General features: G+C 32.3%; 3 protein-coding genes and 1 non-coding gene across 5 annotated transcripts; 1 reads left to right on the plus strand and 3 right to left on the minus strand.

The window, feature by feature from the left end:
• Positions 1 to 5,108: 5,108 nt before the first annotated feature.
• Positions 5,109 to 5,190, minus strand: Trnal-aag (transfer RNA leucine (anticodon AAG)). Its single transcript has one exon. It is a non-coding gene; the product is annotated as a tRNA-Leu (tRNA).
• A 17,450-nt stretch (positions 5,191 to 22,640) lies between these two features.
• LOC113511996 (glutaredoxin domain-containing cysteine-rich protein CG31559-like) lies at positions 22,641 to 141,370 on the minus strand. Its single transcript, XM_026895741.3, has 6 exons — positions 141,133 to 141,370; positions 109,984 to 110,091; positions 83,908 to 85,516; positions 49,591 to 49,824; positions 32,373 to 32,438; positions 22,641 to 26,982 (listed from the first exon to the last, which is right to left on the minus strand). Exons 3-6 carry the CDS (start codon positions 85,345 to 85,347, stop codon positions 26,806 to 26,808), a joined length of 1,917 nt encoding a protein of 638 aa, XP_026751542.2. The 5' UTR covers positions 85,348 to 85,516; positions 109,984 to 110,091; positions 141,133 to 141,370; the 3' UTR covers positions 22,641 to 26,805.
• A 10,123-nt stretch (positions 141,371 to 151,493) lies between these two features.
• On the minus strand, positions 151,494 to 172,286 carry LOC113511997 (guanylate cyclase soluble subunit beta-1). Its single transcript, XM_026895742.3, has 15 exons — positions 172,128 to 172,286; positions 169,148 to 169,173; positions 168,424 to 168,497; positions 167,353 to 167,453; positions 166,167 to 166,285; positions 165,690 to 165,845; positions 163,670 to 163,823; positions 163,125 to 163,279; positions 162,567 to 162,701; positions 161,177 to 161,259; positions 160,347 to 160,517; positions 159,317 to 159,554; positions 158,349 to 158,486; positions 157,130 to 157,287; positions 151,494 to 152,766 (listed from the first exon to the last, which is right to left on the minus strand). Exons 2-15 carry the CDS (start codon positions 169,148 to 169,150, stop codon positions 152,646 to 152,648), a joined length of 1,806 nt encoding a protein of 601 aa, XP_026751543.1. The 5' UTR covers positions 169,151 to 169,173; positions 172,128 to 172,286; the 3' UTR covers positions 151,494 to 152,645.
• Positions 153,882 to 156,362, plus strand: LOC113511998 (uncharacterized). Of its 2 annotated transcripts, none has more exons than XM_052893920.1 (3): positions 153,882 to 154,226; positions 154,906 to 155,139; positions 155,788 to 156,362. In XM_052893920.1, the coding sequence occupies exons 1-3, from the start codon at positions 154,097 to 154,099 to the stop codon at positions 156,345 to 156,347; spliced, it is 924 nt and encodes a 307-aa protein (XP_052749880.1). In that variant the 5' UTR covers positions 153,882 to 154,096; the 3' UTR covers positions 156,348 to 156,362. The 2 variants fall into 2 exon arrangements, with proteins under 2 accessions (XP_052749880.1, XP_026751544.1); XM_026895743.3 differs by having other exon boundaries at positions 153,883 to 154,226; positions 155,689 to 156,362.
• Positions 172,287 to 222,695: the final 50,409 nt, after the last annotated feature.

The raw sequence follows: 222,695 nt of genomic DNA on the forward strand, positions 1-222,695 counted from the left end.
AGTCCACAGATATGCCTCTGTACATCATCAATGTACTGCTATAATTGTGACGCACATTTGTAAATGACCATATTTTATATAAAGCTTTTGAATGACAAGCTGTGCTCACCTAATTAACCCAGTAACTAAGTAAGTAATGGCCATACTTCATGTTACTTAATGATCGAGCGAAGGGCAGCAGCGTCCTGCTTAAAATACCACCAGACCCTAACTGCGGTTGCCAACCCACCTGCCAAGCCTGCAAAATGCCCTTTATTAGGGAAACTTAAATTCAGTAGTGGACAGTTAACAGTTGACGCTGCTGCCCATCCCTCGACTATTAAGTTCCTTTAGTTGCCTCTTACGACACCCATGGAAGGGGAAGGTGTGGCCCATTCTATCCATGACTCATACGGCCACCTACGCCGTACATATAATCAATTTGAGTTTATTTTTTTAATTTGGAGTCCTTTAAAAATATACGTGAATTCATCTGCATAGAAAGTAATATGCAATTTTTTTTCTAGTATAGTCAATAAGGAGAAAATTGAATGAAGTAATGAGATTTTATTCTTCGAATCAGAATACTTTGTTGTAACGAACTGATCACAAATATTTGTTCTATAGAAAAAGGTCAAGCAAACATCAGTTTCAAGCTATAGCTGATTGTATTGGATTGTAAATATTGTTGTAAACAATAAATTGCAGTAAGTGAGTAGGTATTATATATATCAAGTGGAAAGTTCCAGATTTCAATTTGAGATCCGTAAGAAAATTGCGTACCTAATAATATTATGTTCATACACAATTTTACATTGACATGAGAGGTCTTAATAAGAGAAATAGAAACGAATAGAACAATTTTTATATTTCTTGATCATTGCATGTGGATACAATTTATTTATGGTTTATACTAACATGTGCGTATTTCCCATCTTCTCTTCCACCATAATCCAAATCCAATATACGAGCAATGGCGGAAAGGGATTGTTAGTAATAGGGTCTAATGAACCCATTGCTAGTAGTATACCCTATCAGGTCGACCTCCACGCGGTTCCCCCTGGAAACCATCGTGGTTAATTCTAGGGGAATTCGTCGCGATGGGCTAATTGACCTGTTTTCATTCTCATCTATCATCACTCACTGGTGCCTCGCCAGTGTATACCGATAGCACAGATGGGGTTACCATCCCATTATCACCCATTAAAAAATATATATAATATATATATATATATATATATATATATATATATATATATATATATATATATATATATATATATATATATGCTACATAAGTACTGAACATAAGTCTACTCCATAAGGGGTGTTTTGCCAGTAGTTGCAACCCTTGGCAGGGGGGTTGGCAACGCAATTAGGTTTTCAGAGATATCTTAAGAAGAACTCTGCTACCCATTTCTCGACCATATGTTCCATTAGTCGCCTTTTAAGACACCTACGGGAAAGGATGGAGTGACCTATTCCGTGCCGGGACACATACGTCAATATACGAATTGACACAATCATAAAACATCACATGTCGGCTACAAGTAAATAAAATATATATTTTATGCAATTTAGTCCATTTCTTAGAACAATATGTTTTTAATTAATTGTGGCTCCAATAATGTCAGTATTCCATGAATTTATTCAAACAAAAACCCAAGGGGCCAACAGAAATAAAATCTGCGAAGTGAACAAATTGCATCTATAAAAAATCACGTACTTTGCCGTTATTTAATAAATAAAGCATCCAAGTTCATTGAACTTATAACATATGTATATAACGTAAGTATGTGTACATAAGTTCAATAAACTACCGCGTTTATTTATCGATAAACATAGGTAACGTCAAAACATAAAAAATAGGATATCAGCAATTTGTTTGTTTCATTTTTTGTGAGAATTTTGGTAAGCAGGGAGTAGATACTTTATCTTTCGGGAGCAAATATTATCTTTGTGTTAAATTATATTTTGTAGTTTTTATACGAAATTTTAATTTATATTTTGCAGAGTCTTATTTTATCATCATAGTATATTTTATCATTAAATTTACTTAATTATTATATATTTGATTAATTAATAGTTCATGTCTGGAACGGCTAGGCTGTTTTTCATGTGTGATAGTTTTATGGTATAAATTTCATTTAATGTAAAGTATATATAATGTTTACTAATTATTATGTTTTCCACGTGTCAAAATTGAAATGTTATGTCTAAATGTTAATCATGTTGTGTACCCATGTTTTTGAACTGTAACCTAGTATAAAAACCATAATTACCTATATATAAACCTAACATGGTTATAATTTATTGTGTGCCTCATTAAAATAAATAAATATATAATGATATTGAATATATAAGGTTCATTGCACACGTCCATGTAGCCTAACTTCAAGTTGCAACTGATAATCAGTGCTTTGCTTTTAAACAAAACTATCCCTTTAACTGTAGCCTATTTGGATCACTGCGACACACATGGCTAAAACATATTTTTGTTTTATTTTTTCTTTTGTTTTATTTTTAATAATTATGTAAATAATTTGATTGTATGAATTCAGTTGTTACTCGTAATTTACGTATGTCATAAATGGTTTTAAATGATAAATGTTGATGATAAATGATAAAGTGTTTATCTATCTACCTATCTATATATGTTATTTGCATCACCCTAACGGGGTTCATGTCAATAAATTAATGTATTAACATAACCTCATGATGCATTAATAAACAATTAAACAATACAGGTAATGTAATTTGAAATTATAAGAAAAACAAAGAAAACTATTGAAAAAAGTCACAATGTCGATATAAAACGCTATCATTAGATTTTTGAAAACATTGTTTTCCTGGCCAGGAAACAAACTCTAAAAAAAAATTAAAAATTGTTATATCTAAAAAAAACACATTCCGTATTACATCAGTCAATGTTTTTACTTGAATAGTATGTGAATTGTATAAGTGGCTCAATTTTAATAAAATATGTAGCACGTAGTACTATTTTTTTTATATTAGTCGCAGGTACTGTTATTTATTTATTCAAGTCAACCAGAGACTATCTCTGTACAAATGAAATTCTATCAGTAAAACGGGACTCTACGGCAGCTTTTATATGTCCGGCGCCGGCATATTCGATTACCGGTTAGGAATATACTTTTTTTTTTATTAGAATGTAATACATATTTATTTTTTTAAACGTAATGATTTTTTTTTTAAATTTACGATTACACTTCTCGTAATATTATTGGGTATTTTTAACAATCTAGCCATCGGCACAGTACAAAAATTATTTTGCAAAAAACCGGCTACATTTGTTTTTGGAATTGTAATTTTATTTATTTTCATTTAGATAGAATAGCAGATCAGATAATTATAAGACATTGATCAAAGACAATATAATAAGTAAAAAAAGTACTATGTATTTTATAAGGTACATGGACTTAGTGTAAAAATAGATGGATTCATTACAACATAAGAATAATGCGAGTGGCATCCTTATTTCAGAACTCTATTTTTAGTACGCATCATATAAATTGGTTGGCAATTTCTAAAGGACATAACTTTATCTTGCAGTTCCATTCAATTTGGTCCATATTCTAGCGGGCGTAAGGGAAGCCCGGTACACGTGACAGTTGACAGGCAACGAACTTGACATTGACTTCCTGTAGTGTTGTTAAACAATCGTTGGAAATCGAATATTAATCGATTGTTAAATCTAACTCACTAATGTGCCCATAATCTATTAAGTAATTTGTAATGAGTTGTAATCGAATTAACAATTAACCCTTATATTAGTAACATTAATTATATAATGTTAAAGTGAATTTTATTTAAGTTCTAGACGCCATAATGAATTTGAAAATGAGTTTGCTTGTTACCTCTTAGCACCTTAACAGATCAACTAATTGTCATAAAATTTATAGTGGAGAAGGACATTAGGTTATTTTTGTGTCCCATTTAATGATTAAATTTTAATCAATATATTCCAGTTACGCGGACAAAACTTAATAGTCGTGGATAAAACCTAATTAGAAGTCGTTGTAATTTTTTTTTTAAACACTTTTATTTAAACGATATTATGAATAATACGATGTAATATATTATTAACAATTAATCGATAATATTGCTTTTTAATAATCGTTAATCGATTATAAATTTAATCATTCACTTATTAAATCTTCATTATTTATCTACCGAGCGATATTTATATTATTGCGGATAAACCAAACGATTATTTGTTAATTGAAAACTGGTCAACACTAACTTCCTGAACCTGACAATGACATCTATTGTCGTCATCATTCCACTAGAAATAGGAGTTCGAAGCCACGTTGTCTGTGTAATATCCAATATAGTTTGACCCTATTATGCGTATATTTATTACGGCACTGTGTATCAAATTATACTGGTTATTGATCACCCACTAACCACGTGCTCTGACCATTGTGCAGATAAAGTGACCTTATTCGATTTTAGAGCTTATCTCCTTGTGATAAGTGTTATGTAGAGCGCTGTTTTGTTTTGGTATACTATTTTAGTTGCCTAATGAAATGTAATGAAAGTATTTATAGATAATAATCAATTTACCTAACTTTACTGTAACAGACAATCGGGAATTTATTTTATAATTTTTTTCTTGTATATGTATATATAGTATTTTTCTTGTATATGTATATGTATATGTATATATAGTATTTTTATTATACTTCAATATGGAATTAATTAATTTTACTATAAATAAATTTTAAAATAATAAATTTTATAAAAATGTTAAATAATTAACTCATTAAAATTTAAATAAAGTACTTTTTACGCGACAATATAATTTTATGAAGCGTTTTATAATTTGGTCCTACTAACTGAATTTTGTGCTTAAAATTGATATAAAGTTAATAAATTTATATATATTATGAGTACCTACATATATTATATAATCTGCTATTTATGTCAAGATTTTTATCAAGAAAACAATTATAAGTAGATGTGCCTAAATAATACTACAAATATTTTTATGGAATACAAATATGCATTACTTAGTTATGACTTTAGATATAAAAAAAAATTGTTTATTTCCGCTTTATCATAGCAATGGAAAGGAAAAAATTACTTTGATTAAAAATATTAAAACATGGCAGCGGTGGGATTCGAACCCACGCCCCCGAAGAGACTGGTGCCTTAAACCAGCGCCTTAGACCGCTCGGCCACGCTACCGAATAAACAGAGTTTTGAAATTATCGTTCTCTTTTCGTGTCTATTGCGCGAATAATTATTTTTATCTAAATTGATTTTTGTTTTATTATTGTAATGTTTAAAGTTCAAGATAACGCGCATTTAAGTAGAAACGCAGGAATGTTCTGTTTACTTACATATATGACTATTATTAGATTTGTCCTTGACTACAGGCAGCGTGGCAGCGTGTACCAGTCGCTCAAAAGACGTCTTTCTGTAGTACTTTAAGGATAATTCTAAATAAAATAAATAAACAATTAGGTCTTAATAAATAAATAATGGCAGACATATTGACTTCTAATATTATTATAATATTTCTTAGTTGAAAATCATAGACGTTTAATGTCTAGACAGAGTTTTTCCTACAAATGCTTTGACGACAACGGCCTTAAGTTTTAAAACATGGTGTTTTTTCATATTAGACATTTTGAAAAAAAAAATGTATGCAATATCTAGAAATAAAAAAAAAAAACAGATAAGTAACTAGAACTAGAACAAAGCTGTAACTCGGATGATACGGCTCTTTACGAGTTACTTTTACTGCCGTCCTTTATAATAAAAAATCCATTTGATTCTATTGTTGAATATTCTATTGGTTTACTCTCATAAAAGTATAGTACATGATGCATAAGTAACTTAGATGTACAGTAGTAACACATCTAGAAATTACATTTGTATTTACATTGTAACTATCCCTGACTCAGGGTTGTCGAAAATAGACGTTGCAATTTACAGAGGCGTTAGGCGCCCTCTAGACGAGACTAGATTCCTAATTAAAAGAAAAAAAAAACAAAATCAATTCACTATTAGAGACTAGATACCTAATTAAAAGAAAAAAAAAACAATTCACTATTAGAGACTAGATTCCTAATTAAAAGAAAAAACAAAATTAATTCACTACTAGAGACTGGATACTTAATTAAAAGAAAAAAAAAACAAAATATATTCACTATTAGAGACTAGATACCTAATTAAAAGAAAAAAAAACAAAATCAATTCACTACTAGAGACTAGATCCCTAATTAAAAGAAAAAAAAACAAAATTAATTCACTACTAGAGACTAGATACCTTATTAAAAGAAAAAAAAAACAAAATTAATTCACTACTAGAGACTAGATACCTAATTAAAAGAAAAAAAAACAAAATTAATTCACTACTAGAGACTAGATACCTAATTAAAAGAAAAAAAAAAAAACAAAATTAATTCACTATTAGAGACTAGATTCCTAATTAAAAGAAAAAAACAAAATCGATTCACTACTAGAGACTAGATACCTAATTAAAAGAAAAAAAAAACAAAATTAATTCACTACTAGAGACTAGATTCCTAATTAAAAGAAAAAAACAAAATCAATTCACTACTAGAGACTAGATACCTAATTAAAAGAAAAAAAAAACAAAATCACTTCACTACAAGTTAATGAATGATAATTTATTTATTTGATCAACTGGATGAACTTTTCAGTTTCCAAATACGGTCACCTATGAAAGCATTAGTACAATAACATATATTTTATAACTATAATTAACAGAAATAACATAAATAAGATAAAAAAAAATAACAATAATAGAAATAACATTTATATTTTAAATATCTGAAGATAAACACTATGTGGTCATAACCCCGTCTGCGTTATCGCTATACGCTGGCGGGGCTGACGATAGGTGAGGGTAAAAAACAGGTCAGTTAACCTACTCTGGTAAATTCAACAAAGAATTAAAAATGGGACCTCAGTACTAAAGCATGTTATAAAATAAATAACTAATTAAATGACAAAAATCTATGGACTTGAACATTGTTTTTCCGTTTTTATACGACTTAAAATGGCAAACAAGCTGACGGTTCACCCGATGGAAGGTGGCAACCGTCGCTCATAGACATGAGCAGTACCATGGACATAACAGAGTATACTGTTTCGCCCATGATACCCATGCGTTGCCATTCCTGAGGACTCAGGTGTTATTCCTTCGTACCCAGTAAATTCACGCCATATCCCACCCTTCAAATCGACACACAGCCATGCAAACACAACTGCTTTACGATTTACGATTGAAACACGAATGGGATAGAGGTACTCAAGCATTCGACTTTTGTACAAAGTCTCCCTCTGGTAAATTATGGTATTAATGTGAAGTGTATTCTATTTGTAATTATTGTAATTTTTTTCTGTTCTATTCTATTCTTAATGACTATTAATTAATTTAAAACTATATTATTTTATGTAATAATTATTATAATTATACAATGACGTGACATAAGAGTCTGTAACAAATGTATATGAATAAACATGTTTTGATTGATTAAAAGATAGATAGATAAATAACTTATTTACAATCTTTCAGGAAAGAACAAAGTGCCTCCTTACATGTCTTGTTTTATTATACAACCTCTTATTGTATATATGCATTTTAAGTCATAGAGATAGCGACAAAACAAATAGCATTACAGGGGGACTGATTCCACAACCAAGTTTTTTTTTTATATAACTTAGAATGGCAAACAAGCTGACAGCCCACCTGATGGAAAGTGGTAACCGTCGCCTATCGGCTCTTGTTTGCCATTCTAAGTTGTATAAAATATAAAATATAAATATATATATATATATATATATATATATATATATATCTGTGTAATATTATATGTACATATACATCATCAAAAATATTAAGCTACTTCTAATGAAGATGAAGGAAAACAACAATAGTGATAAATCAGTTGACGAAGATTTGACTAGAAAATTGGCGTATCTCTGAACTTTGTCACACTGTATTTTCAACTTTCCGTTGTTGTTTTATGATTCCAAATAAAGAGTCCGGGGTTCGATGTAGTAATTTTATGAAAGACCAAGAACCAATGACATATATAGAGATAGATCACGCAGGAACGTCTATATGAAAATTAAGCCTGTCACAACTAAATTACTTGCCGCAATGTTGCAAAAGCTGATTATTGATATCAAATCTCTTTCGCATCCTAAAATGTAAATGTAAATGATGTTTTTGTAAGTTCCCTATAATCGTTTCAATATTCTAGTTACTTAAGTTTCAATCAACTGATTTTTTTTATTTACGTGATTGAGTAACAAACATCCAAACATACACACTTTTAAATTTATAATAGTAACTGTACTTCTTTAGTAAATTACTGAAATTGTTCAGAATTATTTATAGAAATATAATATAAAAGCATATATACGGTCGAATTGAAAACCTCTTTTTCTGAAGTCGGTTAACAATCTAACAAGTGAAATATATATGTAAGTTATTCCTTTTTAAAAGGCCGGCAGCGCACCTGCAATGCCGTAGGTGTTGTGGGTGACCATGGGCGGCGGTAGTCACTTACCATCAGGTGAGCCGCATGCTCGTTTGCCCCCTGTGTTGTAAAAAAAAAAAAAGTTGATAGAGCAGGATTGAATAACAAATAAGTATAAATACATACGTGTAAACTAATACTCAAATTTTTACATTTATAACATGAGTAGGATTTTAGGCCCAAAAATTAATATTGCATGCCATTGCGACATCTACTTATATCGATATCTATGTCAAGAAGCTAATATATCTTTGGGATCATGTTGTTTCACACAGAGAAAAACGTAATTTATTATTTAACATCTGCGTCCGCAAATGACACCAGTTACACTGTAATTTTGTGCAAAAGTATATTTTTAACCGACTTTAAAAGGAGGGTATCAGTTCGATTGTATTTTTTGTGTGTATAAATAGGTGTTTTTGTGATTTATTAATCACTATAGTTTAATATTGTCAACTATACTATACTATGTGATGCGAATAGCAAACAAGTTGACGGTTTATCAACTAGAAGATAGTCACTGTTGCTTATAGATATGAACAGTATCACGGAGATTACACTATAACACCCACAGTACCCCATAGTGAAAAGCTTTATGCAAAAGTTGATTTCTTGGGTAATTCTGTTCCACTCGTGTTTTTTTTTTTGTGTGACTGTATTTCGATTAAAACAGTAGGATTATTAATTTTAAAGGTATTTTACTGATAGTTGCCATGCTTGGCATGCGGTTTGGCAACCGCAGATAGGCTTTGGTGATGTTTTAAGAGGTACCATTAAATTCTCTTAGTCGCCTTTTATGAAACCTAAACCACCCTATCACCACCCCTTGGTGGTCCATTCTATGCCGGGACCACACGGCACAACATTAGGATCTTACAGTAAAATTACAAACAACGGAGGCATAATGTCTTATCTTTTAGGAATAGGAATGTATAAGGGTTTGTGGTGTAATATGGGCGTCACAGTATATTTTGAAAAATTAATGCTATTCATAGGCGTCATGGCATATTAAATCAAGTATCATAATCAGCTTGCTTGTCATTTTATGTTGTATGAAAAAAAAAACAGTGAATTAGCTCAATGACAAATACGTATTGTTTTAGGAAGAATTATTGACCCCTTGGGTGTCGTGGACGTGTTGTTAACCCTCAAAGTTAATTCAGTTCGCAAACATCAGTCAATCACGACCCTCGATTTTTATTGAACCATTCAGTTTAAAATGATTTAAATAAAAATATACCTTATAAAGCTTTAATGTGATGTCAACGTTTATATATACATTTAATATATACGCTTATATAAATTAATAGAGAAGTAGAATTAAAAAACCATATGTCTAAGGATAATACCTGTTGTAAATTTTCTTTCTTTTGCAAGATATGCATAACTTAATAATTTCATTAAAAATAATATAATAATCATAATAAACTTTGTATAAATCTATGCAACCAATTAATTTAATTTGAAAGTTTATACTGTAAAATATTTATGTCGTCTATGATACCTATCATGGTCATTATTTTAGATAGAGATATATATATATATATATATATATATATATATATATATATATATATATATATATATATATATATATATTCCCGCTTTGTGAACTCTTAACTCCTTTACCTCCTTAGCAATAAAAAAAAAATATATATATAGGCATAGTAGTTAATTAAAATCCAAGCAAATTAAAAATAAAAGTAATACTAAATTGAGAGGCAACATTCTGTTCATTCGACCATAAATATTATACTTTTAAATATATATGAATTTAATATTAAAAGGCTCAAATCCACGAAATGTTTCCTGAAAACTTTATTAAGTATAAACACGTGTTGAGGTTTCGACGTAGGATTTACGTATTCTAAAGAAGAGCAAAATAATATTTACATTAGAAGAATTAAAATAAATTTGTATGAAATAATAAAGTATTTACACATTATAATAAATTAGTATAGAGCACAGTAAAGGTCATCGCTACTTTACTGAAGAGTCAGCACTGGCCGTACATTGATAAAACTATAAAATAATTCTATATATTCACTTATCAGTAACAACATAATAAAATAAATGAATATTCATAGTGTTGTACTACTATTTTTAATATGTCTCTATCTAAAATAATGACGTTGATAGGTATCATAAACGATATATATATTCTTTATTGCACTAAAACATACAGTAGCAACAATAAGTTAATAATAATAGTAGCAAAGGCGAACTTATCTCTAAAAGAGATTTCTTCCAGTCAACCTAACGCAGTGGCATAGGAAGTAGTGGATGGGCAGTAGTAGTGCAAGACAGAAATTAAAATAAATATTATATTATATTTAAGTATATATTAATAGTATATTTAAATAATATTAGAAGAAATAGTTCACAATTCAAATATAAAAAATATATTTGGTCTGGGAAATGTTTAATTTAATTATTTGCAACACTGCAAATATGGCTCTTTTATTTTTAATAGAAAAAATAGGCGTCAAATGAAGTCAGTCAAATGTCAATTTAGCTTATTAAAATTTTATACTTTTTTGACACTCGATGCTGTATCTATATAACCTCAGATATTAATACATAATTTGTTATTATAACCTTTATTATTATTAATTATATGGTGATAATATTTGAAAAAATTAAGCCCTTTATAAGCAAGGCCATTTTTCATTCACTACTAAAGAAATAATTATTGATTTTCGTAATTTAAAATTTGAAGATGTAATTTCGAAACTGGTCACTTGTATAAAATATAAAAATGAAAATTATAAAGACAGTGGAAAAAAAATTACTTGTAATTTTTTTGACGAATATTACACAGCTGATTATCAAGTTCCATCAAGAATTATAAATAAATATTCATAAAGAAATATTCATCATATTTCACTACAACGACTACGCAGCGACGCAGCTGCTTAGCGGTACAATTTAAACAACTTCGTACAATGTCTCCTTTTAGTAGAAATGTTTAGGTATATTATTTATGACTACAGTATTAGGTTCTTAAAAATGGGCTTTTTTTTTGATGGGTGAAAATGAAATGGTAACCCCGCCTGCGATAACGGGATTCGCTGGCGGAGTACCAGTGAAGGGTGATAGATGAGAATGAAAACAGGTCAGTTAGCCCATCATGATGAATTCATCAGTAATTAACCATGATAGTTTCCAGGGGGAACCACGAGGCGGTCAACCTGGTTAGGTATATTGCTAGCAATGTGATTCTCAGTCTCTATTACTAACAATTCTTTTACCCCCTAAAAAAATGGGGTAAAGAGGCAACGAGTAAAGCCCCAGGTATTGCAGGCGTTCATAGACTACCGCATACCATCAGTTAGGCAGTATGCTTGTTGGTCACTTCAGTGCTATAAAAAATATATGAAGTAGATATCTCTTTTTTTTATGTAACTTAGAATGGCAAACAAACTGACGGCCCACCTGATGGAAAGTAGTAACCGTCACCTGTAGACATGAGCAGTACCACGGACGTAACAGAGTATACTATATCGCCCATGATATCCCCCATGCTTTGCCATTCCTGAGAACCCAGGTGTAACTTCTCTGTGCCTTAAAATTTTATTTCCATGTTCCATCCTTCAAATCGAAACACAGCCATGCAAACACAACTGCTTCACGGTAGAAACACAAATGGGATAGATGTACCTAAGCAAATGACTTTTGTACAAAGTCTCCCTCTGGTGTTTTGTCATTAAAACTTATATTTGTAAATAAAGAAAAATGTATATTTTATGCACTGCTATTTAGTCCTGGACTATACTCACTATTATGTATATTGTATAATTTTATATACTTACATATATGTATACGTATATATATATCTCTTTGTATTAGGGTTGTGACGTGTATGAATAACTTGATTGATAGCACCAATAAAAGGTTGATTAATAATTTTGAGGTAGGCATTGTTTTGACACCGGAGTTTTTGTTTGGAGTGATTTGTTGTGTGTATTTGAAATTTCGCTGAAACTTTCTGTACAAAATAGCATAGTCATAAATAAAACAATAATGCTTTGTCAGTACAATAGAAAATAATATAAATTTATAGATAATATATGTACGAGTATGTATTGAGTCCGGCTGACTCGAACACCTACTGGTATCACTCGAGTAGTCAATATACAAAACTCGAATAAAAGTTTCGACTATTCGTATCTTCATATTTCATATTTTTTGTTTTCGTTTTAGCATTTTATTAATATTTTCCATAATTACAAAAGGAACATTCATTATCATCTAAAAAGTAAACTTCAGAAATGAAAAAGTTTTCTAGTCTGGTAAAGTACTCGAATATCCACACAAATATCCGATCTTTATAAATGAGCATCTATATTCTTGAATACCGAAAAAGACCGACTCGAAACATCACTAAATGTAATGTAAAATGAAACTCTATAGTCACATTAACTCTATCGTTTCATATGTCGTTCGTTATGCTGATGTGACAACCCGATGCAATTTTATTGAACGTATTCTACGAACTGGGGGTTTTGTGGATAGAGATGCGCTCTAGGTACTATTTGTACGGTTTTTGCAGGACTACATTTTTTTTTATAATAGTATGGCAAATACAGGTATAATATTCCAGACATTTTTTTTTTCCTATGATATCATCATCATCATATCAGCTTTTAACTGTTCACTGCTGAACATAAGCCTCCACTTTTGGGGGGAAAGGGATTGTTAGTAATGGGGTCTAATAGCCCCATTACTGGCAATATACCCTCTCAGGTTGACCTCCACGCGGTTCCCCCTGGAAACCATCATGTTTAATTCTTGTCGAATTCATCATGGTGGGCCAACTAACCTGCATTTATTCTCACCTATCATCTTCTTCATCTAGTGCCTCGTCGGTGTATACCAATAGCGCGGGGTTACCAATCCATTTTAAAAGGGACGCTGCTGCCTATCTCTTGCCTCGTCTTTTACGGCACCCACGGGAAAGGAAGGGCTGGCCTATTCTATACCGGGACCACATGGGAGTTTTATGATATAGTCAACATTTTTAAGTTCGTGTGATGATTGTATCTATGGAAATAAGATGCATAGTTCACTGCTCCTTCTCATTCTCAGGATGTCATAAAGACCATTAAATGTAACCAATTTGAGGGAAACTACAAAAGCTGTCTGCATGAATAATGCCTTACTTCTATTTCTGCCTTTAAAAAATCGTTGCGTGGTTGTTGGTGGTGTGGTCCCGCCATACAATGGATCACCCCCTCCAATTCCGTGGATGTCCTAAGAGGCGACTAAGGGAACTTACTGGTTCAGGGTCGGACAGAAGTGTCCGTCTTTAAACATCACCAAAGCCTAACTGCAGTTGCCATGCATGGCAAGTATTGACAAAATTCCTCTTAAAGGGAAAGCTTACCGTTAAAGGTTGATATAATAATATGTTTCGGTTTAAGGGACGGGAAATGGCGGTGAAATTAGAGGGTACGAAAAAATAACAAGTTAAGCCATAGGAATAACATCGAATGAGAGGTTACACGCGCATAACAGTGTCCTATGTGTGTACTCATAGTACTGTTCATGTTTATTGCTATGGTTACTACTTTACGTTTACACTAGCTTGCTTACTATTTTAAGTTGCATAAAAAAATTCTAGTTGCCAACTAGAATTATCAGGAAAACTTCCACTCGTTAAGAACTATCTTTGATGAAATTAATTAAAATTGAGTTCTATCAGAGGGAGACTTTGTACAAAAGTCGATTGCTTGGGTACCTCTGTCCCATTCGTGTTTCAACCGTGAAGCAGTTGTGTCTGCATGGCTGTGTTTCGGTTTGAAGGGTGGGATATGGCGTGAATTTACAGGGTACAGAGGAATAACACCTGAGTCCTCAGGAATGGCAACGCATGGGGGGTATCATGGGCGAAACAGTATACTCTGTTATGTCCATGGTACTGCTCATGTCTATAGGCGACGGTTCTCACTTTCCATCAGGTGGACCGTCAGCTTGTTTGCCATTCTAAGTTGTATAAAAAAAACATATTAAGTATTAATGAAATAAAAACTGTGTAACAGCTTCATTCAAATAAAAATTAAATCTGCTTTTGTATCGTAATAAAAACAAAGTAATATATTATCATACTGCGTATTCACCACAGAGATATGTGTTGGAATATTTTTACCTTATATGTAAATGTACAAAGTATCACCATCATTTCAGCCATTACCTATCCAATGCTGAACATAGGCCTCCCACATAGATTGCTATAATATACGGTCATGAGCCACCACTGACCATTTGTGGTCATCGCTCCATCTAGAGGAGGGTCGTCCTACACTGCATTTGCCCGTACTAGGTCGGCACTCAAGAGCCTTTCCATTTCCATCGGTTCTGGGTTCGTCGAGCTATGTGACAAGCCCATTGTCACTTTAGCTTGTTTATCCTTCTATGTACTATGTATAGTGTGTAATATGTAAATTAATATATATGTACAGTTTAATCTAAACGGTTGCATTAATTCCCGTTTCTTATAAATCATAAAAAATAATTATTTTTTATATATTTTAGTGATACTTTGTCGTTTAAAAACGCTTCGATTAGCAAAACAAACAGGAAAAGTATTCGAAAACAAACAATTTTTTTTCAGCACACAAAATAAACAATATTGCCCTTTCATACCTATGAAGTGCAGGACCAAACGACATACATTTGTATTTTTTATATTACAATTTACCAAATTCAAAATTAACACATTTTCACGCTTGGAACCCTGTGTACAGCATTTTCATGCTTGAAACACCGTGTGTATGCTTGGATTAAAACTACACATTCTCATGGTTGAAATCCTGTGTACAGGATTTTCATGCTTGGAACCTTGTGTACATGCTTGTCAAAATTGATATATTCTCATATTTGGAACCCTGTGTACAATATTTTTATGCTTGTAACCCTGTGTACAGCATTTTCATGCTTAGAAACCCGTGTACATGCTTGGATTCAAAATTGACAGATTCTCATGCTTGGAACCCTGTGTACAGCATTTTCATGCTTGGAACCCCGTGTACATGCTTGTATTTAAAATTGACACATTCTCATGCTTGGAACCCTGTATATAGCAATTTCATGCTTGGAACCCTGTGCACATGCTTGGACTCAAAATTGACATATTCTCATGCTTGGAACCCTGTATACAGCAATTTCATGTTTGGAATCCCGTGTACATGATTGGATTCAAAATTGACACATTCTCATATTTGGAACCCTGTGTACAGCATTTTCATGCTTGGAACCGTGTAAATGCTTGGATTCAAAATTGACATATTCTCATGCTTGGAACCCTGTATACAGCAATTTCATGCTTGGCACCCCGTATACATTCTTGGATTCAACATTGGCCCATTCTCATGCTTGGAAACCTGTATGCAGCGTCCCATCGCAACACATCGAGGAAATACAATGTAACTTCACGAGGTACCTTGCATACTACTCATCACAGATAGCTTTACGAGAAACGACTCACATTTAAAAAAAAAAAAAAAAAAAAACTAAGAAACTGAAGGGCAGTCACTGATTAGGTCTTTTTGCACAAAATATTCCACAATAATATTAAATGCGATCATCTTCTTAATAAACTAAAACTCAATATCCTTATACATAATTACTTATAATATGCCTCGCCACCCTATCAACACAACATTCTGTCTTAGCTAATATAAAACCAATTTAGAATTACACCAACCTATTGCTAGAATATATTTCCATTAAAACGAATTTATTGCGAAAATAAAGGACTTTAAGATTTTTCATGATTCATGACATCAAGCATAAACTATTAAATTACATTAAAAGCCTTTACACAATCTAAATACCTTTGTTTTTATTATAGTATTTTTGTAATAAGTACAAATAATTTAAATAATTATAATACATATTTTAATATGTTATATAGCCAAGGCTGAGTACATCTTTAACTGGTCCTTGGGGCCTACATCCGACCATAGATTATTAAGTTTTTTTTCTTTTTTTTCACATTCACGACATTCGATTCATTCATATTATTTGATTTGGTGGTGTCTTTTGAATTTAATTATATTTTGTTAAAATATATGTAATGATGTCCTAAAATTGATTAAGGTATGATGGGACTGACGTGCCAAAAAGGACAAAAATCCCTAAATAAATAAAGATAAAAAAAATCTTTAACTGGTGTGCATATACATATTACTATGTTTATATTGTTTTCTTGTAACGAATTATATATAACACTATCGATGTACTAATAAATAAATAAATTGCTCCGTTTTGCTCCCCTTAATAGTCCTAGTTTTCTAAGGTTCCTTCTTTTATTACAGCATGAATATAATCAGGCTGTACTTAATATACATATATTTCCAATTTCCATTTCTGGTTTACTTTGTGGCGCGTAATACCTATTTAAGTATCAAACGACAGGAAACGAGCCTTATGCATAAGATTAAAGAAATAACGTACAGTAATAAAAATTAATGGTGTCTACCTTTCTCATGAACGCCCCCTTTACAAAGGCTTAGAAAATGGCTTAACTAAATACAAAATGACTACCACCATCACACAGCCCTTACCAAACAACAATGTATTACAGATTAAACATTTAAAAAGTAAAGCTCAACTTTATAGGAAGTAGTTTCAGCGAGTCATTTACTCAGCATTTCAAACCCGTAACGTGTAAGGGGTGAATTACACCAAAAGCTGAACACACCCTTGGCACACACACACACCCAACGCTCCCAGGCCCAGACGGGTCGGCGAGCGTGTTAGCAAAAGTGAGACAGCGATACGGTGTTGCTATGTTAGAAGAGTACAGAACGGTGGTATTGACCTTGCGCGAATGACGTCATCCGCGACCTAGCTGCAGCTTGGTCCTTGTAGCCACGCCGGATTGCGTCCGTGTGGGTGAACCAGACCCTGAAAACTGTAGTGTGTTTACATTTCCACAGCGGATGTGCGTGAGTGCGCGGCGTGTTGTGTTTGTGTGTACGTACACGTTGCGGACGCGTGCAACAGGCGATTGCGTCTGTGTTAGTGACATTGATTTCCCGTCTCCTGTAAAAGCAACAGGCTGCTATTGTTCGTGTTATACATATACGTAGTCTTATTATCGCTGCATAGGTGAGTTAAAAGTTGCTTTAATATTTAATTAAGCATGTGGATTAATATTTTGCTAGCCAAACCGAGAATAGGGCATTATATGAATTATACATGAATATATAATTAGTGTTAATTGTTTTATTATAATGTACTTGATTAATTATTAAATGTGTTGTTAGTAAATTAGTATTTAGGACTGACTCATGTAGTTTCTAATAATAAAGATACGTGAAAAATTTAGAGAAACATATGTAATTTAAATATTAATAATTATCTATCATAGGCCTCTCCCATAAGGTGGACAAAAGCCCACCTTATGGGAGAGGCCTATAGTTCAGCAGTGGACAGTCAATGGTTGTTTTGATGATGACGATGATGTTATATACGTACCTATATACAATTAATATTAAGTTGCTTATGTAAATATTCATTGCAGACTTTTTTCAATTAGTTTAGGTTTATACGAAATTATTTAAGTGTATTTTAATGAATTGGCCGTCTGGTCCCGGCATAGAATAAGCCACTCTTTCTTTTTCCATGTATGTTGTAAGGCGACTAAAGTAGGGCGAGGGATGGGCAGCAGCGTTCCTTATAAACATATCTAAAGCCTAACTGCGGTTGCAAATCCACCTGTCAAGCATGACAACTACTGGCAAGACCCCCCAAAGGGAAGGTTTATGTTCAGCAGTGGATAGTTAAAGGCTGATGTGATGATGATGATGATATTAATAAATATATATTATACTAGTGATCAGACTCGACTTCGCATGGGTAGACAGAGTATTTGAAAATAATATATACCCTACGTTTCCTGTTGATAATGTGGCTGTTTATAGGTGAAGTTTTTTTTTAAATCTATTAAGTAGTTTTTAAGTTTATCCATAATCAACAAACAGACAAACAAATCTTTTCTCTTTATGTCATTAGTAAAGATACGTTTAATTATTTACATACATATGTATGTATATACGTCACGTCTGTTTCCCATTGGGGTAGGCAGAAATATTGAACTAAATTACATAAAAAAATTTCGTCGTATATATATTTAAGTAGCCTTTATTAATAAAATATTATATTTCATCATTTTCTTTATAAGTCCCAATTTACTTACTTAATTAAAAGGAACGAAACAAGAAAATAAGGGATTTTATACATTTTTTCCTGCCAAAGACAATAAAGAGCTACCTCGAGCTCTTTTATCGAAGGGCCTAACTAATTACAAGGCTCGTGTTATAAACGTTATAAACAATTAATTAATTAAAGATTGAATTACTTGTATGGTGAGTTTAAGATACTATTAAAATTATAGATACTGACCTAATAAATATATCGTCATAGTTGTAGAATATTGACGGATCTGACAAATATTACATATAAAGATCCGTCAGTATTCTACGACTATGACGGTACAGTACTATTTTTACATACGACTGTGGCTACATATATATATATATATATATATATATATATATATATATATATATATATATATATATATATATATATATATATATATATATATATATATATATACATATACAACTTAGAATGGCAAACAAGCTGACGACCTGGACGTGGACATAACAGAGTATACTGTTTCGCCCATGATATCTCCCATGCGTTGCCATTCCTGAGGACTCAGGTGTTATTCCTCTGTACCCTGTAAATTCACGCCATATCCCACCCTTCAAATCGAAACACAGCCATGCAAACACAACTGCTTCACGGTTGAAACACGAATGGGACAGAGGTACCCAAGCAAACGACTTTTGTACAAAGTCTCCAGTTTGCCAGTAGTTGCCACGCTTGGCAGGCGGGTTGGCAACCGCAGTTAGGCTTTAAAAATGTTTTAAGATGGACGCTGCTGCCCATCCCTCACCCTCCCTTAGTCGATTCTAACGACACCGACGGGAAAGGAAGGATAGACCACTCCTTCCTTCGTTTTATGCCGGAACCATACGGCAAAGACTTTGCAGAGTTTCGGAATAAACACACGTAAACAAGATATATAGATATATGTAGACAGACAAAATTTCTAAAATTGTTGTTTTGACTTTTATTGTCAAAGTTTCATAATATTAGTAAATGACTGTTTGTTCGCTACTTCGTACACGTGAATTTCAGAAGCAGGAAAAGAAATGAAATGGGCCACATTTAGATATTATATCACAACACACACTAGATTTTAAAATAGACCTTCACGAATACAACTGTGAAAATTGCATCCAATTTGGTGCAGTAGTTTTTGAGTGATAACGGAACAAACAAACAGATTTCTAAAACAATTTTTTTTTTAAATTATTGCTTGGGAATTTATTGATCTTATTAAGACCCCTTATATTAATTTTTCTTAAATATCTCCCTTGTATAGACATTGTCTATTTGGCTACATTAAGTTACCAGTAAGATTAGGAAGAAGAAGAAGACTAGTAAGGAAAGAATGATAGGTACCAGAGGGAGACTTTGTACAAAAGTCGTTTGTTTGGGCACCACTGTCCCATTCTTGTTTCAACCGTGAAGCAATGTGTTTGCAGGGCTGTGTTTCGATTTGAAGAGTGGGATGTGGCAGTGATTTTACAGGGTATAGAGGAATAACACCTGAGTCCTTAGGAATGGCAATGCATGGGGGGTATCATGGGCGGAACAGTATACTCTGTTATGTCCATGATACTGTTCATGTCTACAGGCGACGGTTACTATTTTCCATCAGGTGTAGGCCGTCAGCTTGTTTGCTATTCTAAGTTGCATAAAATAAAGCTGTGAATGATTGTAGCATTGTAGCTTCTTTTTTCTTTTAGCAATACGAAGTTTGTAATAGTCAGTCAGTAAATTCTTATTTGAAAAAAAAAGCAACAGTTGTGTTTCTTGCCCGTTGTTCTCAGCTGAAATTGCAAAAACTGGGCGATAGACTTATAAATAAATGACCATTCGAAAATGTTTATAATTAAGTTTACTTTAATAAAAAATATTCTTATTTTTTTTTTATTTATTTAATGGAGCTACTTCTTAGATATAGAGTATGGATCAAAATCTTTGTTTTTTTTTCTTCTTCTAAAACTTTAGTATATGGGTGGTTTTCAAAGTTTATTAATTGAATGTCGAACTATCAAATTATCAGTGCCTTTTGTTAAAAAAAGATTGTTCAACTTAAATTTCTCTTAATTATTTGTAATTAATCTGTCAAAGTTTTATTTTTTAAAAGAATCGTTGCAAGTGTATGAAATTTAATATTAAAATATATTTTTAAATTAAAATTTTTACTTTATATTTGTTTTCTTTTGTTGTGTTAAACGCCTATTATGTAAAACTTTGTTCTAAGTTTTATCAAAGTCACAGCTATAATGGAACGTTTATTCATTCTTATGTAAGTAATATAATAAAATTGAAACAAGACGATGTCTGTACATCAGAGATATGTAAGTAAAAATAATATCAGGGATCTTAATAAAACCAATAGATGTCTAAACAATAACTTCTAAAAATTTTATCTGTCTGTTTGTTATTAACCATGTTCGCCGCACCATAACTGTTAAATTTCTAGCTTTGACTTCCACGAGACAGCCTTGTCCCTGATGTGGGGGTCATAGTTATATTGTACCATACGCTAACTTTGTTTCAGGAAATAAAGTTTATTATATTTATTATTATATTAAGTTTGTTCTAGCATCATGCAAAAATTATTGCACCAAATTGACTGCAATTTTCACAGTTGTATTTCAGAAGGTCTTGGCCTATAATAGGCCATCCCTTCATTCCTCGTGGGTTTCGTAAGAGGCGACTAAGGAAAGGCAAGGGGTGGGCAGCAGTGTCTGTCTTAAAACATCTCCAGACCCTAATTGCGGTTGTCAATCCACCTGCCAAGCGTAGCAACTACTGGCAAAACCACTCAAGGGAGACCAAACTGATATAACGATGATGATTCCAGAAGGTTTAATTTAAAAACTGGTGTATGTTTTATCATGATACTCTATCTAAATGTGGACTATTTAATTTGTTTTCCTGCTTCTGAAATCCACTTGTACGAAGTAGCGGATAAATAGCCATTTACTAATATTACTCGTATGAAACTTTCCACAATATCGTTAGCAATCGTTAGTAATCATATTTATGCCACTGAGCAGCTTCATGGCTATATTTTGATTTGAACGATGAAATATGCCGTGTGATCCCTGCATAGAATGAAATACTCCATCCTGTTCCCTGAGTGTCGTAAGAGGCGATTAAGGAAACATAACGGTCGAGGGATTGGCAGCAGCGTCTCATTAAAAACATCACCGAAGTCAAACTGCAGTTGCCAATTCGCGTAACCAAACTACTGGCGAAATCCTCCCAATGGTAATCCGTCATAAGGAATGGTCCCGTTCCTTATGACAGTCTCCGAAGGCCTATCTTCAACAGTGGACAGATAACGGCTAATATAATGATAATAATGACGAGATATGATTGTAAAATTATTTGGGTTAGAAATTAGAACATCTGTCTGTAAAATTACCAGAGTTTGAGTGATCTATAGATGTCTTAAGATATTTATGCCATATCCATGCTAATCATAAAAAAATGTCTTATATACATACATATCTGTCACGCCTGTCTCCCATTAGGGTAGGCAGAAACAATAGAACGCCAATTGCTTCGATTCAAACAAACCTCTTTCGCTTCTTCCACATTCATCAATCTTTTCATATACGCTCGCCGGTTACGGGTACTTTTAATTTAATGTCTTCTATTTTGTTTATAGAGTTACATGAAATGGAAAGTAGATAAAAGACAATGCAAGTTGTATTTTTTTGGTCTTCGAAATTTTTGTCTATGGCAATAGTAAAAACATAGGTATAATCTGTAAAAAAAAAAATGTATTTACAATATTTAATTTTGCAAAGTATCGTTCTTTTAGTTTTATGAAATATAAAAGACAATTTTTCTTTGTGTGTTCAATATGTCCCACAGCTATTCATTTCTATAAGCAATGGTTACCATTTTGAATGCGTTGGAGTGAAGAAAATAAAATATCTATACGAGTATATCATATTATTATTTATTTAAAACAAAAATATTTACAAAATTTCTTAATTTTATATCGATAGCTTAACATGCGAATGAAACCTGAAGAAGTTTAGAATAGCTATCGTTTTGCTATATATAGAGACAGTATATATTATCACAACTCGATAACAGCCAGCATGGCTTATTATGTAAGTACATTGTTTTAAAATATTTAAGTACATATTTTAATATTAATATAAAATATTAAATATAGTTTAAAAATTAAATTTGACAGTGGATTGATGAAACTTTGAAAATAAACAAAAATAAAACCACAACTTACAGTAAGCGATGGATATTTGCTAGTACAAACTAAAATTATCTTATTTATTTAAAAAAATAAAGTAAAATAAACTATTTGTATAAAAATATATTGCATCTAATTTATGGCATTATATTTTATTAACTAAAAATTCGTTTACAATTTGCACCGAAATTTCTTTTACAAAAATTTACAAAGTTACAACATGCAATATTATATCATGCATATTTTTATAAATATTAAGAGTTAACATCTGATTTCTAAATTAATCTTTCTTCTTAATCTCATAGAATCTCTTTTTCCGTACTAAATAATACATAACATATTTGAAAAGATTATTAATGTTAATTAGTAATAAAGATAATTACATACAGAAAAGAAAATTGTTCATATTAAACTTTTAAAATAAAATACATGATATTTGTAGAAATGCAATTTTCTTGTGGCGTTTTATTTAAAATGAACAAGAAATTAAAACGAAATTAAAGTAGATACTTAATTAAAAATCTGATATTAATATCTAAAAGTATTTATCAAATTGGAATGCAGAATTAATTAAAAAGTCATTCCGTTTGAAAAATTATATTCACAGATTTTTATCCTCGTATCAAAATAATTTGTAATTATAGCATTTCTACATTTATTACCAAGGTAATTAGATAGGACTCGTGTCACATATGAAATAAACATGAATCTTATAGAGTTTAAATAAATATTTCTCAACTGCGTAAATTATGAGTTAATAAAAAAAAAAAAACATTAATTAGAGTCACGTGTAAGGATGGTATGAAATGTTGAACCTTTGAATTTTAATTATACAAAATACATAACTGATCGATACAATAAATAGGTATTAGTATAGACAGTTTTTATAACAAAAATTTCTCATAACAAATTACGTGGTAGAAACAATCAATATAATCATTTGGCAATTATTCATCGTTTTGAAAGTTTTCCAACTTTATTACTCTTGACGAAAAATTGGATGGAATTTAAGAAGTTTCAGTTTTCATAGACGAATGACGAAACGTTTATTGAGATAATAGTCATAATAAGACAATCTTCAATATAAGGTTTTTAAGCAAGTATTATACTAGTGAAAATGAAGATTTTTCTCAAAGGAATACGAATATAAGTATAAAAAAGACAAGAAATTTCGCGACTACTAACATTTTATTCTTGTTTTTTAAAAAAAATTATATAGAAAGTCTTAACCTGATTAGAATTCTTTTTAGGTTACTTGCTTTAGAAACTTTAGATTTACTTTTAACATATTGTATATATTTTTTAAAGATACCAAATTAAGAACTATGACAGTCATGTTTGTATTTTCAACTAAGTAATTAATTTAATAATTCTTCGTAATATTACTTATGTAAATGTGTAAGTACACATAACAAAAATAGATGAGAAAACTATATTAATTACCAAGTGGGCATTCAACATATGCAACACTAATCAATAACCTATTACGCAGTTGAGAAAATAAAGATACGTAAATATAAGTAGTGTCATTCCAAAACATTAGTTGGCACACCAAGTAATTCACTCATAAAAATACACGAATAATAATAAATAATTAAACAAAATTACCGAGGACTACATTTTACGATGTAAAATGCCCATTTATTATTTAAATTAATTACATAATAATATTTTAAATATGCGCAACAAAAATGAATAAAATAATTCGTTTTTTTTTAATTTAAAACTTTATGTTTCGTAAATACTAATAATAATTTGTATGCTGTATTATTTACATTTTATAAATCAATTACTGTAGTCAATTATAAATTTAATAAAAAATTAAGATACTAGATGAAAATGTTTAAGTAAATAAAAATCTCATTTAAAATTTAAATTATTTTGACATTTTCACATTGATAAGTTTAGAGTATTCTGAATATTAAACATATTGTTATTTTTGAATTAATTAAAGTACATTTGCTGATACATTTTTATACAATTGTGTTTGACTTTAATATTGTATACAATTACAAATATATACAATTCTATTTATTTTTTGTTATATATATTGAAAAAAAAATGTGTATTTTCTATTTGTTAATATGCTAGTAGCATTTTTAATTATTATAAAGTAATCAAAGTGGTATTTAGTGAAAATTTAAGTAATAAAATTTTTGGCACTGTATTGAATTTACCTTAAATTTTTACTATTTGCTTTAAAAATATATGTTTAAGATTTTAGCTATATTCATAAATGACATGAAAATGCTTAAAAATATTTTGATCGCACTATTATGAAAACACTGCTTTGTTTAGAATCATTTGTGCTTAAAATTTAATTATTAAGTAAATAAAATATTAAAATTGTGATTCTGAGTAGAATGTGAAGAAGTAAATTATAAATACAATATCAGATTTAATATCTAGAATTTACAATTGAAACTGACTGTTTTGAAAAAGAAAACATGAAAAAATAAATGTTTGTTTTTACAATTAATTATTACATTCGCTTATTAGCTTTGCTCAATATAACCTATTGTATAAAAAGTATATCTATACAGGTAATAGTTATATATTAAATTTCAAAATCATTTCAAATAGAAATTACACCACGTATTTTTATTATAAAAAAAAATGTTGGTGCTGTATATTATTACACTGTTAAATTTAGATATAAGAGACATATTCACATATATAAAATGAAAATTGAGCTAAATAAACATAATATAATAAATTTACATTACACTGCTAGTATTTTCTCAATTCTGTACTGATAAAAAAAAAATAAAGATGCGTACACTAACACACTCTATAGAAAGGTTAAAATGTTTATCGGGCTCATGCATCAACGCAAAGCTGAGACTGCTGAATCTAGAATTTCGAAATTTACACATAGGTTTTATATATAGCGTAAGGAAACAATAAGAAAGGAATTACTATTATTAAATAAATAACATTTAAGAACTATTTGTCTTTAATTTGTTTTATCATAATCAGTTACATTTAAATGTTTAAATCATTTATATTAATTTACACATTTTTACTTTATTTAAACCTCGATCAATCTGTTTGATCACCAAAGAGACAAGATACGCATTAAAAAAAAAGTTAAATAAATTAACCACTCAATATATATTTTAGCTACTACAAAAGAAAATGTCTTTAACAGATGATTAAGATTTTAATCATCGTATTATGGGAGACAACTTTATTGAACAGGTGACGTTATACGTATGTATTACACGATCTAATTACCAAGGTGGAGCGAGATAGCTGGCAACTCCTTTACACCAGCAAAGATTATTTTATAATGCCTAATTAATTTCTTAAATTAATAAGACTTTAATATTTTTGCATAAGAATTTTTTTAATAATTTTAAAAATAAATAAATAATAAATTTTCGTGTTACCATAGTGTACGCAATCTTTATTTTTTTTATGTAACTTGAAAATTTGGAATGGTAAATTAGATGACGTGCCACTTAATGGAAAGTGGTAACCGTCGCCCATAAAAACGAATAGCACTATGGTCGTCACAGTATATACCGTGACGCTCACGGTACTTCTTATTCATTACCATTCCTGAGGCCTAAGCTCTTGTACCTCTACAGTAGGGGTGCTCAAACTTGAACTGTGCGCGGTCTACCTCAATATTGTTAAACTACGATCGATCGACTCTGAGAAGCTGCAAGTTTTTGTGATGCAGGATTGTCGTCTATGTGGAGAATAACGTGACATATATATTAGTTTTCCGCACAATAGGCATCTTTTTATTCAAGGTCAAGGTCGATTGAGCACCCCTGCTCTAAACTCTAAACTAAGTACTTAACTAGCATTAATAATTACTAAGATATTTACATTAATTGAACTGTATTGACTTTCTTGTTGACTCTTTGAAGAGAATCTTGAATATTCCCTTCAAGAGCACGCTTCGCATCTAACTAAGCCGACTTCATCGCAATTCATGCACTTGAGCGCGACGAATTCAGCTGTAAAATGGTTCCTGTGGAGACTCTTCTTGGAACCGTTGCAAACTCTGCAGGGGAGCAGTCTGAAGCCGCCGCACACTTGGCACGTGTTGCAGGCGTCTGGACTCTGGAAATTGTAATGGTATATTATTTTTTCTCGATGTTCACAACAGATTATTGATGTTCGCTGTGGATTTCTGTATATATTGGTTTGATGGTTGAACGGCCTAATTAGGAGATGGACTGAGAAGAAGAGAGATAGAAGAATATGATTCGGATCTGCGTGTTTTGGCTAGTGTCCTTCTAGATGATCTTCGTCTGTTTTTCAATATACAGGTGTCCTAGATTGAGGAACAGATGATTGGTGTAATTATAAATACATAAATAAATGTTTTTTTTTTATTCAAGTAAACTTAATTATTAGCATTTCTAAATAGTATTTTTTATGAATTTACGATCAACGGAATGTAATTTCATGTGAATGGATAAAATGTGCTTTTTCACAATGTTCATATGTGATAAACTGTCAATAATAAAAATTTTTATTTTTTTTAAAAAGAAAATTAACTACAAAGCTACAATCCATCACGGTATTCTTGAACAGACAAGTCGCTACTAGAAGCGCCCGTTCACGAGTATGATGGATGAGACTGCCATCGTTGTGTTCAATCACACCAATGTGAGCCACTTATATTTATTATTATATCTTTCTTTCATTGCTCTTTAGTTAAATCTGTCGATTATAAAATTAATCAACAAAATCGGTTCATCAATTAAAGTGGGTGTTTCTAAAGAATTAGTTAAAGTATTTTTTTTTCCACCGGAATAGTAGTTTGGGTCACGCGGGTAAAACCGCGAGTAATAGCTAGTCTCTACTAATATAATAAAGAGAAAAGATTTCTTTTTCTGTTCGTAATGGATAAACTTAAAAATATTTATTTGATTTTAAAAATTCTTTCACCTATAGAAAGCTACATTATCAGTGAGCAATATGAGTGACTTATGGTATTTTATTTATTAAAAAAAGTGTGCAAGTTTTTTGACCTCCATTTAAACCATGTGTTCTTTTCATTATGAGCGGAGCTCTTACTTTTTTGATTTTCACCTATCATCTCTCTTGCCACGCCAGCTTGATACGCATGACACCTACTTTCATCGTTCAATGTTCGTCGTCGTATCAAGTGTCCTAACATTTTTTCTTTTCTGACCTCAATAGTTTTTATAATTTGATTAAAAAAAACCATGCGTAGCCGGGGTGGGTCACCAGTTAATAAATTAGTATGGATGACCAACACCCAAATCGATTGCGCCATCACAACGCCCCCGGCTACGCAAACAAATCCGTTGTAACTGACGGGTGCGCCGACGCTAATATACTTGTATTTTGTTGCTATGTACAAACTTTGAGACGACACGACTCAATAAGCAGAGTGCTAAGTGAGGGATTCAGTTTGCAAACTTGACACGTTTGTTGTTTAACTAGACGTTCCCCGCGGCTTTCCACTCGTGTATCAATATATGAAGTATCAGTATGTTAAGTTAGAATACCGTATACCAAATTTCATTCAAATTTATTCGTCTGTTTAAGCGTAAGTGAGTAATAAAAAAATAAATATATTTTTTTTAACGTGCAATTGTGGTTGTACTTTTTTTTATACAACTTAGAATGGTAAACAAGCTGACGGCCCACCTGATAGAAAGACATGAGCAGTACCATGGAAATAACAGAGTATACTGTTTCACCCATGATACCCCCCATGCGTTGCCATTCCTGAGGACTCAGGTGTTATTCCTCTGTACCCAGTACATTCACGCCATATCTCACCCTTCAAACCGAAACACAGCCATGCAAACACAACTGTATATGTGTACTGTATACACATACAGTACATTTAAACGGGTACACATACACATGTGTACCCGTTTGTATTTTGTTAAGACAAGGATTGGCTGAAAATCAGCGCGCAGTTATACACGCAGCACTGGTACTCTCATAGCTGCTGCATCAGCTGAGCTAGTTTCTTTTGTCTAATATGAGACACTTCTTATATATGATATAACTGTATTTTTTTCTGGAAATAAATATATTCTATTCTCTTCTAAATATCTTTACAAACTTTTGCATATATAATAAAAAAGTAGGACTATAATATTCCTCGGAATTTTCCGGGTGATTAAAATTTATGTCAAGTATCCTGTGTGTTTGACTACTGTTGCCAACTAGCCTGTCAGGAGGGGTAGGAATTGTTAGTAATGGGGAGGTTAGTCCCCATCGTTATCAATATACCTTATCAGATCGACCTCCACGCGGTTCCCCCTGGAAACCATCGTGACTAATTTATCGTTAAATTCTTCACGATGGGCTAACTGACCTGCCTTTTTATACTCACCAATCATCTCTCACTGGTGCCCCGCTAGTGTATACCGATAGCGCAGGCGGGGTTACCATTCCATTATCATTCATAAAAAAACCAGCTTGTCAAGCATGGCAACTATTGGCAACACTGATGAGGCCATATGATGATGATGATTCTATGTGTACAAGATATATTTATGTATAAACCGAATTTCATTTAAATTGTAATAATAAACATTCAAATCTTAATAATATATTAAATAGTAACTAGACGACGTCTATTTATTATTATTATTTCAGTCATTAACTGTCCACTGCTGGACATAAGCCTTCCCCACAAATGGAGTTTTGCCAGTAGTGGCCACGCTTGGCAGGCGGGTTGGTAATCGCAGTTAGGATTTTACAGATTTTTCAAGAGGGACGCTGCTGCCTATCCCTCGACCTCTCTTAGTCGCCTCTTATAACACCCACGGGAAAGGAAGGGGTGGCCTATTCTATGCCGGGGCCCCTACGGCGACAACGTCTATATATGGGAGTTATTTAGAAAAATAATATATGAGGAGTCTTAATAAGAACAATAATAGCCAAAACAACATTTTGTCTTATGTTTGTTTTGATATCACGCAAAATGTACTGCACTAAATCTGATATGGTTTTCACAGTTATATCCCTGATGACTTAACTCAAAAACTGGTATATATTTTATAATTACGTTAAAGTGAATGCTGTGAATACCTATAATAGGCATGTGCATTAATATTGTATTGTATTTAATGTTGTTATACCTATATGTTATAATGCAATATGCTGTTGGTGTTCCTTAAATAAATAAATAAATATCATGACATGCCACCTGGAAGTAGCTTCTTTTATTAGTTTTATACTTTGAAATCCACATGTACGCAGTAGCAGGCAAATCTAGTATGCAAATAAACACGAAATTCTTTTGATGTTACGTTTTATGTAACAAATTTCTCTCGGTGAGATATGTCAATAAATAATTTTAAAGAAACTTTCACATTTATAATACCTAGCAGTATCCCGTGGCTTTGCTTATGTTAGTTGATATTATTAATACAGTTTTATTAATTTGTATCTTAGTATAATTTGTACTATTCGAGGTAAGGTTACTAGTGACTTGTAATTCAGGGTTTTTTAATGGATGATAATGGAATGGTAGCCATGCAGGGGAACCAGTGAAGGATGATAAGTGAGGATGAAGTAGGTCAGTTAGACCATCGTGACGAATTCAACAAGAATTGTTCACGATGTTTTCCAGGGGGAACCACGTGAAGGTCAAGCTAATAAGGCATGTTGCTTGTAATGGGGCTGTCAAACTCCATTGCTAACAATCCCTTCCCCCCTGTAATACAGGGTTAACACCTACAAATAATATTGTTAAAGTATACTGTATGTTACAAATAATATTGTTAAAAAAAAATATACTGTATTTTTTTGTTATAGGTAGTAAGTTCGATGTTAATATGATTGTGATGAAAATAATAATACGTTTAATGTGAACAAAAACTGTGCTTTTATACAATTGGTCTTATTTTTTTTTTCATGAGAAATCTTCAAAATTTTTAGTTATTATCATTCCAAAAATTCTTCAACTATTTCAGTATGATTATGTAATAAATATCCAATTTTTTTATGCAATTTAGATAGAACAAACAAGCTGACAGTCCACCTGATGGAAATCGGAAACCGTCGCCTATAGACATGAACAGTACCATGGACAAAACAGAGTATATTGTTAGGCCATTATACTCCCAAATGTTTAAACATTGAAATATAAATATTTATAATGAGAAGTTATCTTTGTCCTTCTGAGTATATTACACATATGTTATTTCCATAAAGACTGGTCGACCCTCTAAGGCGTCAAGAGGTTACAATTATAAAATAAACAAACTCACTTTTAAATTTATAGTAAGTAAATAAGTATTAAGTAAGTATTATAAGAATCTTTTGTACTTATATTTTCGTCGGTTATCATGGCTGTTACTTTAGGTATTAACTAACTGCAAATAAAAAGAGTTTCTTAATATGACTGTTTTTTTAGTAAATTTAAAATGGCGGAGGTTTTATTTCGCCTTTTGTAATGTTAAGGCAAACCTATAAAGTATGATAATTACATACATACATACAAGTATGTGTCACGTGTTTCCTGTTAGGGTAAATGAAAACAATCCACCCCTGAGACGATAATTCTAATGGCGAAATGTATTTTATGGAGTAAGTAGATTTTTCAACCGTCTTCAAAAAAGGAGGAAATTCTCAATTTGGTTGTAAAGTTTTATTTGTTACCTCATAACTGCGTATAAGTATAACATATTCATTTCATCTATTTTTTTTGCTGATTTGGTAAATTATATTTATCTAAAAGAATATTGTTGCAGATTCAATTTAATATGAAGCTGAAGAAGAATAAGCTCTTTTCATTATTGCGCGTACTGGCCACATATACTTTTTTACTATTAAAAATGTAATGCATTCTGTCGATTCTATTCAAATTTAGTAAAATGGATGTTGAAAACATAATATGTATTTTATTTATCTTGTCGTCCTTATATAATAGTTTAGCCGCATTTCGCAGTTTTCAACAAATATACTTTTATATTAGTCCTATTGAAATTTTAACAAAATTTATTTAGAAGTGCAGATTTTTTTTATACAACTTAGAATGGCAAAAAGCTGACGGTACCTCTGTCTCATTCGTATTTCTACCGTGAAGTAGTTGTGTTTGCATGGCTGTGTTTCGGTTTGAAGGGTGGGATATGGCGTGAATTTACAGGGTACAGAGGAATAACACCTGAGTCCTCAGGAATAGCAACGCATGTGGGGTATCATGGGTGAAACAGTATACTCTGTTATGCCCATGGTACTGCTCATGTACATAGGTTACCACTTACCATGAGGTGGGCCGTCAGCTTGTTTGCCATTCTAAGTTGTATAAAAAAAAATCTAGTAGGGGGTTGTCTTACACTGTATTTGCTTGTACGGGGTCACCACTCAAGAACTTTTCTTTCAATTATTGGTATATTCTCTTGAACAATCATCGACATCAAATACTGGCAATAAAATACAAAAAAAATAATATCTCTCAAAGAAAAAATTCATTTGTGAATTTTTATATAATCAAGTACAAAGTTATTTACCTGGTATGGTTTGAGCATTTTCCGCAATTCGCCGCTCTCGTTCAATTTTTCCACTGTGTCCGCGTCCTGAAAGAAAAATATTTATTTATTTAGTTTTTTTTTATTAAATAATCAAACGATTTCAATTTTCTATCGTTCGTATAATGAAATATAAAGTTTACGAGAAAAATTTACATTACGACTTCCGTACGTTTAAGTTTTCGTTTTATTACTCTACGGTTAAAGAAAAAAGGTTGTTACATTTATTTATGACTAGCGTCCTGGTTTCATCCGGGTACAGAGAAGATTTTACTCACTCACAATTTAGCTTTTTATCGTTGAATTTTTTGAGGTTATTGATTATAAACAAAACATCTTTTCCATTTGTAATATAAATTTAAACTAGACTTTATTCAATAAAAATTTGATTCATTTATATTATTATTGTAAAGAGAAAAGATTTAATATTTTTTACATGTTTAATTATTTGTTTGCAATGGATAAACTTAAAAACTACTTAACGGATTTTAAAAATTCTTTCATTTATAGAAAGCTAAATTATTAGTAAACAATTAAAACTATATATTATAAAAAAAACTGAGAATTCTACGTAAATTACAATAAAGTAACAAAAAGTATTAAAAATTTTCTTATTAAAGTTAATATAAAATATTAATATATACTTCAATCTATCTAGCTATGTGAATCCGGAGTGGATCGTCAGTATATCGTAATATTAAAATCTTGCGATATCGTGCCGTGTCGTATCACGATAAATTATAAAAGCACCGAAAGCCAAACAAGACCGTTTCTTATTTTGTAGTACTGAAAATTCAATATCGTATAACGACGTGATTCTAACAAATAGTACGAAGCAAGAAAACACGTGAAATGAAACAAGATAAGAATTTAATAGAAAACCATGTGAGAAAATACTGGAGGTGTTATTGTTATGGCGTTTTCACTATTTGTTCGATTCCGTCATATTTACATTACTAGGAAATGGACGTTCCATTGTAAGCATTACAATCGTATAAAGAATACTTCGGTTATCTAAACCAATATAATAAAAGGAAAGATTTTATTGTTTAAAGTTACGTTAGTACACAACATATTTTACTGGGAAGGAAAGGGATTGTTAGTAATGGAAACTGAGAATCCCATTGCTAACAATATACCCAACCAGATCGACCTCCTCGCGGTTCTCCATGGAAACTATCATGGTTAATTCCTGATGAATTCATCATGATGGGCTAACTGGCCTGTTTTCATTCTCATCTATCACCCTTCACTGGTGCTTCGCCAGCGTATCCCGTTAGCGCAGACGGAGTTACCGTTACCATACCATTTTTACCCATAAAAAAAAAAACATATTTTACTATAATAAAATATATAGACAACAGTATACTTGTAGATCCATATTCCGAAACGGCAAAATCATTGATTGCTTTATTTTTGTATCGATGGTTTCCTCCATTATAATATGTGAAATAATTAATTAAGGTATGATGGGGCTGATTCTTGGGGATATCCTTACAGGATAAAAGTCTTGAAATAAAGAAGATAAAAAGAAGGTTTAATGTATTGGCATTCAGACTTCAGTTATGATTTTGCATATCAATCATTGGATTTAGCTACAAGTATAGGTACTTAAAAATAATCCAATATCTTGTCTCTTTAGATTATGTATCTATATCAAGGCTTCTCTTTCAGTTTTGTATTTTTTTTTCATTCGGATATCATCATCCAGTGTTTTAAATACACATTTGGGACTTAACGCGATGTAAAAGTCTTTACAGGTAAATAGTACCTACATACTTGCTACTCTATTGCCGACGTTTCGACGTGGATTGCACCACGTAGTGACCACGACAGGACGACTGTAAAGGCTTTTACATCGTTAAGTCTCGGTTGTGTTTTTTTTTATGCAACTTAGAATGGCAAACAAGTTGACGGCCCACCTGATGGAAAGTGGTAACTATCGTCTATAGACATGAGAAGTACCATGAACATAACAGAGTATACTGTTTCGCACATGATACTCCTCATGCGTTGCCATTCCTGAGGACTCGGATGTTACTCCTTTGTACCCTGTAAATTTACTGCCATATCCTACCCTTCAAACCGAAATACAGCCATGCAAACATAACTGTATATGTGTCTTGCCTTGTCTGTATCTTGTCGTGCGTACTTCACGGTAATGGTAAAACACGAATGGGATAAAGGTGCCCAAGCAAATAACTTTTGTACAAAATCTCCCTCTGGTAAATTTGTATTGAAAATATGTGTAAACAACGCGAAAGTTTAAAATTAACTATCATACAGTGTGTTACAAATATCATAATTTGGGTTATTAACTTTTTTCGGCATTAGATTTGTAACACATAATTTAATTAATATGTTGACAGCAATTATAAGACAATTGCTTTATACACTTAATTAATTTCTATGATTGAACATTGAGTAGACACGTAAGGGGCTTCAGTGACAATTTCATTTGTTGTCGTCAATTGTTAATTAAACAAAGAGAATGTAATGATTAGAAATACCAGGGATCTCTCTTGTATTAGGGTATTATATTTATAATTGAAATTTTTGCCTAGTAACCGTATACCAATATTGTTTTTAAGTGACTATCGATAAAAGGAAGTATTTTTATAAAATATAAATTACGCAATAGAATTATTTCTGAATTCTTTTGTCTTTATTTTTCTTTTTGTTTTTATTTATATTACGTGGGTCTCTTTGCAAATTTTATAGATTTTGGCAATTTTTTTCACAATCGACAGTGTCTCAGTGACAACTCACAATTTTTTTGTGACGTTAAATTTTAAATTGTTTTTTGTTTTTAAAGTTCCCTGTCTCAGAAGGCAAAAATCGAAACCTTGTAGGATTAGTTTAGTGTCTATCTGTCCGTTCGTTTGTCACAGCAAGTAAGTTCCGAAACTACATACATAAAAACTACAACATAAATAAAAAAAATGTTTAAAAAGCGACTATTACACAGTAAATATACACACACATCGATGAACGACGAGACGATATATAAGTAACTTGTATATAGTAAATATTTAAATTAAGAATGCGTGTGTTAATAAATTTTATTTAAAATTTTTGCACGTAAATTTCGCTTCACATAAAAAAGAGTTTGCTCCAGTAAAATATGGCAGCTTCAATCGATCAAAACGGGACATTTGATTATGTAATAAATGTTTAAACACAACTCAGAATTGATGACGTCATCGTGTAATATAATGAAAAAACTTCAGGCAAATCGAGAACTTCCTTCCTTTCGAAAGTCACTTACAAATTGGTAATGAAGGATTTCACATTATCAAAACCTTGACATTAATTATGATGGAACTAATTTGGAATCCTTGACTGGAAACATTTCAAAAGGGACCGCTAATGAAGATGTGAAGTAACTCATACATATAAAAAACACACATACAATCTTTTAGAATCGCGTGTTTGTAAAACAAAACAAACAAGCCAACTATGTATTGAGACATTCTTTCTCATGCAGCGATCTGTCTAATACGAATTACGACTTTACGATTTACAACTTAAAATTCAAAATGCTAATGAGAACCGTTCCCACTAATTTGCATTTCGCGCCTATATTTGCTTAGCGTGTGGACAATTTTGCTAAATTAGCTTGACCTTTACTAGTTCAACAGTATTGCTTGATTAGTAATTCGTAACGGTTCTTTTTCAAAACGCCTATATGTGCCACTTGCGTAAGATATTTTTAAGCAACTGAGGATAGGAAGGTGGAATAAGGAAATTAAAATTAATATTTTCAAACAACTTCATAAAAAGGGAAGGTTCTCTCAATTCGGTTATGTTTTTTTTTTTAATGTTTGTTATCTCATACCTCAATCGAATTGGAAAATTATTTTTATATACAATTTGGTTCCATAGGAACATTATCAAAATCAATTCAGTAGTTTATTTTTTGAAAGAATGATGCTGGAGGCATTCGAAATGTGGACATGGAGGAGAATGGAAAGGATAAGCTGGACAGAAAAACTAACGAACGAGGAAGTCCTAAAAAGAGTGAACGAAAAGAGAATATTGGTTGAAATAATAAAGAATAGAAGAGGCAAAATGCTGGGCCACCTTATACGACATGACGATTTTTTTAAGAGCATAGTAGAAGGAAAGATAGAGGGCAAAAGAGGAAGAGAAAGACCGATAATTTACTACATGGGATAGATAAAGGAAACACTAGGCGTCATGTCGTATAGGGAGATAATGGATATGGCCTGGGATAGAGCTGGCTGGAGGAAGATGCATGAATTAGTTGCACCGACAAGAGGAAACTCTTAAATAAAAAGAAGAAGAGTTTATTTTTTAATTAAAATTACTAGTTTTGCAATAACTGAAGTCAGTTTTTCTTGTAGAAACAATTAATTTATATTTATGAAGTACGAAACGTTAACATTTATTTTGGATTGGATTTCTTATCTACATTGTAACTCAGTACGTGATAGACTATTGTTAATACTCCAAGCAAATTTAAATCTCGGCATCGTTCATTTGTTTCTAAATTTAAATGGTTCGAATGTAATACAAAAGAAACTTTGCCAAAGTCGTCGCTTTCGGGTATCACTTTAGTAACGCAAACTTCCTAAAATTTGCTACTTATTCTGTTGCTAATGCAAATTAATATTGCTCGTTATTTAATAAATATACCTTATAGCTGCTATTCAAATTATCTAGTCAAACAAGGTTATTTAATTAAATTTCATAAAGTTCATGAATAATCAAAGTTTCACTCTTCATTAGCGCTTTATGTAAGAAATAGCTGCGATGACGTGATACCTTTGGTGTTTTCGAAATTAATTTAATCTATTTTTTTTTTAATTCCAATTATTATTTAAAATGAGAGAGAAAGAAAGACCTAAAGAGACCTAAAGCTTACCAGAGGGAAACTTTGTATAGAAGTCATTTTTGTGGATACCTCTGTCCCATTCGTGTTTTTGCGGTGAAATAGTTGAGTCTCTCAATACAGACTGTCTACACAGCAATGTGTGTTTCAGTTTGAAGGGTGGGATATGGCAATAAAATTACAAGGTACAGAGGATATAACACCTTAGTTCTCAGGATTGGCAACGTAGAAAGATTATCATGGGCAACATGGTACAATATACTCTGATATGTCCATACTACTGTTAATGTATGGCGTGAATTTACTGGGTACAGAGGAATAACACCTGAGTCCTCAGGAATGACAACGCATGGGGGGTATCATGGGCGAAACAGTATACTCTGTTATGTCCATGGTACTGCTCATATTTATAGGCGACGGTTACCACTTTCCACCAGGTGGGACGTCAGCTTGTTTGCCAGTCTAAATTGTAAAAAAAAAAGAATTATCATGGAGTAATATAGGATATATAGAGTTATTTTCAAGGCTCTTCGTGGGATTTTAACTATACGTATTTTTTTGGTGTTAATAGTGCTTTATTTAGGCATCCTGTCCTCCCTAATGGATACAGGTGGCGAGATGCCTTTTCTGATGAATGCACTGTGTTAATTGGGCAAAACATTTGTATTTAATTTGATTCAAAATATATACTTTGGTATAGTGTCATATATATATGATTATTATAATATTTTTTATACCACTAAGGTGGCAAACAATCATATGCCTCAACTGATGGTATGCAGTTACCGTAGCCTATAAATACTCATAATACCGGGGGCAATTTATTTAATATATTTTACCTTTACTTAGATGCAAACTGTATATTGGAAAGTATCTATAGCAAATGCTTAAAAATGAGGTTGTAAGCAAGTGTATTTAGGCAATAGATGCTTACCGACGATACTTCAAGTATACCTACTTGTAACAACAACAACTTGTACAATAAGACCGCCTTACTGTACTTATACAATTGTATCGTTGTGTTTGTAAATTGCCTTGCTTATTTCTTATATTGTATAATGCAAATAAAGTATATTCATTCATTCATTCATTCATTCAAATACACCGTAAAACTAAGCAATTGTATTACATTTTATCTGTGTTATGTATAAACATGTTATAAATATGTAATGAATAAATAAAAACATATAACTTTAACCCTATTTATTTTAAAATAAAATGCGTTGTAAAGATTCATGGGTATAACGGAATACATTTCGAAGGTTTGTTTATAGAAAATTTATTGCTAACGCCTACACTCTCTTTGTGTTTTCGTATTATATGACTTGAATTGTCGGAATTATAATTAAGTTAACATAACGCAGTATAATTCCAGTTAATTAAATATTTCCTCAACCGCCTATGTAGATTGAAAATAGATCGTCGAATTAACTTAATCGTGCGTATTGTTTAAAAACATCAGTCAAGCGAGACCTCTGTCAAATTGTAATTTATCATGGCATGTTTTACTAAAATTTATCGGGCCATATGTGATTTCAGTAAAACATACCTTCTTTAGTTTATTCGTTTTTAAGTAATTATTTTTCTTAATGAGTATAAAAGTATTTCAACATGAGTATAACAGAATTTGATCAACTCGTAATGAAGTTGCATAGTTTAAACTCATAATTCTTAAGTTAAACGAATGTCTTGAACTTGTTCATAATATTTTATTGAAATGTATTTAAAAAAAAATCAATTTTGTTTTTGTTTTTATTTGTTTTATATCTGATTCACGAAATTTTTGATCTGATATCTTCTATAGTATGCGTAGATTCTTATTTTTACACATCGCTAAAGGAACCATGCCGATTAACTGATGGCCTTGTCATTATGGGAGGTTTACATTCTTTCGTTGCATTTCAAATCATGCTTCTATGGTAAAAATGTTCAATTTCACTATTAGAGATCCCTTCAAAGATTATTAATGATTGAAATTATACCCTGTATATTTAGGTTTTTTGATGAATAATAATGGAATGGTAACCTCGACTGCGCTATCACTGAACACTGGCGGGGTACTAGTGAGGATGAAGCAGGTCAGTTAGCCCATCGTGACAAATCCATTAATAAATCAATCACGATGGTTTCCAGGGGGAACCGCGAGAAGGTCGACCTGATAGGATGTTGCTAAAAACAGGGTTGCTAATCTCCATTATTAACAATCACTTTTCCTTCTGTATATATAGGTTTGCGATATAGTAATTCGTTTTATGATACGTTGTGTTGTGTATGACAAGTGGTTTATATTGACAAGTATCGATGCAAGGCTCAAGGCCAAGGGTGGCGCTGTGTTGACACACGTGGAGATGGGGTGACGACACGTGCTACCGCATATGTGTTATCCAATAAGGATTCAAGATTTAGGATTTTTTTATATTTTTTCTTTACATCTGTTCGAATACTTACTATGTAGTAATATTATATACGTGGAATTTAGTTTGTTTGTTACGAACATGAATGGAGAAGGATATACTTACTATACTAAGGGTACTTTTTATTTTGATCAGTGAACATAACCCGGTCATATGGTCTGGGTCATGGTCATGGTCCGGGGTTTAGACGGGGGGGGGGGGATTATTAATAAATCCATAATTCTTATTTTAAACGGAATTAAACGATAGGCAATGAGATATACGTAGATAACGAATATGCTATAAGAATAGATATAAAAGTTTAAGACTAGAGTTAAATGAATTATAATATAAAAACATACTTGAATTAATGTCCCGGTATTATGTTCTTTATTTTGTTTATAAATAAAGAACGCTTTAGTCTATTGAGAAAAGTAGCTTTAATCGTCATAAAAATAATAAATGGGACTAATAAAACACTAAATGTTTACATACATGCACAACGATAATTGTATGAACTTACTGCTGTTGTCATTACCCGTAATTATCTTGACTTCATCCGAAAGTCTTCTTCATGGGGGGTGAATGAAGCTATAATTTAAATTTAATTATAATTAAATTTAATTATAATAAACATTTAGTTATAATTAAATATAATTATATTTAAAATAAATTTCATTTTAATTATCGGATACAACAAACACAGTACGTTTACAAAATTGTCTTTGTGCATGTATGTAGACATCGTTTAAAAATGAATGTAAGTTTAGAAAGAAGAGCAAATGTTATCAATTACAAATATAGTTTATCTTTATTATTACGGGCTACAGTTATGAAAATAGATTTATTAATATAACTATGTTAACATAAAAAAAAAAAACAGCAAAATTAAAAACGTCCTCCTTTTGAAAGTTGTTTAAAAATAATGTACATAACACTTTAATTAAATCTATGACTGGTAAGAAACTGTTATGATTGGACACACTGTAAATGCACTCACTTTGAGTCACCTCGTCAAGTATTTACATTTACTCTTCATTTAAAAATATGCAAAATGATTTACATTAATTTTAATGATATTTTCTAAAATTACAGCTACGTAAAAGATATGATGAGCCGAAATAATGTATACTTTTTTTTTATATATACAACTTAGAATGGCAAACAAGTTGACGGCCCACCTGATGGAAAGTGGTAACCGTCGCCTATAGACATGAACAGTACCATGGACATAATAGAGTATACTGTTTCGCCCATGTTACCCCCCATGCGTTGCCACTCCTGAGGACTCAGGTGTTATTCCTCTGTACCCAGTAAATTCACGCCATATCCCACCCTTCAAACCGAAACACAGCCATGCAAACACAACTGCTTCATGGTTAAAACACGAATGGGAAAGAGGTACCCAAGCAATCGACTTTTTTATGTATACAAACGTATACATAAAAAAAAAATGTATATTTTCGTATATAAAGAGTGACAGTGATATATGAAACATCAGGTTATATTTTTATTCACATTTATGACTTATGATACGTTTTTATGGTTTTCTTGGATACCTAACTTACATATATGTTATATAGGTCACTGTACCTCATATATAGTAATTTCAAAGCCTTCATAACGAAGTTATGAAGGTATGATATAAGAGCCGACTAAGTGAGGACGAGCTATGTACAGCAGAGTCCTAAAAGCCTAACTGCGGTTGCCAATCTACCTGCCAAGCGTGGTAACTACTGGCAAAACCTCCAGGGGGTGGCTTATGTTCAGTATTAGTTCAACAGTTAAATATGATGTTGACGATAATAAAATGTAGACCACATTTTAGAATAAACTCTTAAGTTATGTGACCAACAACTGCATACCGCGCGCCATAATCTCACCTATTATTATTAGCGTAATACTAATTAGCGTAATATTAATTTATGCTTTGAACAATATAATATCTATCACAGAACAGAACATTATCAGAGGGAGACTTTGTACAAAAGTCGTTTGCTTGGGTACCTCTGTCCCATTCGTGTTTCCGTAAAGCAGTTGTGTTTGCATGGCTGTGTTTCGGTTTGATGGGTGGGATATGGCGTGAATTTACTGGGTACAGAGGAATAACACCTGAGTCCTCAGGAATGGCAACGCATGGGAGGTATCATGCGCGTAACAGTATACTCTGTTATGTCCATGGTACTGCCCATGTCTATAGGCGACGGTTACCACTGTTCATCAGGTAGGCTGTCAGCTTGTTTGCTATTCTAAGTTGTATAAAAAAAAGTGCTATGGAATTTAATAAAATGTGATCTAAAATAAAAAAAAAATTAATCAGACATCTTAATAACAACCTAATATTATATAGAAGCCTATTATTACCGATCAAAGTCAAACTGTATACGTTTTCATATTTCACGGTGATAGGTACAATTTCCTCTTGAGTTTTTCAATATGTGACTATACAGGTGAAATCGAAATCTTTAGGATCCTTTTTCAAATAATTGCGACGTGCCTAGACATGACTAGACGTGCCTTGTTAGTTTAGGGAGACTCAAAATTGTTTATGGCAATATCTATAATCTGTATTTCGATTATCGATATCGATATCGATTATCTGTATACTGCTTAATATATTGTATGTGTGTATGTGTGTGTATGTGTATTGTGTATGTAAATTTACTAACATTAGTTTTTAAGAATATTGTTACTAATAAATATTTAATGGACCAAAAAGTCTGAAATAATAATAATAATTATTATTTTTAAATTTTACCAAAATTCTCATCTCCCCTCTTAAGGAGAGGAGATGGCAACTAACCCTCGGCAGAAGCACAGTCGGCCGGGGTTCAGGGCCCCTAGGAGAGAAACCGGCGTACAATGCGGGCAGAATCTAAGAGCACCGCTTTCTGCATCTTTCCCGGAAGTGAGCCGCCTCGGAATCCCAACCGTCTGAGATGTTGTTCCAGACTGGTTGGGATAAGACCGTTCACCGACATAACGATTGATAATGATTTCGGTAGACGTCACCCCCCACATTTCGGTCACCTCGTGAGCCAGGTCGAGATATTTTCTCTTCTTCTCGGTTTCGGCTTTCACGAGGTTCTCGTCATGCGGTATGGTGACGTTCACCAAAAACACCCTCGAAAGTGCCCGGTCCATCACCACGATATCAGGTTTGTTCGCAAGAACAGTCCTGTCCGTGATGATGGATCGGTCCCAGTAGAGCCTGACGCTGTCGCTTTCGAAGACCGGCTGTGGCTCGTACTTATAGTACGGCAACCTCTCATTCGCGAGGCCGTACTTCAGAGTTAGCTCTTGATGGAGTATTTTGGCTACCTCGTTGTGCCTGTGCAAGTACTCTGTGTTGGCAAGAGCTGAACAACCCGAAAGCACATGTCTGAGTGACTCTCCGGGATGGCGACATGCTTGACAGATGTCCTCAGTGCCATCCTTCAGAATGTGCTTTCGGTAATTGTTCGTCTTAACCACCTGATCCTGTATTGCACAGACAAAACCCTCGGTCTCTCCGAAGAGATCACCGAACTGTAGCCAGTGCACGGAGGTCTTCGTGTTTACGTACGGCCCTTGAAGGGCTTTGAAGAACCTTCCGTGCAACTCCTTCTCTTTCCATACGACCTCCCGCTGAGAGGTACCCAAAACTTCGGGTTTTCGCTAGTCCTCTTTAGCCAGAGAAAGAGGGGTGAATCCTTTGTCACATTCTATGACCTCTCTATGCAAACCCTCGTCTCTTTTCTCCAGAAAATATGTCCTGAGGCTGTCAATCTCGCGGTTGTGCATGGTCTTTTTAACAAGCCTCGACCACCAGCTTTCCGCGGGATATACAGCCTCATGACTGACGATTTCGGGTGATGCATTCTATGGAGGGTCATAGTTGTGCGAACTTTCCGATCCAGGGCTTCGAGTTCGGTTTGAGACCATCTGAGCACGCCAAAAGTGTAAAGGAGTACGGGTATGACCCATTATTATTATTATAACAGTTTAATACGAATATTATTTTATGTTTAGCAATTTGCTAGATTTAAAAAAAAATGTTAAATAACATATTTAAAAAAAAAAGTGTTTGAAAATTTACACGTAATATCTATATTGCCACAGTTCGGCAAGTTAAAGTTATGAACGCCCTTAACAGCTGGACGTGCCGTGTTAGTGCGGGAGACTTAAATTTTTTATAAAATGATCAGTTTTGCTGGAAGAACATTTATGTAAATTTTTTCAATAAAATTATTATTAAGCTGTTATTAAATAGGGAACACTCTTAAGTGAGTTCCCATACTCATGGTATTACACTTTCATATCCTGTAATTATATTTAAAATCGAGACATTGGCATGCGAACATGCAGCAAGACGGCAGTAATACGAGCGGAACAAAGGTAATAATAATAATAATATTAATATTTATTCAATAAAGATACAGTTGCATAAGGTACAATTTACAATTTTTACAATTTATATTCAACCGGGAAATATCTGCATTACCATCAGTCCCCAAACTAAGCCAGACCTGTATCTTGGGGACTATGAGTGCGATTACCTATTTACTATACTTTATTTACAAAAAAAAAAAATAAGGAAAACTATGTGAAAAGGTGAGTACGTATGTGTGTGCGTGCATGCGTGCGTGCGTGCGTGCGTGCGTTCGTGCGTGTGTGCGTGCGTGCGTGCGAGCGTGCGTGCGTGTGTGTGTGTGTGTCCTCCTCTAGTTTAGTAATTCTATCCTTACTAACAATATAAATGTGAAAGTGAGTTTATTTTCTTTGTAACTTTATAGTGCCTTAACGGCTTATCCAATCACTACAAAATTTGGTATACACGTGTTATATAGGATGGAGAAGGTTATAGGCTTTTTATACTGGTCAGTAAACATATTTATTTATTTAAACCTTAATGTACAATGAAACTATGTAACACCGGACGGTCTTCTCTACCAATCAATCAAGCAACATACTCCAGGTCATACGGAGTAAGTCGCGTGTAAAAACTAGTTTTTAATATTCCAAACATAAATTTAAAAAATTAGAGTCAAACTTAATTTAATTTTATTTAGTGTCAAAATTAAATTAGATAAATCTAATATAATAAATGAGAAAATTTGTAAGGATGGACCGATCGATGTTTGTTGCTCTTTTACGCAAAAACTACTGAACGGATTAGAATGAAATTTGATACACATGTAGGTTATATCCCAACTTAGCATACTGGATACTTAGTTTAGCGATTGAGGCAGGTGACGCCGCGGTATATAGATAGTATAGTATAGTATTGTAAACGGTTATTTAACAAAGAATTAAGGTACCAGTAATCTTCAGAAAGTTATTCCGTCGCCGATGTAATGGTTCGGTTATTGTAATTTCTGCATTTATAAGAATATTTCTTTGTATAAAGTACAAAGGGTTATTATGCCTTCGAGGCATGTGTCTATATTTAGTTAACAAAATTGGAAACCATTTTAGTATTATTATGAATATCACAGTCTGTCTGTAGTTCATAGGGATCTACGTAACTTATCTATCTTATTTGACTGGAAGAAATCCCTCTAAGGGATAAGTTCATAACCCAATATCTATATTTTTTTTTGATGGGTGAAAATGTTATGGTAACTCCGCCTGCGCTAACGGGATACGCTGGCGGAGCACCAGTGAAGGGTGATAGATGAGAATGAAAACAGGTCAGTTAGCTCATCATGATGAACTCATCAGGAATTAACCATGATAGTCTCCAGGGAGAACCGCGAGGAGGTCGACCTGGTTGGGTATATTGCTAGCAATGGGATTCTCAGTCTCCATTACTAATAGTCCCTTCCCCCCCAATATCTATATTATAAGTGAATGTACAAAAGCACATAAATAGATAAATTAATTAATGAAGTTCGTGAATATTGAATGTTTATTATTTAATCACGCTTAAATGAGAAAATTGATTTTAATATTTTTTGTACATAAATTCTACAATTACTCTTTACATAATTTCCGTATCCTTTAAAACTAAAACTATCTACAAACCTATTTTATTTATTGCACAGTTCTGTCCCTTCTTTCAAATTAAGAATTTAGCACCAAAAACGGACAAAACATTTTAATAGCTAAAATGGGTTCATGAGAGATTATAAGTTTTTATAAATTTCACCTTAGTTTTTACATAAATCATTAAATATATTTATTTATTTATTTAAATTTTAATGCATAATTATATAAGTAAATGTACATATGCCGAATTTGACACCTAATAGCGTTCTCTACCAGTTAACCGTGAGACAAGCAAAAAATTAAGTAGATTAGAGTAGACATAAGAGAGTATACTGTTTCGCCCATGATACCCCCCATGCGTTGCCATTCCTGAGGACTCAGATGTTATTCCTTTGTACCCTGTAAATTCACGCCATATCCCACCCTTCAAACCGAAACACAGCCATGATAACATAACTGCTTCACGGTTGAAACACGAATGGGACAGAGGTACCCAAGCAATCGACATTTGTACAGCCTCCCTTTGGTGCAGTTACTACTAAAATGAAATATGAGGAGTATTACATACTTAATTTTTGTTAAACAGTCAATAGCAATTTTAATACAGATAGTTCGAAATGTTGACCGCAAGGACAGCATTTGCTTTGATTGTATACAAAAAAGAAATTTTTCATTATCTTGATATAAACTGATTCCGCTATTTGAGTAGAATGTAATTTTTACATTAAGATATAAAAACTTATTAACACAGATTTAATCTTGCACATAATAAAGAATCATCGAAATCGATGCAGATAGATATCACATAACATTATATAAATAACAACCTAACCCAACCGAGAATCTCCTCTTTTTAGAATCGGATAAAATTTCACTTTTACATCGTTGTAAATATTACGGGAAATAAAGACAGGCGATCGTCAAGTTTTGAACAGGTAAATATGATGAGGTTGTGAAGGCAATACGTATTGTATATCATGTTATGAGTTAAATGGCTTCATAAAATATTACCTACATATTCGTTGTATTTCAACAAAGTTCAGGTTCCACGTGTAATGTCATGTGTCAAAATACACCGAGTGTATTTGTATTTAGTATCCGTTTAGTTTAATTGGACAAGTAATTAGTACACTAGTTAAGAGTCGGCACAGCTTTTACATTGACGAAACTGGAAAATCTATCTATGCGACCTTTACTCAAAACATTGAAATAAATTAATGTATATAGTGCTGTAGAAACATGTGTGTATAATACACATCTGTCAAAATATTGACATCGATAGGTCATATAACAATTTTTAAGTGATAATTTTTCAAATAAAATTACATATGCAGATAATAAAGTTGCGTAGATATACTACAAACGTTTTGTTTTGTTTGAAGCTACGAATTTGAAAACAGAATCAGTTTCGATTTTCAATTCGATTGTAATTTTTTATGTTTGTTACCTCATAACTCTATCAGTTGTAAACCGATTTGGACATTTTATTTTTATCTAAAAGGATATACTTACAAATTGGTGACATAGAAATTTAGTTTAGTTTTTAAATCAGAAAAACTATTTTGGCATAATTAAAGTCGGTTTTTTTTCTGAAACACAATCTTAAATTATAGCACATAGGTATAAGTCTCAAAAAATTAATATATCCTCAGAATATTGAAATCTCAAAATACGATATTACGCTTTGCACGTAACAATTTACGCAGAAATGCATTTTTAATATTTATTTTGTATAACATAATTAGATTTATTGTTATTTTAATATTGTATTATTACAATTATTTGTATTTTTAGTGAGTGCATTGGTAAAATTGTAAAACTCACCAAAAATATGTATATAAATAAATAAATATATGCTACATAGAAATGTTCCAGTAAATTTCATTACATGCTACGTCTCTCGCAGTTATAGAATACTAGGGCTTCCGAAATATCTAGAGATAACAACGAAATAACTAGTGACGTTGAATATTAAATTTTTTTCTTTCATATTAAAAAAAAATATAGTGAAAAGTATAAGAAAATATAGCATAGTAACGTGAATGTACCTAAAGAAAATGTTAAATTTGTCTTTTATTTTCTTATTACTTACTGACAGTATGAATAATACATTACAATACCAGTCAAATTTAAGACTGTATTGAACCGATTTTGCTAAAATTTCTATGAAACTAATCTGGAAGCATATCTTTGCTAAATTAAAAAAAAAAAAGATAAAAAAAGTATTTTCCAAATCGGTTTACAATTTATAGAGATACGAGATAATAAGGTTGAAAAAAAAACCAACCGAATTGAGAATCTTCTTATTTTTTGAAGTCGGTTGAAAACATAATATTAGTTATGTTCTATTTTTAAATTTATAATGAAAGTTGCCATGTTTATCACCATGTTTTTGTAGCATTAATTTATGTTTTGATTGAAACTTTAAATTATACTCACCATTTACCTATAAAATTAAATAAGTTTATTTAATTTTTTTTTTATCTTCCCTGTTTCGTACTTGCTTCTGCTGCGGCAGTGAAATTACAGGGTACGCAGGCATAACATCTTAGTCCTTAGGAATAGCAATGTATGAATGGTATCATAGACGTTCGGGGAAACTATAAATACATAATAATAGGTATGTATAAGAGATCGCTTTTAGCCATAAGGTTTGTTAAAAGTAAAACATTGTTATAAAAAAAAAAACATTGTTTTCTCATTATGATTATTTATTGTAATTGTTTATATTCATCATAAGTTTACTATTATAATCTTATGGAGGAAACATTAAAGAGTTTTTTTTTTAAATGAATGATGAATGGAGTGATAACCCCGCCTGCGCTAACGGTATACGCTGGCGGGGCACCAGTGAGGGGTAATAGGTGAATAATGTAAAAAGGCAGGTCAGTCAGCCCATCGTGATGAATACACCTGGAACTCAGCACGATGGTTTCCAGGGGGAACCGCGTGGAGGTCGACCTGACAAGGTATATTGCTAGCAATGGGACTGGTAGCCCGCATTACTAACGATCCCTTCCCCCCAACAATAAAGAGTATCTATCTGTCTATCTACATACCTTGTACTGTGTAGCGTTGTTGATATTAATACAAGTCGTTCTTATTTTAGATTTTTTTTTTTATTTGGTGGTATAAAAAAAATTCAAGGAAATTATATTTTATTGAGACCCTATTAATAATTACTAGTAAGAGTTTTAAAGTATGGGTTACATTAATAACATACTGTATAACAACAATATTAATACTACCGCACATATTAACTTACGGCCTCATTTTAAGCTTTTTTTTATACAACTTAGAATGGCAAACAAGCTGACGGACCACCTGATTGAAAGCGGTAACCGTCGCCTATAGACATGAGTAGTACCATGGAAATAACAGAGTATACTGTTTCACCCATGATACCCCCCATGCGTTGCCATTCCTGAGGACTCAGGTGTTATTCCTCGGTACCCTGTAAATTCACGCTATATCGCCCTTCAAACCGAAACACAGCCATGCAAACACAACTGCTTCACGGTTGAAACACAAATAGGACAGAGGTACCCAAGCAAACGACTTTTGTACAAAGTCTCCCTCTGGTAGACTGGTAGTAAACTAAAAAAAAAATATTGTGGGTACTAGACAACTGACAGACATATTTTTTTTTTTTTTTTAGATAAATACATACATATTATACATAGAAAACAGTTGGATAAATAAAAATAATATATCATACTCATGAATGTTTTTTCATTTCTGCCCATTTAGTTTACTGCCGTAGTCCTTTAAATCCTGAAACACAGGTTTTTTCATACCTACCTCGGGAGTTAGGGACTTCAAATTATATTGTAACAAAGAGTGAAATAAAGATTATTTATTTTATTTATTTATTATATAGTGCGAGGATCGAACTCACGACCATCGTTAGCTGACAAAAATTAAACCGATGTTCCATTAATATCATATATTTATCCATAATATTTGATAAGAAACTACTCACCCCAATATGATGTCCATCAACGAAGAGCTGCGGAACCAATATCTGCTCGCTCCTCATCCTGTCTCTGATCTCGTCTTGGTATTCTGTGCTCATGAAGACATCTCTCTCTTCGTACTTCACCAGCAAGTTTCGTAATATCTTCTTGACGAGGACGCAGCGTTGGTACGTACTCCTCACGATGCCCATCGTTGTGGTATAGACGACGACCTTGCCAGCGTCTTTTTCTTTGTAGCTCTGTAGGAAAAGAAGACTTTTTTTAATTCAGAAATTCTGAACGTATTTGTTAATAAGTATTTATTACTTATTTTAGTAATAAATTTGTTTAAAGTTTGTAAAAAATATAACTTCCAATTTAAATAGTTCGTAATTTGTATCATAATTATAGCGCCATCTGTTATTACTATTATGTACTAGTAAATTGTACCAGAAGTGTTTACTTTTACATTTCTATGTACTTATTGTAGCAGATATGCTATTGTGTTTATTTTAAGCTTGATAGATGGCACTTTTTGGCTTAGTTTTTCTTTTACAGCTTTATTATTCTTCATTATATCAATTCGGTCGTTAAACAAATATTGTAAAATATAATAAATTCATTATTATATAAAAACAAGTAAACTTAAGGTATATTTATAATAAAACTGTAACGAAGTAAAACTATAATAATTTTATTTAAAATTATATTAATTTTACACGAAATTGACAAGAAAAGATTTTGTAAAATTTTTACTGTTTCTACAGTTTTTATGGATGATAATGGAATGACAACCCCATCTGCGCTCTTAACATTGGCAGGCTACTAGTGAAAAAAATGATAGGTGAAAATAAAGTTAGAATATTTGATAATTAGCTAAAATTCTTTCTAGAGGAAAGCGCATGGAGGTATCCTTAGTTATTTAATAACGAATTATTGTCAATAGTATGGAGTGACAATACAATGTGCATTTTTTGTCAACACAATGCCCTATTAAGGGAACAGAGCACAATATAACTTTACATAAGAAGTAAAACTTCAAATCAAATTCCTGTGAACCCATACCTAAAATAATCATTAAAAAAACTACATTAAGCCGTCCGGTCAAGTTGTTTACAGTAGTTTAACATTCTCCTTCTTGGAGGATAATTTTCCCTAAAGTGATATGTCGAAGGGTTTTTGTGATATATTTTATTTCGAATCGTAATTTTAATAATTCAACTATTTAAAAATAGATGGCGCTTTTTATATATTTTTTCAATTAAATATTGGTCACATTAAGTCCGTATATTATGGTATGCTTGATGACACTTCTGTGTTTAAAAAAAACATTAATAGAAACATTGAAATGGCATTTTGTAATGTTTGCATGCGCCCATTCGCAGGTTATATTGCTAAAGATGTATGTCGTACAGGTGTCAACCGATAATTCACAAGTTTTACGAACGTACTGTGGCCGCAATTATGTAACTTCCTTTCGGACAGTACTGTTAAGTGCTAAAGTGTTCGAAACGTTTTTAAGAGCATTTGTGTGTTATTATACTAGCTTTTATCTGCGACTTCGTTCGCGTGACTAGGAGATGTACACTGAGCGAAATAAAATATAGCTTATATCCTTCTCCATAAATTTAATAGTGATTGGTAAAGCTGTTAAGGCGCGGAGGGGTGACAACTAAATTCAATTTTACATACATGTTAATTTATTCACTGTTAGACACATTTATACTATTTTTTCGTTAGGATATCGGTATGTTTACCCACAACGTATACAATTTAATATTAATTCATTAAAAACACATTGATTTATTTTCATTATTTATAAATTATGATGAACTTATGTGCGCATTAATTTAATTAAAATGCTCATTATTATATAACGGAGTTCTTCGAAGGTTATATAACGAAATGTTTTTAAGGAAGGTGCGTTATTAATTGAGCAGTGTACAATATTTAGAGGCGAAACACTCGTATATATTTTTTTTTTAATACAACTTAGAATGGCAAACAAGCTGATGGCCCACCTAATGGAAAGTGGTAATCATCGCCTATAGACAAGAGCAGTACCATGGACATAACAGAGTATACTGTTTCGCCCATGATACCCCCCATGCGTTGCCATTCCTGAGGACTCAGGTGTTAGTCCTCTGTACCCAGTAAATTCACGCCATATCCTACCCTTCAAACCGAAACACAGCCATTGCATGGCTGCTTCACGGTTGAAAAACGAATGGGACAGAGGTACCCAAGCAATAAACTTTTGTACAAATTCTCTATAGGTGACGGTTACCACTTTCCATCAGGTGGACCGTCAGCTTGTTTGTCATTCTAAGTTGTATAAAAAAAAGATGTTTTTTTTTTTTATCGGTAATAATGAAATGGTAAATCAGCATGCGCTGACGGTATATGTTAGCGGAGCAACAGTAAGGGATGATAGGTAAGAACGAAAGGCAGGTCAGTTGACTTAACTTCCATTTTTATCTATCATCTTTTACTGGTGAATCGTGATGAATTCACTTGAAATTAAGCACGATAGTTTCAAGGAAACCGCCAGTAGGTCGACCCGACAGTGTATAGGGGTAGGAGTAAGGGGGAAAGAAATTGTTAATAATGGAGTCTAACTGTCCTATTGCTAGCAATAATCTCACTTATCATAACGTAGATGTGATTATCATTCTATTGTCATCTATTTAATAACGATGGGGTTGCTAGTTTCTATTAATAACAATAGCTTCCCCATAATTTATTTATTTTAACTTTAATGCACAGTAAAATTCTATGTACATTTGGTGGACTTAACACCAGACGGTGTTCTCTACCAGTCAACCATAATTTCGATGGTTAGCCGCCAATACTTTCTGATATTTGTTATTAGTTTTGGTTGTAGATTGTTTTTCTAATTTATTACTTTTCTATATTACTTTGATTAAATTAAAGATAATATTTTTTATTTAATATATTGAAAAATTAATACCAAAATCCAAGTAATTTATTTTTTGGTTTTATTATATTTGGTATACATTCAGAATTAGAACGTTTTCCGTGTCTGTGGTAAAATTTAAAATTATTAAATGTGTATGTGACTGTACAATGAATATGACTGATTCTTCATAAGTTGTACATTACCTATGGTGTTACGTAACTGTCTGGACGTCAAGTGTGATGAAATATTACAATCTCAATGTATTGTAAACATACTTGATTGGTTATTGACAACTGTATTATATATTTACTTAGATTGGAGTTGTTAAAATCTGTGAGGCTACTGGCAGACAAGCACTCCATCTAATGGAAAATAGTAACTGTCATTTTTATTTATTTATTTATTTACTCTTTATTGCATCACTTAAAGAATAATACAAAGATATATTAAATATTATACTTATGAAGTTTTTAATTACTTATCTAAACTAATATTATAAAGAGGAAATATTTTACTTTTTTTTCTTTATAATGAATAAACTCGAAAAACACTTAAACGATTTTAAAAAATATCTCGTTTATAAAAAGCTACATTCATCATCATCGTCATTATATCAGCCTTTAACAGTGCACTGCTGAACATAAGCCTCCCCCTTGGGGGTTTTACCAGTAGTTGCCACACTTGGCAGGCGGATTGGCAACCGCAATTTTGGAGATATTTTAATAGGGACACTGCTGCCCATCCCTCACCTTCCCTTAGTCGCGTCTTACGACTCCCACGGGAAAGGAAGTGGTAGACTATTCTATGCCGGAAATAGAAAGCTACGATATTAGCGAGTAATAGAGTCTGTATTTAATTTTCAAAAAACCGGGTGTAACCAGGGCGACTCGCTAGTACTTTTACATATCTAATCATTTACTTAAATAAATAAGTTTTATTTAAATAAAATGATTATGTTAACAAAATACAGTATCTGAAAGTTAAAATAATATATCTACTTAAATATATATGGGCATAAAATTTTGCATATGTATTTGTTATACTTAAATAGAATTATAACCTAATAAATTTTGTGTTATTTATTTAAAAATATGTTCATAATTTTATTATTTATTTATTTATTTAAACATTAATGCACAGTAAAACTATGTACATATGGCGGACTTAACACCGGGGTGTTCTATATTAGTCAACCATTGGTCAAACCGAGAAATACGTAGGCGGTGCATTACTGAATAGAGAAAAAATATAATTTTGCTAAATTGTATCTGAAATTTCAATTACTCTAAGTTTTTTTAAGTTTTAATGTTCATCAAAACTACTCCACTAGCTTCATGGATAATAATTTAAATTAAATATTGAGATATGATGCAATTATTTAATAAGAGGATCAAATTGTTAAATCGATCAATAAAGATATCTATAATTGAAACACAAAATGTCACGATTGTAATTCAATGTACTAGTCGATGTGAACATAATTTGATAATGATTTATTGATGCAATCAATTCAATATGGTGCATGTATTTTGAAGATTTCAAATCACTTGTCGATGATCATTACCTATAATGTTTGACTGATGATATGTTTATAAGTGTTTAGATTGTTTTAGTAATTTAGTCGAGTGTCAAGAAAATTTTAATACTTCAAATTCACGACTGGGACTTAACGCAACGGAACTTATGTAAAAACTTTGTATAATTTAACATTTTGATCCAAAACAAATATTGCCTTTACTTGTGGTTAAATCAGTCATTTTGATTTTGAAACTAAACTAATGAACACATTTTTACTTCTAAATATTCTGTGGAACCAATCTGGATGTATGTTAAAATTTTCCAAATCGGTTTACAATAGACGGAGCTTTTTTATTTTTATACAACTTAGAATGGCAAACAAGCTGACGTTCCACCTGATGGAAAGTGGTAACCGTCACCTATAGACATGAGAAATACCATGGACATACAACAGAGTATACTGTTTTGCCCATGATACACCCCATGCGTTGCCATTCCTGAGGACTCAGATGTTATTCCTCTGTACCCAGTAAATTCACGCCATATCCCACCCTTCAAATCGAAACACAGCGATGCAAACACAACTGCTTCACGGTTGAAACACGAATGGGACAGAGGTACGCAAGCAATCGACTTTTGTACAAAGTCTCCCTCTGGTAACATGAAAATAAATACAATTGTAAATAAATTTCCTCCTTTTTTGAAGTCGGTTGAAAAATATATATAAATACGAGTACTATTTTAATTATACGCTGCGGAAGTGACATTGATGATTTTTTTAAATCATTAAAGTGGTGTGGTGATATAATACGATGATGAAAGTATATATACTTTCACTTGAGTTATGTATATGAGTATCTAGAATAAGTGTATTCTCAAATAAGGATATATAAATGTAACTGAGATGTTGGATATTAAACCGTTAAGCACGTAAATTTTAAATACCACACGTGTGAAATCGCGAGACAAAGCTAGTCTCTTCAAGATTCAAGACAAAAATTCAGATATGTAAGAACGTGTTATGTTTGAAAGTTGCTTAAAACATTAATAGCGACATAAGATTATATTTTATATACTTTATGATTATTTATTTTATTTAAATTTTAGACAAAATATCTAAAGATCCATCTACCGCAATCACCGTGAATGAACAAGTAGATTTTGTTCTACAAAGAAAACCTATTTCAATCGGGGCAAAACAAGTTATTAAAATTTAGTAAGTAAACTAATTAACTATTAGTTTTCAAGATTGAAGTCAGTGTTTTCTTCTTTCGGTTAATTGTTTACTAAAATGTTTATAAATTTCTATGGTTCCAGTCTGAAAGCATAGCTTTTCAAATAAAAAAATAAAAATTTCAAATCGGTTGATAAATGACAGAGTTCCAAATGTAAACAACATAAAAAATGCAATTGCTTTGTAAACCTTTAATTGAAATCGGTAGAAAATCCCTTAGGATTGTTAGACAACATAGACTACATTGCAAAAGTTATAGTTAGTGAAACTATTAAACATATTGATAGATATCGACCTGATTCGCAGTACGAAATCACTTAACTTCAATGTCCAACGGTTATTATGCAAACTGCGGTTTCTGCGGTAACTGGTAACTTCGTATTCCAATTACTGGTGATAATTCGTAACCCGAGTACTTACATTTACAATAAAACGATTAAGACCATACGGTTATGTGGTTATGGTTTGAAAATGTGTGAAATGATTGCAAAAAAAAATGTAAGTAGTAAACTATTAAGCTATAATAAAAAAAAAAGTGGAAAAATATCAAATGGAAGAAATGTAAAATGGCAAAAAAGGAAACGTATCCACTGAGCAGATTTTATTAAAAGCAGATAAGAATCATCACTGTTAAAACAGCATTAAAATCAGTAATTGAAAAGTGAAAGAATATGTTATACGTAGATACAGAAATACAAAGACGCAAAAACTTCTGTACATATTTATTATTAGAAGTTGGTAGTAACCAATTATTTATTTTTACACTATTTGGCAGTTAACCTAATAAGGTTAATAACAATAAAGCTAATAAAAACACAATAAATGTATGAGATAGTCAATATAACAAAGATATTAAGGTTGTTGTATTAAAACATAGTGATAGAAGTACTACAGTGTAGTTCAAATTTAAAAAAAAAAGACTAAGGCTATTTGCCCACCTGATGAATAGTGGTAACCATATATATAGTCTTATATTTTACTAATATAATATAACTGTAAATAAACAATGTCTGTATATGGAAGAATTTAATTTTAGGTAAAATTGACGTAAGAGGCCTTTCTTAAGCAGTATTCTATGTATCTCTAGTTACTAATCAATTGCAAACATCAGTTGAGGACATTACAAAGTGGAATGGTAGCATAATAATTTACGTAACGGGATGGGAAAATTGTGTTAAACAGTTACCTCTATAAACTGTCACTGTGAGCGATATTTATCAAGTTACTGCAAAACTTGATTTATTCTAACATGATAAAATAAATTAAAATAATAAATGGAAAATATATTAATAACTATATCTGTATCTCATATTAAGTAAAATTTATATTTTTACAAGAAAATAAATGTTTTTAAATACAAGAAAATGAAATGAAGGCTTCAAATTTCCCGCTCAATCTCCTGTCTTTTATTCTAAATCCTTTGCTGTCCATGCAGTTTGACTATAGGACTCAGCTGTTATTACTCTGTACCCTGTAAATTCACTGTCATTTCCCACCTTTCAAACTGAAACACAGCCATGCAAACATAATTGCTTCGTGGTTGAAACACGAATGGAACAGAGGTGCCCAAGCAAACGACTTTTATACAAAGTCTCCCTGTGGTATGAAGATATACAGGGTTAGACCTTAATTGTTAAAATTCTTTTAAGAGTGTTTTATTATTAATAATCTGGTATTACTACTGATATATGAGAAAATAATTTAAGATTGTGTTCTATATATAAACAAAAAAAATTACTGGAATTGTAGCAAAAAAGGTATTTTGATATCAAAATTAAAGTACTGAACCAGTTTTGATAAAATTTCTATTTCTATTTTTGTGAGTAGATTCCTTTCAGATAAAAAATAATAATTTTCAAAATCGGTTTACGACTGATGAAGTTGTGAGGTAATAAACAAAAAAAAACCATTAATTAAAAACCTCCTTTTTTGAAGTCGGTTGAAAACGTATCATAATGTATTGCCTTGACCGACTTTCAAATTATTTCAAATTCGTTTTTATTGACTATTTGCATGACTATAAATTAATTTAAACACAATTTGCGTATTTATATGTACGTACACCAACGACATATTTGTAATATGTCGTTGGTGTAGGTGGACTAACTAAACGTAGATAACAGAACCTAAGAGGCGACTATGGCAACTTAAGTTGCCATAGTCGAGGGATGGGCAGCAACGTCCTTCTTAACTACGGTTGTAACCAACCTGCCAAGCGTTGCAACTACTGGCAAACGCCTCTCTTATGGGGTAGGACTATGTTCAGCATTAGACAGTAAACGGCTGATATAATAAATTTATATATTATATACAATCTTCATGTAATTTATATATTATATATATAATTGTATATATTATATACAATATATAATATAAAATTTTAAAATACTACTAATATTATTAAAGCGAAATTGTGAAAGATATTTGAAAGTTTGAATGAAATTTGGTATTTTTTTTTTCCAATGAATGATAATGGAATGGTTACCTCACCTGCACTATTGGTATACACTGCTGGTGTACTAATGAGGGATGATAGATGACGATGAAGCAGTTGGGCCATCATGATCGACCTAATAGCAATAGCAATAACAATAGCAATCCCATTGCTAGCAATATACCCATATTGCTAGCAATGGGATTGCTAATCTCCATTACTAACAATTACTTAAACTTTAAATAACTATTTTTTTAATTATCTTCTTATTCATTAATTATATTAATTTTAAACAAAAATACCGTCTGTTGACGTAATGTGATGTGTTGTATAGTAAAAGTTCTTTATTCGCGGGGTATATGTTCCGTAAATATGCCGCGAATATAGGAACCGTGAATATTTAAAACCGAACCACTTATACAGCGGCGATAGCATTTTACAACATACTTAGGAGTAGTAGTAATAAGATCTATTTTACTTTTTTATTAGTACATTTTTCGTATTTTAATTTATTAATATGTACCGATTAGATCCGCGAATAAAGAAATCTTTAGCCGCGAATATAGGAATTGGGTTGGAATTTTTTAATCCGTGAATAGTGAAAACGCAAATTAATGAAGCGTGAATAAGAAGTTTTTACTGTATTATATTTTTCGTATTATTCATTTATTTTTTAAAAAAAATTGTAACTGTCAATATTTATAAAGGTTCATTTTGAACAATAATGAAGTAGTAACGTTTACAAGTTTGCAATACCTGCAATTCCAGAATATGTCATTGCATGCAAACCCGGAAAGAGTTGTAGATAATGAAACCTATTTATGCTTGGTTACCCTCAAAATAACATGGCCAAGTTCAGACCGTGATGACGTTGTGTAATTAGAAGTTCTAGGGTATAATACGTACTAGAGGTACTATTATGTTATATGTCTTTACATTTATTAGGGGAGGAGTGTGGAATAGTTATTAGGTATCAGAGGTCATATTTTTTATGAGGCAATAATGGAATAGCAGCTCTTTTGTTCTATATTTAAATACTTTATATTGTTAGCAATGGAGCTAATAGGCCCTTATACTAACAATCCTTTCTCTCCCCCCTCCCCGCCCCTCGCTACATTGGTATCAGTCTGAAATAATAGTTGAAGATGTAGTCAAGTTTAAATAGTTTGGTATAGTGGGGACAGAAATTATAGTTTAGCAGTTCCATTGCTAGTAATATACCAATCAGGTCGACCTCCTCACGGTTCCCTCCAGAAACTATCGTGGTTAATTCTTTATGTACTCATCAGGGTGGACAGATTAATGTTTACAATTTCACCTATCATTCCTCACTAGTGTCCCGCTAGTATGTATCGATAGTGTACGTGGGGTCACTATTTTATTATTATCCCATAAAAAAGACTCACCTGTTAACCTCAGCGTATACAAATAGATATGCATGGTTCTTTTTTTATCCATAAACATTTTCATACAATTTGCAATCATCACCATCATCATCATATCAGCCTTTAACTGTCCACTGCTGAACATATGGTGTGGCGTATTACTGGTCATCATAATTCGCATTTTATATTGTATACTGATTTTCTATTGTCTAATGTTTTATGATTCCGTCACAGATAGTTTTTATGTTTTCCTACTGATGAAGACGTGATAAAACAGAACTACAATATCAAGCATTTTTATTAACAATTGGTTTTAATTTAACATTATTTTTTTTTAATTCGGGATCTCCCTCTAGGGAGAATTAACCAATAGTTGCCATGCTTCGCAGACAGATTGGCAATCGCAATTAGGCTTTGGAGGTGTTTTAAGAGGGCCACTGCTGCCCATTCCTCGCCTTCCCTTAGTCGCCTGTTACGACACCCACGGATAAGGAAAGGAAAGCTTATTCCATTCTGGGACCATAGAGGTCCAAAATTTGCAATATAACATACAAATTGATTTTGTTTGACCAGTACATCGCCATTTACTAACCCTGTTTAGCTAAACAGTTGACTCGTAGAGAATGTAATCAAGCATTCAGTGCGCCTTTAAATATATTTTAATGTGTACAAAAGTATAAATAAATAAATAATATTACCATATTTATATATACTTTGGTTTCGTGATTCATATTCCTATCTATAATCCTATGATTAAACTTATGTAAGAGATTTAAAAATATATAGTTGAATATTTGTTACCAAATCGTGGTTAAATATCTAAACGGATTATTTACTGCACATTTATACTATAATATCTTAGATTAATACATATCTTATACCCTTTCACGTCGACAAAGCCACGGGTTTTAGTTAAATACTTATAAAACATCTACTTTAATAATTATTTACACAGCCATAAAACGTTATTTATTCAAAGTTTAGTACAGAATATTCTTGCATTACTTTCGCTCTATTAAATCCGGTATCATCTGGTTGGAAACCGGTTTCAAAATACCTGTGTCTACACGAGGCAATCAAATTATGGTAATCGTAGGAAACTTGGTATAACTGTATAGGTGTGATCGGCTTGCAAAATATTTTAACTAACGATCTTTCTTTGAACGCGTAGACGGTCTTTAGAAATTGTCTAGTTAACTAGAATCGATGCTTAGTTTTCAAACGAGTTCAGAAAGCAATAGGTTTTTATTATAAGTGTATTAATTATGTTATACGATATATTCATCATTTTTAAACACACACTCACTTTCACGTTTATAATATTAGTAATTTTATATGCTCTATGAAGTATACTTTTTAACCGACTTTAAAATTAGATTCACAATTTGTTTTTTTTTATGTTTATTTCCTCGTAACTATTCAGTTCTAAGCTGACTCGGAAATTTCTTTGTTATGTAAAAGGATATAATTATAGTTTTGAAATCAAGGTTTTGCAGATAATGTAAGTAAAATTTTTCTCAATATTTGGTGCAGTTTTTTATGCAACTTAGAATGGCAAACAAGCTGACGGCCCACCTTGTGGAAAGTGGTAACAGTCGCTTATAGACATGAACAGTACCGTGTATATAACAGAGTATATTTTTTAGCCCATGATACTCTCCATGCGTTGCCATTTCTAAAAAACAAAATGTTATTCCTTTATATCTTGTAAATTTACTGCCTTCAAACCAAAATGCAAACTGCAAACACAACTGCTTTACGGTTGAAACACGAATAGGACAAAGCAAACGACTTTTGTATAAAGCCTCCCTCTGGTATTTATTGTAGTTTATATAGTTATAGTTTATAAACAGGTGAGATTATACAGAATTTTAATTCTTTATCTACCATAAGTCGCCATTAACAGTGAGACATACTATTGGGATAGTGGTCTCCTCATGTAAGGAATATTTTACCTTGTTGTTAATTGGTCAGTCGGTTTGGTATACAGATTTGTTCCAAATCTAACTGTTATATTTTTAGTATTATATACTATTTTCTTTAGTTTTCTTGTACAATATATGTGGATGAGTAACGATTACACATTAGGGGAAAAGGGATTGTTAATATAAAAAAAAGAAAAATGTAAAAATACAAATGTATAAAAATAAATCAATAGGTACCTTTATTATCACTCATTATTTATAACTATAAGTACACCGACGATTCTTTATTCTATTTGATAGTATCACATGGCCGTAAGAGAGAGTTATTACATCGTAGATTACCATCATATGTGAATTAGTATTTATTATTAAGTAATAAACTTCATTATCCCATAACTGCATCGGTATAACCTTCATTGGAACGTACCGTCCTAAATACCTTTCCACGTTATTTATTTATACACAACCCTACTTTCCAACGGATTAGACGTTGGACGTACTGTTAGAGTAATGAATGGTTCCATCATAGGACCACGGAACTCTAAACTGGTCCGTCTCACAAGGTCGCCTAGCAGGATCGTGACCAGCATAGCTGCGCTTGCGCCGGCATAACTGATTCGAGCTGGTTTATCACTGGTTAAGCGATGCGATAGCGATAATGAAGGGATATTAACAACAACGTAATTATCTGCATTTACAGTTACAGAATAATTAGGTATAATTTTCATCACCATTTTATGTTATTTATGTAAAAAAATATTTATTGTGTATAAGTATACATTATTAATTGTTATTATCTTTACCTATCCCAATAATTAAGTACCGCATTTATGAGTCACTGTTTATCCCAAAGATTGTCATGCAGAGAATGCTAGTAGCATTAAGTCTGCCTTTTTACCATATTTTCTTTTGGTCAGTAAAGTTATTTAAATAAGTATTTTTTTTGTAAACATATGGCCGATTATATGTTTACTGATATGACAAATTATTACGTAAACCCTATTTGTAAAATTAGTTTATTTGGCTACAATGGATTCAAGTTATTTATTTACTTATTCCAATATAATAATAACACAATAACATTGGATATCATGCAGGCAGAAATCAAAAATAAAAAATATACAAGGCTGTCACGATCAACATATTAACCAAATTACAACATTTTACACATAATAAAAAGCCTTCAATTGGAATATTACGAATATTTAAAAAATAGTTAAATCAGTCTATATAATCTAATACAATGCATTTATAAACGAATGTTAATAATATTTATTTATTTTGAATTTACTGGGTACAGAGGAATAACACCTGAGTCCTCAGGAATGGCAACGCACGGTGGGTATCATGGGCGAAACAGTATACTCTGTTATGTCCATGGTACTGCTCATGTCTATAGGCGACGGTTACCACTTTCCATCAGGTGGGCCATCAGCTTGTTTGCCATTAAAAAGCTAAGTGGTATTAAAAAAAATGTAGATTTTATAGGACATGTTGGCTAAGAAGTATGATAGAATACTATTTCTGGCATGTAAAGAATTTATACTTTAAGGTGACACAGATTACATATATTTCCCCTTTGAATAAGCCGCGTACTTGTATAACCAGAATGCGTTGTAGAAGGCAATTTAAGTGTTTTTTTTTTTTATTATAGCCTGCCTAAAATTATGCTGAGGTTTGTCTATCGTACGGTTTACGAACCTGAGAAAATAATGCAAACACAAAAGTAAATTGCGTTCGTGAATATGGCTCTGTCTATTTGTACTAGCTTTAAATGGTAATACAATAGTTAACAAGCTTGCGGTGGACTACTACCTTTATAGTTACGTTTCATATTATCATCGTAGGCGTTAATAAAACTGTGGTAAACAGTAAATAGAATATGCCGCTATATTTTCCAAGATTGCGGTGACCAAAATAATAATTGGGTTATACTAGTTATTTTATTATGAAAACTAGATTTTCGCTCGCTAATTCGAACGAATAGATTTTAAAAGTAGAAAAACCAATTAAATAGTTTATTTCTAGATGGCGTATCGAGATACAACATATACCAGATTTTAAGTTAGACGCATGCAATTAGATGCAATAGTTTTTGCGTGATATCGGAACGAACATATAGACAGACATACAATTTAAAAATAATATTTTGGCATCTATCGGTCTTATTATTCTCCTCATTTTTAAATAACACTCCTTTATGGACATCGTTTAGTTACAATTTTATTATATTAATTACATTTAAAATAGATATGCATTCTGATCACTTATCTACTATAAATTACACTGACTTTATTAAAAATCTACGGAATCATGAAACTTGAAGATTTGAAATTATACAAGGAATTTCTTTATAGGCTGCGTGATAATTAGATAAGGAGTTTTCGATACATTTCCTGATTTTTGGAACATAGAATTACGTTTAGTATTCGTTGAAATTACTTTTAAAATATCTTTTTAAAACAGTTTGATTGCACCTAATTTTTAAACGGATCTCAAAACAGGAGTTTTTGTTTTGTTTAATGGATGACAATGGAGTGGTAACTCCGCCTGCGCTAATGGTATACGCTGCCGGGGTACTAGTGAGAGTTGAAAGGTGAAAAGGCAGGTCAGTTAGCCCATCGTGATGAATATACCTGAAATTTAATGCGATAGTTTCCAGGGGGGACTACATGGAGATCTACCTGATAGGGTATATTGCTAGCAATGTGACCGGTAGTCCGAATTATTAACAAACCCTTCTCCCCTCCAAAAGAGGAGTGGTCAATTCAGTTCTATTTTTTTTATGTTTGCTATAACTTCGTTATTTATAAATCGATTGAAAAATATTCTTTTTGTCTGAATGTATATACTTTCAGAATGATCCCGTAGAAACTTTATCAAAAGTGGCTTAGCAGTTTAGTTTTTAACTATACTCGTATACTATAAAAATAATGGTAATGTCACGATTGAAGTCAGTTTGTTTGTTTTTTTTTTTTTAACCCAAACTTATTCAAATTCTTTGGATAGTATAAAATAAATTACAATTTTATAGTATGTTAATCGTTCATGGGCGAGCTAATGAAATAAAATAAACAATAGCAACGTCCTTCTCACGCTTTCAAGTTGACGTTTAGTAAGAATCACCTGCGCATACGCACGCGTGATGGTAATGCATAAACGCCATGTGAAATACACACCACCGTGTGAAATGCGATAAACTGTGCATTGTTTATTTATAGTATGTGTAAATTACTATAATACTAAAAGTAATCTAGTCTTTTGTTGAAACTGAGCACTCAAAGAGATGTGGCACAAAGATTAAATGTCAGTAATATGCTCTAAATATATTAGTATTTTATTTTGAAAGGGATGATAGTGTCTTAATTAGATTCATTTATTTTTTGGGCATATGTAATGCAATATAGTCTATTTTCTTAATACCTTTCCATTCCATACTAGTGAAGTGCCGAGTCGGTGCTTCTTTGGTAATCGAGTTAAAAAATAATTAAATACGATTCCGAAGTATTCGAATACTTGTACGGATATTAGAGTAATTTAACAAATTCGAATATTTTTTCAATTGATTTCAATTTGATTTCGATTGATTCAAATTCACTTTTATAAAGAGAATAATTGTTGAGTAATCTAGTAATTTTTCAAATGTTAATCATCATATCAGTAGTTTTTTCCAATCTTGAAACAAAAACAGAACAATTTATGATAAACACACGACTAGTACTCAAGTACCGTAGGCACTCGAATACCGTGTAACCGAGTTTTGTATATTGAGTACCTAATAGATATTCGAGTTAGTACTTGTGTCAATCTGACTTGGCACATCATTAATCTGAATCGATTTTATAATATCGTCATCGAGAATTTTTGTAGCAATGTACATTAGACAGTATTTTTTTCCGAGTAGATTCTGTGTTATTTTTAAATGATTTCTTTAAAAAAATAGGTTTTTCAACTTACCTATATTTATCTTGTGTTTACTATGTGATATGTTTATTCATTTTGAATTGATTTACACAATTTTTTTTTATTGTAGTGGCTAGTTTTTTTTTTTTTTTTGCAAACCAAATCAGTCAATATAATTTTAACATATTTTTTTTAAATGTTTTAAACTAGGTGTTGCAATAAAAAGGCAATGTCTGTTATCTGTCAATTAAATAAAAAGAAACTAAATAATTTACAATATATGTATATAAATTACAATATTTCTAAATGATTACTAAAAAGTGTTTTGATAGCGAACTCGAATGTTAACAATCAGAAATATTAAAAATTGTTTAGTTATTGAAAAATAATAGTTCTGACGTTGCTACTTTTTGGTATGAATAATCTTGGATCTGCCATTTTGTTGCCACGACAGTAACAGATTGACCGATTACTATTCGAACGATAGATTATCAAAAAACAATCGAAACTAATTGTCCGCATTCCTAATCTAACCTTGATATTTAACAAGACAAGAATATTAATAATTTATAATTTGACATTCTATATGAGGAATTTATAATATTTTGGTGATATTGATCTAGCAAGCAAATCAGTATTTTTAAATTAAAACAAAATCCACACTCTGTAATAGTTAAGGAGTTGATGGAACTTGGTGACTCTGATCTATACTATTCTTGAGCATAAAATATGATGCTTCCAAATCTATTCTGTGATTTCAATGCCACTTTCTATCCATCAAATAGAAGCACAGCCACGCAAATATAGCTGCTTGAGGGTAGATTTGCAAGTGGGACAGAGGTACCCAAGCAGATGACTCTATCTACTCTCAAATCCTTTTTTTATGCAACTTAGAATGGCAAATTAGCTAACGGCCCACCCGATGAAAAGTGGTAACCGTTGCCTATAGACATGGGCTTGACATAGTATCATGGACATAATAGAGTATATTCTTTCGCCCATGATACCCCTCATGCGTTGCCATTCTTGAGGACTCAGGTGTTATTCCTCTGTACCCTATAAATTCACTGCTATATTCCACCCTTTAAACCGAAACACAGCCATGCAAATACAACTGCTTAACGGTAGAAACACGAATGGGACAAAGGTGCCCGAGCAAACGACTTTTGTACAAAGTCTCCCTCTGATTGTAGTTGTTTATCTCAATTAATCATAAACTTTCTTACCAATCGGCGGCCATTTTTAATTCCATTCAAAGTTGATGTTTTGAGGCGGACCAATGACTTATAAATACATAGGAAATCGAACGGTATTCACCATTACAGCGAACATGTAACGGGCCAATGTTAGTGAATACGACCAGCAAAAAAAAAAACTGGCACATGGATCAATCATATGAAAAATAATGCTTATATCACTTTGGGTAATATTTTAAGACGCTACAGAACGGACCGATAACGGGTATTCCATAATTACTTACTAGCTTTATCGCGCGGCTTCATCTTAAAATGGCAAACAAGGTGATCGGGTGGGAACAAGATGGAAAATAGTAATTGTCGCCTATAGACATGAATAATACCATGGTATGCCCATGGTATATACCGGGGGAAAAAGGATTGTTAGTAATAGGAGCTATAATCTCCATTGCTAGCAATATACCCTGTTAGGTTGACCTTCACGTGGTTCCCCCTGGGTACTACCGTGATTAATTATTGTCAAATTCCTGGCGTTGGGCCAACTGACCTGATCTATTATCCCTCGCTCGTGTATACCGATAACGTAGTAAAAGCTTTTACACTGCGTTAAGTCCTGATTATGTATTTAAAATATGTGTAAACAATGCGAAAGTCTAAAATCAATTAAAACTCGATTTAAACAAATTATAAAATTTTTATATATTTTTTATTTTTTCTTTTAATGTGATTTATTTAAAAAAAAATAATGATCTAAATGCCGTCACCGTGTAGGTCTCGACATAGAATGGACCACCCCTTCCTTTCCCGTGGGTGTCGGAAGAGGCGATTAAAGGTACTTATGGTGGAGGGATTGGGTGCAGCAGGGTCCCTCTTGAAACATTTGTAAAAGCCTAACTGCGGTTACCAACCCGCCTGCCAAACGTGGCAACTACTGGCAAAATTCCCCTTAAAAGGAAGGCTTATGTCCAGCAGTGGACAGTTAACGAATGAAATATAAATATAAAAATGATCTAAAATGATAACTAATAGATTGTGCGGAAGATATTGTTATTATATCAACGCAGCATAGATTCCGTCACGCAAATGTAATTGGTAATCATAATTAGTCGTTTTATTAGCTGTGCTATTGATTACACGGTGTATAATTTTGAATTTATTTTTTAAAAGACTTCCAAAAGGAGGAGACTTTTATAGATAGATAGATAGATACTCTTTATTGTTTCCTCCAAAAGATTACAATAGTAAACTAATTATAAATATAAATATTTTTTTCTTTCATCAATATTTTTAAGCTACATTACCTGATTATGTTTTTACTTGTAAATGAAAATAAATAGTCTATTTTATATAAGTGGATGTTTTCAGAAGGGTCGCGCCTTTTCCGCTCTAAATTTTTTTGTTGAATGAATGAATGAATGAATGAGTATACTTTATTTGCATTATACAATATAGGAAATAAACAAGACAATTTACAAACATAACGATACAATTGTATAAGTACAGTAAGGCGGTCTTATTGCTGAGAGCAATCATTACAAGACAACCTTAAGGTAATGGACTAATTGTTGTACAAGTAGGTATAATAGTGCTTTATAATTAAAAAAAGCATCTTTTGCAAATTAAAAATATATAAAAATTATATACATATATACACACATATGTTGTATTTGTAATTGACAAGATAATGTTTGTGTGAAAGAAAATGTTTGAAAAATCTTATAAAAAAGTGAAAAACCAAAAGGTTTAAAAATAATCTCTATATAAAAAAATTTGTGAGTGAGTGAAAGGAAAGATTTGGTTTTATTTTCTTCATAAGTACATCCGAGCAAAGCTAGGACGGACACCTAGTTTTGAATATCTATATGACTATATTAATTATAATTACAACAACGACAAGCAATAAGAAGGACAGCGTTTTGCTTCGCATAAAAATTACAGCTTCAACCATCATAGAATAATTGTAAAATTTATTCGTATTAATGAAAATAAATAGAAATGTAGTACAGGAGTAAACTGGATTAATTGCAAAAATAATTAGCTAGAAATTGACTGCGTTACACAATTGTAAAAAAAATTAAAAACAATCGAACCTTCTTCTTTGAAAAGTCGTTTAAAAAGAACAGTAACAATGATAACAATGACAAGTTTAGTGTGTAATCAATAACTAATTCTTACAATAACAATCTCTGATTGCAATCTCAACAGCATAATTGGAGTATAAATTAAAGCGAAATGGTAATTACATGAAAGAGTTATTACTGCGCGGGTATGAAGCCCAGTAAAGAATGCTAGACACGTGGACTGCCTTGAGTTCGACCCACAGATGATGGTTTGTACATCGATGTGAGATGTGAATACACTTGAAAATAGATGTGTCATCTCGTAATTTCATATGTGAATTGACTAAATGTGACAGCATAAGATTTTAATGATTAACAAATAAAAAAAAACGAAAATAATACATACACACACACATACACTCGCTCGCACGCATATTGTACTGATATTTTACTACTATTGTTCATTTATCAAATCAATTTTTTTTTCTTACTAATTTTTTAATTATTTGAATTTCAGACTCATTCTCTATAATTGTTATGGCTGAAAACCAGTGTTTTACTCATTGAGTATAAGTCCATACTGAGCTTTGAGCCTTTTTGCATTGATGAAATACACACGTGCAGATATGAACTATATTTAATGTTCCAAAATTATTTGTACTGTTTATTATTTAATTTATTATTAGTATTTAAATTGTAATTTGATGTGAGTACTTTAGAAGCAAATAAATTCTTTAATGATCTAAAATAAAAAATCGAGTCCGTTTTATCAAAAATAAGTATTTTTCAAAGATACCACATCCACATAATTCAAGAGCTGAGTTTATTGAGACACAGGTGTTGCTTGCTATCTATTTGGCTCAACGTCATTCTTATGGCCACCGTTGTATTTGCATTACAACTATAATACTGTTGTCGGTTTGTAGATTAATATATGTTATTTATTAATATTTGTATTAAAATAGATTTGCGCATGCAATATAGCGCATATCTTATTATGATAGAATATGGATGGATCAAATTGTCTAATACCACAAAATTGAATTTTATTTTTATAACTTAAAGGTTTTTGTTATGATGTGAAATATTGTGTAGAAATAATTAAAACATATAAAAAACACCGATAGATCCCCATGAGTGTTGTAAAAAGCGACTAAGGGAGCTTATGGTGAAGGGATAGGCAGTAGCGTCCCTCTTAAAACATGTGTAAAAACCTAACAGCGGTTGCCAACCCACCTACTAAGCATGGCAATTACTGGTGAAACTCCCTTTATGGGGAAGTCTTATGTTCAAGAGTGGACAGTTAAGGGCTAAAATAATAATAAAAAAAAATGTACCAATTGTAAAACTCATATTTGAGCAATTAAATCATAAATAATAAGTCAATAAATATATATTTACTTATTTTTACCGATTTAAAAAAGGTACTCAGTTTATCTGTTTTATTTATTTGTATTTTATGCGATATCTTCATCAATTGTAAACTGATCCAATGTTACTTTTTTAATTCATTTCTTTTTTCTTGTATTACAGGATACTTTAATAAAAAAAATATAATTCCGCTATTTTTTGGAAATAAATCCATGATTTTGCATAGCAAAAATTGAGTCTTCATCCAGGACAAAATTAATACGAGATTAACACGGAACTCTGTCGATTGCGAGAAAAATATAACAAAATTGTTTTAAACTTTCTTTCTTTCTAAACCGTAAAATATAGGCTTATTAAGAATTTCCTCCGTCCTTCGTAAACTTAGAAACCAACATTCAATATCAATATTTGTTATGCCCTTTAATGTGATGTTGGAATTGAACGAGCACTCACAATGTGGTTTTAGTCGTTTGACTTTCTGGTTTCCAAGTGGTTTGGGACCACAATACTTTGTTCACGATTTAAGGTTACTGGGTTGTTTCAATATTTATTAATATACCGGCTTTAGTTTTGTGTGTCAAGGTTAAATTTCGTTATAAACACATCGTTATAAACTAGAATAATGCTTTTTAAGAGGGCAGTGGCTCTTACTAGATACTTAATCGATACTTCGGCCCTTACTAGATGCATACATTTCAAATTGTTAGTAATAATTTAAACAAAATAAATGCAACTCTAATCTTGGATGGTACATTCAGATATATAATGTCTCACTGCTAATTCATTGTCATCATCTCAGTTATTATCTGTCCATTGCTGAACGTCGGCCTTCACATAGACTGCTATAAGAAACGGTAACCTACTTGCATCCACTAACTTCCTGCAATGCATTTGAGGTCGTCACTCCATCTAGTGGGGAGTTGTCCTGCACCGCGTTTGCCTGTACGGGGTCGTCACTTAAGAACTTTTTTCCCATCAGTAGTCGGTTCTTCGAGCTATGTGACCAGCCCATTGGCCCTACAGTTTGCTTATTATTCCAGTTAATTTCTTAAAATAAATACTAGGAGGTGGCGTGTGCCCATCTCTATTCAAAACAGTACGTGTATATTAAATTTTATGACGGCTGGTTGAGCCTTTATGTCATCAAGAGATAACAAACAAACCCACATAAATATTTATAATATTATTAAGGTTTGCAATTACAGTCCAGCACTAATATATAAGTATATAAACCAAATGAATGTTTGTGTACTGCAGGTGAAATGTATTATTCATGTCTTTTTTTTTAGAAAAAAGTTTTTTTTTTACAACACAGGGGGTAAACGAGCATGCGGCTCACCTGATGGTAAGTGACTACCGCCGCCCATGGTCACCCACAACACTAACGGCGTTACAGGTGTGCTGCCGGCCTTTTAAAAAGGAATATACTCTTTTCTTGAAGGTTATGTTGTCGTATCGGTTCGGAAATACTGCTGCTAGAAGTTGATTCCAAAGAGTGGTTGTGCGTGGGAGAAAGTGCCTTGAAAGTGTCATATAATCACTATAATATAATATTTATTTTATTTATAAATTTACTTTGTTACACCTATGCACTGCCATTTATTCTCTCCGTTTAGCGTAATGGTTGACTTGTAGAGAATGTCATAAGGCATTAATTCCGCCTTGTAGACATTTTCTATTGTGTCCAAAAGTATAAATAAATTAATAAATTATTCCAACGGCCTGCTTCTCGGGTTAGAATACTCTGTGTAATAAAACGAGGAACCAGGCAACAAACATTTGGGGTTACAACTCGGGACACCTAGACTCGTGTTAATTCAGAGAAGTTTTATTATTTGGATCGACTGGGAATTGAACCTAGAACCTCATTAACGTAAAGCAATGTACCCATTACTGCGTTACAGTGGTCGTACAGTCGATTATTACTCTCTCAATATATAAAAAAAAACTTAAATTCCGCCCACGACTATCCATTCGCAGTTCTACGTGAGACACCTCGTTTGTAATGAGATCAAGCCTTTACAAATGCACACACAAATCTATTTAGACAAGCCTAAGATCACGTTTCACGTTCTAACGCATATATTTACACAAAGAATCGACCTTCTAAATTAACATAGCCGTAATGGTTAACTGTATTCCGGATTCCGATATCTCGATGCTGGATAGATAAAAATAGTTTAGATGTTAATATACAAAAAAAAAAAAAAACAACTACTTTTACGACGTGACAAAACTTGTGTGAAACCAATGTGGGAGTAAACACCATCGAATAGAGAAATTTTCAAAATTAGTTCAGTTTAATTTTTAATTTGTCTATATTTTTTTACGTATATATTATTATATATTCATGAATCTCTTATAGAGAAGCTGTGTATGTATGTTCTCATGATATATGTCTGTACATGTAAGTAATATTTGTTTAATGTATTCATGTAAGTATATTTATATGATCATATATCTTAATGTGTAGTAGTTTTTTTATTGTATATACTTATTATATAATTAATGATTCAATATAGATACATCTGTAATTATTTATTTACAACAATTTTAAAATTTTTTCACATAAATTACAATTCTGTTTTGTCAAAGATTGATTGATAGAGAATTCTAGATAGCATCAGGCTTTTTGTACTTAAATTTTTTTGTAAACAAATAAAAAAAATAAGTTCAAAAATTAAAAAAACAAAATATAATTACATAAATATCGTACACATAAGTTTAGTTTATTAAAAACAAATACAAACACTGTTCATATTTTACAAATAAAGTGCTTTCTGTTTAAAATATAATATAATTTTAAATAAAAGGAAAAATTATTTATATATGTGTATAATCTATAACTAGGTTTTGTTTCGCTATAAGGAGTAGGTATTTTGCCCTGCAGAGAAAAAATAGCTCGACAAAAAAAATAGTTGTCAAAAATATAGGTCCTTCACAATCGTTTGCAAAAAGAATTGTGAAAATCGAATCAGACTTGGCCGACGTAATTGAGTAACATTTACATAAAAAACAGGTGAATTCGGAACCTCCTCCTCCTCAGAGAATACAATGAGACATCTTGTTTACAATTCCAATGTCAAGGTGACTCTTAATGTGTCAGGTTGGTATTACGAAATGGAACCAAACGCCCCGACAATATGTGGCAATTTTGCAACATTTTCACGTATTTGCGAGGGCTCATTATGTATGCAACGATGGACCTCATCAAATTTTATTTTGTATTACGAAAATATCATGGCAATTTTAGTACAATAACAGAATTGAATATCAGGTTATAGTAGTCGCAAGTGTGTATATAATGGTAAATAATATTACGACAACTTTTGCCATTTTTTTTATTTTTAATATCACTGGACAAAGTACTTAGCGCCATCTAGTTTCAAAATTGCTTAGTGTAATACCCTTAGTACAAGTTTTTCTGAACTTATAGGTATTAAACAAATGATACGTATACATTTTGAAAATACTTAATAATAACTGGGCTATTTTTTGTTTTTGTGTAAACTTAAGTAATAACAAAGAAATAATGTCATTAAAACTGATGGTATTGTGCAGGAATCAAATCCGCAGCCATCGGAATGACAGCCAACAAATATCGTCTGCTTGGGTTCTTGTCCCGATAATTTTTATAATATCTCTGTAATATTTACGCTGTTTGTGTATATACGACTGTTACAACTTTCCATCAGGTGGGTCGTCAGCTAGTATGCTATTCTAAATTGCATAAAAACACTTACGGATATAACTAATTATATAATAAAAAAATAAGTATAATAAACATATATTATTGATATGACTTATATTCCTTAATTCAATAAAAAGCCAGTTTAAGATTCAACCTTTCTGGAAAGAAAATCACTCGGTGGCGAATTATCCATCATCACATATCGAAGATTAAATCATTGACTAACTTGTCCAAATTTTTATTTCTAATAAAACAGTTTATTTTCTTTAGGCAAGTATATAATAATTTGCAATACTATACTCCTATAACTTGTCGGAAACAATTTATAAACAATTTCTAAATTTCTTTAATTATTATGTAAAAATCTTGTTGAGTGAAAGCGAATATTTAGATACGCTGATGTAATTTTAATAACTTCCTTTTTTATATCTTTTTTTTTTATAACATTTTGTCTAAAGTTAATCTAATTTAAATAAAAAGATTAAACGAAACAATTCAATCTTACAATGATTTTAAACTCGAAATTTAAAAAAAAAGAACACTTCGATATCAGTTTAGTAGTCTATTTGGTAACGCTTTGTGGATGTCATAGGCGTCACAGTGTATTTATTCTGTGAGGTCAAGGCGCTGTTTTTGCGTGCTACATAATGGCAAGTAATAAATCATTACCTATATTTATATCATCTTTTTGTAATTTACAATTTTATATATTAATTGATTTACCTAATATGGTTTAATATGGTTATTAACCATATTAAACCATATTAGATATGGGTGTCTCCTCATAAGAGGACGGTAGAGTTTACTATTACCATATAACTAGATAGCTTGGTGCAGAATATCTTTTCTTTCTTAAATTTTATACACTAAACATGACTTTATAAATAAAAAAAAAATAACTATTCTTGATTATATCGAAAACAACTAAATTTTGTATGTAGTGGAGAGGGGGTAAGGAATCTCGTAAGTGCATTGCTGGCCATATGCATTGTCAAACAGATTTCCACGCATTTCACTTTGAAAATCATCGTGATTATTTTTTTTTGTGCAAGTTAGAATGGTAAACAAGCTGACGGTCTAATGGAAAGTGGTAACTGATGCCTGTAGACATGAGCAGTACCATGAGCTATACCAGAGACTGAGAGACAGAGAGACTGTTTCGCCCATGATATCCCCATGCGTTACTATTCCTGAGGACTCAGGTGTTATTCCTCTGTACCCAGTAAATTCACTGCCATATTCCACTTCAAACCGAAACATAGCCATGCAAACACAACTGCTTCTCGGTAGAAACACGAATGAGACAAAGGTACCCACGCAAACGACTTTTGTACTAAGCTCCCTCTGGAAATTTCTGATAAAGTCGTCACGAAGGGCTATGAGCTAATTAACCTGAATACATTCTAACCCATCATCCCTCTTTGGTATCCCACTTGTGTAAACCAATAGCGCAAACGGGACTATCGTATAATTTTCATGTATTAAAAAAGAATGTCTGTGGTTAAAAACAATACTAGGTATAAATAAATTCCATATAATTTTGAATACAACTATCAAAACTAACGGGTTCCATATTATTTCCATGGGTTTCTCGATTTTGCGGTCACATAGCGCATATCCGCACCGCAAAATAAAATGTAAAATTGCAAACGTCTACGCACTAGATGTGGTTTCGAGATAAATATAAGCATTGAATTTATAATAAAACCAGAGGGAGACTTTGTACAAAAGTCGATTGCTTGGGTACCTCTGTCCCATTCGTGTTTCTACCGTGAAGCAGTTGTGTTTGCATGGAATAACACCTGAGTCCTCAGGAATGCCAACGTATGAGGGGTATCATGGGCGTAACAGTATAGTCTGTTATGTCTATGGTACTGCTCATGTTTATAGGTGACGATTACCATTTTCCATCAGGTGGGCCGTCAGCTTGTTTGCCATTCTAAGTTGTATAAAAAAAAACGTCTACTCGCGACTTCATTCGCATTATATTAAAAAAAAAAACCGGATTAAAGAGCCTATCCTTCTTCATCCGGTATAGTACGTCTATCGTATGGTTTGGAACCAATATGGTAGTGTACCGCTAAGAAACTATTTGCTGTGTAGTTGCCGCATAGAATTAACCACCCATTCCTTTCCCGTGGGTGTTGTAAGAGGCGACTAAGGGAGGGAGAGGGATGGGCAGCAGAGTCCCTCTTTAAACATCTCCAAAGCCTAATAGCGGTTGCCAATCTGCCTGCCAAGCAACTACTGGCAAAACCACATTAGGGGAGGGCTTATGTCAAACAGTGGACAGTTAAAGGCTGACATGATGATATGATGACCGCTAAGAAAGCTATTTCAATATTCAAAATGATATAAAATCAATATGAGGGTAAACTGTATCAATTGTAAAAATAATAATGAAAATCGGTATAGAATTGGTGACGTAATCGGCGTGAAATCCTTCTTCTTTTGAGGTTTTCAATTCATATACTCGAATATGGCGGATGATAGGGTTTAATAAAATAGAGATAAAAGCAAGATGATGTACAATGTTAACACGCAAAAAGGGGGAAAAGAATTTTTAGTAATGAGGTTTAACAGCCCCATTGCTAGTATTACATCCTATCAGGTCGACCTCCACTTCCTCCTGGAAACCATAGTGATTAATTTTTTTTCAATTACTCACTATGGACCAACTGACCTGCCTTCATTCTCACCTATCATCCTTTGCTGGTGCCTCGCCAGCGTATACCAATAGCGAAGGCGGGGTTACCATGCCATCTTCAACTATTAAAAAAAAATACGTAAAAAGTGTATCGCTCAAATAATGAAACGTGAAGTATACATAATTACTAAAGATAATTATTTTACTTAATTATACATTTATTCTCATAGAGGTATCGACGTTACAAAGAGGGCATTGTATGCGGAAGAATCGGATAAAAACTAAGGTTGCAGTACAACCTTATACCTGTTAGGGTTCCGTACGTATATCAAAATGATAAATAAAGGAATTAAACTGTGCTTTTTCAATTTAGATAGATACTCTTCTCAGAAATCTGAGTCCTCAGGAATGGCAACGCATGGGGGGTATCATGGGCGAAACAGTATACTCTGTTATGTCCATGGTACTGCTCATGTCTATAGGCGACGGTTACCACTTTCCATCAGGTGGGTCGTCAGCTTGTTTGCCATTCTAAGTTGTATAAAAATATATATATTTTTTTTTCAAAGTACCTACTTTTTTTATATGTAATGATTATAAAAATATACATTGTTATTCTTGTTTTTGTTGAGGCTTCAATCTATCTGGACGACTTAATCAGTTTCATAAGAGACGTGTATATAAAATTTGTTATATTATTTTATAAGAATATAATTTGCAATCTAAACATATTTATTTTAAGTACGAGTATGGAACCGTACACTTGGGAGTCCGACTCGCACTTGACCGACTTTTGTGTACCAGGTTAAATGTACAATCGTTTACAGAAGTGTGACATAAAAATAAGACATTTTTGCGGTTTACCAATTATAATTCAAATATAATTTGAAATAATATATTTAAAATTGTTAGGACCTAAATTCTATTAATTGTTTGTTATTTTGTTGAGAATGTTTCGAGTGTTAATTTTAAAAACGGTCTCATTGTATTTGATGCATAGTGCTAACAACTACCTTCTTTATTTTCCTAAGTGAAAGTCAGGAACGCATCACTAAAGATTTTTTTCACACACGTAAAATATTAAACTTTCGCGATGGAAAAAAATATAGAACGCAACGAAGTATGAAATGAAGAAAACCTAGCGTACAAACGTCATGGCACACAGCGGGCGTCTGATTAATTTGTGTCTGACAAATTGAAGTTTTTTTCAAACACTTTCGCACCCGATTACCTATTTTTTGTACAATACAAATAAAGCGTACAGCTGCTGTGTGTAGCGCACCGTATAATCTAATTACATGCACGATCATCGCTTTTTTTGCTTTATTGTATGAATTATTTACACTTGTTTGTACATGCTTCCGGATAAAATGTGGCATACGCTAAGTTCCTGTTGCTACCTCTATTATAGATAGTGTAAACCAAATCGTATCCTCTCATAATGGGATTGATTTAGAGATAAAAGAAGTGTCAAATAACTTTGAAATATTTGAAAAATATGTGTTAATTTACATTTTACGTACAATAAACTTTATTATACTTAACAATTTTTAAATTTTGAACACAACAAAGTTTTGTTGCAATCAAAATTTAAATACCAGTTAACATATATTTTTGTTATTTTTTTTATTTTTGTTACTTTTTTTTTGTTATTATTGTTATTGTGTACAGTTAATTAAGTACATATTTATTATATATGTATTATAATAATAATGTATTATAAAAAAAATAATAATAAGAATATTCCATATTTAAAATTATTTTATAGTTTACAATGCCATTACAGGGAAATATTAATTGTATACTAATAAAGTAAATAGTTTCTTTATTTATCTTAAATTGTCAAATAATATATACATGGCAATATATTTATATACTATTTGAGCGTTAAGTAAATAGTATATATTTATAAATATATGCTATATATTTAAAGCTCAAAATTAGAAAAATAAAGATGTTACGTAGTGCAATCTAATATACGAATAAATAATCATTTATTGCAATTTAATATATGAATAAAATAAACTAATATCGTATAACTATTTATACTTCACCTATAGTCAGTATATATAATATGAACGCTTATATCTTGAGGTATATGAAGAGTTTTTTTTTATATTTTTAATATGTTTTTTATTAAAAAATACATCACTACAGATTTTGTCAATATTTCACTTAAATATTTATTTTATCAATTAAAATCTATCAAAATTATAATAAAAATGCATAAATTTGCAATGCATTCATATTAACACGATTCCTCGCTTTTAGTCTATCTTTTGTTTGACCTTAATTCTGTTTTTTTTTATGCTTTCTACTAAAATCCTCTTGTATTTTTATTATTTTTTAATTACTAGTCACGTCAGTAGATTTATAGAGATTTAATTAATTAACTATGTACCCAATAAAATAAGATAAGCATTTATAAACCTATCCTCGGCTCTTGAAATTTTAACAGGTCGGCAATAGCAGTTAGCCTTTTAAAAGGTACGCTGCTGCCCATCACTTGTCTGTAAAATTTCCTTAGTCGCCTCTTACGACCTTGGTAAAGGAATAGGTGGCCCATTCTATGGCGGGACCACACGGTGTACCAATACAAGTATGTGCAATAGTATTATTATATTCAAAAGAGATCGAAGTGGGCGACTAGTTGCACTATACTTACGTGCTGCTATGTATGTAAATTGTATTTTTATTCGCCGAGTGTCAAACGAAAGTGCTCATGAAAAGTCAAGGCCCACATTTTGAGAGTTCCGTAACAGCTATGCGATTGTGTAAAACATCCACTGAGTCACCCTTATTGTAATAAAGATAGAGTTTATTTTAGTTACGATTTCAGTTTCCAGACGAGAGCCATGCAATGAACTTATTTTTTTCTTCAACACAACTGACCTTAAACTTTTTATTTTGTATTATTTTTACTGAATAGGAATACTAGTTGTTTTACTGTATTTGTTTTATCTGCATAATAAAAAAGCTTTAAGCTTAATGTGTTTTTTGTATAATATCATCCTAAAAGCGAATATTTTTAGTTAAAATAAATTATTCTAATCAATTTATGATTGCCAAATATGATACATAACAACAATAACAAATACACTTAAAAACACGGACTGAGAACGGCCTCGTTTTCCTTCTCCTGAACTAGTAATAGTAATGATTTTCATGGCATAATATATATGTGTAACCGAATTGAGAATATCCTCCTTTTTTGAAGTCGGTTGAAGATATATAGTTTCATGAAAATGATACTGTTTCAAAAGTTCTATGAGTTTGATTTCAGTCATACAGGATAACGTATGTGAACACTTGGGAGAAGGTATATTACTTCTATCCCTGTAGGCGAAGTCACGGGCATTTCATAGTAAAATAATAATAATTAACGTAACGAATATAAGATGGCGGATCTTTTTTATAATTTACTAACAAAATTGCTGCGATTTTAATTAAGCAATTATGCCCATTTATTCGAGAGTTGATTATTCTATAATGATCGTGTACGCATTCTTGTCGACTGTTATATATGTAGGTATAGGTGCCAAACAAGCAATTAAATATATACGCTAATAATTTTGGATCTTAATTATTCACATAAATGTTTATTAGACCATTAGGTTTACGAGTTAAGCACCATTCACACAGCTCCAGTGCAAGTAATTCTTTGACGGTCATGTTTTTTTTAATGGGTGATAATGGTATGATAATCCCGTCTGCGCTATCGGTATACAATGGGGGGGCGGGGGGGTACCAGTGATAGATGACTAATGAGGATGAAAGCAGGTCAGTCAGCCCATCCTGACGAATTCAACTAGAATTAGCCACGATGGTTTCCAGGGGAACCACGTGGAGGTTGACCTGACAGGGTACATTGCTGGTAATGGGGCTATTTGACCCCATTACTAACAATCTCTTTCCCCACTGTCGGTCATCTTAAACATCCCACCAGAGTGGTGGGATCACACGGCGATATGTATGTATAATATCAAGGAGACTGGTATTAATGTACTCCACTTTCAATATGCACATATTGCAATGACTTTATTTAATTCAGAAGAATAGTGTGTGTGAATTAGTGATGGCCCCATTTTTAGCAATAATTATATTCTGTTAACCTACACGCAATTACCCTGGTGAATTTGTTACAAAGAGTAAATAATTGCATTATATCTTCAGCTGTTATTTCTTACCAGTACTTTGTGAACATAAATTCCTACAGAAAAATCACAATTCGAAGCGTCGTTGTCAGTAAAATCCAGTTATTTTCGTAACTAGATTGAACTAGATTTGACACGGAATTATATGATAATTAGTTAATTCAAAATGTACGCAAGCAATTTTTGCCCAGTCCAGACGAGCTCTCACAGGACGCTGTGCTATGTGAATAGTGTTTTACGAAAATAAACGAAATGAGTGAATGTAAACGCAAAAGAAGTATGGTGGGGTGCGGTAGTGACCAAGGTTTCGAATGTGGAAGGCAAAGGGAAGTGATCTGTGACTTATTGTGCTGGAATGTAAACAAAAAATAAATAGGAAACTTACCAGCTAGACAATAACTTGACGAGAAAGAGAGTTGTAAAGAGATAAATAGAGTATTATTTATTGATTTTTATTAACTAACAATATATCCTGGGTTCAGATGGTTTTTTAAATAAAATAATGCCCATGATATGTTACTCGCGAATTTTTAAAATCGGATAAGTATTTGAGCTTATCCATTACAAATAAAATAATAAAATCTTTCCTCTTTATAAATATTATAATTAAAAACATTTTTTTATATTACAAAAGTAGTAAACGTGTACCCTTAGTATTTCTGTGATACCGTTTACCAGCAGCCTGTCTAATGGTAAACGGTTATCGTAGTATATGCATACTTGGAATATCAGGAGTATCTTCGTTCGTTGTCGATCCTGAGGATCCATCATAACATGCTCTATTTGTATAACTTCATAAGTTTGAAAAAAAAAAGAAAAAAATGAATAACTGGAAGAATTATAATTAATACGAATTATTAAAATAAGAATTCATACAAATTATTCGTTCCAGAAAAATTAATAACTACCTAGGAACTAATTTAATATTAGTTTAGAATGCAATTATGCATTATTTATTAAAAATTTCAATGCTTTACATCTAGTTTCTGTTGTTCATAATCTGTTGTTAGACAACAGATAATCAATGTATTCTAAAAAGATATAATTTTATTATTATTTTTTAATAGCTGTATCCTTGATTATATGTTTTACATACCCACCCACATAATTTAAGTTCCCCTTTTTAAATCAATATTTATATATCATATAAACATTGAATATTGATTTAACTAATCAATTAAAGTAATAAACAATCCAATATATCTATAAGAATAATGCTATGAGTTATGTTAATTAATGAACCTAGTCGTGATTGTGAAGGCTTAATTTTAATTAAGGTCAAATTGAAGCTTATGTCCACTGAATAACAATTAAAATACATATAATGATTGATTAAAAATAAAAAAAAATAAACTCATAATTAAAATGAAATTTAATTTAATCGATTATAAAATTGATCGATAATTGTAAGTATAAGACAAATTAATACCGAAATAAATCCTGTGAATAGCAAAAAATAATTAATTAATTGGGAGCGAATTGGGGAACTGTGAACCTCCTATAGTAAATATAATAAATAAGTGACAAGAGAAAAAAGTATTATTAAGTTAAAAATTTGCAAATAAAGCAACAATATCAATCGTTGTATGGCAAAAAAATAAAACACAAAGCAACAATAACAATGGTTACAAAAAAATAATTAATAAAATTGGTTTTAGAATTAGCGAACATAGATACAAAAAATAATAGAGAAATCGAAAATTTCCTTTTTTTTTGTATATTAATATTATTACAATAAATAAATACCTGACCGGTTTTATCATTTTTAAAGGTTTCATTTTATACTAGCTTTTTCTGTGCAATTAATTTAAGGATGGCTGAAAATTAGAAACAAGGTACAAGGTTTTAGGTAGTTTTAAAAAATATGACACTGCCAATAGATTCGTTGCTATGTTTAAAAAATATATATTATTTAATCTATTCTGTCACATTCCAATAAACTTTTTATAGTATTTAGTAAATATAAATATAATACCGTCGTTTAAAAACAGGAATTAAATTACAATTATTTTTTATACCCACGAAAACATTTTTAAATATGAAAGCAAAATAGTGGAATGTTCGAGATACGTTACAAGCGATCGAGTTTTCTTCATAAATCTCGTTCGATTCGACAAGGAACGACGTGTTCGTGGCAGGTTGTTATTAATGCTCACATTCATCTGTTACTCATGAGCATACACGTGAATGAATGAATACTAACTTGACTGATAATTAGTAGTTTACCTATATATAGCAGCTTAGATTTTCACTTGTTATGGCTATTGAAATGAAATGGAATGCATGGAAATGAAAAGTATTCGAAATGCTGGCAGAAAACTCATACTAATGTCTTAATAAGTATTACAAAATTTTGAAACGTAACATGATTTATTTTTGATATATCTTCACAAATCTAGTTCGACGCTTTGTATTCTTTAAAGGTGGAATACAAGGGAGTTACATATATGTTTATAGGATCCACCGATTAAACTATAAAGTTTGAAGCCAAAATTAGAAATAATATAGGCAGAAAAGAATCATATATTTCTAACAGGTTCTTATTAGTTCTTAATAAGTATAAATAACTGAATGGATATTAACTTTATATGAACGGAAATAAAAAGTATTCGTATGTTGTAAGTAATTGACAAGCTGAAGTCATCTTAAGCAGAAACATGTGACGATGGCCTTAGCTCTCAGACTCGAGGAAAACAAAATGTTATCGAACGTTTCAAATAGTTCCGAGTTCCGACTTATCGACTTTTCACAATTTTCTTTTCAATTCTCTAACAATACATACTTATCGGAGGCGTTGACGAGATCTTGTATTTTTTTCAACTACTTTCCCCTGCGCGATGAGTTTCATATTTCTTGTGTTAGAAAACTGGATGATTGTTATACTTCCGACATACTTACTGGCAAACGTGGGACTGTCGTAAAAGGAAATGACAATTCTCTCATTAGAAAAGCGGAAAGCCCTGGAAATTGTTTTTTAATACAATATCAACATACTGGTTAATGCTTTAAAATTATAGACTATTAAATATTGTTCCCATATTATAATTAGAGCAAGTTGTGCAGAAAACAACCATCTTTTTTAAACATTACATTTAAAGTGTATATTTTAACAATTTCTAATTACATTACAGTAATAAAACTGATGAGTATCTTATTAATAATTCTCGATTAATTACAACACTATGAATCCCGCGGCAAAATAATTAATAATGATAATGTCAGAACATTCGTAAATAAGTCTATTTAACACACTATAATCTCATGTTATAAATAACGCAATAAAACTGACTGCGTTATGGTCTTAATACATGACAGGTGGTCGAAACTTTCGTCACAAAATATAATCCGTACAACAATTACGTAAACAAACCGTTTTACATCAATAAACGGCGCTACAATGACTTATTAGTATGACAATTGCCATTGTTTTTGATGTCGTTAAATTTACAGAATACTAGGAGTAAACGTCCGTTCATAATTATGAATTGTAAATTAAACAACCTGTGTCAATTGTTCTACTTGGTACGTGTTCCTCGTCATTGTTTATATGTACACGCCGTGAAGGCTCAATATCCAATAACATTCCCATCAACGTCACGGCCGTCGAAAATGAGAATTTTAATAAACGCGAGCGTACGTGTATCGCTGTACTTTCGAATGCATTTAAAGTCGACCTCCAAAATCAGTACGTGTATAACGCACAGGTTGACATGATACTTTTAAGATTTTGTTCTACAAAACAAGAGCGGTTTAAGTCGTGACAACGTTAAAATGGGAGCAATCTCTGTTGATTGCAAGACGAACTATTAAAATTGGTGCAGCATTGATAAGGATCAAAATCATAAACCTGACCTTTGATGTCACTTGAAAATTTTGTTGCGATATTAAAAAGAAAAAAAAATTACCTTAGTCGTGCTCTGCATCTGTAAGAACGTAGCTATGCCGGCTCTCACGCGGTTCTTAACACCGCGGATTGTCCCCTTTGAACTTTTTATGGTTGATGGCGCTTCCTCGCTTTTGTAATCCTTTATACCAGCAAAGAACTCCATTTCAGATCCATCGTCACACTCACTTTTAGCACTCACACTGACACTTTTCACTGATTTATTTTCATCGAACTGTTTTTCGTTTAAATGGAAATCATAAAATTTGTCCGCGTCAAAGTAATGGCTGCTGTAACATATTTTCTCTTGTTTCTTCTTATCCTGGTTCTTCCTCTCCTCGTATGTGCTCTCGCTAATCAGCGGCGGTTTATACGAGTTCGCGGGTATAGATTCAGTTTCATCAGTTTTTTGCGCACTATTATTAAGCTGCGAAACTAAACGGAACGAAGTAAGTACGCTTTCTTTTGATATATTTGCATTTTCATTAATATTCTGGCTTGTTTCCCCTTGCTCGCACACTTCACTTTCAGTTTCAACGGTAGTGAGTTTTGCTGAGCGGTCTCTAATATCTTGAAGTAGACCTTGTGGTAGAAAGCTACTGTCTTTGTTGTTCGTTTTCCCGATAAATGACGGCATTACGGGCGCAACAGGTGGTTCTGTTGTCTGTTTCTTTTCCTTTTTACTTGTGTATTCGCTATGACTTTCGTCAGCGTGCACGCTTCCATTTAACTCACTGCTGTTGAGAGAATCACACGATATATTTGAGTCATTATCTTCGAAATCTACATCACCTTGACTGTTGCCATTTTTAGAGCCGATTACCGTTATGGAAACGGCTTTTTTCGTAGTTTTAAGATTTTTCTTCTTAGGCAGTGGTGGTGGAGTTCCATCTAAATCGCTGCACGTTCCCGAATCAAGTGTGTCACTCGGGGAGCACTGGCCGCTCGACATCACCATATTCGTCATGGAATTCACAAATGAATTGCAATATATGTATGGGGCTTTATCTTTAATTTCTTCGTTCTCTAGTATTTTGGGCCGTGTCTCGTCCACGTTGATTCTCACAAGACTGTTATTTTTTCTATCGTTTAGTTTAAATGCATCGAAATCTATGTCGCTCTTGAGATGCACGCTCGATATTTTAGGCACTTTCGGTTTGTCTGTATCCGTGTTGATTCTGATTGTGACGACATGTGGACCGTTGGTTGGGGCGTCCGAGCTAAGCGTACTCGCAGGTCTGTCTGGTTGAGTCGCCGCTATGAATACCGTTGAAGGGGTCTTAGAATTAAGGACGAGCGAGTGCATCGAACTTAGAGAGTCTATGGCCCGGCTATCTGTAGCACTGTATCCATTTACTTTCTCGTCGTTCGTAATTTGCGTGAATGTTGAGCTCTTATGTTTCATTTTGGGTGGTAAAGGTGGGATGTATTCCACGTTGGGTCGCGATGTCACTTCTTCCATCCTTGCCCTGTGCTAATAACCTGGCATAATTGAACGGTCCGTACCAGCTATGCGAGTCAGGTCCGCTTTAGATAGTAGATGTTTTATATGGCATAATGTTTCCGGTGAGCGATCGAGACTGGGTCAATAATCTACACAGCTGGCTTCTTTGTGGCGTGTGTTTATTTACCTGCAAACAAATTAATAAAATGTTAGCGTGTCAAAATTTGAGAGCATTGACCTGGATGTGGGGACTAGATTTTTTAAATAGATACTCGTGTATTGAACAATAAATTGTGTCTGTTACTTATGGAGAATATTTACTTTTCTCTTTCTGAGAAACTGGGAACTTATTGTTTTATAATTTCTGAGAATAACGAGTAATTGTTTATTCGGTCCGTCAGTTCAGCCGTTGATGCATGACGCAAAGAAAATAAGATACAGAATGTAATTATGACAACCTATATGGAGAAAAAATCGTGAAAGCTTAAATAAAACTTGTTATATATAGTAGTATGTCAACATTAGTTGGCAGATCTTAAAATAAGAAGTAAATTTAAACTAGCGTTATAGAGAGCTAAGATTTGATTTGTGTGTTTGTAATGAATGAATTAAAAAAATATGTAAGGGATATTAAAAATTCAATTACCTTTATAAAGCTACATTATCAGCGAAAAAACATGAGCTGCTTTTTATTTAAAAAAACCGTGCAAAGTCGGAGCGGTCCGCTAGTTAATCATATTTAGTGCAATAACTGAAAAATAACATGTTCACAACATCCTAATAATAGGGTTATCAGAGAAATATATGTATTGTAGAATTTGTGATGAATGTAACACAAACTACTGAATGCATTATAATATTTATTATATAAAAATACATAGTAATCCTTACTAATAATATTACAAATGTGAAAGTGAGTTTGTTTGTTTGTCAAAAGTACTTTTAACTGGTTAAGAGTTTTGACTGCAACATATGTGGATAAAAAATGAACATAAGTTTTAGAAATAATATAGGCTACATTTTATAAGTAAACATAACGTATTAAATATAACAAATATACAAATTTGGTGGGAGTACTACCATGCACCGTGATATCATCTAGTCCTAAACTAAACCGAGCTCTATACAATTTCCTATTTGTGTTGGAATTTCTTGATGGAAGTTCATTATATCGATTGTTATTATTTAAAATATTTGTATTTGTTTTACTGTTTTTATTAAAGTGTTTTTATTATATATACACATAATACACACTATCGTATTATCTAAATAGGTCTAAAGGATGAAGTTTCGAACTTGGTCACGTGTATAAATATTAAAAATATTTAAAAAAAGATATTAGAAAAGTGCAAGTATTTTAAATAATATTATAATTTACCGGTGACGGAAAACATCGAAAACAAATAAAATTAATAAGTGCTGATAGTAGGTTCGCGCACTTGCTAGTTGGATTTTAACACGCTTAGTGAAAAGGTTTCTTTAATGGTGGAAAACGGAATGGTAACACTGTCTACGCTATCGGTGTACGTCGGTAGACCAGTGAAGGATGATAAGTGAAGATGAAAGCAGGTCAATTCAAGGACTATCGTGATGAGTTTCTCAAAAATGAACCAAAATGTTTTCCAGGAGGAACTGCTTGGAAGGCAACCTGATTGAGCATATTTCCAGCAAATGGGGCTGTATTATACTATATTATACTATAGTATTCCACTACTAGCAATCCCATTCCCCACTGGCGTATTGCGTGCGTGTCGAATAGTATGTTCAATACACCTGCAACAGTCGACATAAGTATGCCCCTAACTACCCCATTAAGGATATGAGTCGTGAGCATATTTTTTTTATATACACCTAAGTACTCATTATTGCTGTTAGGTAAGAAGTTGCGATAGTTAGTGAAATAGATGGTTTACCGTTCGCAACTTCACGATTTGTTTGCAATTGCGTAATGTTTACGTGATGATTTAAAATAACCACTTACCTACATTTTAATATCGGTCATAGTACATAGATTGGGTCACGTATTGATATAGGTGACAGGGGCTTATTGTGAAGTCAATCAGTGCTCATTTTGTCTTTATAATGAAACTAGTTTTTCCTTGTGACTTCTTTCGCGTTTCGACTGCATTTTGACCGGAATCAAAAGTAGCCTATGTCCTTCTCCATAGAAGTACTATGAGTTTATCAAATTTGACGTGACGATTAATTGAGTAATTATAATGTAAAAAGGTGACAAACAAATTGACTTTAATTTCTGCATTTATAATATTAGTAAATAAGTTGCCAAAACCTAAGTTGCCAAAACCGTGCATCCAATAGAACCGAAAATGAATAAATGAATGAGTATATTTTATTTGCATTATACAATATAGGAAATAAGCAAGACAATTAATAAATATAACGATACAATTGTATAAGACAATAAGGCGGTCTTATTGCTGAGAGCAATCTTTTCAAGACAACTTTAGGGTAATTGACTAATTGTTGTACAAGCAGGTATTGTACAATTAAGAAAATTAACAATGTATTAAAAATGAATGAATGAATGGAAACTCTTTATTGTTACCTTCAAAGAATGATATAGATTATAAAGATTACATACAGTATCTATACAAATGTAAAATTATCGTGTACATTATAATTTGAAAAGAGTAGCTGTTGAGTTTGTTACGGGTTCTTCTTAGATAACAACATTCCTAACCTCCTAGTGCGGGGGGAAAGGGATTGTTAGTAATAGAGACTGAGAATCTCATTGCTAGCAATATACCCAACCAGGTCGACCTCCTCCCGGTTCCCCCTGGAAACTATCATGGTTAATTCCTGATGAATTCATCATGATGGGCTAACTGACCTGTTTTCATTCTCATCTATCACCCTTCACTGGTGCTCCGCCAGCGTATCCCGTTAGCGCAGGCGGGGTTACCATACCATTTTCACCCATAAAAAAAAACACGAAAGGGACAGAGGTACCCAAGCAATCGACTTTTGTACCAAATCTCCCTCTGGTATGGTATTATATTTCTATTCTATTGATTATCGAACATACAATACCGAATTGAAGAATTCAATTCGATACTAGTCCAGTAACCCAATATACAGATATCGGAGCGCTACTAATATCACCCATGCCTACACAGAATATACTGTGCCGGCACATATGCCATAAATCGTGGCTTACTTCATTACTAAAACTACAGTGACAGACATATTTTATAGCTAGACATTAACTATAAAATATGTCTCAGTATTTTATAATTACGAGAATATTATTACTCTGTATGATAAGGTAAGATAGTACTACTATAACCAATTTAGTAGTATACTATTCATATAGTATATAGTGGCGCACTCTAGTGTCAAGAACTTCTGACCTCTCACAACTAGGCTAACTTAACAAGAATAAATACCTTGATGGTGTGACGGTCTAACATATCATTTTATTTTCCAATGTTCACGGATTTGATTCCCGCACATACAAACAATTTGTATTCATAAATATGTCTGTTTGTATTGTATACTCATAAATATGTATGTATACAACATCTACTTAATTTGGTACTAGTATGTATATAGGCGGATTTATTCTTTAAAGGGATTTCTTCTAGTCAACTTTGAGAACCCGAAAGGAAAAAGTATCTACAGGGTTTGTATATAAAGTACAACATATATGGTGCATAAATCATTATGATAAACAAAGAATTATAATATAAGTACCTATATAGTTAATAATAGAATATAGATAAATAAAATTATATATATACACATTATTATATATGTGTTATATTATTATTATAGATAGATAGATAGATAGATAAATACTCTTTATTGTTTCCTCCAAAAAGTTACAATAGTAAACTTATTATAAATATAAATAATTACAAGAAATAATCACAATGAGAAAACAATGGGCGACCTTATCGCTAAGAGTGATCTCTTCCAGGCAACCTTTGGATGGAGAGGAGTAATTATAAACAGTTTGGTGGGAGGCACGATGAAAAATTTTGTTAGTTCTGAATATGGGAGATGTGATACATATAATAATATAAATATTATCCCTACTCATTATTATATTTATATACATACACCTACACACACATATACATATATATATGTATATGTGTGTGTAGGTTTTTTATTCTTTTGTTTAAGCTATGACGGCATGGACGGTCAGTGCCATTCTGATATTATTTAGTAGAGAATTCTAAAGTTTAGCCACTAGCACTGTGATGTATTTTTAGTAGGAGTATAATATAGTATGTAGTTACGAAACTTTATTTATTTATTTAACTCTTTATTGCACCAAAAACATAAAAATAAACAATGACATATTATATAAACAACATTAATAAAATAACGATCGTTAGCACAATCCTTAACTATCCAGAAAATAACAGTTTCCCTTCGAGAACGTTACAATTATGGAAAGTTCTCGCCGACACCGACTGTTATATAATCTTCACGGCACAACGATAAACACCATGGGTCAAAAACCATAACGCAATCAAGCGATATTTATAGCTGAAATCACTCAGCTAGACGTTTCATCCGTGGAAAACCGTGGTAAATTATATGACATTACCAAATCGTAAAACGGCATGTGGTAGAATTTGGAAATTTCTCTCGAGCGTTGATAAGTTTGTAAACAAAAGTTTCGTATAGGTAGGTTAAAACAGTTTCGTTATTTTTAAACAGAGTCACAATTATTTGTCTACTGCATTACGTAATGGCTAAAATTACTTACGTAAATGACAGTTTTTAGACTAAGTAATGACTTACTTCAAAATTTATATACAACTTAGAATGGCAAACAAGCTGACGGCCCACCTGATGGAAAATGGTAACAGAGCAGTACCATGGACATAACAGAGTATACTGTTTCGCCCATGATACCCCCCATGCGTTGCCACTCCTGAGGACTCAGGTATTGTTTCTCTGTACCCAGTAAATTTACGCCATATCCCACCCTTCAAACCGAAACACAGCCATGCAAACACAACTGCTTCACGGTTGAAACACTAATGGGACAGAGGTACCCAAGCAGTCGACTTTTGTACAAAGTCTCCCTCTGGTAAATCAATAGGTAATGGCAAGTTAATTATGCATAAATTAAAAATAAATAATAATAATACGATTAAGTTCATATAAACTTATATAATTTCAGTGGGTATCCTTTTGTGAATAGTAAATACGAGTAGATTAGAAAAAAGATTTTGTTTAGAAAGGATTAATGTTCTTTTATTTGTTAATTTCTTTTACTTTCTTTTTATTTTACATTATATTTCTTTTCTTATTTTTGTTAAATTATTATAAGCATATAATTTATATTATACATAGCAAGAATATTGTTATATGTGTTGTACGTATAATTTATTTTTTGTTCGTAATAGATAAATTCAAGAAATATACAAGCGATTTAAAAAAAAAACGTTATCAGTTATTAACATGGACTGTGTTTTATTTAAAAATATATACGAATAAGGGCAGCGTCGCTAGTAAAAAAAAAGAAGAAAAATAAAATAATTGAATCTATAAAAAAAAAAATCAGAAACAACTAAACGTAATCTGCGATGGTACTTTCTAGAATAAGATCATCATACCATACAACATTTTTAACTACAGCTATTAAACGGAATTCCCTTTACTTCCAAAACAATGACAGATGGCACGGCATCGACCGATCAGTTACACCCGTTCAATTATTACAAATTCAGTCAATATTAATGTCGGAGCAACAGCGACGCGAAAGCAAGCAAAAACACTTTCCCTAATAAAGTATCGAGACGAATTGGATTTTCTGATAAATTATCTGCTCTACATTGGATATTCTTTTTATCGATGCTTATTACTTCTTGATTAAGTTTGCTCGTAATGCTGTAGCAATTTCTCTAAGTTAGATATAATAATACTTATATGTCTAGAGATTTTCTATCTAATACAAATTGTGGTCATATTAATATTTTTAAATTGACTGAATTAAAGTTTTTTTTATACTTCTGAGGTGGTAAACAAGCATACGGCTCACCTGATGGTAAGCGATTACCGTAGCCTATGAACGCCCGTAATACCAGGGTTATTACGCACGCGTTGCCGACCCTGAAAAAACCTCTTTATGAGACCCTCTTGAGAAAAGCTCAGCAGGAAGCTCATTCCTGAGTGTTTGTGGGAGAAAAAATCTCTGAAACCGCATTGTACACGATTATTTAGGCTGTGGGGTATAAGAGTAAACTCTTCGTCGATGATGACCCCTACGATAGTAGAAAGTGGCTGTGGGCATCATATTGAACAATTTGGAATTCTTTTCTTTAATAAGGTTGTGAATTTATCAGTTTAGTGTTAAAGCAACGATACAGGCTTTTATTATAGGTTCTTATTTACTAGATCTTTTTTTTTCATATTTAACGCTCATAATGGATGCCTTAACTGGACATATACCAGTAAGGCATAATTATACTATACAAGATGGGTCTATCTTTAGACACATCGTACAAATTATGCAGTGACGAATCGGAATCCAGGAAACACTTGATGTGCATCTGTGATTCCTTGGCAAGTATGTGTATGAATCTACTGGAAACAGCTTTATTTTTTATTTTTATTTTTAGATAACTGGGATCCATTCTTGTTAGTAAGTGTACTTAAAAACTATGTTAATACTTAATTACTAATAATGATCTAGTCCTCTCGGAGAGCATTTTCACGAGAGGACTATCCAATTTATTAACAAACATGTTCAGGATACTGTTGCTACTCCCGCGTATTCGACACAGATTCCCGCGTATTTATACAGAGTCAGAGAATGTAGATATCACAAAGGTACATAGGAGTTATAAAATGATAATAAAGGCAGAGGGAAGCGCAAAAGATCCCAATGGGTCGACGTGCAACGGCTTTGCTGACCCCATACGCAAATATATGATACTAGACCTTATTTTAATATTGTTAGACCTCTTGGAAAAACTTCGGCAGGGAGCTCATTCCGTAACCTGAGCGTTCGTAGATAATGTATGTATTAATATAGGAATCATGTATTAATATTGGGCTCATGTCTATAGGCAACGGTTACCATTTTCGATCAGATGGACTGTCAGCTTGTTTGCCATTCTAAATTGTATAAAAAAAACATAGATTTGTATTAATTGCATTAAAGATTTGAGATCGTGTAACTATAGGGCAGTATAATATAAACAAGTTAGTACCTCACTTTTTCTCTTTTTTCAAGATTTCTTTTTATTTTCATCTTGATGCTAGCTATCTTAAACATGCGTGGAATTATGAAAGTACATTTATGTGTAAACTATCGTGATAATGACTCGTAACGACTGGCATACATCTTCATAACATATATGGTGACATACGTAGGTTTTTAACAGAACTGACATAAACTAAAAATCCTGTTTTTCTTGGAAAATTGAGAAAATATTGACAAATCAGAATATTATCTAACTTATGTAATGAAACCATTTAAACTCTGATTGTAAACAATTTAGTAAATTGGACAAAAAAAATATGAAAAACATTTTTAAAATGTTAATAGTATTTATACATAAATTGCCAAAATACTAATTAAAGAATTTGAAATTTAGTTAATCGAAACGGGTAATCGTGTTTTTTTTATAACACAAGAACAAGGAATATGAACACCCGAAATAATGAAGGAATTGCAGGCGTGACACTTCGCCGAAAGCGAAGATTTTATACCGACAGTAGATAGATTGACAAAAAACGTATTTTCTTAAACTGCTAAAATACAGCAACTTTTTATTATTATACTAGTACTTTATGTGTTCTCGAGTCATTATATAGTAAGTAACTCAAAAATTTAAATTTTTGAGTTAATACGATACCATTTTAAAAGTACGTATCCTTAGTGAAATTCTAACATTATGTAAGTCAAAATTTACATAGCAAATCTATTTCTCCTCATATTGTAATTTTTTTCAATAGTCTTTTAAGTATAGGGTGTTCGTTTAAAATAATAAATTTTTGATTAGCGCAACTGATTCTACTTTTAACAATCCAATCGAGTCAAAACATGAAAATTGCAAAAATTTACTTACGTACTGTTAGAACTTATACGGTATACATACATAGTTATATGTTAATAGACATATCCCGTGGTTATTGCGTGTCCGTTCCCTGCGACATAGCGAGCATATATCGTTATAAATCAAAATTTCTCTACAAGTTTCACTCTACTATCATGTTTATATTTTGTATAGTGCGCGGCGTGAGAAACTCTGCTATAACATAATGTTTTATTAGTTGACTAGCTTTATCGAGCAGCTTTGCCCGTATAAAGTTATATATACTTATGTAAACTTCTAAATACATATATTATACACTTTATTTATTTACTTTTCATTATACTACTTAAAGAATATAATAATTTAAAATAAATGAATTTAAACAAGATTATAAAATGTTGACAAGGTTTATTTGGGTTCAATTCTATTTAATAAGATTTCGATTCGATGCCATCCTGGGAAATTTCATAATTTAAATATGTATAATATATTAACTCAACTTATTACCAATATATATACCATATTTATAATATTAATATGATAGTTTTAAAATATAATTATACGATAATGTTAATTATTAAGACAACATTTTCTAGTAGAAACAACAAACATTCGACTACTTTTTCAAATGACTTTAAGGAGGTTCTCAATTCGTTCGTATTTATTATTATTATTTTATTTAAAAGGATATATTTACGTTAAGCCCTAATTAATAAAAAAAAATATATTAATTTTATGACTTTAATTTTATCCAATCGATTAAACACTTTAGTTTTGAAATCAATATCGCTGGTTTTGCTATAACTGAACATGTTTTTTTTTTTAAATACAAACTTAATTATTTTTTACAGGTTAAGTACTGTAAAACATACGGTAAGTTGTTGTAGACATAACATATGGATGCCTACAAAATCATGTATTATACATACGTTGAATTAACTTTTCGATATGAATATGCATTTTATTTTTCTTAATATTTTGATAATTAAAATTATTCTTTAGTATGTAAAATAATTAAATTTAATCTTCTTTTACTGTAAACATGTTATTAAAGAACAGTTGCTGATATTTAAATGTTTATCGTCAACTCTAAGACCCATTAAGGCTCATAAATATATAATAAAGAAACTGTACACCTGGCACACAGTGAAAGTGCCACAATTGTCATAAAATTCAACAGTTTGGTTATATAAACTCGAAAATACTGATTGACGGTAATTTCGTATTATTAGTTAAGTATTTTGTACGTTACTATTGTTTGTAGTCACACAATAATGTTAGAAATACTCAAATTTATTTCGAATACATTTTCGAGCAAATATAACGTGAATTCGAGTTTAGTCATGTATTGAATTTAATGGTTCTATAATAGATGACAAACTAGAATAACATTTATTTTATGATAATGTAGTCGATTTATTTACATGGCAATATATTCAATTTATAATATTAAATACTTATTAAATACTAATAATAATATATACAAATTGTATATATGCTTATAATTAACACTTTGTGTTTCATTCATTATATAGATAAATGATATTATTTAAAATAATATTTTTAAATGAAAACATTAAAACTCGGCACAAATAGAAGTAATTAATATCGTGTAGTTGTATTTCGTTAACAGAGAGACACATTACACTGGGACACTTACAGCTTCAGTTGAGCCAGTTCCTTTTGCCTAAAATGAGACAATTCTTATTTCTATAATATTTTTGTATTTTCTATTGTATTTAATGTGTTTTTTCTGGCTAATAATAAATTTTCTATTCTATTTTATATCATATTATAATCTACAAATAATTAAGACAAAATGAAAAGAAAGTCATTGCAAGTTGAAAGTTTAAATAGAATTATATCGGAGCGGTCAATAATGTACTATAAATGTAACTATCAAATAGTTTATTAATGTAAAATAGATGCAGTTGAATTATTAATTATTTACGCTATCATTGAATATACAGTGATGTTTCTCTAAGAAAAATTTGGTAATTTTATAGAGATGATATAATAGAAAGGCATTAATTTACACAACTTTAACTAATCTCACATTATACTCGTATATATGTTGTATGTTAAGTATCGAGCAACAAAATAATATTTGAAATGAATGTTTCGGAAGTATTTCATAGTGAGTGGCATTATTAATTAGTACAGAGAAGGTAAACTGTGATAAATTTTTAATCATTTAATGTAAATTTTTATTAATTGTTTATTGCTTTCGATGTTTGAATTAATATATTATTCAAATATCGGAAGCAATATTGTCAATGGACAATAAATAGCTAAAGTAACAACTTTCAATATTTAAAATGTTTATGAATTTATTATTTTATTAATCTTCTATAAAAAGTTTCTCCATTTGTCAATAATTGAATCTTTTTCGTTAATGTTACATTTGAGTTTCAAATTATTATCGAATTAACTCGAAACTGTTCCGTTCGAGTTTTGTTCTGCCGACCGTAGTAGTGGTTATAGCCTGGGGGCTTTTCTGCGTAATAGTGTATTGTATTGTCAAATGTAATGGTAATAATGCCATTTGTTTTGTGTGTATGGCAAATGATTGGATAATGATTCTGTTGATTGTTTTTGCGAAATTTACACAACACCAATATGATGTACGATATGAAGGTAATAAGGGCTCTAATCACCTGAGGTATACTTGTTCAGAGCCCGTGTCGATTTCTAATAAAATATATATATCCTTACTAATATTATAAATTAGTGAAAGTGAGTTTGTTTGTTTGTTACCTCTTATATTGTGCTACTATATATATTATACTAAATTTCATTATTATACTAAACTTATGCTCATTTTTTATTCTATATCTATATATGTACATATATATTACATTGAGCGGGCCTTTTGTACCACATTTTATTGTTCAATAAAAATTTAAATATATATATATATATATATATATATATATATATGTATATAGACAATTTTCATAGTGATTAATTAAGCTGCTAAGGTGCTATGAGATAACAAACAAACTTATTTTCACATTTATAACATTAGTAAGGACACAATACCTTCGGGGCACGGCCGTAGCGTGAGTGTTACAAATATTTGAATACGAGGTTTGTCCGGAAAGTACGTATAAAAGTTTTTTAAAAATTTTATTTTACAATTATTCAGGTAAATCAATTTTATCCCCTTCAAAGTACTCCCCCTGTGACATAATGCACTTGTGCCAACGCCGTTTCCACTGTGAGAAGGCTCCTTGAAAGTCCTCTGGTTGTAGGTTTCTCAGCTGCCCCGTCGTAGCTTTTTTTATCTCATTTATGTCCCCCAAATGCCGCCCCCGAAGTACCAATTTGGTTTTTGGGAACAAGAAGAAGTCACACGGGGCCAAATCCGGCGAATAGGGGGGTGTTCGGTCACCGTAATGGAATTTTTACTCAAAAACTCACGGACAACAAGAGAGGTGTGGGCAGGGGCATTGTCGTGGTGAAGAATCCAACGCCCCTCTCGCGCCAATTCTGGACGAACTCGTGCCACACGAGCTTTGAGGCGTCTGAGCACATCGACGTAGAATTTTCCATCAACTGTCTGGCCTGGAGGGACGAATTCTTGATGGACAATCCCCCGAACATCGAAAAAAACAATCAACATTGTCTTGACATTTGAGCGGGATTTTCTTGATTTTTTTGTTCGTGGTTCCCCGGATGTCTTCCACTCTTTGCTTTCACGGCCATTCTTGCCGAGTTTCGAGAGAAACTTGATTACGACGCGCTGCTCTTCAACGGAAGCGGGCTCCATGCCGACGGGGTTTCGTTAAGAGGTAACTTCACAGATGGCGTGACAAGCCAGTTCGCACCGCACGGCGGTCAGACCAGAACTGAAGCATTGTTAGGGACATAAGGAAGGGGTCCTGCGCTTACCTGGCCTCCCCACTCCTCTTTCTCGCATTCCAGAACACTTTTATACGAACTTTCCGGACAGACCTCGTATGTCATTAATTCTGGCCTTAATACAGCCCACGTAATTACTATTTACCCAATAACATTTTGATGATAGTAATTAAGCATTTTTTATAACGGTCCAGAGCTGTAAATTCTTTAGCTGAGTTTATTAGTACAAATTTTAATTACGAATCTAATCAAACTAATGTATTAAAGTTAAGTAATTCGATTTAAGATTTGATCATACTGTATAAATTTAATGGTTGTGCTCTTATACGCAATGCTCTATTCAGGGGTAAGAGGTTGTCGGTAATGGGGTTTTACGGCCCTATTGCTGGTAGTATAATCTGTCAGGTCATTCCCCATGCGGTTTCAACCTGGAAACCACAGTGGTTGTTTGTTCGTAGACACATTTTCGTTAGCCCATGTACATGAGAATAATGAAGACGCAAAATGTTGCTGTCTAAGCTTTCTGTTATTGTATTGCTAGTATTGTATTGCTAGTAGTCATATATATATACTCTATTAGATCGACCTCCACGCGGTCCTCCATAGTTTTCTATGGAGGACCGCGTGGAGGTCGATCGGTCGTCGAGATTAATTCTTGATAAATTCGCTACATTGAGCCTACTCTAACGGCATAATTCTCATATGTCATCGTTCAGTGGAACCCGCCAGCGTATGTCAACAGCACAGCTGTCGTGTAGACTCGGCCTGAAATACGCCACCCCTTCCTTTCCCGTGAGTATTGTAAGAGGCGACTAAGGGAACTTTATAGTCGAGGGATGGGCAGCAGCGTCCCTCTTAAGACATTACCAAGTTCTAGCCGCGGTTGCCAACCCATCTGCCATTCGCGCAATTACGGGCAAAACCCCCTTATGGGGAAGGCTTATGTTCAACAGTGAACAGTTAATGACATGGTATTTTTATTCCTTTTTTATCCTCGTCCAAAAAAAAGGTATGACGTTGCAACTTGATGTCTTTTTTCTTTTTCTAGTCTGCTAATTGGCAATCTGTTCCTTATAGAACAATAATCCAATCTGCTGTTTGGATGTCAGGTTTAAATTTTGTCAATAAATGATGAGGCCAATCCATTAACCAACTCTCAGTCTCTGCCTGTAAATCTTTCTACCAGTCCTTGGATACTGTGTCTTTTTAATCGAGAGAAACTAATGCTTCCCGATCCCTGTAATTGAGCGGCCAATTCATTTCTATGGCTGTTCAATCTGGACTGATAGTTTTTGCTGAATGTCTCGATTTTCTGTTTTATCGTTTTCAGTTTGATGTCCATATAGCAACATGATGTCTAAACCAATAAGATATACATATATTTTAATCGTCGTAATAGAGACGGTAAAGGTCTCATGGACCTTCAGTCGCTCTATGAGACTTCTCCAAGAGTTTGGAGGTTAGGGTACTTTCAGCACTCGCCCTTGAACGCACTGTAATGGATCTAAAAAAAACCTTTGGCTTTTTCTTCCTCCTGCCCACCTCGTAAGAGACCTACCGTGAAGATAAATCGTACGACAGTAATGTTTAACAGTATTAGTCACTCTGTCCTAATTATAATATAACCGTGTAATGACTTTCATTTCATTACAACTGAATCATTATTTGCAACATTATGATCGACAATTCCATTCCATCTTTGATTATGCGATTTTGTACTTTGATACATGGTTTTATAGCATATATTATATTGTCAACATAATTATTAAAAGTCATTTGTATTTTATTGTATTGTACAGATAAAAATAATATAAAATGAATTAGTTATGACGCGGTGATGAAACAAGGAAGCGTGATGATTTATGACGTACAAAATGACCGCTAAGTTACAACAATATAAAGTAATACGTGTTGTGAGTATGTTGTCGTTAGTTCGTTAACCTAGAAAGAAACAATATAACCGATTTCAATCTTGACAAATTTACATGGGACTGTTATGTTATTCTGTCTTATCTCTCTTTAATACGGTACTTCGGGGAAAGGGATTGTTAGCAATGGAGTTTGATAGCCCCATTGCTAGCAATATACCCTATTAGGTGGACCTCCACGTGGTTCCCCTTGGAAACCATCGTGAACAATTCTTGTTGAATTCGTCACGATGGGCTAACTGACCTACTTCATCCTCGTCTATCATTCTTCACTGGTGCCTAGCCAGTGTATACTGATAGCGCGGGTAGGGTTACCATTACATTATCACCAACTAAAAAAAAATACGGTACTTCGGGGGGAAATCTCCTTCGAAATCCTTTTGGAGAAGGCATATGTTCAGCCATCTCCAAATGGAGAGTTTTGCCAGTAGTTGCCAAGCTTGGCAGGTGCATTAGCAACCGCAGTCGAGCTATGGTGATGATTTAAAAGGGACGCTGCTGCCCATCCCTCGACTATTAAGTTCCCTTATTCGTCTCTTCCGAAAAATAAGAATGGCCAATTCTATGTCAGGGTAAGTATTATATTATCTGTGGCCAGGGGTTCACAGCAATAAACACTTCTTCTTTTCATTTAAGAGTTTCCTCTTGTTGGTGCAACTAATTCACTTTGTTGGGGCTGAGCCGTAAGCTACCAACGGGGTCCACGGGTGGTGGATAGTGGAATGACCATCAGATATGGTGGTTAGCTCTGAATATATAGAATAAAGAGCCCCCAACCAACAGCGGTAGTGTCAATAGGATGTAGTGGAAATCTTGGTGGTACAAGATTACCTATAAAAAGCTACAAGAATCTTATGACGATACTATGATATGGCGAATAAATGCCGCCAGTAAATAAGCATTCCTCTGATATGGGGCAGCAGCCATATCAGTACTGGTAGAAGGCCGAAGAAGAGACTTCTGGAAGGGTTTCTAGTCAGCGATCAGAGGGCAAAATATCGGTCGTTGAACTGCGGTGCAGAAAGCAAGATGGGAAACTACTGCACTATAATCCCATAAGTAGCAACTAATAAACACTTATCCGACACAAATTAAAAACTTTGCTTTTCAATTCAAACCCTTCGAACATTTTACAACGTGACTTCTAATAAGAACATTACGTCATATCGATCAAGCTTAAAAATTTGTGTCAAGTATGAAATAATTGCAATAATCATTCCTACATTCAATTAGGCAAATATTTTTTTTTATTCACGTACAATGTAAAAAAAAAGAAACATCCTTGACACACCCGTGTGATTACGGCGTATCTGACAGACGTGTCGATTTGCCAATAATTCTATTGGGAATTTTAAATATAGTTAGCTTGAATACGTACATATTTGTGTCTTATTTACTTTTGAGAATAAAAAGGCAAATAGTTTTTTTCTTTACATAGTTGTATTCTTACTAAAATTGTAAAGAGGGAGTTTGATTGCTTGTTACCTTTTTTTTTTCTTTTTTTTATATAACTTAGAATGGCAAACAAGCTGACGGCCCACCTGATGGAAAGTGGTAACCGTCGCCTATAGACATGAGCAGTACCATGGACATAACAGAGTACACTGTTTCGGCCATGATACCCCCCATGCGTTGCCATTCCTGAGAACTCAGGTGTTATTCCTCTGTACCCAGTAAATTCACGCCATATCCCACCCTTCAAACCGAAACACAGCCATGCAAACACAACTGCTTCACGGTTGAAACACGAATGGGACAGAGGTACCCAAGCAATCGAGTTTTATACAAAGTCTCCCTCTGGTAAACCCTATAGTGCCTTAATGGCTTAACCAATCGCTATTAAATTTGATGTACATGTACTATATGCGATGGAAGAGGATATAGGCTGTCTTTATCCTGGCCAGTAAAAATATCCTGGTCATGTGGATAAAGTCGCGGGTAAAAGCTGATGGAATGGAAGTTTACTAGTCTTCTTTTTATGCAACTTAGAATAGAAAACAAGCTGATGGCCCACCTGACGGATAGTGGTAACCGTCGCCTATATTCATGAACAACACCATGCTTGACCATTGTTGAGAATTAAAAAGTTATGCGTCTTTACCGTGTAATTTCATTGCTATATCCCATCCTCCAAACTGAAACACAGCCATGCAAACGCAACCGTAGAAACACGAATAAAACAAAGGTACCCAAACAGAGAACTGTTGTATAATCTCCCTTAAGTAAATGGCATGAGATCATACTTTGTGACAAAATATAAGAAAGACATATTCAGCAGCAGATAATAGATGGATAGTAATGACGACGATGATAGTAGAATATATTTCATCAAATAAAACGTAGAATTTTCGAATGATCTAACAATAATATATTCTCGTTCGCTTCAATCATTTGGCAGTAGATTCATAGATATATTATATATTACTTATAAGGTGTGTGATTACTATTATGAGATTCTAATAGCTGTGGCCTTTAAATTTACGCCCGATACCGACATTTACGTCAAAAGTCACGCAGTCAAGGCCGCGCCGTAAGGATGCGCCCGCGCCGGCCCGTACAACAAAAGCAGGTGCGCCCCAAACATACCAAGTGTACAAAAAAAAAAATAGATGCATGGTCAACATGATAAATTTTTTTTTTATACCACTGAGGTGGCAAACAAGCATACGGCCCACCTGATGGTAAGCGGTTACCGTAGCCTATGAACGCCTGCAATACCAGAGGTATTACGCGCGCGTTGCCGACCCTGAAGAAACCTCTTTACCCCCCTTTTGAAGAACCCCATGAAATTCAAAATTTATTGTTATTGCTATTAATTTTTATGTTGATATGTGTGTATTATTTTTTTAATACATTTTCTAAAAAAAATATTATTTTATGAACAATTATTTGTTAAGATTTATCTAGAAATATACATAAAAATGTAGCAAGAGTTATGCTTAAGTAACTCTAACATTTAGGAAAATCTGCTTGAATTGGATTACTGGTTTTTAAGGAATCAAATGTATGAACATTTTATTGATAGCACTACAAAACACTGCAAGGTGATTTAGTGCACGTACATAAATAATAAAAAAAAAATACTTAATGTAAATTTCGTTAAAATATAAATTAGTCAATCGATATAAAATGTGTATATTTTATTTATATTACAAATAAATGTTGAGAGAGATTGCTTAGAGATAAGGCCGCCTTTTGTATCACTTCTTATTAATATTAACTATTTTATTTATTACTTTTTAAATGGTGTAATAAAGCGTAAATAAATAATTATATTAAATAATTTAAATATAAATAATATAATTTGTTTTATTTTAATTTACGCGGCAAAATGTGTGCATATTAAGTGTTATATTCACAATAATAGAAACAGTTGCAAATTGCTTCTGAAATTGTAATAATGGGAATATTTCTTTATAGTTGTAGATATTTTATAAAATATCGCATCCGAATTTGTTGTGCTGATTTTAAATACCAAACGTCCGTCTCCTTCACACAATTTTTACCTGTTTCCACCTCTGTCCACAACAGATACGACTGGAGATCATGCTTCTAAACAAAATGTTATCTTAGATCTCTTTTTGTTGTTTGACCAAGATAATGAAAGCGAGTTGAAAGCTTAGCAGTATATTGTTTCGGTCGACTAATGGGAATTTTAGTGGCTTGATAATGTAACCGATATGGTGTTAATGTTATACTTACTACGTTACCTAATTACCTATTAGTAAACTTTTTAAAAAAAAAATTCCAACCGGCTTTTAAAAGAAGAAGGTTCTCAATTAGGTTTTTTTTTATGTTTGTTACCTCATAACTCCGTAAGTTATAAAATTTTGATTTTTTTTTATTTGATATATTATAATCGTAAGACAATATTGTAATGTCTAGTAATAGTACGAATCAATATTGATTTGTTTGTTTATTGTGTAACCAATATATGTGTTTGTGTGAAATGAATAATTAACATATCTTGTAATTTACAATTTTGCTCTGTCCTTTTATTATTATTATTATTAAAAATCCTTAATAGGGGTAGGCCTTTGTTCAATAGTAGAAAATTAACGGCTGATATGATAACGATGGAAAAAATAATTCAAAAAAATTTTTTTAGAAGATATAAGAAATTTCACGTTATCTCATTCTCTATAAATTACACTGTAGACACTCACAATAACTTGGTGATAAAACCTCAGTATTCCATTCCTTATCCGTGTCATTTATAATCAATGTACTATTACCGTAAGATCACCAAATCTTATAAATTATCTAAAAAGCATAAAAAAAAAAACTTGTTTAACACAAGCAATAATATACATACATATTTATAAATCGTGTTTTTCCTAAGACCTCTCAAGATTATATGAACCGGTGTAGCTGTTAGATATAAATTTATTTATATCATTAAATATTTTACATATACTTATGTAATACCGATGAAAGTTAGGTAATAGCTTTGGAGAAATTGATTTCATCTTGTTTCATGTTTATATATTGTATGTGAGGAATTTATGAATTGTAATTTATTGTAATAAAGTTTTAATTTTATGTTGTAATATTATTTTTGTGGATATTGTGTAGTATGTATGGCTTTGCCATGTACCGAATTATTATATGACAGTTCGGAAAGTATTGCTCCGTATATCTCTTCAAGTATACTTCTATCTACAAATGACGATAGCACGTATAAAGTGTTCGGTTTGAAGGGTGGGACATGGCGCGAATTTACTGGGTACAGAGGAATAACACCTGAATCCTCAGAAATGGCAACGCATGGGGGGTATCATGGGCGAAACTGTATACTCTGTTATGTCCATGGTACTGCTCATGTCTATAGGCGACGGTTACCACTTTTCATCAGGTGGGCCGTCAGCTTGTTTGCCATTCTAAGTTGTATAAAAAAAAAAGTAAATTATGAATTGATTTTAATAAAATGTCTAAGGGACCATTTTGTAAGTATTACTTTTCAGATAAAACAACTAACTAACAGTAAAAAAGACAACAGAATTGTGAACCTCCACCTTTTTTTAAAGTCGGTTGGTCGGTTCGGAAAAATAATTGATGCGCGTAAATGTTCAGAGAAAAAAACAAACAATTGTTTGATTATTGAGTAGCAATTATGTGTAATATTAAACCGGTTTTTTTTTAATGAAACAACGAGAATTGTTATTATGTAAGTGTTTACTTAGTTTGTTTCGATATTGACAACCTCCGTGGCATAGTAGTAGGCACATTGCTTTGCGTAACGAGGTCCCGAATTCTGTTCTCAGTTGGATCAACACGAATTTTTCTGCATTAGTTCCAGTTTAAGTATTCTGGTTTGTACCTCCAAATGTACGTCACTTGCTTCTATATAACACCCTGTGTTGGAAGAAGAGATTGTTAACTATGGGGAGGTTAGTCCCCATTGATATCAATATATCCTATCAGGTCGACTGTCACATGGTTCCCCTTGGAAACCGTGACTAATTTATCGTTGAATTCGTCACGATGGGCTAACTGACCTGCTTTTCATCCTCACCGATCATCCCTCACTGGTGCCCCGCCAGTGTATATCGATAGCAAAGCCGTATCATTACATTGTCATAATTAAAAAAATAACACCCACAATAAACAATTGTTATGAGGAATTATGATTAGCCATGGGTAATATTGGATATCTTATATGAATTGCATTGCAGGAAATCAGTGGATGCAGGTAGCTTAGGGCTGTTCTTTATGGCAGTCTATGGGAAAGACTTATGTTCAAAAGTAGACGGATAATGGCTGAGATGATGAAGATGATGACAATATTTGTCTAATAAATCCAATTAAATTATTCCTTTGATTAATTGAATCATGAAATATGGGACTGTACATAAAAACTTTTACTTAAGCAATTAAGTAACAAAGTATTATGCCCATAAAAAAAAAGTATGTAGGTAGGACCTTAATTTCAAATCCGGCAGTAAAACGCTTTCTCTATGTATGTTTGTTTTTTTTCGCTAATATTCACCATGTTATGTCATGAGTTGATATTGAAATCTAAATAGTAGTAAATTTTACTTAGAGTCTACTAGAGGGCACCTCTGTAAATGTTATTTCAACTAAATTAGGACTTAAAAAATCAGAGCAGCTAGAAATTTTGAATAATTTCCATATTATAATATTTGAAATACACTGTAGGGAATCGCATTAAGCGATGAAAAATGTTTGCAGGTAACCTATCTACATATCTGTTTCTTTATTGTCGACGCATCGACGTGGATTGTTAAAAATTTATTTCCATACTAATTAGAATACCACAAGAAACACTATATAACGCCATCTAGTCCAAAATTAAATGAAATTTTTATTGTGAATCTGAAGCTGGAATTACAATTGATAGATATGACCAAATATTCGTTGGCGCCTTATTCACAAAACTTGATATCCAAGGAAGCAAACTTGACAGATTAGCTTGAGGATCTTGATAGATAGATAGATGGTACTTATTTATTATTATTTACTATTTAATATACTTTTATAAGTATCTCATAAAATGCATATAGTTTCTCCTGTATGAAAGCAGGTTAAGGTTATTCGAGCACACAGATACAGTTACATCAGGCAGATCAAGGAAAATTCGGTTTTGTATCAAGAGTTGAAAAGACTCGTTGAAAATTACACTGAGTACAAGAGTTCCATTAACAAGAGCGTGACACTTAAATATGAATGAATGAGAAAAAAAAGAAAAAAGGTTATCCAAGTGTATTTTTTAAATTCTTAAGAATTTTGGGATTAAATCTTTTTAAATGATTTCTTCTTGATTCTTTTCAACCGACTTCAAAAAAAATCTTATTTTATCCGAAAAAATATACTTTCAGATTGGTTCCATAAAAAAATTATCAAAATTAATTCAGTAGTTTACTTTTTAAATCAAAATAGTTTTGTTACAAAATCCACATGTTAAGGTTAACGTATCGTTTAGCGTTTCTCGTGTAAAGTCGCTTCTTTATGTAACAAAATGTAACAACACGCAATTGCGACATCTATTTAAACTATATCCATGGTTTGCCAGTTATAGTTTAGCTAAGTATCTACTCTGTAACTTGAAAGTACGCGTCCATTGACAAGTCAGTCATTAACAAGCGAATCACGCGCCGGCTTTCATCAACACTGACCGACTTGCATGTCGTTTGACTCAAGTGGCAGAATACTAGCGGCGTCTGTCTGATTTTTTTTTTAACGGATGATAATGAAATGGTAACCCGCGCTATCGGTGTATTATCGGTGGTTTTATGCAATTTTGAATGGCAAATAAACTGATGGCTCTTCTTTCGAAAGTAACCACATTGGTTACCGTCATCTATAGACATGAACAGTACCATGGACATACAAGACTGAAAAAAGTATAGATACTGTGTCGCCCATGATACTTTATAAAATTTTATTTATATAACAAACGATTGGGCAATAAACTGTTTTGATCAAAATAAGAATTCTCAAAATGGATTCAGTAATTGTGAATATGAAAAATAACGTGACTTATTTTACATAAAAAATCTATACAATTTTGTAAAACCCTTCTTTTTGAAAATAGTTGATAAGTAGTTAGGTACGTCAAACACATATGACATTTTTTTGTCCTCTATTTGAATTGATATAGAATAAAAGGAAGGCTATATTCCTATGGAAAAAAAAATAAAAATAATTTAAACATAGAAATTAAATATGAAAATAATGCCAATAAAATAATCAATAGCACGCGAAAGTTTTTACTTTATCCCATCTTCAGTTCTGAAGACAAAGTCAAGTGGACACGCCCTTATGCAAGAGATAAGGTGTGTTTAAGTGTATGTACACACTGCAGTACCTACTTTCGATCCGGTTTCTTTTTAAAAGTAAAAGATAACAGAATCTTAAATCAGGCCTTTAGAGCGTCTTCTAATTATGCCCAGAACAAAATTCGATTTATAATCACACTTACTGACTTGACAAATGTTATTTTGCCCCTATTGCAATTTAGCGGGTGCAATTTTTCTCTTATTATTATTATCTTTAAGTTGGAATAAACAATATAGTTTTTTTTTATATATATGCAATTTAGAATGATGGAAAAGCTAACGATCCACCTGATGGAAAGTGGTAACCGTCGTCTATAGACATGTATAACACCGTGAATATAACAAAGTATACTGTGTCGCCCATGATAACCTTCATGTTTTGCCATTCCTAAAGACGTTTGTCTTCAGGAATGGCAGTGTTTTTTTTTACGCAAATTGAATGCTAACCACGCTGGCGCATTTGCTATATGCTGACGAGGTATCAATAAGTGATGATAGGTGATGATGAAGACAGATCAGGTGGTCCATCGTAACGAATTTAACAATAATTAATCACGTTTCCAGATGGAACCACGTGGAGGCAAACCTGTCAGTGTATATTGCTAGCAACTGGGAATTTTAAACCTCATTACTAACAATCCCTTTCCTTCCAAACTAAGGTTTTATACCGCTGTCTCCTTAATTTCATTGCTATAATTCACCTTTTAAAATAAAATACAAACGCAACTGCTACATGACAGAAACACGAATGGGACAATGGTACCCAAGCTGACGACTTTTATACGAAGTCTCTCTACGATTATATATTATAAGATCGGATAAAATTTCATTAATATCGGATGAGCAGCGAGCGGTTTCGAAGAATGTCGATTATATTAAACAATCGAAGAATATAAATGATACATTATTAGAATACACGTAAGTGACAAACAACATAGCTTCCAATTAAAAAAAAAATCATTCAACATAACGACCCTGTACAATTTTACCTTTTTTATAATACGATTAAAATAAGATGGTAAACTGTAAACTTTTTATGCAACTTGGATTAACAAATACTTAGATGATATATTTGATACAAAGTTAGCTATGCCTTATAGACGGGACCATTACAATGTATCACACAGAATACAGTATGATACCCATGGTATCTTCTATGTCTATAAAACAGGAATGGCATTCCTGAATAATTCCATAATGTTGCCCATTCATGCATGCGTAATAAGTTAAACAGTTTTGCATCAAAGTCGGTACACAACTAAGATCTGGAATAACCAATATTTGTGTTTTATTGATTAAAACATAATTTAATACAATTTAAATATGATTTTTATAGTGTAATGCTCACATAAATCACTAGATCCTATACCGCTGTGTTAGATTGATTGGAGGAGACCTCTTTTAATAAGAGATACATTCACTTTTGCTTACATTGTTATTATTACTGCATATTTTAGTGGAAAAAAATATTTTTTTTTTTTTATTGATTATTTAGGCTGTTATATATATATATATCGTTATATATATATATATATATATATATATATATATATATATATATATATATATATATATATATATATATAAACGAATAATCAATTTAAAATAGGTAATAAATAAGATAGACTTATTGTCAAAACTGAAAAAAGATGAGACTTTAATTTTCAGTTATTATTGATTCGAGTTGCCTATACCAGATGTTTCTCGGACCAAGATATTTTAGGCGGTTAATACCTGCCGATGTAAGTCATTTGTTATGCTCGAGCGCAGGTAGACGGTGCTTCCGGTTCGTTAGTCATCAGGAAATAAATAATATATAATAGAATAATGCGCCTACGCCGAGAAAGGGCAAGCAAGTGTCGCTGAATACTAAACTAAACTCTAATATTATTAACAGAAGATATATTTTACTTTAAATACAAAAAAAATATGATGAGGTTTAGCAGCTGACTTTAAGTATAATCCTCAAATAAATTGCTATTTATATATCACTTCAATAACTCTGACAGAATCATAAAAATGTCTAGCTTAATGTATAAAATTTGATATTAATAGGTGCTTATATAAAATTGGTCATATCTATGGCTATATGTTAAGCCATAAGTGTTTGAAACTCATGTTAAAATTAAAACGAAAGTTATTGATTAATTAATTTACCATAAAGAGACAAATGTCTGCATGGGCACTTATGTCCCACGTACGTATGTGTTTTTGCCACCAAAGTAATTCTATTCTGTGAAAATAAGGGTATTTGCTTGTATGCGTATTTCGGTTTTAAGGTTTGAATATTGTAGTACAATATTCCTACCCTAATAATAATAATAGTGTAATCTTTTCTTGTAATCGTTTGTATTAAAGTTAAGTTTATTACTAAAAATACAAACGATTAACATCTATTATCCAGTAGACTGTACAAAAGTCGATTGCTTGGGTACCTCTGTGCCATTCGTATTTCTACCGTAAAGCAGTTGTGTTTGCATGGCTGTGTTTCGGTTTGTAGGGTGGGATATGGCGTGAATTTACAGGGTACAGAGGAATATTATCTGAGTCCTTAGGAATGGTAACGCATGGGGGGTATCATAGGCGAAACAGTATACTTTATTATGTTCATGGTATTGCTCATGTCTATAGGCGACGGTTACCACTTTTCATCAGGTGGGCTATCAGCTTGTTTGCCATTCTAAGTTGTATAAAAAAAATAAGGTACGAAGAATTAATCTCTATTATAAGGTATGAAGACATAAGAAATATATAGACCTCAGGAATGATAACGAATGAAGGGTGTTACAGTATACATGTATTTTTTAACTGACTTCAAAAGGAACAAAGTTCTTAATTCGGTTAAAATCAGATTTTCATCAAAATCGGTTTAATAGATAGTCTTAAATTATTTACGCGAAAAATTCTGAACAGATTCGAATGCAATTTTAAATTACATGGATAGATTACATCATAATATAACACATAGGATGCTTTGTACATTGATTCACGCGAGCGAAGCCGCGGTATACAGCTAGTAATGTTATAAAGCTTTCTTACCTCCTTGAATGGTGCGATAATTTATGGAGACCAGCTAAATTGAAGGCAAGGCTTGTTTGTAGGTCACACCCCCTTGAGTATTCTACACCGGTCTTGTATTTAGTATATCTATGAAAAACAAAAACAATCTAATTAATATCAGTTATCAAGCTAACCCAATGAATGGTGTTTCATACAAAATAATTAGACACATAGATAGACACTCTTTGTTGTTTCCTCCAAAAGATTAGAGTAGTAAACTTATCTATATCTATACTTATAATAAATCTGTAGAGAGGTGAATTCTGTACATGAAATATATTTCCAAAATAACCATCAGAGGGTGATTAGTGATCGATACTGATACCAAAAATGCAATCAGTAAAATTTTTGTATGTCTGTCTGTATGTTCGTTATAGAAACAAAAACTACTCGACGGATTTTAATGAAACTTTGTACAATAATTCTTCATACTCCTGGGCATGTTATAGTATACTATTCATCACGCCACGATCAATAGGAACAGAGCAGTGAATGGAAATGTGTCTGTTACATCAAAACCACTGAACCGTGAGGAAGGACATCGTCTACTTATTTTACGAAAAACGACAGATACGCGGATAACAGCTAGTTATAAATATATACAAAAAAATTCAAAAAATGTTCACATTGAGAAAACAATATGCGGCCTTATCGCTAAAAGCGATCTCTTCCAGTAAACCTTCAGATGGAGAGGAGTAGTTATAAACAGTTTGGTAGGAGGTTTTACAAAATAATTAGATTCTAGTTATCATCATATCAGCCTTTAACTGTCCACTGCTGGACATAAGCCTCCCCCTTGGAGGGTTTTGCCAGTAGTTGCCATGCTTGGCAGGCGGATTGGTAACCGCAATTAGGCTTTGGAGATATTTTAAGAGGGACGGTGCTGCCTATCCCTTGCCTTGTCTTTTACGACACCCACGGGAAAGGAAGGGCTGGCCATTCTATGCCGGAACCACATGGGAGTTCTGTGATATAGTCAACATTTTTATGTTCGTGTGATGATTGTATCTATGGAAATAAGATGCATAGTTCACTGCTCCTTCTCATTCTCAGGATGTCATAAAGACCATTAAATGTAGGTACCAATCAGAGGGAAACTACAAAAGCTGTCTGCATGAATAATGGCTTACTTCTATTTCTGCCTTTAAAAAACCGCAGTTAGGCTTTGGAGATGTTTTAAGAGGGACGCTATTGTCCATCCTTCGCCCTCCCTTAATCGCCTCTTACGACACCCATGGGAAAGGGTGGCTCATTCTATGCCAGAGCACACACAGCGATATGTTATTGTATTTCACTACGACTATTAAATTGTCATTGTATATTTTTATATTTCTGGTGCAATAAAGAGGTTCATAAATAAATAAATATGTACCAGTAAGAATTGGTTTGTGGTTATACCGGTTTGAGGTCTTGAGATCGATTTCCGGATATATAAAAATTTAACGAACTTCATAGACAAATGGTTTAGTTTGTTGAAAGTCATGCCCATATATTGCCTATTATGGCACGAAGCATTGTCATTAGGATTAATAGAATTTGTCTAGTGTTTACCATCGCCGAAGAGTTAGTCGGAAATTTAAAATAACATAAAATTTGAGTAACGAATAAATTCGATATTACGATTTTGTAATTTTTTTGGACGGGGTAATATATTTCTAGGGCTCAACACATTAATAATAATATTATTATTCACTTAATCATGAGTCATCATCATCATCATCATCATCATCACCATAACGTTAACTCTCCACTACTAAACATAGGCCTCCATAAAGTAGCAGACTTATTTAGTGTTAATATCTAACACATAATTTATATTCCACCAGAGGGAGACTTTGTACAAAAGTCGATTGCTTGGGTACCTCTGTCCCATTCGTGTTTTTACCGTGAAGCAGTTGTGTTTGCATGGCTGTGTTTCGGTTTGATGGGTGGGATATGGCGTGAATTTATAGGGTACAGAGGAATAATCTGAGTCCTCAGGAATGGCAATGCATGGGGGGTATTATGGGCGAAACAGTATACTCTGTTTTGTCCATGGTACTGCTCATGTCTATAGGCGACGGTTACCACTTTCCATCAGGTGGGCCGTCAGCTTGTTTGCCATTCTAAGTTATATTAAAAAAATATTAACTTATTGTAAATATCAGGTTTTACAATCAAAGAAAAAAAAATATTAGAGCAAAGACCTTTACAATCGGTAACAATGAAATGAAAAATAAACATTGCCATTGTATTCGTTATAACTAGAATCGATTCTTACATGTCAATTGGCCCACATAAATAAGGTATCGATTGCATGTTCTATCCCATTGAATCGAGATATCGGATCTCGTAACTTGTAACACCTGTATACAATACTTTCACCACAAAAATCGAGTTCGTATCGTATAGAACTCGAATCGGTTATACAACGGACGTACTTGTTATAGTGATAAATTGTAATTAGCACATATATGTATGTATTAAATGTGATGCATCTTGTACCTATTAATAATTTGCATGCTTTAGAATATAAGGCGAACATTTGTACTTCACCTAATAGATCAATATCTGTAAAAAACAATGTTCTCGCAAATAAAGAAATCTAATCTAATCTAATCTAATCTAAGTCTCGTGACAAATTATTGTATTAATAAGTTTGGCAAAAAACTCTAATAAATATATGATAGATGCGTTAATGCAGGTTTACCCGTTTCTATATAAAAATATCAAACTTACATAAACCCGTTTTCAGCTATTGAAATGTTTTGTCTCTTTCTTTAGTACTAAATTCCTTATTTAAAAGAAAGTGACTCTTAAGTCTTAGTTTTTATGAATAAGGGATTTAAATTATAAACTTAGAACCTATTTCTGATTACTCGATTGTAATAATCGAAACGGTATCGTAGCGACTCAGTCAATGGAACTAATCGTATTGCTATCTCTTTCTCCCATCGTTTTATTCATTTTACTAATATTATAAAAACGAAAGTTTATAAAGATGGATATTTGTTAATCTTTCTGGCAAAAAACACTGAACAGATTTGAATTAAATTTAGTATACGGATAGGCCATGTCTTAACTTAGAAGGGGAACAGATATTGTTAGTAATAGGGTTTAACAGACCCATTAAATTATTAGTAAATTATGTACAATAAAGATTTTACAATATAATACAATTATTAGCAATTAGCTATTAGGTCGACATCCACGCGGTTCCTACTGGAAACGAATTCGTCATGATGAATTTATTTACTTGCTTTCATTTTCACCTATCATCTCTCACTGGTATCCCGTCAACGTGTATAGATAGCACAGGCGGAGTTACCATTCCATTTTTCAAAAAAAAACATTTGAACATAGTTATATATATATATATATATATATATATATATATATATATATATATATATATATATATATATATATATATATATATATATATATATATATATATATATATATATATATATATATTCATGCGGGTGAAGCCGCAGGACATGGATAGTATTATTTTTTTTTATAGAATAAAATCATAATCTAAGATGAAATAAGTCAATAGCCATAATTATTTAATTTAATCCACAGTATAGAACCTACGATCCATAAATCAAATGTAACAAGCGTTTAAGTCCATTTCGAGCTCTTATTATCTTAAGTAATTGTACTAACATAATATTGTAACTACGACCGGGCTGTCTACATAATAATCAATCTGTCAGTATGTCTGATCACCCGTCACTATATCTCACGAACTCGCAAGGCCAATAGAAACACAATCGTGCATGAATGTTTACTATAAAAAATAAATCTGTCTGTCCGCATATGAATATGATAAAAAATCTGTGATAATTATCACAACTAAGGTATCTTGTATTTTTATTAACATTATTATAACTTATTTGACAGTTGACAATTACCTAATTTCCATTTAGAAAAAATATGCAAAATTTTTTTTATAACTAGTCTGGTCATAAATATTGCTACATAAAAACTTTTCTTATTTTTCAACTTTTTAAATATTTTGAATTTGGAACACGTTTATTATTTTAGAAACTTCTTTCGATTTCGCGCCATTTCACATATGTTTTCATGTTCATTATCAAATTACAATATGGAATGGGATGGTCTGGTTAAATTAAAAACTTTTAACTTATAAAAGTTTTACTAAATTAAAATCACTTAAGGTTTACATTTGTAATACAATTTTCAAATAAGAAATAACTTCCTCGTATATAACTAATACTAATAACTCCTTTTAAAACATGCACAGAATATTATGTATTTTGAAGGAAATTTAGTGATTAGAAATAATTTTGAGGAAGATCATTTTTATTATTATTTCAGCCATTCACTGTCCATTGCTGGACGTAAGCCTTCCCCATAAGGGGAGTTTTGCCAGTAGTTACCACGCTTGGCAGACGGGTTGGCAACCGCAGTTAGGCTTTTAGAGATGTTTTAAAAGGGACGCTGCTGCCCATCCCTCGCCCTCCCTTAGTTAATTCTTACGACATCCACGGAAAAGGAAGGGGTGGTCCATTCTATGCCGGAACACACATGGCGAGGAAGATTATATCACTGGTTGTTTTTGACAAAATAAAACAATAATTTTAATCAACTAACCAGTCATATTAAAGAAATCCAAGTAAACAAGAAATTCATGAAATAATAAATCCAATTATTATTAAAAAGAAATGATTTATCTACTGCAAATTAATACAGATTTCGCTATAGCAAAATAGTAAGTCATCAATATGATTATAATCATTTCTGTGGAGTCAATCACTTTAACGATTCCACCAGAATGACCAATATCATTAATTTACTCGATACGTAATAAAGAAGAAAGTTGAATTAGTATATTGTATCATAGAAATGAAACTCAATGATAGAAAATATACTCTCGATAATGTGCCGCATAAACATGCAAGCACCATATGAGAAATGTTTGAGAATACAGTTCGAAAATGGAACAAAATTTATTTGCTATTTTGTAAATGTATATAATTTTACAATTCGAAATTATTTTGTAAATGTAATTAATAAATGTTAGTGTAAATTTAAAAGAAACTTTTTTGTCAATAAAAATATGATTTTATAATTCTAAGATGTATTTTATAATAATTTATGTGTATCATTTTTATTAATAGAATCTACAATTAATTGCTTACAATGTAAATATTAAATGGAATAAACAACAAAGTAATATATTTACTATATATTACTACTGAGCATACATAATGCAATGTGAATATTAGAGTGATATTAAATGTGATTGAAATAAACATAGTGATTGATAGAAGAACGATAGTACGATAATTAAGTTTCTTATATTATATTTAGCTACAATTTACACTTTACTTCTATTTTTCGATGTACCATGAAATGTAGTCGTATTTTGAAATTTGGGACCTTAATTTAGTTCATACGATTAAGCGCCGCTGTGTAGTCCCAGGATAGAATGGGCCACCTCTTCCTTCCCCATGAGTGTCGTAAAAGGCGACCAATGGTCTTAATGTTCGAGAAATGGGCACCAGCGTCCCTTTTAAAACATCTTTAAAAGCCTAATTGCAGTTGCCAACGCACCTGCCATACGTGGCAACTATTGGCAACACTCGTGAGCAGTTAATGGCTGATATATTTCAGAAAAAAATTCATGATAGGTACATTGCTTTTTTTCTGTCCACCGTCATAATAAATTCAGATCAGAAACGAGTCTATCTATTGTAAATTCCAATATAAATATTCAAAAGAGATGTTTTACAAGTCGCCACGCGAGAGTAGTGTCGGTATAAAGTGCCGCTCTTTCCAATGGTCTGTGACCATATAGTTATTACAGGTCATTCACATGATGATGTCATTGGCAAGCAATATAATATTGAACATGGATTATATAGGCTGGAATTTAAATAATTTGTATATTTTTTTATTTACACAGTTATAAATATATATGTATATGTTTTAAAAGCAGTCTTATCATTAGGGAAATCTCTTACAGACAACCTTTGGTTTTAAGAGAATAGATAGAAGTGGGTAGTAGGGTGGAGCAAGAATGAATTAAAAATTGTTTCATGCATAAAATAATAAAACCTATATTGCCTAAAAAATATCGAAAACATATAAAAAATAATAATATTAAACTACTTACTATAACAATATATATAATATACGCCACCCATAACAATACAGCGTGTTCAAGTATCAAGACATAATATATAGACTTTGTACAAAAGTCGATTGCTTGGGTACCTCTTTTTTTTTTTTTTATTTTTTACAACACAGGGGGCAAACGAGCATGCGGCTCACCTGATGGTAAGTGACTACCGCCGCCCATGATCACCTCTGTCCCATTCGTGTTTCAACCGTGAAGCAGTTGTGTTTGCATAGCTGTGTTTCGGTTTGAACGGTGGGATATGGCGTGAATTTACTGGGTACAGAGGAATAACACCTGAGTCCTCAGGAATAGCAACGCATGGGGGGGTATCATGGGCGAAACAGTATACTCTGTTATGTCCATGGTACTGCTCATGTCTATAGGCGACGGTTACCACTTTCCATCAGGTGGGCCGTCAGCTTGTTTGCCATTCTAAGTTGTATAAAAAAAATAAAAAAAAAATATAATAATTTACGATTGTGTTTCACACAAAAAATATTTAAATTATGAAAAAACCAGTTATTTTGATTTTAAAACTAAACTATTGAAGCGATTTTGATAAAACTAATATTGGATCAATACGTAAGTACACGTAATTCTTGTAAGGCTGCAGCCTTTTAGATAAAAAAATATCAAATGGGTTTGAAGTTATGGGATAACAAACATAAAAAATCTACTAATATAGTTAAATACATATAGTCAAATATATAATAAAGTTTGTTGAAAATCAAAATCTTCAGTATTTTGCGGGATTAATTTAAAATTTTAATTTGTACACGAGAATCATTGGATTTGAACTCGAATCTTGTTCTCAAAATTAAATCCTTTTGGACAAAAATGTGTTAAAAATTACTTCACTATGTTTAGTCATTTCTCAAAAGATACACTCACTGCAGTGTGATGAATCACTGAAGAACAGTCGAATCATCAAGTGCAATTAAATTCACAATACGGATCTGATATTCTGCGTAATATATAAAAGGAAATTCCAAAGATACTAACAGAAGTTTGAAATATTAATATATTATAACTTTCACAAGAATCAAAGTGACCGACATAACTCGAAGGATAAGTAAGCTGAAGTGGAAATGGGCTGATCACATAGCTTAAAGAACCAATAGATGACGGGGAAAAAAGATTTTTTAGTGACGACCCGTACGGGAAAATACAGTGTAGGACGACCCGCACTAGATCCGCCTAGTCGTCACTCCAGTGACGACTTCAAATGCATTTCAGGAAGTCAGTGGATGCAGGTGACTTAGGACTTTATGACAGTCTATGGGGGAGACCTACGTTCAGCAATGGACCGATAATGGCTTATATGATGCTGATGATGGTAACTTTCACATGTTATATTAAACAGAATCTTTTATTCATAACAACCGAATATTTTTTCCCATAAGAAGTAGTGTTTCCCATTATTTTTTAACTACGTCTCATGAGAAAAAATAATGGGTAATTGAAAATGAGAGGTACTTGGCATTTGCAATATGAATCTGGGAATGAAAAGATGTTAGTAATTTTTTATTTATTAAATATAGGTAAACAAGTATATTATGCTTCAAAATTTAAAACATGTTTGCTCTGCTAAACGTTTTTTTATATTTAAAAAAAATATGTAATCGGTATCACTCGAGATGACGTAAGATTGTAATAATATGGGATTATAATAATATGATATATGGGACATCAAACTCCATTTAAGCATTTAATAGTAATGGTGGAATAAAGAAACTTACATGTAGAACATATACAATTCGCATAATCTGTGCTAATTGTGAAAACATTGCACTTCTTCTTAAGCAGTTGCGTAAATATATATCGATTGACTACTACATTCAGGGGAGGAGGGATTGTTAGTAATGCGAACTACTAGTTTCATTGCTAGCAATATACCCAGTCAGATCGACCTCCACGTGATCCCCCTGTAAACCATCGTATTTAATCCCAGGTGTATTCATCACGATACTTTAATTGACGTGTCTTTTCATTCTCACTTATCATCCTTCACTAGTGCCCCGCCAGCGTATACGGTTAGCGCAGGCGGGGTTACTATTCAATTATCATTCATTAAAAAACAGATTTAAAATATACGGTGGAACATACTTAAATACAATAACATATATATGCTTCTAAGAGCATAGCTATACGTTTTGGCTTTGTTGTAGTCAAATAAATATAAACAATCTTGTGAATGACATAACCTTAATAATTCATAGTACCATAAAATATTTTTCCAACACTAACGTGACATACACAACTGGTAATATAATTCTTATTATTTCAACACACTTCCGTCAACACCTGGAAGTCGCTATGACAAAAATGACAAAACGTAATAGTGCCGGTTTATTAAACAAGACACGTAAACAAACTTGAAAATGACAAAGTGTCCACTTTCACTGAGAAAGGAATGAATAATAAAAGAAAAGGCAAGCCGCCAGTGCGGAACGGACCAGGCCAATAGATCGGGCTCGACCCGTCTGCGAATGTTTGCTCTGAGGTATTAAGAAGTCCACCTTACACGAATTATAATAGGATTCTTTGTATAAACCGCAGAATTTGATAGACAACTCATGTTAAAGGGTAATTAATATCGACGGACTATTCATTTAAATTGGTCGGTTATATAAAGCCCTATCCTATTACGATTCCTGTATGACTGTGTTTTTAAGTCCCCTAACAGTTTTAAAAGCAAGAGCATATTACACGATTTCATTAACGTTATGAATAATTATTCATTAATTCAAACATTTTTAATCACATTTATTATCATTTAAAAATATATCGTTCAACGCGAAGATAACTAGTTTTTCCTTAAAAATATAGGTCGAAAAGCATAAAAAAAAATTGAGTTTTATATAGTAACTTAGCAGTTGGATATACAGTGATATAAAATTGGAGTTATGTATTTAATAACATCCTTATCTCGTTTACTCAATTAAGTAGTTTTTAAACTAGGAGACATAGTGTTATGAGGGATCTGTCAACGATTATCCTGGGCCGAATCACTTTATGAATGTTTTTTTTTTTATACAACTTTGAATAGCAAACAAGCTGACCAGCCACCTGATAGAAAGTGGTAACCGTCGCCTATAGACATGAGCAGTACCATGGACATAACAGAGTATACTGTTTCGCCCCTGATACTCCCAATGCGTTGCCATTCCTGAGGACTCAGGTGTTATTCCGCCGTACTCAGTAAATTTACGCCATATCCCACCCTTCAAACTGAAACACAGCCATGCAAACACAACTGCTTTACGGTTGAAACACGTATGGGACAGAGGCACCCAAGCAATTGACTTTTGTACAAAGTCTCCCAAATGTTCATTTCATAAATTGTCTAGATCGAACCCAACATCTTTTTCACGAAAAGTAACGCGCCTAATGCATCATGGAGGTCATCAAATGATGATGATGATGTCAAGGACATTTATATGCGGGTCGGAACAAATAGCCCTGTTTTCTTTGTACTCACAATATAAGTAACCTTGGATGTAATTATGAGATTTTAAACGAATTCGACAGTGAATTTTTTCGACATTATTCTTCATACTTTGAAGGTATTAAACCTTCAAAGTATGAGGAACGAATGATAATTATCCCATATTCTATGGTTTAACATATAATTTAAGATTACTTCCATAAAAACCGAGTTTATACGAGGACTTTTAAGTTCACTTTTTCGATAATCATTCAGAATTAGTTAAATTAATTAGTTTTCACGGCTTTGCCCGCATTAGTAGTAGCATTAGTATAGCCGTTCAGCTATTTAAGCCTGATTGAGTAACAAATATACGAACATCCAAACATTCGCATTTATAATAATATAATTTTTTTTTATACAACTTAGAATGGCAAACAAGCTGACTGCCCACCTGATGGAAAGTGGTAACCATCGCCTATAGACATGAGCAATACCATGGACATAACAAAGTATGCTGTTTCGCCCATGATACCCCCCATGCGTTGCCATTCCTGAGGACTCAAGTGTTATTCCTCTGTACCCAGTAAATTCACGTCACAGTTTTAAATTTGGTTATATATATTAGTTATTCCATAACTCCGTCAGATCTAAACCGATTAGGAAAATCTTTTTTCATCTAAAAGGATATACTTACAGATTGATTTCATAGAAATTTTATCAATTTCGGTTTAGTAGTTAAATTTTTAGATCATAATAATTGAAGTCGATTCTTGTGGGATTCAATCTTTAATTATTAAGTCTATGTTGTTATTCTAATGACACACTTGTAAACAACTAAAAGAACATATTAAACCTCTGGGACACTGGTTCCCAATATTGGCTATATCATCTTTGAACCAAGTCATTGAACTCCATCAGAAGATTTAGCGATTGTACAAGCATCTCAAATCATACGTGTAGATGGTTAGCTGTACCACTCGGGTCGAACATTGACACCGTGTCAACGAACTGCATGCAAAAAATGTTCGGTTAAATAGCAAATTAGACTTGTACAGTCAGCATAAAAAATCGATGAAAACTTATACATTTTTATAATCCGTAAAAGCTACTGTGTACATATATAAATAACTCAAGAAGATAAGCAAGATACAAGCTACGCGAGCACGTGATCAATTTATTAAGAAAGCTTGATAATACGGTGTATAGGGTATTTGAAAATGTTAAAGTATCCATTGTTTTTTATTCCTGACTGTACCAACTGAGAATAATTCAGTTGCAAATCCTTTCTTTAAGGTTCTTGAGTGGCATTCCCGTAACGGCAAACACAGTGTAGGATAACCCCCCATTAGATGGAGTGACAACCTAAAGTGCATTGCAGGGACTCAGTGGATGCAGGTGGCTCAGGACCGTTTTTTATGGCAGTCCATAGGGAATTATCGTCCATCATCAGTGATTGGATGATGACTGAAATGATGATGATGATGATGAAATCCTTTCTATATTATTGATAGTCTACAACTTTATATAGGATATGTAAAATAAGGGATTTAAAAATCTTTAAACGTTTATCAACTTACCATATGTTGCTAACTGTACCATCTGAGAACTATTCATTCGTAATTCCTTTGCTTACTGTTGATGATCTATTTAGATTAACTCGAGAGTATTACAAAAAATACAATATATGGTAATTAAAATACAATCAAACGATGTATAGAATTTTTGGCATTGTGACAATATCCTCAAGATGTTGGTAACATTGTCTTGCTGTCCTTATAACCAAGTTTTATGCAAACGAAGGACTTTTTGTTCGCTACAAAATGTTCTTGTTTACCTTGTCTTCCCAGGTTTTTAAATTCGACGAAGGAGAATCCTTGGTTCGGTCTACAACGTACATACCTAAATTTTTCAAGTACGTATATAGCTTACACACACTATCTAATATATCAAATTCTTGTGTCGCGATATTTGTTACCAAGCTCCTCCGAAACGGTTTTACCGATTTTTTATTATGATTAGTTATATTTGAACGGCTTACGTTAAGGCGCTATAAGCTAACAAACAAACAAACAAACTTACTTTCACATTTATAATGTAAGGATAATTGATTACTACACAAAACATACCGGAAATTCTAATAGTGCCCAAAATGCTCAATCGAAGAAATTTAACCCGAAACATAGTATGATACATAGTTGAGTATTTTCTAATATAGATAGAGAAATTAAAGATTAAAATCACTTTTGCAATACCATTTGTAATTACCAAACGACAGCTCTTTCATCTTGATCTTGTTTTCATTACTGATAAACCGTAATAGGTAATTTAATTAATGATAGTCCAAGAGATAAAGTAATAGGAATCTACGTAAATTTAAATTATATTTTATTGAACTCAATGTTATGTTTAGTTTTGTTCCCATTTTGTATTATAATAGTTAGAGTTAACTTATAAAAAGCAAGTGGTTGTAACAATATGTGTAGTACAAATAAAAATGTCAACTTTTTGCAAGATCATTATGAAAGTGAACAATTTTTTTTTTATATGTAGACTTTAGATTTATAATAAATAAGTATCCACAAGTAGACACATTTTATTATATTGTTGAAAAATTTCACAATATGGCAATTGAGTTTATTTCTAGTGTTAATTTTACTTTATATAAAAGGTTAAGTTAATTTATATATAAGGTTTGGAGATTTTTTGTAAATAAATGAACATACATACAATATACATACATACATACATATCTGTCACGTCTATTTATTATTATGATAGAATATAAATTCATGAGCCACTCATGAATTGGCAAAAATATTGCATTACATGCACACACAGTTGCTTTAACATATTTTTTTTTGTTTTTCATTCGTCCTTCATATGAGCGATTTTTATATACTCGTATTTGTTATCTCCTATTCCGGACTGAACTTATATATATATATATATATATATATATATATATATATATATATATATATATATATATATATATATATATTTATATATATATATATATATATATATATATATATATATATATATATATATATATATATTTATATTTTATATTATAGGATATGACTAAATTTGTTTTGTACAAATTTTGTTAAAATCGGTAATTTAGTATTTGCATTAAAATAACTGCTTCCCATGTTTAAAGTTGGCGTTGTTTGCGAAACAAAATCTTATATTATTATTATAGAATAACAGCTAATAATCAGCAATAGCAACGCATGAAGTAAAATAAAACTGAGAAACTAGAATTCTAGACATATGTCAAGTTACCACTTATTAACAACTGTGCTATTAGTAGCTAATAATATATATAAAAATAAACTCTATTTTCAAATACACTTAAAAATGAAGTGTTGTACGAGAAATATCAATTTCTTTGGACAATAGCACCCCACTTTCATACAAATACGGTGGTGACCGTTGCCATCATTGTTACTGTGCAGTGGTCAGACTGTGGGAGCGACAGGTTCGCTGGTCATTGACCCGAGGAAAGGAGTTTTGGTCCTTGGCAGTTATTATAAAAAATAAATTGATACCTGGTCGGCGGACTTGGTTGATTATTATTTTTCTTGGAAGGTGTCTTCGAAAGTATCTTGGTGATTTGTCACGGTGTCACAGTATATATTTAGCAGATATATAAACCGAGCTCTTAAAGTAATTTGTTTTGTATATAGATACAAGTAAAATTATAATAATATATGAATTATAATGCATCAAATAAACATATTTGAAGATTTTGTACGTTTTTATGTATTACGTACGTGATTTTGTACTAGTGTGGGAGTTAATAATGAGATTACAAAAAGGTTTGTGTCAAAATCAACTTATATATATATATATATATATATATATATATATATATATATATATATATATATGAGAAAAATATAGATGACAGAAACTTTTTTCTCTTTGCAGTCTCTAAAAACAATCATTTAAAATGAGATCATCTATTCAAACTTCGCAATATACATTAGTGTACATATAAAATGAATAAATTTATTGATTAATATAAATAGTATGTAGCGTGAGATACATACAGAACAAATACAGGCGAATTGAGAAGCCCCTTGTTTACGAAGGAGCTTAAAACCCTGAATAAATTATTCAAATTGTAGTGAGAAGGTGGGGATTTCCTCAAACCTTGACGCTTACATCGTGACGTGATCTCGTACCAGTCATTATGTGAAGATCAAACTGCTGGTGAGTTTATAAAGTCATCTAGTATTGGAATATTCAAAATTGCATGCGCACCTTGCGATCTATCACGTATCGTATTGAATGACCGGCACACAGACATAGATTTAAATTGCCGCAATTGCATACACTTTGCGTGTTAAGCTTTGGTTCTATAAAAAAGCTTAAGCAAGAAGGCATATTTTGCCCTGCATAAAAATAATTCAAACATGGTTCATGTTTGAAGTTTTTTTTTTACCGAACGATAAGGTAGATCGTCCCATAATTTTTAAATATTTAAATTTAGAACGTGTAAATTTTAAATTGCTTTTAAATACACAATATTTGAAAGTAATTTAGACTTTAAAGAAAGCAGAATATTATTTTTGTAAAGAATATTTATAAATTAATATAAAATATTATACGAAAATCAAATTTTTGTATAATATTATATAACTATGTATAGTTAAAACATAGGTAATATTTATACAAATACAATGATTAATATATAGGTCAACCTTCTGATTGCTACATGTTTCTACCAACTGGCGTGAATCTCTTTAAAAAGACTCTTGGCCTCGGGGTCTCATGAACCCAAAATTAAGACTTTGGGTGTTACTATGGAGTTAAGACTCCAAATACCGAGATTATATATCCTCTTTCAAGGAATGAATAATTAGAGCGCATGGTAGTCTCTTGGTATGTTTCAGCGGTACCAGCCCTCATGGATGTACTTAGAAAGTAAGAGATTGTATTTTGTCTTATATACTGCTTCATGCAGACAAAGCTGGTACACAGTAATAAAAAAATATCAATACCTGTTGTTGGGGGATTTTTGCCGATCTCAGAACAGTTTATGGGGCCGATCTCAGAAAGGGATTGTTAGTAATGGAGACTGAGAATGAAGGAACCAACCGTCCACAAGTGGCTAAAAAGATTCAGAGAGGGCCGAGAAAGCGTTCAAGATGACCCACCCATTGCTAGACAATATACCCAAACAGGTCGACCTCTCTTGTTGTCCGTGAGTTTTTGAGTAAAAATTCCATTACGTGGTTCTCCCGTGTGGAAACTATCATGGTTAATTCCTGATAAATTCATCATGATGGGCTAACTTTGAAGGGGATAAAATTGATTTACCTGAATAATTGTTTTCATTCTCATCTATCACCCTTCACTGGATGAATTCTCCGCAAGCTGTTTTCATTCTCATCGATCCCGTTAGCGCAAGCGGGGTAACCATACCATTTTCACCATCAAAAAAAAAACCTGTTGTTCACACCAATGCTCAGTTAACACGACACAATGACAGATTTATTTGTAGATATTTGACCCTTGCGACCCATATGTACCAATTGCAACTAACCATACTCGAGTAATAGAGGTTACATAAAAATTAAAAGGCCGATTATACCATCGCATTGCTCAATATATTTTGATGTGCACATGGTTTGGGAAAATAACACAATACTCTTTTGGGTGTGGTCGGAATTCAAAAATTTCAACAAACGCACACTCGATGAACTGTGACTGTAGAAATTGTGAATAAACCATTTTACCGCACCATTGTTAATAGAAGAACATTTAGCGTGATGTTTCATAATGAAGTTTATAAAATAATCACCGTAAAAATTCAGCATTCCAAAGCAATAGCAAGATAAACGTGGCATTATACAATCAACTAGTTTTAATGCTATAACAACTTTTGAGTGCGTTATGGCGTTGTGGGTTCTTACGAGTTCAAAATGGAAGGTGACCTCACTGCAAAGATCGTGAGGTCAGATTTGACCTACATCAAAACATTGTCGTTTCAAATTTCGGGTTATCTTAACCTGTAAAATGAGTGACGGCGGTAAAATCGCCCCCCTGTTGCGTTGGATTCTAATATGAACGACGAAATATGTGAGCATGTCGAGTTATGTTCATCACAATGATCACAGTTAACAAACACCTCTGTTTATTCCATTAGGGATTACAGTCGTGGTTATATTTATTGATTTCTATTACAAAAGATGTTGTATATTCTGAAATTAGCCTGTTAATGACTACATATTTATTTGATTATATCATATAAGAAAGACAATCTGATTAATTAACTTTTTAATCATGCTCTCTAGTTATTTGTAGGGTTAAAATATAGAATTTTTGTAGAGTTTCCTTTCAATTATCTTTTTCAACTGACAGTTTTAAATTCAGTTGTATTTTTTAACGTTTATCATCTCATAACTCCACCACCAGTTATAAACCAATATGAACAATTATTGACATGAGCAGTACCATGGAGATAACAGAGTGTACTGTTTCACCCATGATACCGCCCATGCGTTGCCATTCCTGAGGACTCAGGTTTATTCCTCAGCATCTAGTAAATTCACGCCATATCTCACCTTTCAAACCGAAACACAGTCATGCAAACACAACTACTCTACGGTTGAAACACGAATGGGGCAGAGGTACCCAAGCAATCGACTTTTGTACAAAGTCTCCTGCTGGTAAAAAATATATATCTATATAAGAATATATATAATAATATTCTTTAATATATATTATATATAAGAGTATATATTATCTTAAAGAATATACTTACAAATTGTTACCACAGGGATTTTATAAAAGTCGGTTCAGTAGTTCAGTTTTTAAACCAAAATAACTGGCACAATTGAAGTTGGGTTTTTGTGTAACACAATCTCAAATTATTAGATTCTTAATTAAACTGCGTTTTTATTGTGCTCATTTAAAGCGATATCTTCGTTAAAATTTACCCAGATGTTGAAGTTTCTTTTTGCAATCAATGTGGGACCGTGACTGGTGAAATTGTGGATAAACCATAGTTATAAAATATTGAGCGTGGCGTTTCATAACGAAGTTTAAAAAAATAATTACCGTGAAAATTCAGCATTCCGAAGCAATAGCAAGATAAACATGGTACCTATTATACAATCGACTACTTTTAATGGCAACATCTTAGAATTGGACGCTCATTCTGGAATTTATATATTAATGATTTTGTTTAATGATTATATTGGTTGATTTTTATCTATTATATTTTTATTATTATATCAGCTGGTAACTGTCCATTACTGAACATAGGTCTTCCCCATACGGAGAGCTCTGCCAGTTGTTGCCACGCTTGGCAGGCAGGTTGGCAAGTTAAGTTAGGCTTTGGTGATGTTATAAGAGGGACGCTGCTGCCAATTCCTCGATCATTAAGTTCTCTTAATCGTCTCTTAAGACATCTACGGTAAAGGAATGGATGACCTATTCTATATCAGGACCAAACGGCAGTCTCCATTTATGTATATAATAGCTTTAATAGTTTTTAAGTTCATTCATAACAAACAAATAAACAAATCTTTCCTCTTTTTAATATTAGTATAGAAAATAATTAATCCTAAGTAGTAACTTCTATCCACATTTTCAAAATTTTGTTTTAGGAATTACAGGATTGGAGGCATGTCATCTAAATCCTAATTAATAAAAATATGTGAAGGCTACCATGGGTATCATAGTATATTCTGTGACGTCCATGATGTTCTTTTCGTTCTTAAGTGACGATTGTAACTTTTCATCAGGTGAGCTAATTCACCATTTCCAATTACATAAAAAAAAAAACAAGATCCATAACCTGTTAAATGAACCTGTGTCCTTGATATTGTCCTGGCAACTAAAGCCTTTTGAGACGCATGCCTGCGCCCGCAAACTGGTTTGAAAAGCAATAACTTCGGGCTTGACACCCATGATGTATAAATATGTCTTGAATGAGATGTGTTGAAGTGATAACTTGATTCCTGGCTAATAATTTAAATAACTTTTCTACTATTTATTACACCAAATTATTTGAAACTACTGCACTATAATCCCATAAATATGCAACTAATGGAATGAAATTTGTTGCATCGATAAGAGGGAAGTCTTAAATGAAAAGAGAGATTTTTTATTACTCTGTTTTATTACAAATTTATAATTAGCTTTGTTGCTTTTTTTAAACAAACATAGATGAAGTTAACTTTTTAAACTTTTGTTTTCATAAAAGCAATAATTCTAGTGCATTCTTTCTTTAGCTGAAATTAAATACTAAACTGAGTGATAAAATAAAAAAAAAAAGATACAAATGTAAAATGCTTTAAATTAAATTTAATAAAATAAGAAATATTTTTATTCTTATTTTTTTCCGAATATAAACGAAGAGTTGTAAAGTTTTTGATTATTTTAAAACCTATAATATCTACCTACCTACATAATAAAAAATACGATAATAAATGTCTCTAACTATCTGTTTTTCTTTAATTAAAGATCGTCTGTAATATTCGGTTAAAAGTCGAGCTTGCCAAAGTGATAAGACCGCATTTTGTATCTTTATATATATGTTTTAAACATGCGATGGCGGTAACGTATCTATCTTTTGTTTCGTCTGCCACTCGTTTAGTATAAATATAATATTTTCTGTGTATATATCTAAGGGTATTGTCACTCAATAATGCTTACATCTAAAGGATTGGAATAAAATTTAATACATGGATGGATCTTATCTCAGATTACGCCTAAGGCAGGTTATATACAGGTTTACGTATGCAAAACCATGTAATACATCTAGTATAAAATAACAAAGAAATGAGTTAAATAGTACCTTTAAATCCATGACCTTTGCCAAGTACATAATTTAGAAGCGACAATAGTAATCTCGTAAAGATGAACCCAATTAGATGCGTTTGCGCAACGATTTAGTGGTCTAACGAAGGTCTTATGTGGACTTTAATGTTGTTTTAATGAGGACAAATCAACGGCGCTGCATGTTTTATAAATTAAAAGCAAGTACAAAAAGTACTAAATTGAACTCAGCGGTTTAACTCGCGAGGAATCCCTTCTTTTCTTTATTCTTAGGAATTTATATGAAAATTATAGAAACTTCAGAAATTCAGTAAATTTCAGTTTATTGAGTAATATTATAGCTTTCTATCGGTAAAGAAAGAATTTTCATAATTTCTTCAATAATTTAATTCTCTTATCGTATTGTCGATAAATAATAAAATTTTAAATTAAAAAAAAAAAATTATCAATGTCGTGTAACATATATACAAAACGAAAACAAGTTCAATCGAGATCTACTCATATTTGAAATTATGTAATCTTAATCAATTTTGTAAATTAAATTTATAAAAAAGAATCATCAAATACAACGTAGAGTTTGTGAACTATCTAAAAAGAGTAAAAAAAATAAATAGAATGGTCAACGAATAATCAACTGTTAAATAATAAATCTATTTAACAAAATAAGATTACATGATGATTTCTTTTTATCTAAGCTCAGTCTCCTAAACAATGCCGTGTCCATTTTTTTACGTAGCTCTTATAAGAAATTAAGGGTAGTGAAGCGAAACTTTAGTTTTCTTTTAATACTTTTTACAGCTGTAGAGTGGAAGACTCTTTTAACCGCCTTGAGGCTAGTAATTATAACTACCATTAATCGTAACTAAGGTCGAATAATGGAGTTCAAAATTAAAAGTAGTACCAGTATAATAAAGGTATAAAAGATTTTCATCGTTAAAAAATACTTTTAAAACGACCATAAAAATTATGGCTGCAATGACGGTTGTAATTTTTTTTTTATTTCGCTTTGACTAAACAGATTCTTCAGTTTTATTCGACCTGTTTAAATGTTTATGGTTTTCTAATTGACTTTGAATGAATTTATAGTTTTAAAGATGCCTCGGGGAATGGCTGTTGGATTGATAATATGAAATACCTTTAGATTATGATCTACAATGCTTACTGAATTTTAGGCAATTTGTGGATAGCAAACATAGTATATCCACTTAATTGGCGTATTACAATTTATTTAAAACTAAAATGTATTAAAAGAAATATAATTTATATTAAGACTGATTTTTGTGAATAAATGATAATAATATTTATTTTTATTATATTTCAATTTAGAAAACAATATTTCGCTTTTATAAAGTTATATTTATTATATGTAATATCTTAAATGACCTTGTTATTTCAATTTTAAAAATTAAATATTTACATCTTAAAATAATAATTTAGAATTCTATATAAATATTAAAACTAATATTTTTAATATTTATGTAATAAATAAAAATATATTTTTACACTATTATATTATTTCATTTTTATTATACATTATTTTATATTATTTCATTGGTTTTTTTACAAAATTACATTTAATTCAAATTTTGATTCTATTCTTTTTATTTGAACAAATAAACATATAGTTTAATTACAAAGTTTTCGTCGCGTAGTTTATTTTGCAAGTTAAATATGGCGATGAACTCAATTTTATTGTTACTCGTCCACACACTGTGTATCCGTCTGTCCATCTTTTGTATTCGGTGCGATGATTCGGTAATCAGATGACGTTCTGATTTTACACAGAAGTATTCAAACAATGTATTTATAATCGTTTTACGTGTACGGAATAAAATGTGCACATTTTTGTATATATTAATTTTGTATATAATTGCTCTCGATTCTCTCTCTCTCAAAACCGTAAGGAATTTTACGTCAAGCTAGATGAACTGTAAATTCTATGCTTTAATCGCAATCGAATATTGATGTGTTCAGCTTTTCGTGGAAGAAACTGTAACGGTAATATTATTTTGCATAGTTCCTATATTTTTTTTTATGCAACTTGGAATGGCAAACAAGCTGACGGACCACCTGATCGAAAGTGGTAACCGTCGCCTATAGACATGAGCAGTACCATGGACATAACAGAGTGTATTGTTTCGTCCATGATACCCCCCATGCGTTACTATTCCTGAGGACTCAGGTGTTATTCCTCTGTACCCAGTAAATTCACGCCATATCCCACCCTTCAAACCGAAACACAGCCATGCAAACACAACTGCTTCACGGTTGAAACACGAATGGGACAGAGGTACCCAAGCAATCGACTTTTGTACAAAGTCTCTCTCGGGTTCCTATATTTACCTTATTGCATCTTCCTTTTTGATTGCAGGTGAAGATTTTTATAAATAATGATAATGAAAGTATACTGTGTGTCCCCAGCATAGAATGGACCAGTCCTTTTTTTCATGGGTGTTGTAAGATACGACTAAGGTAACTTAATAGTCGAGGGATGGGCAGCAGCGGGCCTTTTAAAATATCACCAGATTCTAACTTAGATTGCCAACTTGCCTGTTAAACGTGGCAACTACTGGCAAAATCCTCTTATGGGGGAGGACTATTTTTAGCAGAGGATAGTTAACGGCTGATATGATGATGATGATGATGATGATACGCTATGGGTTATACACCTCTACTGATTTATACTAAAGAGGTACCAATGAGAGATGATATTTAGCGATATGGGCGCCTACTGTTGTCTCTTAATTAAGTTTATATTATTAATTAATAATCTTTCCTTTTTCACATTATTACTGTATTATATTATTTCTAGTAGGTATGGTCAATAATTTAAACTTATACAATTTTTTAAATAACAACACTAATAAATAGTCTCCAACGCACCACATCGAGGCAGCGTACCCAAGATACTGGAATATATGATGTAGTATAGAAAGTAAATAATACGAAAATTCAGCAACTACATCGTCGGGCATTGCCAAACTTTCAATGTAGAAAGGCATCAACGATCAATTGTCAAGGTTATAATATACCGACGTACGGATTCGTCGTGACTAATGACTTTCATGCAGTTTCTTGCTGCAACATTCACGAGTTATTCAGCTAAAATCTAGTTTACCTTGTCACCTTCATAAGGAGAAATTTGTAAATTAATATTATATGTGTTAATTAATGTATGGTGTAAAAATAGTGATGGTGATGGTGACACTATAAATATTAAAATATTAGGTACGTATTGACTAAATACATATTATTTAAATATATAATAACTACGTTAAATTTTAGAATAAAATAAACTTCAAATAAAATAAATATATACAATTATTATTCTAACGTATGTATGTATAATTCAAGTAATATATATACATGTATATATACATATAAAATATTACCTGTCCACTGATAAACATTGGCCTAGATCATTTATAAATATTAACATATAATTCTAAAATGACTCTTTACTTAACCATTATTTAATTATCACATTAAAATTAATTAATTATATTTAAAGAATCAGATATCCATTCAATGATAAGGTGAAAAAAAAAAAAAAACAAACAACTATTATATGCACATATTATGCACACTCATTAAGTCATTTGAAATAACTTAAAAACCTTTTTCATACACTTGTATTTATGTCAGTGCATTTAAACGCATTTTAAGGTACAAGTGCATTCCATTTTAGTCATATTTATACACAGTTTATAAACATTTTATAAAAAACTATGTAGTTGAAGGTAGGCAGCTTAAGCAGTTGTATACCTTCATCTAGTTTTTTAAGCTAATTCTAGAAAGAGGAGGTTCTAAATTCGTCTATATATATATTTTTTTTTTTGTAAATGTATAATGCGACTTCGCTCTAATTTGATAGTCTATGTGAATACGAAAGATTAATGAAACGACAAAAACACAGTGAATTAATTAATCTCCCGTCTTTACATAGATTCTTGTAACTTTTAGCAATCGACATGGTTTACTCCCGTTTTGGTCCTATAAGTAACGATTGAATTTATAGACTGTCTTCGTAAAGCAAAATACTGTTTCATTTCCAAGCAATTCTGTGTGCTAACTGCTCATATTTTATCTGTTATCTTATCTCAAAAATCTGAATTAAGAACAAATAATATCAAATAATAAATCTTCAAGTATTTATATATTACGTATGCAATACATTCTTACATTAGACAGGAAGATCCGAACAAAAGAACCGATTTTTATTATTATTTTTCAACGTTATGTGTACATCTCGGTCGGTGCTTTACAAGATTATTTCAGTTTGTACTTTCTTTCTTTTTTTAGATCGTATTATAACCTCTATTTTTAATGAAAGTAACAAATTATTTGTATTATATAATGTTAATGAAATATAAAGACTGAGAAATAACAAAATAACTACAATTACATTATTACGACACTCATTAGAGTACATATATGTAATAATGTGGAAATATACATCATATATACATATAAATGTCATTTTGTAGGTTTTTTTATGGATGATAATAGCCCCGCCTGCGTTAATGGTATACACTGGCGGGGAACTAGTGAGGGATGATAGGTGAGAATGAAAAGGCAGGTCAGTTTTTTTTTTGATGGGTGAAAATGGTATGGTAACCCCGCCTGCGTTAACGGAATACGCTGGCGGAGCACCAATGAAGGGTGATAGATGAGAATGAAAACAGGCCAGTTAGCCCATCACGATGAATTCATCAGGAATTAACCATGATAGTCCAGGGGGAACCGCGACGAGGTCGACCTGGTTGGGTATATTGCTAGCAATAGGATTCTCAGTCTCCATTACTAACAATCCCTTTCCCCCAAGTAGGTCAGTTAGCCCATGATGGATACACTGGGAATTCAGCACAATAGTTTCCAACAGGGATCAGTTGGAGGTCGACCTGCTTGCAACATACCATATATTGCTAGCAATGGGGCTGGTAATCCGCATTACCAGCAATCCCTTCTCTCCATTTTGTGTGTTAGTTAGTAATGGGGAACAGCAGCCCCGTTGTTATCAGGTCACCATTTTTTTATGCAACTTAGAATGGCAAACAAGCTGACGGCCCACCTGATGGAAAATGGTAACCGTCGCCTATAAACATTAATTTTCAAACAGACCAGAAAACGTGATATTCATGACTGATCTTGACTTTACAGGAAAAGGGATTTTTAATAATAAGATCTAACTGCCCCATTACTAGCAATATACCATATCAGGTCGACCTCCGCGCGGTTCTCTCTGGAAACCATCGTGGTTAATAAATGTTGACTCGTCACGAGGGACCAACTGACCTGCTTTATCTTTATCAATCATCACTCACTAGTGCCCCGTTCATGTACCTATGCTGAAAATGCAGGTGGCGCTAAAATAGTATCGTATCTTAAAAGCTGTTAACTGGATTCTGATGGACATAGGCTTTCTCCACAAAGGAGGTTTTGCCAGTAATTACCACGCTTGGTAAGTAGATTGGCAACGGCTGTTAGGATTTGGTTATGTTTTAAAAGGAACGCTGTTGCTCATTCCTCGTCCATTAAGTTACCCTAGTCACCTCTTACGACATCCATGAGAAAGGAAGGGGTGACTCATTCTATGCTGCGAGCACACGGCAATAAAATAGTGACCCTATTTTAATGACTTTGTACAAAAGTCGTTTGCTTGGGCACCTCTGTCCCATTCGTGTTACAACCGTAAAGCAGTTGTGTTTGCATTGCTGTGTTTCGGTTTTATGGGTGGGATATCGCGTGAATTTACAGGGTACAGAGGAATAACACCTGAGTCCTCAGGAATGGCAACGCATGGAGGGTGTCATGGACGAAACAGTATATCTGTTATGTCCATGGTACTGCTCGTCTACAGGCGACGGTCACCACTTTCCATCAGGTGGACCGTCAGCTTGTTTGCTATTCTAAGTTGTATAAAAAACAGCTTATTTGAATAAGCTGTCGTGTAGGCTGCATACTTCAGGATGTATATATAATATATGCATATTACATTAAGGAAGGAAGTGCAATTGTTTACTTCGTTGTCCACATGTGACTGTGAAAGTGGCACGAACGAGCCATTTCGCACGCGTCCGCTAACTGCCTCCGGTGAGTATTCTTATGATTTACATACATTTCATTCTTCTTTGGAGGTCAGTAATTTTATGCCATTTACCATGTCTAACGGTTATAAAAGAATTCATAAATATAAAGCAGTTAAAACATTAATGTTATAACATTGAAATGGGTTGTGAAAAATTTAATTTGCTGTTTGAATCTAAACGATTTTGTATTTAAATTTAGTATATTGTATAAATTGTAAAAACTATTGAGGTCACAAGGAAAAAAGTATTGGGACACTTGCTACAATATGAGAACTTATGAATTATAATTGAAGAAATGAAGGGAAGGGTACTAAGGTACTAAGGCGTAGTTGCATCAGGTAGATAAAGGAAAAGTTGGTGTCGTGTCAAGAGGTGAAAAGACTATTTTTGTGAGTCATATTTTTTCCATAAAAAAATGGTGTGTAAATGACAATATTAATAAAGACTAATCATTGTCATCATTTCAGCCATTATCGGTCTACTGCTGAACATAGGCCTCCATAATAGACTGCCATAAGGAACGATCCTGGCCACCTGTATCCACTGACTCCCTGCAATGCATTTGAGGTCGTTACTGGATATATACCTCCTCCTACTAATACCAAGGTTTATATCTCACAAAAAAATAACTTCAATTATGAACATAATGTGAAGAACATGACATTTCAAATTGTAAATTTTAATTATTATTAAAATTATATTATTTTGAAAATATTTTATATGTGTAAATTTTACATTTTTAATAAATCAAAAAATTATGACCCGAGTATTGCAGAGTGATACAGATTCAAATCCCATTAGATTGGGTTGTTGGAAGGTAAATTATTCGATTGTTAATAATTTGTATATATTTTTTTCATTTAAAATCAATATGAGATCAATAAATCTCATAAATCATAATAAAATCAAGAAACTCTTCAAATTCAAATAATCTTTATTCAAACAGCCTTGTTTACAAGTTTTATTCGCTAGGTTTGGAATGTTGTTATCTGCTGTGAAGAAACCGCAAGAAACTTAACAGTTATTCTCTTAAATAAATTTATAATATTAACACAGTATATGTGTATTTATTTAAATATACTAAGTCTAAAATGGCCGCGTGGACCCAGCATAGAATAGGCCATCCCTTCATTTCCCGTGGATATCGTAAGAGGCAACTAAGGGAGGGCGAAGGATAGGCAGCAGCGTCCATATTAAAACATCTCTAAAGCCTAACTGCGGTTGCTAATCCGCCTGCCAAGCATGGCAACTATTGGCTACATCCTCCCAAGGGGGAGGCTTGTGTTCATCAGTGGACAATTGAAAGCTGATATGATGATGATGATGTCTAAAATGACATCAAAATAACTTTCATTTGGAAGTGGCTTAAAAGTGAATTTACTCGCAATTAGTGTTTCCAAGTCATTAACGTAGTTGATCATAGATTAACAGGTAACAAAGTATTATAATTAATTGCGGTAAAATGCAAATTAAATTAGCATACGCGAACATGTGAGTGAAATTGAAAGACAAATCGAATATTCTATGCTTCGTTCACATTTATCAGTCAAGTACGAATAGATTGGAACTTAATCGGATTGCGTAAGTTGCACATTAAATCTATTAAATACACTTTCAAATGATTTAGATTTCTTTCCAGCATTTCGATAACAATCTTTAACGCAATGTTACCTTTCAAATTGTCACTGAAGTAGTGATAATTGCATATCACAATTGAATACACGCAACTGTTTTTTTTTTTACAATCATTTGTAAGAGATAATATATTAGTATGTTAGAATAGTTAATTGCGTTCTTATCTCGACAGGTATATAATTATCTATTCTCTATTATTTATTTGTTTATTCTTTATTACAACATATACATATATAAAAAAAAATGTATTTTTTTGTCTAATGTTATAAAGAGGAATGATCTTTTAATAAATTCTCAGCTCTATGGAGAGGGCTTATGCTCGAAATTTCTTTGCATGACAGAATCCGAAATAAGGATATACTGAAACGAACCAAAGTTACGGACATAATCCGTAGCATTAGCAATGGAAACCGATGGGAAAGAAAGGTTCTTGAGTAGCGACCCCGTACGGGTAAACGCAGTGTAGGTTATTCCGCCACTACATGGAATGATGACCTTAAATGCATTACAGGGATCAGTGGATGTAGGTGGTTCAGGTTCATTGCTTATAGCAGTCTATAGAAGAGGCCTATATTCAGCAGTGGACAGATAATGATTGAGATGATGATGATGAATAAATAAATTAAAATATAACCGATTTAAAAAAATATTTTACTTATAGAAAGCTACATTATCAGAGAGTATCATGGACTGTATTTTATACACTGTGATATATAGTTCCAATTGAGGAATCAAAAAATTGTACGGAACATGTGGATCCCTAGAAATATATTTCTAGTTACCTGTATATACCTACTATATATATATATATATATATATATATATATTATTATTTTTTCTGGAGTACTTAAAATAAATGTAATAATAGTGAACGCTAATAGAAAAGTCAATGAAAAACTAAACAGATATGTAGCTACAACTATTTAATCTTATCTTTATATCTGACAGAAATAGAATGCTGTATTTATTCGCTACAGTGATTTTGCAGAATAATTGATACCATAAACGTAAAACTCTTCTCATTACTCAAATATCTTTAACATAATTGATAATTTACTTTGAATCTGACACTTCCCTATGGTTGACTGGGAGAGAATGCTTTTAGCATTAAGTCCGCCATGTACACATATTTGTACTAATGAATAAATAAATAAATCTTAGTACATGCAATATTAGATAATTATGATGTTTATTTGGGCATTTTTTCTCTAATTGTAAACAAGATGATAGATCATCTGATGACTTGATAACATTAAACGTTTGCTATAGATATAAATAGTATATTTATCTTCACGCTACGTTCCTTACGGAGTAAATAAATATACTTACAGTTATAGGCGTAGTTCTGTAAGCTGTCTGTAGTTTTAAATTTTTTTTATATTTTTAATTTTTGATAGAAGTTTATTTAAATTAATAATTATAAAATGCTTATATACATAAAAACAGTTAATAGGTTTTGTGGTTAAATATATAAAACGTGATAAAAAATCTAGCAAAAATAACTATGAATTGTATAGTTTCAACAGACAATATAAATTAGGAAATATTAAAAAAAAACATAGTGGAAACAAACCACATACTAAGAAGTTGTTTCATTAAAAAAAAATATATCCGCCAAGATTATTAATGTATGATTAGAATGTAAATTAGATTTTTATACGAATTATTATGTAATATACTCTGGCTGAGAAACAATTTGTAGAGTAATTCGATATGGAAATAGAAATAAAAACAAATGATGTTTTCAAATTGAAACAGATTTTTTTTATATTTTTGTTAGTTAATTTTTCACCTCTAGTTTTTTAGAATAATAACACCGAGACAATCTTCATAAAAGAAAACTGTAATTAAAAATCTATGCATAGAAGAAATATATGCATAATTAGAAAATTGTTAATATAAGAGGTCTTAAGAAGTCTAGATATTACATTTTTTTAGAAATTTTGTCTGTCTGTAATTGAATGCAGTTTTTACAGTTGTATTTCTGAAATTGTAACTAAATATTTTGTGCTTGAATTATAGTGATATGTCATCTAGAAGTGACCATATTTTATTAGATAGATAGATAGATAATTTAGTTGCATTACTTACTTACAGCACACAAATTACAACATAGATATAAAAAAAAACGAGATAATATAAATGACTTAAAAATATATAAAGCTAAATACAATTTTTCGTTTGTGCGTGTGCCATAGCAGTTTTTAGTTATTTTTACTTCTAAAATCCACGCGTACAAAGTGGCGGGCAATAATTATTTGTAAAAAATCTGAATTGGTCAGACTGGGAATGAAATCTGCGACCTCAAACAATGAACTAAACCACGCGTTCCTTGCATCTCCGTATAGAATAAAATTCCCATAGCATTCGTTCAACATGTGAATTGGCTCATTTGCTAATGTGTGAAATAATTTCAAGAAAGTTAATGAACAAACAAACATATCGTGTTTGTACGTATATTTATTGTTAAGTAGGTATGATATGTATATATCTATAATATATAAAAATCACTATGTAAACAGATCGATATGTGTGTGTACTACAAAATAAAGACGTAGACCTTAGAAAAATAAGGACTTTTTTGGGCAATAACAGCTTTAAAATTTAGTTTATTTATTTCACAGAATTAGGTGTTATTTTGCGAAATGTCATATTATTAGTTGTTTGTGATTATTTTGTTTAATTCCGCTACCATTATTATGTATGCAATTATCAATACTAGTATATTGACTACTATTATTATTACCAGAAGTTCTACAACCTTCCATATTAATTGTCATTCTTAGACTTAATCCCCGACTATCATTTCGTCCACGAACGTTACTAAGTAGTAGTATATAGTATACAGGGTGACATCAATATCAAGAAGAAGGCTTAAACAAGTAAAGGCAATCTAAGTAGATAGTAAAAGTTAAACAGGGACATAATATCCTAGTTTTCAATGGTATCACATGAGAGATCATGAGGTAAATACACGTCTAGCATAGTCTCTGATATTTATAGTGCTAATTATGCCCATATATAATATTTACCATTAAGTGGATCGTCGGCTTGTTTGCCAATTATAGATGCATAAAAAGATAACTCAAAAATCGGGGAAGGGGGGGGAAGAGATTGTTAGTAATGGAGACTGAGAATCCCATTGCTAGCAATATACTTAACCAGGTCGATTTCCTCGCGGTTCCCCCTGGAAACTATCATGGTTAATTTCTGATGAATTCATCATGATTGGCTAACTGGCCTGTTTTCATTCTTATCTATCACCCTTCACTGGTGCTCCTCCAGCGTATCCCGTTAGCGCAGGCGGGGTTACCATTCCATTTTCACCCATGAAAAAAAAATACTGTAAAAGTAAATCACTGAACGTGCTCTAATACAAACGGCCAAGTAACTGGTTACATGTGAAGCAAGCTCGACACATACAAAACCGTTCGACTTAGAAAATTTTATGTGGAACACAAAAGCCTACATGCGAACAATCTGTGAAGATTGTTATTGGATAAAACTATTTATAACGTATGGTACAGTCAGCTACAAAAGTCAAAACAAAATAAATCATTTTTAAGAATTTTTTTTCTCATTCTTGTTATGCAACTTAGAATGACAAACAAGCTGACAGTCCACTTGATGGAAAGTAGTAAATATCGCCGATGCCTATAAACATGGACATAACAAAATATATTGTGTCGTCCATAATATTCTTCTTGCTTTGCTATTCCTGAGGGCTAATTCGTTGTGTCCCTGTACCGTGTAATTTCATTGTCATATCTCATCTTACAAATCGAAACACAGCCATGCAAGCATAACTATTTCATGGCAGAAACACGAATGGGATGTACTTATTTATAGCACTATTTTAAGCGAATTCAGATTTGCCACGATAGGAGTCACTGTATTCCTCTCGTATTGTTTTTGTCACGATTGAAGACCCTATTTTGTTTGGAACAAATTCTTAAATTTTTTATTTATTTAAAATTTTAAATTTGTTTCAGTAAATTGTCTGAACTAGAGTAAGTTGTCTAATGTAGATGTTTATAAATAAATATTAATATTAAGAGTAAAAATTAATTAGGTATATTAATTTTATCTAATAATATACGATGTTCAATCGAATTTGCCGCCAGTTTTTAATTATACAAATATCTTTGTAATCAACTTTGCAAAAATATTTCGGAGTTTTGGAAATCTGGATATGTTTAGATCGATTTTTGGCGCTGACTGTACCTCCGAATGTACGACAATTATCGTAATAGTGTCTCGTTGATATTAAAATATTTTATTCCTGTATATTTCCATCGTAAAACATGTTATGTTAATGAAATCGATTGATATAAATAACATTTATTGTATCAATTTGGTCGATGTATAGATGATTTTTTTTTCTTATTTAATACAAAATTAACATATCCTCGGATTATATTATACCTAATTCAACCGTCCTTATCGTTATTAATGTAAAAATTATTATAACTATTTACATTTTTTCATAGCTATTTTCGAAATATATAATACTTTAAAATGGACGTTATTTTATTACCAACATAAATTAGCATAAAAAGTAAGTATTAAACTACCCACAGAAAAAAATATAACTAAAAATATATTAATAATATTATAGTTCTAGTAGTTCTATAATTTTGAAATCTGGTAATGTACGGATGTATGTATGGATTTTAATAAAATTTGACACATGAGTAGATAATTATTACTCAATACAAAAGATACTTTACGCGGGAAAAAGTAATGTATTAACAATGATCGGTTCATATTATAAAAATGATGATGTAAAATACCTCAGCGCTTACTTACAAATACATACACTTGATATTTTGAATATAAATGACAATAATGCTACTCACTGCAACTTATTTAAAAAACAATTACACAAAGTGTCATTGAAACAAAATATTTTTGCAACAAGAGCAAAACAATTCATAAGAATCATATTATAAAAATGCAATTGGCTAAACGGTGTTTCTCGTGAGAAAAATACACGGGTCCATTACAAAAAACTAGAAATAAATTCATTCAAAAATTCTTACCAGAACACGTGAGAATATATCCGACCTTCTAATACAAAAGATCACTATTTGATGTCATCAACACACGGTCTTCGCAATGTCACAAACACAGACACTAACGGAACACACTGTAGACGCGAAAAAAAGAAATCAAACGTCCAATCGAACGCGATTGGCCGGTTTGGAACGTTCGAAATTCAAATCGGCCAATAACAGAGTGGCGTAGACGCGTGCGGCAACGTCAAGTGCTGGTCGCAGACTGACGCGGTTACCCAAATGACTGGTAGTTGGAGCCTTCTCCATTCACGACGGCAAGTTGAATGTGAATTTTATTTATCCATATTCAACTTTATTTCTTGTCAATAAGGTTGACCAACAATAATATAATATGTTAGCTATGTTGTTTAAATTAAAAACGACGTACTGCCACCTCGATCGCCTTCAACGTGCGCACGAGTCCACTTTTTTGCAATGTCTCGCATTAATTTCTTCGTTTATTTTGAATTGGTAAAGTTGTTAATAAGCACAATTTCAATAATAACTTTAATCATTAAAAATACAAATGAACACGAAAAAATGACTTGTTTTTAAAAAATATATGTTATTGAAAAGTAGGTATGTAGGTAACGCACTATTATTGAGTGCGCTCGTTGATGTCTAAACAATGACAAGTACGAATTGATCATATATAAAAATAATTTGATGTACTTTACGTACGTTTCTTTTGTGAATTTTCTACCATATTTAATTAATTTAAAAAAATACAAATTTTTTAATGCGATTGTTTCTTTATGTACGTTTGTTGAGCGATTGTCAAATCTACAATGTTACGACTTTTATGATATTTTTTAAATTGAAAAGGATTTTCACGTTGGTCTTATTATTTTTGTTAAACGATTTTTAATTGTCTGAAATTAAAGAAATAAATATTTAAATGTATTATGACTTGATGATGATAACATGTTTCCAATAAAGCCTGTAAGTACAAAGTTATTTATACGGCTGTAAACCCTTTCGAGAATAACAAACATTAATTATTAATCAAAACTGCTTTTTTTTCGATTTTAAAGTATTACAGTTATATATATATATATATATATATATATATATATATATATATATATATATATATATATATATATATATATATATATATACCTGAGGAATAACGCATATATATATATATATGCTCATGTCTATAGGCGACGGTTACCACTTTCCATATATATATATATATATATATATATATATATATATATATATATATATATATATATATGCACATAAAAAAAAAGCAACAAATTTTAAGTTTTTCATTTAAAGTTAGCTGAAAATAAATATTACCTGCACTTGCTAGGTATGTAAGCAGATTGTATGCACAATGTATAAATGTATTGTATTCATTCATATGCATTAACTTATTCTTGTGGATATAATGTGATATGAATACAAATAGATAATAATTTCATACATTTTGTATTCAGCTAGCTTCAATTCTCGGGGAATTCTCTATTCAGTTGCACTGAGACTTACATATTACAAAATTTTAAAAACTGACAAGCAGTTACTCTTGAATGTGATTTATTTATTTATTTAACACTTTATTGCACCAACATAACATGATTTATTAAAACAATTTTCAATACGTATAGTGTAGTACAAAAGGCGGTTTTATTGCCAAGCAATCTCTTCCAGACAACCTTTGGGTAGAAAGGATTAAAGCATAAGTAGGTAGGTGGCGCGTTAAAAAAAATAGATCTGTAAAAAATTATTTGTGACAGCATAGTCATATACATATACATACATAAATAAACACATACAACCAAACATATACATATATATACATACACACATATATATATGTATGTATATATATATATATATATATATATATACATACATATACATATATACGCATAAATACATACAAATATATAACATATATATAACACACATAAAACTGGAAATACGTAGGACTAAGTGATTATAAGGATAGGTAGTAGGCTTTAACTAAGTTTTTAAAAATGAGCAACGATTTATTTATTTATTTAAACTTTAATGCACAGTAAAATTCTATGTACATTTGGTACATACTATCAGGTTGACCACGTGGCTCCCCCTGTTTCATCGTCACCTACTCGTATCGTCTCTCACAGCCAGCGTATACCGATAGTGCAGGCGGGGTTATCATTCCACTATCACCCATTAAAAAAAACTGACAATGCAATCAACATTACGAACTATTAACATACCATTAGAGTAAATAAATCCTCTCCCTCGTCCTCTCCTAATGAGTTATGGGGAGAAATCTGTACCCAACAGTGGAACGTTAACGGTATTTTATGGTATAGCAATGAATTATGGGATATCAGCTTGAACTAGTGACTATGGAAATATTTACTAGGCATACATACATTTCCCACAATGAACTAGCATTATCAAAGTTAATAATATCACTTTAATTTTTTTTATTTTTCTCATTTATTCACCATCATATCAGCCGTTAACTGTCCACTGCTTGGGGGGAAAGGGATTGTTAGTAATGGAGTTTGACAGCCCCATTGCTAGCAATTTGCCTTATTAGGTCGACCTCCACGTGGTTCCCCTTGGGAACCATCGTGAACAATTCTTGTTGAATTCGTCACGATGGGCTAACTAACCTACTTCATCCTCACCTATCATCCTTCACTGGTGCCCCGTCGGTGTATACCGATAGCGCGGGTGGGGTTACTATTCCATTATCATCCATTAATTTTTTAATGTATGATAATGGAATAGTAACCCATTATCATCCATTATCATCCGTTAAAAAACTGTCCACTGCTGAATATAGGTCATCCCCTATTGGGGGGTTTTGCCTGTAGTTACCATGCTTAGCAGGCAGGTTTATCAACCGGAGGCTTTGGTGATGTTTTTAAAGGAATACTGCTACCCATCCCTTGACTATTAAGTTCCCTTATTCGTCTTCTCTCTTCGTCTTTTACGATACGCCCTGGAAAGGAAGAGGTGGCCTATTCTATACCAGGACCACATGGCAATATATTTCTATTGATTTTTATTGCTCATTTTTTTTTAAGTAAGTGATTACCGGAGTCCATAAGCACAAGAAACACTGGCGAAATTGTAGGTATGCTGCCAGCCTTTTAAGAAGGAATATGCTGTTTTAAGGTTTAAATATTTATAACTATAATAAGAAATACTGTTACTATTCTGCTCAAATGCTTCCATACAGTAAAAGTCAATTACTATGCAATTTGTTGGAAGGTATATATTAGTTACTCATAACATTCTATTTTACTAAAATAGTTTATCAACTATTTTTCTTAAAGACTTATATTATATTATTATATGGATTTAGTATTGTACGAAATAATAATAATAAAGAAAAACAATTGTTATTATATTTATTACTTTACATATTTTTCATAACATAATCTTAAAGGTCATTTGAGATAAATATTTATTTATACATAATAACATATGTAATATTTTATAAGCATAGCTATCAATATTAAAAGAAAGAGACAGACAGCGATTTTAAAGTGATGTCATATCTTTAAATACAGTATCGATAAGAAAAATATATAAATACCAAAACCAATAGTCGTGAATTCATCACGAATATGATATATTGACGTTATTATTAATTTAAATGTAATATTTAACTTTATTAAACCAGCAATAGAACCACAATGTTGTAGTATAAATTTATGTTCTTATAACGAATGTATCTTCAGGTAATGGTTTTAAAAAGTTTTGAACTCGAGTTGCTAAATGTATGGAAAAAAAGACGAGGTATAAAACCTGTTCACAATAAAATTACGTCTGTTTAAAGTTGAAGTCTGTTGATATACATGTGTGATTATTGGGGTTCTGCATATGTAAAAAAAATAGCGTTTTTATCATATTTCAACCGTAACAGAACTATATAAGACTAGTGATCCGGCCTGGATTCGCATGAGTAGATAGAATTTCGAAAACATATACAGCCTACGTTACACACTGATAATGTAGCTTTCTATAAAGGATAGAATTTTTAAAGTGGATTAAGTTGTTCTTGTGTTTATTCATTACAAATAAACAAACAATAAAATATTTCTCTCTACACTATTATAGTTTAGAATATACATGGGAGTAAACCCCATCGATTGCAATAATTATCGAAATCAAAATATACTAATTGATACCAGAAAGAGACTAAATATATTTTTATAATAATAATTACTATTATTCTGTTAATCCTATTATACAATATTTATAAATTACAATATTATAATACGAAAGTTTGTAAGGATGTACAGGCGGTTCTATGGATGAACGTTTGTTACTTTTTCACACAAAAAGAATTTTTTTTAATGGGTGATAATGGAATGGTAACCCCACCTGCGCTATCGGTGTACATCGGCGGGGAACCAGTGAAGGATGATAGATGAGGATGAAGCAAGTCAGTTAACCCATTGTGACGAATTCAACAAGAATTGTTCACGATGGTTTCAGGGGGAAATGGAGGTACTAATAGGGCATATTGCTAGCAATGAGGATGTCAAATATATTTTTATATATATTGGACGGATTTAAATGACATTAGATATAACGGGTAGGTTATATCCTGATTTAGCATATAGAATACTTTAGTACTTACTAATTCACGCTGGCGAAACTGTGAGATACAATTAATGCTAAATAAACAAATAACATTAGCCGTGTAGATCCCGGCATAGAATAGGCCACCCCTGTCTATCCAGTGGGTGTCGTAAGAGGCGACAAAGGGAGCTTATGATGGAGGGATGGGCAGCGGTATCTCTCTTAAAACATAACCAAAAGCGAAACTGTGGTTACCAACCCTGTCAAGCCTTGCCTGTCAAGCGTGGCAACTACTAGTAAAACCCCCTTATGGTGGAGGCTATATTCAGCAGTGGACAGTTAATGGCAGATAAAATAAATAATATGCTCACGACTACACTCACTACTGGGGTAGTTCTATCATCGTTCTCGTACTAAATTATCCATGTGAAAGTTTCTAAAGATTTACATGTTTATTACTCAATCACCCATAAACGATAGAACGAATATCTATTAATTATAAAAAAAAATGAATATTTACGTACTATCTTTGATTACCACATAAGATAGATACTTTTTATTGGAACTCATACGAGCAAAGCCACAGGAAACCGTCTATAAAGTTATAAATGTAGAAGTTTCTATGACACTCAAATAGCTGAACGGATCTGAATGAAATTCGCTATAATGACTGCCCATTGTCATAATTCAGGCGAGCAAAATCACGGGAAACAACTACTGGTTTATAAATATGTCACTTTCATAGAAAGCCATATAGTTTTACCTTTTTATACTACAAGAAAGTTAGCTTTCATCTCATCCATTTCCCTACACCGCATTGACGCCTACTTACGTTGCCTGCAAGTTGTGAAATTTAAATAGCTTACAATAAAATACTATAAGGTATATAATTTTAAATCTTATATATAAAATTCTCGTGTCACGGTGTTTGTTACCAAACTCCTCCGAAATGGCTTAACTGATTTTTATCAAACTTTGTGTGCATATTCGGTAGGTCTGAGAATCGGCCAATATCTATTTTTTATACCCGTCAATGATAAGGGTGACCCTCCCCAAATTTTATTTTTTATTTTTTTGACAATTTATTTTTATTTTATTATAATTTAGCATTGAAAAATACATATATCTTTAAATTTTCATCGTTTTACGATCAACCCCTGTATTTTAATTGCGATTTTTATATTTCGCAATAGGTAAGTGGTAAAGCAACGTTTACGGGGTCAGCTAGTTACTATATATAATGAAGTGTAACAGTTGCATTGCTAGCAATGTACCAATATACCAATTTGGCCGTGCCAACGTTGAATCAACGATTATCAAAACGTTTATTATATCTAGATAGAAAAAATCTTAAAATAATGATTGGGTCAATAACTGGCCATTGCCCATTAAACAAACATTTATACATAATAGGAGCCACAAACAGCCCTCTATGTCGAGGCTGTTTTGACGTCGAAGAAACGGCTGCTCACGTAATCCTGGAATGTGAAGCTGTGGTCCTTCAACGTTTAGAAATCCTCGGAAGGTCGATTTGTGAGGCCTGTGATGATTCCAGGAAGCTTCTGTGCTTCTGGGTGCAGCTGGACTGGCTGGATTCATACGCACAATGGCCCAAATGAGAGGCTAAGCGCGGAAAAGAGAGTAAATTTACATTATAATACCAACACAGCAGGACCGACAACGCGCACGTGGCGCCCCTAGTTTTACGGGTGTCCATAGGTTACAGTGACCGTCTACCATCAGACGAGCTGTATGCTTATTTGCCACCTTTGTGGTACAAAAAAAATACCCTATCGGATCAACCTCTACGCGATTCTCCTGGAAACCATCGTGGTTAATATTTGTGGAATTCGTCACGATAGGCTTTTGAATTGCTTTGATCTTCATCTACATACATACATTACATACATAAATTTCAATATATATTAAATTAAAATAATATTAATAAACCCCGCCAGAGATCTGATCGATTGTCCATCTCTGTTCTGAATACTAACTTGGATCACTTTACAATTTTTAATATTCCATCAACTAGTACCTAGTATAAGAAAAATTGTTTTATAATAAAATTTTCCATTGTTTTTTAATAATATATGTAATAGAAATAATTAAGCCGATATACATAATAATAATAATAATAAACACTAATCAAACATACCTACTATGTTACAAAAGGCCACTATCTTAAATACCTGCCATATTACCAGAAAATTCCTCACCTCGTCTACTATTACATCTTCCTACTCTGAAGCCTCTCCTACACTTGGTTAAGGCCCGTGTCGGTGAGTAAACCTTCGTCCATGTGAAGAAGAGAAAGAAAAACAAAAATAAGCAATAATAATAATAATAATATCATTTATTTGCTGAAAAACACGGTAAACAGATGTTAGCAATAATATGTTAGGAACAGGCGTGTTTTGCCAAAACAATGGCATGCAAAATTTTAATATTTATGGTAACTTCTTTTCAAATACTTACATATTTAATGATAGCAGTATTTACATAAGAAAAACTGTCACAAATTATTTACTCAGTAACTTTTATAGCATATTGCTTGTATAATTAAGAAAAACATGTTTTAACCACTCATTAATGGGGGGAAAGGGATTGTTAGTAATGGAGACTGAGAATCCCATTGCTAGTAATATACCCAACCAGGTCGACCTCCTCGCGGTTCCCCCTGGAAACTATCATGGTAAATTCCTGATGAATTCATCATGATGAGCTAACTGGCCTGTTTTCATTGTCATCTATCACCCTTCACTGGTACTCCACCAGCGTATCCCGTTAGCGCAGGCAGGATTACCATACTATTTTCACCCATAAAAAAAAAACCACTCATTAATATCCTGTCTATATCTAATATTTAGAATTTTCATTAGCCATATGCCATCATCATCATTAAATCAGCCATTAACTGTTTACATTCTGTTGAACATAGGTCTTCCCTATAATGAAGGATATTGCCAGTAGTTGCCACGCTTGGCAGGCAGGTTGGCAAACGCACTTAGCCTTTGGTGATGTTTTAAAAGGGAATCGTGTAACAAAAAAATACAGACGATTTGAGAACCTTCTTTTTTTTGAAGAAACTTAAAGTCCAAGTGAAATCGTAAGCGACGCCGTTCAAGAGTTAGCACATCGTAAAAATCCAAAAACACAAACTTCGAATACGAAAGCTTTTATGTTCTTTAAAGTTGATTAAAAAGATGACGCCGATAAATGTGTACAAAAAGGTTTTGAATCACCAGCCGGATTGGAGGTCGTCCGGTAACATTCCACACTAAAATTTGCTATCGTGTGCGTGCTAACGGACGGATCATGCTTACCTCATGTTAACCGACTGTTGAGGTGAGAAGGGTATTGCTTTTTTTCGATTTACAACCAGGTATAAATAAGTAATTTTATTTATTTATAATTTAATTGTATAGAAAATTTACACTGTCATTTTGAACAATAGGTGAGTATGACTCTGAATTCTCTTCCAGCAATCCCAGAATAATAACGAACAGAATTTACCGGGTACAGAGGTATAACACCTGAGTCCTCAGGAATGGCAACGCATGGGGGTATCATGAGCGAAACAGTATATTCTGTTATTTTCATGATACTGCTCATGTCTATAGGCGACGGTTACCACTTTCCATCAGGTGGGCAAAAAACGAGCAGCAGGTAGTGTGTGCGTAATATATGTCTACGTATATATGTCGCGTACTGCGCGGTTTCAGAGATGTTTCCTCCCACGAACACTCAGGTTGTGGAATGAGCTCCCTGCCGAGGTTTTCCCAAGAGACTACAACATGGGGTTCTTCAAAAGAGGGGTAAAGAGGTTTCTTCAGGGTCGGCAACGCACGCGTAATACCTCTGGTATTGCAGGTGTTCATAGGCTACGGTAACCACTTGCCATCGGGTGGGCCGTATGCTTGTTCGCCACCTCAGTGGTATAAAAAATATAATGTATATATATATATATATATATATATATATATATATATATATATATATATATATATATATATATATATATATATATATAGTTTTTGGAAATGATAAAAAAAAGTTAAAAATGGAATTGTGAATAATTTTTTTTTTGTAGAAATAAAGAAAAGTTTTGTTTGAAACACCTTTATTAATGTAAATTCACTGACAACAATGAAATATAGTTTACTTATCATAAAATATATGAAGAAAACATTTAAAGCTTGATAAATACCTACTACATATTGACTAGAACATTTACTTAGACATCTGAAATTAATAACAAAGTATGAAATAAGTACCAGCAGTAGTCCCATAATTACAAGAGATTATAAGAAAGCAGAGACATAATAAACAGCCTGAACAGATCTTCATAAATTGTAGCTAAGAATCATCTCGATCACTTTAGCTTACAAACAAAAAACAGCATCATAATCGGACCATTTCTTTAGGGGTTAAATGCGACATACAGACACAGACACGTCAATCTTACAACACCCTTATTTTTGCTTTTTATTAAGGAAGCGAATTGGAAAATTATCAAGCTTCTTAACAATTCCTTTTGCTACTTAGAACAGCAAACAAGCTGACGGCCCACCTGATGGAAAGTGGTAACCATCACTTAAAGACATCAAAGGTACCATAGACATAACAGAGTATGCTCTGTACTTTATAATTTCATCGCCATATACACACACTTCACATCGAAACACAGCCATGCAAACAAATGTTACACGGTAGAAACACTAATGGGACAGAGATACCCAAATAGACGACTTTTGTATAATATTCTTCTTTGGTAAAATTTCCCATTTCGCTTTCTTAGATATTTATTATTATTATTTAGTAAATAAATTTGCTTGTACAGACTTGGGTTGACTTTATTATAATATTATATGACAATTATGAATGTAATTTACAAAACTCCTTGCATATATATGCAAATATATACTTGAAAAAATGTGGTCCATAAAAAAAAAATAAGAAATGAATATATGTATTTATGATCGTATGGCATTTAAGATTTTACGCAGTGTTTTAAATTTAGTTATTTTTATAACCTTGAAATTGTAACTTTATTTTATAATTTTTTACTGTAAAACGATTTTTTAAGATCTAGGGATTATAAAAGACAGAAAAATAGATATTATTTTAATAGATATTCCACTATTACGAATAGGCCATTTTAGGCTTGTACATATTAAAACACATATTTCTTTCGCTTCTAACTACACTTATTAATGTCTGTTAGTCGAAAGTATCTATAAATCACTATATAGACCATTGAAAATCTTGTAAGTAATTTGAATATACATATTTTTAATCATTATTTATACATAATTTTAAATAGCCAGTTATGTAATCGCGTAGTGGTATAAACTAATCGTAAAAGTCTATCACATTATAATTAATTCTAATAAACTGTCATTTAATGTAGACTTTTTAAATAGACTTACATTAATGTTTATTAATGACTCCTTAAGATAAGAAACTAATTCGAAACTTTAAAGTATACTTTAGGTTATGTGCTTAGATTATATACATAGAGTATCGATTGCTTGGGTACCTTTGTTCCATTCGTGTTTCTACCGTGAAACAGTTGTGTTTGCATGTGTGTGTGTGTGTGTTTTGAAGGGTGGGATATGGCGTGAATTTACAGGGCACAGAGGAATAATATCTGAGTCCTCAGGAATGGCAATGCATGGGGGGTATCATGGGCGTAACAGTACGCTCTGTTACGTCCATGGTACTGTTCATGTCTATAGGCGACGGTTACCACTTTCCACTAGGTGGATTGGTTGTTTGCCATTCTAAGTTGTATAAAAAAAAAGAGTATCGAGCCTTAAAAACGGGTAAATTTTTTGTTCGCTAATTGTCAAATTAGCTGATTTGTTTTTTATCAGTGTTCTATATTCCTACACATAAAATGTATCTTGACTTGTATTATTTATATTTATTAAATAAAATGAATGTTTACGCATTAAAAAGATGCAGAAATTATAAGACAAAATAAATGTAGAAGTTATAAAGGAATCACTAATAACTATTTATCACGCAAAATTGTATGAAAAGGTTGGGTTTCTTTTTAAGCAATGTTAAGTATACACTATCTATATAATCTAAGATTAAGTGTTAATGTAATAAAGTTCTTTTTGGAATCATCAATACGAAATAGGTATACAGATATACTTAAATGTAAATTTGTTACGAACAGGTAAAGCAATAGAATCGATTTCAAAGTGCAATTTTTTTTAAATATATCTCTTAACCTAATACTTTAATTTTATAGCATTGAAAAATTACTGTTTTATGAACCATCGTAAACTTATCCTTTCCACTCCAGCCTAATAACTCATAGAGGATAGGGGGGAAAGGGATTGTTAGTAATGGAGACTGAGAATCCCATTGCTAGTATACATTGCTAGCAATCGGATTCTCACTGGAAACTATAATAGTTAATTCCTGATGAATTCATCAAGATGGGCTAACTGGCCTGTTTTCATTCTCATCTATCACCCTTTACTAGTGCTCCGCCAGCGTATCCCGTTAACGCAGGCGGAGTTACCAAACCATTTTCACCCATAAAAAAAAAAAACTCATAGAGGATACCAATAACTCATTAACTTATCAATAACTTATTATAATGTAAACATTATAAACATATTATAAACACTATAAGATAAACACAGACGGTTTCGCTTATCTAATTGTTAAGGGCTCTGGGTCAGTAAAACAACCGTGTCGCTGAAGCCGCGACAGTGGATTTAATGTTGAAAATGCGACATTAAAATGCTAATATTCTTGATTAGTATAAACGTGCAAAACAGCAGATAAGGAGTAACAGAAAAGCTATGCTTTGTTTGCTTAGTCTAACTTCGACTTTAGATAAAGTTTTCTTAAATAATTAAGAGTTCTAATGCTATTATAACGTGTACAGATGAATTGATTAGAGAATTCCTCGACCTTCTAGGTGCTTAGGTCATCTTCCTGGTGAGGAACCAAGTTTGCATGGGTTCAGCTTTACCCTTCATAGATACGTGCCCGCGGTACGTCAGCTCGAATTGATCATCGTGGTTGTCTTCGCGCATCAGGTAACTGCAAAATTGAATGAGTTGATGTAATGAAATTTGTGAGGTACATTAAAATTAATATATAATATTAAGAGAATAGACTCTATTTTGCCCCTGTAAAAAAAGAACAAAAAAATACAAAATCTTTTTTATTTTAAAAATTCTATTACTTATTGAAATTTTATTTAGATATTTAAACTTTCAAACTTAAAAAAGAAGATAGTTTTTAATTTGGTTAAATCTTTTTTGTTTGTTGTCTCATAACTTCTTTATTAAAAAACCGATTTGAACCATTCTTTTTATCTGAAAAGTTGTACTTTCAGATTAGTCCTTAAAAATTTCATTAAATAGTTTAGTTGATTGAATAGTTTAGTTTTTAAAAAGAAATAACTAACTGGTTTTGCCACGTTTGAAGTCGTTTAGTTTTTTGTGGAATACATTTTTACATTATTCTTCTATCATAATATCATTGCATGTAACAAACTCTTGCAAAACTAAAAGCATTTATTGTTATTATTATCTCTTATTAGAAATATAAGTGGGCCTTAGGTAGAGAAGAAGAATGTTAGTAATGGAATCTAATGACATTTCTAGCAATACACTCTGTCAGGTTGACTTCTATGCCATTCTTTATGGATACTACGTGATTAATTATAATACATCAGTACCTCTGTCCCATTTGTGTTTCAACCGTAAAGCAGTTGTGTTTGCATAGCTGTGTTTCGGTTTGAAGGATGGGATATGGCGTGAATTTACTGGGTACATAGGAATAACACCTGAGCCTTCAGGAATGGCAACGCATGGGGGGTATCACGGGCGAAACAGTATACTCTGTTATGTCCATGGTACTGCTCGTGTCTATAGGTGACGGTTACCACTTTCCATCAGGTCAGCTTGTTTGCCATTCTAAGTTGTATAAAAAAAAATTGTAAATACACATTAATGTATACACACTTTTTACTCTAAATAAAAGTTTTAAACAGACTTTAGAATCAACTGAAAAGTTTTTATATCTACTTTTTTTATTCAAAATACTATATTTATACGAAACCCTAACGTCAATATAATAACAAAAATGACGTAAATATTGTAAACTGCCTGCTCTTGTAAGGCTTCCTGGCGACCAAATTCAAGACGATTATGCACTTATACGTGTTCCATACTACCGCCACAGTGTCTAGTAGCTACTGATTGCTGATCATTTAAGACTTATTTCCAAAACGGACACAATGCGAGCAGAAAAAAACATGTTTTGAAAAATAAAAATAAAACAAAAATTTAAAGTGATTGTTTATATGCATTATTAAATTTAAAATTTCTAAAATAAAATAACACAAAACAGTGGTGTTTGACAAATGGATACGTTCATGGATTTATATTTCGAGGAGGTGTTTAGCAATATAGACCGAGACGGATTGAACGAAAGATTCAAGAGGAGAGAATTGGTCGAATATTTTAACACAGTTATCACAGGATGCGCTAGAGGTTTTTAAATACTTATATTTCAGGACGTATGAGTGATATCATGAGCATTATTACATGATGTTCATGATGCTATTTAAGTGTACTCGTATAGGCGATGGTTACCACTTTTAATCAGATAGACCGTCAGATTATTTGCTAATCTATGTTACATTTTTTTTTCACAATTCGATCTGCACCGTGTGCTACGCTTTCAGCCTCATTTTTTACTTTGAAGCAATTATTTTGAACATAAAGTCTTTATGTTATCGGACTTTATTATTTTATAGTTGTATAGTGCGGTTTCACCTATTTAAATCAGTATATAAAGTATCCTTTATGTTATGTTAGGATATAATCTATCTGTGTACCAAATATTCAAATCCGTTCAGTAGTTTTCGAGTAAAAAAGTAACAAACAAACATCCATTTATACTTCGTTACAAACTTTTGCATTTTTATATTAATTGGATATCTTCAGTAATAATTATTAGTTAGGCAACTCAGATGATATTTAAGTGACTTCCAAAAGGAGTAGGGTCTCACTTTTACTGACTTTTTTGTATACATATTGCATAATCAATTCTGAACTAATATTTATTATTCTTTTTGCTATCAATTGAATTTTCTTCCGTCGTTTTATTTGACAGAACAAAGTTCCCCTGCGATTCCTTAATTAAATTAATATAAAATTTTCTTTCCAGGTCAAAACGTATCGGACAATACAACATGCAAAAATTTCGTGCTATCTGCACTAAGGTATCACAATAACTGCAAAACTAACAACGGTGATGTCTGCCTTATGGGCAAGTACCATAATCTGCTGTACATTGCCATGAAATTGGCTTTTGATTGGAGCCTACAAGACAATGGCGTCGTTGCAGCTTTACTTGACGAACTTTATACATGTGAGAAAACATTCGAGAGAATATTTTTAGGTAATTAATATTAGTTTTTATTTCACATCAGTTTATAATAAATATCTATCTAGGTTAGTTCTAATTATTGGTCTAAGGTCGAAAGATAAGCAAACTGAAGTAGCAATGGGTTGGTTATATAGCTCGAAGAACAACCGATGGGAAAGTAAAGAAAGAATGGACCCATTAGATGAAGTGACGATCTCTGACGGCTCAGAACCGTTCCTTATGGCAATTTATGGAGGAGGCCTACCCATGGGTATCGTAAGAAGCGACTAAGGGAATTTGATGGTCGAGGGATGGGTAGCAACGTCCTTTTTAAAACATAAATAGTCTGCTAAACGTGACAACTAGTGGCAAAACCCCCTTTTAGAGGAGACCTATGTTTAGCAGTGGGCAATTAATGGCTGGTATAATAAAAAAATACTTAACTTTTTACTAAAACGCCCATGAAATTAATGAATAAATAATTAAAGCCTCAACTAAGTGTTGTCAGAATAGGTAGTTCAGAATATTCTACGATCTTTATATACTTATATATTAAAACAATGCAATGTCATGAATTTACAGGAGCCATCTTTGGTACGTCAGCGCCTCACTTTCTAGCTGGTTGGAAATCAGATTTTGCCGATAAAGAAGAGAATGTACATGCATTGGTTTTCTTTTTAGATCATGCCACTAATGCTTGCCTTGAATACACCGAAGGAAATATAACATATCGTTTCATAGACGTGCCTTTAGAGAGCTGCGGAAGAGCGTCCCCAGTCAGAGTGGTCATACAAATGGGGCTATCAGAAATGCTAATGATTTTATTAAGGTTTGGAGCTAGAATCACAAGTGAAGCATCTACAAATCCAGTTGAATCCATTTTGGATAGGCTTAAAGAATATAACAGAGTCTATCCTTATGAACTTGTATCTTGTCTAAAGTTAATATTACGAGCTACACCCAAAGTGGAATTTACAGTAAATAAGCAAGTTTTCGAGGATTTAGAACTGCCTGATGATTATAATTATCAAAGGAGGATGGCTTTGGAGAAATACGGTGAAATTTTGGAGGACCGTTTAATACCCAGTTCGAGATGTGGAATTAGACCAGTAGAGTTGAAACATCTTTGCAGGTGTTGCGTGAGGGAATTGTTGTGGCAAAATTTTGAGCTACCATTCGGTATCCAAAAACTTCCGATTCCGATTGCTTTGAAGAGATATCTTGATTTGTGTGAAGATTAAATTTTATTGATGTGATATTTTTCATTTTATTTAATTACGTATAGAAAGCGAATAGATAGGTGTGAAAACCTAAAATAGATACGGAATCATTCTTTGTTATTAATGATAATAATAAAAAAACAACTTTTTTATAATTTATATACTATCCCGTCGAGTAGGTCCCGGCATACGAGTAGAATAGGCCGTTCCTTCCTTTCCCGTGGGTGTCATAAGAAGCGACTAAGGAAGGGCGAGGGATGGGCAGCAGCGTCCCTCTTAAAACATCTCCAAAGTCTAACCGCGGTTGCCAATTCACCTGCCAAACGTGGCAACTATTGGCAACACTCCCCAAGGAAGAGGTTTATGTTTAGCAATGGACAGTTAAAGGCTGATATGATGATGATGATGTTGACATACTATCAGAATGACTATCTGTTATGTACATGGTACTGCTCATGTCTATAGGCGACGGTTACCACTTTCCATCAGGTGGGCCGTCAGCTTGTTTGCCATTCTAAGTTGCATAAAAAAATAATTTTACAGTAATCTATAAAAGTCTTGTCATCATTGGCAACTCGCACTGGTTAAAGATCTTCGTTTTCAAATTCTGAGGTATTTTGGATGAGAAGATGTGGTGTAGTTTCCCAAACGCTGCCCAGCCGAGTTGGATTCGTCGGTTATATTGGGATAAATATTCTTTATCCCTTATAAGAATCTGGGTCTATAACTTATGGAAGATAGTGGCTGAGATGATGACGATAATGACGATGATTAGTATAAGTTAAGATGATAAGATTAGTTACCTGTAAGTATCTTCGCTCACGTTGATAGTGCCCGGCACGCCAGTAGTCTCACATCGGCTGGTCAAATTCACTGTATTCCCAAACAGACAGTATCGCGGCATACGGTGACCAATGACCCCAGTCACCACTTCTCCGGAGTGGATGCCGATAGTGATTCCCTAATGGATTAAAGTTGAATTATTCTACCATTATTTATTCTGTATAATAAAATTCACAGCAGCACACTATACATTTGCCATGTAGAAGCTTTTGCAGAAATTACAAGGAAAATCCTTTTAACATAAATAAATATACGTTCTAAGTAATTAACGATAAATGCAACAATGTCTTCTTTTGGTAGCAATATACACTTATAAGGAATATTTAATAAAGAAACAATGCAAATAATAATAGTTTCATATATTTAAAAACATAAGAGTGTACATACATATACATACATATCTGTCACGCCTGTTTCCCATTAGGGCAGGCAGAAACAATGGAACGCCCAATGCTTCGATTCAAACAAACCTCTTTCGCTTCTTCCACATTCATCAATCTTTTCATACATGCTCGCCGGTTACGGGTACTTTTAATTTGGCCCTTCTTCAGCACACGACCTATTTGGCCGACATATGTCAGTCTAGGGCGGCCCCTACCGACATCTCCATTGATTCTTGCTCGATAAATCTATTTATAATAATTTAGTACCCGTTAATAGCGTTTCTAACATCAAAAATATCACATATCACAGGTAAACTGTAAATCTTTTAATATATTTTATTATTTATAATAATTGTTATATATTATTTATATTTTATTTATTTATTCTTTACTGCACAATAAAACTTTGTACAAATGGCAAGCTTAATGCCCTATAGCATTCTCTACCAGCTAATCATTGGGCAAAATTTTGTCATACACAAGGATAACATTTGTTTTTAATGTTAACTTAATACTCTTTCAATTTAATGATAGAAGAATTTGCAACAGTGCCCGTCTTAAAACATTAACCAAAGCTAACTGGGTTTACCGAATCATCTGTCAGACGTAGCAACTACTGGCAAACTTCTCCCTTTCCCCCCTCCACGGATCCGGAAGCCTATGTTCAGCAGTGGACAGTTAACGGCTGACGTAATAATGATGATGAAGCAAATGCATATTCAATTAAGAAAAACGAAAAACTTCCAACTAGTAATGAGGCATTTTTGTAATTTTTAAATCTACACTGTATACTTACAACAGGCTCCCCATCAACTGTGACAGTTTTCGCTAAATCCATCATGTCGAGAGCCAGTAGCGAAATGTGTTTGGCGTGGGCTACTTTGTACTCAGGAAGTCCCGACACTGCCATGTACTTGTCGCCGACTGTTTCCACCTGGATGAGTAGAAGGATTGCATTAGACGTTATTTTTTTTTTATTTCAATAAGGCACACATAACGAATTATAACCATGTTATATTTATATATGAGTAAATATAGTTTTTATATTAGGTTACAATTCAAAAAAATATGTAAATAGCTATTGATATATGTATATAAGATTTTTTACTGTATATAGCAATAAATATAATTTACAATAAATGAAATTTTTACTATAAAACTACATCACCACACAAGAAATACACAAACCAGCTATTCAAGTTAATGAAGTAGTGAATTAAATATTTCTATAAGTAGAAATGGCAAGTATGCTGATCGTTTGATTCTTTGTATGTAGTAAGAAACTTTGCGTATATATATATGTATATACTGAGGTTGTATATATGTGTAATGGGATCTCTATGAACTTACTATGTTTGTCGTTTCTGACATTTGTTTTATGAGATAAATCTGCCATAACTCTGTATCCTAAAATTTAAGACTGCTGTCAAATAAAGTGTTACAAACAAGCAAACAAACAAACAAATGTACGAATATTATAAAATTTTGAATACTAACGGTATTAACTAACTTCAATCAAATCATTAGATAAATAAATAAACATATATAAAATTTAACCTGGATAATATTATGTCTTGTAAATTCAAAATTTAAGAGTGTCTCAATGACCAACAAATCCTAATAACAGTTTAGCGAAAAAAAATTTTTTTGATTTCAGTTTAGAACTCACAGAGTTATGAAGTAACAAACATAAAAAAAGACAACCGAATTGAAAATCTCCTTCTTATAGAAGTTGGTTGATAAATAAATTACCTAATATATTACCTTGTAAACATCTGGGCTTCTTTTCGGATCTGTGAGGACGTCAAACGCCGTGTAAAGATCGTTGAGCATCCTCACAATCTTCATGGCACCCTTATGGTCGGTGTTGTTGGCGCAGTAGTTGGCAAAGCCCACGATCCCGCTGAAAAGCAAGGTGACAGGGTCATACCGACGTGCCTGAACAGGTCGGCGGTGACGGAGCTCGGATGCCACGCTGATCGGGAGCACCGAATAGAGAAGTCTGGAAGCAAAACAAGAAATTTGTTAGCATTATCCTAAATACTTATATGTAGATTTAAGCTGTTTGTGAGGAGACATTAAAAAAAAAAAAAAGAATTTTCTTGTAGTTTCGAGATTTTGAACCACCTGTGGGACTACAATGGCTCAGTGGTCACAATGTTAAAATACAGTATATCTAATGATTCGTTGTATTCTTAGTTCTTGCTTGAAATTGCCAGAAATGGTCTTACAAAAATGTCACCAAATGCTAAATCATCTTTCATAAATCGGAAGACTTAAGCGAAACTAATACCAATATTTCAATTCCAGGATTATGTGTGGAGGACAATGAACCTTGAAGACGGCGTATCAAGATAAAACATACGCCAGTTTTTAGGTAACTCTTCAAAAACAAAACTGTGAAAATTACATACAATTTGGTACAGTAGTTTTTGCGTGATACTGGAATAAACACATAGACTGATAGACAGGCTAAATTTGTAAAATTATTATTTTAATATGTATTGCTCTTATTAAGAGCCCTTGTATACATTTTTCTTTATTATCTTCAATATACAGACATACTCTCATCATATTTTTTTTTATACAACTTTCATAGTATTAGTAAGACTCATTGAATATTACATTTTTGTAGCTAAAACTCCTACGAATTTCCATAATTTTTGACGATACAAAATTTTACCTCATATAACTATACCATGTTCATTTTTTTACCTTATATTTTGCTTACAAGAATAATAAGTAAATCGTATCAACTATCCTAATATTTTCTAATATTATTTGAAAAACTTACCGGTCAGTTTTCTTCTTCTCCGAATCAAGTTCACGGAATGTCTGCTGTAGTTTATCAGTTAGCACTTCCAAGTTCTGAGTAAGTTTGTAGTCGGCTTCAAACTGTTCAGACATGAGGACCAGGTCACGGGTCGCATCGTGTAGAGGAATGTCGGAGATGCAAAGACCTCGACTACAAGGGGAAGTGGAAAGAAAAATTATTTATAAGGATACATATACGAGAGCTGGTGTTCTATGGTTTGCAGTATTGTAATTATAAAGCATTTAAAAAAGGAAGTAGAGAATACGATATGAGAATTATAATAATACCAATTAATTTATTACATTTATTATATGAATTGTAGCATTTTAACCGACTTCAAAAAGAGAGAAGCGCTCAATTTGGTTGTATTCTTTATATTTGTTAACTCATAACTTTGTCAGTTCTAAACCGATTTGGTAAATAATTTGTTTGTCTAACAGGATATAGGTACTTACAGATTAATAGTATGGAAATTTTATTGAAATCGGTTTAGTAGTTTAGTTTTTAAATTAAAATAATTGGATTTGTCAGAAATGAAGTCTGTTTTTTGAGGAACACAATATTTAATATGTAAACTTATGATCATTATACTTTATTTCTGAAATTGCTATTTTTCATCCTATGGATGGAAAGCTTTAAATTGTATGAAATTTATCACCTGATGAGTGATGGCGGTAGATTAGTACGCTGCCAAATCGGATTTTAATTGTAAAATTTGGGCTTGTTGAGTGTTAAATTCATCATAACGGAAATAGATTGTAAATATATTAGACTAAAACATGTTTTTTTTTTTAATATAATATAATTACCGTGTGAGGTCATCGAGATTTGTAACACTGGGGTAACACTGGAACACCACTACATCTGTTTCAGGAATGTACAGCATTTGACCCTGAAATTTATGAATGTTTTCCAATATTATTACTTTAGAAATAAAAATAAAAATTACAGGCATGTAACATGTAAGCTAAAGATGATGTGCCATTTTTCAAAACCTATCTTTAAATTTAAAATTTCAATTTATTTATTTATTTAGTAAACTTTAATACACCTAGAAAAATTAGTTGGCGGACTAGGTCAAAATGACTTCACTTAAATAGGTTGTATACTAAGCTGTATAAGTTACTGTACTTTTTTAACTATCCCACGGGAACTATTTAATTTTCCGTGATTAAAAGTATGTACCTAAAATGTTGACCGGGGTGTAACGTACCACCATGCAAAATTTCATTAAATTGATCCAACAGTTTCTGAGATTAGTCCGTACAAACAGACAAACAGAAGAGAAACAAAATATTTGAAAAAATCTAGATATGTTCCATTTCACTTCTTAACATTCCCCTGACTCAGTTTTTAAGGTTTTTTTTTTATGTACAGACATTTGACCTCTATAATTTTATTACATGTATAGAAGAGAGAACTTTAGAATAATGGCACTTCAGAATCGGCCTCTATCTAGGAACAATGCCCCAATGTCATATTAACTAATGTTTTTTCTATGTTGTTTCTACTTACCTTAATGGAAGACAGGCGTGATAGATATCTATGTGTGTATACACATATATAGATATGTATTTGTATACACACATACATATTTATCACGCTTGTATTTTGTCAAAACTTACTTTCTATGCTATTTTATTTATAGTAAAAATATATGAAAGTTTGGTGTATTTCACCAAATAATAAAAGAAAAATTCTATGGCCATGTAACTCGACACAAATTTTTCGGGTAAAAATTCTTCTAAAAATGTTTAATTTTACAGATAGAATACTGTCTTAAATAGAATGCTAACTTACTCTTTATAATGATTTTTTTTTTTTACTGTAACTTTTATTCTATTACATAATTTTGCTCCAAGCGAATATTATGTTTACTTTTTGACTGTCTTTTTTTCTAACATAGGAGACAACGAGCTATCGGCTCATGTAATGGTAAGTGACTATCGTCATAGGCACAACACCGGAAGAATTGCAGGTGAGCTGTTGGCTTTTAAAAAGGAATTGGTCTGAAACCACGCGTAATATCCTTGGTATTGCAGGTGTTCACAGGCTGCGGTAAGCGCTTACCATCAGGTGGACTGTATGCTTCTTTACCACCTCATATGCTTTTTTGTTGAAGATGCAACAATGCTGTTGTATTTTGCTAATCGTTTTTATGTAGTTTAAATGTAATATAATATAGCTTCATATACTCACCTTCAGTCTAAGCGGTGCAATTTCATCATGGGTCGGATCAGTGACAATCATCTCCTCTGACTTGGTTTTCAGTACGTATACAGTGTTGATATGGGATAAGACGTTTGCGAATGTCATCTCAAGGTGAGGACGAATCTACGTAAAATATATATTAAATAAATAATGTTTAAATTTCACTAACTAATGGAATCTAAAATGAAAATATTCTTAGAAGAGCTAAACAACAGATAGTGTTATAAGATAGACAGATAGAAAAACAAGCTGTAACAATATAGCTCGAATCGGCAACAGATGAAGAAGAAAGATTCAAGAGTGGTGATTCTATATTCGATTATATATTCTATATTCGTACGATTATAAAATTACCCCCACTAGTTGGAGTGACGACCTCAAATATGTTGCAGGAGTACTCACTGAATGATATAGATGATAGGTGCAGTTCTGTGGCATCGAATACTAATATAAAAAAATATTAATGTGTATAAATTTCTTCAAAAAATATTATTCTTATTACAGTTGAATAAGGACTATATTTCAATTTAGAATAAGCAAGCTTACCGTATCTAAAACATCGGTGATCTTGCATCCAGGTCTGGTGACTCTTGGCAGCAGACGGGAGACGGTGCGGCCCGCTTGCACGATGTTTAATTCTCGGTCGAACATCAGGTGGAAGGGAAATACACGGCAGAACGTAGCTGGACTCACTTTAGGCTCTATAAAACAAATTAATCACAATTATTAAGTGTCTGAACTGGGCTTAAGTTAACGAATGGGAAATGGGTCTATGTAAGCTATCAACATAATAAAATCATTGCCTCTTTACAAAACATCGATATCAATAAACGTCATAAAAGATAAATCCACTTAATTTTTTTTTATTCTACTGAGGTGGCATATACGGCCCACCTGATGGTTAGCGGTTACTGCCTACAATAATACTGCCTACAATACCAGGGCATTATTACACGCGCGGTTCCAACTCTGAAGAAACATCTTTACCTCTTTTTTTTGAAGAACTCCATGCTGTAGTATATAATATGCTATAATTTATTTATATAAATTGAAATTGATTCTCAAAGTTTTATATAAGTTAATTGACGTACCTAAAGACAACGTTTCAATCTCGGCGATCTCCGGTGCACACACGCGACCAGACGTCGATGTCTCCGTGATGAGGAACTGGACGTGATCGCATTCCTCCTTCGACTTCAGCAGCTCCACTTTCACTTCGGTATTATGAAGTTTGCTGGCCACTGTCTGTAATTGTTACAAATTTTATCTACAAATATGTCTTTTAAAAATGTTTGAATATTTGTTACTCAGTAATGTTTAAACGGTTGAAATAACTTGAATATTTGGTACACCAATAGACCCGTATTAAATTAATACATAAGATTACTGTAATACCTGAGGAAGACTTTGTACAAAAGTCGATTGCTTGAGTACCTTTGTCCCATTCGTGTTTTCACCATGAAGCAATTGTGTTTACATGGCTGTGTTTCGGTTTAAAAGATGGGATATGGCGTGAATTTACAGGGTACGGAGGAATAAGACCTGAGTCCTCAGGAATGGCAACGCATGGGGGTATCATGGGCGAAACAGTATACTCTGTTATGTCCATGGTACTGCTCATGTCTATAGGCGACGGTTACCACTTTCCATCAGGTGGGCCGTTAGCTTGTTTGCCATTCTAAGTTGTATAAAAAAAAGACAACTAAGAAAATAATGTAATCCAATTCAAAGGCCAACTATATACCTGTGCTGCTGGTGCTCATGAGTAATCATCATTACCAAAAGATGACAATCAAAGATATATTTCATTTTATGGTAAATATTGTAGTTACCACAACCCATGAATGTAGGCATTCATGGGTTGCCAACTCCGGGACATACGAGTGTTGCCAGTTCTTGTGATAATTATGAAGATCTAAATAAGGGAAGTGTTCTGACCAATAATAAAAAATTGTGACCCATACAAAAACCGATTTCAGTTTTGATAAAACCAGTTATTGATCTAAAAACTAAACCACTGAATCCATTTTGATAAAATTTCTATGAGAATTTAGTTAAAAAATAATTTTCCAAATCAGTTTAGAATTACCAGTTATGAGTTTTATTTTAGAGAAGTTTATTTTTTATTTTTTCAAAATTGATTTAACAAGATAATGAAATGTCTTATGATATTGATGTAGTAATTTCACTGTTCATTAGTTACTACTAAGCTATATCTAAAAAATGACTTCGCAGAAAGTCTGTCTCTAGTGATAACCTTGGGACCGATTCCTATAATCACGAATGACATTAAGAATGTGAGCATTTTATTTATTTATTTTTATTTAATTATTAGTTTAAATATAGATAGATAGATAGATAGATAGATAAACACTTTATTTGAGCCATTTAACACACGTAAATTAATGAATAAAATGATACAATTTGATTATTTACATTTTTCAAATATAAAACAACATATAAAACATAAAATTAATATTGGAGATATGTTTCACCAAGTGTGTCGCAGTGACCCAAAAAGGCTACAGCTCAGTGATACTTTTGCTTAAAAGCAAAGCACTGATTTTCAGCTGCAACCTGAAGCAAGGCTACACGGACGCGTGCAATGTGTAACCTGTGTAACCAATTTAATGGCAGAAGGTAAAATTATATTATATAGATACATACTTATATAGATGATGCATAAATAATATAATATATTTCATTAATAATTAAACATAATATTTAACATATATAAATAATAATATAATTATGTTAAAAGCAGTTACCAGGCGACTAATCCAAAATTTAATAAATGTTGCTTTATCAACTTTTTAAAAATTGATTTGGATTGAATATGTGTACATGGCAGACTTAATGCTAAAAGCATTCTCTCCCAGTCAACCATAGGGAAGTGTCAGAATACTCGAATGCGGTACTAGTAATTATTGATATACTAAAATTACATATATAAACGAATAAATATATATAAATAACAAATATACTTACACATATATGACATATACTATATTATACACGAAATTGAGAATAATATAAAGCACTTACTGCTCGGATAAAGTAAAAAAGTGAGCGTGAATGTTTTTTTGAAAGACGGTTTAGTCGGTATTATACCTTTACAATCCCAATGACGATGTGCTCCAATCCCGGTCTGTCAGAATAGTAATGAAGAACCAAGGCGCCATCTTCCGGTCTTTCAGTGCACCTGAATGATGGTGATCTCATTCCCGGGTACAGTGTACCCAGGTGGTCGTGTAGACCATCCAAATTCTACAAGTAGAAAAACAGTACTAAAATAAGTGATACTTCCTACCTCTTTAGATCTGACCTCGGTCTCGTACTGTAAATCAAATATAGTCGTTTAAATTTTGTTCCATAAAAAACACCTTCTAACATGGCAAACTAGTCATTTTCATTTAAAACTTATTACCTACTGAGCCGATTTTAATCAATTTCTATGCAATCAATCTGAAAGTATATAAAAAAAATTAGATAAAAAAAAGAATATTCAAAATCGGTTTATAAATGACGGAGTTAAGAGGTAACAATATTAAAAAAATACAACCGAATTAAGTTTATAAAAAAACTAACTTGCAAAAAATCACGTGGTGTAGCACCGAGTACTTGCAAAATCTTGTCATATCCAGAGTCTTGGCAAAACTCAAAGAATGTCTTTCCAAATAACTCCAAAATGGAATCGGCTGGTATTTCTGCAAACGAATAAGAAGATTTAATTATTTTGCTAATAAGGCGTGAAATTACTGGGTACAAAGGAATAACATCTGAGCCCTCAGGAATGGCAACGCATGGGCATATCATGGGTGAAACAGTATGCTCTGTTATATCTATGGTACTGCTCATGTCTATAGGCGACGGTTACCACTTTCCATCAGGTGGACCGTCAGCTTGTTTGCTATTCTAAGTTGTATAAAAAAAAAGGAAAATTTAAATTCAGCCAAAATTTTTCTTTCTTTCGCCAAAAGGATAAATAGAAGTAAAAAAAACAGAACTAAGTACAATAAGTATCTTCTATTCTCCTTACTAATCTATTACCATATCAACCGTTAAATACCTACCGCTGAACATAGGTCTCCCCATTAGGGGCTCCGCCAGTAGTTGCCACGCTTGGCAGGTGAATTACCAATTGCAGTTGCCACAGTTAGACTTTAGTGATGTTGAAAGAAGAACGCTGTTGCCTATCCCTTGACTTTTAAGTTCCTTTAGTCGACTCTTACGACTCCCACGGGAAAGGAAGGGTTGGGCCATTCTATGCTGGGATCTCTTAAAACATCGCCAAAGGCCTGATTGCGGTTGTCAACCTGCCTGCCAAGCGTGGCAACTACTGGTAAAATCCCATTTTTGAGGGAGGCCTATATACAACAATGATAGATAGATAGATAGATAATTTATTTACATTACTTACAGCACACAAATTACAATAAAAAAAAACATACACATAATATACAGTAAAAGAGATAAAAGAATGAAAATAAAAAAAAACACAAATAAAAAAAGACAAAATATATAAACTAACAATCTCCTTTCTTTCCCTTCCTTCATCCGTGTGCTATAGTAACACAAAATGGTCACAACTCAAATGGTCACAATGGACAGTTTACGACTGATATAAATAAATAAATACAATTATACCATATTGAATATTCTTTATAACACTAAAGCATACAGTAATAATAATAATTAGAAACAATGTAAGCAAAGGATAAGAACAGAATAGAATAGAGCCATGAAATAGGTTAAGACATTTAGAGGTACTTACGTAGAACTTCAACAGCAGCTGTGATCAGATTATAAGTTATTTCATCTTCATATATTTGTCTCACCAGGAAACTTCCCTCCATCGATACATCGGCTTTTTTCCTGTAAACAAAATAAAAGTTACGTGTTATTCCATCAGCCTGTATAACTTTAGGCACGTTCTTTTAAGGTGCAAGAATTGCTTTTCCTCTGTTGGCAACAATGAAACTTTTTTCATTACGGGCAATAGACATTTTACAGTTTAGATTAAATTTGAACGTGAAAGATGAAACTGTAAAAAACATAATTAAAATGTATTTATTAATTTAATTTGAACATAAATCCAAATTCACAGACAAGTGATAACTGAATCCATCGATAGAATCGTCATCGCTAGAGGATCCATAAGACAGAATGAGGTGACATCATCTGTCTAATTTTTATTAAACAAACGCTGACCAAGACGCTTCTTTCGATAGATTACTATGCCACTTGTTTAGGAGGGGGGGGGGGGGAGCTGTTATACGAATGATGATAGGAAATAATTAATTTAATTATTTTTTATCATAATTCTAATATCATCTATATTAATAAGTATTATTTATGCTAAATTAGGATATAATCTGCCCGTGTACTAAATTTCATTAAAATCTGTTCAGCAGTTTTTGCGTAAAAGAGCAACAAATCTATCGTTACAAACTTTCGCATTTATGATTTACACTACACATACACCCACGCATACATTTAACCCTCCTTACAATTGGTGACCACGAATTTGTATTATTTAATCATTGCTGTCAATATCTGAACTTTAGCAACATAGATTTTAATTATTTTATATATCAATTTAATCTAACTTTATGGACACTCACTATTATATATGGTTTCTTTCATACATGTGCTTATATTACTTGCATACACCCACTACCTACCTCGCTTTGGAATCAAAATTTTTGTTTGTATAAATAAAATCCGTTATTGGCTGTATTCATAAGAGACTTGGCATGTAAGTTATTTTTTAGGAGCTGTGGATTTTTGTATAAAATAAAAAAAAAAATGAAAATAATATTAATAGTATTAAATATTTACTTACTTGATCGTCTCCCATGTCTCCTTACCAAAGGAATCAGTCACCAAAAGTTCAAGGGCGTAATTTACGAAGCCGTACTGTGAAATAAATATATTTTTAATTTGATTTAGAATCGCTTATCGAAATAACATGTTTTTTTTAATGCAACTTAGAATGGCAAACAAGCTGACGGCCCACCTGATGGAAAGTTGTAACCGACGCCTATAGACATGAGTAGTACCATGGACATAACAGAGTTAACTGTTTTGCCTATGAGACCCCCCATGCGTTGCCATTCCTGAGGACTCCGGTGTTATACTTCTGTACCCTGTAAATTCATTGCCATATTTCATCCTTCAAACTGAAACACAGCTATGTAAACACAACTGCCTCACGGTAGAAACACGAATGGGACAGGACATGACTTTTGTACAAAAGTCTCTCTTTGGTAAAAGTAAAATAGGTAAGTTTTATTAAACTCATGTGAGAATTATGAATTTAAAGTTTTGTAGTGGAAATTGTTAATTAAGTTAATTTAAACTTTAGATAAACATAAATAATTGTGCATGAGCTATATAATGCCCCTCATTTTGTTCGCAGAGGACTAGATTGTATTTGATCTTAGCCTCGTCTTTGCAGTGTCCAGTACAATTCTATGTATTCTATTATGACACATAGAAATGTACATAATACCTTTAGCTAGAAACCATACGTACTAATTTATACGTAGTAATATTATCAAACTTACCATTTTTTCTAATCGAAGCTAAATTGCTGTAACAACAGAAAAACAATATTAGAACACAAGAACTATTAATTATATTTACATATTAGTATATTATAATAAATTTTATAATTTAACAACCATTTTTAATTTTCACCAAACTAGTATGAGTTCAAAAATATATCTTTCTAATTAAAAGAAATCGTTAAAATCAATTTACAATAGCTAAATAATTCAAGTAACATGCCTAATAGTAATAAGAAATCTTTATGAAGCTGGTTTAAAGTAAAATTATAACAGCCTATGTAGCAAGTAGATAGGCGAAATTCTAGCATAGCTTTTATTACAATTCTCGAAGAAAACACACTTAGATTGCTAAATAATTGTTTATTTTTCATCAGATGGAAAAATTAATTTATCTCCAAGAGTAATCTCGTGTTCGCTTTGAGCTTTAGACAAAAAGAAATTTACAAAGTTTTTTTTTTGTTATAGCTAAGCGTTGTACAAGTAACAAGCAATTAGTTTGGTGTACTCAAGAGTTTATTGAGAATTTTTATTTTTTTATTTTTATTTATACCACTGAGGTGGCAAACAAGCATACGGCCCACCTGATGGTAAGCGGTTACCGTAGCCTATGAACGCCTGCAATACCAGAGGTATTACGCGCGCGTTGCCGACCCTGAAGAAACCTCTTTACCCCCTTTTGAAGAACCCCATGCTGTAGTCTCTTGGGAAAACCTCGGCAGGGAGCTCATTCCATAACCTGAGTGTTCGTGGGAGAAAGCATCTCAGAAACCGCGTTGTACGCGACCATTTAGGCTGTAAGTTATGAGGGTGAACTCCCTGTCGATGGCGAGCCGTACGATGATAGAAATAGAAATAGAATTAAAAATCGTTTGACGTTTTTACGTTTTTGTATAATTGCAGATTAATTATATTGCGTTTTGATAATATGATTAATATCGGTAACGGGGATGCGTTTGTTACTTTAATTCGAATATGATGTCATTTTTTTTGTTGAATTTATATGATGATAGAAAAGACTAATGATAATCGACGGCGGTAGGTTTTTTTTAGCCTCCCGTAGGAGTGCAGCTTGTTCCCGGATATTAATTTCCAGGTTTTTTTTATAATTTAATTTCCTTCGATATTGTTAGTCTTTGTCAAAAGAAACAGATCCAGGTAAGAAATTTAATAGCCTATACGAAATATCCCTCTCAAATTGTTATACATATATTCCCGATCTTGTACTGAATCAGTCTTGTTCACTATATCATGTCGGTTGATGTTGAACTTCCTAACATAAAATTTGCATAAAATCAAATTTGTAAGTTTTCCTCACTCTTTACTACCATGTACCCTTCATTACTCATTTTCCCATTTGCACTTTTTCCCATTTGTCGTAACGATCTTATTGGTTTATTTCATATTTCCGTAAATTTTTGTCCTCAGTTTGAATTAGTTTTGGTTGGTCGAAGAACCATAGTCCTTGGGCATAGTGTTATTTTTACTGTACGGCACCGTCCACATCCTCGCATATGAATCAGTTTTGTGTTCTATTATTCTCAGGTACAATATCGCTCTGTTCTTTACGGCGGTAGGTTCGTCCGCTCCGTATTTGGATTTTTTTTAATGAGTTATAATGTAATAGTAACCACGCCTGCGCTATTGGTATACGCTGGCGGGGCACCAGTGAGCGATGATAGATGATCATGAAAGCAGGTCAGTTAGCCCATCATGACGAATTCTACTAGAATTCATCATGATGGTTTCCAGGGGGAAACCACGTGGAGATCGACCTGATAGGGTGTATTACCAGCAATGGGTCAGTTAGACCCTATTACTAACAAGCCCTCCCCCCCCTATTTGGATTCTAATATGCTCGATAAAAGGTCATGTCGAATGTTATATTCACAGCAACAGTCGACAAATGCCTCCGACTGTTCTATTACGGATGGTTGCGAGTATATTTCTTGTTATTTTGTCCTGCAGATACATTGTTTTTTTTCTTTAGTCAGCCCAGGTTCTCCCATTCCTTTTTTTTAGATATTTTTAATGGGATAGAAATGGAATAGTGATCCCGCCTACGTTATCAGTATACGCTGTCGGGGCACCAGTGATCGGTGTTAGATGAGGGAGGGAGGGAGAAGGCAGGTCAGTCAGCCCATTATGATTAATTTACCAACAGTTGACTATTATGGTTTCCAGGAGGGCCGCGTGGAGGTTGACCTGCTGGGATATATTGAACGGCGATGGACTATCTAACCTGCTTTCGTCCTCATAGGTGAGCACGTAAAGCGATAATGCAGACGGGTTCCCATTCCATTATTACTCATTAAAAATTACGTTATTCCAATATTTTTTTACAATTTTCAGGCTTTTAAAAACCGGAGCAACAAAATATAAAGTAATTTTATTTTAAAAATTATAGTTATAGATTTATTATGTTTATTAGAGAAAATTATGCAACACGTTTCATTGTTTCATATTTATTTAATGATATCATTACAAACAACTGCTGTGTATTCGGAATTCAGAGACATCTATATTATTTTGAAGCAAAGAACAGACACCTCGTTTGTAACAGACTTTTGCTATTAGAGACTAGATGGCACCACATATTCGTAAACATATGAAGTAGGTAGCCTGTGATATAAATTTAAGGACCCGGTAATTAAAGAAATATCTGATTGATTACAACAGAATATTTATTGCATTTTAATAAAAAGATGTAAAAACTACATAATAGAAATAAAATAATGGCATAAAAAAATCAAAAGCCTATATGACTTCGCAATAATAAATTAGATAATATAATTCAAACAATGAAAACAAATGATATTAATGAATTTGTTGAAAATTGTATACATATTTGTAATAAAAATATATAATTCTACAAGTCATTTTACGTTAATATGATCTGCATACAAAATTATCCCATTAAAAGTAACAATGGATAATTATTTTAATACTAGGCAAGTATCTAGCTCAAAAAATCACTTACCTCGATATTGATAGTTTATATCCAAGAACAATTATGTATTAAAATTGTAATAAGTTGATAAACGGAAACGAAGCCATACAATGTTTACACGTAGTTTATTATTTGAAAACCCGCTTACATCAAAATATCACTATGACACATTACTGTACGCGCCAACAGTTTGGCGCAAACTGACGTTCCTTTTTATTCGATGAATTTAGAGTTGCTAGATACAGATTAAAAATATTGCGGTGTTTTGTTTTTGGGCTAGATTTAAATGTTAAATTTACATAAAATTATACTAATTTCAATTAATTTTATGTAAAGTTAGAAAAATAATGTAAATAATAAAAAAATATCTTCATATCACGTTCAGAGATCGTGTTATAAATAGCGACATCTGTTTTTGTATAGCAAAACAATCTTTCTCCTATTTGATACTAGGTTACACTACTGACTGATTATTGCAAACTAAAGAATGTAATCGTCTCAAAATAGCAAGTTGTAATCACCATTTTTTTTGCTTTTTAAGTCTATGAAAAATTAATATTTATTAGAATTTATGATTATCAGAAATACTTATTTAAACCTATACTATTATTATAAAGAGAAAAGATTCAATTATTTGTTTGTAGTAGATAAACTTAGAAACTACTAAACCGATTTTAAAAATTATTTAACCTATAGAAAATTACATGAACAGCGAGTAATATAGGCCATATATTATATCTTAATAATCTATGTATCCATGCGAAGCAAATAAATCCATATGCTCTTTTAGTATTGAGGTAATACGGTTCTCAGTTTATGTAGATAGGTAAGTAGCAGAACTTTGATATTATGCTATTATTATACATACATACATACATATCTGTCACGCCTGTCTCCCATTAGGGTAGGCAGAAACAATGGAACGCCAAATGCTTCGATTCAAACAAACCTCTTTCGCTTCCACATTCATCAATCTTGTCATACACGCTCGTCGGTTACGGGTACTTTTAATTTGGCCCTTCTTCAGCACGTCGCCTATTTGGTCGACATACGTCCGTCTAGGGCGGCCCCTACCGACATCTTCATTTATTCTTGATCGATAAATCTCTTTCGTAATTCTTCTTTCATCCATCCTCTCCAAATGACCAAACCAACGCAACATTCCTTTTTCAATTTTTGTCACTACATCGTCTTTCAGCTATTATTATAATCGTTTGGAAAGATATTTTAGCACTTTAATCGTGTGTAAATGGGTAAACAGAGTTCAATAAAATGTGTGATACAAATAAATTATAGTCTTATATAAAGACATAATACTTTTATCAATATTCTAAACTTTTGTCGTAGTTTTTCTTTAGTCAAATTAAACGTCTTTACGATATACTCGGAAAAACTGAAAGCCACGCTTGACAGACGGGTTGGCAACCATAGTTTTGCTTTTGGTGATATTTTAAGAGGGACGCTGCTGCTCATCCCTCGACCATAAATTAAGTTCCCTTAGTCGTCACTACGAAATATATTAACTGTGTTGTACAGTTATTTATAATCTCGCTTTACCCAAAATCTCGATATTCTAAAAGATTTATTGACTTTATACTGAAAACTTTCCAAACTCAATGAACTGGCTACATAGATTTACATAAACTTTTTTTGTTCAAAGTGAAGTGGGCCTGCTTTACAAGTTATTTTTGAACGATCTGTACTCGCATCTCCCAAAAGAAGAAACAAAATCTTCACATCTTTTTTTTATATCTATTAAGAAAATTTGAATTTGGAATGAAAATTGTTTTATTTATGCGAATCGAATTTTCGAATTTGGCGCGCAATTAACTAGGCTGAATAGAGTGCGTTCCTTTTATAAAAATCAGAAATTAAAAAAGAAATAATACATAGAGGAATGCTTTAGGCTGTTATAGTAATTCACAATAGACTTTAATACAACACTACATCTTATTAATTTAAGCTTATATAAAGTCATATTTTCTCTCCTATTTTTAGGTAAGAAAATATCTAGCCGCTCCGAATAGGTAAAAGGTAAAAGATATTTTTTGAGCCATTTTATTTTGCGTTGGTAGTAAATGTCATTATAAACCGATTCGTGTCTTGAATTTGTAAATATTCCCTTTGTAATGCTAATCGCTGCTGTCTAAACCTCTACTCTTGTTTATTATGTTTCTTAGTAGAGAGCTATTACTATGTTTATTGTTTAGATAATAACGCGAACATGGTGTGTAATTAAAACAAGCTTAATTTGTTTTCTTCGATCGGGTATATAGTAAAGTACAAATAGTTTGTCTGTTCTTATTAGTCGCTGTAATATCTACAACCGCTTGTCTACGGCTTTACGCGCATAATTTAGGGTTAAAAAAGATATGTGTTATTCCAACATATTGTTCATACCCATACAATAAGAACGGATTCTTTTGCTTATACGGAGTTATAGCCAAGGATAATAATATTTTTTTTTGTGATTTTTTGTTGACTTTTACGACATCCTATGGGGGAGGAGGGAGAAGGTTTGTTAGTAATGGGGACGTTACTATGTAACGTCACTAACGTTACTAACTAACGTTAGTGTTAACGTTAGTATGGATATATTGCTTACAATGGCTTAAAAATTATTTGTCAGATCGACTTCAAATTCGTCGTGACGGGCCAACTGCAGTGCTATTCTCTAAGCAAACAGCCTAGACATCAGTCTTGACGCAGAGATGAAATATTGAAATGGTATTCACTTTTTTTTGTAATAATTCATTCATTTATTCATTCATTCGTCCACTCATTCATTCATTCATTCATTCATTCATTCATTCATTCATTCATAATTACTAACACACGACACCAGCGCTCAAAGACGAGCGGCGTAAACGGGAACTACTCAAAGCTGTGCCATTTGACATTTTGTCATAGTATTTGGTATTCACTAACAAAAATCAGCCTCGCCTTCGCCTACAGCCTAGTCTACAGCCTCGATTTCTTATGTCAAAATCAAAAGCTTTTTTTTTCTACGCTGTTTGCATAGTATTCAACTAATATATTTATTTGTTTCTCGAACTCTATTATATTTAATTGTATTAAAATTATCAATTTGTGTTTAAAAATGATGGCTGCTCGTTTATGTGTAATGATCCATTTGTTGGATGAAGCTAAAATAGAAAATGATCGTAAGAAATGGCGACAATCAACAATTACGTGGTGTGGATTATATTCATCATTACCGACTTTCTGAAGAATTAATCAATGTATTAGAAAAGGAATTGTCACCATGTTCTGTTCCAGAAATATGCTTTCATCCTCACCTATATTGCCTCACTGGTGCCTCGCCAGTGTATACCGATAGCGCGGGCGAGGTAGCCATGTCATTATCTTCCATTAAAAAAAAAAAACAATATCCTATTAATAACAGATACCTACATAAAGTAAGTATACGAAGTAAGTATTAATACGTATTAAGTACATATATTAAATTAATAAAGTTTAATTCATTTTATTAATATTATCAATGTGAGTTTGTTTGTTTGTTAACTTATAACACCTTAACAGTTTAACCAAACACTATGAAATTTGGTATACACATACTATATGAGATAAAGAACGTATAACGATGAGTAAACATACCCTGGTCGCATGGAAGAAGTCGCGAGTAAAAGCTAGTAATAATTATAAAAGTGATCCTAATTGGAGTATACGAGTATAATTATTTCGCATGTTCACCTCTCATTATAGCGGTCAGAATGTAGTATAATCAGTATTTTACATCAGGAATGAAATATATATGTATGTATATACCATTCGTGGTTTAACGGAACGAACTGCCCAAATATATCGCGGCCAGTCGCTGCCATATATAAATAGTCCTAGAGACAGGCTCGGATTTAAAATTTATTCACATAAATTAAAAATATTTTTTCTTAATTTTTTTTTATATAACTTAGAAGGGTATGCTGACAACTCACCTGATGGTTAATAAATACTACCACGAATATAACTATACTACACATGATGCCCTTCATGCGTTGCCATTTTTGAGGACTAAGGTATTATGCCTCTATATCCTGTAATTTTATTCCCATATCCCATCCTTGAATAAATATATACAATAAATATCAAGGATAAATGAATGAATAAATAATTAAAAATATCTTTATCTGTTCACCTTAAAGAATGGTACAAATTACATGAGTTAAAAATATGTTTACAACCAAAATCTTAATTGTAAGAAGCAATCTAAAGAGGCAACATTGGACGATCATATCGCTTAATAGCGATCTCTTCCAGGCAACCTCAGGATGAATAGAAACAATTACAGTTGCGTCTGGTCAAGACATAACAATAGATAAATAATAAAAAGAGATTAAAGATAAATTTAAATGCAGTATAAATAATAATATACTTACATATAATAATAATAAAATATAAACAAAAATACTTATAATACATCTACAAACGATATACAACAATAAAGATTGCTCAAAAGAAAAAGCGCTGCTTAAAAGGACATAATACTAAACCTTTTCCAAAGCATAATTATGTGCATACATCAAATTGACCACACGATCGCCACTGTCAGATATCGTACGACATGTTTTTGGTATAAATTATTTATTATTTTGAATAAAAATACCTAATAAACTAACAATATGAGATTATATAATTAAATAAAACCATAATATTAAAAAATAGCGACCCGACCTGGATTCTAACGGGTTTATTACTCGATGATAATGCAGATTTCTATAGGTTAAATGATCAGTTGAGTAGTTTTTGAGTTTATCCATTAGAAAAAAACAATGAAACGAAAAGATATTGTGTAACTATTTATTCAAAACCCAAATATATGTATGAGTACTTTTGTCCTACTTGGGTTTATTCAGAGAAATAGCTATAGTTACATAGCCATGTTTCGATTTGAAAACTGGGATATGCTAGTAAAATTACGGAGTACGGACGCATTGATACCGTAGGCATCAACACGTATCCTATAGTATTTATTTATATACTATTACCATTCTATCTAAAAAGGATATTTTTTCTTTTAAAATCCCCTAAACCATTATAACAATCGTTTGTTCCGCAGTGGGGCAGTGGTGGGCACGTTGCTTTACGTAAATGAGGTCCCGGATTCAATTCATGGTCTAGATATTTCAGAGAATGAAGTTATATAAATTGGCGCGAGTGTCGGTGTTCTGGAATGTGACTGCAGTTATTCGGTCGCCTAGTTCCTGATAACACAATATCCTAACTGGAGAATCGGGCGATTATAGATAGATAGATAGATACTCTTTATTGTTTCCTCAAAAAAATTACAATAGTAAACAATAGTAATAAATATAAATAATTACAAGAAATGATCACAATGAGAAAACAATGGGCTACCTTATCGCTAAAAGCGATCTCTTCCAGGCAACCTTTGGATGGAGAGGAGTAATTATAAACAGTTTGATCGGAGGTACAATGAAATTCTATTATTTCTTAATATGGAAATATAATACATGTAATAACGTAAAATATACATCCCTACTCATTATATACACTTATATACCATTATATATACCATAGGGAGACTTTGTACAAAAATCGATTGCTTGGGTACCTCTGTCCCATTCGTGTTTCAACCGTGAAGCAGTTGTGTTTGCATGGCTGTGTTTCGATTTGAAGGGTGGGATATGGCGTGAATTTACTGGGTACAGAGGAATAACACCCGAGTCCTCAGGAATGGCAACGCATGGGGGGTATCATGGGCGAAACAATATACTCTGTTATGTCCATGGTACTCCTCATGTCTATAGGCGACAGTTACCACTTTACATCAGGTGGGCCGTCAGCTTGTTTGCCATTCTAAGTTGTATAAAAAAAAACATATATATATACACACGATTAGTGCAATAGTGTGGCATCTAAAAATATAGTTCTAGATTTGTACCCGGTCTTCGGGTCTATGATTTGCCTGACATGACAATAGGCGTGGCTGGGTTAGTAGTTGGACTAATTACACAAATGGATTAAACCGGGCCTGGCTCATACTCTGTGGGGAATGTTGATTTTATGGAGATTCGGTAAGAAATCTTGTTAATGCAGGCACCTTGATTACGTATTTTGTTTATGCGAAGCAACACCTACCATTTATTGATTAATCTCTTGATTAGTACAGTTTCTGGCTTAATTAGTAATACAGATCAATTATATAGGTAATTGGTAGGTCAAATGGACATTTCTTTGTGTTAATGGTGGTAAACCACAAAGTCTTGTATGCCCTGTAAAACTCTTGCAATAATAGAATTTACCACGAGTTTAAATCAGATCGAAAAAGCTTTGTATGATAATTTTCATTTCCGATAAATGTATAAGAAAATATTAAACAAATATTAACTTAACATTCCGTCTTCATCCATTAAAAAAAAAGTTCATGTAGGTCACTTACTATACAGTATGAATAATTTTATAACGATATGATAAGTATATTTTTTATTTTTATTTTTTAATTGTACCTTATTTTTTCTACATATATATATATATATATATGTATGTATCTAAGTAAATATACGGATGTATGTACGTAATTTGTAGTAACAATATTTATACATATTTTAGTAATAAATGCACCTACTTGATTTTCTGCTTGCCTCATGGTTGACTGGTAGGGAACGCCATTATGCGTTAAGTCCGCCATATGTACACTTACTGTACTTACATACTGTACGTACGTACTACTTACATAAATAAATAAGCCGTTAATTCGCCTAGAGTTAACAAATAAACACACTCTCATATTTATAATATTAGCAAGGATTCCATTACAATACCCATTACCCGTACTTCACAAATAGGAAACACGCAATAAATAGCATAATGAATACAAATATACGACATTATCAGACGTCTATCCTATTTATTCTTTAACATACATATATCTCATTTCTATTCCAAATAATAAGAAAGGTATAACAACCCAACTAATCTAATGCTTACCTTTATTCATTGTACCTGTATGTTTTTTTTTTTATATCACAAAGGTAGCAAACAAGCATACAGCTTGTCTGATGGTGAACAGTTACTGTAGCCTAAAAACGCTTGTTTTTGTTATGCAACTTAGTATGGCAAATAAGCTGACGGCTCACTTGATGGAAAGTGGTAATCGTCGCCTATAGACATGAACAGTATCATGGACATAACATAGTATACTGTTTCGCCCATGATACCCCCATGCGTTGCCATTCCTGAGGACTCAAGCGTTATTCCTTTGTACCCTGTACATTTACGTCATATCCCACCCTTGAAACCGAAATACAGCCATGTAAATACAACTGCTTCACTGTAGAAACACAAATGGGACAGAGGTATCCAAGCAAACGACTTTTGTACAAACTCTCCCTCTGGTAAACCATAAAATTATATATATTATAATATTCAACACAATATAATATTATTTAGAAATGAATTGAATTTAATATCACAGCATGTTATATGATATTTTGCAGTCTTTTATAACTATGTTATGTCTACAGGTAAAGGTTACGGTTAACATTGTACATAAGGCGGACCGTTCAAAATCGTTTTAAATTTTATTAAAAATACGTTTACATCGTTGACTGACCTAATTAATCCGACAGACGGTGGGCGGCTCGTCCCATCGCATATTGGATTCTAATAATATTCTGTTCGACGAATTATGCAAAAAAAAAAAACTTCTTTACGTCAGTGTCTTACGTCTTTTTTAGTGGTCAAAATGTAATTGTGTTCTCAAAATTTTGCTACGTTAAAATAGCACAATTTCGTCTCTTTTTTTTATACAACTTAGAATGGTAAACAAGCAGACGAACCACCTAATGGAAAGTGGTAACCGTCGCCTATAGACATGAGCAGTACCATGGACATAACAGAGTATACTGTTTTGCCCATTACCCCCATGCGTTGCCATTTAAGGACTCAGGTATTATTTCTCTGTACCCAGTAAATTCACGCCATATCCCACCCTTCAAACTGAAACACAGTCATGCAAACACAACTGCTTCACGGTAGAAACACGAATGGGACAGAGGTATCCAAGCAATCGACTTTTGTACAAAGTTTCCCTCTAGTAAATATAACCTCTCATATAATATAAAAGTAATTTATTATAAAAGTAGACAGTAAGTAAAAGTATTCGCATAATATTAAACCTTCATATCGCTGTCTTGTGGGTGTTCAAGTTGAAAAGTCTGCCTGTCAGCCTATTACTGAGCTTTTCAGCCGGTTGACGTTTGGAGTGTCTAAACACATCTTTCGTGGAATCATTACTTTTGATATGTACACCTAAAAGTTGTTTAAAACTTTTTAGCTCAAAACAATTTTTTTTTTATTTACTCTGATATTTTTTTTTATACAACTTAGAATGGCAAACAAGCTGACGTCCCACCTGATGTAAAGTGGTAACCGTCGCCTATAGACACGAGCAGTACCATGTACATAACAGAGTATACTGTTTCGCCCATGATACTCCCCATGCGTTGCCATTCCTGAAGACTCAGGTGTTATTCCTCTGTACCCAGTAAATTCACGCCACATCCCTTATTTCAAACCGAAACACAGTCATGCAAACACAACCGCTTCACAGTTGAAACACGAATGGGACAGAGGTACCCAAGCAATCGAATTTTGTACAAAGTCTCCCTCTGGATGTACAGCATCACGACATTAGGGTAGCAAAAACATACATTATTACCACTTATATACCTACATATATGAATCAATATATTAAGTATTCTATGTATTCCCCCTTCTATTCTCGTGGGTGCCGTAAGAGGCGGCTAAAGAAATTTAGTGGTAAGGGGATGGGCAGCTGCGTCCTTCTTAAAACATCACCAACGCCTAACTGCGGTTTTTAATTAGTCTACCAAGCGTGGCAACTAGCAAATTGGCAAAGGCATTTTTAGGCGAAGTCTACGTTCAGCAGTGAACAGTTAACGACCGATATTCATGATATCGGTGATGATGAATCTACCTATGAACAAAATTCATTCAAAACCGTTCAGTCGTTAGATTAAGAAACATTCAATCATCTTTATAAAGCAAACACAACCATGCAAACACAACTATGTTTGCATAATTGTGTTTCGGTTTGAAGGGTGGGATATGGCGTGAATTTACTGGATACGGAGGAATAACTCCTGAGTCCTCAGGAATGGTAACGCATGGGGGGTATCATGGGCGAAACAGTATACTATGTTATGTCCATGGTACTGCTCATGTCTATAGGCGACGGTTACCACTTTCCATCAGGTGGACCGTCAGCTTGTTTGCCATTCTAAGTTGTATAAAAAAAAGGTGCAGTCAATATTTATTTTTTTACATTTATAGTATGTACCATACTTTTTTTTTAATAAAAAGGAAACCCCCAAAAGAAAGTGTAAGAAAATCGACAATTACTGTTTTAAAATGTCAAAAAATCAATTATCAAATCCAATAATTCAATGTCATAAACATCATTGGACATACTTTCAAATCATTATATTTCTACAACATAGTTCATGGTTTTACAACATAGCTTATTCTATGCCAGTATTGTAACAAAACAAAATAATCATTATAAATAAATCAAGCGACCGCATACAACCACAGAATAAATAATACATAATATAAATTCAAATCGAAATGAAAATCGAGTACATTGGCCTATAAGAACATATTATTAATACATAAATAATGAATATTAATAATATTGAGTTTTTTTTTATATAAACCATCATGTTGATGATGATGTTCAACCATTAACTGTCCACTGCTGAACATAGGTCTCCCCCATAGACTGCGATAAGGAACGGTCCTGAGCCACCTGTGTCCACTGACTCTCTGAAATGCATTTGAGGTTGTCATTCCATCTGGTCGTCCTACACTGCGTTTGCCTACACAGAATCGCCACACAAGAACCTTTCTTCTTCATTATTTACTTTATATTTTGACATAATTATTATGGGATAAGAGTTACTAATATAGCTTGAGTAATCAAATTAAAATTGCAATGGGCTGTCCATATAGTTCCGAAAATCGACAAAGACAAGATACAAATACAGTGTCGGAGTATCCTATACTATAGGTATAAAGAATCGACGGAGTGTAACTCAAGCATGTAGCAGGTTATTAGTGGATGCCGGTGAAACCAAGCAATGAGACATCCGAGGCACACAGACACACATAACACAGAGCACTCAGACCCTGACCTATTTAAAAAAAATCCTAAATTTGCTCCAATCGGATCCTTTGAAAAGATCGCTTGCAACAGTAAGGTTGCCTTATTGGCCTTACATATATAAAAAAAATCTATATATAGGTATAATTGTATTATCATTATCCAAACGTGTGCGTGGTGCAAATAAACAAAATCTATCACTTTCACACACATACACACACAAAAAAACACTCATATATACTCACACATACACACACGCACGCACGCAGGCAGATGAGTACGCACAATCTTAATTGCTTTAAATTTAATTAAAAATAAAACGCAACTGCAAATTATTTTTTCATTCTTCAAAACATGGACCATTTCGTTCCCTCATCCCGGTAATATTCGTCCTTAATTAGATTATGCTAATTACTAATTTGTATGTTGGCAGCGAAGCCAACGTGTTGGTTTGCTCAGAGCTTCTCAACTTTGTTTTGTTTGATTTTGGCCTGTATTGTTTTGATACATAACACCGTTCAACAAAGGACTACTAACAATATATACAGGGTGGGATCGAAATCATTAGTATCTTTTTATAGTCTGAGATCCCGTCGCTGACTTCTGCAGGTATATTTTTTTAATCTAGTGTATAGCAGAAACAATATATTGAAAATATTTGAGTTTAAAACGCAAAATCACGTTTATAGCAACAAGCAGGATTTTGTTTGGCAGAGGAAAACTGTATTATTGATAACCGCAGAATTATAATGGAAAAACTTAAGAAAGCATATCTTAATTTCGAAAATAATTGTCAAAATTTATATACATCATCATCCTTAACAAGCAAGATAGATACCGATGAGTGCCGGAATAGACTTGTGTCTGAAATCGAAACTTCACTCCATCAAGTTTCGATCTGGGGTGAACAAAATCTTGTCCAATTTAACCCCAAAAAGACACAAGTCTGCGCGTTTACCGCAAAAAAAGACGCCGTTTGTCGTATCTCCTCACTTTCAAGGCACTTCCCTTGATAAAAAGTCAAGTCTAGGAATTCTGGGCGTTGATATATCTTGCGACGTCCAGTTTTGCGGTCATCTGGAGGAGAAGGCTAAGATAGCTTCCAAAAAGTTAGGAGTGCTCAATAGGGTGAGACGATATTTCATGCCAGAACACCGCCTGAAATTATATAAAGCCCAAGTCAGGCCGCATATGGAATACTGTTCTCACCTGTGGGCAGGAGCGCCACAGTACCAACTCCTTCCGTTAGACCGCATTCAAAGTCGGGCGGCTCGAATTATCGATAGTCAACGCCTTACTGTCCGACTTGACCCATTGAAACTGCGCAGAGATGTTGCGTCTCTGTGCATCTTCTACCGAATTTATCATGGGGAGTGTTCTGAGGAATTGTTCGGATTGATACCTGCTGCTGATTTTCACCACCGTACAACCCGCCACAAACTAAAGTTTCATCCCAATCATCTGGACGAGTGGCGGTCTTCCACCGTGCGTTTTTCAAGGCACTTTCTTCCACGCACAACCATTCTTTGGAATCAACTTCCAGCAGCAGTATTTCCGAACCGATACGACAACATAACCTTCAAGAAAAGAGTATATTCCTTTTTAAAAGGCCGGCAGCACACCTGCAATGCCGCTGGTGTTGTGGGTGATCATGGGCGGCGGTAGTCACTTACCATCAGGTGAGCCGCATGCTCGTTTGCCCCCTGTGTTGTAAAAAAAAAAAAAAAAAAAAAAAAAAAAGACACGCAAAATATAGATAGCACAAATATCTATGACTTCTGTGGGTAAAAAACTTCTTAATGAAACTTGGTTTAATATAAGATAAGCCAAACTATGCATCCGGGTTGCTTTCTCTCAGTTAGCCGCAAGCTGGGGTTTTTATTTTTTATTTTGCCAAAGATAATAATATGATACGACTAACGACTATGATACGACACGACTTAGCTTCGCTTGATTTTTTTTAAATAAAATACAGCTCATCTGACTTGCTTATTATGTAGTTTTCTATATCAGTAGGTGAAAGAATTTTTAATATCGTTTAAGAAGTTTTCTAGCTTATCCACATTATAAACAAAGAATCGAATCTTTATAATTTTTATTTAAATAATTTTACATATAAATAGGGTGCCTTATATCAATAATGAGAGACTATTTCTTTCTTTTTTTTTCATAAAAGATTTGTTAATTATTGTTACTTTATTATTGTTACTGATATTACAGTTTCCTAACGATTGTACATTGAAAAAAAAAACTGACTTCATTCGTATTCATCGTTAAAAAGAACAAATAAAATCAGTTTGCATTGTGTACATTATGCACAAAAAGTAATGTTGAATTAAAAAATACTATTTTGAAGACGGTTAAAAATTACGTCTCAAACTCTTTATGTGAAAATTTACTGTACACATTTACATACATTTTAATCTAAAGTCCTTTTAGAATGGCTTCTAAAGATTTACGGCGAAATAGCGTAGAGTGAGATAGAAGAACGAAATTGTTTTTGTGTGAAAGAGACGAAGTATATTTAATGCCTTTATATATACTCGAAGCTTATTACCCACCATAATCCAAGTTTCATGAAACAGTCAGCCGAAATTGTCCACTAAGTTCAATCTGTAACATGGCGATAAAAAACTGGTAAATTAAACACACCGAGAGTTTTGTACATAAGTTGTAAATAGATTTTTTATTATTTAAATAATAATTTGAAATATCTTTATTCAAATAGACTTTTTTACTAGCACTTTTAAATCGTGATTTTATTTAAATCATTTAAACAAGTGTAAAATATAAATATGCCATAATTTATCATTTTAAATATACCTACCTACCACAAATTTATTATATTTATTTTAATTGTGCATACTTTTTACAAAATACACTTTAAGCACACCATTAAAGCTATCTAAATTTATTCTTATCATAAGGATCCCGTAGGTTGTCGAGGCTTGTGCTGAAAATCAGTGTCCCTGACACTGCAGCAAAATGCTGAACACGGACCTCATTTTGCAAGTATTAAGCGACGCACACACACACTCTCATTTTTGATGACACTGTTATAATATGCAATTTGTTTATTTATATTTTTTGTGTAGTATCTTTATTATAATTTTTAATTATTATTTCAACCGCTGTGTGGGTGTTGTTGTATATTTTATAAAATAAAGTTAAGCTATAGTGGTTTTTTTTAAATTACGAAGTAGATTGAATATAATTAAAAAAGAAAAACAATTTGAATTTTATTTGACTCTAAATGAACTGTGCTAGTTAAAAACATAGTTCTATTTTCCATGTAATAATCAGAAAAACTTTTATAAACTATGTATAACTATATATTATAATATTTTTCAATTTCCGCTTCGTAAATTTTAGAAATAGGGGAATACGGTAATTTTTTCGACATTTTTTATCACAAGTTGAAAACTACGTGAAAAAAAAATTTAATAATCGTAATAAAAACAATTACTGCCTATTAACAATTGATCACTAGTTTTAACCTGCGTTACCGGAATACATTTTTATATTTACTAACCGGGATAAAAATTAGCGTATATTCTACTTCATTCCATATAGTACATGTTTATAGACGACGGTTACTACTTTCCATCAGGTGGGCCAAAAAAAAAATATGCATACCAAATTTCATAGTGATTGGTTAAGCCGTTAAGGCGCTATTAGGTAACTATTACGGAGCGGTGGACAGTAATGAGATGATGAAATGATGTAGACACGGAATTTTGTAGCAAAATAAATGTATTAAACAGCAAGCAAGGAACAGAACAATATGATATATGTTAAAAAATATAAAATTGAAATTACAAATAATAAGAACATTTTAAAAGTAAATGTATATAAAAATGTATAATAATGTCTAAAGAGTTTGCATCGGCCCGTCGCCAATAGTAACAAACAAATTTACTTTCATATTTATAATATTTATAACAATACTAAGTACCTATTACTTACAACTCTATCCACAAGAGAGACTATTTAAGTATTTGGGATAAAGTAGAACAAAGGTTACTTCTGCCAGTCTATAAGACCCCGTTGAGTGAACAAAGTCGCAGGCGAACCTAATAATTCATTAAAACCATAAATTTTCTTCAGCTGCTTTTTGCAAATCCTCTACACATTTACTAGCACCTTCACCTTCTTAATTACCCGGGCTTCCTGATATTCAATTAGTTAATTTAAAAGGTTATTTTTACGCTCCAGTTTAAAAAGGATTAGCTATAAAAACTATTGAGCACAGAAGGGAAAAAATGTTAGAATACTTGATACGACACGACGAACTTATGAACATTATAATAGAAGGTAAGATAGAAGAAAGGAGGGGAAGAGGGAGACCAAGGTATAGTTACATTAGACAGATCAAGGAAGGAGTTGGTGTCGTGTCGCATCAAGAGATGAAGAGACTCGCTGAAAATCGTAGTGAGTGGCAAGAGCTCCACCGACAAGAGAGCAGCTCTTAAATAGGATAGATAGATAGATAGATAATAATTATAATACTGAGATGAGGAGAGGATAACGTTTGCATATGAAATTATTAATGAAAGAGTTGTGCTTGTTTAATTCACGTTAGCTTAAATAAGGTTTGACTTTACCAAAAATAGTGAAAATAAATTCAAGTTTATTTAATTGTTGTACAAATAACAGTAATATTTTGTCATCATCATTATTATCATATCAGTCTTTAATTGTCCACCAGAGGGAGACTTTGTACAAAAGTCGATTACTTGGGTACCTCTGTTTTATTCGTGTTTCAACCGTAAAGCAGTTGTGTTTGCATGGCTGTGTTTCGGTTTGAAGGGTGGGATATGGCGTGAATTTACTCGGTATGGAGGAATAACACCTGAGTCCTCAGGAATGGCAACGTATGGGGGTATAATGGGGGAAACAGTATACTCTGTTATATTCATGGTACTGCTCATGTCTATAGCCGACGGTTACCACATTCCATCAGGTGGGTCGTCAGCTTGTTTGCCATTCTTAGTTGTATAAAAAAAAAGAATATAAGCCTCCCTCTTGGGGAGTCTTTCGAGTACTTGCCACGCTTGGCAGGCTTTAGAAATGTTTAAGAGGGACGCTGCTGTCCATCTCTCGACCATTTAGTTACCTCACTCGCCTCTTATGACACCCACGGGAAAGAAAGGAGTGGCCAATTCTATAGCAGGTAGATGGAATGAATTAAAATTTCTACAAAATTCTGGAAAATGAATAAATATTTACTATGTAGTAAACTAGAGTATAGAGTAAAACTGCGGTGCGTGATAGTCGGTAATTGCTTTATAGGATGCACACAGGTTTACAGTTATCAAGTTAGGCACATAGCAGCCGTCTTTAACTCGATTATAACTGACACAAAACCGATTACAACCACCTAATGGGTGTACATTTAGAAGGATTTCGTTAAAGACCATACAACAGATTTTAAGTGGCAAAGTCATATATTTTGTCGCATGTATTTCATTCACTGAAAAAGAACAAAAATAACCGACATAGCCCGAAGGATAGGCAAGCTGAAGTGGCAATGAGCTGATCATATAGCTCGAAGAACCGACAACCGATAGGGAAGAAAGGTTCTTGATTGGCGATCACGTACGGGTAAACGCAGTGTAGGATGACCCCCTACTAGATGGTGTGACGACCTGAAATGCGTTGCAGGGAGTCAGTGGATGCAGATGGCTTAGGTCCATTTTTATGGCAGTCCATGGGTGTGGCTTATGTCCAACAGTGGACGGATATAAGTGGCTGAAATTAGGATGATGATTTCATTTTCTGCAGTGTAGTCTCGGAATAGAATGGACCACTCCTTCCTTTCCCGTGGGTATCATAAGACTAAGGGAACTGAATGGCCGTGAAATGGGCAGTAGAATCCCTATTAAAATATCACCAAAGCCTCACTATGATTGCCAATTCACCTGTCCAAGCGTGGCAAATACTGACAACTTCCCCTTATGGGGAGGGTCCAGCACTGTACATTTTACGGCTGATATAATAATAATTTCATTGTCATCATTATGATGACATTCCTGTCATTGTGACATATTGTACATTATTAATCATAATTTATCTCTCTTATTATGTATTAAATAATGACTCAGAATAACCTGCATTCATCAACTTCAACAGTGACAAACTATTACTAATACCTACTTATCATTAAAGCGTTAAAAGGTACCTTATAAATATGAAATGGAGTTTGTTTGTTTGTTACCTCTTAACTCTATAACGGTTTAACCAATCACTATGAAGTTTGGTATACACGTACGATATGGGATGAAGAAGGGCTTTATCCTTTTTATCCCAGTCAGTGAGAATAACTCGAAGATGTCGTGAGTACAAGATAGTAACTAATAAATAGATAGATACTCTTTATTGTTTCCTCCAAAAGATACAATATTATATATATATATATATATATATATATATATATATATATATATATATATATATATATATATATATATATATATATATATATATTATATATAAATATATCTATATATTTTTTAACACTATTAAATATTTATTATAGAAGAACGGTAATATAGATTTATATAAAATATTGCCCATCACTTGCAACCACTTTTTCCCATCTCTCAGGCAGCATTCGAATTCCACGTCTGAAGAACTCCTTGTCTTTTGAGGCTATCCACGAATCAACCCAATTTTTGGTATCCTCATAAGATGTAAACCGCTGCGTCGTCAGAGCATGTGCCATGGACCGAAACAGGTGATAATCGGACGGTGCAATGTCTGGTGAATACGGCGGGTGGGGTAACACTTCCCAATCAAGTGTTTCCAAGTACTTTTTTACGGGAGCCGCAACATGTGGACGAGCATTGTCATGCAGAAGAATAATTTTTTCGTGTCTAGAATAGTATTGAGGGCGTTTTTCTTTCAGAGCTCGGCTCAATCTCATCAATTGTGTTCGATAGAGGGCTCCAGTAATTGTTTCGCTCGGATTAAGCAACTCATAATACACTACACCTAGCTGATCCCACCAAATACACAGCATAAGTTTTTTTCCGTGAATATTCGGTTTTGCTGTTGATGTTGACGCGTGGCCAGGTAATCCCCATGATTTTTTTCTTTTTGGATTGTCATAATGTATCCACTTCTCATCACCAGTTACGATACGATGTAAAAAACCCTTTTTTTTATGTCTAGCTAGCAGCATTTCACTTAAGCATAATCGGCGTTCAATATCTCTCGGCTTTAATTCGTACGGAACCCAATTTCCTTGTTTATGAATCATATGATTTTATATATATATATATATATAGTTTCGAGCATATAAATATATATATAAAGATGATAAAATAAATATATATATATATATATATATATATATATATATATATATATATATATATATATATATATATATATATATATATATATATATATATATACCTACATGCATATATACATGTAGGATTATTTACTTTAATTAGGAAAAAAAAATATAAACGCATCCATAGTATATCCGTATAATACTAATTAACTGTGATGTGAATGCATCTCGGAATGAAAGAATGAGAGTGAATGACGTAGTAGGGTGTGATTGATTGAACGATGACAGAATGAAGGATTGCGAGCGGAGATGTACGAGTATACGAGATGATTAACACGGTGAGCAAAAGATGTGCATTTACTGTAAAAAATCATAAACTGCAATAAACGAAGAATGACGAGCCACCTGTTTCATTAATCGATCCCACTACACCACATACATATACATACACACATACATAAATGTGTGGTAAGTATTGTGTTAATATTACTATTAATCTAGATTGGTCTTTTGAATGTATATATATATATATATATATATATATATATATATATATATATATATATATATATATATATCAGCCGTTATCTGTCCACTATTGAACATAAGCCTGAATATACTAGAAGAAAACAATCATCATCTTCCTACCCTATTTACCCTTTAACTATACCATTTAAGTCGAATGGTACACATGTATGACTGTAACTACTAATGAACTGTCAGTTTTCTCATATTGGGTTTGCTGGAAGAAATCTCTATTGGAGATAAGCTCGCCTTTGTGCACTATCATGTTTGTTTTTACATTTTAATAACCTTTTGTGTACAATAAAGAATAAAAAATTCATTACCCTTATCCCAATTATTATTTGAAGTTGGCGTAATATCCTTATTACAAAAAGGTTTGTTTGGCTTATAGTTATACGACCGGCCGCCTGACTCACGTCAACTCTCTTTGGGAAAGGAAACTACATAGATGAAAACAATAAATTATTTAATTAAAATTATATATTTATCTATTTAATTTGTTGCAGTCTACATAAATAGTTGTAGGCAATTTATAATTAATTATTATAATTCGTATATTCCATTTTATAAAAATACGTTATCCTAGCAATGTGATTTAATTACAGGCAAATAATTTTAACAAATATTTTTTATTTAGTTATTATTCTATATATGTAAGATATTATTAATTACTAAGTATCAAATAAGAGTTAAAATATAAAGGTCAAGTAACTTAAACAGGACTACTATACAGCAGCACTGTCGTATTCTAAGCCCAAAGTTTACAACTCAAAATTTCTATTAAAATTTTACTAAACTTGAATATTACGAAGAAATTGCCGTAGAATGACTCCCAAGTAATAAAACCTACATTCGTTGGGGGTTTATGAATATTAAACTTTATTATCACTAACCCCTTCAAGAAGAAATGCAAGATGCGAATTGCACGCCCTCTGGAATTTTTATTTTAAATACTAAAACCTATTACGTTTGTTAATAATAAAATGTTTTTTTTTTTTACAATTTTATCCATTTTATTTATTTAATTCTACTTGTTATGTAAAATTTATAAATAAATAAGTTTGAAATATTTGTTACTCCATCGCGCTTAAACGATGGATGGATTTGAATTAAATGTATTATTAAATATATACTCGTACTTTAAATTTCTTTTATGCAACTTAGAATGGCAAACAAGCTGACGGCCCACCTGATGGAAAATGGTAACCGTCGCCTATAGACATGAGCAGTACCATGGACATAACAGAATATACTGTTTCGCCCATGATACCCCCCATGCGTTGCCATTCCTGAAGACTCAGATGTTATTCCTCTGTACCCTGTAAATTCACGCCATATCCCTCCCTTCAAACCGAAACACAGCCATGCAAACACAACTGCTTCACGGTTGAAACACGAATGGGACAGAGGTACCCAAGCATTCGACTTTTGTACAAAGTTTCTCTCTGGTATGTGTTGTTAAGAGTCAATTATTGGAGTAGCTGTTACCACGCACAACCACTCTTTGGAATCAACTTCCAGCAGCAGTATTTCCGAACCGATACGACAACATAACCTTCAAGAAAAGAGCATATTCCTTTTTAAAAGGCCGGCAGCACACCTGCAATGCCGTAGGTGTTGTGGGTGACCATGGGCGGCGGTAGTCACTTACCATCAGGTGAGCCGCATGCTCGTTTGCCCCCTGTGTTGTAAAAAAAAAAAAAAAAAAAAAAAAAAAAAAAACCTTTCTTTTGTAGAACCAAACCTCGAATTACATTGCGATGAAGTACTATCGTCTATTACCATTAAAATGTAAGCGATGAAAGGCTTTAATTCTAACATATTTTCCATTTATGATCGTTTTTAAACTAATAGTAATACCTAGTTCGCTCTCACAAAGTTATACCTCTAAGCGGAAACTAGGTCACGTGAATAAGTAAACCGCTGAACGTTATTGCCTAGTGCTAAGCGTAAATAAAAAAATATTATTATGAACATAGCATAATTGTTTTTCCTTACTATGTACAGATAAAAGAAATGCAGGTGAGTTCTGAAATAAGTGTTTTATTATTATATGTATTTTTAGAGGCAGATTTTTTTTTGACAACATAAGGGGCATATGAGCATGCTCGTTTAATGGTTATTGACTATCACCGCCCATGATCATCCGCAACACCAAAGGTATTGCAGGTGGATACCGATATTCGTAAATGGTATTAAGTCCGTTTTTTTTTTTTTTAAATAAAACTGTCTTATCAATACTGTATAATGAAATTGTGACTAGCTAATGTACATGGGAGATATTTAAGAAAAATCAATATGAAGAGACTTAATAAGACCAATAAATGCCAAAACAATTTTTTTATTTTTTCAAATATTTTACAACTCTTACAGGGTTAAACTCGCCAGTTGTGCATTTTTATTCAAAATAATATTATAATAATGTATTTTTTCTTGTGTACAATAAGGTATAAAATAAATAAATGTTGTCTGTCTGCCTGTCTCTCTAGATTAGGTATGATTTTACATTTGTATTCCTGAAGGTCTAACTTAAAAACTGTTAAGTGTTTTATCTTGATACGTAATTTAGAAGTAGCCTATTTTAATGATTATTTTACTTTTCGAATTCACGTATACGAAGTAGGAGGCAAAACACTAGTTATAAGTTAATAATTATTATTATAGTAATATTATTTATAAAATTTTTATATCAAATTGCCAATTCTGTATAGTGGTATAAAGCATCAAGTCCTGTTATAAATATATAGCAAGATATCACATTTATATGACCTGATCTTAAGATAGATTAACATATAAGTAAAAACATAAATAAAATATTTAAACTGTTCGTTACACGTACAGCCAATAACTATTGGGTTTTATGAACTCTTTCTTATGCAGTGAGCACTTGTATGGCACTTCCCAAAATTCCCATGGGAATGGGCTATAACAAGTTCTGATCAGCGAAACTACAGGTAATAGTTAATCTATATATTATAAAGAGAAAAGATGTTATTTTTTGTTTGTAATGGCCAAACTCAATAAAAACTTTACCAATTTTAAAAAATCTTTCATTTATAGAAAGTAACATTATAAGAGAATAAAATAGACTGTATTTTATTAAAAAATAAGCACGCCAAGCCGGAGTGAATCACTAGATATTAATATACTCCACAATTATTTTGTCCTCTGACATCAGCAATGGAGTTCAGGCACGAGAACGCGTTAAGGGCAAGTAATGAAATTCCTCTATGCATTGAGTTACCCCAACCGACCTTCGGCAGTTCATTGTAATTCACACAGTGTACCCGCCGCCGTAGAGTTGGTATTTTTAAAAGAAATGTACATTTAATTCATAACATGCATCTTAAATTCTCGATAAATATCAAATAAAATATTTAAGGTACAGTATTAAATATTACCGATGCCTGGGATGAAATAAAGAATTTCCAAGCATGTTTGATACGTTAAAAATTTTTTTAACCAAAATACATATCTCTCTAATAGATTTTTTTTATCGAACATAAAGATACAATTATAATAGACAATTTTTATTTATTTATTTTTAATTACAATAGATAATATTAATTTATTTTTAATAAAGGTATAGTAACAGTTTATCCCTGGATAAACCGCTACCGTTTATATACCCCAGCTTAGTAGCTGGGGTATATAAACGGTAGCATATTATCAGCCGTTCACTATCCATATCTATACTGAACATAAGCCTCCCCCATAGATCCTTCATCATCTTTGGATAATATTGCCAGTAGTCATAGGCTCATATGCTCATATGGACTACCATATGAGTTAGAAAAAACAGTTATTATTGTTGTATCATCTTTTAACTGTCCACTGCTGAACCTAATCTCCGGCATAAGGAGATGTTTTGCCAGTAATTGCTACGTTTGGCAAGCGGATTGTCAACTTCAGTTTGGTTTTTGGTGATGTTGTAAGAGAACGCTGCTGACCATCCCTCCACCATAAGTTCTTTTAGTCGCCTATTCTATGCCAGGTCCTACACAGAAAAAAAGTGCTATGTATTTAATTACTCTTACATCTAGCCAAATCCTATAGCTTGGTTCATGTGAGTTATGATAAAAGTATATTCTCTATGTTAATCCTGTATAATTATGGTTTATCTGTGTCCAAACACACAAATCCCTTTAGGGTATGGTTGGGTAATATTATACACAGCCGTCTTTGCTAACCCACATTTATGATATAAGTGGGATTAAATAATTCGTATAAAGATCCAGCAAATAATGTTAATAACGTATATATTTTATTTGTTGGATTTCAAGTATTTTAGTAATAGAAATAGATAAATGTTTATTTGGCATTTAAAAAAAAAATATTAACCATTTGATAATACATCTACTTCAAAGAATACCAAATGGGATTCCACTCAGCATAAACTGTAGTATTCTATAATACCACAACGCTAATTTTCAGTGGGGCCACCGAAAATAAGACAAGAATGTTGCAGCGGGAATTATAATATATAGTACATAGTACTCGTATGTGATATATATATATATATATATATATATATATATATATATATATATATATATATATATATATATATATATATATATATATATATATATATTTAGCTTTATTCATTGGGTTCATAATAATCATCATTATTTATTTTAGACCTATATAAAAGTTTGTTTTATTTAAAATAAATTTTAATTTACTGATTTATTTATTTACTTTTTATTGACCACTTAAGGAATAATACAACTTTAGTATTATATAGTATTGAGATACACAGCTCGTTTTTTATTATATTCATACAATTTCTCGAATATTCTTCTACCTTCTTTTATACTTTAGGTATAAAATAAACTGCAACTAAATTACATTGCTCATTTACTACTAACAGCATGCTAAAGTGCTTGTTAATTTTGCTTTGACAATGTTCTCTACTAAAATGAACTAATAGTGTTTGCTCTTTGACATTGTTTTTTGTTGTTTCAACTATGTAAGGCTAATAGCATTTTATTATTAGCGTGAATTTACTAGGTACAGAGGAATAACACTTGAGTCCTCAGGAATGGCAACGCATGGGGGGTATCATGGGCGAAACAGTATATTCTGTTATGTCCATGGTACTGCTCATGTCTATAGGCGACGGTTACCACTTTCCATCAGGTGGGCCGTCAGGTTGTTTGCCATTCTAAGTTGTATAAAAAAAAATATTATACTAGCTGTTAACTTTCTACTGCTGAACACAGGCTACCCCCATGAGGATGGTTTTGTCTGTAGTTGCCGCGTTTGGCAGGCGGGTTGGCAACCATAGTTTGTCTTTTGAGGACGTTTTTAGAGAGACGTTGCTGCCAATCGCTCGACAATTAAGTTTCCTTAGTCGCCTCTTGCGATATCCCCATAAAAAAAGAGGTGGCCTAATTTACTTTTATGTCAAAACTGCACAGCTAATACCATAGAGATGTGATATTAAATATACTTTTTTATAAATGAATCAGTCAAATGTAAGTTCCATTTAAGCACCCTGAGTTCCATATATAAAAAAATCTACGAGTATAAATAATTTTTTCCTTTTTTTCTTTTAAACCTAAGTATGAAATAAATTAACTTTGTATGCATATGTATTGTATTAATGAATGGTTATTATGAAAAATAAATACCTAATAATAACATTTATTGCAGTTCATATTGCTTATCACTGGCTATGAACCGGTCTGTATTACTTTGTTCTTTAATTGTATCTTAAAAACAATGCTAGTTAGAAACATCGTTCTATTTTTCCTTTAATTTATACTTATAATAAATCTGTAGAGATGTCAATTCTGTACATGAAATATATTTCCAAAATAACTATCAGGGGGTGATTAGTAAACTGGATTTTAACAAAACTTGGTACAATTATTCTTCATACTTATGGGCAGGTATACTATTCATCACGCTACGATCAATAGGAGCAGAGCAGTGAAGGGAAATGTTGGGAAAGCGGGAGAAGTTACTCCGTTTTTAAGCTTCCATCGCGTGTGTAGCCTTACTGGCCACTTTTCAAAATATAAAAATGTCCACCCTAGCGAAGCCGGGACGGGCAGCTAGTATTCACATATATTTTTTTTAACTGTATTTATTTTAGATTTTTGGCTTTTCAAACTTCAAAGATGACAGTTTTTATCATAAATCAGATTCTAGGAGAATAAAAACTGTTTTTATTTGTCTAAATGAATCCCTATCTATGTACTCCACATGGATTAATAGAAACCTTTAGATACTTCATTTTGAAACTAGTCCAAAAACAAATAAAAAAAAAAATTAAAGTTTAAATTGAGTTTCCGGCCAAGTGATTAGACGAAATTATTCTTCCATGATAAAGTTAAAGCACGAATGAGTATATAATTTTAACATTGTACAATTTGTAGGAAATGAAACCGGTACAAACGAAGTTGTTAGCTGTACTAACACACTAGCTTTGTTTAGTAAACATTTTATGTTCTATGTATATAAAGTTTTAATTAAGTTTGAACTACAAAGACGATGAATATGACAGAATTCCTTTTTCTCCACTATACATTAAAAAATAAGTAGATTTCGGTTCGTAAAAATAAACATCTTTAATCGTAATATATTTATTTATTTAAAGGAACACCAACAGCATATTGTATTATAACACATATAACAAACATTAAATACAGTACAATATTAACGTATAAATTACATACATACATACATATCCGTCACGCCTGTCTCCCATTAGGGTAGGCAGAAACAATGGAATGCCAAATGCTTAGATTCAAACAAACCTCTTTCGCTTCTTCCACATTCATCAATCTTTTCACTATAATTAATATTGACTAGTAATCTTACTATTCTTATTACTAACTGTATCCTACGGTTTCGCTCGCATATATCAATAAATAAATAACCTATATGTTAAGGATGTCACCTTTCCGTGTATCAATTTTATTCAAATCCGTTTAGTAGTTTTTGTGTAAAAGAGTAACAAACTCACCCACATAATCCTTCGTAGTAGTAATACTAATGACCAACCATAGATACGTACTTTAATATATTCAAAATCCTATAAATATGGTATATAATAATAAATGCGAAAGCTTGAAATTATTTTTTTACGCAAAAACTATTAAACAGATTTAAATGCAATTTGGCGTACGGATAGGTTATATTGCACATTATAACTTAGCATATAGGTTACTTAATATATTTATTTACGCAGGTAGAACCACGGGATACAGTTGGTAATAATAATTAAAATATTAGAACTTATAACATAAAATAGTATCTTGAACAAGCAGGATTTTACTTTGTTAAGGAAAATAATAGAATTAATCGTCACCGAAATAGAGCCAATCGAATGTTAAAAGGAATTATTAAAATCGGTCCAGAATTAGAGAGGATATCTTTACAATGGTAACAGGTGAAACCATAAGGATAAATTTATTTTTATGGGAAAACATTGACTTTAAGTACGAATAATACACTAGATGTGCGGTTAAAGCGCCAGCCGGGCGAATAACGCCTCACTCGCACAACGGGTTCTTATTTCGAATTTGATTCCTTTGTTTTGGCATACTCGCAAAGAAAATTGCACTTTACAGTTTGCATTTAAAGTTTATGTTCAAAGTCATTAAAGTTTAATTTGGTATTCCTTTAAATAATGTAAATGTAGTTAGTTGAGTTTTGTTTTATATTGTTATTTGAGTTTTGTTTTATTATATTATAAATGCGAAAATTTGTAATGAAAGACGGATGTTTGTTATTACTTCACGCAAAAATTACTGAACGAATTTAAATAAAATTTGGTACCCGGATAAGTTATACTGCACATTGGATATTTTGAACTCGTATTCCGATTCATTATTTATTAAATCGAGTGAAGTCGCAGGATACAGCTAGTCTTACACGAGGCTTCATCTAGTAAGTATAAATGATCTATGGTTTTCGACCCACATAAGACTCTCATGTGAGTATAATTATACCATTAATCCTCGTAATTGTTTTCAATATTCCATACTTTTCATGTCTAAATAAGGTTCTGACGATAAAAAGACAATAAAAAAATCCAATTGTGCTATTACTGTTAGTTTATGACGTACCTTTCAGTACATTGTGGTTCTTTTCATACTTTCTCCACAATGTGCTGGAAGTTTTTTTATGGCACAATAAAGCATTTAAGAGTACTGGTTGACAGTGCGCTAGGAAGGCTTTAAAATAGGATTCAATAGGATTAAAAAAATTGCATTTATTCTATGACAAAAAAAAATATGTAAATAAAATAGAAAGGATAAAATGACATAAAAAGTATATATCTCACATAATATGTATATGCCACCCGGTGCAGTAGCAGGAATATTGTGTTAAGTAAAAGTCGATAGATTCCCGGTCATATCAAAGTAATGAAATTTTTATACATAAGTTACCGTTAGAGGACGACATATAATGGCAAAATTAATATAGGATTATAGTAAAAATCATTTTTGTAATTCAACTTTACATAATCAAAAAGTATATAAAAAATATTAGAAAGAGTTTAGATTTGTATTTTTGTACGTTTGTAATGAATAAACTCAAAACTACTGGATTAATTTATTTATATTATTCAAAAATTATTTTACCGTTATATTATCTCTAAATAACATAAGCATAGATTATTTTCGAAAATTTTATGTACCCGTGTGAAGACCGGATCGCTAGTATATAACATACAATGAGAGATGTGTAACTCAGACAAAAAATATATGACTATTTATATATTATTATATTTAGCTAGGAGATATTGGTGGTTAAACATCAATTTGTCAATGTTGCTAGTAATATAATAAATATAATATTATGGTATTGAGGAATCGCATCTGCATAGTCTATGATACAATTTCACAAGTGTTTAAAAAGTTTTTTTTTTATGCAACTTAGTATGGCAAACAAGCTGACGGCCCATCTGATGAAAAGTAGAAACTGTCGTCTATAGACATGAGCTGTTTCGCCCATGATACCCTCAAATATTGCTATTCCTCAAGACTCAGGTGTTATTCTTCTGTACCCTGTAAATTTACTGCCATATCCCTTAGCCATAGCCCTTCAAACCGAAACATAGCCATGCAAACACAACTACTTCACAGTAGAAACACGAATGGGGCAGAGGTGCCCAAGAAAACGACTTTTATACAAAGTCTCCCTCTGATAAAATTGTGCTACTTTCGGCGAAACGTTTTTAAAGGGAGACGCTATCTAGGTGTTATTAATCTGGGCGCTTAATAATTCCCATTACGTTCACCGTTTGTCAAATGTCGAATTAGTGACCCGGTAGAATCGGCTTATTAATTAAGGTCGTCCAAGAGATATTTTCTCGGTCAGGCACTTAAGTAGGTAATTTCATGTAATAGTCCCCTATTATTTATAAGAGTGGAGCTTTTTAATTCTCCTCGTTTTATATTTCGCGTAATTACGTTGTAACATTATCATCATCATATCAGCCGTTAACTATCCACTGTTAAACATAGGCTTCCTCCTTAAGGGGGAGGAGGATTGCTTATAGTTGCCACGCTTGGCAGGCGGGTTGATAATTACTGTTAGGCTTTTGGTAATATTTTAATAGCGACGCTGCTGCCCATCCCTTGACTATTAAGTTCCCTTAGTCGTCTCTTACAACATTCGTGGAAAGGAAGGGGTGGCCCAGTCTATGTCGGGACCACACGACAATCTAAGGTTATATACTAACACATAGGATATTTTATATAGTGATTCATGTGAGCAAAACTGTTGATAAATAAGTAATAAAATAAAATAAAAAAATATGATCAATACTATAATTTCTGACAAAGTAAATAAAATATTTTTTATGGGTGAAAATGTTATGGTAGCCCAACTGCGCTATTTGTATATAAACTAAGTACCTAATTCCATTTGTCAACCCGCCTACAACCGCCAACATGACAACTATTCGCAATCCCCCTTATGTAGAACCTGCCATTTCATTATCTCTTATCCCTTTCTGGCGCCAGCATACATCCATCCATTAAAACAACCCCTGTACCAAATTTCATTCAAATGCGTCAAACCGCTTAAGCATAATTTTATAACGAAAATATAAATATCTATACGAATTTATATTTACACTAAAATACTAATTAAATCGAATCGAATTATACTATAAAGTCCAGTCTTTTTATTGTGCTCAATAAACGTAGGGTAAACGCTCCAGTAAATAACACAGTTCCCAATAGTCATAACTATTATCGGTCCAGTGCTCGATATTGGCTTACAAATTGTGCCTATAAAAGTGTAAATAGGACGTTGCACTGTTTCCTTTATTTGCTGTTAAATCTGGTAGCCAACGACTAAAAATACATGCTACGAACACCTATCTGATAAGTAACAATAATTGCTTTTTTTATATGACTTAAAATGGCAAACAAGTTGAAATCCTGTCTGATCGAAAGTGATAACCATCGCCTATAACTTGAACAGCATGGCTATAAGAGAGTATACTGTGTTATCCATGATACCCTTCATGCGTTGTCATTCTTGAGGACTAAAGTATGATGCCTCTAAGCCCTGTAATTTCATTATTTGAAAATTGCTAAAAACTTGCAAAACAAATCGGATTTTTGTCACGTTGACTTGTTTTCGACTAGAGCTCGTCGTTTATTGACGTAGTCGATGTAGCATAATAGGCACGTTTCCGAAGATTTAATTAAGAAAGTAAACAACTTGTTTTGAGCAAGCCATCAATTTTTAGAGTAGGTCAATACCTACTCATCATATGGATTACAAACTGATATTTTGGCAATCCAAAATATCAGTTTCTGATTGTCCATTCTGTGAATACATTTATAGTAATTAAATACTTAGTCCATATAACGTATATACATACATACATACATAGCTGTCATGCCTGTCTCTGGGTCTGTGTCTGGGTAGGCAGAAAAAATGGAACGCCAAATGCTTGTATTCAAACAGATCTCTTTCGCTTCCTTTACATTTTTCATACATGCTCTCCGGTTACGGGTACTTTTAATTAGGCCCTTCTTCAGCACGTCTCCTATTTGGCCGACATATATCCGTCTAGGGCGGCCCCTACCGATATCTCCATTCATTCTTGCTCGATTAATCTCTTTCGTGATTCTTCTTTTATTCATCCTCTCAAACGGTCAAACTAATGAAATATTCCCTTTTCGATTTTGTCACTACATCGTTTTTCAGTCCACACTTCTCAAATAAGTATAGAATATATATAAAAAATAAGTTGATCTGAGTAAAGGCTATATTATTTATTTTATTTATTTATGGAACACCAACAGCATATTGCATTATAACATATAGGTATAACAATATTAAATATAATAATAATATTATTATTATATATAAAAAATAAAAAAAATGTCAAATTATATTCAAATTCATTTAATGCTTGAATAACAAACATCTTAACATACAAATACTTGGGTATCTTTAAAATCCATCTTTAAAAGTCAGATTCCTGTGGGAATTTTGGCGAAAACCGATACAAGTACAATTAATAAGTTGTGAGTAACTTTTAAAACGAGTCCAAAGTTAGAGCACAGTTTACCTGTTTGATATGTACGATCAATAAAATACTTACAGGCTACTCATACATACACCTACATAATTATTATATGAATAAATAAAAATTACATAAATATTCCCAGAGGGGACTTTGTACAATAGTCGATTGCTTGGGTACCTCTGTCCCTTTCGTGTTTCTACCGTGAAGCAGTTGTGTTTGCATGGCTATGTTTCGGTTTGCAGGGTGGGATATGGCGTGAATTTACAGGGTACAGAGGAACAACACCTGAGTCCTCAGGAATGGCAACGCATGGGGGGTATCATGGGCGAAACAGTATACTCTGTTATGTCCATGCTACTGCTCATGTCTATAGGTGACGGTTACCACTTTCCATCAGGTGGGCCGTCAGCTTGTTTGCCATTCTAAGTTGTATAAAAAAATATACATTACAATTATATCTACTATACTCATATATATTTACAACTAAATATATTATTTCCACACACTATACATACGACAAAAATATCGGATCGGACAGCGCTGCGTATTGGAGCTCTGCAGAAAACCGGTCCTCAGCCGTCATGACGGGGCGACTGCATAAATGTTTCCATTTCACCATCCAAAAATCAATTACCTTATGTGACACCTGTGTCGCTCGACCTATCACAAGCCTTATAATATTAACATTGCGTTCTCTAAGTGTTCATCTCTGCTTTCATTTTATCAATCCTCTTTCACTCCTTCCATATATCGTGTTATTGATTGTATTCTGTATAATTCTCCTTATGCCTAAACCACTCATTATGTCAGGGTCATTGGGCTCCCTAAAATATGGTCGAGCGCAGTGATGGCTGGCTCATCCGTCATACTCGTGAACGGGTGCTGCTTGTAGGGACTGGTCTGCTCTAATCACTATGACTGATTTCCTCTTATTAATTGTTTAACCAATTGGTTATGTATTCAATATTTTTTCTATTTGAGTATTTAATTGAATTAGTGCTAATTGGTGGTTTGTATTCACACACTTAAACTTAAAAATGTAAAGTAATAATAAAATTATTTAAAAGAGCAACACGCAAGTTTCTTGCTCGTTCTTCTTGTGATGAGACAGCTTTCCGAACGAGCGGTAGATTAAAAAAAATGTAATGACTATTCAAAAGTGCTTCAATGTAAGTTTATTTGAATAAATGATTTTCTATTCTATTCTATTCTATTCCACTGTGCTCTCTACTTGGGCTGCTTTAAATTACTGCTTGCTTCATACCATCAGGACACAGCTTACTATCGCAGCCATACCATCCACACGCACCTCCCCTCAATACCCATATATTTATAGATATTTTTCAACTAGCAATATGTAATGTATACTAATTTATAGTCAAACTAGACCAGTGACATCCTCTGCCTGAGTATCCACTACTATATATCTATACCAACTTTTATAGTGATTTGTTTAGCCGTTAAGGCACTAAAATGTAATATATAAAGAAACAAACTCACATTCACAATTATATCACAATATGAATACGGATTATAAACGATAAAGTGTACTACCGGCCTTTTAAAAAGGAATACCCTCTTTTCTTGCAGGTTACGATGTCGAGTCAGTTCAAAAATGCTGCTGCTGGGAATTGCTTCCAAAGGGTGGTTGTGCGTGGAAGAAAGTGCCTTGAAAAACGCACGAGGGAAGACCGTCACTCAACCAGATTATTGGGATAGGACTTTAGCTTGTGGCAGGTTGTACGACTGTGAAATTTAGCACAGCTGTTAATTCGAATAATTCCTCAATTTAATATTAAAAGATTTCATTTCATTAAATATGAGTAAACAAAGACAAAAGATTGAATATAAATATTTCTTAGGAAGGCAATGAATGTTGAATTGCGCGGAGTTATTGCTTAATTTTATTGGGATTAATATTTGAAAACAGGAAATAATTATTTGTTCAGGCGGAACCTCTCTTAAACTAATTTGGGATATTATTTACAATTAAACAGGTTTTCGTATTTATTTAGGACAAGGAATAGTTATTTAATAGAATAAATAAGAATGTACAAGTCTTAAGTACACTTCCGAAGTGTACTTAACACTTGTTTATAAGTTAATCTTCTAGTCGAATTGCTCGACTATCCAAATACATGTAGTGTATTTGATCAACAAACTGTGAATAATTGAAATTAAAAAAGAAAGAAACTGTTATATTTTATTTAATGCTGCTTAAAATGGCAAACAAGCTAACGTCCTTCTTAAAGACAGTGCTAACCGTTATCTATTAGACATGAATATCAGAATAGTTATCATAAACCAGGCAGCAGCCCTCATGCTATTCCCGAGTACTAACATATTATCTCCGCATCTCGCAATTTTCGTATTCATTCATTTTCATTTAAAAGTTTCCTCTTGTCGGTGCAACTAATTCATGCATCTTCCTCCAGCCAGCTCTATCCCAGGCCATATCCTTTATCTCCCTATACGATATGACGCCTAGTGTTTCCTTTATCTGTCCCATGTAGTTAATCCTCGGTCTTCCTCTTTCTCTTTAGCCCTCTATCTTTCCTTCTATTATGCTCTTAAAAAAATCGTCATGTCGTATAAGGTGGCCCAGCATTTTGCCTCTTCTATTCTTGTATTATCTTATATTTTCGTATACTACAAACATATATACATCTCATGCCCAGTCTGGTACCTAATGAGTTGCATTAATGCATTTTGCATAAACACTCCTCAAGGTACCAGAGAGTGTATTACCGGCCTTTTAAAAAGGAATATCCTCTTTTCTTGAAGGTTACGATGTCGAGTCAGTTTGAAAATGCTGCTGCTACCACAACCAATAATTTTAATTCTGTGTTCACTGTTCTTATAATTTTAATAATTGTATATTTTAAGTATTCTTATGTTTGTTACTTGTATGCTTTTTTTTATTGTTTTGTTGGTGTCAGTTTATGTAATCGATAACTTAAGAAAATGTTGTGTACATCTGTAATTGGTGTAAATGCAAGATGAAAGCCCTGTGTATTAATTAAAATTAATGTCTGTATTTACACTGTTGATGTACCTTTTAAAAATAAATAAATAAATAAACACTACTCAAGGTACCAGAGAGATACAAGTAGAAACTCGCTACCTGTATATGATTTTATCTACATCTGATTATAATAAAAAATATCCTAAAATTTACTTTTGAATATGTAAATTAAATGTTTTGTAATCAAATTACCTAAACCTTAAGAAATACACTAAAATATTGTACCGTAATTAATATATTTGGTGTTCAAATTGTCACCTGTCATTTTTATTTTATTACTATGTATTCCACATGATGTACACCTACAATATCCAACTCTCTAAATGTTAACAATGCATTGAAATTTAATATCTCCATTGTAGCTATACGAACAATATCTAAATTGAGTTTAATATTTAGCAGTATTTATATCTATAATGTCAAAACTCCAAACATTCTGACAATAATTGGACTTAGAATATTAAAATCTTCAAACACGAACGTCCAAAACATTTCCACAATTTGTACATTGTGTTTATCTGTTTATTTCTAAGAATGACATAAAGCTGTTGAAAATTTTGATGAATTCTTGGTAAAGTGAAAAGGTAGATCTGGAACAAGTCAGCGAATCTTTGTTTTTCACTTAATCTACTAATAAATAGCTTCTCATCATTCAAAAGTTGCCTAGGCGTGATTGTTTTTAGCAATATAGCTACCTACAATTTATATGATTTATTAAATTCCAATTTTCAATTATAACTGTGCTTGCATTGGTGTTTCGATTTCAAGGAATTTGGTAGTAAAATTACAAGATACAAAGCTAAAGTATCTTGGTTTTCAGAAATGGCAACGTGTTTAGGAGAATCACAGTGTATTCTGCGATATTCATGAAGTACTTTATATCTATAGGTGAAGTTTACCACTTTACATGAAATAAACCATCAATTTGATTGCCATTCCAAGTTGAATAAAAAAGTCTTTTGGTTGAAATATTTCATGTCTTTATAAGGTCATTTATTTCACTGTAAATCAAAGCAAATTAAAAGTCGACTATTTATTTACTGAAGGAGCAGATTCTGGTCGTCTCTCCGTCTGTTTATGGTACTTTTTTTATAGCATCACATGTGACCGCACCATTCTGAGCGAACACAGAGACAATATGGTCTATGAATGCGATCAGTGGAAAAGAGTCACTCTCAACGTTTGATCGTATTATGCTGATACACTAAGTACTTTTTCACGCTACGTTTGAAGGATCCGAGGTTATAGGATAAAGGAAACACGTCTCGGGAAAGGACATTCCACGTTGTTATGATATAGTTCACCTAAGAGTTGGCAAACTTATTTGTTCATGAGCGCAGGCAATATACTTCATATGGAAGTAGTCGATTGCTCATTTTCGTGGTGCAATATCATTATCGGAAAGTAGAATAAGAGAATGAAATTATCCTGAGTATCCTTTAAGGAATAGGTGGTAGAAGACACTGAGAGAGGCTACATGAGTTTAGCTCACCTCAACGTCTCCCACGATACGGATAGCTCGTCTCTGCAGAATGTCGAGTGCGTATAGGAGGTACTGAGCGGAGCCATGCCAGAAATGTGTGCAGTATTTTGGATACGAGCTGCCAATACTCTGCTGCAACAAATATAATATGAACTATGTTATCCGTACCAAATCGCGAGCGAGGACATAACGTCTCTATTTTTTTACTACTATGTTGGCAAACATGTTTTCACATCGGAACCTAGTTTAAAAAAAAAAAATTGAAGTTAAGACAGCATACTCAATTAACAGCTAGCTAAATCACAGACAGAGGCGATGAAGATATTTAGTATGAAAATAAGCCCATCCTGATATACTCTGAAACTCCAAGAATAATGAGTCTGAATCTCATTAGGTTTAAATCCGAACTCTATTGTGTAAAATGGTCGAAGTGTTGGTTGATTCAGTTCACAATGACATTCATTCACTTATCCTATTGTGAGGCTGTTGAATGAAGCGGAGAACTATTCAATTTATATAATGATGAGATTATGGTTTAGACGACGAACCTGTCTTATTTAAAAACAAAAAAAAATTAAAGGAAAAGGTTCTTGTTTATCTTTTAGAATTATTCAGAACCTATTTTTAAAATGCTTGCAGTATCTGGGATCTCTCCTATCAAAAGAAACCTAATAACATTCTTTTTGAATATTTCTATATCGACTATCTAGCTGAAAAGAAAACCTCAGCGTCCTGCTTATTTTACAACCGAATTATTTGTAGGGAGGAAATTCCACTGAAACCGCACTATGCGTACCATTTAAATTTTAGAGTATTAGGGTGCGTACTTGAACTCTCTGTAAGTGATGAGTGGTATGACGACAAAGGTTTACAATACTATTTATAATTATTTTTCCACAAAAAAGAAAACGGCTACTTCAATCGTCACCAAATTAATATAAATCCAACACGAAAGTAAACTCTATCGACTGTGGAAAGAATTACAGAAAGTAGTTTATAATTTAACGATCTAATTATAATATAAAAATATAATAGCTACTTCTTTTAAAAGTTGCTAAAAATAATAAAAAATTACATCTACTCTATGTACGTAGCGATTCTCCTGTCATTTGTAGAGCCTTAATTCGATTTTGTGAAATTAAATATATTTGAATTTTAACGAAACAGTCAAACGTTGCAAAATTTTGTAATAAATTTACATAATTATGACGATCATTATTTTGTTAATCATGTCACAAATACAGTATTTTTTAAAATTCTTTTATATTATATGTATGTCTAAGGCATTAAAAATCTGTACTTTATGGAATTTATTACTACTAATAAAAGGCTTTATTTAAGAGTTTTGTCTTATCGGTGCAACCAATTAATGCATCTTCTACTAGCTAGCTCTAACCCAGGCTATTTGCATCCAATTCTTAAATAAAAAGAAGAAATAAAAACTTGTATCATGGGAAAGTAAAAGCATGAGGTTAGTTCTGACATATGAATAGAAAGTCATATTGGTTGACAGAATGACGGAATAGCTGTAGAACTCAACAGTAGAAGGATATAGGTAGCGGAGATTTAGATCTGGATTGACATCTAATTACCTAAAAGACTGGTCTGTCTGTTAAATAAATTTTTCATAAGTAATAATAATGCAAAGACGATTCACGAGCGAAGCACATGAAACGATATAGGTATTCAAGAATATTCCAGTGTAAAAATAGAAACTACTTATTTCCATATGTCTAAAACAAGAAACAAAACTTAAAGATTCTGAATCCTGTATAAGTTCTTTGACATCATAATATTTCAAGTATAATCTAATGAAAATTGTTGTTCAAGTCCGAAGTTAGACTTGCATTTCGTGGAACAGGAATAGCTAGAGCACCGGCAGATGCGCTACTTGGAATGTCGTTTGAATTTTCGAACTGGGTGTGGAACTCTTGAATGCTGTTGACTTTTATATCTTACTAGAATAGCCACTAGACTACTATAGCTTATTAGCTTTATTACTTACAGCTAATCCTTACTTAAAAATATTTAAAGTGAAATTGTTTCTTTGTTAATCTTAGTGGTTTAACGGCTCAACTAATCATCATGACCACCTGAGAGTGAGTGGGAAGGAACATCTCTTAAATCGCACTGTACGCGATTATTTAGACTTTAAAGTATGGGGGTGAACCCCCTGTAAATAGCGAGCTATTCGATGGTAAGAAGTGGTCGTATACATCATATTGAACAATTCCTGTGAACACAGTCCGTTGTACAAGCCATAGAATACGCAAAGTTTAAGATTTTTTTATATGCTATATTTAAATTAGAGTATAGTATATAACAAAATCTCATCTTTATTCTTATCATCTACATTTATGTAGATTTATTTCAATGTAACTGTGAGTAAAAATAGTTCAAATATTTACAATGAATATGCCATATGGCATTAAGCTCGCCATTTGTACAAAATTTTATTGTGCAATAAAGAATAAATAAATAAACGATAAAAACTTTTAAAACGAGAGGAATCTTATTACAACTAGTAGGGGAATGTTTTCTTGAAGAAAACAACGTAAAAGTAATTCATAGACCACTTTTACGGTATAAGAACATTCTAGAAGTGCAAATAAAGAAACCATATTTGTACAAACAAACATTTGTACAACAATGTCAGCAATTGAGACTTTCTATTTACTAAGAAAATGCACTATCTTGGCTGTTTGCCGCATGTATACAAGTTTCGTTATTTCAACATCCATAATATTTAACGTGATTGTTATTGTCTGAGAAATAGAGTTGAGAATTGTATTACAGTTTACTTACTAGGCATTTTCTAGGTCACTAGTGTTGGATTCTCTCGGAAACAGTTACGTCATTTGAATGTCCGCAATACGTGAAGATGAATTTTGTTACGTTATTAGTTGCCAACCCTAATGTTGAAAGCTATGAATCTTGTTGTCTTGTAACTCTCAGAGGGCTTGTTTGGTTAACAATTTTGGAATTAAAATACGACCACACGAACCCCCATTATTGGAGTTTCGAATATTTAAATTCCAATTTATTTTAGATTTTAATTTAAGTAGCTAAATTTAGATTCGAGTTTTTCTAATTAAATATTTGTACTCGTAATTAATTAGTACGAACATTGACTTAAAGTATAATATTGTTTGTATATTGATTTATCACACTATTTGAAAGTCAATGAGGTATTTAATTACAGAATTATTAGAACCATAACGGTCAAGTGTAGAATAGAAAATCAAGAAAACAAGCATATAACCCATCAAATGATCATGTCACTGTAGCCTTTGAACCCCTGCCATACTAGGGCTGTCATGTGCGCATTGTCGACCCTAAAGAAGCTTTTTAATCTATTACGCCTTTATTAATTTGTCGTATATTGCAACAACCCTAGATACAGAAAGAAGTGGTATATTCTAACGCAATTGTTAAATAAATGTTATTGATAATAATCATCATCATCATCACCATATTAGGCGTTAACTGTCCACTACTGAACATAGGCGTCCCATCTGAAGGGGGGCTTTGCCAATAGTTGCCACCCTTGGCAAGCGGGTTAGCAACCGCAGTTAAGCTTTGTTGGTGTTAAAAGAGTTATTGCTAAGCCACCTAATAAATTGTAGGTTTTATTAGGTAGCTTAGCAATAACTCTTCCAGTACTTTAGTATTCTTTGTATAATATTTTGAACTAAAATATAAAGTGAAATTAATATCAGCATTGAGAAATGTGATCCGCTGTGTTGGAAACTACAACCTAGCTAAACCGGGTAAATGATTACTCACAGAATTTCTGATAGCAGTTTCCGAGTGAATTTAGAAATTTATACAAGAATTTATAACAAACAGAAATTCGTTACAATGAGCTGGTAAGGCATTTAAATTTTCTTTGGATATAGCTGTTTACTTATTTATAAGTTTGGAAGTTATTTTCAATCTTTACAACTTGAATTGAAGGAGAAAATCCAACTATGTTATTGCTGATGAATAAAATAATAAATTTGCAAAAGATCTTTCTTTGTAATGGGATAATTTTCTACGCGTATTACATTTCACACATTACAAGTTCTTACTAAATTTTTAAAAAAGAATAAATAGGAGCTGTACTTTAGTTCATCAGATTTTTTTTTTGTGCATTTTTCATGATATTCTGACTATATATTATTAAGTTTTGACTAACAAAAGAGAGTTCCTCAATTCGTCTTAACTAAACATATTTTAATGATATATTTTTTTAATAAAATTTTATCTTTTTTTTTACAACACAGGGGGCAAACGAGCATGCGGCTCACCTGGTGGTAAGTGACTACCGCCGCTCATGATCACACCCAACACTATCGGCATTGCAGATGTCTATTCACAATTAGTCGCAATCTAGTGTTGCCAGGTTGCACCTTTCATTGCAATATTTTTTTTATAGACACACTATGTTATCTATAGAAATAAAAAACCTTTGTTTAGTTGTAGGTTTTACAAAAAAAATCCTGTTACTACAGCGCCATCATCTAGAACAAAATTTTATTTAGATGCTGGCAACTCTTATTTTCGGCCATTTTTGATAAGCAATCAAATGCTAGTATTGATATTATTAGAACTTAAGAACAAGGAATTACAAAATCTTTGATTAGAACACATTCGTAGGTACTATTCCATAAAAAAATTTTCTTATAAATACAGTCACGATTATTAATATATGTATGTAGAAAAAATAAATGATACCTTGTTTCAAATTCAAATATTTTCAATGACTTGTGTCTACGAGTTAAATGGTTTTTACTCGATATGTTTTATTTTATTTCATTTTTATTTATTAGGCGCACATAACAGAAGTTTATAAATACAAACTTAAATTATAACATGCAAGTACATTACTGATGTATCTGTTTTTCTTTTACAGTACAAAATCATAAACTATATTTTATTAGTTTTACGCGCGACTTCGTCTGTGTCATCTAAATCATATCCAGATGTCAATTGTTTGGGTACCCTATGTTCCCTACATCTCCTTCATCTCAAATTCTGCGTGTACCAAATTTTATAAAAAATGATTGAATTTTTAAGCCATCAAGAGGTAACAAATAAATAAATGAATATACAAACATAATTTCCCATTTATAATATTAGTTGCCGTGTGGTTCCGGCATAGAACAGACTACCCCTTCCTCGGCGGGCATCGTAAGAGGCGACTAGGGAACTCGGTAGAGAGAGCAGCAGCGTTCCTCTTAAAACATAACCAAAGCTTAACTGCGGTTGCCAACGCGCTCGCCAAGCGTGGCAACTACTGGCAAAACTCCCCTTATGTAGAAGCTCTATGTTGAGCAGTGGACAATCAACGGCCGGTATAATAATAATAATAATAGTTAGGAGGTATTTGTAAAATATTATAACAATATTCAACTCAACAAGGGCTATTGGGATCTTATCAGTTTTCAGTGTTGACAGATAAAAATCTATAGTACCTGATTTTATAAAGAAAAAGTATCTAGTAGCAATGTATGATACAGTATGTAGATATATGTAGGTATATATGATATATACATACATCTACGCTTCCGGGAAAAAGATAGGTACAATAAAAATAAATTTTCTTTGATTTCTTTCCAAATAGAAATGGAAATTTCTTGTTTAGGTAGTTGATAGTTAGATGGTTTGATATTCCGTATAAAACTGCCAAAAGTTAGTAGCTCTATTGTTAAAGAAATAACAAATGATCTTTTTAAAGGTTTCACAGAAAAAATATTTTTTTATTTATTCGATTCCTTGTTGCAATGTCTTTATAGGATATATTTCAAGTCAACAGGGTACAATAAAGAGGAGACTTACTCTATAATTTACCATACATAGCTCTATCTCATTCGTGTTTCTACCCTGAAGCAATTGTGTTTTTTTTTTGATGGGTGAAAATGGTATCCCGCCTGCGCTAACGGGATACGCTGGCGGAGAAGGGTGATAGATGAGAATGAAAACAGGCCAGTTAGCCCATCATGATGAATTCATCAGGAATTAACCATGATAGTTTCCAGGGGGAACCGCGAGGAGGTCGACCTGGTTGGGTATATTGGTAGCAATGGGATTCTCAGTCTACATTACTAACAATCCCTTTCCCCCCGAAGCAGTTGTGTTTGCATGGCTGTTTTTCGGTTTGAATTTTAAGTCGTATAAAAAAAATAGTAGAGCACTTCTTAAATAATCAATCAGAAATATTATAAAATATTTAATTGTGTTTAAAAAATGATCAATAAATTATAAGGTCGTTGACATACTTCGTTATTAATACTGTTAAAAATATTTTCTTGTCTAGTTGGGTAAGTAACAGTAATAAATGGAGCTCTAACAATATCTATTGTGATAGCGTGTTCCATTTTACGGAACGACGCGTTTAAATTCAAGTTTCGGTATGTTAACATAATTTGTTACTTCAAATTACAGCATGTCTTACTATTAAACAATGATAATATATAAATAAACATATAAAGTAGGTTCAGATATGTGTTTCAAAGAGGATGGATCATTAGGATAGATTTTTGGGAAGAGAAAACAATATGTTCCCAATTTTAAATAACAGACACCCTTTATTGATTTCTCCAAAAGATGGCGTATTTATAATGTGTAACGTGAATTTTGTGAACTTACTGTGTTTGTTATTTCCGACAATCGTTTCAAGTTCTACAGCCTTCTTCAAAGTAAGAAGATACAGTATAGTATAATATTATCTGTGGTACGGTGCTTACGTCGCAGCGTCTTGTCTTGTAGTGCTGGAGCTGCTAGCAGGGTCGTCAGATCCAAATTTTGGTTTTTACCCAAACTTCAAATATTTATTCTCCAAATCGATATGATTTTTAAGAGTTTTACTTAATTACAAATTTTGTTACTACGTTTTTCCATGTGCCAAAAAGTGAACGATGAAGAAAAAAAAAAAGAAAAGGTCATTCCTTCTGTCTCTATTTTTAGTTTACCTATCCTCTCCTTCCTTTACTTAATGTCCTCAAACCTATTTTACTTTACTTCAAAAATTTCTCTAAGAATTTAATTTCTCCAAAATTTTTACAAATTATTTTTACCCAAAATTGTGATAAAAATATCTAATCTGACAACACTAACTCACAAAGCTCGTGAGGAAATCAGTACGGATGTAGGGCAGCGCCAGAGATAATGGTGGTAGCAGACGGTAGTGTTTGGAAATGGAAGGTCTCTAGTACATATATAGGATTATTAATATACCTACTCTTGTGTATAAATTACATTCACTGTATATTAATTAAATTAATTTTTATTACAAATGAGTCATTTGAAGTTTGGGTGACGAATAGTTAGCATTATACTGTGAGCAGCAATTTATTAATTTGCCTAAAATGCCTCATTTAGAGGTGAAACATGGGTAGCAAAACGTGCATGAACGAAATGACAGACGGAGTTTAATGGTTAATATGAAAGGTATGAATAGTACTTTTAGTAATAATAATAGCAATAACTCTTCGAATGTTGGCAGTCGTAAACATACTAATGGTAGCGGAATTAAACAAAATAATTCTAATAAAATAACCAGTGATATGGAATTCCGCAAAATAACAACATAGTTCAGTAAAATATTGACAATTGAAGACACGAGACTTGTATTTTAAAAAAAAAGCTTTTGAACTTAAACGGTTATATTACAGTTATATTTTTTCCACTGAAATCTTAATAATTCCTTTTATAACTGAACAAGGAAACGAGACATGTTCAACTACATCCTTGATGTTAGTTGAACAAAAGATGAAATCGTGTTTGCCAAACTCTTCAAGTGAAGGATTTCCCAACTTTGTCTGCAGCGAGAAGACACATTAAGTACTTAAATGTTTAAGTAGTTCATAAGTCTATTCAGTATAATAATTGTTGAAACATTTATTTTGACTTTGTTTAAGCTCTTTAAATATTTATCTATATTTAGACATGTAAACTGGCAATCTAACTTATTAACGTCTAAACCTGAATGTAGTCTGTATGGGTACTACTGTCCCACTCGTGTTTATACAGCCGAACAGTTCTGCCTGCATAGCTGTATTTCTTTAGATGAAGCACTATGGTATATAACAGTGAAATTACAGGGTACTGAGCCTTACACAAAATATGTACCACGTACTAAGGGCACAGATAATATAATACTATGCTAAGGGTAAGCACTATAACTATAGAAATATCTATTTATTGTAGTCACAATATCTATACTATGTTGTCTAAATAATGGATATATTAGATGTTAGTTATTCAATGCCTACATTTTTTTAGTTGTAATTTATTGTACATAAAAATTACATTGTAACAATTTATTTTGAATATAAATGTAAAACAGGCGAGCTTAACTCTATAAGAATTCTGTTTCAGCAAATCCATATAGTATTTATTTGTTTAAACTTTAATGCACAGTAAAATTCTATGTACATTCGGCGGACTTAATACCGGACGGTGTTCTCTACCAGCAACCATTGGGCAAACCGAGAAATACGTAGGCGGTGCATTACTGAATAGAGGAAAAATATAATATTGAAAAAAAAAACCCCGTTCGTATTGAATATATATATCCGGCTGGTTTGGGTAATATTGCAATGGGTAGCTACCGGTATCCAGCAGAACTCAATATATAGATGTCAATATATAAATATATAGGTATCGGATCATACCCATTTCTACGTCATACATATCATAATCCTTGCTTGGAATATCATGAATTTTACAGTGTATTGTAAAATGCTATCTGTATTAAGAGATTTTATAGAACTACCAAAGGGGGACTTTGTACAATAGTCGATTGCTTGGGTACCTTTGTCCCATTCGTGTTTCAACCGTGAAACAGTTGTGTTTGCATGGCTATGTTTCGGTTTGAAGGGTGGGATATGGCGTGAATTTACTGGGTACAGAAGAATAACACCTGAGTCCTCAGGAATGGCAACGCATGGGAGGTATCATGGGCGAAACAGTATACTCTGTTATGTCCATAGCACTGCTCATGTCTATAGGCGACGGTTACCACATTCCATCAGGTGGGTCGTCTGCTTGTTTGCCATTCTAAGTTATATAAAAAAAAAATCGTTTTATTTGGTATGGTGAAAGCCACAAGCTACTTTTAATACTGGTGGAATAAGTCGCAGGCACATTTATAATACGAGTAATAAATAAGATTTTTTTACGGTTGTGACATATTGTTATACAAGATATTAGTTATATCCCGTGGCTTTACCTGTAGTCCTATCGCCACATCGAATAGCATGTTGAATAACTTTAATATGCTATCAAAATTGAAATCTGATTAACATTAGGGTTTTATTATTGGTCACTTAGAGTCTTTTACGGATATTTAAGGACTTTCTTAATATGACGGTGTACATTAGTACATTATAAATGTTTTGCCGACTGATAATATAACATGGAACCGTGTATTAATCGACCCAATTACGAATATTTGAATATTGCAAACAAAACGCGTGTTGGTGACCAAGGAAAACAGGTGTTGAGCTAATTCGAATTGAACCTTAAATGCAAAAGACATAAGGTTTGCATTACTACCAAACATTTGTATAATAACAGTAAAACAGATTGTCATTTTTACAAACGTTTTAATTACGTAAAGTAAACGAGCTGCACCCACATTTTGTATCAATTCAACAAATGGTATAACCAACCACTTAGTATCATATTTGCTGCATATATTATGGTTTAATGGAAACTCACCCTATTCCTTCATGGCGCTGTTTTCTATTCCATATTAAATGTTTGTTTATTAAAAAATTTTAAATCGACTTCAAAAAGAAGGTTTATATTTTTTGTCATGTTTGTTATTTTAAACTCTGTCAATTATAAACCAATTTGGGAGATTCTTTTGTCTGTAACGATATACTTTTAGATTAGACAAATAAAAATTTTATCTAAATCGGTTTAGTAGTTTAGTTTAAAAAAAAATGGTGTTGCCGCAGTTGAAGTCGGTTTTTCTGTACAACATCGTCTTAATTAATATATGTTTTATATTAGTATAAGACTGCTCAATATGCGCCCACAAATCAGAATACGAATCCAGCTTTTACCCATTCGCAAAATTTCTCTAAATTAATTTATATTTATAAGCATCTATATTTTTTCAAAATAAAAACAAAACTTACCTATTGAAATGATTAACCAAATGAAATAAAAGAAAAAAAAAACAGACCCAAACGATAACGAATACCTAAAATTTGTCAAACGAATAAAACGGCACACTTGACCGCGTTTCCCTTAATTGTCTCATTAAAACGTTGAAGAACTCGCTTCATTGTGAAATCTGCATTTTTCCAGATAATGAGTGAAAGAATAATAATATTGTAGATTCGACCAATATTTTAAAAATGGCCGCCGCCGTTGGTGACAAGGGAGCCGCGTGTTCCTTGTTCATACGCTGAATAACAAAACACAAAGGTTTCATAGAACAGGAAAAATTAAATAAAAAAAGAAAAATACAATAGTTTCAATGACTTTTAATACATTTCTAAATTTTAACTTCATTGCACCACAATCTCGTTTGATTACTATTTCGTAGCACTTTTTTTTCAACCGACTTCAAAATGAAGCATGAGAAGCTCATTTCAGTTGATTTTTTTTTATGTTTGTTACCTTTTGCATTTTCCAAATCGGTTTAAAACCTGACGGAGTAATGCGTCAGATTTTAAACTGATTTGGAAAATCCTAAAACTAATGACAATCTTAAATCATTTAGAACCGCATAACTATGTAGAAGCTCTGTAGTTACCAATGAGAAAACAAATATAGAAAAATACAAACGAATTCACCAGAGGGAGGCTTTGTACAAAAGTCGATTGCTTGGGTACCGTGTTTCAACCATGAAGCAGCTGTGTTTGTATGGCAGTGCTTCGGTTTGAAATCCCATCGGTGGGATATGGCGTGAATTTACTGGGTACAGAATAACACACCTGAATTCTCAGGAATGGTAACAATGGGGGGTATCATGGGCGAAACAGTATACTCTGTTATGTCCATGGTACTGCTCATGTCTATAGGCGACGGTGACCACTTTCCATCAGATGGGCCGTCAGCTTGTTCGCCATTCTAAGCTGCATAAAAATAAAAGAATTGGGAACCTCCTTCTCTTTGAAGTTGTCCGAAAATGAACGTAAATTCTGTTTATATTATCACATAATTAGGGTAAAACCTATCAAAGCATAATATTGATATGACTTACAACTTTTATTTGACGAAAGACAAAAGACATCGACAGAACTATTCGTATGAGTGACATAATAAAAGAAAAGCAATACGTGTGAGCGCTGATTAAGTAAATGATTCTTATTGAACATCCAACTGTGTTCAGAGCACGTCTCGTTTTTATTATCACTGCTATAGGACAACTGAGACTTCATCACAGTTCTGGTCTTCGTTATATGTAAAAAAGATATCTTCACGACATGTCTTTCATGGGGTATCCAGATAGAATCGAGTACAAAACGACTCTATCCATGTATACACATCATGCTCATTAATTTTCTCATCTCGTACATTTTTGCGTATTTTTAACATCTATCAAAGACAGCAATGGTCTATTTTTTTTTTAACTTAGAATGGCAAATAAGCTGACGGTTCACCTGGTGGAAAGTGGTAACCGTCGCCTATAGACATGAGCAGTACCATGGACATAACAGAGTATACTGTTTCGCCCGTGATACTCCTCATGCGTTGTCATTTCTGAGGACTCAGGTGTTATTCCTTTGTAACCTGTAAATTCACGCCATATCCCACCCTTCAAACCGAAACACATACCTTATGAGTTAATCGAGAATATGATCCGTCTGTGTAGCATATTATATTAATCTCTGTTCAGTCATTTAGGAATAATTGAGTAACAAATATTGGAATATCTAAATAGCTGTAGTAGGAAGCAGGATTATATATTAGTAACTTCATTATATGTGCTTGAGTCACCATTCAACGGAAGCACTCTAAAATAATACAATTTGCAAATAGTTGCTTTTCGGTAATGTGCGTTTATTGCTTCATTTACATGAGGCATATCGAGCCGATTATGGAACATATATATTCTGATAATATTATCTAATCCGCACAACGATCATCATGTAAAGCCCTATGCCCACTAAACCGTGATCGTAAACGTACAAACAATTTTTGATGTAAATAAGAATAGCTAAGAGGCAGATGGCCTATCTAATGGACAGTGGTAAGCATCGCCTATAGACATGAATATCGCATATGAATAAAAGTAACGGCACAGATCTTAAATGAAAGCCTTTTAAATGATCCCATTGTATAGTCAAATTTAATAAGGAAATTTTGTGTATTCCTATCAACGTTAGAAAGAGAAGTTCAAACATCATCGCAGTTAAATTTGAATTAATGTTAATTGCATGCAGTAACCTTAATGGAATTAAAGAAATTTTGTAAGCAAAAAGTAAGTCACAGATATTTTGTAACTCAATATTGTAACCAATGGTAACCAGTAATAAGATTCAACTGAAATTTATTCATCGCATTATCGGAGACTGATTGATAATGTCCGCACGAACAAACATTGGCCACTCGCCATCTTTATTTCATTTTTCGACTGTCGAGGAAACAATGGTATTTTTTTATAATATACAACTCAAAATAAATTAATAACAATAGAGAATAGAAGAGGCGAAATGGTGGACATGACGGTTTTTTAAAGAGTATATATACTAAAAGGAGAAAGAGATGGTAAAAGAGAAATAGGAAGACCGAAAAATAGCTACATGGGATAGATATAGGAAACACTAGGTATCTTGTCGTATAGGGAGATCAAAGATATGGCCTGGAATAGAGCTGGCTGAAAGATAATACATAAATTAGTTGCCCAATCGAAAGGAAACTCTTAAATAAAAATAATTCAAAATAACTTACAATCCCTTCATATAAGACTGGTAATCGATACCTATAGACATAAGAAGGATCATCATAAAATACACGGTGATGTCATTCCTGATTCCTAAGGTGTTACGTCTCTAAACTATGTAATTTCACTGCCATATTCTACCTTTCAAATAGAATTACATACAAGCAAAGCTGTAATACTGTAGAAACACCTGTGGAACAGCGGTATCCAAACAGAAGACTTTTATACAAAGTCTCCCATTGATGGAAAATAGGTACAAATTTTAGTGTGGTACGACATGTGTCATCATGTGTAGATATGTAAAATGACATAACCCAATCAGCTTGGTTCTAATAAATGGAGAGTCATTAAATACGTTTTAAAAGTAGGACTTTGTTAATAAATAACAGTGTCGACATAATATTTGGTAGTGACGTAAAAACTGATAAATATTTGAAACTGTATTTGATTTTATAAATTTAAGTCTGATTTTTTACGATTTTTCATTATTCTTTATTTATTTATTCTTTATTGTACACAAAAAATTACAACATATAATATATATAAAATAAAGATGTACAACAGGCGAACTTAACTCTGTAAGAGTTCTCTTCCAGTAAACCCTGAGTGGAAAGGAGCATTAATTACTAGCGGGCAGTATGCGTACAATAATAGAAGGAAACATTATAGATGTTTCTATTAAAAAATATGAAATATGTTGACATATATAAGTAATTCATACAATTAAAATCAAAATAAATACATATATGTGTACAATAATACATATACATATATACATAAACATAAAATATCTCTTTACATACAAAATAGATACATATACATACATAGACATAATAAGTATATCATTATGTTCTTTAATTTACACCTTTACCAATTTACCTACATATTATTCAATATTTACAGAAAATAATTAAATAGAAACTAAAGGAGTTTAAATAGGTACGACTATTCGCAAACGTACTTGCGAGGGAGCGTGTTAAATTGACTTTTTGTTTGAGGCCCTGAATCGATACAACACCCACAAAGTTCTTGAAAGGGTAGCCTTTAGGGTTGCCAACTAAATAAATAGATAATAAGAAATATATTTTTGTTCATTTAAATTTAAGTATATTTTTTTTAATAATCTGCCAGCCAGTTCGAAATGCAATTTCAGGTTTGAAAATGGGCAAGAAATTAACTGTTGCTTTTTTCAAACGAAAGTCGAGTTTACAACTGTAATATACTCGTAATATAAAATATAGTGCTATATTTTTACTCATCCTAATATATACTGTTGAATTATTACGTAGTATGTAAAAATATAATATTATTACATTAGCATGCTATTGAAAACAGGGAATTTAATCTCTGCCAAATATATGGATGATTACTTCTTAAAACAATATTTTTGATGACAAGGATGCAACAGCTAACTTTCAGCACTGTCTACTTTAAGCAGGTAACGCTTCTTATCTGAAAAGAATATTCTCAATTATGAATTAAAAGTGTTGAGAAGAGAGAAACACAGTGAATAAGTCGCTAATAAAAAATGAGCTACTGATATTTCTTGGATTACTCAATGGTTGACTGGTAACGAACACCGTCCGATGTTAAATTCATCAAATAGAATTTCATTGTGTTTAAATAATTAAATAAATATTATACTAATTTGAATCTTTAAAGCGACGAGACACTTGATAGCTACTTTATTTGTAAACATTATAAAAATGTAAAATGATGTAAGATGTGGGGGATAAATAGTTTTTATAAATACGTCTTTTTTTATTTTTCCAAGAAATACAATAGGTTGTTAAAGCGTAATGTATTATTTCTATTTCTTATTTTGAAAAATACTATAATCAGCTATTAAAATGTTGGCAACCCTAGTAGCCTTTCGTGTAAAAAACTCCGCACATCTCAAGGGCAGCGAAACAAACAGTGTACAGTCGACGCCATTAATTTTATCTGAGCCTTTATAAGCCGTAATGGCGCCACGCAAAAGTGGATTCTGTTTGTTATTTTTCTTTACGCGATACTACCGTGTACTTACCCAAGTAAAAGCAGGGAACTGTTTAAAAGTTCGCTGCCTTAAAGTACCTGTACAAACAGATGTGCTCTTGTTCTAAATATAGATCGCTTCTGTACGTAGTATAAAACAAAGTTGCTTCCTGCCGTTTCTCCCTCTGTATGTACGCTTAAATCTTTTAAACTAAGCAACGGATTTTGATGCGGTTTTCATCAGTAGATAGAGTGATTCAAAGAGTAGATTTGCATGTATGTTTTAATATTGTTTTGTATTAATATGTTAAAATATGATGACAGTTATTGCAGATTTTCGAAAAAACCAAGCCGATTGAGAGCTTTCATTGAAAATGCTGACTTATTCTTTTGAATTATGACAAAGTAACGTATAGTGGAATTGCTTCTCTTTAATAGTAAAACGAAAAAATATATTAGGCGGATAGTTTTCTGTAAAACAATTTTAATATTTAAATAAATTCTAAATTCCACGTAATTTGAATAAAAAAAAAATACGTGGAATTTAGAAATGTGGAGTTTGGAATACTATTTAGATGGCTAAGAAAATTGTCCTTATTAAATTAGATACTTTGAAATCAAATCAAATTGTTCATTAGCAAAAAATACAGGTTATTATGTTGTTACTATATAGAAATAATAAAAGTACATACTGCATTCTATCCGTAGAGTGTGCTTTAGCATTTTACATGCATAATAATTGCCTTTTACACCACACAATTTAAATTAATAACTTATGAGATGTCGTAAAATTAAAAGCATCGCGCAACAAAACTTAGCGGTCCGCACCGGCGCTTTCGAGAGTAAGTTCTAAAGAAAACATGTTTGTATTTTCTTATGGAAAAACAGCTGTAAACATCAGATGTAAAGAAATCTTAATATCATATTCTATTATATGTATGGATGGAATAAATAAATAAATCAATATATATAATATAGCTATTTTTACATGACAAAGTTAATGACTCCTTTTAAAACAGAACTGGATAATGATATTCTTCATAAAAATATATAAAAAAAAAAATTCAAAATATTTTTTCTCATTTTATTACCACCAAAGTTGCTATATCTTTTTTTGTAATGGATAATATTGGTATGGCAACCCCGCCCGCGCTAACGGTATACACTGGCGGTAATGAAGGATGACAGGTGATAATGAAAAGGCAGGTCTGTTAGTCCATCGAGAAGAACACACTTGGAATTCAGCACGACCTGACAAGGTATATTGCTAGCAATGAGACTGCTAGTCCACGTTATTAACAATCTCTCCTACCCTGCCCAATTGCTATATTATAAATGTGCAAATTTGAAAAATTTTTTGTAATTTAAAATATTCAGATTTGAATGAAATTTGCTACAATGATAGACTATATCCATCCGTTTATACATGGGAAAACTGCGAGATACAGCTACAATTGACAACAATTCCCATTACAACCCATGTTGTCAAAATAAAATACTATACCAAACCTTCTGACCAGTAGGGTAATATGTTAATAATAAATCTCTCTAATGACGCTCTCCTCACTTCTACCAATGCCTATTATGGGTTACTATATGGTAATTAGTTGATATATTAGTTTTGTACTCGAATGTACCCCATGACGTGGTATCGTAACATGACGTCACAACTTTGCAGCGTCCTATATTGAATGCTTTTATTAGTGGCTTCTATGCACCAGC

This window comes from Galleria mellonella, unplaced genomic scaffold (genome assembly GCF_026898425.1).
Source record: "Galleria mellonella isolate WM207_F2 unplaced genomic scaffold, CSIRO_AGI_GalMel_v1 utg184, whole genome shotgun sequence".
Taxonomy (NCBI): Eukaryota; Metazoa; Arthropoda; class Insecta; order Lepidoptera; family Pyralidae; genus Galleria; species Galleria mellonella.

Bases quoted from the DNA above. Each gene is read 5' to 3' on its own strand.
- LOC113511996 (XM_026895741.3), bottom strand. From the start codon at position 85,347: ATGGAAGAAGTGACATCGCGACCCAACGTGGAATACATCCCACCTTTA. The intron at 49,825-83,907 runs GTAATTTTTTTT...CTTTTCCTACAG, and splicing joins AGATGCAGAGCACGACTAAG to AGCTACAAAGAAAAAGACGC. The intron at 26,983-32,372 runs GTAAATAACTTT...TACAATTTCCAG, and splicing joins AAATGCTCAAACCATACCAG to AGTCCAGACGCCTGCAACAC.
- LOC113511997 (XM_026895742.3), bottom strand. The intron at 166,286-167,352 runs GTAAGTACCTCT...ATTCGTTTGCAG, and splicing joins AGCTGCTGTTGAAGTTCTAC to AAATACCAGCCGATTCCATT. The intron at 160,518-161,176 runs GTAATTATATTA...TTCCCCTTGTAG, and splicing joins AATCTCGATGACCTCACACG to TCGAGGTCTTTGCATCTCCG.
- LOC113511998 (XM_026895743.3), top strand. From the start codon at position 154,097: ATGGATACGTTCATGGATTTATATTTCGAGGAGGTGTTTAGCAATATA. The intron at 154,227-154,905 runs GTTTTTAAATAC...TTTTCTTTCCAG, and splicing joins TATCACAGGATGCGCTAGAG to GTCAAAACGTATCGGACAAT. The intron at 155,140-155,688 runs GTAATTAATATT...ATGAATTTACAG, and splicing joins ATTCGAGAGAATATTTTTAG to GAGCCATCTTTGGTACGTCA.